General features: G+C 38.0%; 2 protein-coding genes and 2 pseudogenes across 3 annotated transcripts; 1 reads left to right on the top strand and 3 right to left on the bottom strand.

Annotated features, from left to right (window-relative positions):
• The first annotated feature begins 58,255 nt into the window (after window positions 1-58,255).
• TLK1 (tousled like kinase 1) lies at window positions 58,256-202,205 on the top strand. 2 transcript variants are annotated; one of them, XM_046018325.1, is made up of 22 exons: window positions 58,489-58,621; window positions 93,021-93,069; window positions 100,607-100,725; window positions 119,704-119,775; window positions 137,978-138,053; window positions 141,243-141,289; window positions 143,158-143,253; window positions 144,571-144,660; window positions 145,646-145,738; window positions 150,719-150,829; window positions 150,939-151,075; window positions 154,076-154,264; window positions 170,177-170,243; window positions 182,570-182,667; window positions 185,134-185,215; window positions 189,409-189,500; window positions 189,585-189,674; window positions 189,826-189,995; window positions 190,262-190,397; window positions 193,577-193,688; window positions 194,624-194,731; window positions 200,439-202,205. In XM_046018325.1, exons 3-22 carry the CDS (start codon window positions 100,612-100,614, stop codon window positions 200,613-200,615), a joined length of 2,157 nt encoding a protein of 718 aa, XP_045874281.1. In that variant the 5' UTR covers window positions 58,489-58,621; window positions 93,021-93,069; window positions 100,607-100,611; the 3' UTR covers window positions 200,616-202,205. The 2 variants fall into 2 exon arrangements, with proteins under 2 accessions (XP_045874280.1, XP_045874281.1); XM_046018324.1 differs by lacking the exon at window positions 93,021-93,069 and having other exon boundaries at window positions 58,256-58,621.
• On the bottom strand, window positions 161,201-161,327 carry LOC123951200 (annotated as a pseudogene).
• A 25,694-nt stretch (window positions 202,206-227,899) lies between the features above and the next one.
• On the bottom strand, window positions 227,900-264,921 carry GORASP2 (golgi reassembly stacking protein 2). The gene is made up of 10 exons (XM_046018326.1): window positions 264,704-264,921; window positions 244,138-244,218; window positions 242,852-243,055; window positions 242,076-242,162; window positions 240,766-240,896; window positions 237,832-237,964; window positions 235,805-235,928; window positions 232,247-232,333; window positions 231,030-231,140; window positions 227,900-229,227 (listed from the first exon to the last, which is right to left on the bottom strand). Exons 1-10 carry the CDS (start codon window positions 264,764-264,766, stop codon window positions 228,887-228,889), a joined length of 1,362 nt encoding a protein of 453 aa, XP_045874282.1. The 5' UTR covers window positions 264,767-264,921; the 3' UTR covers window positions 227,900-228,886.
• Window positions 264,922-283,376: 18,455 nt separating this feature from the next.
• LOC123951254 lies at window positions 283,377-283,477 on the bottom strand (annotated as a pseudogene).
• Window positions 283,478-288,358: the final 4,881 nt, after the last annotated feature.

Below are 288,358 nucleotides of genomic sequence, written 5' to 3'. Positions count from 1 at the left end.
TATTTTAAAATTTACCCTTTATTAGTCTTTAGTACTGTTAAGTTGCATTTTCCTGGAACACAAACTTGACCTGCAACATGAACAACTAAACAGAGATGGCACTTCACTAACCTGGGCAGAACCTAAGGAAAGGCAAGAATAGCTAGGCCTTGTGCACAGCAGAACAGGGAGTTGTATGCAGAGTCAGAGAGCCTCTGGTTCTCTAGCTCATCAGTCAGCTTCCTGTACTAGACAGCTCATCATGCCTCTGATCCAAGATGGCACACGATGCCTGGAGACGTACAGTTTTAGAAGATGTTTTCAGAGGTGTCTTTGTTCTTAGGTAAAGAAAGTAATTGATCCAGGAGCAGAGTTGCACTATTGTGAAGGGAATCCTTTGAATGCTGCTCCCCAACTTAGTTATGCAAATATCAGGGTGATTAGCATCCTTTCTCTTGAGGAAGGGACTTCCTGGGAAAGAGAGCAGAGACTTCAACCCACCCACCCACTTTCCCTTAGAATTAAAGTCCAGTAGCCTATATCAGTGTCAACCAACTGGTCCTGTTCTCTGGTAGAATAGGACACCGCAGTTTCTCAAAAAGATGGCACTGAGAGAGAAGGGTGAGTTTAAGTTGGTTGCCTGAACTAAACGCAATATTCCCATGACTGGATTCCCTCTGAGACCCAGCTCTCTTGGTGTTGTGTTGACTATGTGAAGGCAGGTCAGCACAACTCTGATCTTGGAGGCCACGCATGAGACTCTGGGCTAGTGAAGACAGACAAGCAGCACCATCAGCCTGCACAAGACCAACACCAAAGTGCGATGTTGTGTGGCAGGGGTGAGACTAATGCTAGTAGTGATCTAATCAGATTTCAAGTTCTTTATTTTTGCGGTTTGACAGGGTGGATCCTTTTGTATGAAAAAAGCCCCTGAAAGTCTTGGACACTTCAGGGGGAAGTCCCCACAGAGGAGATCTTGGGAAAGAACATAGGAGAATGTGAGTAAATTATTGGAAAATTGAAAGATTTAAGATGATGTTTTTGTTAAGCTAGAAAAGAGTGATTTATAAGTAACATATATGCCATTTCAACTCAAGAATCTACCACTGAGTGCAACTTCCTTTTGTGTCCCATATTTAAATTCTCAAGTGAGTGAATACAATTACCTCGTCCAGGTCAGGTGCCTATTTTGGGGCCATACAGCTAGGAACTCAGGAGAAGAAGGGTTAGTCAGAAGGGTAAATAGGGAGGTATTAACAAAAAGGTCAATATGGATATAAGAAAAGAGACAAGCCATGTGCTTAGAAGAAGATAGACTTCGGGGGGGCGCCTGGGTGGCTCAGTGGGTTAAGCCACTACCTTCGGCTCAGGTCATGATCTTGGGGTCCTGGGATCAAGTCCCGCATCGGGCTCTCTGCTCAGCAGGGAGCCTGCTTCCCACCCCCCACCCCGCCTGCCTCTCTATCTACTTGTGATCTCTCTCTGTCAAATAAATAAATAAAATCTTAAAAAAAAAAAAAGATAGACTTTGGGCTGCAAAGACTTGAGTTTAAATGTAATGGATGTCACTTATAAGGTGAGTCACCTGAGAAGAATGAACCTCTCTGACCTCAATTCCCTGATCTGTAAATTCGGCATAATAATACCAATCTAATAAAGTAGTTGTGAATACTAAGTAAGGTAAAGGTAAAAAATGCCTTGTATGGTTTTTGGCTCACAGACTATTCTCAGGAAAAAGTCAATGTTATTCTTAACTCTTCTAACAAGAGTGCTTTGTACAACTTCAGGGTATTATTTTCTGAGGCTTGTAAATGCTTTGAGATTCTTTGGGGAAATGGACTATATTAGGAAGAAATTTTTTTTGAAATTTTATTTATTTGTTTGTGTTACTGGTTCAGTGGGTCATTGAGATAAGACCAGGAAAGATTGTAATATTTTTTTCTGGCTGTTTGTCCTATGATAGTGAGTGCATTAGTCAAACTCTTATGGTTGCAAATGAAAAAAAAAAAAATCCCACTGGCTTAAAACAAAAAAGGAAATTTACTGACTCATATAAATGAAAAAGTATAGGGTATGGTAGCTTTAAGATTATTTGGACCTGTGTACCAAAAAATGAAGCCAGGAGTCTTTTGATTATGCTTTCCTCTGTTTGGTTGCATTGTCTGAAGTGGTAGCAAAGATTCCAAAAATAGCTTAGGCTTGCATTCTATCCATTGGAAAGAGAATATCTCTTTCTTTCCTTTTCTTTTCTTTTTTTTTTTCTAGGATTTATTTACTTATTTGAGAGAAAGAGAGAGAGTGGGTGGGGAGGGAGTGGCTCAGGAAGAGAGAGAGGATCTCAAGCACTCTCCCCACTGAGTGCAGAGCCCCACCTGGGGTTCAATATCATGACGCATGAGATCATGACCTGAGCTGGAATCATGAGTCTGATGCTTAACTGACTGGGCCACTCAGGAGATCCGGGTCAGAGACCCGTCTTTCTTAACAGTTCTAGCACAAAACTAGAATAACACGCTCACTGGCCCTAGTTGGGTCACATGTCCGTCTCTGAATAATCTTGAGGGCAGGAGATGCAGTATTCTGACTAGCCAGATTTGGGTCATATATTCATCACTTAGAGTATGGGATGGGAGTAGGGGCCAGCTCTACCTCAAGCACATGGAAGATTGGTAGGGAGCCTCAAAAGTGTTATTATATAGTACTGTATTATATAGTATCATCTAGTACACGTTTACTAAAAGGAGGTTGGGGATGGTATGCTGGAAAAGAAAACAAAGACCCCTTACAGAAGGAACTGCAGCTTTGGAGGGAAATCAGAACCAAACGACCACCCTCTGACTTTTTGCTCCTACAAAATAATTATATATCTACCTCACAACGTTCACTGAAATATATTTTCTAATCCTATTTGAAAGAAATTATGTAAGTTTGACCAATAACGTATTCTTGGATGACAAAAATGAGGCCAATTTTATGAAGAGTGACTTATCAGAAGTTGCAGATAAATTACTTTACTTAAGAGTAGTTTCACCCTTATCTAGATGACTTGCATGTGACCACTACCCTAACCAGCTCATCCGATAACAAAGGAAATTGCCATCTGTCACTTTGCTTGTATGAAATATTTCTGGAGGTGGCTTGCCAACTTCAGCCAGAATTACAGAACTAATGAGTTTTTAGCTACCATATGCACAGAGTGTAATAATAGCAGGTTCTAGGCAAATGTTGTCTACTTGCTTCTGGGAGTGCTTTCCCTCCATGATAGGAGCAGATGCCCGAGGCTCTATTAAGAATTCTGTTTTCTTCATAAATCTGTACAGTGACGTGGAGTCCTCATATTCTAGCGAAGTGATTTTTACATGGAAAACATACCCCTGCTACTCTGTTTCTCTTGGGGTTTTAACCTCTGTCATAGAGAGACTGGCCCTTATTATATCAGAATTGAGTACCAGATGCCTTTTAGAAAATTTGGCAAGTTTTCAATTTCTAATAGGTCTTCTGCTCTGTTGATGGCTCACCGATTTATGTGAAAGCAAACAAGATTTTAATTTCCCAATACTTCTCTATTAAAATTATTATTTGGGGGCACATGGATGATTCAGTTGGTTAAGTAACCAACTCTTGATTTTTGGCACAGGTCATGATCTCAGGGTTGTGAGATCAAGCCCAGCATTATGCTCTGTGCTGGGCATGGAGCCTACTTAAAATTCTCTCTCTTGGGATGCCTGGGTGGCTCAGTCAGTTAAGTGTCTGCCTTTGGTTCAGGTCAGTATTTCAGAGTCCTGGGATGGAGTCCCCCATTGGACTCTCTGTTCAGCAGGGAGTCTCCTGCTCCCTCTCTCACTGTGCTCTCTCTCCCCCTCTGTGCTCTCTTTCTCTCTCACTCTTGCTCTCTCTCAAGTAACTAAATAACATCTTAAAAAAAAAAATCTCTCTCCTTGCCCTCTGCCCCTCCCACCATGTGTGCTTGCATTTTCTCTTTCTAAAAATTTTTTTTAAAAATAAAATAAAATGATGATTTGTACCTAGCCCAGTGCCTCGTACACAATTACTGTAAGAGTCAGGTTAGGTTAGATTCTGTGGTTGCAACAAATGACCCCAGATTTTGGTGGCCTAATTTCTTATTCTCACTGTGTGTTCCAAAATTTTCCATAGATGACCATGACATTTATTTCCTTTGGGGGTCTAGTATGTGGGACTCAACCAATGGAAATCCATAAGTACTCACAGAGAGACTATTGGGGAAGGGGAGTAGGAGTGAGTGAGTGAATATCTTATGTTTATAAATTAGGATGCTTTATTTCTTAAAACTAATACCAGAAAACCCAACTTTATCCATTGACAATGCCTAGAAACAACTATACCCCAGTAAGTACATAAACAGTTTTATACACACGTATACACACGGGAATTTTTCAAAGTTTTTTAAAAATTTATTTGAGAGAGAGAAATAGATCACAAGTAGGCAGAGAGGCAGGCAGGGGCGGGGGAAGCAAGCTCCCCACTGAGAAGAGAACCCGACATGGGGCTCAATCCCGGGACTCTGATATCATGACCTGAGCTGAAGGCAGACCCACTGAGCGACCCAGGCGGCCCACACAATTTTTATCATTGTTTTATAAAAATGAGACTATACTACATATGCTTCTGCTCTTTTCATTCAACATCTTTAATAAATTTACTTTTGAAAAAATCATTTCATTCTTTTTCTTTGAGCAAACATTTTTAAGAGTACCATTATGAGCCTTCATTAGATACTAATGTCTAAGATGTGTTCAGAGGGCTTTTCCTAGTTTGACAGTGGTGTCTTCTCAATTATCCAAGCACTCACGATCAGGTTTGGGGTTGTACTTCTCCCTCCTGCCGTCTGCTTTCCATACCTTTCTCCATTCATTAGCACCTCCGCCAGAGGAGGGCAAGAAAATGGAGAAGAGGTGAAGCATTACTCAAAAATACCCAGATGAATGGAACAAGAGGGCCCAGAAACAAAATCTTAACAGTCATTTTTACTTGTGTTAAGGATAGTTGGAAGACATTCTGGTGGCTAATTTTTACCACGTCATCTGTGGATTTGAAAGGAGAAATGTAACTAACGGCCTATTCTTGATTTCTGGGACTTGTGCCATTTCTAGATAATCGTGACAAAGAGTGGGCCTTTAGTAAATGTTGGAAGCATCTCTCCAATCAACAAACATTTATTAAGCACCTACCATGTGCTGGGAATCATGCCAGGCAGGCTCAGAATGAATGAACAACTCAGATTTTTGCCTTTTGTCCTACCAAGTGGATCTTCTAGTCTAGGGTATTCCTGCTGAAATTTGGGAGGGAGAGGGGAAGACAGTGGAGGAAAAAATGTATCTGTTCTGCATTAGTTTCCTAGGGTAGCCATAACAAGGTAACCTCCAACTGGATGGCCTAAAATAATGAAAGTTTATTATCTCCATAGTTTTGGAGGGTAGATGTCTAAAATCAAGGTGTTGGGGCCAGGCCTCATTGCCTCTGAACTCTGTAGGAGAATCCTTTCTTGTCTTTTCTTAGTTTGGGATGGTTCGTTGGCAGTCTTTGGCATTCCTTGTCTTGCAACTGCCTATCCCCAATATCCACCTTTGTAGTCGCTTGGTGTTATCTCTGTGTCTCTGTCTTCACACGGCCTTCTTATAAGGACACTGGTCATATGAGATTAAGGGCCCACTCTATTTCAGTATGAAGTAACTAATTACATCTGCAATGAATCTATTTTGAAAGAAGTTCATATTCCATAATACTGGGTATTAAGACTTCAACATATCTTTTTGGGGGGGGGGGGACACAATTCAACCCATAACAGATTCTGATTGTCAAACGGTTCAATAAAACATCTGAATTATGGATTTAATTAATCTAGAAAGTTGTTGTTCTCTGTTAAAAAGAAAAAAAAAGCAACAGGGAACACAACTTTGAGGCCAGAGTTGGTTTTAATTCTATCTTTACCTCTTACTAACTGATATGACCTTGGGCAAAGTAATGAATTCTTTGTGTCTTAGTTACTTTGCCTGGAAAATGGATATAATGATAGTACTTATGGGACCATTGTAAGGATTAAATAAATTAATATGGAAAGCCCTTATAATAATGCCCGCCACATGGAGCACCTTGATACATGCCATGTTAGCTTTTTAATTAAAAATAAGTAACCATTAATTGATTATTCTTATTTTTTTAAGATTTTATTTATTTTTATTTAAAAAAAACACCCTGAACTGCAGGGTTTCCCTATGCTGCTAAGTTACCTTTCCTGGCTTCTTGCAGACCCGTAAAGCCAAAAGACTTCCAAAACCCCCAGAGAATCATTTCTTCTTTTTTTTGGGCAATCAGCCTCTGAAGAATAATTGACTGAAATGTTTCCACAGAAAATACATCAGTATTAGGAAAGCCTATATATATGTAATTTAAATTTTCTTTGTTTCCTTTTGGATTTCAACTTAAAATGACCTGAGGGCAATGCATCACTGTGGTACCTGTCTTGAACATTCTTAAAAGCAAATTGCAGCATTTGCTAGGGCTGGAATGACCTCCCTTAGACCCAGAAAAGTCAGAATGTAGATCTGATCTCCTTAGAGAGAGGCCTGAGGTGAATAAAGGATTCTCATCACAACTGCCAGGACTTGTAGTAAACTACTCTGTTCTGTATTCATGCAGGAAACGAAACCACAGTATGCCATCTCTGGTCCCTGTGACACTGAATGTTAGAGTCTTCAGGCAGTTGGGGAGGAGGAGATACCAGAAAGAACTGAAAGAGGATATGATTGCAGTGGGAACCATGTTTCCATTGTTGAACTCATTGTCTTACTTCACTTAAACACCATAGAATTTTTTTTTTAGCTAGAAGACCCTTGAGACATTGCTAACTCAGCAGTTAACCCAAAATGTGGAAGATAATTTATTACAAATGAGTACAGTTTGTGAATGATTGACTGAAGGATTGGTTGATTACAATATTGTAGTGGATTCAAAGCTCTTCTCCTACCATAGTTCTCAGCCATGTGGTTCCAGGACCACCAGCAGCAACATTTGCGTCATTTGCATTTAAAAGAAATGCAAATTTTCAAGTCATACCCCAGACCTACTGAATCAGAGGCTCTAGGTGCGACCTGGCAACCTGGGATGCACAAGTGCTGGAGGTTATTCCAAGGTCCACTCCAGCATGAGAACTGTTGTCAAAGTGGCATTAATTTACCTCACCTGGCATCCAGGTGTGCCTTACCAAGGGAGAGTGAAAGCAGTGAAGATGTATACTGCAGCTAGTGTTCAGGGAAGGGGGCACAGAGATCTATGCATAGGCACATGGCATGCCCATGTTAAAAAAGGAATTACTGGGGCACCTGGGTGGTGCTGTCAGTAAAGCAAATAACTCTTGGTTTTGGCTCAGGTAGTGATCTCAGAGTCCTGAGATGGAGCCCCATGCTGGGCTCCAATTCAGTGTGGAGTCTGCTTAAGACTCTCTCTCTCTCTCAAATAAATAAATCTTTAAAAAAATTGTTCATGACACTTGTTAAAAGGAAGATTTTTGCTCAAGGAGACTACTACAATGGGGTTTATAGTGGGGAAGAAAAATCTGGCTCAACTCTAAAAACGAGGACAAGTGGAGATTTATAGGCAAAGAGCAGAGTGGAAATCAGGATATGGGAAATTACTAAGAGAAAACATCAAGGCTAATGGGATTCTTGTTAGACTGACTGAACAGGATTCTTGCTAAAGGCAGGCCAGAGTGATAAGATATTGAGGGAGGCGGATGAAAACTTTAATCACATATTAGGGATGGGGGATTTTCTGCTAAATTGACCCAAGAGGATTCTTGCTAAAACTGGACTAATGGTTCAAGGACGGAGCCCAAGGTCAGGACCTTGGGAGTTTAGAAGAGCCAGAATACATTTAGGTCAAGGAGAAAATCTTTATCATTCATTAGGATAAAAGTGACCACTGTAGGGAAGCAAAATTTACCACCCCAAAATATTTCTGGCAAATGGCTCATTTTAGGTTAATTATATTAAAGAAACAGAAGGCTCAGGAAGAAACTTTGACTTTTCCTTAATTGCCTAAAAGAATTTAGAGAGAGGAACTGCTTCTACATCATTCATAGCTACAGAATAATATGAGCTAGGTGTGGTGAACAGAGAAGTATTTAGCAAAATCTGTTAAAATTCTTTTCCATGTCCTCTTGTTCCTGAGTTCAGTAAACATTTGTTTAGCAAATATTTACTCTTCTTCATCTTCCTGTGAATTGTCTTCCTTCCCTGTGAAGTCCTGGATGCCTACCCACTTCTCCTTAGTTCAAGATGATTTATTTACCTTATTTTGCCTGTCTTTGGAATCTCTCAAGTTTGTGTGGAGTCTTGGTAAGTAAGTAACTAAATTTGTTTTACTCTTGTTAGTCTGTCATCTTAATTATTCAGCCAGCCAAAAGAACTAAGAGGAGAAAGAGGAAACTTTCTCCTCCCCAACACCTCTCTTGACTCCATTTTATAGATGAGTACCCTGAGATGCAAAAGTGTTAAAGGACTTATCCACACTGCATGGACACTACAAGGCAGTGCAGACACTAGGCCCCAGTTTGCCCAGAGACCACCAGCTCAGAATGTTCTAAAACCACACCACAGAGTCTAGAAGAGAATATCAGCTGCTAGAGGCAGGATGCAAACCCTTTTTCAAGGGAGTTATGGCTCAGTCCAGACGTTGGACTTACAATTCAACTTTTAGCAGAATTTTTGGAGACAAACATTTTTTAAAAGGAGTTTTTTTTGTTTTTGTTTGTTTTGTGTTTTTTTTTTTTTTTTTAGTTTTGGTGAATACAATTTTAGAGAGTGGCATCTACTGGGGCACCTGGGTAGCTCCATCAGTTAAGCATCTGACTCTTGATTTCAGATCAGGTCTTAATCTCACGTTCATGAGTTGAAGCTCTGCATTGGGCTCCATGCTGGTCATAGAGCCTACTTAAAAAAGAAATAAAGAAAAGAAAAGAAAATAGCACCTACTATGACCACAATTTTATAAAAGAACTTGATTTTATACCAAAATAAAATATTAGGTATAATCTTAAGATAAAGGATAGATTTTTAAAAATATTAAATAAACTTGACTATTTTCTTTTTTAAAAGGGTTTTTACTGTGTGTTTTTCTCTTATCCCTCCAAAGCAGTAAAACTTTGTGAACAAATGCTCACAGGAGGCTCATCTGAACAAAGCCTCATATAAAGCTGGAATGCTCCGCCTTAGGCCCTTAACAGGGCCCTTGACTTCCTGCCTCACCCTGCAAGGGGCCATCACCAAGACGAAATTTGATAAATGTTCTTTGATGATAAAAGTGATGAGGACAGAATGGATTTATAAAATTTATTACAGTTGGGAAACTATATGCTAGAAGAACAGAGGACTTAAATTGCTTTTCCAAGGTCACATAACCAGTTATAAAAAGAGCTGGTGCTGGGATTGAAATCTTCCATTTCCTGGTTCTGAATCCCTCTCCCTTAGACCACACTGATGTTGATAAGGGAAGTCTAACAGGATCTCTCTTATTCACTTGAGGGAACATATTAACTTACCCGGGCAAGGAAGATATGATAAACTCAAACGTCAGGACTCATTACAAGATTTAAAGATAATATCAACCCAAGAGGTCTCGGGAAATTTGGGGATGTTGGGTATAAGTGGCAAGAAGGCAGCATTAGGAGGAGTGGAGTTTTCAGGTAAGGAACCAGAAATGTTTTTGTATGATAAAACACAACCTCTGGCCAGGCTGAACTTAGACAGATGCTAATCAATTTCTGGAGTTCCAAACTGGCAAGGCTGGTTCGACAGGCTCTAAACTGAAGGGAAAAGAGAAAGGAGGATCCATTTAATTCCTACATTACCAGATATATTCGTGATCTACAATAGTAGACTAAGAGTGGTCAGTGGAAAATGATAGAAGTGTTGGGGTTTGGAGCCAACAGCCAAGAAAGAATTCTTGAGACATCTTTTGTACAAAAAGATGATTTTATTAACGCATAGGGACAGGACCCATAGGCAGAAAGAACTGCATTGGGGTTTTGAGGAGTGGTGATTATCAACTTTCAAGTTGGGTGGTGGTTAGAGACAGCACAAGCCTCCAACATATTTTGGAAACAGGGCTTCCAGGACCCTGAGGGGGCTAGGTACTGTTAGGAAAATGTCATTTATTACATTTAATAAAAACTTAATCATCAGACCCTCAGATGTGTATTAGTGTGCCATAAGCTTGGAGGATGAATGTTAACATATCTTGGGAATTAGGGATAAAGGAAGTTTCCAGAGAAATTTCTATATATTTAAAGTAGATTCACAGGATCCTGGGGGTCGGGCTAAGATTGCCTTTTGTCCTTAGCAAAGTGTCAGCACTGAGACAGCTGAGCTCCAGAGGAAGTTTACTCTGCCCATTTCAAGGACTTGTCAATAGACTGTAAGTAGTAAGGAAATTTAGTTTTCCTTTTGCCTTTGTTTCCCTCATCAGAAAACAGTATTGTGAAATTAAACTTTGGTACGCATGTCAATGAAGTATTTTTATATGTTATATTTCTGACGTGTTAAAATATGGGGTAACCACACTGTGGCATCTTATATGAGTTTAACTGCAAAAAAAACAAAAAAACAAAAAAAAAGGAAGAGGAAGTGAATTTACCATGACAAACAGTTTGAAATAATTTGTGGTGAAAACCAAAAGGCTTCCTACAACCAAAATCTGTTACACAAAGTGAGCCAGGTGAGCAATAAGACAATACTTTACATTTTTGTTGCATGAAACATTCTGTGGCAATATTTACTGGCAGGCACTGGCCATTGTGTAAGATTTGAATTCTCTGAATTGTTGAACATCTGTCTTCAGAGCACTTTTTGGTTTCTAAGAAGGTAACATGGGGCAGGAAGTAGAGGAATCAACCAGAAGTAAGGTTTTCATGTGCCCAAAGGAGGTCGCCACAAAGAACTTACGAGATAGACTTGTGTTTGGAAGTGCCTTTGGCACTGGCTTCCCCTGGTAGGTCCAGCTGTATATACGCGCTGGGTGAGTTACTCAACAGCCTCTGGGATGCATTTGGGTTCAAATGCAGCTTCCTTTCTCCTGCTGGTAAGTCAGAAAAACTATTTCCTGTTAGCACTTCCTAGCTTCCCTCTTTACATTTCATGGCACTGAAATGCCATGAAATGTATTAATTATGAATTAATTATGTTTGTATGTATGAATTAACCTTGCCCCGACTTAATTAGCCAGCAAGTTCTTCTGTATAAGGGATCTAGTTTAGTCCCTAGATGGTTCCAATATAAGCTTTGCTTTGCTACATTCTTGTATGGGGGAATTGTCTTTGTTGATGTGTTGCTCAGCCCATTAGACAGGTTCATTATGGGGATTTTCTAATTATTTCTGCAATTTGAAAGTCTTGCCTGTCCTGCATATTTGCCTTGGTATGGTCTTTGGGAGAACTGGTGTAAAAGCTGGAAAACAGCAGTCATACTGAGGCCTGGGATGTAGAGAGAGGAGAGATGGAGTGGAGCAGCCCTGCCAAGACTATTACGCATAGAGGAAACAATACTGACCATGGTGGGGGTCACTATAAATACGTACCTCGGTGACCACACTCCAGCGCAGCTTCATTCATCTAAGACTAATCAATTGGTTCACAGATCATGGCAGTGGAATGACATTCAAATTCAGAAGAGCAGTAACATAACTTTTTAATACAAAGAAAATGAAAAGAAATGCAAATTATGGCACGATATCGTATTTTTACTTACCTATTTGCTAGTAGAAGGCATGAAACAGACATTGTCGTACACCACTGATGGCTACAAACTCCTAAAAATCCTGAGAATGTGGATCATATTGTATTAGTTTGCTAGGGCTGCTGTCACAAAGTCCCACAGACCAGGTATCTTTAAAACAACAGAAATTTATTTTCTTATAATTCTATTAGAAGTCCAAGATCAAGGTGTATATAGGTAGGGTTGGTTTCTTCTGAAGCCTCTCTCATTGCTTTATAGATGGCCATCTTCTCTGTCTTCACATAGGCCTTCTTTTGTACATATCTGTGTCCAAACGTTGTCTTCTTATAAGGACATCAGTCATATTGGGTGAGGGCCCACTCTCATGACCACATTTTAACTTAGTTACCTCTTTGAAGACTTTCTCCACATACAGTCACATTCTGAGGTACTGGGGGTTAGGACTTCAACAAACAGACTTTAAAAGGGACACTTTACTGAGTTATTCTTTTAGGAAGTGATCCTAAAGAAGTGAAATAATTCCTCAAATTATAGGATCATATATTACTTTCTTATAACCTGCTTTTCTTACCCATTATGTATTTTGAATACTTCTCTGTGTATTCAAGCACTATACCATCATTTTAATCATCACTTAATATGTTGTCCTACAACACATCATAATTTAGTTAGCAATTTTACTTTTAATTTATCTTTTTTGAAGAAGAAATACATTCATGCAATTGAAAATCCAAACAGTATAGAAAAGGTAAACACTATAAAGTCTCACTCCTATTCTACCCCCTTTTCCTTATAAGTAACTCCTTTTATTAGTTTTTTTCCCCCTTCTGGTGTTTTCTTATGCAAATAAAAACAAATACAAATATACATTCTTATTTCCCCTGCTTTTTTTACACAAAAGAGAACACACTGTTTACACAGCTCTGCTCCTTTTTTTTTTTAACTTAATATATTTCTAGAGCCTCTCCATTATTAGTACTGCAAGAGCATCCTCATTCTCTCCTCTAGCCACAAAACAAAATTCTGTGAATGAACCATAGTTTACTTAACCAGTGTCCTCTAAAGAAGGTTATTTCTCATCTTTTTCTATGACATGCGGAGGACAAAGAATAAACATATACATATGTCATTTCCTGCAATTACAGGTGTATTCCTAAGATAATTTCCTAGGAGTGGGGTTGCTGAGTCAAAATGCCTTTGTTGCTTTGGTAGACACTGTCAAGTTGCCCTGCAGAAGGACTGTACCGTTTTGTGAGCAGCAGCTAATTTTTTACAGCCTCCCTAATAAGATAAACTGCAAACTTTTGGATGTTTATCAGTATCAAATGCTTCGTTTTTGAACATTTAAGTTGTTTCCACTTTTGCTACACTTAACGACACTATGATTGACATCCTTCTAGATTTACCTTCAACTCATGTTTTCATTATTACCCTAAAATAAATTTCTCAAAGTTGATTATGTTTTCCCAGGAGTATCTGCATTTTTAGGGCTTTTTATCTGTACTTATTTGGGGACTTCTTGAAGTTTTATGGGCTTTGAAGCATGGACGGGAGCACTCTCCACTCCCATAATGTCATTCATGCCCTAAGCTTACATAGCTAATAGAGAAAACTAGAGAATCAGTTTTCTGAAAGCATTTAAACATTGATTCTCTTCAGGGATTTAAAATTTAATTACAAATTTAATATAATGTAAAGAATTATTTAGAATATTTCAAGTGTTTTAAATAGCAGTGACAAACATGATTTTAAAGCAACAACATCATGAGTTCAATTCATTTTTATTTTATTGCTTTTTAAAGTATATATATATTTTTTTTTCAAGTTTGAATTATTTAAGTAATCTCTATACTTCATGCAGATCTCAAACTCATGATCCTGAGATCAAGAGTCACATGCTCCGCCAACTGAACGGGCCAGGTGGCCTCCAATACGTTTTTTAAAATTATCTCTATACTTGTTCTTACACCTTCCTAAGGTTGCAACAATATTAATTTCCGTATTTCCTGGGATTATACTTTTCTGGTAATTTTCTGAGAGAAAAATTTAAGAAAGAAAGAAAATAGACTGCTTCAGGGGTGCCTGGGTGGTTCAGTGGGTTTAAGCCTCTGCCTTTGGCTGAGGTCATGATCCCAGGGTCCTAGGATTGAGCCCTGCATGCAGGGAGCCTGCTTCCCACCCCCCACCCCCCCGCCTGCTTCTCTGCCTACTTGTGATCTCTATCTGTCAAATAAATAAATAAAATCTTAAAAAAAAAGACAGAAAGAAAGAAAGAAAATAGACTGCTTCAGACAAGGTCAGAGACTCTAAATTATCTATCTAGTTAACTTGTAGTTTTATTTCCCAAGATTATTCAACCCTAAGTCATACGAATCAGAATACTTCTCCTCCCTCTGCCCCCTTTCTTTTTTAGAACAATTTCAATTTCATAGCAAACTCGAGCACTAAGTACAGAGAATTCCTGTATTCTCCCTGTCCCCACACGTGCATAACCTCCCCCACTATCAATATTCCCCACTAGTGTGGCACTTTTGTTACAACTGATGAGTCTACACTGACACATCATTATGACCTAAAGTCCATAGTTTACCTTGGTATTTACTTTTGGTGTTGTACATTCTGTGGCTTTGCACAAATTAATGGCATGAATCTATCATTATAGTATCATACAGGAGAGTTTCACTGCCCTAAAAATCCTCTCTATTCTGACTCTATACCCTCCCATCCCACCTAAGCCTGGCAACCACTGATCTTTTCTTACTGTTTCCACAGTTTTGCCTTTCCCAGAATGTCATATAGTTGGGATCATACAGTATATATTCTTTTCAGACTGGCTTCCTTTAATAATATGCATCTAAATTTCCTCAATGTCTTTTTCTGTTTTTTCTTTTTTTTAAAGATTTTATTTATTTGAAGGAGAGAGAGCACAATCAGGGGGAACAGCAGGCAGAGGGAGAGGGAGAAGCAGGCTCCCCGCTGAGGAGAGTGCCAAATGCTGGGCTAGATCCCAGGGTCCTGAGATTATGACCTGAGCTGAAGGCAGACACTTAACTGACTGAACCACACAGGTGCCTCACCTCAATGTCTTTCATGGTTTTGTTGTTGGTGTTGTTTGTTTGTTTGTTTGTTTTTTTAGAGAGCCTGGGAGCGGGGTTGAGGGGGGAGGTAGGCAGAAGCAGAGAGAGAATCTTAAGCAGGCTTCTTGCCTAGTACAGAGTCCTGTGCAGGGCTCTATCTCACTACCCTGAGCTGAAATCAAGATGCTCAACTGACTGAACCACCCTGGCACCCCTGTCTTTTATGGTTTGATAGTTCATTTCTTTTTAGTGCTGAGTAATATTCTATTGTCTGGATGTATCACAGTTTGCTTATGCATTCACCTACTAAAGGACATCTTTGTTACTTCCAAGCTTTGGCAACTTTAACCAACGCTGCTACAGCATCAGTGTGCAGGTTTTTGTATATACATACATATTCAGTTCATTTGGATAAACACCAAGGAGCACCATTTCTGGACTATATTGTGACAGTGTGTTTAATTTTGTAATAAAAAACCTGTAACTGTCTTTCAGAGCGGCTGTACCGTTTTGCATTCCCCCCAGCGATGAGTGAGAGTTCCTGTCCTCCATTTCCTCACCAATACTTAATGTTGTCAGTGTTTTTGGATTTGGGCCATTCTAACAGGTGTGGAGTAAGATCTTCTGATTGTTTTAATTTGCAATTCCCTAATGAAATATGATTCTGAACGTCTTTTCTTATGATTATTTGTCATCTGTATGTCTTCTTTGGTAAGAGAGGCTCCTTTTTACTCCCACCAAGGAAGCTTTTCACATCCACACCTTCACATAGATTTTAGTTTCTTGCAAGATGGTCTCTTTTCCTGAAATAATATATTCATTTTTTTGTTGTTTGCTTGGTTAGCCTTATATAAACCAGTATCATGTCCTGATTAAGTACTGAGTATTACATCCTGGTCTTCTAGCATTCTAGGGAAACTAGATAAATCTTACTAGGCCTTAGGAATAATAGACCCTTTAAAGGTTCATCTCCATAGCTGGCTCGGTGGTGGAACATGCAACTCTTGATCTGAGGGTTGTGAGTTCAAGTCCCATGTTGGGCATGGAGTTTACTTAAATAAATAAATAAATAAAATGTTGTAAAAATAAACCCACACAAACAAAAACCCTGAAAGTTCATTTCCATGGAGACAAGGGATAGAGATTTTACTGCCTCCTCCTTCTTCAGAGCATGTGACTAATCCATCATCTTTCTATCCTCCCTTGGACCCTTGTCTCCTACTTCTTCCTATTTTTCATAGAGTTTCTACTTTTTTCATTTATTTGGCTACCTCATAGTTCTATGACTTTCCCTTTCCCTTCTTAATCAAATAGAGAAAAACACATACCATATTTTATCAAACGTAAGATGCTATTGATTGTCAGCTGTCTTTATTTTATATACTTCTGAGAAAGAAAAAAGCCTTTTTTTTTTTTTAAGATTTTGTTTATTTAGAGAGAGAGTATGAGCAGGAGGGTGCAGAGGGAGAGAAAGAGAGAGAATCTCAAGCAGATTCTGTGCTGAGCACGGAGCCCGATGGTGGGTCTCAGTGTCATTACCTTGAGATCATGACCTGAGCCGACATCAAGGCTCTTCGACTCTCAACTGACTGAGCTACCCTGGTGCCTGTAACAAAGAAAAATCTAACTAAACTATGCACAATGCCTCAACAATAGTCTGGAATGACTTAGGCATTAGTTAAACTAGCCTCTCACCACTGAAATTCTTTTATTTCTTACAAGGGATTTGGCAGTTTTTCCTGCCTTCAGTTGTATTTCTTGTTGTGTAATAATCTTTTTGTATGTATCTTAGTAACAAAATAGAACATAGCTCCATCTATTTGTGGGTATTTTTCTTTCTCGGTTTCCATAAAGGACTCAGTTGTCTCATTGAACAAAAATACGGAGCATATGTTGACGTTCCCCTGAATATGAAGGCCTCGCTAATATCAAACGGATCATTCCGTCCGTTTCTGTTTCCATTGCTCTGTTCATTGACTTTCTGTGTACACAATACCTCATTTTGACAAATGCCAAAATTACACAAAACACTCTTTTTTAGACATTTCAAATGACAGTTAAATTCAACCCGTGAACTATCAACAATGTGCATTACTCCGTGAAAGTGAAACATCATGAATAGCTGTTACCAGTATGAACACCCACTCTTTACTAACAGCAGTTACAAAAGCCATCCACAGTGGAAGCACAATTTTATTTTTTTTTTTAATTTATTTGTTATTTGAGCAAGAGAGAGAAAGAGCATGGGGGGGAGAGTTGGAGGGAAAGCAGACTCCCTGGGTGCCCAATGCGGTATTGGACCCCAGGATCCTGGGATCATGACCTGAGCCAAAGTCAGTCGCTTAACCAACTGAGCCACACAGGTGCCCCAAGCACAATTTTAGAGATGTTAAAAATGTAAAAAACAAACAAGCAAACAAACCCCCCCCCAAAAGTTGTCTTAGAATCAATAAATATGTATGTATAATTTATTAATTGTTATTTTCCATTAGGGAAAAAACCATGCAACTTCCATAAATGTAAACATCCCCCTATTTATTAAAAAATTAAGCATATTCTATTGCATTCACCCTTTTAGGTTACAATTTCTATTTTATACAATTTATATATAGACTTTTCCCATTTTGTGTATCATTAAAGACTCATGGCCTTTCACAGATGAAACTCATTTCAGTTAACCATAATCATCTTTATTCTTTAGGTTGCCTCCATTGTCCTTTTGACATTACCCTGACATTTTACAAACATCCTTTCTTTCTGAAAGCATTAAGATATATTAATCCTATCTTGATTTTTTCCTCTATTATAGGACGTGGGATTAGATACTTTTAATAGCTGCTACAATTAAAGATTAAAATCTGGGCACACACCTAAGGTTACAAATTAGATTCCACTTTAGGTTCCCTGACCTTTGTAGCCAGGACATTAAATCTGCTGGACCACTTTGATGACAGAGCTGGAAAAAAATTTCTCTTGGTAATCTTGAGTTGACTGATTTCTCCCTTTCACAGTAATATTCCAATCTAACTTTAATCCTTCTAAATTCTGACCCAGTATAGAAATTTTGAATTAATTTCCTGTACAATGTACCTACTTAAATGTTTTACTCCTCGCTTACCCATGATTTTATCATCCCCTCTCTTATTTTTCTTTAAAGATTTTTAAAAAAGTAATCTCTACACCCACCATGGGGCTAGAACCCATGACCCTCAGATCAAGAGTCACATGCTCCACAGACTGAGCCAGCCAGGCAGCCCTTATCCCCTCTCTTATAATCCTTATATATCAACAATCTGTAGTAACTTTATTGACACCGCCAAGTTTCCTTCAATAAATTTTGTATAAATTTTCACTGTCTATACATACGCTACTAGTGGTATTACTCACACTTGCCAAAATACAGAAGCAACCCAATTGTCTGTTGACAGATGAATGGGTAAACAAAATGGGGTCTATTCATTAAATAGTATATTATTCTAACTTTAAAAAGATGGAATTCTGACAACGTCTATACTACAACATAGATGAAATAAGCTAGTTGCAAAAAGACAAATACTGTATGACTTAACTTATAGAGTTACCTAGAGGAATCAGATTGATGGAGACAGAGAGTAGAATGGTGGTTGCCAGGGCTAGGAGTATGGGAATGGGGAGTTGTTGTTTAATGGGTATAGAGTTTTAGTTCTGGAAGATGAAGAGTTCTGGAGATTGGTTACACAGCAATGTGAATGTACTTAACACTACTTAACTATGGATAAGATAGTAAATTTTATGTGAAGTGTATTTTGCCAAAAGTAAAAAAAAAAAAAAAAAGAAATTTAATGCATATTTTTATCAGTAGGGTATAGGACTACTTATTTCTCCTAAAATTACTTGTACAAAGCAAAAAGCATCTAGTTTTGTCTTTCAAAGTTTAGTGAAGTTCATTGGAAGAATTAGCAATGCTTAACACTATATTAACAGCCCTTTTAGTAAATTTTGCAGTGGAGAGTGGAAAATCCTCTAAGAATGGGTTCTTAATTGAAGGTCCATGGATTTTAAGATCTATCAACAGGTTGCAGAACCTGTGAGATTGTGTGCCAACTTGCATGGGTGTTCATGTCTTTCCTGATCCCCGAGAATCCTTACCTCAAATTCCCCAAAATCTATGTGACTCTAAAAGAAGTTTAAGACTATTACTCTGGGGCACCTGGGTGGCTCAGTTGGTTAAGCAACTGCCTTTGGCTCAGGTCATGATCCTGGAGTCCCAGGATTGGAGTCCCAGCTCTCTGCTCAGTGGGGAGTATACTTCTCACTCTGACCCTCCCCCATCTCGTGCTCTTGCTCTCTCTCTCAAATAAATAAATAAAATCTTTTAAAAAAATTACTATTATTCTACAGAAATAAGAATCTTCAAAAGTGCCAGGATTAAGATTTGAAAATAATGTAAAATGGTATCAAAATAGACTAGATCTAATAATCTAACGGATAAATATAAAATGTTGCTTTTATGTTAAAAAAATTCATTTCTCAAGGAGCTTAATAGCACTTCATATGAAAATATCTAGGAGCAGTAGGAGTGATCTTCTCTACCCAAGCTGCACAGCAGAATTATTTGCACTTCTCTCCAAACATAGAAATGCCTGGGCTATTCCACTGAAGATTCTAACTCAGTAGGGCTGTGAAAAGCATCTGCATTTTTCTGAAGTTCAACAGTTATTTCTAAATAACCCTTGTCCTGGTTGAAGCATTGTGGTTTTAGACAGCTTAAAATTGAATCCCCTGGGATGCCTGGGTGGCTCAGTTGGTTGAGCCGCTGCCTTCGGCTCAGGTCATGATCCCAGGGTCCTGGGATTGAGTCCCGAGTTGGGCGCCTTGTCCAGCAGGGAGCCTGCTTCTCTCTCTGCCTCTGCCTGTCACTCTGCCTGCTTATGCTCTCTCTATGACAAATAAATAAATAAAATCTTAAAAAAAAAATTGAATCCCCATTCCCCTGTCACTAACTGGGGGGCTCTACTAGCATCAGATTGTTCATCTATAAAATGGGAGTAAAATTGTACCCAATTTCACCATATTATTACGAAGGTAAAATGAGCTAATGTCTTAAAAGGATTGCCAGAGTTAGCAAACAAAACTAGAAGACAACAGTTTTAAATTTAAATTTTAGATTAGCAGTGAACACTTTTTTAGTGTAAGTATAATCATGCAATATTTGGGACATATTTATACTAAAAAAATAATTCATTGTTTATCTGACTCAAATTCAACTGAATGTCCTATATTTTATCTGACCACCCTATGCCTTAGGCATGGTAGGAACTCAATAAATGTTAATAAAATCCAATAACAGTCCCAAACTCTAGCTTCTACATGAGCTCTCAGGGTGAGGTAAGTCATTCAAATGCATGAATGGATAGATAGAATGATTGCTTGATAGGCTGGTATAAGTGATTTTAGGCTAAATTAATGATGAAGTCCAGACCAAGGCAGCTGAGAGTCTCATCTCTCTTTGCTGTGGTCTGATTAAACTGGAGTAAAAATCGGGAAGACTTGAGCAGAAAAGTTATGACTTCAGGGTGATTGAAAAGCTTCCTTTAAAGAACCACTTAGATTTCTTGAGAGTTGTCCCAGAGCAAAGATTAGAACCAAAGTGGAAGAGTGACTTAAAGCAGCTGTGAGGCCACTGTGAGGAACATTCTCAAGGGTTAGATCCATCTATACATCCAGTAAGGTAAAACCTAAAGAGCAGTTGAGTTTCTGACCAACTGTGGCTGGATGGCTCCTGTCAAAAGTGTTACAAAGGTGATTCCTTAATGGAATGGTTGTATATATGGCCCCGTTGTCCTCTCAGATCCTCTGAAGTAAGGCCGGGCAGGGTTAGTGTTGATGATGTGGCTCTTACCAAACAGGGACTTTCCATCCCAGCGATTTCAAAGAATGTTCAATGATTGATGACGAAACGTTGCATATGTAAACAATGAGAGGGCCATTAAATCATAATGAATTGACAAACATTGGTAAAGTGAATTTAAAATTAATTACAAACTTACTTTATAAGTGTGCAGGCTTTTGTGAGGAAATTAGGATAAGGAAGGCAGATAATAGAAAATGGGGTTTCAGTTGAGTGCCCAATGTGACTTAGAAGCAATTTTTAAGTGATTGAGATACATTAAAAAAAAATACAAACTGAAACTGATGGATCCCCATAAATTTCTGATGTTGATTAGTATCTGATGTGAATCTCCCAGATAGTTTTGATTTTGTCCAATTTAGCTTGCCTGAGTTTTAAAATGTCTAAGCTCAAGCCTACCTTTATGGATCTGTATGCATCACACCAGGGTTGTGGAATATGGGCTATGTAAGTCATCCTAATGGTACATAGAGAAAAGAATCATAATGTCCGGATAGTCATATAATAAAAGTACGTTCAAATCATTATTGTTGCACACACCAAAATTGAAAACTCCTTTATGTGATGGTATCACTCAACTGAAATTTATTATCCGCATACCGAATGGCAAAAGAAACACCTGAAGGATGCACTGAAAGATATTAAAGAATGTAATGTTCCTGTGGAGTGCTGAGAAATAGCCGTGGGAGAGGAAGAAAGCCCACTATTTCCACTTCCATTGTGTTTTCCAAAGAAGCAGTATGCTTATTTGCATATTTCAAAGGGGTTTTACTTTCTTATAGCATTGGTTCTCATTTAATGAGGGGGGAAAGCTCTTTCCTTGTTGACCTCTCTTTCTATCCTTTCACATTCATACTAATGGTGCCTCTGTTTTTAAGGAAAGGGAGCCCATGAGCCGTTATTGTCAGCTGTGTCAAAGGTGTGGCCTCTACTCAGCACTTACTAATTATCCACTGTGGGGATATCTTTCTTCCCCCCTTGGATTTTCTCTATTTAAAATAACAACCACGCTTCAGGTTACTTGTTCATTGGCATTCTGTGCAACGAAGACACAAAAATACCAAACCTCCAATTCCACGATTTCTACTGTGTAGAACCTTCTCAAGAGATTAGGCTCTGAAATGTACCGGTTCTATTTGGAATATTCGAGATAACCCTTCCCCGTAACTGAAAAACACTAACCCAACAAAGACAACCCCGGATATACCACTTTGGCTATGCCTCTCTCCCAAAACAAACATAGAGGAAAACCCACTGGCTGGGTGAAACTTCCAACTTCAGAATGACTCTGGGTTGTAGATATCAAAGATATGTAGATATCAAGGCTGTAGATATCAGAAGGATTCATTACTGGGGTGCCTGTGTGGCTCAGTTGGTTAAGCAACTGCCTCTGGCTCAGGTTATGATTCCAGAGTCCTGGGATGGAGTTCTGCATTGGACTCCCAGCTCAGTGGGAAGTTTCCTTCTCCCTCTGACCCTCTCCCTGCATGCTCTCTCTCAATCTTTCTCTCAAATAAATGAACAAAATCTTAAAAAAAAAAAAAAAAAAAAGGAAAGAAGAAAGAAAGGAAGGAAGGAAGGAAGGCAGGTAGGTTGGTTGATTCATTATCCTCGGGGCTTTTTGAGTTCAGTGACCTGAGCATGATTTTGTGGGCTAGTCTAGAAAACGAATCTAAGAGACATACATACACACTGTTAATAAAAGACTATTTCTAAGAGAACTACTTCCAAGTAGCAAACAATTTAGTTACAGATACCTTTTGGAAAACAATGTTTTCATTATTTTGAAAAATGAATTTGGGTACATGGCCCTTTCATTAGAAACTTACTGGATGAACAGGTCTTGAGGTTTATTTTTTAATTATGTTACATATTACCAAAATGTTGATTCTGGTGATATCAGAGCCATGCTTTGTTCCTTTTATCTGTTAAATAAGGAAATGTACTATAAGTTTGCATTAAAATTGATCAGTAGGTAAATAGATATGGAAGACTTTAATTTACAATCAGTAAAGAACTAAAATAAGCAAAGATTTGCATATCCAGATTGAAGGATAAATTTATTAGGGTCAGATTTTTTTGATCGTGCAGGGTTTTGAAGGCCAGATATAATCATTTCTGATTTCCATCCCTTAGTCAATCAGACCTACTTCTGATGCATCTTTGGTGATACTGGTCTAACTTCCCATTCTCATCACTGCCAACCCAACCACCAACTCTATCCAGTTCCACTGCTCTCACAACCTGCTCATTCAATAGTTATAATGACCCTTTTATACATCCTATCCAAACCCACTCCAATCCTCTACTTTGGCAATTCATTCTAGGATTTTTCCATTGCAGTTTTAAGTGTGCAAATTTTTTTTTTCCCCCTTTTATTAATTTTTTCAGCGTAACAGTATTCATTCTTTTTGCACAACACCCAGTGCTCCATGCAAAACGTGCCCTCCCCATCACCCACCACCTGTTCCCCCAACCTCCCACCCCTGACCCTTCAAAACCCTCAGGTTGTTTTTCAGAGTCCATAGTCTCTTATGGTTCGCCTCCCCTCCCCAATGTCCATAGCCCGCTCCCCCTCTCCCAATCCCACCTCCCCCCAGCGTGCAAATTTTTATATTGAAAATTATTCTACTCATCCATAAGATGCAAATATTTTATATATTTTTTGCAATTGAGATATTGGCGCTCTGTTGATCCATTGTTATTTCTTTCTTTTTTTTAAGATTTTATTTATTTATTTGACACAGAGAGACATATCAAGAGAGGGAACACAAGTAGGGGGAGTGGGAGAGTGAGAAGCAGGCTTCCTGCTGAACAGGGAGCCCAATGCAGGGCTCCATCCCAGGACCTAAGCCAAAGGCAGATGTTTACCTGACTGAGCCACCCAGGAGCCCCTCCATTGTTATTTCTTAAATGGTGCCTCTGAGCAAAAAAGTTTCATGCTCTAATTAATTGAGCTGACAAATTTATAGCACATTAAGTGAGCCTATGCATTTATATCATATATTAAATATGCACATCAAATTACATTCATAATGTATTTCTAGTTGGCCAGCCTACGTCCTTTGCCTCTCACCTTTTTTTTTTTTTTTGGTACTTGTTTTTCCCTAGTAACTATGGAACATAAATGAATACATTTTTTTTAAAGCAATTTTATTTTTAAGTAGTCTCTACACCCAATATGGCATTGGAACTTACAACCCTGAGATCAAGAGTTGCATACTCTGTGGACTGAGCCAGCCAGGTGCCCCTAGATGAATACTTTCCCTATGTGAACTCTTGGTTGGGCTTAAGTTGTGATTTAAGAGGAGAAAGACCATCTCCTTTATACAAGTTGCCTACATAAACATTTATCGACCATCTGCTCGGGCCAGGTGGCATGTTAAGTTTTATGGATAAAAAAATGGGCACACGATGACTATTCTGTTGACAAGAGACTTGGTGCAGTGGTTCTCATACCTTAGTGTTCTTAGGAGTCATGTGAGGGTATTAGCTGAAATGCAGATTCTGGAGTTTCAACTACCCCAATTTTAAAAGTCTGGGGTGGGATCCAAGAATTTGTATTTTAACAAGGCCTCCCGGTGGTTCTGATGCAGGCGGTCTGATGATAACACTTTGAAAACACAATATTAAATTCTTTTGAATGTTTTATATTTGTGCCTCTAGTTCTGTATTGTTATGAAGTTTAAACAAATGCTATTTCAAGGAAAATATTACTTAACCAGTTTCCTTTTCCATAATGTTTTTCTCTATCAAATTTAAAATAAGAAATCTCAGATTCTGAGATTACCAGTTAAGTATAAGTAGATTTAAAGTATAAATACGTTGCCTAAAACCTAGGAATTTATCATGTATCTTTTCCCCCAACACTGTGCAATTAAATACCTTATAATAATGTTATCACTTTGTAGAAGTAGATTTCCAGGTTTACTACTCAGAGTCCGCTTTTCCTTTACAGATCCTTTTCCTGAAGGTAAGGTCTCCTACTTCCAGGAGGAGAGGAACATTTCATTCTTCTAGTCAAACTAAAGGCCTAAATTATGATTGCTTGAGATATAGCTTCTAGCCATATGCCCACTACTTTTGAAGATTATGAAAATAAGGGCTTGTTTTGGTTTTTTTTTTAAGGTTTTTATTTATTTATTTTAGGGGGAGAAGGAGAGGGAGAAAGAGTCTTAAGCTGACTCCATACTGAGCACGGAATCCATCTCGGGGCTCAACCTCACAACCCTGAGATCATGACCTGAGCTGAAACCAAGAGTTAGATGCTTAACCAACTGTACCACCCAGACACCCTGAAAATAAGTTTTAACAAAGTAAAACATTAAATAACCTCACTAAGTAAGTCTTTAAGGGTCTATTTCTTCATATTTAATGTTTCAGGAGTTTGTTTCAATTTGTCTCACCAAAACCAGAAAATTTGGAGAAAGTGGAATTCTGTAGTTCCAAATTTCTTTAACAAGTTGAGATAGTAGAGAAGAGGGATGCCTGGGTGGCTCAGTGGGTTAAGCCTCTGCCTTCGGCTCAGGTCATGATCTCAGGGTTCTGGGATTGAGTCCTGCATCAGGCTCTCTGCTCAGTGGGGAGCCAGCTTCCTCTTCTCTCTCTGCCTGCCCTCTGCCTAACTTGTGATCTCTCTCTGTCAAATAAATAAATAAATAAAATCTTTAAAAAAAAGAAAAAGGAAGTAGAAAGGCAGTGACATTTGCAAATATTAGTACAAATGGGAAGACAAAAGAATAATATGACAACATCCTGACATGAAAAAATACTTTTGACAGTGTTTCCTGATTACTAACAGTGATGGTTGTGTAGAATTTGGTATTTTTCTCTCAAAATTTGGTATTTTGAGTTTGATCAGCAAAGGCCTCAACTCCTGCTGAACTCCACTCACTCCCCAGTCTATCTTAAACTTTCTTTGCCAACTCACTATGAAGTCTCTCCTACAACCAGACTTCTTCCTTTGCTATACACCTTTTTTCTTCATTTCAACTGCAAGTTAGTCAGTCTTTTAGAACCGCTTAAAGGGATGTCCTTGCTCACATTCCTGAGAGGAAATTCATTGTTTTACTTCTCTACCAACTCTGCCCAGGCAACTAAGGACATGCATAGACATAGATATAAATTGACAGTTACTTGACAGCCATAGGTTGTTTAGATGGTTATATATATAATATTGGCTTAAATATGTCAACTTTTGAAAGCATTAAAAAATGTATGTGATGTTTTTTAATAAGCAGGAGACAATTATCTACATACAATGAAACAGTCCCACCATGTCTCTTTAAAGCAGCTACAATGCCTTTGAGTTAATTGGGATCTCAACAGAAAATCTCAAGAGATCAATCATTTTTAGATGTTTATTCACCAAAAAAGAGATCTAAGAAAATAATATCTTACAAAATGAACAGTTTCAATTGTCCAGGGACGATATACATAATTTCAGGAGCAAAATATGAGTATATATTTAATTATTGCCCCCTTGAAAATGGTATCTATTTAACTGTAGATCTTGTTCAGGTACTGTTATCTTCTTAGTATCTGACATTATTTTGTTGGGAAAGGGGTGTTTGGCTTGTGAAGACTGTTTCATGTCTTTAATGTTGAGGACTGGAAGAATTTCACTCGTTCAATCTCTACTAACAGCAAATAGATAAAAATGCATCTCAGGGAAGTGTTGCTATTGACTCCAACTTGCCAGCAGTAGACATTCTGCATTTTGAACTGATTGAGGAAAGGGGTGTGTTAGAAAAGGAGCAGGAAATGAGCAGAATAATGATTCATGGAGTCATTGCCAAGAAACTTGCACTTCAATTAAAATATTTAAAATGGATATTTTTCTCTTAATAGAAAATAATTACAAAGACTTTCATTTCTAATTTTTAAAATAGTTTATTTATTTATTTTTTTAAGTAATTTCTACACCTACTGTGGGACTCAACCTCATGATCCTGATATCAAGAGTCATATTCTCTTCCAACTGAGCTAGCCATGAGCTCCCACTTCTAATTTTTATCCAAATTTTATTTTCTCTTTCAACTACAAAACTTTTCTCTCAACTACAAAAATTAACTCCATAATAAAGAGTGTGGAACTCAAAGTTAGAGAATAAATTATCAACTTTGCTTCATGTGTGAAAAAAAATTACAGGATTTCATAAGATTTCTTTACATACTCCTCTTCTTCAGTCAACTTACTTCTGCAAGTATGGAAGATTACAGCACAGATCCGCATGAAAGATTGCAACACAAGGTGTTGTATATAGTTGTGCAGATTGTACAGTCCACAACCTGCACAACCATGTGTGGCAGTTCTGATTGCAGAGACTGATTTTCCTACATTTTCTGGACTTTGTGTTTGCAGGCTATTATGAATAGAAACCAAAGAAATGTATTTCATTAATGGAGAGCCCCAGTTATGTCCTCTATGCAGTGGCATGTAAGACATTTCCTTTCAGTACATAGGTATTAAAAAAAAAGGATCCAAATGTCAAGACCAGGCAATTGCATTATTAAAGCAATAAATAAATAATAAGAGCAAATGGAAAACTCGAATTCATCATGGAAATGTATCTTGTGTCATTTAAGACACAGGGTTTTGATAAGGCTTATGAAGTTGTGGCAGTAATGATTCTCTTCCTCCTAAAGTAGGCCTTTCATTCACTCTTAGGATCGGTATTTCTTTTTTTTTTTTAAGATTTTATTTACTTATTTGACAGAGAGAGAGACAGTGAGAGAGGGAACACAAGCAGCGGGAGTGGCAGAGGGAGGAGCAGGTCCCTGCTGAGGAGGAAGTCTGATGTGGGGCTTGGTCCAGGACCCCGAGACCATGACCTGAGCCAAAGGCAGACACTTAATGACTGAGCCACCCAGGTGCCCCAGGATTGGTGTTTCTAAGGATGGCTCCTAACTTCATGCATTTTATTTATCTTAGCATATGACTGAGCTCACAGATTCCCTTCTTTGATCAAATGCTTGGTTATCGATAGACGTTTATACTTGAGCAGAATGTTTTAAAAAGCCAATTTAAACAAGATTTATTTTTTAAATATTTATTTATTTATTTGACAGACAGAGATCACATAGCAGGCAGAGAGGCAGGCAGAGAGAGAAAGACAGGCTTGATCCCAGGACCCTGAGATTATGACCTGAGCTGAAGGCAGAGGCCCAACGCACTGAGCCACCTAGGCACTCCCAAAATTTAATTTTTTAAAGATTTTATTTATTTATTAGAGAGAGAGAGTGAGCACAAGTTGGGGGCAGAGGCAGACGGAGAGGGAGAAGCAGACTCCCTACTGAGGAGGGAGCCCAATGCAGGGCTTGATCCCAGGACCCCAATATCATGACCTCAGCAGAAGGCAGATGCTTAACCCACTGAGCCACCCAGGTGTCCCTAAACAAGATTTCGTATGGCAATCCAAACTGGCATTATTATTAACTAAGGAAAATTAGAAGCTTTTGTACCTTAATCATTCCATGGCTTCTGTAATTAAAAACTGAAAAGTACGTGTGTTAAAGTATTATTGATGTAATAGGCAATTAATTCCAAATCTGAGACTACAGCGTGGAAGTAAAAACAAATAATAGCATCTTCCATTACAATCTTCTCTTGCAAGCAGGTTCAAGACATGCCTTGTGGGAATAGCTAGAAAAACAGTCATTAACATGTCGGAGTTTGAAGTGTGTATAGACAGCCCCCTAACATTGTCTTAAACTATATCTACCCTTTGGGCCATGACACCCTAAAGTCCATTGTTACAGATTGCTTTCTTTTGTTACCAACAGCTCTTTAAAAATCCAAATGCCCTTTGGAGCCTTGATATTTGTGTTATGAAAATAATAATATCATGAATAAAATCTTTGTACATCCACATTGAGCAAAAATTCTCGAGATGTATTCTAGGGTTTATACGATCTTGTGATGAAATTAGATTGGGAAATGATGGAATCAAAGACAATCTGCCTGCACATTTTCAAAACTCTGAAGGTACTAGCGTGCAGTGGGAATCTTCAGAGAAGATTCTAATAGGCAGCACTCCCTGAATGTATCCTACCAAAGAAGGAGAGATTTGTGAGATTGATGTTTACTGGACATTCTTAGAGAAGCGTGTTGGCCTTGCTGGGTAAACCCTTTCTTACATCCAAGCAGAAAGCGTGTAAACATGGATACGTGACAAATGGTAAGGATACCATAGGAAGAATAAGAGAACTAACACTCAACTCCCTTTTGCTTCTTCCTGTGGTCCTCTCCTGGCTGCCGTGGAATGGCTGACCATGACCTTCACCTAAGAAGACCAAGTGAATTCAGGGTACAGCCCAGGGGAATGGACATTTTAAGTGGGCATCTGTAGTCAGCTCTGATTCTGACTTGAGGGGAGAAATGTTACTCTTCTTACACTTTTGTTCCAAAGGATGTAAAGGTTAATCTGGAAGGCCTTAGAGATTACTTCTTATTGGGGGACTCCCAGTGTTCCTGAGCCTCAAGGGCAGATCCTGGCTCCGTGAGGCTTGAAAGTTATCCAGTTTGTAGGTAGAGAGAACTTGTTAATAGAAAGAATACAAAATTAGGGACACAAGTGGCTATTTTAAAATGAGAAAAAGAGTCACAACAAATTAGATTTTATTAAACTAAGAAATACCATGAACATCACAAAATCTAGGGAAAACAACACAAATTTGATTAACTCCCTGACACACTTCTATTTTTAAAGTATAATTTTTTGCTGCATGCTTGTTGTTTGCCTCTTCATAGAAAGGTTTCAAAGATTTTATGTAGACTAGAAAAATCATTCAGGCTTTCCTCTAGCAAGCTTGAAATGTGTTATTTAAAACTTAGAAAAGTTTCTTTCAGCATCAAAACTTATCAGAAATGTCAGGTAAAATTTTAAGATTATCGTCAAATTTTGGGAAACTTTTACTTAGTTTCTTTCATTTATGAGATCTCAGAGCATTTCAGATGTTCTCCTCAGTGACCAATTGACTGCTCTTTGAGTTGAAGACACTTGCTGACTAGTTTGTCACCAATGTCCTTTCAGAGTGGCTTGTCAACAAGCTTTATGTTGAGCCCTGTACCTTCACATCATGGTGCCAGGTGAATTAGCCCAACGCTTTCGAGGGGTGCATGTGAGTGAGGGAAGCTGATGTGTAAGCTTCATCAGCATCAGGGTAAATTTGCCTCTGAGGTTCACACCCTTTCACAACCAGGTGCCCCTGAGTTGCATCCTCAATTCTGCATTAACTTGAACAGTCTACTCTGCATAGACCCTACAGAAACCAAGAGTAGGGCAACGTGTCAGCCAAGCAGCACCTTTTACAGCTTTTCTTAGAGCTTAGAGTGGCCAGGTGAGACCAGTCCTGGTCAAGGAGACATTAGTGAAAAGTCACTGCATAGAGGGTTCTGAAAAATCTCTTCCAAGTTTTAGCTAGCACATGCCTTTGCCCTTTGTCACTTTGCCTTGTCACTTTGTTCCTGTTTAGACTTCAGGTGCAATGCCAGAGATGGTGCAGTCTTCTGTGACCACAGAATACCAGAAGGGCAAAACACCATGTGCTAAGATAGAGATGCAGAAAGATAGCTGGGAAGGGTTCTGGCCTGATGTCACTGTCTACCCTCATACTTCTTGTTACTCGAAAAAAACCATTGTGATATTTTTCTGTTATTTGCTACTGAATACAATTGCAAATGGAAACACTTCCCATGGTAGTGATTTTGAATTAAGGATCCAGGAGACAGAACTTTCTTCTGCAACCCTCTTTGGGACTTTGAACATTAAAAAAATTTGTTAACCTATGCAATGAATAATACACATTGTTTTCACAAGTCTTTCTCATATTTCTCATTGACATTTTAAAATCAAGAAGTATTTGAAGTCTTGAAATTATGGTGCTGTCAATGTTTGGGTTGGTTTTTCAATTTTATATAAACTCTCTTACTTCGGTCTGGTTGCATAGAAATTTCACTTAGGATGTGATATTGACCTAAGATGGTTTTCGCAGTCCATGTTTGACTTATCTATTTCATATATCTTTATTTTGTCCTTTCATAAAATGGAAATAATTAATTCTTGTTAAACACAAATTATGTAAATGAGATGTCATTTCTCTGTATGCCACTGAGAGAGGTATTAAACATTACTCCTATGAGATATTTTGCTTGGTTCCTAATGTGCATATTAGGATCCTGTAAAATAAGGGTTTAAGTGTGTCCAGGATTATTGGTTAAGCTAATGGACTTTGGACTTTTCAGAGTAACACTTGAGAATTGATCTTAATTTTGTGGAAAGCCTGTCAGATATTCTTCACCCAGGTCAGACTTGAGGGATAAATGAACTTTATCTGATCATTGTACCAAGCTTAAGGGCTCTTTATAATTCACCGATATCTGTTTTTATATTTCATGTCATGTATACAGGTTCCTTCCCCTCCCATGACTTTGCAATTCAGTCCAGAGTTTACAATATGTCACACAGTTGCCCCATAACATGAAGTTCTCTTTTGTTATAGAATATGCTATTCTACCCATTTATTTATTTATTTATTTATTTATTTATATCTCTTGGGGCATCCGGGCGGCTCAGTTGGTTAAGCATCTGCCTTCAGCTCAGGTCATGATCCCCTGGGATTGAGCCCCACATCTGGCTTTCTGCTTGGGCTGAAACCAGCTTCTCCCTCCCCTTCTGTTCATGTGCTCTCTCACTCTCAAATAAATGAATAATATAAAAAATATATAAATCTATGCTTATGGTAAATTACTTATTAATCCATTCATTTATTCAACAGTATTTAATGAGTGCCACAGTATAACGGATATGGTTCTAGGCATTGGGAATGCAGTACAAATAAAGCTGATAAGAATCTTGCTCTCATGAAGTTGACATTCTAGGAAAAGTGGACAATAAACAATGCTGTTTTCCAACTAGGAATGGACCTAGGGAATGCTGGAAACTGGTTTCCTAAAAATCATGGTCAGAGTAACCCAGGATCCAGCAGCCCAGAAAATATCTCCACTTGACTGAAATGGTCTTGTGCCCCCTTCTCCTTAAAATTTTCTCTCGCCCTTCAACTTATAGCATTGGCACAAAGTGTAAGTGCTCATTAATAAGTTAGAGTCATGAATAAACTTAGGAAGGACTTATGAAATATTATAGACTTTTAATGGGTATTAAATCATAGAATGTTAAAACTGGAAGGGAATTTACAACTGGGATCCACCTGGATCCCACTGGATTATCAGTTTAAACAATTAGACCTGGGACCTTGATGGAATGGAATATCAGGTGTTCGTTCATATTTTAGGCCAAGATGTCTTTCCTAGATGGTGCCAAACTGGGGAGGTTTCTAGAGGTCGATGCCAAAATATGAAGGAGACTCCCTGAGATGGGTGAATTGATGGAAGAAAATACTAAAGATGGGGGGGGGTTGTTTGTTTTTTCTATTTCTATTAGAATTAACCTTACCTGGACCAAAAAAAGGAAAAAGGAATATCTGGATTTAATGACTTTATTCTCTTATCATTCATTCACCTTTCATCAATTATATAATATGGAAATGTAGAAGTAACTATGAATGGTGATTACAAAGTAATCTGATCATTTAAGCCTAATAACCTACACATTATGACAAGGTGTTCCTGCCCCCATTACTTTGTGGTTTCAGTTCAGATTGACTTTTTGTGCTGGGTTTCTCCTAGCCAATGGAAAATCAAAGATAAATAAAGTCAGCTTCTTTATGAGGTCACTGTGGGCATTTTGGGTGGGATAATTCTTTGTTGTGTTAGACGGTCCTACTCAATGTAGGCTGTTCACCATCTCTGGCTTCTTGAGACTAAATGACAGGGGTACCTCCCTCCCATCATTATGACAATCAAAAATTTCCCCAAACACCAATGGGAGGTGGGGAGTCTGCATGGTCCTCCTGATTGAAAATCACTGGTAACGGGAAAAAATATATTTAGACACATCACTTCCATACGACACAATCTGTGCTTGGCTAAATGTTTGTGTTCATTGCTATGGGAGCACAGAGGAGGGGCAGCTAACCAAATCTGGTGGTTCTCACAGGCATTTAAATAAGGGTTATTCCTATCAAAATAATCCGGTGATACCATTCCTATTCAAAATATGTTAGAAATTCTTTTCTGGATTACTTTTAGAGTCTGAGTCATGTTCTTTTGAATTTGTTCAACCTAGGAAACTTTCTTCCTTTGGAAACATCCCAAAGTTGCTTGTAGCCAAGTCTTGTGAATAAGACAAGTGAACAAGCTGGACAATATTATTTTTAGGTAAAAACAGCTTCACAGAACACAAAATTATGAGCTGACAGTGGTTATTGAATTACAAAAACCACTTAGCCTAGGTTTTAATAAGAGGTACCACTTACTTCATTATTTTTCATATTTTTGTTATCATTACAAGATTATTAGCACTCTGTTAAGCACTGTGGATACATAAATGAAAGACAGTTCCTGCCTTTAAGGTGATCACTACCTAGTGAGGGAGGTAAACAAGTAAATCAACAGTTATAGTTGCAAATTGGATAAGTGCTTCCAATAACAGATATATTTGCGCTGTTATGGGAGTGCAAAGGAGGGGCACTAGTTCAGTGTAACAGTGAGGAATGCAGAAAGTTTGCCAAGGGAATTTGATGCTCGTCTGAGTTTTGAATGTACAGCACTGATTGGCTCAGAGGAGGAATGGAAGACATTCTAGGTAGAGGCAGCAACATATCCAAGGATACAATGGGTTGAAAGTGTAGTTCATTCTGTGAACTTCGAGTTCTTTGATGTCTGAAGCAAAGGGGCAGGAGATGACACTGGTGGGATAGGCAGCATTCTTCATCATACCACTTTTATACACCTTAGCAAGGAATTTGGATTTTGTATTGAAGATGAAGGACGGCCATGAAGGACTTAAAGGGTAGAAATATGATGATACCTTTATTTTCAATCATGCTAGTAACAAAGTGGAAAATGAACTGGAGGAGGGTAAAACCAGAGACAGAAAGTGGTTAAGGAAAGAGGAAAAGAGGAGAAGTCAAGAGAGAGAGAAATGATAAGGTCTTAAATAAAGAGGTAGGAATGGGGATTAAAAAGCACCTGGGTGTGGGGTGCCTGGGTGGCTCAGTGGGTTAAAGCCTCTGCCTTCGGATCAGGTCATGATCCCAGGGTCCTGGGATCGAGCCCAGCATCAGGCTTTCTGCTCAGCAGGGAGCCTGCTTCCCTTCCTCTCTCTCTGTCTGCCTCTCTGCCTACCTGTGATCTCTGTCTGCCAAATAAATAAATAAAATCTTAAAAAAAAAAAAAAGCGCCTGGGTGGCTCAGTCAGTTAAGCCTCTGACTCTTGATCTCAAGGTCATAAGTTCAAGTCCAGAATTGCTATTTTTTGAAAAAGGAGAGGAAAGATTCAAGACATTAAAAAAATTATAAAGTAACAATAACTAAAATAATATGGTTCTGGGTCAGGAAAAGAGATCCATTCTGACCAGTGGATCAAAATAGCGAGTTCAGAAATAAACATGTGCATGGGAATTATTTATGCAGTAAATATGGCATCTTAATTTAGTAAGAACAGAATGGAATATTTGATAAAAGGTGCTGGTTAGAGGGACATATTAATTCTAATTAATATGTTGCCAAAAACCTGGTGCCTTAAACAATATGAATTCATTATCTTACAGTTCTATAGATCAGAAGTCTGACACAGTCAGTGAGCTAAAATCAAGGTGTTAACAGGACTGCATTCTTTCTTGGAAGACTATAGGTAAGCATCTCTTTCCTTGATTTTTCCAGTTCTAGATGCCACCCTTATTTTTCAGTTCCTGGCCTCCTCTTCCATCTCCAAAGCTACCAGCTTTGCATTTCTCTAACCATTCTGCAGTCATATTTCCCTCTGGCCACAGCCATGAATAATTGTCCATTTTTAAGGATTCATGTTAATTAGATTGGTCCACCCAAATAATCCAGGAAAATCTCCTCATTTCAAATTCCATAACCTTAATCACATCTGTAAAATCTCTTTTGCTGTGTAAGGTAATGTTTATAGGTTCTGGGGGTTAGGATGTTGATATCTCTTATGGGCCACTTTCTGCCTATCACAGGTGGGGGAAAAAATGCCAGTTTAGATCCCTACCTCACACCATAAACAAAGAATTAATTATTTATGAATTAAAGATCTAAGCATAACAACAAACAAAACTATCAAAGCATTAGAAGAAAATATAGGAGGATATCTTTAAACAGGATTACCTCCCTGGATAGGATAAGGAACCCAGTTGTCATAAATAAATTTATGGGACAGACTTGACCCAAAAAATATTTAAAACGTCTTTACAGTAAAAGTAGCCACAAAAAGCTACAAAGAGACAAGCATCAGAATAGAAAAAAAAATACTTGCAACATATACAACAGACAAATATAATACTCATAGTATATAAAGATTATTTCCAAACCAATAAGGAAAAACCCCAATCTGATAGAAAAATGGGCAAAGGATAAAAGAGATGATTTAAAGAAGAAATAAAAGTAATCAATAAACAAAGAAGGGGGGAAAGCTAAATTTCTTTAGTTGTTGGAAAACATTATTTAGGAATTTCTATATATGTGCTAAGTCTTTAAAGAAAGTAAGGAATGATAAAACATATTCAGGATAATGTTTCCTGGGTAGAGGTGTGAGGTAGAGCATATTGGGAACTTTAACATTATTGATTTTCTATTTCTCAAAATGAGTGGTAAATTCATAGACACTCATTTTTATTTTTATTATTTTTTTAAAGATTTTGTTTATTTATTTGACAGACAGAGATCACAAGTAGGCAGAGAGGCAGGCAGAGAGAGAGGGGGAAGCAGGCTCCCCGCTGAGCAGAGAGCCCCATGTGGGACTTGATCCCAGGACCCCGAGATCATGACCTGAGCCAAAGGCAAAGGCTTAAATGACCGAGCCACCCAGGTGCCCCATAACTTACATTTACTTTAAACTTGTTTTTTTATGTGTATGTATCCAATGATTAATGATTTTAAAAATGGAAAAACAGGGTTTTGTTTTTGTTTTTGTTTACTTTTTATTTTGAAACAATTTCAAACACAGAAAAGTTGCAAGAATTGTGCAAAGGACTCCCATATATCAATTATCTCAGTAATATTCTTTATAGTAAAGGATCCACTCCAGGTTTAAGTGTTTGTGATATCAGAATTTATAACAAGAAATATATATTTGATCTTCACCCTGGTTTTTGGCATGAGGATCCTAAAACCCTTGGAATTTTCTAAGTCATAAGAGCAATAAAGGTGTCTTGATATTCATTACAACCCCTTTCAACCACAGGTGACTTGGAAAGCCCCTAAGGATGGGGACTCATTGCCAGGGGAACCAAACATGTAGTTAGGAGGTTGGAAATTTCAGTCCCACATTTCTGACCTCTTTTTGGGAGAGGAGCTTGAGGTTGAATCAATTGCCAATGGCCGATGATTTCATTAATTGTGCCTATGTAATGAGGCCTCCATTAAAAACTCAAGATGGAGTTCAGTTGGTGAATTTGAGGAGAGAGTGGCATACCTGCAGAGCATGGAAGCTTTTCACCTCTTACCTCATATCTTGCATATACATCTCTTCCTGTTATCCTTTTATAATACACTGGTAAACCTAAGTAGATGTTCCTCTGAGTTCTGTGAGCTGCTCTAGCAAAGCAACCAAACCCGAGGAAGGGGTTGTGGGAACCTCTGTTTTATAGCCCATTGGTCAGTAGTACAGGGAACAACCTGGGCTTGTGATTGGCATCTGAACTGGGAAGAGGCAATCTTGTCAGACTAAATCCTTAACTTGTGGGATTTGACGCTATCTCCACAATAGACAGTGTCAGAACTGAGTTAATTGCTTCGTGGTGTTAAAAAAACCACATACTGTAGTGCTGTGCCCAGTGGTCATGTCTCTCTAGTCTCCTTCACTCTGAAAGAGTTCTTCAATCTTTCCTTAATTCCATGACCTTGACCTTTTTTTAAGACTACAGGCCAGTAAATTTGTAAAATATCTCTCAACATAGGTTTATTTGAAGTTTCCTTACAATCAGACCTGGATCATTCTGGAACATCATAGAAGTGAAGTTGGCTTTTTCTTATTGAATCCCAATGGGTAGCACACAATGTCAGTTTGTCCCTTTCTGATGACATTGATTTGATCAGTTGCTTAAGATGATAACTGCCAGGTTTCTCAACTGAAATAATTACTATTTGAGGGAGGTGCTTTGAGACTGTGTAAAAATTTGTTCCTCATTCCTCTTTCACCGTTTGGTAATAGGATCCATCGATGCCTCTTACCTGAATTGTTACTATGTTGATTGCCAAAAATTGATTTTTTTCCTAATTCCATCATTTCTTCTACATTTATTATTACAAAGAGAGAAATGTCCCCATTACCCTGTCCCCAGAGATATCCATTACTAATATTAATTTTGATAGTCTGGTGATTTTTTTCCCCCAGACATTCAGGTATATGAGAGAGAAGCCAATGGCTGGATTGACCCAGAAAGGGTTCAGTAAATAACCATTCAAAAAAATAATAAAGTTAATTGCCTTGACAAGATTGGGGTTGAAGGGATGGATTGTGGGGTCTGACTGGACAAAGTAGGAAGTGAAGCCAGAGACAGCAGACTGATTAGGAAGAAATGGAAAGAGTTGAGGACCTAGAACCTTGAAGTTAACCACATTGTTAACATGGTAGAGGAGCAGCTCTGAAGACATACAGACACTTTAGAGCACTTGGGTTCATGCGTTGGCTTGGTTTTTGACTTTGGATTTCTCAAATGCTCATTAATGCTTCAGAGTCTTTATATTTACACCTCATTGCTTAAGCACATGGAATCATTCATACTAATTGAAGTTAAGAAACAAACCAACATTGCCTTCACTTTGAGTCTGACACTTTGGGGATCTTGGTGTTGTTACAGTTTTACATCATCAACTTCGATGTTTTATTTCCAGTTCATAAAAGAAACACCATATTTTGTTTCAGTTACTATTTTCCTTAATGAGACAGTAACTCTTCTGGCTTCCGGTGAAAGATCAGAACAAATGGCAGACCTTTACTGTTTTTGTTCACAACCCAAACAGAAACTTTTCTTGTGCTTAAGGTTTCTTATAGAATGAATCTGTTCCTTGATCTAAATATAACTCCTCAATCATCCTTATCAGAGTTAATAATCTCTGAACTTTTCAACATTTTCAGTAGGCCTATAGTTTTATATCTCATGGGGGTTATCTTCTCTAACTTTGGACTTTATGTGAAAGCTAAAGATACTTCTCAGCATTGTTTTTAGGTCCACATATTTTTCTAACATGTCAAGTGACTCACCTGCAGAATTTACATGACTGAAAGTTTGGTTTCAAATCTTTGTCTAAGTAACAGTCACTCATTTTTAAGCCAATGTAGAACAGCCTTGTGTGCTATGAAGCAACAAGTTGAGACATGTTGCAATCTTCTCAGCTCAGACAGTTCCTCCTCCTTTTCCAAGAATCATAGGAGAATACAAGTGTCTCCTTAATTTGCAGCACTACTATGTTGCTAATCTGTGATTTCAATGACTATACTCAAGAAGAAAGATATTAATATGCATACAAAGGGCTATGTTGGGACTTTTTCTCTCATCGGCTCAGCATTTTAATTTCTCTGACAAATACCACTTACTAGCACACTGGGGCCTGGAAGGCAGATGCGTTCTCCTGCCTTCTCAGATGACTATTCTTTTTTTTTTTTTTTAAAGATTTTATGTATTTATTTGACAGACAGAGATCACAAGTCGGCAGAGAGAGTGAAGGGAAGCAGGCTCCCCGCTGAGCAGAGAGCCCAATGCGGGGCTCTATCCCAGGACCATGAGATCATGACCTGAGCCGAAGGCAGAGGCTTAGCCCACTGAGTCACCCAGGTGCCCCTCAGATGACTGTTCTTTAATGGCTCCTTAAAAAATTCCTTATTTGTGAATAATGAAACTGAAGTGTAAAGCAAACACTGTCTGCTTGATTGTCAAACCAAAAACTGCTTCATCTTCTCCTCCTTCTTCTGTCATAAAAGAAGTAGAAGGGGCTAGCGGCTTAAATGTCAGACTCATAGCAACAGAACCTGGCCATGTTTCAAGCCTCTGAAAGATGTCTAGAGGACAAGTTGGGGGCAGTGGAGGAATCCACACCTCTCTAACCTTTTCTTCGCCTTAGCTAGGATTCCAACTCATGTCTGTCTCATTCTCTTAACTGCTAGATTATGAAAAATTAGGTCTTGAAATGAGAGCGAGAAAGAAAAAAAAATGTCATCATGTATATTCATTTGGCTTGGGAATAAAAGGGTGCCCTATAATTTAGAACAAGAGACAGGGATGACTCATTACAACTATGAAGGTTATTAAGGAAATGAATAAATCGGTCACACCACTACAACTGTGCTTGTCATCACAGTAGCATTGCCAATTTCCCTATACAGTTGGTAATTGCTATTCCATATCTTCTTACGTGGTATATAAGACCCATTCCAGTATAACAATAAATACTAGAATTCTCTACAAATCCATCTTTAGATGAAGCTATAAAAAGCTGTAACCAGAGCAGGTGCCAGCTACCTCAGAACCTTGAAAAGAGTCGTTCAATATGACAGCACTGAAAATCCACTGAATTATCCAATGCAATAAAAAGTATATATAAAATTTGATTGCTGGGACGCCTGGGTGGCTCAGTCATTAAGCATCTGCCTTTGGCTTAGGTCACGATCACAGGATCCTGGGATCAAGCCCCGCATCAGGCTCCCTGCTCGGTGGGGAGCCTGCTTCTCCCTCTCCCTCTGCTGCTCTGCCTGCTTATGCTCTCTCGCTTTCTCTGTCAAATAAATAAATAAAATCTTAAAAAAATTTGATTGTCATCGGTGTAAAAGTCTGTAATACTTGAAAATTAAGACTGTTTTGATAATGTTCAGTTAAATTGATACCCCAAACCAGGAAAGTGGTACAAAGCTTAAACCCACCTTATATTTCTTTAGTTTAATAAGTCTATAAATGTTTAACAAAAAGAATAAAAGCAATATACATAGAGCAGCCTGGCTTGACTCCATTTAGACAATTAAGATCTTAGGGTTCTCGATAGTTGTGCTTGTAAAACTGATGGATTCTCAATCCATGTCAGCTAAGGATGTGCTTAGATATGTCTTGGTGACCTTTAGCCTCAGAGTTATCTTTTCACTGTTGTTTCATCTGTTCCAGAGCTTTTGTTACCACTGTTGTCACAAAGTTTGTCTGCTCCCAAGCCTTCTTTTATGTTTCTTCTTCAAGAAAGAAGAAAGGCAGTTAGGAAGTAGGAAAGGGTGAGAGCACCTCCCCACTCTTCAGCTCCTGTCTGTAATCAAAAGCTCCGTGACAGTCCATCCAAACATTTAGAAGCATAGTCTTTGGAAATGGAAATAAATTAAAGTCAGTGTGGAGAGCAGTTGAAAGCATGGACCCTGGCCCCAAGCAGACCTGGGTTCCTCTTCTGGTTTCTTCCCTTAATCCCTGTGTGACTTTGTTTTTTTATTATTTTTATTTATTAATTTTTTCTCTGCGTGACTTTAGACAAGTTTCCTAATCCCTCCAAGCCTCAGCTTTCTCATTTGTAAAGTGAAGATTACAGTAGTACCTACCCATAGAGTTTGTTGTTAGGATCAGGTTAGATAATGCTTGTAATCACAGTGTGATGCCTTGCACATAAGCATTAAACAATGTTAGGTAATAAAACATCGGTGCTATTGATATAAAAATATTTTTTAAAGATTTTATTTATCTATTTATTTGAGAGTGAAAGAGAGAGCATGAGTGGGGGTGGGGCAGAGGGAGAGGGGGAAGCAGACTTTCCTGTTGAGCAGGGAGCCAGATGAAGGGCTCAGTCCTAGGATCCCAAGATCATGACCTGAGCTGAAGGTAGGCGCTTAACCAACTGAGCCACCCAGGCGCTCCTATAACTATTTTTGTTTGAAAAGTACCCTATGCCCTTGGGAGGAGATCCCCCCCATATCCTTTTGGTGGGGGGAGAAATGACTTGGAACCCAAGAATTACCGTACTTGCATCACTTTATTCGTTGTGAAGAGAAAGGTTTCAGACAAACCTTTCTCTAGTATCTTTGATACTTCTTCCTCCTCTTCTTTTTTTTTTTTTTTAAGATTTTATTTATTTATCAGAGAGAGAGAGAGAGAGAGAGCACAAGCAGGAGAGCAGCAAGTAGTGGGAGAGGGAGAAGCAGGCTCCCCGCTGAGCAAGGAGGCCTATGTGGGACTCCATCCCAGGACTCTGGGATCATGACCCGAGCCAAAGGCAGACATCTAACCGACCGAGCCACCCAGGCATCCCTCTTTGATACTTCTTTTTCTTCAATGACCAGTTCTGTTTCAATTTTTGAAACAGTGACTCTCCCTCTACCCTCAAGACCATCTACAATTCTGCATGCCAAGGGATCCCACAGCAGTATTTGAGCTACAACCCAGGGCTTTTTGTCCCCTTCACACCAGTGAATATCTCCTATTTCTATGGTGCCTTTCCTCTATGTATATGGTAACCAGGATATAATTTCTGGGGCCCAGGTATATTAACATTCATTCTAATAATGTATATGCTTATTCAGTGCTCCCAGTCCATTATATTATTTCTTGAGTGCCTACCACCATATTTCATTGAGTCCAAAATACATTGATTATTGGTGGGGATGGGGTAATTGGATGAAAGGGGTTAAAAGGCACAAACTTTGAGTTAGAAGATAAATAAGTACTGGAGATATGGAATGCCACATGATGACCACCATAACACTGCCAAAGCATATATATAAAAGTTGCTAAGAGAGTAGACTCTAAAAGTTCTCATCATAGGGATTTTTTTTTTCTTTTCTCCCCCTCCCCCCCAGCCCCCGCTGTCTGTTTGGTCAGTGTATGGAGTGATAGATGTTAACTAAATTTATTGAGGTAATCATTTCACAATATATGTAAGTCACTATGCTATACACCTTAAACTTACTTATACAGTGCTTTATGTCAATTGTATCTCAATAAAATTGAAAGGAAAGAAAGTAAAATACATTGGCTATAAGAGTCACTTCTACTTTATGTTCTACAAACAAAGAAAAAAAACCCCTGCTAATTTCTCTGTGTCATGCTGTTAATTGTCAGAGGCCTTCCAATTTCAGATATGTTACATATAAAAACAGGTCCTGGGAAAACAGATATGAACAAGCAAATGTCAGCCCTCAGGGAGCTTGCCTTCTAGAGTGAAAAACACAGAATACTAACAAAGAAAGGATACATGTATGTAATGTAATTTCAGGTAGTGATGGAGAGCTGGGGAGAAAAATAAATCGGGTGCCTGGGTGGCTCATTTGGTCAAGCACTAGACTCTTGGTTTTGGCTCAGGTCCTGACTGGGCTCCCTGCTCAGTGGGGAATCTGCTTTCCGTCTCCCATTCCTTCTGCCTCTTCCCCCTACTCACATACTCTCTCTCCCTTTCTCTCCTTCTAAAAGAAATAAATCTTTAAAAAATAAAGGAAAATAAAGCTGGTCAGAGGGAAAGCTATACTATAGACAGAGTGGTTGAGGGAGGCTTCTTTGAGGAAGGGACATTTGTGCATAGACCTGTATGAAGTTGGAAACAGGTCATGTTATGGTCTGGTGAAAGAGCTTTCTAGGCAGAGAAAACAAAGTGCAAAGTCATGAGGTTGGGGGCGCCTGGCTGGCTCAGCCGGTAGAGCATGTGACTCTTGATCTCCAGCTGGGGTGTATGAGCCCCACGTTGGGGGAGGAGTTTACAGTAAAAGAAAAAGCCCTGAGGTGGGCCTGTGCTAGTTCTGTTTGAAGAAGAACTTTAAGAAGGCCAGTGTGGTAAAAGCAAGCAAGCAAGCCATAGAGGATAAGAAGGAAGGCTGGAGATGTAGACAAGGGCCAGGTCATTTGTGGACTAATGATTTTAGCGATTTTAGTGATTTGGATTTTCTCTGAAGCATGAAGATAGCTACTGAAGGGTTTTAAGCAAGAGAATGGTATGATCAGTTTTATATTTGTTCAAGATCTCTCTGGCCATTATGTGGGAAATGGAGGGTAGAAGTCCAGGAGTGAAAGCAGGGATCCTGATTACCAGTAAGAGATAATGATAGCCTAGGCTAGGGCGGTAGCCTGGGAGGAGAGGTGAAATGGTAAAATTTGGAAAATTCTTAGTGTATAACAGATCAGGACTGAATTGTATGGATGTGGAAAGTGAAGGGAGTGTGGAATCAAAAATTATTCTCGGGGTTTTGGTGTGAGCAACTACTAAATTTATACAATGGGAAGACTGGGGAAAGAGTGGGTTTGGGGGCAAAAATCAAGAGTTTAGTTTTGGATATGCTAGTTCTTAGCCCAAGGGAAACTGTTATGAACCAGTTGGATATTCGAGGTTGAAGCTCAAAGAGAGGTCAGGGCTGGGGGGATATATATATATATATATATATATATATATATATCTGCATGGGAATGGTATTTAAAACCACTCAGTGTGATCCTCAACACTGGTCCCAGAGAATCACTTGGGGAGCTTTACAACCTCTGAAATCCTCACTTTGCCCACAGAGGCTCTGATACAAAACAGGCTGGGATTGGAAATTTTAAAAAAGCTTCTCCGGTTCTTGAAATGTGTAGTCAGGCTTGAGAGCCATAATGAAATAGTTGATGGTCATAAGAGAAGGGACCAGACAAGAAGAGAAGGGAATCAAGGGACTAAGCTTTGGTGGGCTCAAGCATTCAGTGGATCAGGCAGAGGGTCTGGCAACCAGACTGATCAAAGGGGGAGCCCTCAAGATAGGACAGAAAAGAGGGTCTTGCCCTAGAGGTAAAAAAAAAAAAAAAAAAAAAAGACTTAAGTGCAAGGTGGAGGGAGTAATCGGCTAGTCAAATCCTGCTAGAGCTAGTAAGATAAGGACTGAGCGTTAACAATTAATTAGGCATGATGTTTGTGTTACAAACAGAACAGGAGACACTAAATGCTCTTCCAGTCTTTCTTCATTATATATATACATATAAGGAAAAACTGAGAATCATAGGATGTCTGATCAATCAAAAAGAATTGAAAAAAAATAATTAAGATGGTAAAGTTGTTATAGTATCACTGCAAATTGCATTCTCAATCTACTTTTTTTTTTCTAAGATGATGAATTTGAATGAATAAGTAGCCACAAAAAGTTTGGGCACTTGAGAAAAAGCAAAAAACTATCACTCATATTCTACTGTACTAGGGCAATCACTGTTATTTACTCATTCACTTTCATATAGTGAATTCCTGCTCGGCAGGAGACTCTGTGCTGGGGACATAGAAATAAACACAACACAAATCTTGGCCCCCAAGTAATTCAGTGGCCAGTGGAGGAGGGAACACGTTTAAAAAAAAAAAAAATTACAAAACAAAGCAGTAAGTGATGTGATGAAGGTTATATGCAGTATACTGAAGGAGCAGAGAAGCTAGAGAACTTAACGTCGGGTATTAAATGATAATTATGAACGGCACCTTGGCAAACTAGAAAATTGCTTTTATTTGATTTTAGTGAGAAAAATAAGATGGAAAGTTGGGTGTATCCTGTGGTTCTAACCCTGCAAAAAATGTGATCATTGAAGATATCCCAGTCAAGGAAAGTCTTGAACTGAGTCTTAGACGATGGGCCAGGCAAATAAGGTCAGGAAAAGGTGGGGGACAAAAGATAGTTCTGAGCTGAAAAAAGCTAAGAGAAGTGAAACACAGTGTATAACCTGTTTGGCCACTGTAATAACTTTAGTGTGGCTGGAGTGTGGGCTTCCCATGAAGGAGTAAGCAGGCATAAAACTGGAAAGACAGGCAGGTGATAAAAAGATAAAAAAGATAAAAAGAACCTCATAAACTCTGGTAGAGAATTTGAACTTTATCCAATCACTTACGAGTAGCCACAGAAGAATTTCAAAGTGGAAAAACATGGTCAGAGGTGGTTATATATAATATATTACCAATATATATATAATATATTACCAATATATTGGTAATATATTACAAATATAACCACAGCAGCTGGACCAAAGGGCTGAAACTGAAGGCAGGAACACTAGTTAGAAAACTTCTGGAATAATCTGAGTGGGAAATGATAAAGGCAATGGCAGAAGGATGGATGGATGGGATGAATTCAAAGGCCTCTTGAGGAGACAGTGGGGACTTAGGAAATAGTAAAGGTATGAGGAATGGGGGGAAATAGGAATGACCCTCAGATCTCTGGTTTGGGTAATTAAATCCCTATCCCCATTCTTATTCCTGGCCACCTTTTTTTTTTTTTTTAAGATTGTATTTATTTATTTGACAGATGTCAAATAATAAATAATAATTTATTTATTATAATAAATATTAAATAAATAATAAATAATCTCTATCACAAGTAGGCAAAGAGGCAGGCAGAGAAAGAGAGAGTGGAAAGCGGGCTCCCAATGTGGGGCTCAATCCCAGGACCCTGGGATCTTGACCCAGGCTGAAGGCAGAGGCTTTAACCCACTGAGCCACCCAGGCGCCCCTCCTGGCCACCTTTCTACCCAAGATAACAAACTTAGCAGGAAGAAATTGACGGACTTGAATCCCCTGGAGCTCAAGAGATGTGTGGGCTGGACAAACAGATTTAAGAGTCTTCATTACATATGTGATCCTTGGAGTTACAAGAGGGGATGAGACTGGGCAGGAAAGTTGTATGCATATCATTTGTGTGTTTTCTTTTTAGTTATTTTATTCTAACATATCTTTAGTTATAATAATTGGGTATACAGAATTTTCATTTTCCTTTTTTACCTGACATTATACCAAAAGCTTTTGTCGTGTTTCACTAGAGCTTTCAAAGCAGTCATCACTGTGGCTGAATAAAAATATACCAAGAGGATATGCTATAGTTATAGTTGACTTTAGCTCTGTGATAAACACTTTTTTTGGGGGGGATCAAAAACATTTTTTGCTTTTTAATGTGTCCATATGAAAACCTTCACAAAGGTATAGAAATAAATTCTCTTTCCATAGATCACCTGTATTCGAGTTCACATTTAGTGAGGCTTACTGTGACTGTGACTTTGCTAAGTACTAGACGGGCACTATGCCATAGGCTTTGCATTACAGCCCTATTTTACAGAGGAGGAAACTAAACCCCAAGAGGTTAACAAATTAACCCAAGGTCATAAGGTAAGTAAAGGGTAATTCTGGACTCAAACCCAGGTCTGTCTGACTCCAGAGCCATGTGATAAACATTTTTATTCATAGTTTTCCCCCCATGTTTTTTTTTCCCCCTTGGGAAAGTCTCAGAAATGAGAATATATTTGTGTGTTATATAGTTAATGTGTATCTTACATGGATATCCAAATTAATCTCCAAAATGCTTGTGCCAGGTTTTCCTTGATATAAAACAATGTGTAAGAATACAAGTTTAGGGGCGGCTGGCTGGCTCAATTGTTGGAATGTGCGACTTTTGATCTTGGGGGTTGTAAGTTCGAGCCCCACGTGGGGTGTAGAGATTCCCTAAAAATAAAATATTTTTAAAAAGATTTTATTTATTTATTTGAGAAAGAGTACGTGAGAGCACCAGAGGGAGGAGGGTCAAAGGGAGAAGCAGACACCCCATCGAGCAGAGAGCCAGATGCAGACTCCATCCTGGGACCCCCGGATTATGACCCGAGCCAACGGCAGTCACTTAACTGACTGAGCCACCCAGGCATCCTAAAAATAAAATCTTAAAGAAAAAAAGAATAAAAGTTTAACTAGGTACTTGCCATAAGTTGGTATGATATATTTGTGGCATACATATATTTTTATTATATATGTTAAACATTTTAATGAAGGAAAATACATGTGTACCAAAATGTACAAATCTATGTGTACAGTTTGATGAATCTTCAATGTGAATGCACTATGCATCTTGAACCTAAATCAAGAAACAACACATTACCACTATCTCAGAAATCTCCCTCACACACCCCCAAGTGTAACCACTGTCTTGATTTTTAAAAATTTGTTTCCTTTAAAAAAATTTTTTTAATTTTTTATTAACATGTAATGTATTATTAGCCCCAGGGATACAGGTCTGTGAATCACCAGGTTTACACACTTCACAGCACTCACCATAGCACATATTCCCCAATGTCCATAACCCAACACTGTCTTGATTTTTAACAACATATACTGGTTTGCCTGTTTGAACTGTATGTAAATGGAATCATGTAGTATGTGATCTTTCTTGTCTATCTTCTTTGGTCCAGCATTATGTTTGTACAGTTTACCCATGCCGCTGTATGTAATCATCTGTTAATTCTCATTTCTGTATAGTATTCCATTGGGTGGATGTTTCCCCATGTATTTATTGTGGTGGACATTTGAGTAGTTTCTAGTTTGGGGGCTGCTATGAGTAGTGCTGTTTTATGAAATTGCTGTAGATTTCTTTTGATGAATATATGTATGCATTTCTGTTGGGAATATACCTAGGAATAGAACCGACAGATCGTAACATATGTGTGTGTTTAGTTTGGGTAGTTACACTGCCCTGAGTTTTCTAAGGGTATCGCTTTTCAGTCCAACCCGCATACCGCAGGACCCAATGCTCCACGCACTTGCTGACATTTTGTCTTTTTCACTTTAGCCTTTCTGGTGAGTGCTATCTCGTGTGGCTTTAATCTGCATTTCCTTCTTAACTAAAGATGTTTAGCATCTTTTCATATTTTTTGGGCATTTGGGTGTTCTCTTCTGTGAAGTAATTGTTCCAGTTTTTTGTCCACCTTTCTACGATTTTATTTGTCTTATTGATTTGTAGGACATTTTTGGTTTTGTTGTTTTACGTATTTTGAATATAAGTCCTTTATACCTATACACCTATATACTTATACACCTATAACTTTACACCTATATACACATTGGAAATGTATTTTCCCACTCTGTTTGCTTTCGTTATCTTTAATCAAATCTTCTGGTGATCAAGTCTTTTGATGATTATATAATCATGTTAATATACTTTCATATAATATAGTTTCATCTGTCAAATTTGTTCATTATGGTCAGCATAGTTTGTGTCCTTTTTAAGAAACCTTTACCTACCTATATAGGTCATGAAGCTATTTCCTTGTAAAAGCTTGATTTTTTATTTTCATATTTAGATCTATAATCTATCTGGCATTTATTTTTCATGGGGTATCCATTTGACAGCCTAATTTATTGGAAAGATTATCCTTGGGGCACCTGGCCAGCTCAGTTGGTAGTGCACATGACTCTTGACCTCAGGGTTGTGAGTTCAAATCTCACATTGGGCATAGAGCTTACTTAAAAAAAGAAAAGAAAAGAAAAAAAGAAAGGGAAAGAAAAGATTATTCTTTCTCCCATTGCACTGGGTACTAATATTTTAATTGTTGTTATTATTATTTTCCCAGTTTAACATATGGAAAGTGGTTCCTCCTTGTTTAATTTGAATCTTTTGATTATTTGGGCAGTTTGACATTTTTCTATTGTATTAATTAAGATAGAACAGGCTATAGATAGCAACTAAAGCACCAAATTTCAGACACTTAAAACACCATTTTTTTTCTTCATCCAAAGTCCAGTGCCAGTGGGCCAACTTCTAAGGCAGCTGGTCTCCCTGCAGTGACTGGGAGATCCAGGTCACTTTCATCTTGTGGCTTCACATTATTATGTGGCTTCTGTGATCCCTATTAAAAGAGAAGAGTGTGATGGTGGCACATAGACTCTCAAATCCTGGCCTGGATGGGACACACGCAACTTTTGCTCATGTTCTATTGTCTCTACCTGGTAACATGGTCCACTGTCCCTGAAAGGAACCCGGGAATAGTTTTCCCTTGTGCTCAGGGTGGAGAGGTAGTGGTTCCACCACATTCCCCAAATTAACAAATTGTATTTTCCACGTTGTGAACTGCTGATGTCTATGGCACACGCACAAGGAGTATTTAGTGTTTGTATTAAATCAAAATAACCTTTAAGATTTCTTGCCTTGAATTGTCTTTTAACTCAATAATGCTATCTCTAATACATTGCAAGCTTGCTTACTACATTTTTACCCATCCTTTCCTTTCTAGTCTTTTTGTGTTATTTTATTTAGATGTACTTTTTGTAAGCAGCAAAGTATTGGATTTTAATTTTTAACACATTCTGAGTAGCTTTTTCTATTAATAGGGAATCTAAATTTAATAACTGAACTTACAATGCTTAGTCTCTCTATTGCCATGTTTCTGTGCCTTTGTTTTCATGTGTGCATGCTATTTCTTTTCAGCTTTGTCATTTGCTCTGCAGACTTGGTTTTGTTTGCTCTTATTTTCTACTGTGATTTTAGAAGGTCGACATTCCTCTGATTCTGCTGGTAGATTCCTGAGAATTTTAAGCAAATACTTTTAAAATCTACATTTGTTTAATTGTGCCAATACAAAGTCAAACAATAACACTTGGAAGCTCTACGGAAAAGAAGGCATCAAGCATTTTTTCTCCCCATCTCCTGTTAATTCCTCCTTTTGTTGTTCTTCATTAATCTGGGGTAGTAAATCCAGTCATTTGAAAACATACAGGTTTTTTTTCCTCATAAAGTAATTGTTATTCCTACAAAACATTTGGATAATAGGACAAAGACCAGCCACAAAAATCTGCCATCATTGTATCACACCAAGACAACTGCTGTTAATACTTTAGTGTACTTCCTTTCAATTTTTTTACTATGCACATTTTGTATGATTGAGACTACATATACTGCTTTATTCACTGAAGTCAGTGAATCGGTTGTTCTTGGTTATTGTAAAATGTGCACAATCATTTTTTTTATTAAGTGATTATTTATTTTTCTGAGGGGGGTGGGGCAGAAGGAGAGGAGTCCTAAGCAGACTCTCTGCTGAGCGTGGAGCAGGAGGTGGGACTCAATCTCATGACCCTGAGATCATGACCTGAGCCAAAACCAAGAGTTGGACACTTAACCGACTGGGCTACACAGGCACTCCTTCACAATCATTTTTTTTTTTTTAAGATTTTATTTATTTGACAGAGAGAGATCGCAAGTAGGCAGAGAGGCAGGCAGAGAGAGAGGAGGAAGCTGGCTCCCTGCTGAGCAGAGAGCCCGATGCGGGACTCGGTCCCAGCACCCTGGGATCATGACCTGAGCTGAAGGCAGAGGCTTTAACCCACTGAGCCACCCAGGCGCCCCCCTTCACAATCATTTTAATGACTTTATTATATTCTATAAAGTAGATGAGCCGTAAGTTATTACATACCCTTATTATTGTACATAGGTTATTTTCAATTTTTCATTATTATAAATAATGTTGAAAGGTTATCTTTGTGCATAAAGAGAAACCTCACTTTTTTTTTTCTTTCTAATTTAAGACTATTTTCTTAGAGGGGGCACCTGGGTGGTGCAGTTGGTTAGGGGCGGGATTCTTGGTTTCAGCTCAGGTCCGGATCTCAGGGTTGTGAGATCCAGCTGCCAGATGGGGTGAGGAGGGTGTTGGGGGGGTGGGGAGGCTCCTCACTCAGCAGGGAGTCTACTTAAGACTTTTTTCCTACCCCTCTGCACTCCCTTCCCCCCACAAAACTAAATGAATAATGAATAAACCTTCAAAAAAAAAAAGATTATTTTCTTACAACAGATTTCTAGAATGAAATTACTGCGGGGAGCCCTAGGATGGGCTCCATCTCAGGACCCTGGTAGGCAGACCTGAGCCAAAATCAAGTCTGACACTTAACCAGCTGAGCCACCCATGCGCCCCAGGAATAATTTTTTTAAAAAGATTCTTGATCCATATTGCTAAATGGCCTCCCAAAAGAAATCCCATCATTATAAATAAAATCTCAATATAATTATCTTTTACTACAGTTCAGTTAGCATTTTAGACTTAGTACCAATTCATCTCTCATTATTCATGTTTATATTAATTTATGTCTGTAGCTAACGTCTGTTTTAAATATCTCCACCAATTCTTTCCAACACCTATCTTCCAAATCATGAGGTATTTTTTTTATGATTCAGTGATTCATGATTTTATGATTCATCAAATTGTGTCAATTTATGGGAGAATGTTCCTGTATGCTTTTTTGTTGATTACCAGTGTAAGTAATGCTTTTGATTTCATTGAAAGGCTTCTCTTCTGCATGTCAAGTAATAGATGACTTTGTTTTACTGGGGAAATTTACTTTTGTTACTAGTGTTCCTGTTCTCTCTCAACCCATCCCAAGCCATAGAGCAAAGAGAATGCTAAATTACAAGATGCAGTTCTACAAGGGATTGGAAAGTATGTAGTGGCTTCTAAACAGGAAACCAAAGGGAAAAAAGTGAAGAGTGAACTAAGTTTAAGACTGCAAGAAGAAAAAGAAGAAGAGAGCCTTAAGTTTGTGGAATAGATCCAGATTCTGATGGTTAAGTTTTGAATCTTAAAAAGGAAATAATTTAGATCACTTTTTGGAGGCCTTGAAGGCCCAGCTAAAATTGCTACTCTTTTAGGGGCCTCTAGTGTGATCTCTCCTGCCTCTTCATTCTCCCCTTTACACGTTGGTGGTCTAGTAATGAGCATAGCTGCCTTCCATTCTCCCATTTACTTATACTTTACCTCTGGCATGGATCATTTTTCTTTGGATGGTAGTCATTATCCTGACTCTTCTTTGCTTTCACCTCTAAGCTCCATGTCTGACTCACCTCTCTACTCCCACGGCACCTGGCAAATTGCTTTATGCAGGATAGGTGCTCAACAAGTATTTCCTGAAATGAATGTTTATCAGTCCATAACTGTTTTTACTGATGGATGTACAGGTCATCAAACGTTGCCAAACAACTTTCTTTACCAAGTGCAAGAAATGAGCAATAGTGAAGTAGATATTTACTTGAGGATTTTCTCATAGTGGCACTTCTAGAAATTTCATTGTATGTATATGGATTTTAAGATATCATTTTCTTAATCTCTTCCCATAAGAAACCACCATTCATCTCCCCTCATATTAACAACATTTTCCTTTAAAAAACAAAAACAACAACTCCTTTTCATTGTCTCATTAAACAAATTTATTTTCCCCTAAATGTGTTTCTATGTGTGTATGTATTTACTTTTAATCACAAATGCCAGGGTTATTTTTGTTGTTGTTGTTTTACATTTTGTCTAACTTTTTATTGTAAGTATACAGTTTGATGAATTTTCACAAACTGTTTAACATACACTTCTAACTAGCACCTGGTTTAAGAAACAGAATATTACTTGCATCTCAGAAAACCTCCACTTGCTTTATGGTGGCATTTTTACTTCTTTTTGGAGGGGGAAGAAATGCTCATCAATATTTGACATTTCTATATTTTTCGAAGTTTCTAAATATGCATGAGGTTATAGACATCCCCACTTATTTTTGTCATGTATATAATTAAGAAAGAGTTAGCACTTTATATCTCCCAGAAGACCATTAAGTAATTCTGAAAGAACTAAATTGTGTCCTTGGAACAATATTGTCAAAAATCAAGAATAGTATTAATTTTTTAAAAAGTAACAGCAGTTTCTGTGCTTACAAAAAATTTCATGTTGCAGAAACAGAATTCAGTATAAGGTTTTGGACATCTTTCATCTTCCCTCTAATGTGATGAATTTATATTTCAATTTAATCAGTAAAACTTAGAATGAGTGAAGTGGAACACTAGACTTCTTGGTTTTATATTTTTTCTTAATCACTTTTCTAGTAGACTGCTTTGTTAAGAGATATATTGTTGATTTTAAATCTGCTGTATGAGCACTGTTTGCTTGTTGTACTTTGTTTTTGTAAACATGTTGTAATACTCATGTCCTTGGAGGACAGCTTCTAGTACACTATGGGGAGGTAATATTGCACTGAAGTTGATTACGATTTTTTAACCTCTGGTGAAATGAATCAAATCTGAGAATCTAGTCATTCCAGTTTTGTTAGGTATGGATCAACCCTTCTTCCCCATGAGTTGATAAACCTGAAAGAAACCATCTCCAATGCTAGAGAGAGCAGAGAAAGTATAACCTGGCATATTATGTACAAAACCTTGGAACCATCTCTGCGGGAATATGGACACCAAAATCTTCAAGCTTTGTGAATTGTGGCAGCACAGTAAGAACAAACTCAGTGAAATGAGAATTCTTCATAATCCAATGTGATGGAGTCATTTGTCTAAGCATCTACCAAAAAGACTTTTGAGGTGGTATGTTGCAATGGTAGGACAGGCATCTTTAGAGCTCCCATCTGTGTGCATACATTTGGACAAAGAAAGAAATCAAATCTGGGGATGAGGAGACAAGGAGGGCATCTAAGTTCAGTCTGGTAAAGAAGCTACAGCTTTCTTCATACCTTAAACATTTGTAAGATAGTATTTCGTATGTAATAAGAGTACATCTTACACACGTAACTTAAAGTTAACTTAAAGAGTAACTTAAAGAAAAAGAATAAGACAAAAATATCTCCATCCTCCCATCCAACTTAACAAGTAGCACATTTATTGATGCTTTGAGCCCCTGTCAGTTCCCCCCTTCTCCCTGACAGAAGTAATCATTCTGATTTGGGCTTCTCATCCCCTTTCCTTTTCTCTTCCTGGTTTTGCCATGTCTCCATTCCTAAACAACATATTAGTTTGATTGGTTTTGAGTATTTTCACATGGAGCCAAACAGACTACATCCTTCTTTAATTTGTCCTTTTAAACCAACATTGTGCTTGTGAGCATTTTAATTGTTGAGTAGTATCCCATTGTGCGAATATACATAACTGTTTATTTATCCATTCTCTTGTCGATGCACATTTGGGTGGTTTCCAGTTTTTGGCTACTATGGACATTCTTGTTCTTATGTCCTATAGCTCATGAACAAGAATTCCTGTAGGACATATTCTTCGGGTGGAATGGAATTTCCAGGTCATAGTATTCAATTTTACTAGGTAATAACTCATTAACAGTTTTCTGCTTAGTTCAAAAGGGCCAGGGTTGCCAGATTTAATAAATAAAAATACAGGATGCTCAGCCGAATTTGAATTTCTCATAAACAACCAATACTTTTTTAGTGTCCGTATGGACCATGCAAAATTATATTTCATCTGGCAACCCTAACAAGGTCAGTAAACTTTACCAAATCACAAACATTGGCCAACGGTGTGAGGGGATGGCAGGGTATTTGGTCCTTTCTTCCTCTGCCAGCATGGCCAGCCCGGTTGTTAGCTCAGAGGGCTCAAGCACTTGCTAACCAGTATGCAGGTAATTAATTGGCTCAACCAATATGAATACGGCATCAACTTGATGCCAGGCAGGTGCTAGGCATTGGGAATACAACTATAAACATGACAGACAACGTCCTTGTCCTCCTAGGCTTTTAGCCAAGGCAGGGAAATGGACAGCAAGGAAATGATGTATGCGTTATGGGAGCAGCGGTATGCTGGTGAGGGAGCCCTGATTTGTAGCTTTTGATGACTTTGGAGTTGTAAATACTGATTTCAAGCTACCAGTGTGACATCACTGAACTGAGTGATGTACACAGTCTGCTCTCTGGGCCATAGGAACGGGTTCTAGCACCCCACTGTATGGGGGCATGCTTACAAAGGACACCATCCATCCTCTAGGCTCATTTCTGGTTGGTTTGGGGGAAAGGAATTTAGGTATTAATTATTTCCTCATATTTAGAAGGAATCAAATGGTAAGAGGTATAAAGTGTATTGTCTCTATAGTATTGTCTTGCCTTGCAAATATTTTTACTATTATGTATATATAAATGGAGTCTAATAAACATAGTTGTAAATTATGATCAGTGGATAGGTTAGGGCTCAGATATTCTTTTGTATATGATCTGTCAGGAAACCCTTCAAGACCTTTTTTCCTGCATTGTTCCCTCACCTGTATCCCAGTTCACTGATCTTCATCATTCATTCATTCATTCCACAAACACTGGATGGAGTCCTTGGTCTATGCCAAGCTTGGTACTATGGGCTTGAGTCTGTCGTCATGGAGCACTAAATTCACAGAAGGAACATTTTCTCCAGCTCATCTTGATTGTTTCTGGGCAGGTTTACTGCATTCTCCTTTTACTTACTCAGTTTACTCCTGTGCTCGCATGCTGGCTGTCCCTCTGGGAATATTTTGCAAAGAACCTTGCCCAAACCCCCTTCAATGATCTTTCCTTGCTTTTTTTTTCATTTCTCCTTCCCCAGAGTGGCAGGTGTTCCTTGCTGTCTGAATCCGGACTCTCCTGACTGTTCCGTACCTTGTCCTATTGTTCAGGTCATCACTCTAGCCATCCCATCTATCTCTATCAAACAATTTTTGAATCCCTGTATACTAGCTGATGTGCAAGATGTGGGAGCCTCTATTCACCCTTGAAGTTTTCATCTATCATAATCATTTCATAAAATTACAGGTTTGTATAATTTTAGTTTTAATTACTTAAAAATGATCCATTTTCCAAGTTTAGAAAATCATAAAGGAACAAAGAATAATTATCTAATCTCACAGCCCAAGGCTAGCTAGTATTAACTGTTTGGGGTATAACCTTGGAGTCATTTGTTATGTATGCTTATACACTTACTACAGTGTGAACATTTTATCATCTATTTCACTGTTCTTCGAAAACCTGATTTTTTTTTAAAGATTTTATTTATTTATTTGACAGAGAGAGATCACAAGTAGGCAGAGAGGCAGGCAGAGAGAGAGAAGGAAGCAGGCTCCCTGCGGAGCAGAGAGCCCGATGTGGGGTTCGATCCCGGGACTCTGGGATCATGACCTGAGCCGAAGGCAGAGGCTTTAACCCACTGAGCCACCCAGGTGCCCCCTTTGAAAACCTGATTTTAAATGATGGCATGGTATTCCATTTTCAGGCTAAGGCACAGTTTATTTAAGTAGCTTCGGACTGCTGGCAATAGCCTCTTTACGAGTAAGTTAGTGTTGACGATCTTTAACATAAACTACAAGAAAGCAGGAACCAATCATTTAATTGTCCTTCCTAGGCAGCACTCATACTCACAATATACCTAAATTGAATTATGTTTATGCTGTGATCCTGTTTACCATTTAAAATAAAAGGAGCATATCTGCTTAAAATGTAACCTTGTTGGTGTAAAAGATAACTTGAAGCTGTGGAGAAGGCTGGGAGGAAATAACCTATCATCAAATCTCTTTGGTTGGGTTTTGTTTACTACCAAAGAGGAGCTAAGCTCTGTATGAAGTTTAGGCATTGGAAGGCCCTTTAGAGACCACCTAATGACACTAACCTCCTTTTCACAGGTGAGGAAATTGAATCAAGAGGTATTGTTACCTGCTGAGACTAAGACCCAGGTGTCTTGACTTCCTCTGCGTTTTGATCATCTCACCACAATCAGCTAAGCTTAGTCTTAAAATGCAGAAAGATCATACATTTACCTACATGTCTTTTAGAGAAACTCTGCTTCCCCTTAGAGTGCATGTACTTTGGTATAAAAGTCGAATATTAAGGTCCTAGGTATGTATCCAAGAGAAAAGAAAGCATATATCCACACAAACACTTCTGTAGGAGGGAAAGTTCACAGTAGCACTATCGGTAATACCCAGAACGTGGCAAAAGTGCAATTGTTCATCAGCAGGTGCATGGATCAACCCTGAAGGTATATTCATACAATGAATACTAGGAAATAAAAAAAAAATGAAGTGCAACAATGTAGATGAAACTCAGCTATGTTGAGAAAAAGAAGCTAGACAAGTACAGAGTGTACGATTCCATTTATCTAAAATTCTGAAAATTGCAAACTAAGTGACAGAAAGCAGATGTGTGGTTACTTGGGGAAGGGGTTGGAGTGTAAGAGAACATCAACAGGGTAGAGGAAATGGTGGAGACTGATGGACATATTCATTATCTTGATTGTAGAATTGGCTTCATGGTTGTATACACATCAAAACTTAACATACTGTACACTTTAAATGTTTATTGTATGTCAGTTACACTTCACAAAAATTGTTTAATTTGAGTTCTGCCTTTTAAGTTTGAAAAGCAAAACATGACTAAAAACTCACTAAAGAATCTGAAGCATAAGAAACCTAAAATTACTTCTGGAGATAACTGACAACCAAGGTTCTATTCTAGTATGATAGTTTATCTGAACACAACATTACTGTGAGAAATGCAAAGTCATAAAAATAAAAAATAGAAATGACATTTTTGTTCCCCTGGTAATCATACCATTTCCTCCTGTCTATGCAGTTGCTCTATATCATAATCTGTTTAGTGTTCTATTCAATTTGTTTTTTTTTTAGAGAGCAATAACCTTGCTGTATTTTTCCTGAACTATTAGACTGCTCTTTTATGAACAAGATGCCCAATCCCTGGTGTGTCTTACGTGTGTGGGTGTGTAGAAAGCTACACTGTATCTATAAATTTTAGCAAATGCTGTAATTTTCCTTGGGATTTTCTAGCCGGGACTCAGCAGTGGCATGGAAACAAATTGGAACTTTCTAGAAACCATACGCTCTTCCACAAGATGAACACGGGATAGTTTCCTTAAATATGTGAGTTAGTAAAAATTTTCTATTTAGATTGTCAATTTACTGGTTTTTGTTTTTTGTTTTTAAAGAACTGCTATACCACACAGAGTACACAACACCGGTAAAGATTCTTTTTCTTTTTTGAAAAACATTGTAAGTTTTTATTTTCACCCACCCTCGCCCCCAACTTAGTTTCTTAGCTCTTTTATTCGGTAATCACTCCTATTCTGCAGACGGGGAGACGCACGCAGGGTTTTTTTTTTGCACAGTACAGAGGGACAAGAAAGAAGCAACTCTTAACTTTTCAGTTCCATTTTAAGAAATGATCACCTCGAACTCCTGAGTACGACAGCCCGGCGAGAGCAAAAGCATTTCTCCCCAGGCTGGGTGTAGGTCCGGAGCCAGGCGCGCTTCCGCGGGAGGTGGGGGCGGGGAGTCAGGTGGCAGCGGAGCAGGAGCCGGAGCCCGAGCGACGCGGCGGGGGCGCGTGCGGGGTGCGCCTCCCTCCGGCCGGCGCGGGGTGGCGGCCCCCGCGCACGCGAGTCGGCCAGCCCCGGGCTCCCGCGCCGCGCTGCTATCCGCGGGTGCGCCAGGGGCGCGCGGCGCCCGCGTCTCCTCCCTCCCTCGCGCGCTGGCTCCCTCTCCACATCCCCCCCACCCCCAACCCCTGGCAGGTCCCTCCCCCATGCCTGCTCCCGCGGCCGCCGCCGCCGCCGCTACCGGAGGCGCAGGAGCCTCGCGATAGTGTTTGCACAGGCGGCGCGTGACGCCGTCGCCGCCTGTAACTGATGCAGAGGATACCCCGCCGCCTCAGCCGCCACCCACCGCCCGCCGTCGCCACCCAGGCGACGCCGGGGGCCGACGCACTGCAGAGGTGCCGGCAGGTTCCGCTCGCGGAAGTCTCCTCAGCCGGCGCAGCCCGCACTCCGCCTGCACTCCGCCTGCACTCCGCCTGCACTCCGCCTGCACTCCGCCTGCACTCCGCCTGCACTCCGCCTGCACTCCGGCGGGCGCCCCCTCGACGCCTCCGCCGCCGCGCTCCCTCCCTCCGCCTCTTCCACGGCGCGCCCGCCTGCTCCCTCGCTTCTCCCCCTTTTCCTCCTCCCCGTCCCCTCTCCTCCCCTCACCTCTTCCCTCCCTACCTCCCCCCTTCTCGATTTCCTCCCCCATCCCCTTGACTCTCCCCTCCCAGCCCTCGCTCCCTCGCTCGCCCTCAGCGCGGCCCCCGCCATGACGGAGGCGGGTGCCGGTGCCGTTGCCGCCGCTGCCGTCGCAGGGGGGGAGTCGGGTTCCCAGAAAGTAGCTTGATGAGTGTCCAAAGTAGCAGTGGAAGTTTGGAGGGGCCGCCATCTTGGTCCCAGCTCTCCACGTCTCCAACCCCGGGCTCGGCGGCGGCGGCCAGGTCCCTGCTGAATCACACGCCGCCATCCGGGAGGCCCAGGGAAGGTAAGCGCCGTCGCGCCCGCGCCAGCTCCCGGGCCTCCTCTCCCGCGCCGTAGCCCCCGCGCCCCCCGGGTCTCTTCCCCCGACCCCAGGGTGGGGGATGGTGGCGGGGTGGACGCGAGGCCGCCCGGCTCCGGGGAGGTGGGTGCGCTGGCCGTGGGTGGTGGTTCGCGGGTGGTGGCGGCGACGGACGAGGGGGTGCGCGCTGGAGGGGACGGGGCGAGGCGCGCAGATTCGTATGGGGTTCCTAAGAGCCAATACTGCTAGGTTGGGAAGCCTCCCCCCCGGACGCCAGCCCTTTTCTGCTCCATTTGCTAGTACACTCAGTACTCTTAACCTCCTGGCCTCCGGTCTCTGGTGGGTTTTCCCTCTGGTTGAAGCATTCATCCTTGAGCCCCCTCCCCTTCCCTCGCGCACTCCTCCCATAGAGGCGGTCCCCGCTCTGCGAGCTTTGCAGCCCGGGACCTGGAGGATGCCCTCGCTAGCAGGGTCCCTGCCCTTTCGGGAGAGTCGCTTAAATTATCAAAGCCGACTTTGATCCCCTGCCTGGCCCTTTAGAGCGATTTGAACGACAGCCTGACTCGTGGGCAGGCTTTTAAAACCACCCCCTCCAGATGGCTGCAACTTTCTCTCCTTCGCCGTCACCTCCTGCGTGTTTGTGCGTTATCTCTCTTCTGCAAGTAGGCTACTGTTCGCTGACAGGGTCGTGGGTTTTGTGGGAAATAATCGGCGTAAAGGTTAATGCAAACACGCACCAGATCGGTTACAATTGTTTTCTAAGTTTTCTGGTTTCTTGCATGCAAGTGTGCTGCCACCAGATGTAGCAGTTACACAGCTAGTAAGATGCAGGAGTGCTTTTTGACTAAAATTTCAACTTGCTGTATTTAACTTTAAGTATACGACATAAAATGAAATTTGGGAGAACACGCATTTGTGAAGGAAGAATAAATATGCATGGAATCGTGTTTAACGCTCTTTTGTCTGGGAAAACGTTCAGCGGTATTCATCAGCAATTGGTAAATGGGTTGTTCACTCCCAGTTGTGTTTCACAAGGAGACTGTAGCCACATTTTCAAAAAACGTCTGGAAGTCCAAGAGTCTGATGAATCCCTCAAAGAAACCAGTAGCTTTGATTTATGTAGGAAATGGTGGGGTTAATTTATTTTAAAAATATCTGTCAATATTTACTACCCAGTCTTGACAATTGTAAATCAAGTGTTTTGTGCCCTGAATCTGGTGGTTCAGGCATAGCATTCTTTGTCATTTTGTTCCTGTGAGCATGTGTGAAAGTGACAATAGGCTCAAAGATTGGCATGAATTTGCTCCAGAAAATTCATGGAAAGGTTTGATTTATGGCATCCATTAAACATGCTGAATGCACCGACAGACATTTTTCCCCTTTTCCATCTCACCCTCAACACTGAGTTTTGATTTTTAGAAGATAAAAGTTTATTTATTGACTAATTCAAATTTAGTGCATCTGGCGATTTTTCTTTTTGCAGTTGAAAATTTGTAAATGAATGTTTCAAAATCTATTTTGTACATAGAGCAGTTGGTGCTTTTAGCATGCTTCTATTTTTGTAGTTTCATTAAGATGCTTAATGATAGTGTTATCCCGGTAGTGTAATGAGCGGTGGTAAATGATGGTCTTGGAAAAGACCGTCTTTTTTTAAAGGCTTTATCTTTTTTCTTCATTCTTTCGTTTCTCAGATATTTATTGAGCCATTTCTGTGACCCAGGGACTGTACTAGATACTGAGGACATAGTGTTGAATTGTTGATATGTAACATCAACTATCACTATTAGTAATTTGGGGCTGCAAAGTCTAGATTGTGAGTTTTTGAGGTTACTTTAACTGTAGTTTAAAAAAAAAACTTTTGTAAGACAAACCATAAGAAACTCTTAATCTCACAAAACAAACTGAGGGTTGTGGGGGGCGGTAGGGAGAGGGTGATTGGGTTATGGACATTGGGGAAGGTATGTGCTATGGTGAGTGCTGTGAAGTGTGTAAGCCTGACGATTCACAGACCAGTACCCCTGGGGCTAATAATACATTATATGTTAATAAAAAATTAAAAGTTAAAAAAAAACTTCTCTACTATTATGCAGTTTTCTTGATGATTGAAAATTCTTAGGAGTTAGAATAATTTAGCTTGGACTTCCAAATAATTCTTTCTAGAAGTTTGGATTATAGTAGACTTTTATGTAAATTAGTGAATCTTTTGTTAATGAAGTAAGACATGCTTTTGTGATTGTTGTATTTCCACCAAGTACCTTTGTGGCCACAGTGGTATATTTTTGACCAACCAGTATGTAAGTTAAAACTGTTAATTTTCTCTAGGGTTATATATATTTATCTTAAAGATACAGTCTCATATATCATTAATGCTAACAGGAATTGCATATATGAAACCCTAGACATAATGATGGAGACATTTTCTATTGAGTGAGATCCCAGTTTCATTTTAAAGATTTTATTTTTTTATTTATTTGACAGGCAGAGATCACAAGCAGGCAGAGAGGCAGGCAGAGAGAGAGGTGGAAGCAGGCTCCCTGCTGAGCACAGAGCCCGATGTGGGGCCAATCCCAGGACCCCAGGATCATGACCTGAGCCAAAGGCAGAGGCTTTAACATACTGAGCCAGCCAGGTGCCCCACCAGTTTTCATTTTAACAATGTTTATCATCTTTTGTAGGTATACACATTAGTATTACATAAATTGATGGAAGTTGAAAGAGCGTTGGACTTATGGTGACTGTTAGTAATAATAGTTAATATTAGTGGAATGTGATTATATGTATCAAGGTGGGAACAAACTTTCTGAAAAATTGAAGCAATTTAATGTAATATATAATAGAAACTTAAAAGGCACATATATGTATGTGTACATGTATTTTAAAGTTATGTGATAAACTGCTTTTAAGCAAACTTAACTTTGGAAATGGGCTATTTTGGGGCACCTGGGTGGTTCAGTGGGTTAAACCTCTGCCTTCAGCTCAGGTCATGATCTCAGGGTCCTGGGATCGAGCCCCCCATCGCATCTGGGCTCTCTGCTCAGCCGGGAGCCTGCTTCTCTCTGCTTGCCTCTCTGCCTACTTGTGATCTCTGTCAAATAAATAAATAAAAATCTTAAAAAAATGGGCTATTTTTGAAGATGTATCATATACCCGTAAAAATTAATTATTTTGAAGTTTTGATGTATTTGAAACCAAAATATAATATTATAATCTGATTATTTTCAATGCTGCATATTTTGGCTTTCTTCCTTTCTCACTCTATTCCCATTCTCATCTTAATATAGTTTTACTTGATTACAAATAAATACACTTTTAAATATTAAAAGATTTAGGAATTTGTTGGAATTTAGAAATATTTGTGATACAGTGTAGACAACTTCTTTTCCTGAGTCCTGAAGCTTTTCCTTTATCAGTCTTGCAGTTCCCTGAGAGGTGCTCAGCATTATAGCTCTAAGCTTCATGTTGGATCTTTTAAACCTGTGATCTCTATCCCATTTTAGCTTTAAAAATCCTGTAAGGAGATTTGGGAAGTTAAGAAATTAAGTAAATTTCCAAATAGAGGTCAGTTTTGCTTTACTGAGACCTAGGAACCCAGTGTCATATTGGCTAGATGAGCAGATGGTTTTGTTTTTTTTTTTTTTGGCCTATCAGTACATGGGTACTTTTGAATTAGTTATTGCTAAGAATCAAATGATTATACAGAAGATTTGCATTTTCTTTTCTGTTTCATCTTACCAGATCTGAATAATTTGCTTACTTTTATGTAAACAGTGAAAGTAGTTTGGTTAAAAAGATAACGTCACAGTGTAATTAAACTGTTGCTATGTTTTTGTGTTTACAGACTGCATCCTTTAGAAGAGTTCAAGTATTTGACTTTGGATGATTGAGTGATACCTGTAGGGAGTTGTTAAAAGTAAAGGTGTACCAGATGACCTTTTATTTTCTTGAAGTCACTAGCTGGAGGAGGACAGGGTTTTATGTTTAAGGATTTTAGCTTATGAATAGATCCATGGTAGATGCCTCCTTTATAGAAGCACTTCTACGCATCAGAGGAGAGAGAAAGGAGGGAATCCTAGAATATAGTTAGCTTTCTGGGAATCTGCCCCTGGGAAACACGTTTTCTCAGGAACCCTTTATTCTCTTAAAAACTACTGAGGACTCTACAGAGATTTTATATGGTTATGTCTATTGATATTTACTGTTTCAGAAATAATTTCAAAGTTATTAACTTACCTAAAAATAATAAACTGATAATTTTTATCAAATTTTTAAATGAATAAAAATTCTAAAACAAAAACTTTAGTGAGACTAGTAGTAGCGTTTAATATTTTTGTAGCACTTTAATTTCTGACTTATTAGACAGCTGGAGTTGGCTTCTGCTTTTAGTCTCTTGTGATTTATTTTGACTGAGATATTGTGAAGAGACTCCAGCTTCATATAGATATGTAGTTAGAAAACTTGATGTATTTTAATAGTTCTTTTAGAAATTGTACATATTCTCTGATACTACACCAAAATTTGACAAGTGGCAGGTTTAAAAAAAAAAATGTTACTTACGGTATGGGAGTACATTGTATTTCAGAATTGTCTCCGAGACCCAGAAGAGATCTGTGGACCATACATTTATTGCCTAAGATGAGACCCCTGAAAGGGTCGGAAGTGTGACAGCTGTCTTCAGGTGTTTCAAAAACATAAATAGTAGAGACAGTAGATCCATTCTGCTGTTATAGAATGTAGACCGTCAGGTGAAAGAAGGGCACAGATGGAATTCAGTATAATTTGTTGACCAGAATGTAACAAGTGTATAGCAGCTAGACTTGTGCAGCAGTGGAAAAAACTGCTTTTATTGAGCAATTCCAGAAACCAACATAGCATTAAATGTTAACTAACAAAATTTAAATTAAAAAACAAAAGTATAAAGCGGTAAGAATTTAAAGCGTCTACAGGGACATTTTCGGGTGGGGCAGAGATTCTTACTTCGGATGCTCTTGGATTAAGTCACTTCAGGTCCCATCCCATTTGAAAATGTAAACATTCCGTGGGTTTTTTGGAAAATAGCTGAATACTGTAGTTAAATTATACTTATATATATGTGAATGATTTTGAATATTCTCTTCAGTCACTAGTATGAAACTACTGTTGGCTTTATTTTGCGTTTTTTATTGTGCTTTTTCTCTTAGTATTTTCTGGAATCAACACGTCAGTCTTCCTGAAATCTTGCTAAATTCCCTGTGAAATATAATAAGCTTTGAAGACATTTTAGGGAATCAGATGCTGCTTGTGATACAGTTTAGTAGAGTTTGTAATATATTCGGGCACAGAATTTTAGGATACTGTAGGGGCTGATTTTCAGTTTTGAAAGAGAAACTATCACCATGTATAGTCTTTTATTTGTGATTGTTCATGCAATTTCAGGAGGACTCTGCTTAATCTTTTCTAATGGTTTTAAAGCTAGAGAGTCTGAAAAAGAGGATACATGAAGGGAAAGTGTCTACATTGATTACTTTTGACCTTAAAACTGCATCTGAAATATAACCAGGACATAAACTAAAATGAAGAGTTTTAGTTCTCATCTTATTCAGAGAATTATGTAATATTTATCATTACCTAGAACAATTCATATTTTAATTTTATAAGGAACATAATCTCTTCTGTGAATTGGGATTGAAAGGTTAGATTTTAGGGAAGTTAAGCATAAATTCCCATCTTTGTTGAGGTCAACTTAAGTATAGTGATACACAGCTTGAGACTTCATGTACTTGTTGCATGTGGATTTAGAGCTCATTTTCTCTAGAAGAGCCATAGGAATAAGTCATTTAGTTTCATAAAATTCTTCATGCTTATTAATAATTTTCAAAAGTCTTAGAATAATTTAGAAGAATAGTGTTATGAAGTAGTACAGATGAGAAAGTACATTGATTGTAATTGGAATTCACATGTAGTCCCTGCTTTGCCATTAACTAGCTGTGTAACCTTGGGCAAGTTGCTTATCTCTCTGCTTCAGTTTCTTAAAATGAGAATTGTAGAGCTGAAAGGAACCTTGGAAGCAATTGAGTCCAAACCTCTCATTTTACAGATGAGGAAACTTAGATAATTTGCCCAGGCTTTTACTATGAGAGACTTGGGACCAAAATTCAGTTTTTTGACTCTCAACTTAGTGCTTTTTTCTTTATACTTTGTGGCTTCTTTTCATCTATAAAGCGAGGGGTTTTGAATTCATGGCTCTCAGAGGTCTTTACCAGCTCAAAAATGTTATTTTTTGACATTTGACTTAATATAACTCACTGGAGGAAAATTTGGGAACTTTTACTTATTGGTGAAAGAAATGTTTCCTGAAGAAGCAATGTGACTTTTTCAAGGTTATTTTTTGGTTTATTAAGAGAAGATACCCTTCATTATGAAAAAAAAATTTTTTTTTTTTAGGATTTTGTTTATTTAATTGACAGCAGGAGAGAGACAGCAAGAGCAGGGGACCCAGGCACCCCATGAAATAAAATTTTAAGTTTATTTATGAGCGTGGTAAATAGTGTGCTGAGTGATCTTGGGTTTTTTTTTTGAATGATCTACATTCTATAACATTGTTATGTATATATTAAGAACTGTGTTAATTACATAAATGACAGTGTGGTATGCTGAAAAAAGTAACTAGGTTTCTGGAGTGTTTGCCGCGCCCCCCCCCCCCCCCCCCCCCGCCACGCTTCCGCCCCCATTAGGTGCTCTGTTTCTTAGTGTTTTATAGGATTGTCATGATTTCGTAGCAGGTCCATCATGCTACCTTTTATATTATAATTTTATTTATGTTGCCTACTAATGGAAAAGTCTTGAATTCAGAGACTGTTTTTTGTTTATTTCTGTATTCTTGGTGTGTACTAGGGGTGCCTGGGTGGCTCAGTGGGTTAAGCCTCTGTCATCAGCTAAGGTCATGGTCCCAGGGTCCTGGGAATGAGCCCCACATTGGGCTCTCTGCTCAGCCGGGAGCCTGCTTCTCTCTCTCTCTACCTGCCTCTCTGCCTACTTGTGATCTCTGTCTGTCAAATAAATAAATAAAATCTTAAAAAAAAAAAAAAAAAGATGTCCTCTCTAGAGTTGGCACCCAGTAAAAAGTTTTGTTGAAGGACTATTATATTTGCTTAAAAATGGAGTGATTACGTATCTTAATGTGCTCATATTTTCAGATCCAGGAAGATTCTTATGTTATTTGCTTATTCTTAAGCAAATTATATTTTAGAGCATGATATGCATAGCAGCAACAATGACAGCTACAATTTATTGTTTGCATATATATTCATTTAATTCTTATAACTCTGTGAGGTATGTACAATTTTTATTCTCATTTTACAGATGAGGAAACAAGCACAGAGAAGTGAAGAAACTTGCCCATGATCACAGTAGTGAATGTTAGGGCTGAGATTTGAACAAAGTTTGCATTTTAACCACAAGAATATATTGCCTGAGATAGAGAAATTTGGTTTTGGTTAATTTCTCAGTTATTTTTCCTTCATAAATTTTAATTTATTAATCAGTCTTTTAGGCTCATTCACTTTATAAAGTTTTGTTAATTTTTTTGCATGAGTTTTATACATGTATGAAGATAAGATTAAAAACAACACATAATAAGTCCCAAATCAAACAAACCAATTTAGAAAGCTGTACCAGCTGTGCACATCTTAGATTTCATTTTTTCAGATTGTTTAGTTCTTTCATGGGAAATGTTGGTACAGTAATGAAAAACCTTATTTTTATGTTTAATAATCTAAATTAGAATGCCATTTATCTTCCTCTTTTGGCCTCATAAGCCCACCAGAGCCATAACAAATAAACGTTAGCATTTGAACAAAGAATATTCCACTGTCAGGACAGGAGTTACTACTTAGCTATGGAGGCTATATAACCTCGTGCATAAGGCTCTGAACAAAATTGAAGTGGTTTAGTGGCAGGTCTTTGTTATTTGACATGGGCAGGGAAAAGAGGCTTGAAGCTCAGTATGGCACATCTTTAAGAAGGATTTTTAAAGCACTTAGTTTTAATTACTTTATTGCATACAAAACAAATCTCTTGGTAACATATTATTTAGTAAATCTAATGAGAGATAGAATTTGAATAGGTTAATAGGAATTCAAAACATGGTGTGGAAAGATACAAAGAGCTGATCCAGGGAGTAGGTTATGAAATATAAATCTTCTCATGTGGCTTCATTATTAGGTCTGAAATGTTGGGAATATCAAGAAGACAAGTTATACCCATTTTTAAGCAAAAATGCTTATATTCTACAAAGATGCATCACAAAGCCAAATGTGAGTGACTTTTGGGGATGACTTAGAATATTTGTTCCTTTTCATTTATAGGGATTATTAAGAATTGGTCGTACTCATAAATGTATGCCTTTATTGGAAACTAATTTAGCTGGAGATAATGACAAACTTACCCTAGATTTAAATTTTTAAGTGTTACTGTTAATAGTATCTGCTAGTATTGTTAAATGTGATACATTGTGTGATTTCATGATTCCACACTTGACACTAGGAATGTGCTTCCTATCTGATGATAATGGGGAGGGTCATAGGGATTTGTTTGAAGCCAGTCAGATTCATTCTGTCTCTCATGAGATCTGAGGCATATTCCAATTTTTTTTTCCTTTTTGGTAAATAGTGTGTTTGCTTCTTTAAAAATACAGTTTTTCCTTTTTCTGGGCACAAGTTTTTAAAAATATTGTTGTTGTTATATGGTTTAGTCAACTTTGTTACTTTTTTTACTTACGTGTCTCATTTATGCATATACTTGTTAATGTTCTAGGTACTTTGTAAATAGTAACTCATTTACTTCCAACAGTTATATGAAATAAGAACCCTTATATCCCTATTTTACAAGTGAGGAAATTGAGGCCCAGAGAAGTTAAGTAACTTACTGAAGAACACATAGAGACTATGTAGCAGAGCCAGGATTCAGACAAGGCTCCTAAGTGCATGCTGTTAACAGTTATACTGCTTCGTGCGCGGGTATTCCATTGAATAGATGTAATATAATTTACTCAGTTAAACATTATGTAGGTAGCATATTAGTCATGGTTCTCTTGCTTACCTTAACACATGCTTTGATAAGTTAAAAAAGGAATTTATTAGGTTACATAACTGGGAATTGTATGTGTGGTGGATGGAATGACTTTGAATATAGTTTTGAGCCAAGATCTCAAATAATGTCATTGAGCCTGTTTCCATTTCTGGGTTCTTCTAGCCTCTTCTTTTTGGAACTTCCAGAAACACATTGCCTTTTTTTTTTTTTTTTTTTTTGATTTTTATTTATTTATTTGACAGACAGACCACAAATAGGCAGAGAGAGAGAGAGGAAGGGAAGCAGGCTCCCTGCTGAGCAGAGAGCCTGACTCGGGCCTCGATCCCAGGACCCTGGGATCATGACCTGAGCCGAAGGCAGAGGCTCCAACTCACTGAACCACCCAGGCGCCCCATGAAACGCATTGCTTTTTAGCATGCAACCACAATGGAAAGACAGCCTCTTTCCTGATGTCCACACGTCAGTTAGTTCTGGGTTGATGACGATGTATTCTAATTGTCAGTGTCTTAACCAATCCCTGAGACCTGGGAGATTAAGTACTGGGAGGTCGTTAGTCACTGTGGTTCTGGTTAGGGTGAGTTGGGGAACCCACAGAAAATCATGATTGACAATCCCCTTAAGATCATGCAGATTAGGGGCGCCTGGGTGGCTCAGTGGGTTAAAGCCGCTGCCTTCGGCTCAGGTCATGATCCCAGAGTCCTGGGATCGAGCCCCACATCGGGCTCTCTGCTGAGCAGAGAGCCTGCTTCCTCCTCTCTCTCTCTCTGCCTACTTGTGATCTCTGTCTGTCAAATAAATAAATAAAATCTTTAAAAAAAAAAACAACATGCAGATTAAGTTGAGTGGCAGTTTTCCTTAGAAAGAGATTATGATGAACAAATACAACTGTTATAGGTAGTTATTTAGGTTATTTCTTTTTCTTTTTAATTTAAATTTTATTTTTTGGCTATTATAGATAATGATACAAGGAATATCTTGGAGTAAAAGCTTTTTTTTTTTAAATTTATTTATTTATTTATTTATTTGACAGAGAGAGAGAGATTACAAGTAGGCAGAGAGGCAGGCAGAGAGAGAGGGGGAAGCAGACTCCCTGCTGAGCAGAGAGCCCGATGCGGGGCTGGATCCCAGGACTCTGGGATCATGACCTGAGCTGAAGGCAGAGGCTTAACCCACTGAGCCACCCAGGTGCCCCAAGCTTTTTTTTTTTTATTAAAAGACTCCTCTCAGTGAAATTGTCAGGGTAAAAAGCATGACAATTTCAGGACTTTCAATGAATGTTACCAAATTATTATTTGACGAAATGTATTCAGCTCATGTATCAAAAATACATGAGATGAGCATGTATTTTTAAACCAGGTAGGGTTCAACTCATCCTAGAAAGTACTGGACTTCAATATTATTAACACAGTGTCTTGCACTTAACTGAGAGGTTATAAGCCTGACACTGAACATGTATCTAATGGAATTTATTAAGTGTATCCTGCAAACTCTTGGCTCTTACTTCTCTTTCTTCCTACTGTCCTACTTCTTTGGCCTAGTTGACAACATTATATGTAGTTTTTGGATATTAATACCATATGTTAAAAGCATTATGATTTAGAAGGGTAGTGTAGTGTAATAGTTACAGGCATGCATTTGTAGGCCTGGATTCCATTTGGATTTACTTCATTTACTGACCTCTCATTGCCTCACCTGTAGATTTTCTTTTCTTTTCTTCCTTCCTTTCTTTCTTTTTTTATATAGTGGTTCTATTATTTTTTAAATTTTATTTATTTGTTTGAGGCAGTGGTGAGGGAGATGGTGAGAGAAAACCTCAAGTAGGCTTTCCGCCCAACAGGAGGCAGGACTCAGGGCTCAGTCTCCTGACCCTGAGGTCATGACCCGAGCTGAAACTTGAGAGTCAGAGGCTTAACCAACTTGAGCCACCCAGGTGCCTCAGGCACCTGTAGATTTTCTTGGTTGTAGAATGAGATAGTAGTAGTAACTGCTTCACAAGGTTGTGAGAGTTAAATGAGAAATTCGTGGTATATTAACCAGTCATTATATGTTAAATATTACTATTATATATAAATAAAATGATGCTTTCAAATTTAAATTTTTTCTTTGTTTAAACGGTAAGAATAAAAAAGTACTATCTGGATAAAGGTCCCTTATGGCTGGAGTACACTTGTTTTTCATGGATTGTTTACCTGGACTGTTGAATTCTAGTAGAGTTGTGTCTGACAGAGGCAGATTTTGGAGGATGTATAAAATTGCCACTTTCATTAAATTATCAAAATAATTTCATTATTTCATTATTCAATATTATTTCAATAATAATATTTCATTATTATTTCATTATTAAATGAAATTTGATAATTTCATTATTTAGTTCTTGTTATTCTTTGTGGCTTGAGAGTTGATCAGATTTATGAGATGTGTTTATAAGATTTAAGCAAGCATCAAGCACTAGATTTGGATTAGCAGTGTTTATGCTTTATTTTGCTTTTCATACTGCTTTTGATATGCAGAAATACACTTAAAGCACCATTGAAACTTGTAAAAGTGGCATGTGTTGTGTTTTTGTTTGTATGAAGGAGATTGCTTTATGTGCCCTAGGTGCTTAATAATGTGTGTTTATTAGGGGGTGTGTAGCATAAGGGTTAGGATTATGGGTTTACTATAGATCTGGGTTGATATCCTTTCTCTGTCACTTCTGAGCTGTTTGGCTTTGGTTACGTTACTTGCTGTTACTATTGTTTGTGTATGTGTGTTCATGCATTGGTGAATTTTTTCTTTTGAGAAGAAAGACGGATAAAAAAACAAGTTAAAAAATTCATTTTAGAGAGTCATTGAAAAGTAATGTTTAGGTTGCATTTCCTCATACGTATATGTTCTCATCTTAACAGTTTTCATAATTATATTTTAAATTAATGTGTACTACTCATTTAGTTGATATGTATACCAGAATTTAATCATAATTGTGATCTCATTTCTTTTCACTGTATAATGTGGCATTTGTTATGCATATAATATTTTTTCTTACTTTAAATTGCTTCTTTGGTGTACATTTGAAGGATTTGGTTTATTGGGCAAAAGGATACAAATATTTTTTATGTGTTATGTATTTTATATTTCATTTTATATTGTTATTGTTTTCCCAATGGGATAACTAGGATTTGTGAGTCTGTTATTGCTTCTCAGATATGAATCAATTGTCAGAGCTTTAGTTTTATAGAATCCTTATTGACAGAATTTGTTTATTCATTCAGCAAGTGTTTTTGGATCTAGAGCCTAGCACTGGGAAAACAGAGATACGGAGCTTGGTCACTATTTGGTGAGAAGGACTGTAATTCATAATACATAATTCATATTTTGAAAAACATCTTGTGGGTCAGGTAAAACAATCTGTGAGTTGCCAGTTCTCAACTTCTGATATAAACAGAAGAACTGTAATATAGTTGTAGCATATAGTATATCAAGGTGTTCTATCCGTTGGTTGCTAGAAAAAAAGAACAAAAACTTAAGCAAAACAGATTTATTATTAATAGCTGGGTATATCTTAGTACCCTGCTAGACCCCTAGGGGACTGAAATAAGAAACTGGAAATTCAGGAACCACAGTGTACTGTTCTCTTGTGGATCCTAGAGCAACCCTTCCCAGCTGTGAAGGAAAGTTCTTTAAAAAGGTAAGTAGGAAGGGAGGAAATTGTATTTCAATCATGGAGGTATGAACAAAGTGCTCTCTAGAGAAAGGAATTACAGTTTTCCTTCAACTTATTAAGTAGTATCTTCTTGTTTCAATTGGTGTCTTGATTGCTAAGGAGATGGAACTTAATATTTGTACAAAAACCCATTGCTAATTGTTCTTGAAGTCTGTGTCTCAGGCATTAGAATATATATAGTAGTGATGTCAGTCCTTGTTAATAGTTGATGGAACAATTTTCTCCATCATTTTCCTTTTTATGTGTTCGTAAATTTTTCATTATGTAAAGTTTTCTACTTTCATTAACTTCAACACAAGTTTTTCCTTCTGATATTTTTAAATACATGTCTTTAAAAATTATTGGCCTTTAAAGTTCAAGTACTGTAATTTTACTGTGATGCATTTTTTAAAAATATTTATTTATTTATTTGAGATGGGGAGCATGTGTGCTGGGGGTTGGGGAGTGGGGTGGGGTGGAGAGGGAAAATCTCAAGCAGACTCCCTGCTAAGCTCAGAACTCCACTCAGGGCTTAATCTTAGGACACTGAGATCATGACCTGAGCCAAAACCAAAAGTCAGATGCTTAACTGACTGAGCCACCGAGGTGCCCCATGCATTGATCTTAATTTTTGATTTTATATGTTGGTTTATCTTTCATTATTGAAGTATAAAACTTAGAGAAAATGCATGCAAATTTTTGCTCAGTGAATTATTATAAACCATAATCAGTGTAACTACCACTCAGTCAAGAAATAGAACATTGACAGCACTTCAGAAGCCCTCTCCCTTCTACCATCAGTCACTACATTCTCTCTTCTCCCCAAAGAAATCACTATTCTGACTTGTTATGCCTGTTTTTGAATGTTATATAAATCGACTCACATAGTATATGTTTTATTTCTAGCAATTTTTGCCCCACATAATGTTTTCGATATTCATCCATGATAATATCTGTAAGTGTAGTTGATTTTCATTGTTTTATGTTACTTTGTATGTATATACCACAATTATTATAATCCGTTGATATTCAGGTTGTTTCCACTTTCTTATTACTACTAATAATGCTGTATGAATGCATTTATACTGATCTCTGCATGTACTGTATTTGTTGAGTATATACCTCACAGTAAATTTATTGGCTTATGTGTATGAATTTGCTGATTTTCCAGAGTGGTTGTAACAATTTATATTTCCATGAGCACTTTTTGAGAGTTCCCGTTGCTCCACAGCATCACCAACAATTAGAATTGTTAGTATTATTTATTTTTGCTAATCTGATGGCTGTGAGGTGGTATTTATGGTTTTAATTTTCATTTCCCTGATGAGTGAAGTTGTTAACCAGTTTTTCGTATTGGCTTTTGAATATCTAATGTATATGAAGTGTTCAGATCTTTTGGTCAGTTTTCCTTTGTGGTGTTTGTCTTTAAAAAACAGTAAGGTATTTGAAGGAATTCTTTTGTATTTTGGATAAGTGCTCTTTTATTTTTTAATATACTGCCCCCCCTTCTGTGGCTTGTTTTTCCCTTCTCTTTATGGTATTTAAGAAGCATGTCAAGTTCATAAACATGTTTTCTTATATTTTCTCTCGTAAAGTAGGCATTTACAACTGTAAATTTCTCTCTAAACACTCAATTAGCAGTTAGTTCATCAAGTTTTGATGTGGTTTTGTTTTTATTAATCTCAGGTGTTTTCTAGTTATCCTTTTGATTTCTTCTTTGGACCTGTTGCTGATATGGGAGTATATTAATTGCCACATATTTGTGGATTTCCCAAGTTTCTTTCTGTAATTGATTTCTAATTTAATTCATTTGTGATTGGAGAACATACTTTGTCTATTTTCAGTCCTTTTCAATTTGTTGACACCAAGTTTTATGCCATAGCATATGGGCTGTCCTTGAGAATGTTCCATGTATGCTTTAGGAGAATGTGTATTCTCTTGTTGGATGGAGTACCTTCTACATGTCTCTTAGGTCTTGATGGTTTATAGTGTTTAAGTTTTCTGTTTCCTTGTTAATTTCTGTCTCATTTTATTTGTTATTGAAAATGGAGTATTGAAGCCTTCCAACTGTTGCATGGTTGTTTCTCTTTGATTCAGTCAGTTTTGTGTCATGTATTTTGAGGCTCTGTTGCATGGTGCATAGGTGTTTATAATTTTTATATCTTACAGATGGGTTTACCCTTTATAATATGCTATAAAATGTTTCTCTTCACTCCTAAAAACATTTTAGATATTGTCTGATATTAGTGTATCCACTACAGTTCTGTTACGGTTGCTATTTGCATGGTGTCTCTGTCCATTCCTTTGCTTTCAGCCTATTTGTGTCTTTGAGTCTAAAGTGTGACAGCATTAGTCAGATCTTCTTCTTTTTAAATCCAGTTTTATAGTCTTTGCTTCTTGATTTTAGTGTTTAGTCCATTCACATTTAATGATATTGCTATGGTTGGATTTATGTCTGCCATTTTGCTTTTTGTTTTCTATATGTCTCCTTTTGTCTTTCTTTGCCTCTATTGCATTCTTCTGCACTGAGTATTTCCTAGTGTAACATTTTAGTTCCCTTAATGGTTCTTAAAGTATTTTTTGAGTTATTTTCTTAGTGATTGCTTGAGGGGGAACATCACACAATTTATCAGAATCTAGTTCAGATTAATAACTCTAGTGATATATAGAAACTTTATTTAGTTCTACCCTGTCCTTCCCCTTTTTTTAAAAGCACATTGCTATGTTACCAAAAAATGCATCACTATAATTATTACTTTATATAATTATATGTCTTTTTTTTTAAGATTTTATTTATTTGACAGACAGAGATCACAAGTAGGCAGAGAGGCAGGCCGGTGGGGGGGGGGGAAGCAGGCTCCCTGCTGAGCAGAGAGCCCAATGCGGGGCTTGATCCCAGGACCGTGAGATCACGACCTGAGCCGAAGGCAGAGGCTTTAACCCACTGAGCCACCCAGGCGCCCCATATTTCTAAATGTTTTAGGCCCAATGATACAATTATATACATGGCATATATGTAATTAATTTTTAAATTAAGAGAATTAAGAAGAAGAAATAGGCAATTATGCTGTCTTTGCTGGCACTCATGTTCTTTTATGTAGATTCAAATTACTCTATGGTGTAGCCAGAAGAACTGATTCTGATTCTTATGCCAGTTGCAGTGTGCTGTTCAGCCCCTGCAGTGGGTTTTTCCATTTTAGTTATTGTACATTTAAACTCCAGAATTTTCATTTAATTATTTTGTAAAATTTCTCTTCATTGGCATTCGCTATTTGATGAGACATTGTCGTAATAACCTCCCTTTAATTATTTAAACATGGTTTCCTTTAGTTGTTTGAGCATATGTTTAATAGCTGATTTGAGCTCTGTCTGCTGAATCCAACATCTGGGCTCTCTTAAAGGCATGTACCATAGTCTCCTTGACCGTCAGATATGACTGTGGTTTGGGTCCTGTTCATTTTGTCTCTTTCCCTGATTTTCCCATTAAGCTTTTGACTGGTTTGTTTCTATTGCTGTTACACCTCAGCCTCCACCTAAGTGCTGGCTGATTGCTTTGTTGTTTTCATCAACATCCTGGGAATTGCTTGCTCCACAGTATGATCGCTGCATTGTCAGGTTTCTGCAGAAGCTAAGGGCAGCCAGTTTTTGAGATTTGTGTTTGCTTTGAGAGGTACCTGCCTTTCTGTTTGCCTCATTCTTAGTAGTTAAACTTCTAGATAGTCTGTAGCTTTGCTTGTTGCTACTTCTGTCTTTGAACTACAATTCTTTTAGTTATTCACCTCCAAGATCTCCATAGTTTTAGAAAAGGCCCGCAGGAATGAACTTTTCCACAGTGGGCCAGATAAAGTCTCTTCCCTTAGGTAGAGAATAGAGCTCTCAGTTCTTAGGGCCTGTTTTCTTTTTTCCTCTGGAAGAACCTCTGCTTTGCTTCAGTGGAGTTAGGGAGAGAGAAAGGAGAGTAACTGCTTTTTTTTCTTTTTTCTTTTTCTTGTTTTAAGGGGGTGGGGGGAGAGGAGCTTAAGTAGACTCCATGCCGGGCATGTAGCCTATATCTGTTTCACAGGCCTGAGGTCATGACCTGAGCCAAAATCAGGAGTCAGGAAATCAAGAGTGGGATACTTAACTGACTGAGCCATCCAGAAGTCAAAAAAGGACATAACTTCTGTTGAAGTGACACCCAGCTGTAGGAGTAGGCCTTTGGGTAAGGATGGTAGTCTCCTTTTCTCAGCTTGCCTCTCCTGTGAACAAGATTTACTTATAAGTGAGCAATTGTGACCCAGTATTTTTGGCCTACGATACCTAGAATAGAACTTCAGCTTATAAGTGGGAGTTGGTTGGGAGGAGGGACTCCATAGTTTTCTCATCCATGCTTGCTTGGTGTAGAGTTTCTGCAACACAGAGCTGGGGGGTTGGTGGTGAGAGATGCCAGCATCCTTCTCCTCTGGGGTGAAATTATCCTCTTGGACTGGGATAGGAGAGCTAGCTCCTGGAGCACCCAGCTGGTGTAGAACTTCTGTCACATGGAGTTGTGGGGTGTGAATGGGAGTGATTTGTGGCTCAGATGTCACAGATGCTTGCTTTTCTCACCTCAGTTTACTATATTTTCTTGAATAAATGTTTCTCCATTTGTTGTATGCCCTTAGGATGATCTCCAAAAACATCAAATGGTTGGCAGTTCTTTAAAAGAAAAAAAGTTGGCCCCTGGGTGGCTCCGTTGGTTAAGGGTCTGCAATGCCATCAGTTCAGGTCATGATTCTGGGGTCCTGGGATCGAGCCCTACATCGGGCTCCCTGCTTAGTGGGGAGACTGCTTCTCCCTCTACCCCTCCCCCACTCCCCAGCTGGTGTGTGTGGGCGCTTCTCTCTCTCTCAAATTAAAAAAAAAGTTAAGGAAAAAAAGTTTCACCAGTTAAATGGTTGTTTCAGATGGTCCACTGAGCTCCTCGTGCCACTATTCCTGAAGTCATCCTATTCTACTAGATTGTCTTTCAGAAACTTTATTATTGTTATGTTTTTTGTACTTAGATCTATAATCCTCCTGAAGTTGATTTTTTTTCCTGTGTGGTGTGAGGTAGTACTGTCATTTCCATATGGCTGTTCTGATACTATCTTAGCACCATTTACTGAAAAGAACTGTTCTTTGCCACTGTTTGGCAGTGCTTCCTTTTTTTGTGAATCAAGTGTTTATACCCAGAAATAGGTCTGTTTTGGGGCACCTGCGTGGCTCAGTTGGTTGAGCATTTGTTTTTGTCTCAGGTCATGATCCTGGAGTGCCGTGATTAAGCCCCTGGATCGGGCTCCCTGCTGAGTGGGCGACTGCTTCTCCCTCTGCCCCTCACCCTGCTTGTGCTCTCTTTCCCCCTCTCTCTCTCTCATAAAGAAAGAAAAGAAAGGAAAAAAAGAAAGGGAGGGAGAGAGGGAAAGAAAGAAAAGAAAGGTCTGTTTCTAGGCTGTACATTTTCTTTTTTTTTTTTTTCAAGATTTTATTTATTTATTTGACAGAGGTCACAAGTAGGCAGAGAGGCAGGCGAGGGGTGGGGTGGGGGGGAAGCAGGGTCCCCGCTGAGCAAGAGAGCCTAATGCGGGGCTCGATCCGGGGCTCGATCCGAGGACCCTGGGATCATGATCTGAGCTGAAGGCAGAGGCTTTAACCCACTGAGCCACCCAGGCGCCCCATAGGCTGTACATTTTCTATCATTTGTCTGTTCTTGTGCCACTATACTGTCTTAATTACCAGCTTAATACCTAGTAAATGTAATTAGCTTGATATCCAGTAAAAAACTTTCCTGACTTTTTTTTTTTTAAGATTTTTTATTTTATATTCGACAGACAGATCACAAGTAGGCAGAGAGGCAGGCAGAGAGAGAGAGGGAAGCAGGCTCCCCAGTGAGCAGAGACCCCGATGCGGGGCTTGATCCCAGGACTCTGGGATCATGACCTGAGCCCAAGGCAGAGGCTTTAACTCACTGAGCCACCCAGGTGCCCATTTCCTGCCTTTTGGTAGGTGAAATTCTAAAGATGTTCTCCCAGGATTTCTTTCCTGCGAGTATTCAGTTGAATACTTAATCTTACATAGTGCTTTGAAGGGATTTTGCAGATGTAATTAAAGTCACAAGCTACAAACCTTAAAATGGTGAGATTGCCTTGGATTATTTGGGTGGGTCCAGTTCAGTCACACAAGCCCCTTAAATACAAAAAAGTTAGAAGAGAAGGCAGGAGAGAGAGGTGGGGCAGAAAAAGGTCGGAGAGATTTGGCTCAGAAACATGAAAAGGACTTGGCCTGCTGTTGTTGCCTTTTAAAGGGGACCATGAGCCAGGAGATGTAAGTGGCTGAGACTGTCTTATTTGACAGTCAGGAAAGAGATGGTGACCTTTGTCCTATTATTGCTTGGAACTGAATTTTACCAGCATCCTAAATGAACCTGGAAACAGAGTCTCTTCTCGAGTGTCTAGACAGAAACACAGCCTATCTAATACATTTCATCCTTGTGAGATTCTAAGCAGAGAACCAATTGAGCCATGCTGATGCACAGAAACTGGAGATAATACATAGGTGTTTTTAAGCATCTATGTTTGTGACAACTTGTTAGAACAGTGATAGACAATACACATTTTATTGATTGTCTTCAAAATTGCTTTGGCTTTTTTTGGGTACCTTTTACAAATGAAACAAAACTAAAACAGATCTCTTGATGGTTTGAAATTGCATTGAATCTGTTGATCATATCTTCACAATAATGAGTGTTCTAATCCATATAGATTGTGAATATTCATCATTTCAGTAATATTTTATAGTATTTTCTATAATGATCTTGCATAATTGTTACACTTGGTGTTTTATTTTTATTTTTTGATATTACTGTGAATAGTATCTCTAACTTATTTTCTGTTGCTGATATGTAGAAATTCAGTTAATTTTTGCATATTGCCTTGGTAACCAGCAATTTTGGTTATCATTCTGATAATATATCTCAACTAGATTGACTTTCTATAAACATATGGCTTATGTGTGATAAATTCATTTCATTTTACCAATCCTTATACTTCTTGTTTTTCTAACCTTATTGCAGTGATTATAACTGCCAGTACAGCGTTGAATAGATTGTTGTAGTGGGAATCCTTGTGTTGCTCCTATTTTAGAAGTATGGGAAGAATCAGTATTTTACAGTTTAGCTTATAGGCATTTTGGATCTATCCTTTCTCAGATCAAGGAAGTTCCTTTCTGTTACTGGTTATGAGTTTGTTTTTGTTTGTTTAAATCATTAATGGATATTGAATTTTATCAAATGCTTTTTTAGCATTTATTCAGATAATTTTAACTTTTCACCATTTTTAAAACGTGAATTATTTTATTGCTCCTTAATTATTATACCAATCTTGTATTCCTAGACTAAATCCAATTTAATTGTGAACCATTAGTTTTTTAATATGAATTACTTTGCTGATTTTTTATTTGTATTTTTGCACCTACATATGTGAATGACATAGGTGTGTAACTTTCCTTTTGCATAAAGTCCTTGTCAGCCAGGTAACACTGGCTTCATAAAAATGAGTTGGGAAGTGCTTTTTCTTTTACCACTATCTTAAGAATTTATGTAAGAAGGGTGTTAGAGCTTCTTTCAGTATTTGGTAGATGTCATTGAGGAAGCTTTCTAGGCCTGGAGTTTTCTCTGTGGAGAAATTCTAAATAATGACTTCAATTTCTGTAATGTCACAGTTACTCTTTAGAGTTTCAGTTTTCTTATCAGTTTTGGTAAATTGTATTTTCTTGTAATTCCTACATTTTATCTAAAATTTCCAATGTGTATGCATAAAATTGTAAATAATATTTCCTGTGATTTTTCTGTGTCTATGATCTATAATGATGTCTTCTTTTCATTCCAGATGGTCACTATCTGTGTCTTGTCTCTTTTTTTTTTCTTGATCTCTCTTACCAGTTTATTAGTTTTTTCATGGAACCAGCTTTTAGCATTCATTCTTTGTCTTTTATGTTTGTTTTCTATTTGATTGATTTTTATTTTGATATTTATTGTTTCCTAATTTGACTTTCTTTGGGTTTAATTTGCTGCTCTTTTTCTAGACTTGTGTGACACAGGCTTAGTTCTTATTTTAGCCCTCTTCTCCATTCGTCCCCCGTCCCCACCCACAGTGCATTTGAGGTTATAAAGTACCTAAGCATGGGTTTGACTTCCTTTCTCTGATTTTTTTTTTTTTGCCTTACCCCCAGAATTGAGGTGAAATTCATATAAAATACAATTAACCATTTTAAAGTTTTCACTCCCATAGGTTTTTATGTGTGTGTGTGTATATGTATTTCAGCCCAAAATATTCTGCAACTTCCATGATTTCTCTTGATCCATGGATTAAATTCAGAAGTACAGTTGACCCTTGAACTATGTGGGAGTTAAGGGTGCCAACCCCCACACAGTTGAAAATCTGCATGTAACTTTTGGCTTTCCAGAAACTTAATTACTAATAGTCTACTGTTGGCTGGAGGCCTTACTAATAACATAGAGTTGGTTAGTACATAGTTTGTATAAGTATTTTATACTTTAAAAGGCTTTTATTGGGGCGCCTGGGTGGCTCAGTGGTTTAAGCTGCTGCCTTCGGCTCAGGTCATGATCTCAGGGTCCTGGGATCGAGTCCCGCGTCGGGCTCTCTGCTCAGCGGGGAGCTTGCTTCCCTCTCACTCTCTCTGTCTGCCTCTCTGCCTACTTGTGATCTCTCTCTGTCAAATAAATAAATAAAATCTTTAAAAAAAAAAAAAGGCTTTTATTGCTTTCTAATCTAGCCTTACTGTAGTAAGAACTAAATTTGTTTGATTTCATTTCTTTAAAATAGACTTGCTTGATGACCCAGCATATGGTCTTTCTTGGTAAATATTCCTTGTATAGGCCTTTCCAAAATTTTGACTGTAGTGGTTAGATGTGAGTGTGTGTGTGTGTGTGTACATATTTATATATATAAGTTATATCAGGTTTTTTTCTTAAGATTATCATTACTTTTTTTTTTTTTTTTGCTTGTTTGCTCTTACTTAGAGCAGGCTTAAAGGTTTAAAATGTCCCAGGGGCGCCTGGTGGCTCAGTCAGTTGGGCCTCTGACTTCAGCTCAGATCATGATCCTCCAGGTCCTGGGATGGAGTCCTGTGTCCAGCTCCCTGCTCATCAGGGAGTCTGCTTGTCCCTCCCCACCTCCCACCTTGTGGACACACACACTCTCTCTCTCTCTCAAATAAATCTTAAAAAAAAAAAAAACCCAAAGTGATTGTAGATTTGTCTCTGTATAGTTTGTCATTTTTTGATATTAGGTATTTATATAATTTTTGTTGTAGCTGCGTATAGATTAAAGACTTTTGTATCTCCCCCCCAAATCTTTTATCATCATGACATGTTTCTCTTTATTTTTTGTAATGCATTTTGCCTTGCAGTGTACTTTATCTGGTGATTAAGACAGATACTGTTAGCTTTCAGTTGCTAAATGTTTGTATAGTATATCTTTTTTCAGACTTCTCTTTATAACTTTTATTTATATTTTAGCTATCTCTTATAAATAGTGTATGTTCTTTAAAAAATAACTAGTTTGAACATGTTTGTTTTAGTTGGAACATTGAGTAAGTTTGTATTTAATATACTTAGTGATGTATTTGGGTTTAAGTTGATGTTTCTCATTCTGTTACTGTGTTTGTTTGAACTTTCTTTTAATCTCTTTTTATACCTTGTTTTGGATTGTTATTTTTTATTTCAAATAATTCCCCACGGGTGGCTTAATGGTTATATTCTGTTTTAGATTACATCCTAATTTTTTTTAGTGGTTATCCCAGAAATTAAAATATGCCTCTTTGACTTATTAAAGCATAGTGTAAGTCAGTTTTTTTTCCTGCTTCCTGGTCAAGCAGCAACTTCAGAGACTGTTAATTGTACAGTTCCTGCTCCTGAATTACATACTGCTATTATTGCAGTAATAGTGGTTTGGTTCTTCTTCTTTTTTTTTTTTTTTCAAGATTTTCTTTATTTGAGAGAGAGTGTGTGCACAAGTAGGCAGAGGGGTAGGGGAGAAGGAGAAGCAGAAGCAGACTCCCTGCTGAGTAGGGAGACTGATGATACAGGATTCCCAGGACTCTGGACTCTGGGATCATGACCTGAGCTGAAGACAGATGCTTAACCAACTGAGCCACCCAGGTGCCCTTGTATAGTTTGGTTTTACATTATTTTAACTGCCATAAGATATTATTAGTATTTTATGTAGTAATTCTGTATTTATATTTACAAACATAGTTACTACTTTTTTTTTATTTAAGTGGAGTTGATTCTGTTTGCGTAAAGAGCGCCTGGGTGGCTCAGTGGGTTAAGCCGCTGCCTTTGGCTCGGGTCATGATCTCAGGGTCCTGGGATCGAGTCCCACATCGGGCTCTCTGCTCGGCGGGGGGCCTGCTTCCCTCTCTCTCTCTCTGCCTGCCTCTCTATCTACTTGTTGTCTCTCTGTCAAATAAATAAATAAAATATTAAAAAAAAAGAATGCTCTTTAATGTTTTCTCTATTTGGGCCTATCTGGTGTGGAATTCTGTTACTGCTTGTCTGATAAATCTTTCCTCCATCTTTATTCTTGAGAAGTTTTTGTTGTTTTTGTCTGACATAGGAATCTGAGTAGGCAGTTATTTTCACTCTTTAAGCTCAATGTGTGTTATTACACTGAGACCTGATTTCCATTATTTTGTTCTGGAGTCAGCAGTCTGTCTTATCGTTGCTCCTTTGGTGGTAATCTAGTTTGCTATCTCTGGTTGCTTTTCAGGTTTGGGGAGGTTATTTTTGGTTTTCAAGCAGTTTTACTCTGATGTGTATAGGTATGCTTTTCTTTTGTTCTCCTTGGTGTGTGGAGGACTTCTTAGATCTTTGACTTGTGGCTGCACTATGCAGTGCCACTACATACATGTGTCTATTTAAATGATCATTTAAGAAGTTAGAAATCCAAGTTCCTCAAGTTCTCAGTAGCCACATGTAGCCACATGCCTGCCTTTTTGGCAGATGGAGAGCATATCATGTCCGTCATTGTAGAAAATTTTGTTGGATAGCACTGTTGAAGCCTTTTATAAGTTTTGGGAAATTTTCAGACCATATCATTTCAGATAGTTTTCCTATCTTGTCATCATCTCTCTGGGAATCCAGTTGTATATATATTAGATCTTCTTACTGTATGCTGTATATTTGTCATGCCCTTTTCTGTATTTTCATCTTTTTATTCCTAATGTGCCTTTGAAAGGTACATTTTTCTGAGATATCTTCTAGTTCATGAATTTCTCTCTCCCTCTCTCTCTCTTTCTCTTTTATTTCAAAGGGAGGGGGAGGAAGGAGCAGAAGGAGAGGGAGACAGAGAATCTCAAGCAGGTTCCACATCTAGTGCAGAGCTTAACTTTTGGGGCTCAGTCCCACAACCCTGAGATCGTGCATGACCTGAGCTGAAATCAAGAATCAAACATGCAGTCAACCGAACCACCCAGGCACCCCTCATTAATTCTCTCTTAAGCTTTTTAATATGTGTCAAACTCACCTACTGAGTTCTTAACTTAAATCCTCTTACTTTTTTTAGTTCTAGAAAGCAATTTGGTTCTTTTTTGTAGTTTCAGGTTCTCTGTCAAAGTTCTCAGTCTTGTTATTCAGCATAATTATTTAGAAGTGTTTGATAATTTCATTATCTAGATCCCTTTGAGTCTTGTTCCATGTTTTATTTGCTTTTCAGTCATGATTTGCTTTCTTGGGTTTCTCTTTCATTGTTTTGTTTTTTAATTGGATATGAGACATTTTTAATGAAAAGCCATAGAGATCATTTGGGGCCTAAAATAATGGCAGTCTTCCATGATAGGACTTACATTTAATTTTGGCAGAAATATAGGGGCACTGTAAACCTCAGATTTTTCTTGATCCACTTTTAAGGATTGAGATTAGAAGCTGGGCCTTAATCCTGTTTACTTTTGCTCAGAGATGGAGATCCCAGTGCAGAATTTGGGGGAGGCTCTGTATTTCTTTTTTTTCTTTTTCCTTTTCTAGGACAGCCCAGTGATACTGCCAAAGTTTTGCTTAGCATCTCAGTTTCTGAATCACTAGTTCGGAAATCAGCAGATACTTCTAGTGTCTGGGGAAGCCTCATTTACCAGACTCAACTCTCTGGAGTTTCTTTTCCTGATTTTGTCTCCATGATTCTTCACTGACTGATAACTATAAGCAAACTTTAAAAAAATAATAATTTAGTCCAGGTTTTCAGGTTTCCCAACCCAGAATATTGGTCTGATTTATCTAATCAGCATTATTAGGAGTTCTTGTTTGCTTTTGTTTTTAATACTTCAATTTGTTGGAACATTTTGGGTGAATTTGAATCTTTTTTCCTCCTCTCAGTAGTTTTTTTTTTTTTAAGATTTTATTTGTCAGAGAGAGAGTGAGAGAGCCAGCAAGCACAAGCAGGGGAGTGGCAGGCAGAGGGAGAAGCAGGCTCCCTGCTGAGCAAGGAGCCCAAGTGGGACTTGATTCCAGGACCCTGGGATTATGACCCAAGCCTAAGGCATTTGCTTATTAAGCAATTATTAATTATTAAGCAATTAAATATTAATAAGCACTGAGCCAGCCACCCAGGTATCCCTCCTCCTTAGTAATAGTAAATGTATAGTTGAGTAAACATGATCTGGGACTTTTTTTCCCCCTGTTATTACGAAAGGACAATGCATTGATAACATTCTAAAATAACATGTGGCACATAATCCTACCACTCTAATGATTTTTTTCTGATTCTGGGAGAAACTGTTTTCTGATGATTGCAGTCATAATGGAGTTGTGTCTTATGCAGGGATTAGGTTCTAAGAGGTCATAGTTAATCTTTGCACCTTTTTTTAAAAAAAAATAATAGATGCAACATACACATTTCCTTTCAGGTTGGATGTATTCTCTATTTTCTGTTCTCAGTTCTTTCCACTATAGGTAAGAATGTGACACACATCTTTGTTACTTAGCTTCTCTTAGATTATTGCCCTTCGAGCAGTACTGTTTCAGCTTTAGAAACTGACTTTTGGGTTTGCTAAATACAGTATAACACTTTGTATGCCTTTGAAAATTGTCATGTCTCAAATGTTGCAGTTATTTCAATTTAAGTTAGTAGAAAAGTATGCACTTCTTTCTGGATGTTGCTGTATTGTAAGAGTTGTACCTGTTTACCGTGTCACCAGCAATGCATATGAACCAGTTTAATGGAAGTATCACTGCTCTAGTGGTAGTATATTTTAAAACTGTTTGGCTTGCGTGGTTGTATTCCAGGTTGTTTTACTTGTATATATTTGATTACCAAGAACATAAGCAGTTTTCCACACGTTTATTACCTTTTTTGTTTGTGGTTTGTTTTGAAAATTACTCAGGTTTCTCAGAATTTACTGAAGAGTATACAACTTTGAATTGCTTAATCAAAATTATTTAGGGGGATTTTTGGGGGGGGAGAAGGAGCAAAATTAATTAACTGAGGTCACAGTATTGATACCATGAACCCATTACTACAGGTTATTTCTACCAAAGCTTACTTTTACTACAGTATGTACTGATTACAAGGATTGTGACAGTTCTTATGTTAAAACTACTTGCATTTGTTTGTACTGTCTAATTTAGTTCTCTAGATTACAGAGCAGCAGAAGAAAGAAGATGATTGGCAATTTTAAGGGGGGGATTAATGATTTCAGTTTATTCCCAAATACTGGCATCTGAGATTTGGAATAGAGATCAGTATATCCTGCTATGGTAGCGTCCTTGCCAGGATCAATTTATAGTAATTATTTACTCTTCACTTGCTAAAACGTAGATATATATGTTAAATGTTGTTTTAAATATCTTGAAATTTAACAAATGTTGTTCTTAAATTTTCTATTAACAAGTTATTGACTAAAGCATAGATGCATATCTATCTAGAACTTGATGTTTAAAGCATTTTAGTTATCTTTAAAAACTAACATTGTTGCAACCCTTACCTCTACCCCACAGTTAGCTTTTAATAAGAAAATGATAAAAGTGATGCAACCTCTTTATTATCAGAGCTCATAGTGATTTTATTATATATTTTAACTGTTATTTAGGATATCTTTTCTATACTGTATAAAGTAAAAATGAGTTTAACCCGGTTATTTGTGAAGACAAAGCTGTGTTATTAAGTAGTTGTACAAATCCTGTATTTACTGAGTGCCCGAAGAACTTAACTACTAATGAAAGTTGACCCTAAGGTGCTCGCTTCGGCAGCACATATACTAAAATTGGAAAGTTTCCCCTAAGATTGAGGCTTAACTCTAGATGCTGCAGATATTAAAAAAAATAATGCATGTTCTCACATGCCTGTGTGTGTCTTTGTATATGCAGATGTCTTGATGGTAGAAATCAAAAGCCACATAAAAGATGTTTCTTTTGTATTTTGAAAAGAATCATTAAATCAAAATTTAAAAAATATTTACTCTTTATTTACTTCATTTTATTTTTGCTTTGTACCTAATTTCTTGTTTTGGAATTAGGTATAGAGCATGAGTTGGTATACTTTTTGCAAAGAGCATGTTAGTAAGTATTTTATGCTTAAAAGGCCGAAAGTTCTCTGTTAGAACTATTCTGTCCTTGACTCCTACAAGGGCAGCCACAGGAAATGTGCAAATGAATGGGTGTGGCTTTGTTCCAATAAAGTCTTATTTGTGGACACTGAAGTTTGAATTTCATGCAATTTCTGCTTATCACGAAATGCCCTTCTTTTTGATCTCCCCTTCCCAGTCATTTAAAAATATAAAAAGACTTTTAGTTCATGGATAGTACAAAAACAGGTAGTGCTCCCTATGACTAGTATAGAGTAACTTTCTCTGAGGAAGTTGAACACTTTAAATTAACCAGTTATCCAAGTAGATAACTCCAGATCTGTTTTATCTTGCAAAACTGAAACTGTAATACCCATTATACAAGAGCTTTCCCTTCCCCTCTGCCCTCAATCCCTGAAAACCACCATTTTATACTATTAATTTAACTACTCTAGGAATATAAATGCATATAAATGCAGTCATACATGTTTGTCTTTTTGTGACTGGCTTATTTCATTTAGCACAGCGTCCTCAGTGTTCATCTGTATTGCAGCATGTGTCAGAATATCCTGCACTTTAAAGGCTGAATAATATTCCATAAATGGAATAAATATTCCATTTATGTATATATCACATTTTGTTTATCCATTTATCCATTAATGGTTGCCTGGCTTGCTTGGCTGCTGTGAATAATGCTGCTATAAACATGGGTGTGCAAGATATCTCTGAGATCCAGCTTTGAGTACTTGTGGGTATACACCCAGAAGTGAGATTGCTTGGATCATATGGTAATTTTATTTTTAATTTTTTGAGGAACTCCATACTGTTTTGCACTGTAGCTGTACCATTTTATGATTTCATCCACAGTGCACAAGCATTCCAATTTCTCTACATCCTTGCTAACACTTACATTCTATTTTTTTAAATAGTCATCCTAAGGGGAGTGAAACGATATTTTTGGGTTTTATTTGCGTTTCCTTAATTATTAGTGATATGAGCATCTTTTTCTGTGCATGTTGACCATTTGTGTTATCTCTGCAGAAATGTTTATTAAATTTTTTGCCCATGTTAAAATCATGTTGGCTGACTATATTATTTTCAAGAATACAATTTTTTTCCTCTCTTGCAGTGTGTTCTACGAGTACAGAGAAGTAAGTTAATGTAATTTATTATTACTTACAAAGGTAATAACTTAAAAGAATGAGGAGCACAGTAAGTGGAAGTTCTAATTTACCAAAACCATTCTAATAGAGAAGCCAAACATTCTGTAATTGTTTTCAAAGTGCATGAACAGCAGCCTGGGAAGAGGAAGTGCATATAATGTGACTAAAAAAGAAATAGGATTGATTTCTATGTGTCCTGTAGACTTACTCATTCACACCTTGCTGTATATTGTAATCAAATAGTATGTTAAAGCAGTTTAGAGAGTTTTTACGCTCTGTAGTATTTAGACATACATGGTAAGTAGTTTATAAAATTGGTTCTGATGTATCCAGCCACAATCATTTCAAGTTTTATTCTTTTACATTGTCTTTCTCCTCATTGATAGTGTGAGTTCATAGTGTGAGCACTGTCTTGTCTCTTAGGCCCAATGACTTAAAATAGAGCTGATTATATAAGTGATCCATAGTATGGATGGTTTTTTAAATATCTAAATGGTCAGTGAAAACAGTTTTTCCTCATCCTCTCTACTTTATTTTTTGTATATTGAGCTGGGCTTTCTTTGTACCTATCCTTCCTTCCTGTTGTTCTGTGCGCTTTGCTAATGGTTATTGAACCATTACCTTAAAATAGGTAACTGTGAGGTTAGTCTTCATTGTTAGGTGAATAGATAAGTGAGGCCTGCATGAAGAAACTCACTGTTGTCCCTAAAACACATCAAGTTCATTGTCTTCAAATAGGAATTCATGATCTATCTCCCTGAAGTAGTTCCTTTTATAGTGACTGTTATTACCAGTTATTCATGTGTAAACCAGAAACATTTCCCTTTCCCTTACTTTTCAGATTCAGTCTACTACCAACTCCTGTTGTTTTTTTCATCTCCTAGACACCCCTCTGATCTTATGTGGTCCTTGTTCAAGCTGGTGCCTTCTCTTACTGGATCACTGCAGTGGCCACATAACTGGTGTCCATGAATCCACCCTGGAATCTATAATTAGGCAGAAATACTGCTGCTGGAATACTTCCCAATAACAGTACTTAATATTCTACATGATTTAATTTATTTTTTAAAATCTTTATTTATTTGAGAGAGAGAGTATGCCTGGAGGTTGTGGGGAGGGGCAGAGGAAGAGGAAGAGAGAAACTCAAGCAGACTACTCACTAATCATGGAGCCTAACGTAGGGCTTCGTCTCACAACCAAGATCAGACCTGAACCGAAACCAAGAGTCTAATGCTTTAACCAACTGCACCACCCAGGTGCCCTTAATTTTCCATTTTTTCATTTTTCTTTATTGTTAGCTGTTTGGGGTTTATGACCAATAGTAAAAAGGGGAAGAAGTGAAATTGCTTATTTCTTGTCACTATAAAGAAATGTGTCCTTTTTTTTTATAAGGTAGATAGCTTGGCATTGGGAAATAAGTGTTAAGTCAGAAAATTACTATAATTGAAAGAAAACTTGGTATAAGTCAGACTTTTTGAATGTACAGATTGTTGAAAGACTATGAGGGCCGACCTTATAAGGTATCAACTTAATAAGGCTTTGCATTTATCACTCCCATTTCGGCAGCTTTGAGATAATACACAGATTAAAAATGTATGAGAATGATGTGACCCACAGTTTCTTTGAGTTCTATATTCTGTATTGAACTTCCATAAAATGACAGTCCTAATATTTGTAAAGATACTAGAGGATTGGTTATACTCTAGACTATTCTGGTCATGGAGTGAAAAGTTTGAGCCATACAAACCTATTTTATAGACTTAAAATGTGTGAATATATAACTTCATGTGGTTCAGCCTGTTAAAAAAAAATCACAATTTCTTATCCTTTGTTAAAATTGATTTACTTATATATTTATCTAAAGTTACAGATTGGTTGGGTGCCTGGGTGACTCAGGTGGTTAAGCTTCTGACTTGGTTTCAGCTCAGGTCATGATCTCAGGGTTGTGAGATCAAGCTGTGTATTGGGCTCTGTGCTGGACATGGATCCTGCTTAAGATTCACTCTCTCTCTCTCTCACTTGATATTAGATCTCCCTGTCCCCCCCATATATATACATATATACATATATGTATATGTACACACACACACACACACATATTTATTTATAAATATAAATAAAAAAGTTACAGGTTGGCATTTCTATCAGGTTTGAAGGTAATAGAAAATGTTACTAAAATTATTTTGTATCTTGGATGATTTAGTCTTTGGAAATGTATCTTTCTAGAGAAACGTTATGATCTTGATGGGTTTATACACTCATTTATGTATCTGGCATCTAAACTTTTGGTATTCTCTGGAGTTGTACAGTAATTTAGAGTTGGGAATGTTGGTTAAAGATTGTTTTTATTTTCATTGAGCAGCATAATTTATGTTGAACGTGTCTTTGTGGGCATTTGGAGCGGGTAGGGTTCCTAAACAGAGTGGTTTATTTTTTTGGAAATCTTCTGGATTTATTAATTTAAAAATTCAATTTTTTTTCTTCTTTTTTTTGAAGGTTTGGGCTAGTGAAATCAAAAGTGAATAAAGGAATGCTCTACTGTTTGTTAATATCCTTCTGTTGCTTCCTCTTCTCACATCACTTACTTGGCATGCAGTTTTGGGAGGTTGCTTATTTTTCTAGGACTCAGTAGTAGTTAGTAAGTAATAGTAATTAAAAATTATGGAGGCTATATATTCTAGGAACCTACTAAGGGTTTGCCAGTATCATCTCATTGATTTGCATAAGAATCCTGTGAAGTAGGCTCAGTTACTACCAGGATTTTATGGATGAGGACAGGGCTGGGATTTGAACTCTGGCAGCAGAGCCCATGCTCTTAACCCTAAAGCTATTTTCCTACAGTAAGTGTCCACAGAAATCCATTTTAAGAGTCATTTTGAAGATATGATAGAGATGATGTTGGTGAAATAATAACCTATGTTGAAATCACTAGAATATTTTATCCTTATTATAATACTTTGTTTCAGATAGTGTTTTAAAAGGTAGATAGTGCTCAACTTGGACTTCTTAGGTAGAGTACCTGCAACTTCCTTGTTGGAGATTTATTTCCCTGCTGCAGATGGATTGTACCAGATGACTGTTCTGGAGCCCTTCTTTCACCTTGTCCTATTGGGATAGAATAGACCAAGAAGGAATACTGTGGGGCAGTAAATCATCACTATGCTTTTGAGGGTATATCAAAATGGTTACTTCTGAGGAGTGGGATTTTGGGAGATAGGGGAGTATTGGGACTTTCATTTTTATGTTTCTGTATTATTTATTTCAACCAGCATTTATTACACTGATAATGGGGAAAAAGCATGGAACTAAAAAAGATTCTTAAGTAACCAGTACTTAGTGATAGGATACCAGTTGACTTTGCAGTAATAAGAGGAAAGTAATAACTAGTCTATGTTTTACCAAATTCCTATTTTGGACCTTTCTTAGAAAACATTGCTTTTTATATGTACAAGCACGTGTGTGTTCATTTTCTCTCTCTCTCTCTCTCAAGCACACCCCCCCCCCCAAACTCTCCTTTTGGACTGCTCTTTTGGGATAAGGGGTGCTTAATTGAGTGGATATTAGTTCTAACAGTAGGTAATAAGACTTAATCTCTCAGTATCTCAATTGCCTTATCTTTAAGATGAGAACTGGATGTTAAAATAAAGAAATAGCCGACTATAAAAATGTTGTGTATGTATACACATGTATGCGCATATATATGTGTGTATATGTGTATATGAGAGAGAAATTGATTCTAAAAATAGCAAATTACTATAAGCTTAAAGAAAGTAGAGGAGTGGGAGTTAGTTACATTACTTTGACATTAACAGAAAAAAATTAGGCATTGAAGTATATGCTATTTTACCTACCAGGAAATTCTAACCACAGGGAGAAAGCTAGAAGGGAGCTTATTATGTACATAATAAATGCCAGTCTTTATTGAGTACTTGTATTGTAGCATACATATATGCTCACACTTACTGACTGCTAAGTGACAGGTTTAGTTTAAAACTATTCATACACACTTTATCCTAACAGCTATAAGGTACATACTTCTATTATCCATTTTATTTCTTTATTTAAGAAGATTTTATGTATTTGACAAAGAGACAGTGAGAGAGGGAATACAAGCAGGGGGAGCAGGAGAGAGAGAAGCAGGCTTCCCGTGGAGCAGGGAGCCTGATGTGGGGCTCCATCCCTGGACCGTGGGATCATGACCTGTGAGCCAAAGGCAGACGCTCAACGAACTGAGCCACCCAGGCACCCCCATTATCCATTTTATATATAAAGAAGCTGAAGCATGGTTAAGGAGCTTGGCCATGCTTACACATCTTGTCTATTTGTGTATTTATTTTTGATGAAAGAAAAATTAACAGCCAGACATTTATTTATCCCCCTGCCCCCCAGACTTTTTTATTTATAAGAATAAAATTGAAATTAAATTATTACGCATTATCTAAGGTCATGAGTGGTAGAGAAGAAGAAACCAAAACTTTACTCTGCTTTACTCTGATGCAAGCTATGTTTTTTTATATGAATAATTTGGTCTCAATATATCTGCATTCTTTGCTGTAAGGGTTACAACAAAAGTGTTTAAAATGACTAAGTAAGTATCTTAAAGATAAGGTGAGGTATTAATCTGATATGGAGTGGTCCTAGATTAGACCTGTCTTTATTTACCACAGACATATATAATTGAATGTATATACAGGATTCAGGAATCTGGCTTTCATGCTTAACTCTTTTCGTCATTCTAGATGAAATATTTGGGATGTGTGTCTGTGAAAGAGTATAGTTACGTGTGTGTATATATATATATACATATACATTAAAAAACTGAAATAGCAATACTTTATATGTGAAATTCAAATATTAGTGCCTACAAATAAAGTTTTATTGGAACACAGCTGTTTTGCATTATGCTGTTTTGCAAGTGATGCTGACTAAACAGAACTAATACTATACACACAAGACATACATGTGTAGGTAGATGGATAGATTATATATAGCTCAGATAGTTTAGTGAAACAGAATAAAGTACAGAAACATGTGGGAATATGATAGATGTCTAGAAAAGTATTTCAAATCAGTGGGAAAGGTTCCATTTGTGAGAAATTGTATGACATTTTCCTTTGGAAAATGTTATAACTGTATACAATGAAATTCTAAATAAATTTCCAAATGTTAGTATTTAAATTCACAAGGAAAAAAATGTGGGAGATGTTTTTATTAGATTCATAGGGGGAAAAGGTTATGAAAGAAATTGGGTTGCTTTTTGATAGCTCATTTAACATGTTCATTTAAATACCAAAAAATTAGAATATTCGGTTTTAAATTGGCAATCAAGCTGTGGCATAAGTGTTGGAATGTAATATAGTCAACAAAAATAATAGCTATGTTTACTAAATATATGATACAAAATGCTGTGTATGAAAATAGATATGTTCTATTAACTGTTAAAATGGGTGTTTAAAGGCAAAAGTCAGAAGTAATTCTGGAGTGTTGAACAGTGTAGACTTCTTAAATTCTTTGTTTCCTATACTTCGAAGTGCATTAAAAAACTAATGAAAAGGAGTGATTTAAATGGAATATTTTATCTTGTTGAAATAACTTCTAACTTTATCATGGTGTTTCTGTTTTTAATCAGAGTTCTTTGCTTTGTCAAGTATAATGTGAAAAGTATTAATCGAAGAAAGACCTTAACTGTTCTGTATAAATCAGCTTATCAGATGAAATATAAAAAGTAACAATTAAAATCTGGAATGAGTTAAAATATTTTCAGACTTCAGGAAGTTTTAAATTTAAAAATGTAAGGCATTGGCTTAGCAGCAGTTGAATCTATTAGAAAGGTGTAAGTGGGCAAACTCATTTACTTTTTGGTAACTGGTATTAACCTTTCTGGTATTAACATACTTTCTAGATACCGTGATTTTGTTTTGACTATCTGCCAAGGAAGATGAAGTCTTAAGGTAATTAAAAAATGATATAATGAAAGATAAATTCCTTGTCATAAAAAGATGATATAACTATAAAGTGATGCCGACTAAACAGAACTAATACTATGTCTAAATACGTGGATCTTTTTTAGACTGGTCACCTTGGGAGGCAAGTTTTATAATAACTAACATCTACTGAGTGAGTTGAAAGTGTGTGTATGTGTGTGTGTGTGTGTGTGTGTGTGTGTGTGTGTGTAAGAGAGGGAGAGAGAAAATGTTTATTAGAAGGGGCTATGACATACTTCCCTAATGGTTAAAACTGTGGTCTTCCTTTATGTTTCCCTAAGTTTTTTCTTTATAGAATAGGGTATGATCTCTAATTTGGGTAGTGACATTTCCTTATATTTTTTATGTGAAATTTTAGGTTTATAATACATTTTATGGAGCAGTTTAGTAAGAATAGTAGCATAATTAGGAGACAGGTGGCTGTATTTAGAGATGGGTATTCTTAAAGGATGATATGGTCTTTATAGTGGCTTTTATAATTTCTTTTTCAAAAGTATATTAATGTATAATAAAGAATTTAATGGATTTTAGTGAAATTAGATATTCTTCAGAAAATTTCACCTCTTGTAATTAAGGACCAAACTTCTGGTGTCAGAAATAACAGTTTGAGTCCATAAAAAATTATAATCTTTGAAATGTGTTTGCTACAGCAGGAGTCAGCAAAGTACACATTTTTGTACAGTTAAAAAAAATTGAAAGAACAATACTTTATGATCTGTGAAATTCAAATATTAGTGCCTACAAATAAAGTTTTATTGGAACACAGCTGTTTTGCATTATAATGGCAGAACAGAGTAGTTGTGACAGAGACCTATATGACATTCTTTTTACTTCATACAGCTTTTGGTGCACTACAGATTTCAGTATTGCTGTTGTAACTTGACAGTGTTTTGAGTACCATGTGTATTGCCAGCCTACAGTATTTATTTTTTTATGCCAGTGCGTATCTATCATGTCAAAACAAGAAAAAGAAAAGAAAAAGGGACTCTTGAGTGCCATGCTTTTTCTTTTCTTTTAAAATTTTTATTTATTTATTTGACAGAAAGACATCACAAGTAGGCATATAGGCAGGCACAGAGAGAGGGTGAAGCAGGCTCTCTGATGAGCAAAGAACCCAATGTGGGGCTCTGTCCCAGGACCCTGAGATCATGACCTGAGCCGAAGGCAGAGGCTTAACCCACTGCGCCACCCAGGCTCCCCTGAGTGCCATGCTTTTAAGACACAGTGGAGTATGTGTTATTTTGTTGAATTAGAGAGCAAAACATTTCTTTTTATTATGCAGTGACACTGTAGCTGTTAGAGAAGAATATATGTTGACATTATTGGACTAAGCATATATCATACTATTCTCAATTCTATTTTCTTAAAGTAAGTCAATTTAAAATGGAGTATCTTATCACAGCATAATTTCTTCATAGAAATCAAAATTGAAAATGAGGCTGCCACCAAAATAAGTTTCCAAGTGGCTCATATGTTGCCAAGCAAAGCCATTTACTGATGGTGAGTTAATTAAATTGTATTTGATTGCAGCAAAAAAAATGTGTCCAGAAAAATAAAAACTCGTTTTAGAATATAAATTTTTTGGCAAGAACATTTGATTTAAGAGTTAAGGACATTTGAAGCAATATCAATAGTCAATTAAAAAAACAAGAGGCGCACCTGGGTGGCTCAATGGGTTAAGTTCTGCCTTTGGCTCAGGTCATGATCTCCGGGTCCTGGGATCGAGCCCCGCATCGGGCTCTCTGCTCTTCAGAGAGCCTGCTTCCCCCTCTCTGTCTGCCTGCCTCTCTGCCTACTTGTGATCTGTCTGTCAGATGAATAAATAAAATCTTCTTAAAAAAAAAACAAACCAAGTAATTTATAGTGGTTTTCCTTGGCTTTTGCTGAGTTGACAGATGTTATTGATACTGTTCAGTTGTTGTTTATGCAAGGTGTTAATGCCAAATTTGAAGTAGCAGAACAATTAGACCCTATGAATAGTCTGTGGAGAGCAACTACACACAAGAATATTTTCAAAGTTGAGAAAACACTAAGTACAATCTGAAGTGGAATCTGCTAAGATGTGTTAAAACTGATGGTGGTACAAATATGTGTGGAACAGAAAAAGGCTTAGTTGAATAACTTTACAAAGCTTATAAAAATGTGAGGTGTTCAAAGCTCTGGTTATTCTGTTATTCATCAGTAGGTACTTTGCATAAAATTTTGAATTTATCATGTGTTACTGAATCAGTATTGTCAGTGGTGCACTTAATTTGCTCTCATGGATTTAATTAGCATCAGCTGCATGAATTTTTTTGGATATAGAAGCTGAATTTCTTGACTGGTTTAGTAGTAAAATTTGTTTACAATTTTTTGAGCTTAGGACAGAGATTGAAATTTTTCTGAATGAAGTGGGATGGCCTTCAACCACTATTGTTAAATACTGATTGGCTTTGGAAATTGGCTTTTTTTTTTGATATCTGGAAATACTTTTAAATGAATCTAACCTAAAATAAGGAGGTGAAATAGTGCTTACATGTGAAATGTAGCTGCAGTTAAGTCATTTCAGTGTCAACTGATGTTTGAATCACAAGTAACATCAAGCTGCTTTATTCATTTCTTCTACTGTCAAAGAGAGAGTTTCATTCCCGTATGAGTTTGCATGAATATATTTGCCATCATCAGACTACAGTGCCAGCAACATTTTTCAGACATTGATGCACGTGCAAAGGAAGTTTCCATATCTCAAAAAATGAGATACTTGAGGAACTTCTTTCTGCCTTACTTCCAATTGGAAGTGATTAATCTGCAGTGTAGTGACCTATTGAAAAGCAAATATCAAAAGAATCTAAGAGATTTCTATAGCTGCCTTCAAAGTCATGAATATACTTAATTAAAATCCTGTACTTGTGGGTCGATATCAGTATTTAGCAGTACCTGTTTGTCAGAAAAGACATTTCAAAGATAAATACATAGGCTGATCAACATTATCAGTTGAATATTTGCAATAGATTTTGATGATAGGAAACTAAAATTAAGTGGTACCCCCAATTCCATTTTTATTAGCATAGTTATATTTTATAATATTGTAAAATATTATACTTAGTTATTATATCTTGAATTTTGTCAATAAAATGTTTATAGGAATTTTTCTCTTATTATGTAAAGTGTCCACATGGTATTGCCCTTGGCCTGCAAAGACTGAAATACAGTTGAGCCCTTGTCAGGAAAAATTGAGGACCCAGATTCTATAGCAGTGCTTCTCACACATGAATGCACATGATGATTTCCTGAAGATATTACTAAAATATAGATTCTGGGGCACCTGGGTGGCTCAGTGGGTTAAGCCTCTGCCTTCGTCTTGGGTCGTGATCTCGGGGTCCTGGGATCGAGCCAGCATTGGGCTCTCTGCTTGGCGGGGAGCCTGCTTCCTCCTCTCTCTGCCTGCCTCTCTGCCTACTTGTGGTCTCTGTCTGTCAAATAAATAAATACAATCTTTAAAAAAATATATAGATTCTGATTTGCTAGGTGTAGGGGTGGAACCCACAATTTTACATTTCTTACAAGCATCGAGGGGTAACAGATGGCTGCTGGTCAGTGGACTGCGTTTTGGGAAGCAAGGCTCTAGTATTCCAGATTATATTTTTATTTAGATAAGTATGCTAGGGCTGCCTGGGTGGCTCAGTTGGTTAAGCATCTGTTTTCAGCTCAGGTCATGATCCCAGAGTCCTGGGATTGAGCCCCATGTTGGGTTCCCTGCGCAGTGGAGAGCCTGCTTCTCCCTCTCCCCCTGCCTGTCGCTCCCCACCCCCTGCTTGTACTCTCTGTCAGATAAATAAATAAAATCTTAAAAAAAAAAAAAAAGACAAGTATATTAATACTTGTTAAGCATCTATTATTTGTCAACAATTATACTAAGGGTTCTTGCATACATTGCTATTAAAATGTCGTAAAAACTTGTTAGAAGTGTTGGTTATTAGTGAGGTTGGGACTCCCTACAGGAGTTTGGTTAGAAACCAGTTTTTGTTTGTTATTCCTTGAGTGTATAGCTTCCTCTAGGATCTCATGGAGGGCTGAGGTCCTAGAGGAAGCTATATATCTAAGAAACAAAAACAGTGGTAAACAAAATACCACATTGTTAGTTGGTTCTAATCTTCTCTACTAAATTTCAGTGGACTATCAACCAGTTACCAAGCCAAAGAGTAGAAATAATATATAGCACATAAATGTTTTTATAAATATTTTCTCCCTGTCTCTTGTTTTTCATTTTTACCACCATGTCTTTTGAACTAGCAAAGTTAAAATTTTGATAAAGTCCAATTTATTTTTAAAAAATTATTTGTAAGAATCTTAAAGTGTACATAATACATTTACCATTTTAGCTACTTTTAGGTGTACAGTTCAATGCCACTAAGTATATTCACATTTTGTACTGTCATCACCGCCATCCATCTCCAGAACTTTTGTATTTTCCCCTTTGAAACTCTGTACCCATTAAACACCTAACTCCTCATTCCACCACGTCCCTCTGTCTGTGACAGCCATCATCTACTTTCTGCCTCTGCATTTGGCTATTATGAATCTCATATAAGTGGAATTATACAATATTTGTACAATTGGTTTATTTCACTTAAAATGTCTTCAAAGTTCATCTGTATTGTGACCTGTGTCAAAATTTCCTTCATTTTTAATGCTGAATAATACTCCTTTTTATTCATGTACCACATTTTGTTAATCCATTCATTCATCAGTGGACACTTAGGTTACTTCTACCTTTTGGCTATTGTGAATAATGCTGGTATGAACATGGTGTATAAATGTCTATTCTAGGGGCGCCTGGGTGGCTCAGTGGGTTAAAGCCTCTGCCTTTGGCTCAGGTCATGATCCCAGGGTCCTGGGATCGAGCCCCACATCGGGCTCTCTGCTCTTCAGAGAGCCTGCTTCCCCCTCTCTGTCTGCCTGCCTCTCTGCCTACTTGTGATCTCTCTTTCTGTCAAATAAATAAATCTTTAAAAAAAAAAAATCTGTTCTAGTTCTTACTTTCACTTCTGTTGGATATATACTGAGAAGTGGACTTTCTGGATCATATGGTAGTTCTGTGTTCAGTTTTTTGAGAAACTGCCACATAGTTTCCACAATGGTTGCCCCAGTTTACATTCCCACTAGCCTAGCACAAGGGTTCAGATTTCTCCACATCCTTACTAACACTTAGTGTTTTCTGTTCTATGATAGTAGCCATCCTAATGGGGATGAAGTGGTATGTCATTGTGGGTTTTGATTTACGTTTCCCTAATGATTGATATTGAACCTCTTTTCATGTACTTACTGGCCAGTTACATATCTTTGGAGAAATGTCTGTTTATGTTCTCTGCCCATCTTTTTTTTTAAAGATTATTTTATTTTTTAGAGAGACAGCAGGAGGAGGGGCAGAGAGAGAGGGAGAAAGAGCATCTTAAGCAGAATCTGTGCTATGTGCAGAGCCAAACATGGAGCACAGAGCCCAGTGTGGGTTTCAGTCCTATGGCCCTGAGATCGTGACCTGAGCTGAAATCAAGAGTCGGATGCTCAACTGACTGAACCACCCAGGTCCCACCCCCTGCCCCCCCCCCCCTTTTAAAGATTTTATTTATTTAACAGAGTGAGAGAGCACAAGCAGGGGGAGCAGCAGCAGGGAGCCCAGTGCAGGACTGGATCCTAGGACTCTGAGATCATGACCTGAGCCAAAGGCAGATGCTTAACCAACTGAGCCACCCAGGCCCCTCCTCCCCTACCCCTGTTTTAAATTGGGTTGTTTGGGTTCTTTTGATGAGTTGTAGGATTTATGTATTCTGTAAGGGATCTTGCATTTTCCCAGGTTTTTGTTTTTGTTTTTGTTTTTAAAGATTTTACGTATTTATTTGACAGAGTGAGATACACAGCGAGAGAGGGAATACAAGCAGAGGAAATGGGAGAAGGAGAAACAGGCTTCCTGTTGAGCATATAGCCCTATGCGGGACTCGATCCAAGGACCCTAGGATCATGACCTTAGCCAAAGGCAGACACTTAACAACTGAGCCACCCAGGAGCCGCATTTCCCAGTTTGATATCTAAGAAATCATTGTCAGATGCTTTCCCCTGTGTTTTCTTCTAAGAGTTCTATAGTTTTAGGTCTATACATGCAAATGCAAGATCCCTTTCATATGAAGAAGGAATGGGATCAAAAGCAAAAATTGAAGGCTTCAGCTTTTTAAAGGTAGCGACCTCTTTGAGATGGAAGAAAGAGGAGTGGGCAGAAAATATTTATTCAGGTACAGATATATGCAAGTAAATATGGAAGGATGGCCATTATCTATCCAGTGCTCTGTCCAGATAAAAATGAAAGATAATGAGGGGCACCTGGGTGGCTCAGTCGGTTAAGCATCTGCCTTGGGCTCAGGTCATGATCCCAGAATCCTGGGATTGAGGCCTGCATCAAGCTTCCTGCTTGGCGGGAAGCCTGCTTCTTTCTCTCCCACTCCCTTTGCTTGTGTTGGCTCTCTCTCTCTGTCAAATAAATAAATAAAGTCTTAAAAAAAAATGAAAGCAATTTTAAAAGATAAAATCTATAGGAATAACTGTTAACCTTTAAGATAGAGGAATGATAGAGTATGTTGAAGGGGTCTAGTTAGTTTTGTTTGGAAGTGTCTACATGTGACTTGGGATTGCCCCTTAATTCCTTTTAAGAACCACTCATTTTTATCAGTTCTAAGGTTTTAGTTTTATCAGTAGACAATTGGCAGACACGAATAAAAGAAATTTAAAACTGAACTTTAGGTAGGATTTGTGGTACTTTAGTCTGCATAGTAGCAATCACACAAGGATGCTAATTTTTCCCCTTTAATTCTCCAATGATTGTTTAATAATAGCTGTTACCTGAGTGATCTGTTTGATACATGTATAATTTTTATCCACTGATAGAAACTGAAAACCATCAAATGAACCAAAAATCTCTGGGATGTGAAAGTCATAAAACAATCTTTTCCAGTTTAAAATATAGTCAGATAAGGTATAAACAAATAAAATAATTAACTGCTAATGTCACTTGGTGTCAGAATTCTGCATAAGCTAAGATTATACTATGATAGTGGTATTTATCAAACTTTGGACCCATGGTCAAATAATGGTACATGAAGTCAATTAAATAGCTCACAACAAGTATTTTTTTCCCCTAATGGACAAAAATAGACTAGAAAATTGTGGTGTGCACTGCATGCAAAAAGAAGTGTTTGTGAAATTTTTTGATACATGATTGTATGTGTTTGTGTACCGAGTTGTGTGGAAAATATATTTCTTATTCTGGATTGCAGTCAGAAGTGTTGGAAATTCACTGTTGGTTGTTTCATTAAATGAGCGAAGGACATGATAAAATTTTAAAGTCTCTTAATCTGTTTATAGAATATATTCATTAAGTTTGTATTGACAGCTCCACTAATCACATCCCTATATTTTTTGTTTGTGTGTATATGAAGATATATATATTTGTGTTTTATTTTCCTTTTCTTAATAGGTGCAATGGATGAGCTTCATAGTCTGGATCCAAGAAGGCAAGAATTACTGGAAGCTAGATTTACAGGAGTTGCAAGTGGGAGCACAGGGAGCACTGGCAGTTGCAGTGTTGGAGCAAAAGTGAGTAGAATTACAATCTTTATTTGACATTTTTTCTTTGTATTAAATGATCCAGAATATACTTTGTAAAAGAATCCTACATATGTACTTAATAGCAAATCATTACTTACTGTAATTTTTATAATGTATGGGGGAAAATCCAGTATTTATAAACCTGATTTTTACTATAACATAATATACTTCAGGGGCATAATAGGATTCAGGAGTAAAAATTAACTTAGTAGATTGAACTGCTCTTCTTCCATTATATAATTTTTACTTTTCCAGTCCTGTGTCTCTTCTTTGCCTCTGTCATCCTTGGTCCTTCCTGTGTATGTTCCTATCTGTACAATTGCTGCTTAAAACCGTAGGGGCACCTGGGTGGCTCAGTGGGTTAAGCCTCTGCCTTCGTCTTGGGTCGTGATCTCGGTGTCCTGGGATCGGGCCCTGCATCGGGCTCTCTGCTCGGCGGGGAGCCTGCTTCCCTCTCACTCTCTCTGCCTGCCTCTCTGCCTACTTGTGATCTCTCTCTGTCAAATAAATAAATAAAATCTTAAAAAAAAAAAACAAAAAAAAAAAAACGTAGTGTATATATTAGGTTTTCCAGTGATAGACCTCACGTTGTCTTCAACTCCCCATTACCTCATATTGTAGTGGATTTCATGTACTTTCTCTTTTATGGACCTCTGTGAGCATTTATTTAGGATATATTCACGGAGCATAATTGCTGGGTTATAGGTTGTATATAGATTTAAATTGAATGAATAGTGTAAGATTGCTATTCAGAACAGTTGTACAAGCCTAACCTATACTTTTAACAGAATGCATGATCATTTATGTACTCACATCCCAGAAACATTTGGCATCCTCTGGATTTCTCATTTTTGATAGTTTAACAGGTATAACATAGTATCCCTCTTTCTCTCTCTCTTTTTTTCTTGTTCCACCAGTTATTTTGGGCATTTCCTCATGTGCTTGTTAGCTTTTTGTGAGTCTCTTATAAATTGTTACAATACTTTTCCTGTTTTTGTATCAGGATTACTTTTTTCCCAAACTGATTTTTCCCATGTTCCTTGTATATTCTACATATCAGTTCATTGTTGGTTGTATACAGTGCAGCTAACTTCTCCCATTTTGTCTGTCTATCACCTTTGTTCCTGGTATCCATCATTCTAGAGGACTCTTGAATTTTATTGCAATCAAACTCATTGATTTTTCCCTTATAGGCTATAACTCTGAAGTTTTGAATAGCTCTTGTACTAAGAAAAGCAGTCATCACTGTGAACCATCAGGGTCAAATAGGTCCTTTTCCTTTTTTCTTTTAAACATTTATTTATGAGAGAAAGAGAGAGAACGAGAGTGAGAGCAAGCATTGGGAGGGGCAGAGAGAAAGAGAAACCCAGGCAGATTCCCTGCTGAGCATGGAGCTTGTTCTTACACCCTGAGATCATGACCTGAGCCAAAACCAAGAGTTGGATGTTTAACCAACTGCACCACCCAGGAACCCCATTGTTTTGCTATTTTTATATTTTAAGTTATTTTACTATTAATTTATAGGAATAAAGGTATAATGAGTGACAACTTTATTAGATATTTTAATAAGAATTTAAACTAAAATCCTCTTTGTAGCAAGTAAATCTTGATGCACAAACATCAAAAAAGATAAAGGATATTGTCATGTATCCTTTGAGCATGAAATGTCCAGATTCATATAGAAGAATATGATGAAGTCCTTCAGTTGAATGACTGACGAATGAAAATACCATGTTTCCTTTTTTTCCTTAGAAATAGCTTATGGAATTCATTGATTCTTGAATTTAAGAAAATTCATCTAGGATAATATCATTCGATGACCCTGAGATTTCACTTCTATAGTCATTGCCATCAGGTATAGAGTCTAGAGGTGTTGTTATCTCTTTATACTTACTTTCTGATTTGTCTAATAATTACAAAATGTCTTCTCTGTTGTTTTCTTCTCTTGAGCATCTTGAGTGAGAAGTGAAAATTTCTAATTCTCCACCGGAGTCCGTGCAATCTAAAATCAGTCTGCAATGATGTTTCTAGTATCTTTATTTTATAAGTTCTTTTTTTTTTTTTTTTTTAAGATTTATTTATTCATTTGAGAGAGAGTGCACACATCTGTGGGGGGAGGGACAGCGGGAGAGAAACCCAAGCAGACTCCTTGCTGAGTGTGGAGCCTGACATGGGGCTCAGTCTCACGACCCTGAGATCATGACCTGATCCAAAGTCAAGAGTCCATACTTAATTGACTGAGCCACCCAGACACCCCGTCTCTAGTCTTTTGTACATTCCTGAAAGATAATGCAGTACTTTGGGCAAGACAAGAAGATGACTTGAGAGATGATCACTTATTTCACTATTGCATCACTCTTTTAGGTCATTAAATCTGCATTGTTTTTCTGTTTCTACCATAAAAAACTACCACAGACTTGCTTAAAACAAGACATTATTTTCTTAGCGTTCTGAGGGTCAAAAGTCTGACATTGTTCTCACTGGGTTAAAATCAAGAACTTGATTCTTTCTTGGAGGCTTTTGTAGGAGGCTGGGGGACCTATTCCTTGCCTTTTCTAGCTTCTAAAGGCTGCCTGAATTTCTTGGCTGCTAGTTTCTTTCCTCCATCTTCAAAGCCAGCAGTGATGCAGCTCTCTTCCTGTTCTTGGAAGTCACATCACCCTCTGACCACAATCAAGAAAGGTTCATCACTTTTAAGTACTTGTGATTAGATTGGCTCATGTCCATCTGGATAATATGATATAGTTCCCCCAATTCAAAGTCCTTACCCCCTTACGTGTGCAAACTCCCATAACATTTGCAGGTTCTAGGGATTAGGATGTGAGTGTCATTGGGGGACATAATCATATGGGGGATGATATCATATCATCATTCTTTTTTTTTTTTAAATGGTTTTTGCTTGTTTTAGCATAGTTGGGAATAATTGTGAACAATGATGAGTAATGATGAAGTAATTCCTAGAATGATGTAATAACAAAATATAGTAAAAATAAAATCAATAAGATCCCATGATGTAATTTAAATTTGTGAAAGGGTCTATTGGATGTCTGGTGATTAATTACAAGATAGAATGCATTTTATTCCATTAAAAGTGAATTTTAGTTTTATTCTTCGGATGATCTCTAAGAAAGAATAAAAGTCCCCAAATACCAATCTTCTTTTAGAGAAAGAGTGTGAAAGGGGCCAGGGGAGAGGGAGAATCTTAAGCAGTCTCCATGCCCAGTGTGGGCCTGAATGGGACTCGATCTCACAACCCTGAGATCATGACCTGAGCTGAAATTGGGTTGGACCCTGAACCAATTGAGCCACCCAGGTGCCACCCTTCCCCTCTCTTACCCCACCTTGTGACAATTACCAGTCTTTACAAATAGGTAGAACTACTTGAAAAAGAAGCTCAAACGTTAAAATTGGGTTCAGTGAACCCTGAGGTATTCTAGGAGTGAAATACTTTTTCCCCATCTCTGGGCCACAAAGATATTCTGCAGATTCTTCTCTTAATTTTACAGTTTTACTGTCATATTTGTACTTCAGGTCCCACCTTTTATATAGTATTGATAGAGATCCAGTTTTGTTTTTCTCCATCTGGTGAGCCAGTTTTCTCCAAAGTGCTGCTTTTTTAAAAGCATTTTTAAAAAGATTGATTGATTTATTTTAGAGGGAGGGGTGGGGTCAGAGGGAGAGAGATCATTTCAAGCAAACTCTGCACTGCATGTGGAGCCCCATGCAGGGCTTGATCTCATGACCTTGAGATCATGACCTGAGCTGAAATTCAGAGTTGGACACTTAAACTGACTGAGCCACCAAGGAGCCCCTCTCCACATTGCTTCTTAAATCATCCATATTTTTCCACTGGTTGGTGATGCTACCTTTATCATATATTAATTTTCCATATATTTATCTAAATAGGTATCTACATATATATAGATATAGATATAGATAGATATAGATATAGATATCTGCCTGAAATTTCTCTTACATTCCACTGGTCTGTATTCTTTTTTATAAGGTAGAGCAAGTATCTTCTTTAACCTTCTTTTATAAAGTTGATTTAGTTTTTTTATGGTTCTTTATTCCCTCATATAAAATTTGAGCATCACTTCATTTGTTTGTTAGCATTTGGGGGTCTTCTATAATAGATTATTTGTACCTTTTTCCTTAGATTATCAGATAGAATTCTTATTTTGAATGCATTGTGTTTATAGATTAATTGAGAAGTAGTGAAATCTTTTTTTTTTTTTTTAAGGTTTTATTTATTTGACAGAGAGAGGGGGATCACAAGTAGGCAGAGAGGCAGGCAGAGAGACAGGGGGGAAGTAGGCTCCCTGCTTCCGAGCAGAGAGCCCAAAGCAGGGCTCGATCTCAGGACCCTGAGATTATGACCTGATCTGAAGGCAGAGGCTTAACCCACTGAGCCACCGAGGCACCCCGAGGAGTATTGAAATCTTTATATGATTAGGTTGTCCCATCCAAATACATGAAATGTGTCTCCATTTATTCAGTTCTGCCTGTAGAGATCTTAAGAATTTTTGGCTAGTTTTTATGAATTCTTTTGGCTAATTTCTGACTACTTTAAAGTTTTTGTGGCTAAAGTATTGACTGTTGGCCTTTTTTTTGGGTTGTAACAGTTTGTTGATTCTCTAGGCCTCTCTCACCAGTAATTATCTTCCAAAAATGACGGTTTTATTTCTTACACCTCGTGTATATATATATATATATATATTTTTTTATTTTTCTTTATATTGGTCATGATCTTTGGAAATGGAAATACTCTATATTGTTTTGAGTGATATTTACGCCACATAACAACTGTCAAATCTAAAAGGAAGGAAAAGCTTTGTAATTTTCAGAATATTGGAAACAACTCAGCTATTCCTCATCTAAGAGGAATGTATTAAAAAGAAATGTGGTTATACGATGAAATACTAATTAGTAATGAAAAGTAAGAGACTATTGATAACATGCAACAACATGGATGCATCTCAGATGAATGGATTATTCTAAGTTAAAAGAACTCGGAACCTAAAAACTACATACTACAATACTTTTTTCACTTTTTTTTTTTAAATGTAAACTCTACACCCAGTGTGGGGTTCAAACTAAAACTCTGAGATCAAGAGTTGCTTGTTCCATTGACTGAGCCAGCAAGGCACCCCACTTTTATATCCTTTTTTAAATTTTAAAACATTTTTTTTAAAAGATTATATTTATTTATTTGACAGAGAGAGAGATCACAAGTAGGCAGAGAGTCAGGCAGAGAGAGAGGGGGAACCAGGCTCCCAACCAAGCCACTGAGCCACCCAGGCGCCCCTATATCCTTTTTTTAAAAAAGATTTTATTTATTTATTTGACAGAGAGAAAGAGATCACAAGTAGGCATAGAAAGGGGGAAGCAGGCTCCCTGCTGAGCAGAGAGCCCAGTGCGGGGCTCAATTCCAGGACCCTGGGATCATGACCTGAGCTGAAGGCAGAGGCTTTAACCCACTGAGCCACCCAGGCACCCCCCCCCCCCCAAATATCTTTTTTAAGACGAGGTTGGGTGTCTGGGTGGCTCACTCAGTTAAGTGTCTGCCTTTGGCTCAGGTCGTGATTATAGGGTCCTAGGATTGAGCCCTGCATCAGGCACCCCATTTGGTGGGAGCCTGATTCTCCCTCTCCCTTTGTCTGCTGCTCCCTGAGCTTGTGCTTTTTCTTTCTCTTTCTCTGTCAAATGAATTAAAAAAAAAACAAAAAACTTAAAGTAAGACAAGGGTTATCAATGGGTATATTTTGAGCTATTCTTCTGTTACAGATTTCTAATTTATGGCATTACATTTTGAAAATATAGTTTGTATAACATTAATCCCTGAATGTGCCCTGTTTATATTATAAACATTTCATATCTAATGGCTCTTAAATTTAGTTGTTCAGATCTTAAATATTTCCTGTATTGTCAGCTTGATCTTTTTCTTTTTTCTGAGTGGTGTATTAAGATCTTCAGCTGCATGGGGGGGGGGGGATACATATATATATATATGAAACATCAGTTGTATTGTAACAGCATTGTATGGTGACAGATGGCAGCTACACTTGTGGTGACCATCACGTAATGTATAGATTTGTCCAGTCACTCTGTTGTACACTTGAAACTGATGTAACATTGTGTGTCAACTGTGCTTCAGTTAAAAAAAACATTAGCTGTAATTATTGATTTATGTATTTCAGCTTGTAGTTATTAATATCTATTTGAAGTAGTTTGAGGCCAAATTTTTACATACATACATCTGATTCTGTTCTTTTTATAACCGTGTAATTACTTTTTCCTTAAATACTTGCTTTTGTCCAAATCTTAAGATTATCATCTTCGGCTTTCTTTTGGTTTATATTTGTCTTAGATATATGGACATGTTTTTATATTATTTTTTTACTCATTTTGTTTTAATTGTACTTCTTGTAGACCACATGTCTTTTTTGATAGAATATTAGTATTTTTACTTTATAAAGGTAGGTCTGGTCCATTGCAAAATGTAATTATTGTTATTTTCTGACTTGGTTTGCTATCTATTGTCTTATGTCTTCTAATTATACTTCACTTTTATTCTCCTCTACTCCTTAATTTCCATTGGACAAATGGAGTTTTTCCTGATGTTTTAAAGTTAGTATTAGGATACTCTATACTTATTTATTTATATTAATTGTGTATATCCTCAAACTGATACTTAAACATTTCTGGAGGATTTCCCACCCCCAACTTTTTTAAAACAACTTTTACTTTGAAAAAATATTATACCTGTAGAAAATTGGAAATATTGTACAAAGAATATACTCTTTATTTAGATTTAAGAGATGTAAACAATTTGTGAATTTTTGTGCTCATGTATAGACACATCCCTACCATCTTTCTAGTATCACTGTGGTCTCTGCAATGAATGTGAACAGATTTTCCTCCAAGTAGCCCTGCTTCATTTTAGTGGGGAATAGTACTTTGGGACCAAGCTAGGTATGTTTGTTGTTATGTGATAGTCTCTTGGAGGAATGTCAGCTAATGTAGAAGGGATGTAGAATCAGGAAATCAACATTCAGTATTGCCCAGCATAATTATTAATTAAGGCAAGGATCATCAGTGGATGTTAAAATCATTTAGTAAAATGTTTTGGAGACCAGTATATTTTCAAGGTCACAAGGTTTCATCCTATAGAAGAGTTATTTATTAGAAAAGAGAAAATGGATATTTAAAATGGAGAGATTTGTCACCACCACAATAAGCAAGCTCAAATTTTTTATTGGCAGTGGCACAGTCTGACATAAGGCGCATTCTGAAGTGATGCAGTAAGAGGAACACAGATCATCTATAGTTCTCGTGGTGGAAATGTTGTTTGTCTCCCCCACCCCCTGCCATGGTGGAAATGTTTGATTTGAATTTGGTCATGAGAAAATACTCCTGCAACAACTGTACAACAGGCCTGGACTCTTTCTTCAGAGTGTTCAGTGCCATGAAGAACAAAGGGAGGCAGAGGGTCTGTTCCAGATGGGTTGAGACCAAAGAGACATAGTCAGATTGAATCTATGAATCCCGATTTGCTCCTGGATTGGGAAAAATTGTTACAAAGGATGTTTTTGAGATATTTCAGGAAATTTAAGTATGTACTATATGTTGGATGATGAATTAATTTTGATTTACTATTCTTTTTGGATAAGCTTATATTTTTAAAATAATTCATTTGGGTTTAAAAATATAGATGAAGCTACAGAATGTAAGGTAGTGTTGAACAATGACTGTTAATAATGGTTTTATCTAAATTGATAGTGACAATGTGCCTGTGAAAAGCAGTATTATTGGGTAAGCAGCTTTTAGTCATGGTGAACCAGGAGTTTGTAATGTGGAACTTAAAGCACAAGGATTAAATTTCTGATAGTGACAGTACTCTGGGAGAGGAGGAATGGGAAAAGGGTAAGAAAATCATCTAGGAGTATAGAGTAAAAATTGATTACCTATAATGAAGTATATTGTGTTTGCTTAAAAGTAAAGTTGTAAGCACAGGTAACATAGATATTGCAAATAAAACTTCTAAATTACTGTGACAGGGTATAGAAGGAGGAATAAAAGGAAATGTAATCCAATAAAAGTGAGGTAGAGAAAAAGAAAAAATAATTCTAACTATTATATAATATGGAAGAAATAAAGCCAAGTATATATTATCACAAGTGAGAATCCATCTATAGGCTGTTGACAAGAAACATCTCCCCCAGAATGAATATTTTAGGTCATCATAGAGAAAAAGAAAGTTAGAATTAAATATAAGTTTGAGGTCAGTTTCTCCCTAACTCAGAACCTTCCAAAGATTTCCCATCACATTTAAGATACAATTCAGTATCTTTATCATGAAAACCTTCTGACCTAACTTTAGACTAACCACTCTATCAATTAACAACCATCCCGCTACAACCATATTGTTTTGTCACTTGCCTCAAGCATACTTCTAAATGTTTGCTCAACTGTCACCTCTTCAAAGAGGCTTTCTCTGTCCGTTCTATGTAAGAAGATACCACTCTGCCCCTCTCTCCCCTTAATTTCTTTAAAAGTACTTATTGGTTCCTTACATAATACTAAATATTTATCTTTGGTTTTTGTCTCTTCCTTTCTTGTACAGTATAAGCTCCATGAGCCCTTGGAGTTTTGTTTGTTTGTTTGTTTTTCATTGCTATTATTCTAGCATCTGCAACAGTAGTAAGGCCTACAAAAAATATTTTTGAATGCATGAATGAATATCAAATAAAACATTCTTTAGAAACAAAAGCCTGAGTGGTATAAAGATAGATACTTTTAAAGGACTAATAATCCATAGGAAGATAGGACAATTATAAAATTTTGTAGATCAAGCGGGTCTAAAAGTCACATGGTGAATTTATTAAAATGCAGTTATAGCAAGGGCTTTTAATATAATTCTTTTAAATTTTGACTGTTTATGTATAAAACAGCAGGCTATACAGGATTTACTATTTGCACAATATAGTCTATAAGCTTGATTTGGTAGACATACACATAAAATAGTCCTCTTTATTCAAGGATTCTGTAATTGTAAATTCACTTACATTCTCTATTTATTTGTAACTGCAAAATCAATACTCCGATTTGCTTTTGCTGGTCATTTAAGGGCCAGTGCATGTGCAATGTTGAAAAATTTGTCACCGGGGCTGAATAAAGCAACATTCTGCCTGTGTGTTTCAGCTCTCATAGTTTAAACAAGTGTTCTTTTCACAGTTTACTTAGTGCCATGTTTTTCACTTTTTTGTGATTTTTATTGGTAATTTTGCTCTTTAAAATGGCCCCCAAGGTTAGTAGTGCTAAGATGCTGCTTAGTGTTCTGAGCACAAGAGGGCTTGTGAGATGCCTTAGGGAGAAAATATGTGTGTTTATAAGCTTTGTTTAAGCATGTGTTAAAGTGCTGTTGGCTGTGAATTCACTGCGAATGAATCAACAATATATATTTAAAAAGGTATCTTAAAACAAACTTTTATATAGAACAAGGTTATATATTAATTAGTTAACAAAAATGTGGTGAGAAGCTTGCAGGACCCTAACTGTGTATTTCCCTGAGGTAATGATTTAGCAGCATTCACTAGTTCAGTATTTACAGCTAATAACAAAAATTTACTGGAGGGAGAGAGAAATTTTTTTCTATCATATGCCACTTCTTTAATCTTAACTCAAGCCTGCTTCACCTGTTAATTCTTTACTTGCCCTAGATCCTTATGGCATGAGTTTGTGACTCTGTTGTATGATTACAGACAGAAGGTGAAGGTAATTATTATAAAGTGTACTGATGTAAAAGTTATTGTGTAGCTGTCATGTTGGGAAAGGGAGCTAAATGTAAAGATTTATTTTATTTTACATAGTGAGGAATCACACATGGTTTAAAGAATTTAAAAATTGTGTTTATTTGGTAAGGTAACTATTTGAAGAATTTAAAATAAAAAAGATAAATATATCAGGATGAAGGGGACAGTGGTGCCATTGAACTACTGCCATTGAACTTCAGGGTGCATGGGTGGCTCGGTTGGTTATGGGTCCTCCTTCGGCTCAGGTCATGATCCCAGGATCCTTGATCAAGCCCCAAATTCATACTCCCTGCTCAGTGGGGAGCCTTCTTCTCCCTCTCCTGCTCCCCCTGCTTGTGTTGTCTCTCTCAAAAAAATAAAATCTTAAAAACTAAATTTTTCATCTTTCATGGCAAAGTCAATAAAGAAATTCTTGAAATATAGTACATATAGTAAAATTCTCTACACCCGTTTGAAAGAAAGGAATTAGCAAAGGAAAAAAGAAGTCAAGAATCTGGTATATGTTGATTTGGAATATTCCAGCCTATATTAAGAGAAAAGGAAGCAATGAAGGACAGTTTGTATTATGTTATTTTTTTATTTATTTTTTATTTTTATTTATTTATTTTTTTAAAGATTTTATTTATTTATTTGACAGAGAGGGAAGTCACAAGTAGGCAGAGAGGCAGGCAGAGAGAGGGGGAAGCAGGCTCCCTGCCGAGCAGAGAGCCTGATGCGGGGCTCGATCCCAGGACCCGGGATCATGACCTGAGCCGAAGGCAGAGGGTTTAACCCACTGAGCCACCAGGCGCCCCTATGTTATTTTTTTAAATAAGAAGGAAGGAACCAAGTTTGTGTATTTCTTTTATTAGTGTAGACATACAGCCTCTAGAAAGATAATAAAAAATAAAGTGAAGTAGCTTGTTTGTATTGCCTATTCAAAAATTTCATTAAAAACAGTTTTTAAAAAAAATGGTCGCCTCTGAATATTGGGACTGGTGTGGGAGGGAGAAATTTATATTTCGCAAATGAAATTTTCTTCCATGTGCCTGTGTTGCATTTATATTTTTTAAAATGTCTCATGAATGTTTGTACCCCTAAATCTATTTTTGGAAGGTTTCAAAGGGCTGAGTGTGTACTTGCATGTGTACATAACTGTGTATCTGAGAATATAAACAGTTCTGTACTAGGTTTTACTAAGCTTTCTTTGCCCCTCTGTGTTCCTTTCTCCTCAATAATTTGAAACTTTTATAATCTTTTCGTATTGAGATAGAGGTCACATGCCTTAAAATTGACCCATTTTACAGTGTATATTTCAGGGGTTTTTAGTATATCACTATGTTATGTAGTCATCACCACTGTCCAATTCCAGAATATTTTTATCACCCCCCCCCCCCAAAAAAAACCCCATACACATTAGCAACAACTTCCCATTCTCTTGCTCTCCTACCCAGCGCTTTAGCCCTGGCAACCATTCGTCTCTTATCTGTCTCAATGGATTTTCCTCTTATGAACATTTCATATAAATGGATTCATACAAATATGACATTTTGTGTCTACTTTCTGTCTCTGTGGACCTGCCTATTCTCAATATTTCTATAAATGGAATCATACAATATATGCCATTTTCTATGTGACTTTTTTCACCTAGAATAATGTTTTCACAGTTCATGAATGTTGTAATATATATTGGTACTTTATTCCTTTTTGTGACTGAATATTCCATTGTATTGTATCACATTTTGTTTATCCATGCATTAGTTGGTGGACATTTTGTTTTCTAATTTCTTTATTTTTTTAATTATTTTTCAATAATCTTTGAATTCACATGGTAGAACTGCTTTGAACACTGATACAGGTTTTTGTGTAGACTTCTATTTGCAGTTTTCTTAGGTATATACCAGGGAGTGGAATTAAGTCACTGATATTAGCACAGGAAAGGAAAAATGACCAATGGAACAGAATGGAGTCTAGCAACAGACCCATTTATGTGTAACTTGATATGTGATAAAGATAATACTGCAGTGCAGTGGGGAAAGGGTAGTCTTTTATAATAAATGATAGATCAGTTGACTATTCATATGGGGGAAGATGACTCTTGACAGAGTTCATAAATGGGCTGCAAAAGGCACTAACCATAAAGCAAATGTTTAATAAATGTAATTATGGGGGCACCTGGGTGGCTCAGTGGTTTAAGCCGCTGCCTTCGGCTCAGGTCATGATCTCAGGGTCTTGGGATCGAGTGCCGCATCGGACTCTCTGCTCAGCAGGGAGCCTGCTTCCCTCTCACTCTCTCTGCCTGCCTCTCTGTCTACTTGTGATCTCTCTCTGTCAAATAAATTAAAAAAAAAAATCTTTAAAAAAAAAATGTAATTATGTTCAAATGACACCAGTAAATAATATGAGTGAAAAGGCAAGTCATAGAGGGTTCATACCAGAATTATGTAAAGAATTCCTACAAATCAAGAAGAAGAAGATGCAAATCCATGGTCAGAGCTGCAAAAGCCAAATTGTTCTACCAGGCCTATGATGAAAATTAGTAGAACTATGGCCTGTTCTTTCAACCTTATAGTCATTCCTCACAGAAGTCATCCTTTTCATCTTGAAGCTTTTAATTATATTTTATTTATATTTCTGAGTAAGATTATATGATTTTATGTTTATATATGTGTTTCCTCTTTGGTACAGCTTTCTGTTTTCTCTGGAGTTTATGGTTGATTTATGTCTTTAGTTTTTTAGTATTCAGTGGAAGCATCCATATACTTTCCAGCAGGGATGTGCACATCTCTCACTATTTTCAAATACAAATTTTTCTTATTTTTCTTTAGACATTCTCCCTGAAATTTTGTCGTTCTCTTGTTATTTAGGATAGTTGTTGTCTTTCTCTTAGATGCCTGTCATCCTGGAATCTCGCTTTTTGAATCTCATGGGAATTCCTTTTGTGTCTGTCCTGTGTTTGAGCTCTGCTTCTTATATGCCATCTCTTTCTTTTTCGTGGTTTATTCCTTTGGTTTGGTAGAACAGATTGTCTTGTCATTTCCTGAGGAAAGGTTAATGAGTAGTTACATTTTTGAGACCTTGCATATTTTCCTCCTCCCCTTGGTTGGTTATCTTGTAGAATTCTAGGTTAGAAATTGTTCTATTAGAATTTTGAAGGTGCTGTTCCATTGCCTTCTAGCTTCCAATGTTACTGCTGAACATTCCAATGCCATTCTGATTCCTGATCCTTTGTAAGTAGCCTGTTTGTTCTTCACTAAAAGCTTTTACGATCTTCTCTTTAATCCCTGTCATTTAAAATATTTTATTATAATGTGCCTTGGTGTGGGTCTTCCTGAACCAGTGTACTTGGTCAGAAGTCTGCCCTTCACTCCTGAAACCAACATAAAGTTAACTAACTTGAGTAAAAAAAAAAAAAAAAAAAAAGTATGTCCTTCAATGCAGAAACTCATGCTTTCCAGTTCTAGAAAAGTTTCTTGAATTATTTCTTTGATAATTTCACCCTCTGAATTTTTTTTACTCTTTTTTTTTTTTTTTCTGGAACTCTCATTATTTGGACCAGGACCCCTTTAATGGATTCTTTCTCTCTCTCTCTCTCTCTCTTTTTTTTTTTTTTTTGAATTTTTGGGATCCTTTTCTGGGAAGATTAATTCAGTTTTATCTTCAAATCCATCCTTTTTTTTGTTTGTTTTTTGGGTTTTTTTTTGGCTATTATATTTTCTTTTTCCAGGAGGTTCCCCCCCCCCCCCTTTTGGTAGTGGTTCTTCAAATGTTTCATTTTTATAGTTTGCTGTTATTAGGATATTTAGTAATGGTTTTATTTTTGTGTAAAGTTTATTTGTGCTCCCTTGGTTGTCTTTATCTCTTACAGACTTTGAATTTTTTGTTTGCATTTCTTCAGATATGTGGTGATAGTGGGTTTTGTTCATATACATGCATTAGGCACTGAACACTTGTTGGAAGCTTTGTGTGAGTAGGTAGAGCTTATTGATCAATAGGTTTTGTGTCATATGCCATGAATGGGTCATTTTTCTGAGAGATTTTCGATTCCTCCTATCTCTGAGTCTTATATCTTGAGAAGCTCTGTTTTCCTGGAGAGAAATTCTGTAATTTCCTATGTTTTTGCGTTTATTTATTTTCCAGCATATGCCCTCTCACTTTCTGGCTGGTGCACTAGCTCCAAACTCTGGTTTTTCAAGCCAGTAAGACTGCATATTTTGATCCAAGTTCAAGCTGCTCTGTGCTGCTCAGATTAGGGACCTTTCTTCAGGTAAAAGCTATAAAAACTCCCAGTTCTACTCCATTCTTCCAAATGTTGTCTTCTATCCAAAATCTGCCTACTTTTCGTTGCTCTCAAGTGCCCTCAGGTAGTTGGGTTTTGTTTTGTTTTGTTTTTAAAGATTTATTTATTTATTTTAAGATTTTATTTGAGAGAGAGTGCATGTGAGAGAGCATGAGCAGGGGAGAGGGAGAAGCAGGTTCCCTGCTGAGCAGGGAGTTCCATGCTGGGTTCAATCCCAGGAACCTTGGGACCATGATCTGAGGCAAAGACAGATGCTTAACTGACTGAGCCACCCAGATACCTCTAAGATTTATTTATTTTAGAGACTGGGGGGTGGGGCATGTATGACTACAGGGCGGGGGAGGCGCGGGGGAAGGCACAGGGAGAAGGAGAGGGAGTCTCAGGCTGATTGTGCTGAGCACGGAGGCCAACATAGGGCTTGATCTCACAACCCTGAGATCACAACTTAAGCTAAAACAGAGAGTCAGGTGCAGGCTCCTCCAGGTAGTTGTTTTTTGTATTTTTTTCCCAGAATATGTAGTTATCTGTGGGAATATTGGTACGATGAGCTATTCTATCACTTGTGATAGAATATTATATTTTTTGTTTGTTTTAAAAGGTACAGATGCGGCGCCTGGGTGGCTCAGTGGGTTAAGCCGCTGCCTTCGGCTCAGGTCATGATCTCAGGGTCCTGGGATCGAGTCCCACATCGGGCTCTCTGCTCAGTGGAGAGCCTGCTTCCCTTCCTCTCTCTCTGCCTGCCTCTCTTGTGATTTCTCTCTGTCAAATAAATAAGTAAAATCTTTAAAAAAAAAAAAAAAGGTACAGATGCTTCATGAATTTATATCAATACTAACAATTCAAATCAGAACAAGGTTTTTAGTTGTGTTTCTTCTTCTCTACTGAGAGTTGTAGTTCTCAAGGACATAAAGCAGATGATAGAATTAGAATGTCACATAATTATTTGCTTCTTTCTACATCTTACAGCCGTCTCAGAATAACAGTACTTGTGCTTTCAAAGTGACCAAAGTGATTACTAAAAACAGTTAAAATTTTTTTCCTAGTGCTTTCCATAAACTTCTATCCCTATTTAAAAAATATTTTATTATTAACAACTTTGCATACATTTAGCCATTATTTATACTCTTACTGTATTTCTTGTTTAACTTTCACCAACAAGTAGATCATATTATTGCTTGCTATTAGTTCTTAGGTTCACTTTGGTTATCTAACAGGTATTCTCTAGGTTCTTTTGGAAGGCTTATGGGAGCAGTATTTCCTGATCTCCAGCATTTTGATAACAGTTCATCTGTGCCTTCTATGTGTTCAAGAGCAGTTTTACTGAATATAAAACACTTCATTTATATTTTCTTGAATATCTTAAATGTAATACTCCCTTTTCTTCTGGCATATTAGTGTTGGCCTTGGAAAAGTTTGATGTTGGCTTTCTGGGTTGATATTAGGTGTACCTCATGCTTTTTCAGTCAGTAGTTTCAAAAAACTTTTTTAATTTTTAAGGGCATTTTCTTGAATTTCTTGAATTTTTAAGGGCATTTTCTTGAATTACAGTAGTGCTCCTTTAAGACTTCTTTTTACTTGAATGTTGAATTTTTTTGCTTCATTAGTTGTTGCCTTCTCTTTTATCCCTTCATTTGAATAAATGTTCATTGGATATATGTTACATGTGTTTTCTCTCAAGTTCATTCAGGCTTAATCTTCATTTCTGAAACACCCTCCCCCCATTTTTGATGTTTTCCTGACTTCTGTTAACCTTAAATCTGAGTTTTTTTGAATTTTGATTTATGTTGTTCTTTTATGTCTTGAGTCATTTTTGTAATTTTTTTAAAGCTCATTTTGAAATAGTAGGTTATAATTTTCAGCTATTTTGTGGATATGTGTTCCTGGTGTGGTTTTATTATTAGAATGTTACTCCATATCTTCTTTTCTTTTTTCTTATAATAACTTCATGGGATTGACCTAATCATTTTCTGTTGTTTACATTTTTGTGGTTTAGAATGGCTCTTCTTACAGAGCTCCCTTTGCTGTTGTTTCTTGGTACTCTTCAAAAATGTGGCATTTGCTTTCTGAAATTTCTAGGCTTTGCTCCCTTCCTTGCTTTTATCTGAATATTCTCTTTCCTTTTATCTTCATTGTACCTTTTGTGCTCAATTTTGATCCCACACCCAGTAGTTTATCCTCACCCCTTAGTCAGGGATGTTTTAAGAGTTCATAGAGGCTGTATAGCTCCAACTTATTCAAACTTCACGGTGGACTTCCTATACAAAATCACTATTTGAAAGGAGAAACCCTTTGAGTTAGAGCTTTTGTACTCAAATTGCTATTTTCAGTGTCTCTATTCTCAGATCTGTCAGATACTCTGTTTCCTTTTGCTTCCTCTCATACAACACAGGTCCTGTGATTATTGGTGATTTGTCCTGCTATTTTGGGGGGGACTCGTGGAGATTCCTTGTCAGCCAGCCAATGTTGTCTCTTGGTTTGGGGTTTATATTTCTATCTGAGGATTTAGGGAGCTCAAAAACACTTGTATGGCTTCTGTTGTCCCTGAATCCAATTTACCACTTCCTAATTGCTGTTCATGGTGTGTTTTGTTTCAGGTTTGATAATCTTGCTTTAATTAGATTATGCTGTCCTCCAAATAGTGCTTGAATCTTAATCAATTCGAGTGCTAGTTTAAGTTGAAAACAGCCTAGTTGAGCATAGTACTAGACATGTATGTAACGACTCAGAATCATCAGTTTAGAAGTTAGCCTAAGGGTAATTGTAGGCCAACTTCCAATTAGTACCTACTCTTATCCCCCCCCATTCCAGAACTTTTATTTTCTTGTTTGTTTCTTTAATTTCAGTTAATTAACATTTAATGTTTTATTAGTTTCAGAGGTAGAGGTCAGTGATTCATCAGTCTTATATAATACCCAGTGCTCATTACATCACATGCCCTCCTTAATGTCCATCACCCAGTTATCCCATCTCCCCCACTCCCCTCCCCTCCAGTGACCCTCAGCTTGTTTCCTATGATTAAGAGTCTCTTATGGTTTGTTTCCCTCTCTGATGTCATCTTGTTTTATTTTTCTCTCCCTTCCTCTATGATCCTCTAACTTGTTTCTCAAATTCCTTATGAGTGAGATTACATGATAATTATCTTTCTCTGATTGACTTATTTCACTTAGTATAATACCCTCTAGTTCCATTCACGTCTTTGTAAATGGCAAGATTTCGTTTTTTGATGACTGAGTGGTATTCCATTGTGTTTGTGTACACACACACACACACACCCCCACACACACACACCCACCCCTTTATCCATTCATCTGTCCATGGACATTTGGGCTCTTTCCATAGTTTGGCTGTTATGGACATTGCTGCTATAAACATTGGGGAGTAGGTACCCCTTCAGATCACTATATTTATATCTTTGGGGTAAATACCTAACGGTAGTACGTATTCTTAACAAGTTGCTGGAAAAAGGGATATCAGGTGGCCTACTTATACATGAAGGTCAGTCATGCCTACATCATCTTTGAGTATATGCCATAGGTTGTCATGCTCTGATCTAAACATTCCTGGAAGACATTGATTTAGTGTACTGATGGTCCAAAAAGTCTGCAAAATAATGAGCATCTTAGAAACATTGGAAACATAGCAGATGTCATCCTACAAAATGATAGCTCATTTCCCTTTGTCACTATCTAAAAATAATATAAAGGAAATATAGAAACTCTTGGGTGAAGCAATTAAAATGGTCAAGATAGTAAAAGATTTCTTAAAAGCCTAAGCCAAAACAAACAAAAAACCAGGGTTTGTCCAGTTAGTACAAAGAGAGGCAGAGGGGGTGGATGGGATATGATGGAATTTAGTAAGATTGAGAAGGGAATTAAGGAGCACAAATAATACTTTGAGTTAAAGGAGGCATCTGTTTTTGTATATTGGATAGTAATTTTAGGGATTTTTTTATCCTAGTAATAACCTAGTTCCTTAGCTCCTGAATTGGGTATTCAAAAAAAGTCAGCCAAAACAACTCAGTTCTGGAAACACAGATTTTTATTGAGTTTGTAAAACTTTCCAAGATACTGATAGTGTTAAGAAGTTGATATTTCGGGGCACCTGGGTGGCTCAGTGGGTTAAGCCTCTGCCTTCAACTTAGGTAATAATCTCAGGGTCCTGGGATCAAGCCCCACATCAGGGTCTCCGCTCAGCAGGGGGCCTGCTTCCCCACACCATCCACCCCTCTGCCTGCTGCTCTGCCTACTTGTGATCTCTGTCAGATAAATAAATAAAATCTTAAAAAAAAAATAAATAAAGTTGATATTTCTTGGGATGTCCAGGTGGCTCAGTTGGTTAAGAGTCTGCCTTCGGCTCTGGTCATGATTCCAAGGTCGTGGGATCAAGTCCCACATCAGGCTTCTTGCTCAGCAGGGAGCCTGGTTCTCCCTCTACTCACTGCTCCCCCTGCTTGTGCACTCACTCTCTCCCTCTCTCTTGCTCTATCTCTAGCAAATAAATAAAAAAATCTTTTTTTAAAAAGTTGATATTTCTATTTTTAAGATGTTTATTTATTTTAGAGAGAGAAAGAGTGCACACAGGAGAGGGGCGGAGGGAAAGGGAGAGAGAATCTCAGATTGACACTGGGCTGAGCACAGAACCTGACATGGGGCTCCATCTCATGACCCTGAGATCAGGACGCCAGCTGATACCAAGAGTCTGTCACTTAACTGATGGCCACTCATGAACCCTGATATTTATTTTTACTTCATTTAACTTTCTTGCTTAAAGTAATCATACTTTATTTTCATTTATGAAGATAGATTATTTACCTTGTAGTATGTTTCATTTAAAATTACTCCTAATTTTTACCTTTTTAAAAATTTTTAACAGGCCTCAACAAATAATGAAAGTTCTAATCACAGTTTTGGAAGCTTGGGATCTTTAAGTGACAAAGAATCTGAGGTAAGTAACTTCATTTTAAATATGGTGCTATTAAAATAAAAATTGGAGTCACGTTTTTCTTTTAATAGTTCCCACCTGTGTCCCCCTCCCAACCAAATGTACTAGGAACATTTTGTTCTGCTATTCAGACTGAAGACTGTTGGGCGTTAGAAGAAAATATATAGTTTCTTTGGTTACATAGCTGAACTCGTACAGTAGTGTTATAGATGTTCTTAATGGAAGACAGTTACTAGCCATTCATAATTCTAGTAGATGAAAGTGGTTTTTGAACTGTGTTCTACAGTTTTCTGTTATTTTTTGTTATACTTCTGTCTTAGTTTGGTTCTGAGTAAGGGTTTGTTCATTTCCTGGGATACAGATATACATTTTTTTTCGTTTTGAAATTTCTTGTCAAATTTCATGCCGTTGGTTTTCATTTTTCATATATAAAAATGTCTGGAAAATCCTCTCCCCTTCCATCCACTTACTGACCCCACTAAGAACATACATGGAATTTTACAAGTAGGTATTTTGATCCTTGGTTATAGTTAACATTGAGCATGGTACACTTGGTGGCATCTGTTTGAAATATGTAGACAAGAAGTTCTTTGGGTTTTAGCATTCACTTGCTGCTGCAACATCACTTTTTGTGGCTACAACCTATATTTCCTCTGCTCAGATTATAGACTTCTGTTACGTTTCAGTGCATGCGTGTGTGTGTGTGTGTGTGTGTGTGTGTGTGTGCGCGCGCTTTCCCTTCAATGTTAACTTAATTCTCTTTGATCCATTTTGGTCTTTTTTCTACATTGGTTAGTATAGATATAGTTCCTCTAACACCAGTAGGTCATTAGCACTTAGTAACTCTTAGCCATTTGGTTTTGGTGTTCAGTGGAAAGAGAATATCAAAGGTAGCATTTTTAAAAGTCCTGTGTTATTGAAAGCATCTGGGAATCTCTAGGTAGACAGTTTTGTGCAGTACTATGCAGGCACCCTGACACTCCAAAGGAGTGTGGCATGGGGTTTTCACTCATCAGGCTTTCCCTTCCACAGAGACAACTGGCAGGCAGCTGAAAGGACTGTGCAAGTGACGGGACTTTATCTGCAGTAGGTTCCCTTGAGGTAAGCGTTAGTAGCCCCTGTAGTACCAGATTATCACAGTTTAGGTTTTTTTTTTTTTGTTTGTTTGTTTTTTTCAAATTAGCACACTTATATTAAGTCCTTAAAAATTGTAGGTTTAGATTTAGACAAAGTACAGCTTTTCAGAAACTATATCAAGAATGTTTTCACTTTATATCTCCTAGACACGAACATTTCTTGATATTTCTAGATTTTGGACTATTTAGTAATTTCACATGCCTTTCCTTTCATTGACTGTTATGTTATGAAGGGCAATAAAGTAATTTTAGATATTTCCCTTTTCTCTTCACCAAATCTGATGTTTTTGATAGTTTTTTTTTATACCAAAACATAGTAAAAGTTAGATCATCTGTAATAGTTATTTATTTCTATGTTCTTTATAGGTACCCATGCTCCCAATGTAAGCTATAGATGCAGTATTTAATTTTTTCAAAGGAATCAGTCTATAAAAAAGTACCATGTCCCTTTAGAGAATTTGAAGAATCACTTTTGACTATATTTTTAGTTAAAAAAATTTTTTAAAGACCATACTGTAATTTACAGTGAATTATTTGGTTAACCATTGTATATAATTAGCTTAATTTATATAGCAGTTTTGACATTTGAAGCAGCAGTAGAAAATCTTAAAAATTTGGGGGCTTTTGCTGGTCTGTGTTTGGTATCAGGAGTTTTTACAAATTGTTAAGTCAGGTGGCACAGTATTTTGGAAATGACTGCAGCTTATACATTTTCCTTAAGATTTGAAGAAGCAGGGTTTTTTTGTTTTATCATTTAAGAAGCAGCTTATCTGGAAAATGATTTTCAGGTTTTATCTCTGGTCTAGATACTTTATAACAAATTTCCTTGGGGTGAAATTTTACACAGCTCAAAATATAGATTATTTGTAGGTCATCATGGGAAGTTGTTGGGTGTAAACTATTGTAGGGTGGAAGTACTACTTTTTTTTCCTGGTACACCAGTAGTAAAGTTTATGTAGTATTTCATTGTCTTCTGATGTCATTTTATTCTTTGGTACTCCATTCCCTGATCCATTACATTTCCTTAAATAATAGTTTTTATGAAAAAGAGTACTTAAGGTTTATTAAAAAAAAAAAATTAAAAAAAAAATCTCTGCTGCTCACCTCTACCCTACTTGGCTCTTGATTCCTTCAGCTCTTTCTGGTATTTATTCCTACATTTTAATACAAATAATATGCATATCTTGAGCTTTTGTTTCCTCACTTGGGCATTTTCCTCCCACGCAGTACTCTTTCAGACTACCCAGAACCCCTCTGTTTTCTAGTCCTTTACTTTGAAAACTGAAAAGCATCTGATATTCACTGTTACACTCATTCAAATCTACTTCAACTGAAAAATTTCATTTCAGTTTATATATGAATTACTTCTTATATGGATTTGCCTTTTATTTCTAAATGTAGAATTGTAGAACAGAAAGTTTTTTCCCCTTTTTAATGAAATCGCCTAGTTGGAAGGTGTCGGTCTTGTTTTTACTTCGTTTTACATCATTCTAGGTCTATTCAGTGCAGTCCAAAAATTTGTTTTCAGTAAGCATTTATTGCATATGTGTTATCTTCTAGCCTCTGTGCCCAAGCACAGATAATATAAAAAAGTGAATACAGTACAATCCCTACCTTCACATGAGATCACTATCTGGTAGGACAAACAAACTGCTTCATAAAGAGTGTAGCCCATGCTGTAATAGATGTAAGTACAAGGTACTATGGGAACAAAGAGCAAGAAACCCCTAATTCTACCTACCCGTCAGGGACAAGAGGGGAGAAAAGTGAAGTCTTCCTTTAAAGGAGAGATAATATTTGAGTTGTTAGGCTATGAATTCATCCTAGAAGACAAAAGCAAAGCTAAGAGAAGAAGACAGGCAGAAAGGCTAGGATATGCTTCTGCTTTTGCACGGAAGCATGGCAAGTAGTTTTGTTCAAGACATGAGGCAGTGATTCGCAACCCTAACTGCACTTTCAGATCACCTGAGAAGCTTAAAAAACATACCAAGCTGCCAGCTGGTTTGAAGACTTCTGGTATAGGTAGGCTAATGCAAGAATGGTGAAGGATATGTAGGAGTCAGGGTATGAAAGTCCTTGTACTTGACAGTAAGGAATTTGGACTATTGTCTAGATAATGGAGAGCCATTTAAACAGAAACAAAAGGCAAAGTAGAGATGAAGAAGCTCCCCCAGTTTGTAGTATAGAGGAGAGAATTGGAGGCAGTGAAACCTAAGTTGGGAAGATCATTGAGTTAAGGAATATTGTCTCCTTTACAGAACTCCCCAGCCTCCACAGTTTAATACTAGGAAAAACTTCAAGTAGGCAGGGTTCTAGTTAAAATGTTCTCAAGTTTACCTTTTGGGTTCTGCCTTCTCCTTCAGATTCTCAAACTTTGGTTATTGATATTACTACCCAGGCCCATGCTTCTCAAACTTAAGTGTGCAAGTGAATTACCAACAGTTCCCTTTGTCTGTAGATCTTGGGTGGGGGTTTTCATTCTAACAAGCTCTCAGGTTCCCCTAGATTATAAAATTGGAATCTTTAGGGTTTGATGACTGAATGAGGGTAAAGAAGGAAAAGGAGGAGCCTAGGGTTATTTAAAGGTATCCAGCTTTAGGTGAATGTTAGTGCCTTTGATCAAGATAGACAACACAGAAGAAAGAAACATAGGTTTGGCATAGAAGGTAATGAATTAAATTCTTGACAGCACTGAGTTTGAACATCTGTGAATTGACCAAATGAAGATGGTACTTTGGATAGCCAATAGGAGCTAGAGATGAAGACTTGGAGGAGATTTTGGCACAGGTGACCACTTTGAGTGGTTGTAGGATTCCTGGGGGTGGGTCTCTGAGAGTCTTTCAGGGGGTTCCCCGGGTCAAAATAATTTTTATAACAGTGCTAAGGCATTATTCCCACCCCTTTTTATTTTTACAATAATGCTAAGACATATCTGGCTTTTCATTTCTTTAGTTTTAACATCTAGAATAGTAAACATCGATAGTTATAGCCTATGCAAATAAAAACTATTCGGGGTCCTTGACAGTTTTTAAGAGTTTGTAAGGGAGTCCTGGGACCTAAAAGTTTAAAAACTGCTTCTGTAGGTGAACTCATCTTGATAGTGTGTGTAATGCTGAGAAATGTTAGCAGGTAAGGTAAGCATGCTAGAGAAAGAACAGTAGTCTGGGTAAGGAGGTAGACAAGCAGTAGGAAGAAAGGGGAATAAGGAGTAGAATTAAATGTCATAGAAGTCCGTTAAGATAATTACTGTAAAAAGTTACTAAGAATTGTCACTTAGGCTTAGTTTTAGTAGACTAGTGGGAGCAAGATGCTAGATTGTAGTCCATTAAAGAGAGCTTGGATAGTGAGGAAATAGTGACAGCAAATATTGAGTACTCTTGGCAGAATCTTGATAAGGGAGATGACATCTAGAGTCTAACAGGCTTAACATATTATGTGTAGGAAAGGGCTTGTAGCAGAATTGTGACGACAAGGAAAATGCTGAAAATGGAGAAGAAAATAGAACCAAACTTAACACCTGTTTTTTGGGAAGTGGTATGAAATGCCAAGACCCAGAACCTGGGTGGGCAGGGTTCATTGTGGACAGAATTGACTGGAAATATCTTTTTCCCTGATGGGCAAGCTTCCAGCCTAATAACCTTTCTTTTACTCCACAGTGAAATAGAGATTATCAGCTGAAGGAAGAGTCGTGAGTTGGTTGTGGGTGTGAGAATGATAAACATTTTATGGGAGGGACCAGAAAGGGAGTTTGTAGGAGATGGAGGGAAATGGCTATTCATCTTATTTTAAATGTTTTAGAATGCTTGAAGGCGTTGGAACAGGATCTGTGCATGTTGTCTGCTGTCTAAAAGTCCAGGTTATTTTATGAAGATAAGAGAAGGAGCCCATATTTCTTGATTATCAGTGTTTTCCAAGTTTTAAAATCTGCTTGATTCACCTATTTGCAGTTCTTCTTCAAGGACCCATCTCTAACTAAGCACAAAGACCTTCTCTACTTTCTCTAAATACTTTGCATTTGCCCTCTCTACTCATCCTTACCTCCGGATGCTAAGAGAAATTATCTTACAGCTTAACTGGAATTTATAATGAACAGTAATACCATAACTCTCCTCCCTGACTCGTCTTTTGGATGTCCTAGAATGTATTTTATGTTATTCTGTCTTATTTTATTTCTTACTAAGCTTGAAATATTTGTGACTGAATATAAATATGATTGAATTACATCATCTTTAATAATGTTGGAGAAACACATTGAGTCTGTTTATACCTCTGTGCTTACATACAACATATTACATAATAATATTGGTAAAGCAAACAAGTCAAATTATTTTATTTTTGCCTCCATCTTTACTATTCATCTTTTTTAAATGTATGGGGTTTTTTTGTTTAAAGATTTTATTTATTTATTTTGACAGAGAGAGAGAGATCATAAGTAGGCAGAGAGGCAGGCAGAGACAGGGGGGAGCAGAGAGCCCGACACAGGGCTTGATCCCAGGACCCTGAGATCATGACTTGAGCCGAAGGTAGAGGCTTAACCCGCTGAGCCACCAAGGCGCTCCTACTATTCATCTTTTATAATTCTTTTTTTTTTTTTTAAAGATTTTATTTATTTATTTGACAGAGAGAGATCACAAGTAGGCAGAGAGGCAGGTAGAGAGACAGGAGGAAGTAGGCTCCCTGCTGAGCAGAGAGCCCCATGCAGGGGCTTGATCCCAGGACCCTGAGATCATGATCTTTTATAATTCTTCTGTGTAACCTGAATTATCGATGCTGCACATTTTATTTATTTAAAGATTTTATTTATTTATTTGAGAGAGAGACCACAAGCAGGGCAAGCATCAGAGGGAGAGGGAAAAGCAGACTCTCCTGAGCAGGGAGCCCAATGCAGGGCTCAGTCCCAGCACCCTGGGATCATGACCTGAGCTGAAGGCAGACGCTTACCTGATTGAGCCACCCAGGCACCCCTATGTGGAAAATTTTTAAAAAGATTATTTCTCTTTCTAGAGCCAGTTTTTCCCCCCCTTCCTCTTGAGTAATTAATTACCAGTTCTTTAGCCCTCTGTCCACTAGCATTGAATTACTGTTTATTTTTGGTCCGAGTTTGTTTGATTTCTGAGATACTTAGGATTAAGGATTTTAATTATAAGTATATGGAAGGTAGGATAGTTGTATCTAGACACTTAAACTTAGATCCATTTTCAGAAGTGTAATGATTGTAATGAGAGAAAAATATGATATGGTGCCTTGATTGTCTTAATTTACCTCTAATGTTGATTAATGAAGGTCATTTTATGAAAGTTCTGATTAGCTTTGTCATTTGAATGAAGTTTCTAGAAGTGGTCTTAAAACCTAAATGAGATTTTTTTTTTCTCATTCAAGTTGAAGTGATGGTATAATACTTTGTTCTGTTCTTTTTTAAGAATTTTCAAAGGACCTTGTTATGTGTGGTTTCTTATTTTCATATTTTGGAGGAAGTAGAAATTAAGAATACTAGGGAATTAGACCTAAAACTAGGTTGAATCTGACTTTAGAAGGGCATTATTTCCATTTCTAGAACTGGTGGTAATTGTTTATAGAGTTCTTTAATAGGTTATTTTTAACATAAAATCTCCTTTGTTGAAGGAGGTATTTAAAAATTACACAAAGCCCGCTCCCCCTCTCCCAATCCCACCTCCATTGGGGAGGGGAGGCGAACCATAAGAGACTATGGACTCTGAAAAACAACCTGAGGGTTTTGAAGGGTCAGGGGTGGGAGGTTGGGGCAACCTGAGGGTTTTGAAGGGTCAGGGGTGGGAGGTTGGGGGAACAGGTGGTGGGTAATGGGGAGGGCACGTTTTGCATGGAGCACTGGGTGTTGTGCAAAAAGAATGAATACTGTTACACTGAAAAAATAAATAAAAGGAAAAAAAAATAAAAATTACACAAAAACCTGTGTAAATAGGTTTAAATAGGTTATTTTCTGATATTAGTAAATTGACTGAATTAGGAGAGTGGTAAGAGAATGTCCTGTTTTTATCTCGTTTCTGCTCATACTCATCTCTATGTTTTATATTCCTTTTTGCCCTCTTAATAGTGTTTAGCTTAAATGTTTGTTCAGTGAATACTTAGGTATCCTAGATTGATTGGAGATTATGATTCTATTTGAAAGTAGAGGTAATACTAACGTTAAATTTTAGGTTTTAGGTAGATTTTTTTTAAAAAATTCATTACAGTTTTACTTGTCTATATGTGTTTGTTATAACCCAGAGAAATCTTTTTTTTTTTTTAATGTCTTAGTCGGAATACCCAGTAAGAAAGAAGAAAACTTGAAAAATGAATTTAATGATGTGTAGTTAAGTATCACTGCAGGTTACATTTTCATGCCTATTCCTCCCCTGGGTGAATTACCTTGTTTTTGACTTTATTCTGTTTAAATCTGTTTAGCTCCTCAAGATTGTTAGATATCTAGTATATTGCCCTCATCAATTTTAAGAAATACTCTTTTCTATCCTGCTGCCTACATTATTTTATAAAATGTTTTAGCCTGGTAAATGATTTTTGTGGTATTCTACTTGATGGGTTCCTCCATCTTATTTTTGCGCTGGTAGTATTTTCTCATTACTTCTTACTGTGTTAGGTGAGCAAACCAAAAATCTTAGTAAGTATTACTACATTAATTGTTTTCCTAAGACATTATATTTAACAGTGTTGCTGTATACAATATATAATGTGTAATGACAATGTCCTCTTGAAGGAGAGTAATGTGTGTGTATGTAAAATGGTGTATTTTATAACAATAATAAAGACATTTTCTCATTAGAGGAGTTAAGGTTTGTTTTTTTTTCTCCCTTACAAGACTAATAATCATACTTCTAAATTGTAGGATTTAAAAGTTCTTGTGAAATACCTGGAATTATTTGTAAAATTTCTTTTTATTTAAAAAGAGAAAATTATTTAATTCTACCACTATCCATTAAAGGACATGCTCATATAGGAGCTATATTCCCCTAAAAGTTAGTGTGTCTGACCCTAACATATGTTATATGACAGGGTTCACAGCAAAGGAAGTGGGTCTATCTTGGTTGAATATATATATGTCCCTAGTCTCTTGGAAGGAAAAGTGAACTGGAAACCAAATGCGGGTCTGATGCTGGCTCTGTGCCCCATTTCCCATAAAGGTGGTGGAGGACTATGTCTATCAGAGTCAACTGAAAAGATTTTTCAAAGGAAAAAGAATTTCCTGCTTAGACGTTCTGATATACTATGTATAGATAATCTTTCACTTTCTTATAAATCATGAAATCTTGAAATAATGTTCTATAACCCATTTACCTAGCCAGGAAATAAATAGTGTTAAATGTTGTGCATTTAGTGTCAGTGGTTGGTTGTTTTTAGAACAAGAACGTTCTGCGTTGATTGATGAAGATAAGATTGGAAGAGAAAAATGCCAAGTCATCCTAAGATAACTTTAAAAGTGGACCCTGGTATAGTGCTTGACCATAGTATTATATGCTCAGTAAATGTTTGTTGAATGAATAAATCGAACATCACTTTAGTTGTAGCAAACTATACAGGTAGTTTTTATGTCAACAACTATAAATGGTTCTTACATATTCATCACACCAAGGTTCCCTAACCTTAATGTTGTTGACATTTGGGAATCAGATAATTCTTGAGGTGGGGTGGGGTTGTCTGTGAATGTAGTATGTTTAGCAGCATCTCTGTCTAACACATTAGATACCTACCTACTCCCCCCGCCCCAAGCCACCCCTCTCCTGCTTGTGACAACCAAAAGTATATCCAGGCATTGCCAGATATGCCCTGGTTGAGAACCCCGCCCATTAATGAAGGAGAGAAATAGTTTGAGCATGTTACCTGTGGAGCTAGATTACAATTCTTTTAAGTTTCTCGTCTCCTAAGTATGGAAGCAGAAGCCTGGAGAGATTAGTTAATTTGCCTACAGATAGTAAGTTAACAGTCAAAATTCTAATTCCAAGGTATCTGTTTTATTTCGAAGTAACGCTCTCAACCACTATCTGTGCTCTGCTCTCTCTGTGTAACTAAGATAAGGTGTAACTTATTAGATAAATGTTCCTAGTTAGTCTTTTGGGGGAAAAAATGGTATTCTTTTATTAGAAATATTTAGATTTAAGGTAATTTATAGTAACATCAAATTTGCAAATCCAAGACACGCCTGGGCTAATAGCATTTCAGAAATATTTTATCTGATACATACTGCTTTTAGTCTGGATTTTAAGGGCAATCAGCATAAGCTGACATTACTGATAAGTTTGACTTTCAGTGTGTTATACTGTAGTAGAGCTTTAAAAATATTAGATGTATTTTTATGTTAGCAGAACATAGTATTATGTATGATTAATTCTCATTTTCTAAAATAACTGAGTAACCATGACAACCCACTGGACTTCTTATATCCTAATGAGTTTTCTGCTATATGCAACAATTTGGGTCTTTAATTTTTTTTTTTTTAAGATTTTATTTATTTATTTGACAGAGATCACAAGCAGGCAGAGAGGCAGACAGAGAGAAAGGAGGGAGTAGGCTCCCTGCCGAGCAGAGAGCCTGATGCAGGGCTCGATCCCAGGATCCTGGGATCATGACCCAAGCTGAAGGCAGAGGCTTTAACCCACTGAGCCACCCAGGTGCCCCGGGTCTTTAATTTTTAATAGAAAATTATATTAATGTTTTTTTTTTTTTAAGATTTATTTGAGAGAGGGAAAGAATGTCTGAGTGCCTGCTTGTGGGTGGGGAGAGGGGCAGAGAGAGAGAGAGAGAGAGACAGAGTGAGTTTGAAGCAGACTCCCGCTGAGGTCAGAGCCCATTGTGGGAGCTGTTATCTCACAACCCATGAGATCATGACCTGAGCCAGAATCAGGAATCAGATGAGTAACCGACTAAGCCACCTAGGTGCCCCAAGAGTAATTTCTTAATTTTAGACAATTTCCAATGTGGAATATTGCAGGACTTACTGTTGTATATATAGATTGCCTATTGCTAATACACTGGCATTGCTTTTGGAGCTCTTTTTTTTTTTTTTTTTTTTTTTTTTTTTTTTTTTTTTTAAAGATTTATTTATTTATTTATTTATTTGAGAGAGAATAGAGAGTCTTCAGCAGACTCTGAGCTAAGCATGGAGCCCGACATGGGGTTCGATCTCATGATCCATGAGATCACAACCTGCACCGAAATCTAGAGTTGGATGCTTAACCGACTGTACCACCCAGGTGCCCCTGGAGCTCTTTAAAAGGAAGGATTCCTTTGGTCTCTGTCCAGAAATGGTTAAATTTGGAATGGGGACTTCAGCATGAACTCCAAACAAAAGCTTTCTAAGTGATTATGATGTATAGTAACATTGAGAATCCGTGCTAATATCTGAATGATAGAACGATTTATTTTTTAAAAAACTCACTTTTTGAGGGTTATAAATGTATTGCTATAGAGAATAGCAATGGGATACCACTTTTTTTTTCCCCCCTTAACACATCAGGTAGATATTTAAAGGTTGGCGGGCATTCTCACAGTGAAAGTGTGATTGATACTGCCTTTGAAAATGCACTTTGGCAATATGTAAAATTTTAGTGAGCATATTCTGTGACACAACATTTACACTTAGAAGTGTCTGTCCCAAAGAAGTAAATTGTTTAAGGATCTAGCGATTCATGTTCAGAGAAATGTCTGTAGGGATATTATACAGGAGTATATTTTACTCCATAATGAGTGTCACACCGGGAGGAAAGTTGTGAACTCACTGTTCTAAATTTTACTATTGTAAGTACTTTCAAAATGCCAACATTTCCAGAATAAGTTATCTTGAAAATTTGCTTTTTCCTTCCACAGCAGTTGCTCTATATGTCTGTTTTATTCTGGTTGTATGATTTGAAAACTTAAAAGATCATATGAATAGGGGGTAAAGTCCAACTTTATTTTAATTTTTGGTTTATACTATTCAACAAATAATGCCTTAAAGGGAAAGCCAGAGAAGGGGAAATGCCAAGAAGTAGTTATGCTTTGTAAATTGTAAGAAAATGGCTAATAAAATTGCATTCATCAATATTGAAGACTTGGTATGATCCTTTAAACATACATGAATGCAAATTAAAATGGGCCCAGATGATAGGAGCTTGAGAACTTAGACTATGAGGATGGCAAGTTAAGGTAGCTTTTAAAAATTGAGAGTAAGATTGCGGTAGTATTACAGTTCTTTTAGGTGCTCATGTGCTTGTGGATATTGTCTGTTTGTAAAGTGAGTAAAGATCCTTTGGGTTTTTAAAAATGATGTGAGCTGGCACAGTTTAAGTAACCTGTAAGAGAGCACACATTATCATTGGGTATTTACCAAGTTTATCTTATTAGCTCTCCACCATCTCTGATAGTACATATTACTAAATAATAAAAGCAGTATAGCAGAAAATAGGCTACACTCAAAATTGCTGATGTGTTGATTGGATTTACTTGAAATAGCAAGGAGATTCTCTTATTTCAGGATAGGATCCCAAAATGTTGCATACTAAACTTTTTTAAAAAAATTTAAACTTTATTTTATTTTTTCAGTGTTCCAAGAAATACATAAACTTGTTATACTAAATATTAAAGTCAGCAATGTAACAGAGATCTTCTTTAGATGTCAAAGATTCAAGCAGACATTTCCAGATAATAATTGTTCTCCATATTAAAGTTTTGACTCTTGGGCAGAGACAGACTGTGAATTTCAGGTCCTGCCAGCTCAAAATCCTTGAATTAGGATGTACATATCTCATGATAGTTTTTACTAAATGTAAATTGGATGCAAAGCAGCAAAGAAATTTTTACAATAGAATTTTAGTTTTCTTACAGTGCATTATTCTAACCAAATTTTTATAGCAAAAGGTTGGAAGAAACAGTATCTTGTACATCTGATATTCTTGAATAGAACATCTATTTTACATTGACTATTTTTATAAAACTCCAGATTTTCCTTTCTAGTTCAGTGCTGTTTTGATATGTGCCATTAAAGTAACAGATTTCTTCAACATTTTCCTGTCTCACATCTAGTTCAACAAATTTTGCCTAGAAATATGGAATAAAATTGAACATTGGCATAAATTTGCCATGCCATTTTTTTGAAGTATAGTGACCTTAAATTTGATACCTGAGTAACCCTATGAATCATTGGAATAACCAGTGATTTGTGTTTTTTTGAAACTAATCTGTAGTAAATGAATCAGTTGGAAAAAATACATTCTGATAAGATGGAGGATTAAATATTTTGTTATGGATATTATTTAATAATAGAGTAAGTAACTTTCTATATTTTTTTAAGATGTTATTTATTTATTTGAGAGAGAGGGAGAGAGAGCACAAGGCAGGGAGGGGCAGAGGAAGTGGGAGAAGCAGATTCAGTCCTAGGACTCTGGGATCATGAGCTCGCCCAAGGTGGATGCTTAACTGACTGAGCCACCTAGGTGCCCCATTTTTCTTTCTCTTCTAAAGTATTTTCTCATTTAATGGGAAGAGATTAAATATATCTGTGTCATTAACTGTAGTAATTTTATAGAGATGATGATCTCTGACTTTTCTTTTTATTGTCCAGTCAGGGCTGATGAAATCTACTTAAGGTAGAGGTAAAAAAATTTAATGTCCACTCCTTCTCTTTTGTGATATCTGAACATACTGTTAAAATTTCCTATAATGCATTTATGCCAATAATTTTAAATAGCTCTATTTGGAGGCTGATAGAGGTGGTTATCTTCTATCATGGCACAATCCATACTGATTTATCTCCCTCCTTCTGTGACAGTGTTAAGATGGTAGGATTTTTTTTATATTTTGTCTTACTTGCATTGAAGAAACACATTTATTTTTGTTTTAAAAATAAGACAAGGAGTCAGGTAAAACAAGATCCCATATTAGATTTGAAAACTTGTTTAATAATCACTGGCTTAAATTCCAAATAAAATAGAAGCATTAGTTTAGTTATATCACTACCACCTCTTGAGTCCTTTAGATTTGTCTTTGTTTTTTGAACATACTTTTCAATTGCTAGAAAATACCATGTAAATTATCACTAATATCTTAGAGCATTTAAATGCCATAGTAATTGTTCAGATTTTGGTATGATTACAAATTAACATTTATAAAGCTAAATTGATATGAATAGTACCATTTTCTACTTTCATCACTTTCTCCTAACCACTGTTCCATTGTACAGAATAATTCTTTGACTTTTTATAATTGTGGTAGTCTTTCCATCTTTCAAAGCCAAATCAGGGGCACCTGGGTGGTGCATTCGGTTGAGCTTCTGACTGTTGGTCTCCATTTAGGTCATGAATCTCATAGTTGTGAGATGGAGTCTTGCATTGGGTTCCGTGCTCAGTGTGGTGTCTGCTTCAGATTCTCTCTCCTGCTGGCCCTCCCCCAGCTTGTGCTCTCTGTGTCTCAAATGAATAAATCTTTAAAAATAAAGCCATATCATATTTTGCTTTCCATATTTATTTTGCCATCTATTTTCTGATCAGCTGTAATGCAGTAGTTAAGAAAAAAAAATTAGAGAAGCAAAGAAAGAAATGACTGCATCAGCAAGAGCAGTAATAAACTTGAAAACATTCTATAAAATACACAATATGTGCAATTTTTACACCTAGTGCAAATGCAAAGCTGGCTTGGTTGATGTCCCTTGGATTTTCTAGGAGATCACTGGTTAAGATCAGTGGTTTTTCAAACCTTTTTTTAAGCTGTAGAACTCTTTCTTCAAAGTAAGTCCAATATGGAACCTCTGTTAAAATGAGGGATGCTATGTTTGCAAACATGGAGGTGAAGGTAGGATGTGTCTTTGATAGGCTAGCTCCTTAGTTCAGCCCCCGGCTCCTTCCTTCCCTTTTCCTCTTCTTTAACATCTTTTGAGGCACAACCTCCTTTCCTGAGGTATCTCTGGAGTACATTTTGAAAATCGCAGATAGCATTCTGAATTTTTCTTCACTGGTGAGCCATTTTAGAGATGAAATATTTGGTACCTTTCTGCATATCCTAAATCTCCAGGGTTCTAAATTCCCAAATCCGTGTAGAAATGAGTAACTCAGGAGAATTGTTAGCAGTAACCTTCACTGAGAATTTTAGTTTTGTTTAATATATAGGTACTGTTCAGACTTAAATTTAAAAACAACAAAAAACCCCTAATGCACATTTTCCTGAGGTTAGTGGTAGCATATTTAGACCGTAGACTGCTGGTTCTGTAGCTTATAGTTGAGAAGAGAGTTGAATGGGACCTTAAAGAGGAAACATCGCTTATTTTGTAAGCCCTACAAGTTATTTTTAAGCTATTAGGGAAGAAACTGCTAATCATTTAACACGTGATTGAAGTTTTGAAATAGAAAAGTACATAGATTTTTGGAATAATAATAATAATAAAGAGTTTTTGTTTTGAAAATAATTTTATACTGGCTGTAGTAATTGTGTGTATAAAAACTAACTTTAAATTCAGATAAGAAAATTTATTGGGTGCTTACTGACATCTATAGATGTTTCATATGGTGTACTGTTTCACAACTGTTTCAGATGGTGTACTAAGTGTGTCTGTGGTGTGTTATTGAATCCCCACAATCCTACACCTGTATTACCACATTTAAAATTGATGAGAATAGGGTGCCTGGCTGGCTCAGTCAGTAGAATATGTGACTCTTGATCCTTGGGGTTGTGAATTTGAGCCCTATGTAGGGCATAGAGATTACTAAAAAAGCTGATGAAAAATTGGAGTCTTGGGTTAAATAATATATGGAGTGTTATGGTAAATAATGGACCCAGCATTTGATTCTTAGTCTCAGTGTGTGGTTCTTCAGAGACTAGTGGTTCTTGCTTTCTGGGAAATGATGTTTCTTTTGGGCTGACAAAACAAGTCTAAAATAATCTGAGGTGAGAGTGAGGAATGAGGTGGTAACAGTAGGACATGGGTAAGAAAAGATTAGGGTTTATAGGAAGGGATGAAATATGATCTGTTCGTAATAGAAACACTTATTTTATAGGTAAATTTAGTTACATCTCGGTTTTCCTTTTTCATTTTTTATTTTGTTCAGCTTTGCAGTTTTTTATTATCTATTTCCAACTTCTTTACCTGCACTAGTCATACATTATAGTCTTAAAATTAATTTTAATCTTGTCATCTTCCCCCCACCCCCCCCCTTCTTCCTCAGATTCTCTGGTTTAAAGGAGGTAAACTTGTTGCTTTTTTGGTTGTTTTTAACACTGTAATAAATATGCATCTGGGTTTTTTCATTCATTGTTTTTAACAAAATGACATTTTCTCCAAGGACCGTCCCACTTTCCCATGCCATTACATTTTAAATTTAGGTAGGGAAGTTTTGCCTCAGTTTTTACTTAAATAATCTGTAGGTCTTTAAAAAAAAAAAAGACCTTAAGTATCTTCAAATATATATCCAGTAAATATGGTAAATGAATGTTATTCCAAATAAGTTTGCGAATTTCTTCATACACTATAACTTTCCATCCCGTTCCCCTTTTGGAGTTAGCAGGCGAATGTTAGCACTTATTTATTTATTTATTTATTTGGCAGAGAGATCATAAGTAGAGAGAGAGAGGGGGAAGCAGGCTCCCTGCTGAGCAGAGAGCTCGATGCAGGGCTTGATCCCAGGACCCTGAGATCACGAGCTGAGCCGAAGGCAGAGGCTTAACCCACTGAGCTACCCAGGCGCCCCAGATGTTAGCATTTAAAAGCTTTGTGGTTAATAAATCTAACTTTGTTCACCCTGGCTGAACCATCCCACTTTGCTCTGCATTTAAAATGTAGCCTCTCAACCTAACTCATCCACTGTTCCTTGGAAAATACTTTAGAAAGTGATACGAAACCATAGATAGGAAATGTCTCCAGTATAATTTTCAGAATTGTGTTATTCTATGTGATTTTTTTGTTGTTGTTTATTCAAAAGTAGCTAGTCAGGATTTAAGATGGAATACAGATGGGATCCTGCCATGTTTAAAAATTAGTACATTAAACTGTTAAAAAACCGTATTTTATTGGGGCGCCTGGGTGGCTCAGTGGTTTAAGCCTCTGCCTTTGGCTCAGGTCATGATCTCAGGGTCCTGGGATCGAGCCCCGCATTGGCTCTCTGCTCAGTGGGGAGCCTGTTTCTCCCTCTCTCTCTGCCTACTTGTGACCTCTCTCTCTGTCAAATAAAAAAATAAAAAAAACAAACAAACCATGTTTTATTGATCTTAAGTTACTTTTTTTTTAAATATAGATAAAGATATGAATAAGTATTATTTGGAAATCCTCTTTTAAGATAGATTTTAGGGTTCTTTATAAAAAATGTTAGCGTATGTGCTCGCTTCGGCAGCACATATACTAAAAAATGTTAGCGTAGAGTTTTTATTTGGTGTTATTTTGAGTAAAATAGAAAATTGTTTATTGTTTGCCTGAGTCTGATAAATAATGAACTATTTACCCTAACCTGCTGATACATCAGTCTACCTCCTGAGTAGATTGCCAGTTAGGGAGGATTTCTTTAAGATCTCTGGTTTGTGTTGTGAAAACATGAAGGCAGTTTATCGGATATAATTTTATTTACAAACTTGATAAAATTTTGAAATATTTTTATGTAGTTGATTCATCCAATTTTTGATACAGGACACATAGCATGTCGTTTACAGAAAAAAAGAGCATTTAGGCCATGGAAGTACAGGCTTGAATTTGATTTAAATCCTGGTTACCTTGAATAAATTATTTAGTATTAATGTAGCTATCAAGTGATAACTGTATGCTAGGCATGAGGAAATGGGGGGATGGGGAGATGATAGAACTCCTGTTGTTGAAGAATTCAGGCACTGGAACATTCAATTCATCCTCTCTATCTGCTTTCATGTTGACAAAATGAGGGGTAAGAGAACTTAAAATCTCCACTATTCTGAAGAGGAATCATAGATGCTCAACACAAGTTATGTGTTGTCATTCATACTGTTTAATCATAGACTACTCAGAGACAACAAAATATAGATTATTTCCCTTTCTTTTTTGGGAACTACACTGGCTTTTAGAGGTTTAAGTTGCTTCGATGTATCATTCATTCAAACGTTCTTTGTTCTGGCACCAGACATACTTGCTAATCTTCTAGAATTTGAGGGTCTTGTGCCATTACATTGTGCTTTTTGTTCTTAGTTTCGATTTTTAACTAAGCATAACAGTTTGTCAGACTCCACAAAAATTACTTGTTATTTTAGCCTGATGAAAATGCTAATTTGAGAACAAGCAATCATCTAGGGTTGGGGAATCTGCAGACTTCTTCTGTAAAGGGCCAGATGTTTTTAGGTTTTGTGGACCATATAGTCTCTCTGGGAACTAACTCTGCTATCATAGTGTGAAAGCAGCCATAGTCAGTACATAAACGAATGAGTGTGGCTGTGTTCCAATAAAACTTTATTTATGGACACTGAAATGTGAGTTTCTTAAAATTTTCATATCACAATATTGTTTTAATTATTAAAATTTTCAGTTACTTAAAAGTGTAGAAGTCGTGCCTAGATAATGGTCCTTACAAAAACAGGTGGCTAGCAGATTTAGCCATTGGGCTGTAGTTTGCAACCACCAATTTAGAGCACAATCTATGAATTTGCTGTTGTTAGATAATAATTGTAAGGATTGTATATATATTGGGGTTTGAATTCTGCTCTTTTCTTTTTCATTCAAGTTTACTTTTATAGACTAAATATGTGTGAATAATAGAAAACAAATAGGAAAAACATAGGATTTTTTTCTTTACTTATTTTTTGCCCAATCAGTTAAGAATTTGAAGGGTGCTTTAAATGGCTACTTACTCTCAGATTTTTTTATTCATCTCAAGTCAAACTCTGTAAATGTGAATTTCAAGTAATTTGCACAAGGACTTCTATACTTTGGATGTTTAAAATTTACATAGTAGCAAAATTTATCTTTTAAATAAATTGTATATAGGCAACTATACATTTACATCACATGAGCACATTTGAACAAAATAGTTTTTGTTTTGAAAATAATAATTTTTATACTGGCTGTAGTAATTTGTGTGTAAAAACTGTAACTTTAAATTCTGTTAACTTGCTTTCTGTAGACACCAGAGAAGAAACAATCAGAATCATCCAGAGGAAGAAAGAGAAAAGCAGAAAACCAGAATGAAAGTAGTCAGGGTAAGTGAAGCAAAATCTTTGAGAGCCAAATAAGTCTTTATAATTAATCTGATTTTAATAGCTTAATATTTTATAGAAGTAATACTGTATTTTTATCACTTTTATAGCTATTATAAATTCATGCATTAATAATAGTTTATAAATGTACTTCCCATAAGAAAGAATAATAATATGAAATTGAAATCTTTTGTACCACAGGTAGTGTATGGTTACTGTTTTTAGGCTTTTGGACATTTCCCTTATTTTTTTTGCTTGAGAATTAGAAAGGTCAAGTATCATGTCCAAACCTGGTAAACATTACCTTTCCACCTTTCATTTTTCTTTCTTTATCTGTTACAGTGTTGAAATGGCTTCTTGTCTTTGAGTAAGAAATTTAGAGGCCACTTTAAAGTGCAAGTACCAAAAGCTTGCTTATTCCTTTTATTTAAAAAAGAAAAAGGCTGTATAAAAATCGTTGAGATGCTTATTAAAGCATCATCTTTTTCTTTCCATACCTGTTCTTCATTCTTTCTTGTATGCCTACCCTTGTGATATAGACTAAGAAGATGATTTTCAAGTCATCTACAAAACTCTTATAATGGACAATAAAACAGTATTGTCGTTTAATTTGGTCACTCAAAATTAAATACAGTAAATTGGTTCTTAAGTCATATATGTCTATATTCATATGATTCATGTTTTGGAGCTGCTCTTCAGCTCTAAGGACTGGGACCAGGACCCATGGCTTACGAGTACTTACATGTTGCACTGGTATCAAGGAAAATATTTGCAGCAACTATCTGTGTGGAGGGAGGAAGTTAAGTCACTCTAGCGTCTTTCTGTAGAAGTGTGGTATTTTGTATCTCCATCTCAAAGCTCAATTTTGGTTTTAGTGTAATTCCACGAGATTGTGGTTAGTGGCCTTGGAGCTTTATTTAGTGTAAAGTTATATTAGTTATGATAGTTTCAACTTTAGATTTAAAAACTCACTTAAAAGCAGGTCCCAAATTAGGGTGAGACTTCTGGTTTGGTTGATTCAACCTGTGTTTTTAAAAATCCATGTTTATTTCTTTGCGGTCTGCTATCCATAAGAATTGTCTAATTTTCTTATGTTTTTAGAACAGCTGCCAGTTTTGACTGGATTTACTTGGTTGAGCTTTCACACTTGTATTTGTTTTAGAGAGAGGTTGGCTTTCTATGTCTTTTTCCCCTTTTTCTTTGAATATAAGGTTCTTCAAGTCCAGAGCAAACCTCTCCTGTAATCTTGTCAGTCAGAATTGGGTTATGAGTCCGCATTCATTCCATACCCAGTCATGTCCAACAGACATACTGTTGCCCTTAGAAAAACCAGGTCCATCTCTGAAATTCAAAGTGGGTAAAGTTCCTTTTAGAAATGTGGACTTTGTGGAGAAGGGATGTTTGATACCCGAACAAAATTGGATTTCTGATCAGGAGGGGACAGGAACTAGGGTGGAGACCAGATAGGAGTCAGCTTTCCCTGATATTACATGTGGTATGTAGTGGGGAAGGAATATTAACAGCCAAGTTTGGGTTCAGTTATGGAAAAAGAATTAGGGACATAGCTTCTGGATAGGAAACCAAAACTGTCTCTCTTGTCTTTGAAGAATAGCACCTTCTTCAGAATCTGCAGGAAAATTGTCATAGGTGGAAGGAAAATTCTTTGGGTTTACAGGCATGCCTTATAAATACTGCAGGTTTGTTTCCAGACCATCACAATAAAGCAAGTATCACGATAAATGAATCAAATAAATTTTTTTGGTTTTCCAGTGTATTTTAAAGTATGTTTATACTGTAGTCTATTGTGTATCAATAGCATTATGTCTAAAAAAATCATACATATCTTAATTTTTAAAATATTACTTAAAAACGCTGTCATCTGAGCTTTCATTGAGTTGTAATCACTGATAACAAATTATAATAAATACCATAATAATGAAAAATTTTGAAATATTCTGAGAATTACTAAAATGTGACACAGAGACATGAAGTGAACAAATGCTATCTATTGGAAAAATGGTGTCTATAGACTTGCTCAATGCAAGGTTGCCAAAAACCTTCAGTTTGTGTTTAAAAAAAAAAAAAAATCAGTAAAACAAGGTGTGCCTTTAAAACCTTTACAATCCTTTCTGACCTCTAAGTAAATCTGTACAAAACTGTTGTTCACTTTCTGGTACCATTTATATAGTCCTGGGCACTTACTTAATTTTTCTTGTTCCACAAAAGAATTTAAGGTTGTTGAACTCTTAAATGTAACCTTTGTTCATCTCAGTAATGCTTGGCATATAGTAACCACTTAAATATTTGTTGAATAAAATAAATGAATAAATGAATAAAAGTCAGTATTGAATTGATAAATATATATGTTTGTATTATCCACGGGTTTTGAGTTCATGGTATTGTCATTTTTTCTTTGTGTTGAAGAGATCATGTCTTTTATATAGTTCCATTGAAGGGTGGGGACCTCTCATCCAAAAAAGTATCTCTAACACTGTATTTCTTAGCATCTTCTCAATTCAGTATTTACAAAATTGATGATCCAGTTTAGAGCAAAACTTTTAATTAAAGAACTGTGATATGTTATGATTTGGACCACTTTACCAATATGGTCATAAGAGCAGTATTTAAAATCTAGTCTGTTAAAAAGCATCCTATTAATCCGGGAATACCTTTTAGAAATCAAAATATTTTACAAAATAACATTCATGTTAAAGCATGTTATTGTCAGTTTGTATGATTTTGTGTTAAAGCTTTTTTATTATTTGCAAGTATGAGTTGATTTGTTGGTTATGCAGTTGCCACTTTGCTTTTTTTATTCATTGCTTTGCTTTTATGAAATTAGTAGCCATTAAGTAATATGAATAATGTAGTTTTAAGAACAAAATCCTTTAATGTCATTTATTTATTTGATTCTCCAATAATTAGAACTTTAAAAATTGATATGTTTCTATTGAAATGTCACTTCATTTTTGGATTTCTGAAATTGGCATCTTACCCTCTGAGGGCTATTGATACAATTTTTTCAATGTCCCTTACTAACCAACTAAAATATCATGTTGTTATTATTAAACAGGTGATTTTTGTGTATATTAGGGAAATTAAGTTTGACACATTCTTTTTCTGATATAGTATATGATAAGTCATCCTGACTAACTTTAAATCTGTAAAAAATTTTTTACTTTTATATTTTAGGAAAAAGTATTGGGGGACGTGGCCACAAAATTAGTGACTATTTTGAAGTAAGTCTATTAACAAATATCTCTAGTTCTTAATACAGTTTTACTATGGGCTGAAATAATTTCTTTGAAGCACAAGGAAAACTTTTGTAATGTCCTATCTTCCTAGGAACTTTAAAATTTATTTTACAGTGGAATGGCACATCATAATCTTCAGAGTACTTTTTCACATACTTGCTTATGACAACCCAGGAGATAGGTACAGTAGGTATTAGTGTTTCTATATTACAGATGAGGAAACTTGAGGACCAGAGATGTAAAGTTGCCTATTTAAAGTCAAATTCTAAGGGAAAGAGCAAAGAGGGGCACCTGGTTGGCACAGTTGGTTGAGTATCTGACTCTTGGTTTAGGCTTAGGTCGTGATCTCAGGGTCATGAGTTCCTGCCCCATGTAGCGCTCCCCACTCAGCATGGAGTTGGTTTAAGAGTCTCCCTTCCCTCTATCCCTCTCCTCTCTGTGCGTGTCTGCGCCCTCTTTCTCTCTCTCTCAAATCACTCTTTAAAAAAAAAATTGAAGAGCAAGAAGAGAAGTTAAAGTCTAATAGCCTCTGGTTAAGAACTCTTTCTATTGTCATTGCAGCCTTTATGATAGCACCATGGCAGCATTTGAGCCCCTTAGATAGAAATTAAATAATGATAGAAGTGTGAATCTAAGAGCCCCTGAAAATAATAACTAGTGGTAAATTTAGATTCTTACCCAGTTTGGAATATTTTCGTACATCTACGCAGAAATATTTTTGGCTACCAGTTTTACATTACAGAACGTTAATTTGATTGTTAAAACAACAAGCATGATCTACTCAGTAGAAAAAAATTTATATTTACTTGAGTATGAGAGCAGAATTTGCCATTCAGGAGAAGGGCTGCATTAAAAAAATTTTTTTTACCATCCATTGTTTTTCTTAATTGGGTTTACGGTATCTATGGTAAAAGTGTTGCTCACTGTTTAGTGTTGCTGACCTGATGCTCTTTAACTGAGGTCAGTCCCTCAGTGTTAATATCAATTAACAATCTTTTCCAAAGATTGGATCAGTTCAAATAGATAAATCTCAGGTCTCTTGAATGCTCATGTGCCATGAGTTCTGCTAGGCACTGTAGTTTGGAAAAAAAAAAAAAAATTAGACGAAGTCCCGAGGTTACACAAAGATACATTAGGAGGTCATCTGAGAGGAAGCCAGTAGCAGTGAATTGTTTTCTCCTCCTACCGTTGGTAGAGAAACATGAGAAATTTGAAAGGTAGCTGTGGAATACATTAGGTGGCTTCTCTTCATATGCACCTAGGTCATGCACTGTAATGCATGTTATGCATGAGAGAAAGGATTGATATTTATAAGATTATGTGCTATTAAAGGGAAGGGACTTAATCTGTGTAATTTTTTATATAGTACTACAAACATTTGGATTTTTAACAGATCTTGAGAATGGTGATCCTGTTTTAAGATGGTTTATTACATTCACTAACATCTGCTTGTAACTATGTTAATTTTGGGGTATTAGAGATTATACTGCTTCAACAAACATTTATAATGGAGCTATATTAAAATTTGAAGGAAAAATAATCTATGTTCATTGTTTGGGGGAAATTAATTTATATTGAGTCTGCTACAGTAAAAGATTATAGTCAGAATGCTCAAGAAATAAGGGTCATTATAGAACAGTCTTCTCACATTCCTGTGATAAGTACTCTCTATTTAGTCTTTTAGGACTCGGCTGTAGCTGACCTTAGTTTTGCTTTTTCTTGATCCATTTAAATCACTACCGAATTTAATTTAAAAGAAGATCTATTTAAGTTAATTCTTAATGTCATATCAAAAATAGCACCTAGCTAAACCTGTTTTAATAAAGAGTGATGTTTCCTTTTTTTTTTCTCAGTACCAAGGTGGGAATGGCTCAAGTCCAGTAAGAGGCATACCTCCTGCGATCCGTTCTCCTCAGAATTCACATTCACATTCCACTCCTTCTTCATCTGTAAGTTTTTACATGTGTAGGTAGTCTTCTTTGTGCCGAACATATGTATATATATACTGAATAACTTTTCATTGAGAACGTCTACATACATTTATTTGTATTTATCTTTTTAGAAAATCATTCTGTGAGGTAAGTTAAGTTCTTTTTAATGATCTGATGCTGCTAGAACTTTATTTCTTCAAGTGAGATCTTTAAGTTAAAGATTTCCTGAATTAACTATATCCCAAGAAGTAATGTTTCTATAAAAGAACGTGGTCCAGTCTATGGGACGAAAACAAATACTCTTTTATCAGTCTGTATTCAGTTACTGATTTCTAATTTCTAACTCTCTTAGCAATTAAATTTCTTAACCACTGAAGTATAGCCTATTTCCTTTCCTAGGAATCCTTAAGATAAAGGTAGGCAGCCTTTATCCCTGGATCATTTTAGTTCAACATAGGAAAAGGATCTTGGGCCTAAAAATTATTTTATAGCTTTTTGGTTTGTTGCTATTGTTTTAAGATCTAGTTCTATTTACATGCATTGTCTTCCTTTTGGATTTCATTTTTTCTTTAGTTTTATTATATGAAAGTTTAATGTCTGACAAGAAAAGCAGAATTGGCTTTTAATAATTTAAAATGAATTAAAGATATTTAAAAATCAGAGTATCTCTTATTTTTTTCAAGTACTCTGTTTTTAATTCAGTGTCCCCTTCTACTCCTTGCCTGTAGACACACACACAGTTATATCCTAACTTCTTTTGTACTTTAGCTACATCATACTGCCATATGTAAAATAAAGTGTCAGACTCAACAAATTTTGAGTTACAGTGATGGCATTGATACGATGATATAATCTGTTTTCAGTGGTGTGTTTTAAAACTAGTAACTAGATAAACCATGAAACTCATCAGTAGATTGATGTTATACTATATGTGGGTGTGCACTATTGCCCTTGGTAGTAAGAGTTGTATATTAAGATCTTTTCAGTTTTACTTATTGAACCACTATCCTCTGTTATTATTTTTGTTTTGAGATAATGTATTTCGTCTTGTTATATTTAACAGATTGAAAGCATTTAAAATTTTTTTTATGGTTCTAGAATGTAAGCTTCTCGGGCAGGGAATATAAATGGTTGTTTCTTTTCACTGTGCCTTATGTAAGGGAGGGTACTCTAAAAATGAATGCTTATTAAATAAATGATTAAAGTTTTAAAAAGTCAGTTATGTTTTAATTCAGTTGTTATCCTGATTAAAAACTTAAGAAGTGTTATGTAGTTGTTGCTGAGCAAAAGCCTATATTTTTCTTGCTAATGTAAAAATTTTAATCTTTTTCTAAGGTTCGACCGAATAGCCCTTCTCCGACTGCGTTAGCTTTTGGGGACCACCCTGTTATACAACCAAAGCAGTTATCCTTTAAAATTACTCAGGTAAATAGTAAATAAAATTTTTTGCATGACTTGTAAGAAACTTAGTGCAAATAAGATGTCTTCTCTTTTAGACATTGTCATAAAGTAAAATTATACATCAAGAAAGCTAATTACTAAACAGAAAAACCATTTGTTGAGTGGGGGTTAAGAAATTGAAACACCCACTTTACTGCCAGCTTATCCTTTGTTACATACCGGTTAAATATGTAGATATAAGCATTTTAAATAAATAGAATAAGCATGACTTGTCAGTTTTGTTTATTGCTTCTTTTTGAACATACCATCCAAGTACATATAATCAGTGTTTTCCTGAACTTAATACTTGTCACAAGTGAACTTAATTAAAGCAATTCATTTGGGGTGTCTATATTTCACTTAAAGGTATCATTTGAAAATTAGATATTTTTTATGCTTACTTGATTTTATGAATTTGAGTATTGTGTTTTTCATTTTAACTTTTTACATGTGACAGTTTTTGGATTTTAGTGTATCATACTAGGGAAATTGGAAGAGTGAATCTTTTTGCTTAGCCATTTTTATTGCCCCAGTTTATTGCCATTAGACTTTTCTGTTGGGTGATGTCCAAGCTGTTGCACATGCATCAAAACATCTTTCTTTAGATGATCTTTAGGCTAGGATTACAGGTACATTGCTTTCAGTCACTGAATAGCTCTTGAAAGCTTTTGCTATGTTCAAAGATCAGCTAGCATTGATAGCATAAAGCAGTGGTTACATTCAGTTTTAATGCAGAACATTAGAATATTCTAAAACTTTTAGTAATCAGTTTTTTAAATGTTTCTTTGTAAGCTTGTAGAACTTATACTTCTGAAGATGTTAAAACTTAAAACTGTACTAAGACTTTTTGGGATAACTTTTACATACACAAACTCAAATATTTTCTTTGTTTTTAGGACTAAAATCTAGTTTTTATTTGCATGCAATGATGTGTATAATGGAGTTAGTAAAGTAGCTTTCTTTCATTTAGACTGATCTCACAATGCTGAAATTAGCAGCATTAGAAAGTAATAAAAACCAGGACCTGGAAAAGAAGGAAGGTCGTATAGATGACTTGCTCAGGGTAAGTAATAAGTCATGGAGAGGGAAAAAATTGAGTTAATTATTTGGCAATAATAAAACTTGAGGAAATACTTAGCATTATAAAAAATTCTTCAGCTGGGAAAAAAAGCAAACTTTTTCTGATAGTTTTAAGTACATGAAAAATCACTATTTTAAAGTGAAAATTATTAGCTTTTAAATGTGAATTGAGAGGGGCATCTGGGTAGCACAGTCAGTTAAGCGTCCAGCTCTTGGTTTCAGCTCAGGTTTTGATCTCAAGTTTGAGCCCCACATTGATTGGGTTCAGAGTGGAGTCCGCTTGAGCCTCTCTCTACCTCTCCCTCTGTCCCTCCCACTTACGCTCTCTCTCTCATATAAATAAATCTTTAAAATATATATAAATAAATGTGAATTGAGAAACAGTTGGAGAAATACAGAGAAGTTTGTAAAATTTATTTTCATTTGATCAGCTATCATAAGACCGATGGCCATTTCATGTTAGTTTTAAAGGTAATTGATTTTGTTTTAAACCTAACTGATATTTGATACTACACAAGATGAAGTAACTACTGCAATCCTGTGAGATTTTTAATTGAAGCTTTTTATTTTAATACTTTAAAATTTCCAATTTTAATTGAAACTTTATAAAAGGACATATCAAAAAATACTTAAAATGTGATTAAGGTAAGAAGCAGTGCTTCTCAGTCCTTGCCACTCAGTAGAATCACCAAATGGGAAGGGTGGGAAGCACTTTATAAAGGTACATGCCTAAACTTCATCCTGAGGGGTTGTAATTAAATTGATGTGGTGTGGGGCTTGGGCATTGGTAGTTTTAAAAACTACCCCCCCCCAAAAAAAAAACTCCTCCAGATGATTGTAATGATAATTTAAGCCAGCATTGAGAACTATTAGTATAGAAACTCAATAAAACCAGTGTCTCATCTGTGATCCTACCACAATTACCGATACCTTTGAAACATCCTGCTTGCCTTTCCTGATCCCATCCCAGTCACTCTCTCACCTTCTTTTACCATTAACTACTGTCCTAAGTTCTTAATTTATTATGCCTTATTATTATGGTTTTATCACATGTATCTGTACATTCCTAACATAGTTCAGTATTTTTTTTTTATTTTAAATTTTATTTATTTGAGAGAGAAAGAGAGTGCACAAGCCAGGGGAGGGTGAGAGAGGCAGACTGTCCATGGAGCAAGGAGCCCAACATGGGACTTGGTCCCAAAACTCTGGGATCATGACCTGAGTGGAAGACTGATGCTTAACCAACTGAGCCACTCAGACACCCCTTCGGTTTATTTTTGAACTTTACATAAAATTATGTTCTCTGTACCCTTTTGCCCTGCTTGTTTTCACTAAACTTTATGCATGGAATTGTCATGTACTTTGTTCATTTCATGCTCTCTCTATATAGTAAGGCATTATATGAATATACCATAATGTATATTTTCTGCTCTTGGTGGACATTTTGTTTCTGCTTTTTGTTAATATGAACAGTTCTGCTAAGAACATTATTGTACATGTCTTCTAGGGCAAATGTGGAAAATTTGTCTTACATTGTATGCTTTAAGAGAGACATGGCTTACAAATAAAAATATTAAATGATTAAAAAAAAAAAAGAGAGAGAGACATGGCCACAGTACATGGCATGTAAATGTTCAGTTTTGCTTTATAATGCCAAATTTTCCCCAAAGTGGTTGGATTAATTTATACTCCTATGAGCAATAAATAATCTTGTTGCTTATTATCTTTGCTAAGACTTATTATAATCAGATATAATAAATTTTTTTGCCAGTTCAATGGATGTAACAAAGTATCTTTTGTCTTTTATTATGTGTTCTCTATTTTCTAGCATCTTTTAAAATACTTACTAATTTTGTTTCTTCAGAGAAATAACTGGTCATGTTTTTTGCTCATTTTCCTTTTTTTTTTTTTTAAGATTTTATTTATTTATTTGACAGAGAGAGAGATCACAAGCAGACAGAGAGGCAGAGCAGAGAGAGAGGGGAAGCAGGCTCCCTGCTGAGCAGAGAGCCTGATGTGGGACTCCATCCCAGGATCCTGGGATCATGACCCGAGCCAAAGGCAGAGGCTCAACCCACTGAGCCACCCAGGCACCCTGCTCATTTTTCTTTAACCGACTGAGCCACCCAGGTGCCCCGCTGCTCATTTTTCTTAATGGATTGCTGTTTGTGTTTTTTTTTACTTTTAAAACATTTTTAGGGGCGCCTGGGTGGCTCAGTGGGTTAAGCCTCTGCCTTCAGCTCAGGTCATGATCTCAAGGTCCTGGGATCGAGCCCCGCATTGGGCTCTCTGCTCAGCAGGGAGCCTGCTTCCTCCTCTCTCTCTCTGCCTGCCTCTCTGCCTACTTGTGATCTCTGTCTGTCAAATAAATAAATAAAATCTTAAAAAAAAAAAAAAAAGAGTTTCTTATGGTTTGTCTCCCTCTCTGGTTTTGTCTTGTTTCATTTTTTCCTCTTTCCCTATGATTCTCTGCCTTGTTTCTTAGAGTCCACATATAAATGAGGTCATATGATAATTATATTTCTCTGACTTATTTTGTTTACAATAATACCCTCTTTCCATTCATGTTGTTGCAAAAGGCAAGAATTCATTTTTTATTTTATTTTATTTTTTTAATATTTTATTTATCTGACAGAGAGAAATCACAAGCAGGCAGAGAGGCAGGCAGAGAGAGAGGAGGAAGCAGGCTCCCCGCGGAGCAGAGAGCCCGATGCGGGGCTCGATCCCAGTACCCTGAGATCATGACCTGAGCCGAAGGCAGAGGCTTTAACCCACTGAGCCACCCAGGCACCCCAAGAATTCATTTTTTGATGGCTGAATAATATTCCGTTTTATATAATATACTACCTCTTCTTTATCCATTCATCCATTGATGGACATCTGGGCTCGTTTCATAGTTTGGCTGTTGTGGACATTGCTGCTATGAACATTGAGGTGCAGGTGCCCTTTCAGATGACTACATTTGTATCTTTTTTTTTTTTTTTTTAAGATTTTATTTATTTGATAGAGATTGCAACTAGTCAGAGAGGCAGGCAGGGAGAGAGAGGAGGAAGCAGGCTCCTTGCTGAGCAGAGACCCTGATGTGGGGCTTGATCCCAGGACCCTGGGATCGTGACCTGAGCTGAAGGCAGAGGCTTTAACCCACTGAGCCACCCAGGTGCCCCTCACTACATTTGTATCTTTAGGGTAAATACCTAGTAGCACAATTACTAGATTGGAGGTAGCTCTATTTTCAACTTTTGGAGGAGCCTCCATACTGTTTTCCAGAGTGGTTGTACCAGCTTGCATTCCCACCAACAGTGTTAAGAGGGTTCCCCTTTCTCCACATCCTTGCCAAGGATCTGGAGTTTCCTGACTTGTTAATTTTAGCCATTCTGACTGATATGAGGTGATATCTCTTTGTGGCTTTGATTTCTATTTCCCTGATTATCTCTTTGTGGCTTTGATTTGTTTTTCCCTGATGCCTAGTGATGTTGAGCACTTTTTCATGTGTCTGTTGTTTCCTGACTTGTTAATTTTAGCCATTCTGACTGATACGAGGTGATATCTCTTTGTGGCTTTGATTTGTATTTCCCTGATGCCTAGTGATGTTGAGCACTTTTTCATGTGTCTGTTGGCCATTCCTGTGTCTTTGGAGAAAAGTCTGTTCATGTCTTCTGCCCATTTCTTGATTGGATTAAGTATTTTTTGGGTGTTGAGTTTGAGAAGTTCTTTATAGATTTTGGATACTAGCCCTTTATCTGATAAGACATTTGCAAATATCTTCTTCCATTCTGTTGATTATCTTCTGGTTTTGTCAACTGTTTTCTTTGCTGTGAGAAAGCTTTTTATCTTGATGATGTCCTAGTAGTTCATTTTGCCCTTTTTTCCCTTGACTTTGGAGACGTGTAGCAAGAACTTGCTGCAGCCAAGGTTGAAGAGGTTGCTGTGTTCTCCTCAAGGGTTTTGATGGATTCCTGTCTCACTTTTAGTTCTTTCATCCATTTCAAGTCTGTTTTTGCATACGGTTTAAGAGAATGGTCCAGTTTGATTCTTCTGCATGTGGCTATCCAATTTTCCCAACACCATTTGTTGAAGAGACTGTCTTTTTTCCGTGGAACATTCTTTCCTGCTTTATCAAAGATTAGTTGGCCATAGAGTTGAAGGTCCATTTCTGGCCTCTCTGTTCTGTTCCATTGATCTTTGTGTCTGTTTTTGTGCCAGTATCATACTGTCTTGATGATTACAGCATTGTAATAGAGCTTGAAGTCAGAATTGTGAAGCCACCAGCTTTGCTTTTCTTTTTCAACATTCCTCTGGCTATTTGGGATCTTCCCTGGTTCCATACAAATTTTAGTATTTGTTCCAGTTCTGTGAAAAAAGTTGATATTTTGATAGGGATTGCATTGAATGTGTAGATTGGTCTAGGTAACATAGACATTTTAACGGTATTTGTTCTTCAAGTCCATGAGCATGGAATATTTTTCCATTTCTTTGTGCCTTCCTCAGTTTCCTTCATGAGTGTTCTCTAGTTTTCTGAGTACTAATCCTTTGCCATTTTGGCTATGTTTATTCCTAGGTGTCTTACAGTTTTGGGTGCAGTTGTAAACGGGACCGACTCCTTAATTTCTCTCTCTTCTGTCTCATTGTTAACATATAGGAATACATTTTTTGGATACCAGTTTTTTGTTGTTCCTATATATTGATTTTCTCCCAGATAATGAACTTAACTTAGCCAAGGTTATGTACCTTAGAGTGTTGGTTTGAACCTATGGAGTCTAGATACAAATTCCATGTACTTTCCACTGCACAGTTACATAGCACTTAACAGTATTATCAATGGTTAGTAGATGTTTAAAAAAATAATTTTAGTATCATACTCAAATACTTTTCTTTTTATGTAATTTATTGAGAATGTAAGAATATTCCTAAGTGTCTCATATACACAAATTCTAGACCTTTCCTGTTTTTACTTATGTTGTAGGCTAACTGTGATCTCAGACGGCAAATAGATGAACAACAAAAATTACTTGAAAAATACAAAGAACGATTAAATAAGTGTATATCAATGAGCAAGAAGCTGCTTATTGAAAAGGTAAGTTTAAAAAGTTCAGTGAATTTTCCTTTTCATTCCACTGGCCCTTTTTCACCTTGCATAGTTTTAAATGAATAAAATTGTTCATTTTTTTTCCTCCTTTTTTCAGAGTACACAAGAAAAATTGTCAAGCAGAGAAAAGAGTATGCAAGACCGATTACGCCTTGGGCACTTCACAACAGTTAGACATGGTGCTTCATTTACTGAACAATGGACAGATGGTTTTGCGTTTCAGAATCTTGTGAAGTTAGTCATTCTTACATTTTAAAAAACGTAGTGTTCCTTTGGGTTTTTGTTACTTCCAGAGATTATAGATTTGGAATTATGTTTTATTTCTACTCCTTACTGCTCTTTGAAATCACAGAATTTAGTACATTTGAAAGGAATGTAAAACAAAAGTATTACAATTTCAACTTTAGCCGACTTCTTGATTAGTCAGCATTCGTCCGTACTATATATTATTCTGAGTATTACTTTCCAAAATATAAACTGATCCTCTAGCTTTATCGATGATTTGGGAGGAAATTTTAATTTTCACTCATATATATGGATATATATGTGTCTTGGAATTCACACACACACACACACACACACACACACACACACACACATATCTATATATCTTGGGATTTTTCTACTTAGTTTTTTCCACAATCTCCAGTCATTACTTCATTGTTATTATTCAGCACTTGCTTGCTTTCTTTTCCTACGGAAAAGACAGGAACTTTTCCTCTTCTGCTTTAGATACAATAATTCACAAATTATTTGAGGAATATGTAGCTTTAGCATTTCTAAACATTGCTAAAGTTTGCTTTAGCAAACTTTAAAACAGAAATTGAATTAAGATGATGGTATATAGGGATAGATTGACTATGAATTAAGGAGTTAAGACCTGTGCTGCTTTTTTGTTTTTCACTCTAAAAATTTTTAAACCTCAAAAACAGGAGTAGTGCCAGCATCTCTATCAGATTTGCTAGAGTTCTATAGAAAATGGAGGCAAAGCTGCATCTAGTATATAAACATTTCTGTTTCAAATACTGGTTCCCAGGACTTAGCACAGAATGGCCTTCTCTCTCCCACCGTTGATTTATTTAGCTTTTGTTCAGCACCAGCTATGCTGGGTGCTAGGTATACCATAATGAAGAACAGAGTTCTTGTGATGCTAGGGAGTTTGGCTTTTAATTCAAAGGTTTGTATGTAGTGTGTGTGATCAGAATTGAGTTTTAGAAAGCTAACTGGTGATACATGTGGGACTAGTATTGGAAAAAAGATAAATTATTGACAGCTGAGGTATCCAAATGAAAGATGATTAGGCTTGAGCTACAATGCTGACAATGAAAGGTAGAGAATAGGAGATATATTTTAGATAGAAACCATGATTTTTGAATGTTAAATAGGCAAGAACTTCTGCTACTAAACTCCAATCTACAGTTGTCCTGATAATGAATAAAATAGGCTACATAATATAACCTTAAATACAAACTAAAAATACAAATCTGAAATATAAGTTCTTTGTAGCAAAAATTTCTTCATCAAGTGTCAGCAAAATTGGAGCCTCTGGGTTGGTGATGGTGAACACCTGGAGGTTTGGGGAGAGTCGTGCAGTTAGAGAGCACCTGGAAGCCCCACACCCTTAGCCCATACCTTACCCTATGCGTCTCTTCCATCTGGCTGTTCCTTTTTATAATAAACAAGTAATCTAGTTTTTAAAAAATTACTTACATTTCTTGTATTGTGGGCCTATTTTGTGTTACTACATATGCATATATTAAATCAAGCTGCGTATCTGTGTGAATTAAGTAGTTTATCAGTGACATAACCAAAGTAGTTGGTGGATGAGAAGAGAAATAAATAAATATTAGTAATATTAAATTCGTAATCTCTAAATTCTGTAGGCATTCCTAGATAATCAGATAATAGCTTTCTATTCATTCTAGTAATTCTTTACTTTCCATTAGGATTTTAAACATTAGGACTATTGCCATTTGTTTTCATTTATAGCATCTTGATTATAAATTGATATATAAATTAGAGCTCTAAACTAGCTTTAAAAATTAACTTTTTTAATTAAAGGAAGTTATATATTTCTATTTCCAAAGGAAAACTGGGTTAAACTCCTGATCTAGCTTTGCTGTTCATGAATTTTCTCCACCTTTTACTCTTCTGCTTCAGTGGCTATTGATTCTTTCATTCTGGTCATACTCTACTATCTGGCTAGAATCATAGGATCAGGCAGTATGTGTAAAGGCAGTTTTGGGTCAGCAGAATAGAAGTTCTATAGTTCTGCTTTAAGTAGGGGTGGGGAGTCAAGGAATTGAAACATTTGTCTTTTTTAAGTCTAAATACCATAACCATGTAGAGGTTTAAAATTTTTTTCTTAGCATGTTGAGATGACCTAACAGGGAATATGGTTACTAGAACAAGTTGTGTGATGGAATAGTTTTAAAAAGCTTCACTGTCACTTAGTCTTGCTCTGGTCAGATTGCTGAAATTAGAGTTAGTAAGCTTTAGATTCTTGAATAGGAAGCAGTAATACTTTTACTTTTATTAATTTGCTCATTTTTCAGTATCATGCTAATTTTTTTTGTTGCCCTATTTTTTTTTTCTTGTCAGAATTCTTAATTCATAAATTTCTTACATTTAGGTCAGTTTTTGTTTCATTTCAAGTTAGTGCTTTCACATTCCCAAAATCTTTTTGACATAGACAAATTTAGAAAATAACACTTTATTAACTTAATTGTCTTTTTAAAGTTTTTCTAGTAAGTGATGAGGTGCATGTTTAAAATTTCTGTGCTTATTTCTGTTCTTTATTTTAATAGCCCATTTGTTTTATTGAGCAAGTATTAACTAAATTCCTAGTATGTGCTGATGATTATGCTGGGCACTAGGAATATAGTAGGATATAAAATAGATGTGGTCTCAGTTTTCATGCAGTAGTGTGTCTAGAGACATTCTAATCAAGAATCTATAGGAATGATACTCACTAGGAAGAAGGAGGTGGAGATCTCCAAGGTACCATGAGATTAAACATAGCCACACATTTTTCCCTACTTCAGGGAATTTAGGGAATTTAGAAATGAATGCTTCAAATGAGACCTGGACAGTGAGTACAGGTAGGTTCAAAAAGGTGGAACCATAATATTTGTTAATGTTCCATGCTTTTTCATATTTATTAGTATATTCTTGTTTTAACTGTGAAGAGTAACAAAAAGTTAATACGGTTTTTTACATTTATTTTTTATACAGGCAACAAGAATGGGTGAATCAGCAAAGGGAAGATATTGAAAGGCAAAGGAAACTTCTAGCCAAACGCAAACCTCCCACGGCTAATAATTCTCAGGCACCCTCTACCAATTCTGAACCAAAACAAAGGAAAAACAAAGCAGTCAATGGAGCAGAGAATGATCCTTTTGTTAGACCAAATTTACCACAACTGTAAGCCTTCGTTTTAATTTTCCTTTTTTTTAAATCGTTGCCAGTGAGCATGAGTGTTAGATGTTATTATATTTACGCTAATACTTAAATACTAAAAATAGTTACAACCAGGAAGGAAAGCAGTATTAAAATTTACTTCTAAATTAATAATATCCAAATACCTGAATTCAGGTATTTTTTTGTAAAAAAAAGTCTCCACTTTGTAAGTGGAGACTTACTAATCTTTTTAAATGAAGACATAGCAGCTAAGAGGAAACTGGAATCCTCTTTCTTCATGTCTGAATGATAGAATCAGTTATTAGTTTTGGTTATCTAAATTCTGTATTTCCATTAATGTTACTTTTTCTGAGAGAATATTAAACAATATAACTAATATTTATTTTCTTAACCTATGAAAGCAGTACATTGGTAGGTTATAGGTATTGTTTTTTCCCTTTCTACTTTTATTTATTTTCTAAATTTTCTAAATCAGTGGTGAACTACTCTTTATAGTTTAGTGGGCAAAGAGCTTTTTAAATAATTAAATGCTTATTATACATAGAAAATTGGAAAATATGAAAGAACATAGTATTATAGACCATGATTCCATCCACAGAGAAGACCATTGTTAAAATTTTGATTTACAGATGTGTCTGAACATGTAATTTTTTTGTTCTGCAGGAACTGAAGTTTTCTGAGTGGAAAATACATACATACATACACACACACACACACACGCACGCACACTGTTTGATGTTTCTATGTGGGTGTATTCTTTCTTCCCTGTTGAAAGATAATGTTTCATCTGTGCTTTGATTCCCATACGCTGCTACATGAGGGACTCTTCTGTGGATACCTCCTTTATCTTCTATCGTCAGCTTTTTGTTCTCTACTGGTTCCTTCTTTTAGAAGACAAAATGAAACCAAAAACTCTGCTTCAATTCTATATCCCTCTGTTCTAGTCTCCATATCCTATCGTCTTTATAACCAGGTTTCTTGAAAGACTTGCTTGTACCAGTCTCTTCTGTCTCACCTTCCATTTTCTTTCTTAAATGAAATTGCCTTTTAAAGGTTAGCTATCTTTTTGATGCTCCATGCCATAGACATTTGAGTCTTTAACTTGGCAGCATTGAATAGTGTTGATTTTTTTTTAAGATTTTCTTTATTTGAGAGAGAGAGAGTGAGAGAGAGCCTGAGAGGGGAAGGAAGTCAGAGGGAGAAGCAGACTCCCCATGGAGCTGGGAGCCTGATGCAGGACTGGATCCAGGGACTCCCCAGACCATGACCTGAGCCAAAGGCAGTCACTTAACCAACTGAGCCACCCAGGAGCCCGATTATTGTTGACTTCTTATTTTTTCCCAAAGGACTCTATCTTGCCTTTAGTTTTTGAAATACTTTGATCTCTGAATTTTCATTTTTCTCCTCTGCTCATCTTCTCAGTCTGTTCTGTGGACATCATTTGCATTACCAATTTGTAAAATCTTAGTGTCTTTTAAGGATCTGTCTTGGTCATCTTACTTCCTACTTTACATATTTTTCTTGAAAATTAGCTACTCTCAGAGTTTCAGTTATCACATATATGCTTCTGACATCCAAGTTTCTGTCTCTTGTCTGCTTTTCTTTCTTGCATATTAAATGTATCTCAGTTTTGAATGTCATATCCTTGTTATCAGTACTTAAGTGCTTCTTAAGCCTTTTCAAAACTGTATTTACTGGGGCGCCTGGGTGGCTCAGTGGGTTTAGCCGCTGCCTTCGGCTCGGGTCGTGATCTCAGGGTCCTGGGATCGAGTCCCGCATCGGGCTCTCTGCTCAGCAGGGAGCCTGCTTTCCCCTCTCTCTCTGCCTCCCTCTCTGTCTACTTGTGATCTCTGTCAAATAAATAAATAAAATCTTAAAAAAAAAAAAAAGTCTAGGTTTAAAAAAAAAAACTGTATTTACTAAAAACACAGAACAAAACAAAAACAATTTACTATTCCTGTTCCAGTTGGTCTCTCTCCACACACACACATACACTCATCTACACATCCACATACACACCCCTTGCCTTTTGCTGTGTTTTCTCTGTTAGTAAATGGTACTACTGTCCTCTCAGTTCTATATGCCAGGTTTTTATTATCATCCTTCGTATTTTAGATCAAGATTTCATTTACTTTTCTTAATCCATTTTTATTATTTTCCATTAATAAATAGGTGGTAATAAGCTTATTTTTCAAAATCTACCTTAAAACCTACTTCCATCTTCAAACCTTTTCTAATCCTAGGGGCCTTTTGTAAATTGGAATTAAAACATTCAGCTATTGATATTTTTTTTTTAAATAGCAGATGGTTTACTTTTTGTAAATTAATAAATTTGTTGTTTAGTAAAAGGTAGATGGGTAGATGAGTGGTAATACAGAATACAGTGTGTGTTAGGTTTAGCTCCACTCCTGCGAGACACCAATCCTTCTAGATCTCAAGTGTACCCATTTATGTAAGTCCCCATTGACAGACAACATTCTAACTCAAGTTACTGTCCTCTCTCACTTGGGTTATTTTTTTCACTGACCTCTCCTTTCAGCTTTGGTTTAGCAATCCAGTTCATTTTCATTTTGCAATCAGAATCGTTTTTGGAGAATATCCTTTTGTTCTCTTGCCACTTTAACGTAGCTCTCTGTTTCTTGAATCATAGAATACAAAAGTCCTAAGAAGATTTCTGAAAGCACTTTGATCTGACATTTTCGGACTACTCTAACCTCATCTTCTGTCACTAACCAGTGCCTACCCTTCATTGCCAACTTTCAAACTCCCAACCCATGGTTTTTAATTCCTTTTCATCTTTTAAATCCTATACTAGGTATTTCTTCCTAAAAGCTTTTCCTTAATCCCTGAAGTTTAGAGGTTAATTATCACTTTAATGTGATAGTGTCCTCTGTCTCTTCAGTCACAGCATCACCATTTACTGTGTTAATGACACTAGAAACAGCCTTCATGTTTTCCTTTCCCTCATTCTCTGTTTCTGTAACATCTTGTATTTGTCCATCTTCATTGCCATGATCTTAGTACAGGACCTCAGCTCTTTTTTTAACCTAGATTATGGTTTCTTACATGTCTCTTCATGTCAGTTTCACATTTAACCTCCTTCACTGACCTTCAAGATAAAATTCACCTTCATGAAGGACTCTTCATAGGCCTTATTTTTCTCTTTCATTTCACTCCCTACATCTGTCTTACATCTCATATGTCAAACTCTTTTAGTTCTCTAAGCAGATTAGGAGTCCTTGTTTTTGTGTCTTTATACATCTCGTTCCTTGCCTTTCTTCACCTGTCTCATTGCCTGTTCATCTTTTAAGGCTTGGCTCAAATACCAGTTGCAGTAGAAAGCCCTCTCTAACTTTTTTTCTTCCCATTTTCTCCCCCATTTCCTCAGGTTAGGTGCCCATAGCCTTTTTATATGTGCCTCTTCTGTATGTAGCATTTATCTCACTGTTTTATCTCTATATTCCCAATATGTAGCACAGTTTTCTGACATGGAAAGTGATCAGTAAATGCCAAATTCTGGTACATAAGCATTTGATTGAATTTCATTTTCTCCTTCTCACTAGTTCCTCCTTCATTTTTCCACTTTGTCACAGGTATTTTGCTTACTTGCCTTCCAAGATACTTAATAGGCCTAACTATTGTTTAATAGTCATAGACTTGTCCTATTTCCACCTCACTTTATGATACATGTTGACTGAGAACTAACCCTAAAGTGAACTGCTATGTGTTTTTGAAATGGCAGGTGAAGTGATACTGCATAAAAGTTTGACTATGTCTTTATACAAATGCAGATTTAAATAGGGAAAAAAGCCATAGAAGCACTTTTTTTTTTTTTTTTTTTTTTTTAAGATTTGTTTGTTTATTAGAGCATGCAGGAGAGCAGGGGAAGGAAAGGGCAGAGGGAGAGAGAGAATCTCCAGCAGTCTCCCTGCTGTGGGAGTCTCTATCGATGGGGGGCTTGATCACAGGACCCCAAGATCATGACCTCAGCCCAGATCAAGAGTTGGATGTTCAACTGTTCAACCGGCTCACCACCCAGGTGCCCCAGAAACACTCTGGTTTATATATTAACTATATTTTAGTGGCTATTCTCTGCAACTATCTTCTAAAAATTCCTTTTGAATAACTGTTTGGTGGTAACTAGAATATCTAGTGTATTTGCAGAACATCTAGTTTAATTAGAAGAGAAACCATAAATCTTAAATATTTTTCTATCAAGAAATTAACATAGAAAATGAAGCTGCTACTGTGTAGTGGTTAGGACTTTAGCGTTGTAGACAGACAGATGTGAAATCTATCCTTGAGTCTTTCAGGTTATTATTTTTGGTAAGCTCTTTTACTTCTTTGAGTCTCCATTTCCTCATTTGTAACAGTACCTATATCATAGTGTTGAAAGGATGATATGAGGTAATGCGTGTTAAAGTACTTGCGTGGTTCCTGGCTCTTAACTATAATTAATTTTCAATTTTAGGTTTAATTTAATTTTAATTTTAAATAAAATTAATATAATTAATTTTTAACTACCAGCAAGATTCAGTTTTGTTTTAAAGATTTTTTATTCATTTATTTGACAGAGATCACAAATAGGCAGAGAAGCAGGCAGAGAGAGAGGTGGGGAGGTAGGCTCCCGTCGAGCAGAGAGCCCGGCGTGGGGCTCGATCCCAGGACCCAGGGATCATGACCCGAGCCAAAGACAGAGGCCTTAACCCACTGAGCCACCCAGGCACCCCTTGGTCAGGTTTTTTAGACAGCAGTTTCTAATTTTAGTCACAAAGACTTCTTTTATTCAGAATGGTTTGTATAGATAATATTATCTATGGTGTCTAAATTACTCTTGTGTTAATTGTAATTAATTAATTTTAATCAAAATTTTGACTTCATGTTAAATACATTTTAAATTACTAATTTTATTTGTGTATTTCATGTTGCACAGAGGATGATTGCAAAGTAACAGTAATATTTTACCTTCTATTTTATATTAAGGAAATTTTAGAGGTCACTATGTTTTCTCATTAAAGCTTTAATTTTGGGGCACCTGGGTGGCTTAGTGGGTTAAGCCTCTGGCTTCGGCTCAGGTCATTATCTCAGGGTCCTGGGATTGAGCCCCGCATTGGGCTTTCTGCTCAGCAGGGAGCCTGCTTCCCCCATCCCTCTGCCTACTTGTGCTCTGTCAAATAAATAAATAAAATCTTTAAAAAAACCCTTTAATTTTAACTCAAGATTATATTTTCATATCATAAAGTTATTTAGTGGATGTCTTGTAAATAATATGGACCTTTTTTAATTAAGAAAATTTATTTTTAGAGCAGTTTTAGTATATAGCAAAATTGATCAGAAAGTACAGAGAGTTAACATGTACTCCCTGTCCCCACACACAACCTCCACCACTATCAGTATCCTGCAGCAGAGTGGTATATTTGTTACAATTGAGGAATGTGCATTGGCACATTATCACCTAGAGTTTGTAGTGTACATTAAAATTCACCTTTGGTATAGTGCACATTTTATGGGTTTTGACAAATGTTTAATTGATTTTTTAAAAAATGCTGTCTGAAAAATCTTTCATTGGAGCATTTAATCTATTTTCATTTCATGTATTTATCTATTTATTGGGGCTTAAATCTGGTCTGTCTTTGTGCTATCGATTTGTCCTGCCTCCTCTCTGTCCCTTTTTTTTTTTCTTTATTGGGTTGCTCAGTTTTTAATTTCTCTCTCTTTATCTCTGTCAGACACACCCCCTATGTAAAGACATCTTTGTCTGGTATAGTTACTGTATTCATTTAAATGTTACTTGCATATTTATCTTTTTTTTTCCTCTTCATTTATTTTTACGGCTTCAATTTTTTTTACCTAGTAAGATCTTTCTGCCCAAGAAAACCCTTTAGAAATTTTTTCTTTTTAGTGTGGGCCCCTTGGTAGTGACACCTTTCAGTTTTTTCTTGGTATGAAACTAACTTTATTTTGCCTTCATTCTCAAAATTATTTTTACTGGTTTTAGGGTTTTAGGTTGATGATTATTTGAAGGTATCTTACTGTCTTTTGACTTAAAATTATTACTAGATAAGTCACCTGACCATAGAAGAACCATATTGAATGGAGCAGAAGCAATATTTGAAGATGAAATAACTGAGAATATTTTAAAGCAGATGAGTAAGATTGATCTATAAATTCACAGTGGCCAGAGAATTCTAAGTATGATGAATAAAAAGAAATACCTAGGCACATCATAATGAAATTTCAGAATAATCGGGGCGCCTGGGTGGCTCAGTGGGTTAAACCTCTGCCTTTGGCTCAGGTCATGGGCTCAGGGTCCTAGGATCAAGCCCTGCATTGGGCTCTCTGCTCAATAGGGAGACTGCTTCCTTCTCTCTCTCTCTGCCTGCCTCTCTGCATACTTGTAATCTCTGTCAAATCAATCAATCAGTCAATCTTAAAAAAAAAATAGTAAAAAATTTTTCAGAAAAATCGAGGCAGAAAAAAATTCTTAACAGTCGCCGGGGGGAGGGGGGGGCGCGGGAAGAAAAAGATATATTGGGAGTATAAGTTAAGAAAAAAATATTCCAGGTAAATGCCAACCAAAAAAAGCGTATTATATGAGACACAATAAAACTTAAGGCAAAAAAATTAAAATGAAGTGGTTATTTCATAACTATAAATGGCTCAAATTACTGGGAACATACAGTAATTCTAAATTTGTGTGCATATAATAACATGGCCTCAAGATAAATGAAAAATTGGCAGTATTTAAGGAAATATAGACAGATCCACAAGTCACAGTAGATTTCAACACACACATTTCTTAGTAATTGAACATACAGATAAAAAATAAAACAATAAAAAAACAGGACACACAGTATGGATATAGAAAATTTCAGTGGGATTGATAAACTTGACACTTGTAGAATACCCCTAATATCTACAGAGTAAGTGTTCTTTCTTAAGCATGGTCTCTGAACATAAAAATTTATCACATTAGGTCATAAAGCAAGTCTCAACAAATTTCAATTAGCAATAATCGCGCCTCGGATAAACCTCATTGGCTACGATACTGCCACTGCGCAAAGCTAAGTCTCAACAAATTTCAAAAGAGTGAAAGAGTTTATATAGGACTGGGATTGTTTCTTGAATTTTTGGTTGAACTCATGGATAAAATTTAGAGGATTAGAATCATAGAATATGTTCTCTGACCACAGTGGAATTAGACTAGAAATCACTAACATTAATAAGTAGTGAAAAAATCTCAGTGGAAACTAGAAAAATATTTTCAGAATGAAATTGCCATATAGCAAAATTTGTGAGATAAATCTGACCAGTAGCCAGGGGAAATTTATAACCTTAAGTACCTGTATACAAAAAGAAGAAAATCTAAAACTTTATAAATTAAGCATCTATTTCAGTAAGTTAGAAGATGAGCAGTAGAATTAACCAAAGAAGGAAGAAGAAAAAGAGCAGAAATTAATGATACAGGAATTAAACATATATAATACAGAGAATCAACCAATCCAAAAAAATGTGTGTTTTATTCCAAAACAAAATTAAACTAATAAAATTGAAAAAGAGAGAAGACAACCATCATCAGGAATGAAGAAAGGTAATTTACTATAGAGTCTATAGATATTTAAAGGAAAACAAAATAACATAAATGGCTTTAACTTGAAATTTTTGTAAAGTGGATAAATTTCTAAAAAAATCTAACTTGCCAGAATTGACACTAGAAGAAACAAAAGTCTAAATAGTTTGTAACTATTAAAGAAATTGAATCTGTTATTAAAAAATTTGAAAGTCCAGGGGCCCCTGGATGGTGCAGTTGGTTAAGCACCTGACTCTTGGTTTCTTGGGTCAGGGTGTGATCTCAGGGTCATGGGATTAGGCTCCAAGTTCAGCAGGGAGTCTGCTAAAGTTTCTGTCTCCCTCTCTTACTCTTGTGTTCTCTCTAAAATAAATAAATAAATCTTTAAAAAAAAAATAAAAGTCCAGGTATGGATGACATCATTTATGATTTGTAACATCCACTTAAGGAAGAAGTAGTGTCAGTCTTTTTAAAAACTTTTTTTTTTTTTAAGTAATACCTAAGTCAGAAATACTTCCAGCTTATTTTATGAGACCAGCATGATCTAGGTGTCAGAATTTAACAAAGATTATATAAAGAAGGAAAGTTACAGGCTAATCTCATTTCATAAACATAAGTGTAAAAATCTTAAAATATTAGCAACCAAATATGTAATATATAAAAATGATAATTTATTAAGACCAAGTTGGGTTTATTTTAGGTATCCAGGGTTGGTTTAACATTTTAAAAAATCTGTAATTTTTCCATGTAAGGAGAAGGATCATATGATAATATTAATAGATGCCAAAAAGCATGAGACAAAATTCAGCATTGATCTTTTTTTTTTTTTTTTAATTATTTATTTTGGAGAGGGTGTGGGTTGGAAAGGGGGGAGAGAGAATCTCAAGCAGCCTTCCTGCTGAGCACAGAGCCTGATGTGGCACTCGGTCCCACGGCCCTGAGATCATCATCTGAGCCAAAATCAGGAGTCAAGAGGCTTAACCAACCAAGCCACCCAGGCACTTCCAGCATTGGTCTTTGATTAAAACTCTTAGCAGTCAGTAGAAGAACTTCCTTAATCTATACTGTACATTGATTTTTCTTTTTGCGTTTATATCTGCATGCTGTTTACTTGAGTCACCATTGTGCCCGGTATGCCCTTTTTCTTCTTCCTGGCTTCCCTCTGCTGCTCCTCTTTAATCAGGGTTAGATGTTATCTCTTCTGTGTTTTTCCCTACTTTCCTTCAGATAAAAATTTTTTTCTTTGCTCTTTGTAGTCATAGCTTTATTACCCAGGATAATCACCTTATGTTAAGATCAGCTAATTAGCAACCTTAATCCCACTTAATCTTTTGCTGTGTAAGGTAATGTATTCACAAACTCCAAAGATTAGGATGTGATATCTTTGGAAGCTGATATCTCCTTACCCATCTCCTCTCTGACCCAAGATTCACATCCTTCCCTCATGTAAAATACATTCGTCCTATCCCAACATCCCCAAAAGAATCAACCCAACATCCCAATTATAGCATCAACTCAATATCCAAAATCTCATCAAAATTTCATCAGCTCAAACTTTCTGAATCTCATCTAAATTAGGTATGGTTGAGAATCTGTATAATCCGCCCCCCAAAACAATTCCTCTTGTTCTGTGAACCTCAAGAAACACTTCTCTCTCCTCAAAATATGATGGTGGGGACAGGCATAGGATAACAGCTAAAGATACTTTGTTGAAACAGAAAAAAAACCTGAAAGGAGTCACTGATCCCAAGTAGTTTGAAAATCCGTCCAGACAAACTGGTTTCAAGGTCTGGTAGTAATTTTCTATGGCTATGGCTCCTCCTTCTGGTCTCAAGGTTCTTTCCTCTCAATCTTTTTCACAAAGTTTTTTTATTATTATTATTAAGGTTAGCATGTATATGTAGCTAAGTAGCTTTGTCAGGCTGTTTCTTGTTTGTGGAATTTTGGGGGCCTGACAGCCTTTCATTTTGTACTCTCTCTGCCCTTTTAAATCCCAAACTGGCAGTGTTTCTGTTTAAACTTGTCAAAAGATCTTGTGGATCTAGCCCCTCTGACACAGGCATTTACTCCATTAGATAAGAGAATCCTCCATGTTCTTTTCTAGATAATCCCATTGTTGTTTTTAGCTTCTGCTGAGAAGGCTGAAGGGACCTGTGAGTTGCACACTTACTCTTTTAAAGACCCTTTCACACCACTGTATGGGGTATTAGCAAAAATGTTGTTGAGCGAGGTCTTCCTTTTTTTTTAAATAGAGCAGCTTTTTGTGAAACTCAAGTCTTAGTTTCTTTCACAGTCTGGATAGAATGAGACATATGTTTTCTTCTTTTTCTTTTTCTTTTTTTTTTGAGTGTGTACCTAGGAATAAAATTTCAAGGTTATATGGCAGTTCTGTGTTCAAATTCTTGAAGAACTGCTAAACTATTTTTCATATCTGCAATATTTTACGTTCCCGCCAGTAATAGACAAGAGTTCCTATTTCTTCACATCTTTGGCAACACTTTTTATTTTCTGTTTCTTGATTTTAATCATCCTAATAGCTATAAATTGTCATCTCATTATGGTTTTGATTTACATTCCTGAATGGCTCATTATGTTGAATATCTTTTTTTTTTTTTTTTTTAAGATTTTATTTATTCATTTGACAGAGAGAGAGGTCACAAGTAGGCAGAGAGGCAGGCAGAGAGAGAGGAGGAAGCAGGCTCCCCGCAGAGCAGAGAGCCCGATGCGGGGCTCGATCCCAGGACCCTGAGACCATGACCTGAGCCGAAGGCAGTGGCTTAATCCACTGAGCCACCCAGGTGCCCCTATGTTGAATATCTTTTAATGTGCTTGTTGGTCTTTGTCTAGATAGTGAAGTCTTTTGCTCAGCTTTTAATTCAGCTCCTGTCTTTTTGTTGTTGAATTACAAGAGTCCTTTATATATTGTAGATACTAAACCCTTGTCAGATATATGATATGTAGATATTTGCTCCCATACTATAAATTGTATTACTTTCTTGATAATGTCCTTTGATTTGATCTTAATTTGTTAAAAATTTATTGTTTTGTTTTTTGCTTTTATTTTTGGTGTCAAATTTAGGAATCCTTTACCAAATCCATGGTCAAAGACATTTACCCCTGTGCTGTGTTTTAAGAATTTTCTAGTTTTAGTTCTTATATTTAGATTATTGATCACTTTTTGGTTAATTTTTTATATAGAATGAGATAGGGGTCCAACTTCATTCTTTTGCATGTGGTTATCCTCTTGTCCCAATACCATCTGTTGAAGAGATGATTCATTCCCCCATTTAGTGGTCTTGGCACCTTGTCAGAAATCAACTGGCCATGGATATCCATACTTACTTCTATTCCTTTGGCCTGTATGTCTATCTTTATGGTAGTAACTGTTTTAATGACCGTAACTTTATAGTAAGTTTTGAAATAGGTAGTGGGAGTCCTATAACTTTGTTTTTTCTCTTTCAATGTTGTTTTCTTTTTGAGACCTCTTTCAACTTTTTTTTTCCATTTTAACAAAATGGGCCATTTGTATTTTGATTAGGATTATATTGAGGGGCGCCTGGGTGGCTCAGTGGGTTAAAGCCTCTGCCTTCGGCTCAGGTCATGATCCCAGGGTCCTGGGATCGAGCCCCACATCGGGCTCTCTGCTCTGTGGGGAGCCTGCTTCCTCCTCTCTCTCTCTGCCTGCCCCTCTGCCTACTTGTGATCTCTGTCTGTCAAATAAATAAATAAATCTTTAAAAAAAAAAAAAGGATTATATTGAATATATGGTTGACTTTGGAGAGGATTGCCCTCTTAACAACATTAAGTCTGCTAACCCATGAATGTAGAAGTCTTTTCATTTCATTAGTTTCCATTCATTTCCTTAACACTGTTTTGTAGTTTTTAGTATATAAGTCACTTTGTAGGTTAAATTCATTTCTAGGTATTTTACTCTTTTGGATTCTCTTATAAATGGAATTGTAGTCTTAATATCCTATTTAGATTGTTCATTGCTGGTGTATAGAAACAAAACTGATTTTTTGTGGGTTGATTTTGTACCCTCCAACTTTGCTGATTTATTAGCTCTGGTGGTGTTTTTTTCTTCATTCTTTGAGATTTTCTGTATCTAGAGTTATGTTATCTGCAAATAGAGATAGTTTTACTTCTTTTCTCATTCTGATGCATGATGTTATGTTTCTTTTTCTTACTTAACCTCTCTGGTAGGACTTCCAGCACAATACTGAATAGTAATGGTGAAAACATCATTTTCTTATTTCTCATCTTAAAGGGAAAGCTTTCAGTCCTTCACCTTTGAGTATGATGTCACTTGTGGGTTTTTAATAAATGCCCTATATCATGTTGAGGAACTTCTATTCCCAGTTTTTTGGGGGGCTTTTCAAAGGCAGACTAGTCTCATGTCCCACCCTCCCTCATGTTAAAAATCTAATCCTCAGTGCATAGTTCATAGCTTAATGTTCAGTAAAGGTTTGCTAAATTGTACAAATAAATGGGCTTGCTATTTTTTTTCCTTAAGTGCCTGTAAAAGTCTTATTTACCATAGATTGCATTCGTTAACTTTGAGACTTCAGGTTAATGTCCTTTTTAAACAGAAGGTCTTTAAAGAATTGATTATCAGATTTGTTTGAAATGAATATTCCCTGTTTTCTGTTATTTATATTAGTTACTTCTATTACAGTCATCTCACATTTCTGTCAAACTATTGTAAAACAGTTCTTTGGATTAAAAATAAAATCCTCATCCATTCAGACTCATTATAGAAGATTATCAAGAGTTAGTAAGTCTTATGTTTGAAGTTTAAATTTCTTGGCTTTTAAAATAAAGTTTTATAGGGGTGCCTGGGTGGCTCAGTTGGTTAAGCTACTGCCTTCAGCTCAAGTCAGGATCCCAGGGTCCTAGGATCAAGCCCCAAGTTGGGCTCCCTGCTCAGCTGGGAGCCTGCTTCTCTTTCTCCCTCTGTCGCTTCCCCTGCTTGTACTCTCTGGCTCTCTCTCTCTCTGTCAAATAAATAAAATCTTTAAAGTTTTATGTAAACCCACTTTAGGAGCTTTAGTGTGCCCCTAAATAAGCACACATGGGTATTTTTGAACATAATCATTCTGGCTGTAATATCAGATACGATTCATATAGGGAGGAATTAGACTTAATCTGTGAATAAAAGATTTGCTAGGTAACCTAACCAACTGACTTGCTTAAATGTGTAAATTTTTTTAGGGTCTTAAAAACACGTCATAAGGGGCGCCTGGGTGGCTCAGTGGGTTAAAGCCTCTGCCTTCAGCTCAGGTCATGATCCCAGGATCCTAGGTTCGAGCCCCGCTTCGGGCTCTCTGCTTGGCAGGGAGCCTGCTTCCTCCTCTCTGCCTGCTTGTGATCTCTGTCTGTCAAATAAATAAATAAAATCTTTAAAAAAAAAAAGTCATAAAAATAATTATGTAGCTATTGAATGTCATTAAAATTAACATTATCCTAGCTTAGCTCTTTTCATCCTTTTTTTTTTTTTTTTTTAAGATTTTATTTATTTGTCAGAGAGAGTGTGCACAAGCAGGGGGAGGGAGAAGCAGGCTTCCCACTGAGAAAGGAACCTGGTGATGGGACTTGATCCCAGGACCCTGGGATTATGACTTGAGCCGAAGGCAGACACTTACAGGCACGAAGGCAGACTTACTTAGTCTGAGCCACCCAGACATCCCTCTTTTCATCCTTTTAAGAGGACTGGCCTCAATTAATTTCTAAATTATTTATCCGTATTACCTAAATTTATATATTTTTTCATCTTCACATATTTTACATTTTATGTAAAAAACATTTTTCATTAATGGGAATAGATAACAGAGATATCTTAAAATCTCTAATATATGTCAGATATATTAGAGGGAGGAAATGCAGAGAAATGTAAGAAATGTCTCTTTGCTGTTTTGAGGTTTGCTTTCTATTTGGTGAGACAAGAACCTGGGATAGGAATTCTTAAACGGAGAGCTGTGAACCCCCAAATTTATGTATATGTGAAATTTTCTAGAGAGGGTATTTTTATAAATTCCTTTGGATTATTTTTAGATATCCATGATTGTAAGATGGTAAGAATCACTGCCCTAGAAATTGAGTAGCCTAGTATTTAGTACTTTCTGCAGATTTTGCTTATAACTGCTTCAAAACCAAGCAGAGAGAAAGTGCTTATTTGAAGCTTAATAGTAGTTACATTAGTAGTATTTATTTGAAGCTTAATAGTAGTTACAGTAGTAATCAAAATGCCGGAAGTAAATAGCAAAGTTCTGCTGATGATGAAAGTTACCATTTATCTTTAGTGAGAATTGTAGTGTTTAATATCAGGAGTACATCTATAAAATAATGCTCTGGGGTCAAAGATTTTTAAATCAATGAAGAATTATCACTCTACTAAGAAAATTTGGGGAAGAAGTATTTGTATGCATTTGCTTTAGCTATAGGGACATGGGTGATTTGAACTGCAACATAGCATACCAACAACTAGAATTAAGTGATATTAAATAGCAAATATGCATTACATTATGCTGTAAGATTAACCAAATAATATCCAACAAACTAAATCTTCCTGAAACTAATTGATATTAATTCATTTTTAACTCACAAGAATAGTAGCTGTTAAAAACTGTACCAACTGAACACAACAAAATATGCTTAGCTCAAAATTACAGAAATTCCCAGCCAGCTACCTTTATAAGTGCTTTGCAAGTTTGCATGAGAGCCAGACTTCTTAGTAGAATGCAATTTCAAAAATTTTAGGAAACTCAGATTGCACCGAATTTTCATTGGTGGCATATATGCCTATCCAGAAACTATTTGCCAAAAATTCCTATAGCTTTTGTTTATTAGATTAGTTGAGATTTTATCCATTTTACTTTCTAAACCTTTTAACATCAGCTTTCCCTCTTCCTTTCACTCCATCTATAGTCAAACTGTAACACTTCTCTTAAGTTTACTTGAAGCATCTGCTGCAACTATCCACTGTTGCTGTATTTAGTATAATAAAGTCCAGCAGTGGTATTAACTTAAGGCTGGGTAGACAGGTTTAATTTTAAATGTTTCACTCTTAAGATGTTTCTAGTGGAACACTAACTGAATTTCTTGGAGCTTTTTGTTTGTTTCCTTTCAATACCATTTCTTTAGAATTAGTAAATTTAACTACTGTCTAGCTAAAGGAGAATAACATTTATACTAAATGTTGCTGAGGGACCTGAATAAATATAAATAAATCATACCTAGGTTAGGAGCTTTGCCAAATACCCCCAGAATACATGAGTAAACAAACAGTTTTGATAAAAGCAGTTCTTTCAGTGTTGGGATATAAAGTGAAAGTTGTTTTATTGTGGAGTGTTGTTTTTTTTTTTTTAATCAAAAAATCATTTTTTTCTCAGGAAATGTTACAAGTGTTTATGTCTTATTATGGTTTTATATACATTAAATTGGTTATGTATGAATATTTGAAATTAATAAAATAACCATAAAATACTTTCAAGATTTAAAGTCTTATGTCTTTATAAAGACATTTGGTGCTTTGATTATAGTTTTAGCATTCCTTTTCCTCACTAACACATGGAAGCAGAAAAAAAATTTCCTATTTTTTTTCCTCTTTTTAAAAAAAAAAACAGTACTCAACTGGACTGACCCTCTTCGTAGTAATTTTCTAGTACTCTTGGAGTAAAATGAAATTCATTCCTTGGTCTGGAAGTCCGTATAGAAGCTGGCCCTTGCTTGCCTCTCCTACTGCTCACAGCCTCTCTGGCTGTGAGTTTACATTTTTTTCTCTTCTTACAGTATGCCAGCCTGTGTCCACCTTAGCATCCTTGCACTTGCTGTGACTTATGTCTAGAACATAACTCGCCCAGGTTCTCTTGTTGTCTTTTCGATGTTTAGATCAAGACCACCTCCCTAGCACTCAGTACAGTGTAGTGTAATACAGTGTCATTCTTGTACAACCCTTTTTTGTTTTCTTCATAACATTTATTGTTATTTGGGATTGTTTTATTTCTTTATCAAATTGTTTCTTTTCTGCCTCCTTAGTGGGACTGTGGAGTGTAAATTCAAACTAAAATGAAGGAAGAAAATGTCTTTTTCATTGTACCCTTAGGACTGAAATTCTAGAATATCACTTAATACATAGCACTCATTAAATAGTTGCTGAATTTATGAATTAATTATTTCATCTAAGTATTAGGTGTACTCTGAAGAATATTGTAAAGAACTTTTGGCTTATTTTGGGCTAAATGTTGTCAGGATTGTAGTATTTCCACTTATTTACCTTCTTTTGCTGGTTGTTAATAAATAATAACTATTAATCTTAATATCTAGAATTACAATTTCATTTTTGACAGGTTGACTTTGGCAGAATATCATGAACAGGAAGAAATTTTCAAACTTAGACTAGGACATCTCAAAAAGGTATGTGAAGCATATGCTGAATTTTTAGTTTGTTACCAGAGGTTGTGGAGAGTTTGTATAAGTCATATTGGAGAAGTCATCTTAAGAGAGAAAGAACCCAGGGTTTAGACCAAAAAAAAAAAAAAAAAAAGAGGGGCATTAAAGTTGTGTTTTTAAGTTGAATATATTAAAATAACATTCCTTTACCTTGTGGCAGCTTACAACATTGAGATGCTGATAATACCATGTCCCTATAGTGGAGAAGTGACTCCTGGCCAGACTTTCAGGGTCTTAGAATTACTCTATTTAAATACTATTTTTGTAATAATCCTTTTTTAACATGAAATGCAAATTTCCATATTGTTTGTGTCCATTTATAATAAACTGAAATAATTATAAATTAGTAACAAACTTGTTTCTTTGGCTTAACTTTTAAGCTATCAAATGTTTCAATTAATTTATGTACATTGGCAAGTTTAGAAGAACCTAATCATCAGTAATAGTATGAAGTCATACAGTTTATCAAAATGTTGCTCTTGTTAGAGTAAATTTTTATAATGTATAGCTTTGTACTGATTTGTAAACTAGTTTATTGTTTTTACAGTTTACATTTTTAGTTCAAACCATTTCAAATTAATAATAATAGATTTTCCCACTCAAATTGAAGTTACTGACAGATGTAAAATTCTTTTTTTAACCACTTTTTTTATTCTTCTTTTCATCACATTACTTACGTATTTTTTAATAGGCTGAATAGTCGTTAAAATTGAGTGAGTGAATTAATCGAAGCTAGATAGTTTCAGTGAAGTTGTCTTGCTGGGGTGGGTTGAGGTAGGACAGAAAAACCCATGCTGATAGCAGCTGCTATCATACTGTGTACTGTTTTGTTTTTTGGAATACTATGAAGGTGCTTTAGACCCCTGCCAAATCAACTACAGGGAACAGAACAAAATTATAAGAGTGTGTGTGTGTGTGTGTGTGTCTGTGTGTGTGTGTAATTTGCATTGCTGTTTTTCACTATGTCATATCTGTCTGTGCCCCTACTCAGAAAAGTTTCAACCCCAGACTACTTTAACAGTAAATTCTAACATAATTTATTCTGTTTTTTTTTTTAAGGTGTATTTTGTTTTGTTATAATTAGTATTTTTCCTGCTCTTTGAGATACAGTAGACAACATCAGTGTATCCTCTGTAACAGATGGAGTTGTAATGGGACTCTTGAAGGATTTTATAGTACAGAATTAGTACCAGTATTTGTGTGTCTAGCTAAGCTATTTTGATAATGAACTCATAGAGACCTATGTTTGAGATGTCCCCTATAAAGATTTATAAATTATTTTCTAACCAGCCTTTCATGATAACGAGACATGTTAATGGGAGGGTTATTATTTTCACATAAAGAATTTTAAATTGTTCTTTCTAGTGATGAGATTTTACATGTGTGTATTATATTTTATGAAAACCTGTTATATAAAATCTAAAATTACAAAGCAGTTAAATTAGGAATTGGTAATTTTTATTACAAAAAAAATTTCAGTTTTTAAAAAGCTTCCGAGAAGGGTTTCCTTCTGGTTTTGATTGGTTGTGCTTGGTTGATTTTAAAGCTTTCCTGGTACTTTAAAAATACTCGGTTTCTCTGAAACACTTCTGAGTAAGTGTTCTAAAGTAAGGTATACTTAAATGTCTAAATACTCTATAAACAGTTGCAAGCTGTTGCAGAACACTATACTTTCACTTCTAACCTCCATATTAGCCTCTTTCCCTTTGTTTAATTTCTGTTTTTAATTTACTCATTCTTTTAATAACTGTCCCCTCCATAATCTTTTTCCTGTTTTATTTTTTTCAGCTTTTATCAGATTTACTGAGCAGCTCTAAATTTCTAACTTTATCTTCTTAACCTGTTTACAATATTACCTTTTTTTGACCAACATCATGGAATATTCTGGGAGAGTGGATAAACTACTAATGCTGAAATATGCTCTTATGTCTTGAATGCTCACATTTTCTTTTAAGAAGCTATTTTGTGTGAGAAGAATGAATGCATTATAAAGAAAGTTGTTGGTAGTACATGCAGGGAACAAAATTGAGTTAAGTAGTGTCGCCTTAGAGCACAAATAAATACCAGTTGCCTGCTTACCACTGGATAATTAATTTTTGAGTGGCAAAATTAAATAGTAAACATTAAGTCACATGTTTTAAAAGTAACTTAGTTAGCATTCTAAAGCACAGTTGGAAAATAGGCCACTAAAATAGGTCATTCTGTTTTCTAAAAAAGTAGATTGAACACTTTTAACACATAGAGAACAAGCTTCAGTTAAGAGAAAAGATGTAATCACCTCTCTTACCAGCTCCCTGTGCTCCTGGGTTTATTAAGCTGGCATGAACCGTACCCAGCTAGTAACTATATAGTTTCTACCGTAGGCTGGTTCTGATATGTGAATATTTTAAGGTCTTTGTAACCTGCACAGGAATTAACCTATACTATGTCAGCTTAGGGTTTAGTTTTGGAGCCTAGCATACTCTTGGTCTCTCTCTCTCTGTGTCTTTATAAAAACTCTTAAAGTTCAGTAGAATTGTTAGATTAAATTTGTGGATACCAAAAGAGAAAACTTATTTCATTGAGGGAAGTCCATGATGTTGGACATATGAGACTAGAAGTCCTATTTACTTTTTCTTGAAATGAATAATTTATGTTGTACTTTGTGTTTTATAAAGATTATCATAATAATTGAATAGGTAAACTGAAATATGAAAAGGTATATTTGCCATTGAATAAATCATAAAGTTCACTTCACATCTTGTGTTATTCTGCGCGGTTAGAAATATAATAAATCCAAAGCTCTTAGTAGGGTAGATTAAGGAATGAAAGTTAAGCAGAAGCCTCCAGTAGTCAGTCCATGGTTAACATAAATAGATGTTTTGGGGGCTTAAGGGCATATTTTAGTTTTGTTCTGAGATTAGGAAAAGCACTCTGCAGCATCACTTTTTTTTTAATATATCAAGAATTCTTCAATATTTTTAGTTACTCTTTTTAACAAGTCATTGCTTACTCATTCACTAAGTGACTGATTTATTTCCAGACTTTGCCTGATACAGGCACAATTCAGATTCCCATTTCAGGAGAATTGCATGATATTACATTTTACAGACTTTGAAGTTTTAACCATTCTGGAGTGAACATTAATGTTAACTTTTTGAAAGCCAAGATCTTCTCCCTATGTTTTGTCAAAATTAATAACACCCGTAACCTACAAAGCCAGACCTGAACCTTTTCCACTCCCGTTTCAGTGGTGGTATCTATACACTTACTCCTTACAGTTCTTCTGTTGTACATAGACAGCAAATTGGTTCTCTGTATTCAAAAGAAGTAATCCACACACAGTCATTTTTGCATCTGTCTTAGCATAGTGGCGGTGTTTTGTTTGTTCAGAAACAGGCTTCATTTTCATTGCAGATAAAGGAGAGCAGTTTGTTTTTTCATACACAAATATTCTCTTTGCCTCACATTATTTTCCTTGAGTATTGTTAGTGACTATTTTATCAGCTAGAATATTTCTTATTAGCTGGTTTATAGCTTTTCGCTCTAAATTTATTTATTTATTTAGTTAGTTTTTTAAAGATTTTATTTGTTTATTTGACAGAGAGAGATCACAAGTAGGCAGAGAGGCAGGCAGAGAGAGTGAGAGGGAAGCAGGCTCCCTGCCGAGCAGAGAGCCTTATGCGGGACTCGATCCCAGGACCCTGAGATCATGACCTGAGCCGAAGGCAGCGGCTTAAACCACTGAGCCACCCAGGCGCCCTCTAAATTTATTTTTAAAGGTCAACAGAAAAAAGCACATTTTTTTTTTGAATATTTTATTTGTTTGACAGAGAGAAATCACAAGTAGGCAGAGAGGCAGGCGGAGAGAGAGGAGGAAACAGGCTCCCCGCGGAGCAGAGAGCCCGATACGGGGCTCGATCCCAGGACCCTGGGATCATGACCTGAGCCAAAAGCAGAGGCTTTAACCCACTGAGCCACCCAGGTGCCCCGAAAAAGCACATTTTTAATAAAAACTATAAATGCTCTCTAAAATAATCTTGCCTTTTGTGTAGCTTAAGGATTTAAAAGAATAGAACAGAGAAGAGCTATATAATATGTGGAGACTATGCAAATTATTCCCACAACAGTTTTTAGAAAATAACTTTGCCAACAGTTATGTATAAACTTAACTAGTTATCCCCTATTAAAAGCTTGTAGTGGCAGCAGGAATAATTTTCTGTCTTGAAAAAGTTGGTTATTTGAGGCAAGGCTACTAACTATCCCATTTTATGTACCTGTGCCACATGTGGAATCCGTGGACTTAAGGAAACTAACAGTTTCTGTGCCAATTAGCATTTATGGTTGATCCTGTTTTGATACCAGTCTTTGATAAATTCTAGATACGGGAATTTATCTTTTTGATGTGAGGCATTCTGCTAGGTTGTTGTTTGTATATTTCAGATCATTATTCTGGAATTGCAGAAAACTACATGGATATGCTTTTCTAGGATTATTACTAAATTAACACAAATAAATTAAAAAAGATCAGTGCAAAACCATCATCGTTGTAATAGATTCTCTCTGTAGTCAGTATTTAAATGGTAAAAGTTACCGATCTTAGTATCCCAAAATGATGAGGAAATAAGAATTTTGAAAGTTGTAGGACTACTGTCTTGCCACTGCTGTTACTCAAGTGTGTGATGGGAACAGCATGCAGGTGTGTGTTGCTCTTTATTTAGTTTTCAAGTTTTGTCACCTTTTAGATTTAAAATATTTGATCAGCTGAAGAAAATAATGCATATAAAAAATTTGACATCTCAGTATGGAATATAAAGTAATGTTAGTAGGGATTGGCCTTAATGTATGTGTTTTGGGTTGCGTGTATGCATGAGACGGAGAGAGAGAAAGAGTGAGAGAGAGAGAGAGAATTTTAAATCCTGAGTATAAGTGCTGGAAGATTTTTTTGAAAAACATAACCAATTTGTAATTGAAACAGGATTAGTCAAGAATCATCAACAACAACACAAATGTATCTTGCAGACCGAAGGAATCAGCTAAACAATTTGCAGTCATCTCAATCTCTACTAAAACAAAAATCACATCCAACATGCCACCTGACACCATTTCTTTCTCTCTCTCTCCTTTGCTCCTTGCGATGTGGCATTCATCTCTCCCTGTGCCTCCGTTCTGAAGAGATAACAGTATAGCAACAACTCTGCCATTGAAATCCTGTTCTCTGACCGATATTGGCATCTGCAAAGAGAAACAACCAGTAACAGGCAGCAGCAGCATCAGTATTAATCTTCCATGATGAAATCTTTACAGGTCAAGAACAAGCACACAGCTCTTTTTCTTACTCCTTCACAGTGGACCATGCAACTAGTTGAAATGGAAGACAATGGATTGTCTACAAGCCTTTTGAACAGTGGAGAATACAGGGCATTGGTTTTAGGTGAATTGACCCCCAAATATTCTTGAAGTTTGATACCTCCTTTGGTCTTTCTTTCTAGAATACCATTGTCATCTGATTTATCAAATCCTTAGTATAACCACAAAGAATAAGTTTGCTTATGACATTTATTGTCACTTTAGGTTTGAATAAAAATATGAAAATAATGAACAGTATAATTCTAGAGGGCTTAATCTCTAAATCTCGTGCTCACCTTTATATTCATGGCCATGACTGGAAGAAATCTCTTGGGAATTCTTCTCTCAGTTAAAGCCAACCACATTGTACATTATATTTCTCTAGAACGTAAGAAAAGATGCTACTCATATAAGACAGTAGTTTTTAGTGGAAGTCTGGTGAAAATACACTGTAGTAGAAAAGGTCATGATTAAGCCCATGTTATGAGGTTCCTGATTTCTTGGTATGTTTGAGTAAGAAAAGTGCCAAGAAGAGTGTTAGAATTCTAAACTTGATATTCTGTCCTTACTACTGTTTCCCGTTTAAAAAATGAGTAGTAGTCTATAAAAGATGACTCTGCTGAGAGAATATGGGACTGGCTATAGATAGGAATACTCCCAGTGTTCATATTTTACCTCCTACTCTTATGAATCTATAAACATTACTTGCTCTGTGTTTCCCCATTTACAGTCATACATCTTAACTTGGTAGTTGATTTTCAATTACCAAGATGAAAATTTAGAGGTAAAATGTGTTGTGCTTCTATAATTAATTAATTAATCAATATTAATCCAGTTGTTTTATAGGTAATGGAATTTTTTTTTAATTTTAGAAAGAATTTCAGAAGTCATGTTAGCCATTGGTTAGAGCAGAGTTCAGTTCATCTTTGTAAATTCAGTCTAGAGATCACTATTTCACCAAAAAAGAAAGCAGTTGCTTGGCCACTGGCCCTTCCCAATCAGAACTATAACTCCATGCCATTTACAGTTGAACCTTGAACAATGCAGGGGTTAGGAGCACCAACTGTCCTCCACCCCCGAGTGCACAAAACCCTCATATAACTTTTGTCTCCCCCAAAACTTAACTACTAATAGCCTACTTTTTTTTTTAATGGCCTACTTTTAACCAGAAGACTTAACCAATAACATAAGCAGTCAATTAACACAAATTTTCTATAGTAAATATATTATATACTCTATTTTTACAATAAAGGAAGCTAGAGAAAAATGTTATTGAGAAAATTATGAGGAAAATACACTTACAGTACTCAATTTGTTGAAAAAAATCTGCCTGTAGGTGGACCCGTGCAGTTTAAATCCATGTTGTTCAAGGGTCACCTGTATATTCATGTGCGTCAAGAGAGTCTAGAAGACTAAGTTCTTTCCATCATTGTATAGAAAGTTAAATCTTTTCACACTTAAAAAAAAAAAAAACTATCAATTCACACAAATCCTGAGGAAGGTTCAGAGGAACCAGCCAGTGTGGAGGACTGTGATGTGCTGTAAGGCATGATGCCTGTGTGTGCCATGGTGTGGTGTCAGCATCTTGCTTCGTGTTTAACGTCAAGGAATTTCTAATACAACAGCTGTAATTTCTTTTTCAAGAAGTGTACTAAATATTTAAATTTTGCCAGTCAGTTGAAATGTTACATTTATTTGCTCCTGGGAAGGATTTTATTTTGTCTTGTTCTGATAGAATGGGGGAACTGACAGACTCAAACCTCCCTATTTTAAGTTATTCTCAGGGGTTTTAATGTATGTATTTATGCATTTGAAGAGAATAAAATACCACCCCTACCTTTCCACCCTCCCCCTAAAAAAAGAAGGAAATGAAGTGTAGAGAGAGGAACACATTAAGGTTCTAAAATAATTATCTAAGCCAGTGAAATACATCTGAGGGAGACAGTATGCTCCCATCAGTAGTAACCAGCTCAGTGATTGCAGAGGGGAGTAGAGGGAGCATGTAGCTATGTAGTTAGGAATGAACTCGCCCCCCAGTCCCAGGAATTTCATAATTTTTGTCCCCTCTCTGACCCAGTTTTCAATCTACATAATCATACAAAACAGGGTTATGGTCAATTGTTTTAAAACTGATCTCGGGGAAGTTCACGCTTGTTTTATCTGTGTGGGTTTTTTGGTTTGTTGATTGGTTGGTTCATATTTCTAATGGTTCATATCTCATACCCACATTTAAAGTATTTGAAAGCATGTAATAGAAATAATCTGGGGACATACAACAGGGATAAAGATTAAGAAAATTGTTAATGATTTTCTTTTTAATTCTTTTTTTCTGCACGGCTCTTTCCACTAGCTTTCAATAGTGCCTTTGTGAATTTCACCTTTCACTTTACTGGTGATGAACTTTCAGAATGACATTATAGTTTATGAAATTAAAAAATTTGAGGACCTATGGATACCAGCTTTTGAGGGATTAATATTATTCATATTACTAAAATGAATATGGAGTTAAACTTTTTGAAACCTCATTCTGAACTAGTTTTCCTAGACCACGTAATGTGACAGTGCTGTTGAATAGACTGTTGGAAGTGATAGCTTTTCTCCTCTTCTGCCGTCTTCAAAATATACCATACAGAATTTCTTTTTTACCAACTCTCATTCGCAAGCTGAGAATGATATATCAAAATACTTTCTATCTTATCTTGGCTTTATAGAAAAGCAGCTCTTTGAAACTGAGGGTTTTTTTGTGGATATAACATGTAACATACTCAAGATTTGTTAAGTTTAAACTAGTGTGTTTAATTCTTTTCAGGCAATATATCAGTTTTACATGTGAAGATGCATTTTATAATTCTGTAAGCTTTATAGCTTTAATGCCTACACACCCCACCTTTCTTTTAGTAGTTGCTGTTTTAAAAATGGCCGTTATGAGAAATGCACCGAAATCGACCTAGCAGTTTTATTAACCTGGCATTTTACAGAGATTCTGTATTACTGTTGCTGACTTTTGGCTTAGGAAGTCGAGCCAAGGGGATATTAAGTTGCCAGAAAAGACTTAGCTTAAAAATACAAAGCATTTTTATGTCAAACTTATGCTGAAGAACAAACCATTTTGGTTAAGTTGCTGTGGAATTTGCCTTCCATATAAATTTTTTAAAGTTAAAAGTTTTGGGAGGTGGTGTGTTTTGCAGGTTAAGCAATGAGGCAGCATTGAGATCTGTTGTTGTATACTTGTATGACTTGGGTTTTAATTCAGAATATTAAGAGCTTATTTTAAAATACTGTTAGAATAGCTGTAGTGTATACGGTTAAATTGTCCATTGCTGTATCTTCCTGTTTAAACAGAAAAGAGCTGTTTCCTTTTACCTTACGGGATCTCCAGACCTACCTCTCTTCTCTCTCAAATGACTGTTCTTATACACGTTTCTCTTTCTGCTTTAACTGCTCAGCTAGTGGATGACTCAAGGATTGAAATTGGTATTCTTAAGCCCCATCTATCTAGTTGGATTCTCTCTCTTGTATTTTAGTAATCTGGCCTAGTTTTGCCATGGGTGTGAGGATTCCATTGTATATAAACTCAGGTCAGTTGTGAGTCTGGGTCACACTTGGTTTTCCTGAGCCCTCTGAAAATGATTAATTTTGAGGACAGCCCAGAGATTAATGCTGATCTCAAGCAAGGAGAGTGTAGTCTACAGGATAGATCTTTGGAAATGACTGCATTAAATGTAGATCTGTTGATGAGACTACTGTATTCTAGACTGTTGAACCCTGGGGCCATACAAAAACTGGGCTTTGTCCCTTTATGTAAAGAGAGGTTACTAGGCTCTATTGTCCTAACATTTGCCTGAAAGTATGTGTATTAATCTTTTGGGCAGCCATAACAAAATACTATAGACTAGGTGTCTTAAACAGAAATTAATTTTCTCACAAGGTGGAAATCCAAGATCAGGGTCCATACAGCACAGTTCAATTTTTTGTGAGGGTCTGTTTCTTCCTGTTTTTTTTTTTTTTTTTTTCTTTAAGATTTTATTTATTTATTTGACAGACAGAGATCACAAGTAGGCAGAGGCAGGCAGAGAGAGAGAGAGGAGGGAGCTCCCCACTGAGCAGAGAGCCCTATGCGGGGTTCCATCCTAGGACCCTGGGATCATGACCTGAGCCGAAGGCAGAGGCTTTAACCCAGTGAGCCATCCAGGCACCCCTTCTTCCTGGTGTTAGATGGCTGCCTTCTCAAGTCCTCACATGTCCTATTATCTGTACTCCCACAAAGAGGGGACCAGGTGGGGAGGCTAGAACTCTCTCTCCCCCTCCATATAAAGCCACTGATCCCGCCATGAGGGCCCCACCTTCATGACCTAATCTAATTCCCAAAGGCCCCATCTCCAAATACCATCACAGTGGGCTTAAACATGAATTTGGGGGAAACACAAACCTTCAGTCCATAAGAGTATGTATACTTTTTTTTTTTTTTTGCCCCCAGTGAGGTTTAAGAATTTCAGAATTATCTTTCCCCCAGAAGTGTATCACTTTAGTTTAAGGTCCAAGATGTGTGGAATAAATAATAAATTATAATATGGAAGATAAGATGTAAATATATTTCACTGACTATGAAGGAGTTATGTTTATTGGTATATAAGACTTGGTTATTAGAAAAAAAAAAAAGAGTTCCTTTACTTGACATTTCCTCTTAAATACAGAGGATCCAGCTTTTTCCTTTTCTTTTTTTTTCCTTAGTGCTTCCGACATTTTGTTTTTTCCTGTGACCTTTATAATTCAAACCAAATGCAGCTTGCCTGTGCTTTTAAATTGTAAGATTTTATGGGACATACCTGTCATGTTTTATAGAGGATAAAAAAGTTTGCTTAACTGACAAAGACTTACATTCTACTTTCTTTAATGAGTATTTATTTTGCAATATTGGTTACTGCCATTGTATGGACCTCTGAAGATTACTGAAAAATATTAAGCAAATTAATTCTATCAACAATATAGTTGAATCTCATAATTATGTATTTATTGACTCAGCAAAATTTAATTTCTATAAATTTTCTTTTGAAATAGTATCCCCATACCACAATTTCAAATAAAAGTTAAATCAATTTATTTTAGTTATCCTAATAATAAGACATTGTCAGCTATTTAAAATTCCACCAGCCTACCAAGTGTTTAGTTGCTTCCTACATGTCTGAGAGTCAAATTAATGGCAAGTTATAAGACCGAAAATGTTAGTAATATGTAAGGAGTTACCACTTTCAGTGTTCTGTGGTATAAATGAACTTGAATTTTTCATACTCATGGACATACCTATATAGACAGTTTCTTATTCTACTTTATAGGTCTTTATAAATTAAGACAATTAAGCTGTGATTTGAGTCTTGTCCCAAAAGTTTTTAATCTGTTTGCTATCCTTGTGATGAATCTTCAATTATTTAATCCCCTAGACTATTTATTACTTTTTCTTTTTTCATTAAAATAAGAAGTATTTGTGACTGAAGCTATATTAAGAAATTTCAGTTAAATTAAGACTGTTTAGTGTATTTAAAAAAATCTCCCCAAAATTCTAGAAAGGTTTATCTTCATTTAAATTTACTGTGAAAGTTTCTATTTATCATCTAATGCCTACTCCCTATTAAATATCTCTGCAACAAGTGATGGTTGAGTTTCATTTTAAAATAATAAAAATAACCTTAAGGGTCAAATGGAATACAAACAATATACTCAGATTGTTTTTTTTAATCTGCAAACATTTGTTTCTCTGTATCATACTTAGAATATTCCTTTCAGTTTAAGCCTTAGATAAAGGTGTTACACTTTTTATACATCTCTCTGCTTTGGGATGAAATGATATTTAATATTTTCAAAGTAAACGTCACAGTTATTTTTTAGATAAAGGATTTTTTAAATAAAAAATCATTAAAAGGAGCTAATATAATACAGATATGTTTAAGTGTAATATTCAGAAACAACTTCTATTCCATGTAGTATAGATTTATAATGTTAGTGGATACACATTTAGGCCAAGGCAATTTGTATTTGTTTCTTTAGTCAACAGATATTCAGAAATATTACAAAATTGGACATTTCAAGAATTTTCCACCAAAATTTGGTATATTCTTGTCTGTCCCTTGTGGAGTATTCAAATTTATATTGACAAAGAGATGTATAAGATGGGTCGTTGTTTATTTGGGGTCTGATTTTTTTTAAATGTTCTCAAAATTGTATATTTTGAGACATGAAATATATTTATCAAAATTTTCATAGTAAATGTTAATTTCTTTAGAATTTGCCTAGAGTTGCTCTGATAACTGAGGATCTACCACAGCTGTCCATATAATTTTTGTTTTTAGAGTCTCTAAGAGTGTAGGGGGATTTATCCTAAGTGAGTGGTCAGTGCTCGCTTCGGCAGCACATATACTAAGTGAGTGGTCAGATTGTGTGGGTGTGTGTGGGTGTGTGTGTGTGTGTGTGTGTGTGTGTGTGTATTTCAGACATTGTAAGGTTTAGAAATAATCAGTGGTTCTGTCTTCTTCCTTTCTTCCTTTTTGGACTATTGTAAAATACCTTCATTTGTTTTGTATTATTAAATTATTCCCTCTTAAATTAAAATTGGGATGTACCAGAAATAAAACTTTCATCTCATTTTGTATTATAAGTCAGCCTCAACTACCTTGCAATCATTTTCAGTTTAGATATTATAAAAATAGACTTCTTGTAGTACAGAATAAAACTCAGCATCTCATTAGGTATAGATTTTCATGTGGAGGATGGTTTCTTGAAATAGGCTTTTGCCTTATCTCTTTCCATCTTTCAGGCATTGAAAAGTGCACTTTGGTCTTTTAACTCAGTGGTACTTTATAATATACTATTCTTCCCATCACTGTAAAAAATTGATGCATGGGTAAAAATATCTTTTTTAATACTGCAAATAAATTGAGCTTGTTATAGTCCCCTCTCTTCATTTTCAGGAAGAGGCAGAAATCCAGGCAGAACTTGAACGTTTGGAAAGAGTCAGAAATCTTCATATTCGAGAGCTCAAAAGAATAAATAATGAAGATAATTCACAGTAAGTTGTTATTCATAATTTACAATTTTATGTGATAAAAAGTTTTTTCTCTCCTGTGGAGAGCATGCACACAATATTTTCTTGTTGGGGGGCTTCTCAGAACACTTAGAAAAAATCCGAAGTCCTTCCCATGTTTAGAAGGCCTTTTGTGATCTGGTCTCTGGCCACCCCCATCTCTGTCATCCTCCCTTCATTTATATGTTGTGCACAAGCTGTCCCCCTAGAACATGTTTATTTAGCACATTCCCATCTCAGGACTTTTGTGCATGTCATTTCCTCTGCCTGACGTGTTCTTCCTCTAAATATCTGAGTGGCTTACTCCTTATTTCACTCCAAATGATCATTAGAGAGGCTGTCCCTAGGCCACCCTGTATAAGATAGCAGTCTTTGCCTCATTCCATCTCTTCTCTCAGTATCCTTGCCTTGCTTTATTTTTTCATAGCATTTATCACTACCTGGAATTACAGATTTGTTTTTCTGTTGTTGTCTGTCTCCTCACATTAGAATGTAAGCTACATGAGAGCAGAGACCTCATTTTATTTTTGCTATATCCCCAAACCTTAGACCAGTGCCTGGCACATGCTAGGCCCCAAATATTTGTTGACTGAATACTAAAGTAAATACTACAATAGTGAAGGAGAAATTGTTTCAACTAACAGCATTTCAGTAAGCCATAGTTGAAATTATTTCAATTTATGCAAAAACTATAGAAGAAATAGAAATTATAGCCTCTGTCTTTATCTTGCTTATCAAAATGAAAGCCATAGATATTTTTTTTAAGAATTTATTTATTTATTTGACAGAGATCACAAGTAGGCAGAGAGAGAGGAGGAAGCAGGCTCCCTGCTGAGCAGAGAGCCTGATGCGGGTCTCGATCCCAGGACTCTGGGATCATGACCTGAGCTGAAGGCAGAGGTTTAACCCACTGAGCCACCCAGGCACCTGAAAGCCATAGATAATAAATGCTAACTCAAAAGAAGAGAAAATAACTGTGGACTGGTGGGAGCTTTATGAAGAAGATAGAAATTAACCAAGGCACTACTTGGGATTTAACTGATGTGAAAGAGGGGAAGAGTGTCTTTTTATACTTTATCTATAAGACGTGTCATTTAAAGCTTCATGACCTAATATGAAAGTCGCAGTTAGAAATGGCCAGTTTCTTTAATGAACAATAAATATCTTGCTTAAAAGAAGGCCTATTCGTGATCATTTGTGTATGTATAATTCATAAATGTACAGATCCTTCCTCTGCATAAGGTGAATGAAATAATGTAGCAGTGTACCAGATGAAAGTTCTAATAAAGAGGATAGGACAAAACTAATTTACAGTTGTCTCTTCTGAAAATTATTCAGACTTATTTGTAGATATGAGTTAGCCCACTTGATGAAAATTAAGTGAATTGTTACAGCTTTTCATTTCACTTTAAAACCAAACAGTGGAGTGCCTCACTGGCTCAGTCAGTAGATTTTGCGACTCTCGATCTTGGGTTGTGAGTTCGAACCTCACATTGGGGTTTGCTTTACAAAAAAGTTTACTTTAAAAAAAGCAAAAACAAAAACTTAGCAAAAATCTCTTCTGTTAACAAGTTCTTCAAGAGAAGAAATTGCCAAACCTTTATCTAATTCACTTTGAATAAAATAAAATATATTTACACATGGAATTAATAAAGCTATCATTGTTTTGGGTTTGGTTTTGTTTTTTAATTTCAAGAGTGCGCATTTTGGAATCACTTTTTTCTGCAAAGCCCTGTCATATATTAACTGTTGACCTGAGCAAGTTACTTAACCTTTGTGTGCAGTGGTGCCCTCATCTGTAAAATAAGAGATAGTAGCAAGGCCTGCTTCATAGGGTTGGCTGAGAAATAAATGAGTTAATACATGTAAATGCTTAATATATAGCAGGAGCAGTAAATGTTAAATAGTAATAAGAGTATTAATCTGTGAGTGATTTTTTTCTAAGTTTCTTTTTTTAAGCTTTCATTTTTTAATTGGGAATTGAAATTTTATTTAAAGAAGTCCAAAGGCAGTAAAATTTAATCATGTATGAAGCCCAATTTATACATATAATTATTTTTAATCATATGTCAGTACTACTGTAAAATCTTGATTAACTGTACTCCCATATAAAAGTATATTTTTCCATTGGAAATAATTCCTACTGAGTAGTTATGGGATTTCATAAAGCTCTTAGAAATACAGGAGTTGGTAAGTCTTTATCAGAGTGCTGTTGGTTATTGAACCTGAATGTTCAGCTAAACGTTAAGCTTAGTGAACATCAAAGAGTTCAGATTGAAAGTAGTCATGCAGGTGGAGAACGAAAAGCAGTACAGAATGGAATTCAAAATTAGAAGAGTTGCTGAGAAAAAAATAGCTTGAAGTAGAAGAGAGAGTGAAACTTTATTGTGGTAAGGAACCGTTTTGTATGTGTTTTTATGTACCTAAGTGTCTTTTTCTCCCACCCTTAAGGTTCAAAGATCACCCAACGTTAAATGAAAGATATCTGTTACTTCATCTGCTTGGTAGAGGTGGCTTTAGTGAAGTGTATAAGGTAATACAGATTTTTTTTTCTGTTCTTGCACTAAAATAGCAAAGATAGAGAAGTACATGGTTAAGAAGTACTTGTCTTTCATTGATTGATTTTATGATTTTTTGACTGATTTTATGTCCCAGCTCTCATTACAAGAGTCTCATGGCTTATGTTGTCTTAATCTCAAGAGTGGAGACTCCATGCATCACACTGATATCTGGGTACCTCATTACCAGTAGCCAGTCTGATACAAATAGTGGTCATTAAAATCATGAGAGGCAGGTGGCCATTTAATATAGTACATTTGTGGAAAGATTGTACCCCTTAATTTAAACGTATCACAAAACTTGTCCTAAATTTACCCAATTCTCTACCCAAGGCCAGTATTTCTTAAATGCACCTGTATAAATGTAGAAAAATTTTAGTCAACCATGTTCAGTGTTTTGTATCTTACCTTTTTTCACTTTATGTTGTATCTTTCTGCCCAACCTTTAAATTTTGTGGTTCTTGGGGCTTCTGAGTGGCTTAGTCCATTAAGTGTTGGACTCTCTATTTCAGCTCAGGGTCATAATCTCAGGGTCATGGGGTTGGGCTTAAAGCTCAGAGGGGAGTCTGCTTGTCCCTCTCCCTCTGCTCTTCCCCCCCAACTCATGCACTCATTCTCAAGTAAATAAATAAATCTTTAAAAAAAAATTGTAGGTCCTAAGGTCTTTTATCATTCTATATTCTTCTTTTCAAATACAGGTTTCCCCAGCTATCCAAAAGTAGAAGGTTCCAGTGAAACCTTTCATAAGCCAAAATGGCATCAAGGGAAGTGTATCCCTTGCTTTCCAAAGTTTGTGTTAGGCCTCTTCACTTTTTTACAAAAGACCTACATTAATGCCTGTTTCTCCTAACCAAGAGAAGTCCAAAGAGGATTTTCATTCTTAGGAAAAGAAAGCCATTATTGTAGCAGTATACATAATATCCATCTTACACTTTACTTCTGAGCTCCATACCTTTTGGTATACATAGTCTTTTTACCTTACATGGATGCTTCATATGCAGTACAAACTCAGGTATGACCCAAAAGTTATCTTTCTCTTCTCCAAAACCTTTCCTTTTGACACTGCCCCCCACTGCAATACATCCATCTAGTCCATCCCTCAAGTGAAAATCCTAGAGGCCATTCTTTGCTCCACCTTTTCCGTAACTTCTTCCCTCAGCATAAAACCAGTCCCTGGTACCCACTGCTAAGTTATATCATTAAGCTCTCTTAAATCTAGCAGTGACCCTTCTCTCTGTCTTAGCTCAAGGCCTCCTTGTCTCTTGTTTGCATTGCTTGCTGAGCCTCCTAGCTAATCACCATCTTTAGGGCTCTTAGAGTCTCTCCAGTTTATTGATGTATGCTGCAGCTGTAGTGGCCTTTTTTTAAAATGCAGTCTGATCATCTCATGCTCCTGCTTATAAGCCCCAGGGGCTGCCCATTTGCTCCTAATGAGGATGAAGGCTTACCAAAGGGCATATCCTCACCTTAAACTTAATTCCTGTAGAAGACTTCCCTGTGGGTCTCCCTTTTATAGCTCCTTGTTGACACTCTGTGCTTTGTTTTGTTATGTATTAGTACAATTAGTGGTTAAGAGCTTGGGTTCTGAAGCCAGATAGGCTGGGTTTGAATCCTGACTAGAACTGACTGCTGTTTATTAACTGTATATACTTGGGTTTATGACTTACCATTCTCTGCCTCAAGTCTTCCATCTGGGAATAATAGCAGTGCCTACATCATGGGATTATAGAAATGATTTTTTTTGGTAAACATTTATTTACTTATTTTTGAGAGAGAGAGAGAGAGAGACAGCATGGGGATAGAGATAGAGGGAGAGAGAAACTCCATGCTGAGCACGGAGCCCTTCGCAGGGCTGAGTCCCAGGACCCTGAGATCTAGACCTGAGCTGAATCCAAGAGTCACTCAACCCACTGAGCCACCCAGGTGCCCCGGATTGCTGTAATGATTAGATGAGCCATATCAAGGAACACTGGTGCTTATTAGCAAATGTAAGCTCTTCAGACTATTATTAGAAATCCTCTCTGTTCAGTGAGGCAAGGACTGTGCCATCTCAGTTTACTGAAGACAAACCTTGATTCTGTTGCTGACTCTGGTAAAGAATAATGGGATTTGGATTCAGAAAACTTCAGTTCTGATCTTTGTTCAACTGTGAACCATTTTGTTTTTGTTGTTAAGTTGGACAAGCATTAAGCATCATTGCTCTATCCCTCATCACTCATGAGAAGTGATCTATGGCTCTTCCAATTCCTGTTTCTCTGATTCAAATAGTAGTTCGTCAAGCACTTAGTGGTTCAGGTAGGCTTACTCAAGCCACAGAGTAGAAAAGAAAATCATAATGGCTCACTCTGGATCTAAAAATCACCAGAAGTACAGTTATCACTTGTTCAGCCTTAATGTTGCCCAGCTTCTGAGCTTTTTGTCATGACCTTTCATGACAGCCTTCTGCCAGCGCCCTATAGCCTTGGCACTGTTTCTGATATTGCAGATAGGGGCTAAGAGGAACTTTTCTTTTTGAGGAAAGGGCTTATGTAGGAAATAGAAAATGCAGATTGGGGCCTAATAACTTTGTTCAGTACTGACCTAAATACTAACCACTTTCTCCAACCCCTTCAAAGCCTTTTCACGGTTGACAGGTCCACTGTGAAACAAAGTAGCAGATTGTGAGTCAAAAAATACAGACTTTTATCTACACCAAGGTGGAAAATACTGAATCAGTTGCTCAGTAATCGACCATATTAGCCATATGGGAAGGATATACTTCACTCACCTAATCTTGGGAGAAAAATGTGTCACATATAAGTCCATATATATTGATAATTTTTATTAGTGTATTTAAAATATTATTTTCTTCTGTTACCCTTTATGCTTTTTTATATTCTCTCACATGAACTTTTCTTTTTAATCTTTTTTTTTTTTTAAGATTATTTATTTATTTATTTGACAGAGAGAGATCACAAGCAGGCAGAGAGGCAAGCAGAGAGAGTGAGAGGGAAGCAGGCTCCCCGCCGAGCAGAGAGCCCGATGCGGGACTCGATCCCAGGACCCCGAGATCATGACCCGAGCCGAAGGCAGCAGCCCAAACCACTAAGCTTTTAATAATATAATTAGCTAGTATTTAGCAGTTTATGTGTTTTACCCATTTAATCTTCTCAACAACCCAGAGTTTTGTAGCTGATAAGTTTATCTGACTCCAAAATGAATATTATTAACTACTGCATCCTATAATATTTCTGATCTTAGGCTTTTATAGTTTTGTGACAGTCTGCTGTTCTTATTTTTAGGTTAAGTTGATGGGGGAGTAGAGACTATGGTCCTTCTTTCTAATATGTAAAATTTAAGTGTTTTTTTTTAAAGGGGTACCTTGTCTATAAATCACAGAACCTAAATTATTAGATCGCTCTTAAATGACATTCAAATCTTTTTAAAATTTTTTTGATTACCTGAGACCTTAATACTGATCTTCTTTTTATTCATAAGACGAAGGCTGTTGATCAGACAAACCAGTATAAAACCTCTTTTTTTGAGACAACCAATAAAAACTGCAGACGAGTTGGGTAGTAGAAGAGATTTTAAGGAATTGTTATTGATGTAGTTAGGTGTGATATTGATGTATCGTTATGTTTGAACAGTTTCATAAAGTTTAGAATTTTTTAAACAGTTGGAAATTGTTATGAACTTGTTTATTTTTATTTTATTTATTTATTTATTATTATTATTATTTTTTGCCCGAACTTGTTTATTTTTAAGGAAGTGGGAGGGATCGCTAGGAAAGGTAGAGGAAAAAGGTTTGCTTTATCCAACCCATAAAAAACACACTACAGCCATCTGTTTTGTTGGCTGTTTACTGCTTTTGCTACTGTAGAGGAGCCAGATCTGTATTAAAAAAACAAATAGCAGCTTTATTGTTTTATCGTGATTCAATATATTGGCATTTATGAAACCTGAATGTGAAATTTTACATTAAAGTTTTCTCTGATGTATATGATGGAATTTGTATCTTGTTTCTGACCGTAAATATGTTGTTGAACTATATATAATCATAGCAGACCAAAAACTGTAGTGTATATTCTAATTCCATATTATTATAAAAATTATCACCAATTTTTTAAAATCTCTTTAGCTATTCAGTTGGTCTTTGGTCCTAACTCTTCTGTGCCTTGAATCTTAGGCTTTTGACCTTTATGAACAAAGATATGCTGCTGTGAAGATTCACCAGCTTAATAAAAGCTGGAGGGATGAGAAGAAGGAAAACTACCACAAGTAAGTATTAATGCTTTCTGGTTTTTATCAAATGAAAATACATTTAATAGTCCTGGAGAATAAATAGACTCTCTCTTCCCGTAGACACGCCTGCAGAGAATATAGAATACACAAAGAACTGGATCACCCTAGGATAGTTAAACTCTATGATTATTTCTCCTTGGATACAGATACGTAAGTGATTATAAGGATTAATTTTTAAGAAAAAATATGTTTGCTTTTGCTTTCCTTATTCTGTAATGATGATATACTCTTCATTTCATCACTGTGATAATAAATTATTGGATAATGTTTTATGTCTAATTTTTTCTCTTCTTCATTATAGGTTTTGTACAGTGTTAGAGTACTGTGAAGGCAATGACTTGGATTTCTATCTGAAGCAACATAAATTAATGTCAGAGAAGGAAGCTAGGTCTATTGTAATGCAGATTGTAAATGCACTAAGATATCTCAATGAAATCAAACCCCCTATTATACATTATGATCTTAAGCCAGGTAATTAATAAAATTTGTCTAAATTTTTTAAAGTTCTAAAGCCTATAGTTTTTAAAAGTCACATTTATTAATTATCTGAAAACCTTTTTGGTGTAGTTCTGTAAAGTCAGTGGAATACTAGAAGAATTTAAGATGCCCATTGAGTCACCATATTTTAAAATTATATTTTAAGTTTACATTTTTAACTACATATGTTAAATATGTACCTGTTCCCCCAATATCATCTATGTATCATTTTTTAAAAAGCCTTTATATTTTGTTCTTAGGAAACATCCTTCTGGTAGATGGCACAGCATGTGGAGAAATCAAAATCACTGATTTTGGTCTGTCCAAGATCATGGATGATGATAGCTATGGTGTAGATGGAATGGATCTAACTTCTCAAGGGGCAGGCACTTACTGGTAAATGTATAGTTTAAAATAGCAAAATTGTCTAGATTACTTTTTATGAGAGTTTAATTTTTATTTTCATATATCTTTGAGTTTACTGTGGTAAGAGTTCTAATATGAAGTGTGAGTCAAGAGGGAGATGACTGTTGTCTTCTTTTCTCTTCTGGTCTTAACCATAAATATCAGTAAAGTAAAGGGAGAAGAACTCGGCATTGGTAAGTGACTTCAGTATCTACCAGCCAGGAATTCCTCACATGGAGAATCATGGATTTTCTTCTGTATGTACAAGTGAGGTTTATCATTGGTTAAAAATACTTAAGTGAAGGGGTGCCTGGGTGGCTCAGTGGGTTAAGCCGCTGCCTTCGGCTCAGGTCATGATCTCGGGGTCCTGGGATCGAGTCCCGTGTCGGGCTCTCTGCTCAGCAGGGAGCCTGCTTCCCTGTCTCTCTCTCTCTCTCTCTCTCTGCCTGCCTCTCTATCTACTTGTGATCTCTCTCTATCAAATAAATAAATAATCTTAAAAAAAAAAAAAACTTAAGTGAAGATAACATCCTGACTATTATAAGCAGTAGCCATAAGCATGAAGTCCTCTGTGTAGAGGTTCTGTGGTAACAGTTTTTATTGGAGATACGGGTTTTGTTGATCATGCATGGGAAAGAAGTTTAATATTCTTAATCTTTGGACTTGGCTCTCAGAAATCCCGTTTCATAACTTCATACATATAAACTCTAGATAGAACTGTAGATTCACAGATCTAAGTCTAAAGGAATGTCATTCCCTTCAGAATACCTAAGTGTTGACAAAAATCACTTCAGTGTGAATTTTCAGACTTACTGTCAAATTTATCAAAGTGAAGAATATAGACTATAAAATTTCAAAACAAACTTAGTTTAGCAAAAAGGAGTAAGATTGTAATTGGAGAGATAATTGTACTTAACTTTACTAAACAAGATGGAGAATACACACATAAATGTGACATTGGGGTTTCTGGAACAGTCTTCACACAACCTAGGCACATAATAACCAATTCCACAAGATGCTCTGGATCTGTATGAACTTAACTTTTCATGAGATAGGGATTAGTCATGTTCATATGTTCTTTTAAAGCCATTTAACTTTAAAATTCTGCTTGTAGCATTTTCTAGGAGTATGAGTAAGATAATCATGGATTTTTTCAGCCCATATTTAAAGAAAATCGTCATTCAAACTAGTAACCCCCTAAAAGGTGGTATCTGAGGATAGTAGTCCTCAGACTTTTAGCAACAAGTCTCTCATAGAACTCTGGATTCCATGGAAGATAGCCTAAAATAATAGATTTAGACAGTTCTCAATAATAGATCATCCTTCCTCTGCAGAGACTTCCACTATTTGTTTCCCTCACACTCTGGCTTTGCTAGTGGGGAGCCGGGCAAGGAGATTTTCCTCTGGCTAGGGTATTTCTATGTAGTAACCTGAAATGTATTTCCCATAGAAACATGTTTTGAAAAATGGTTAGTTTCCTACAGCCACAGTAGCTTTTTTAGCTTTGTATTTGGTAAATTTGGATGTTCTATACGGTCTTTTAGGAGTAGATGCAAACTATTTGTCAGTATCACTCAGAAGAAAATTAGTTTTGTCCTTCATTCCCTCTCAGGTATCAAATGCAGTCCTTCACTAAATCCTGGTGGTCATTTCTTCCCAAATAGCTTTGGTGTCTTTCCTATAATTCTCTCCTTGCTTATAGCTTTTTGTCTCAAGAGACAGTGTAGCATAGTGTTTAAGAGCTGTTTTTGTTTCATAAATATACACGAAATACATACTTTTATTCATAAATCTGGCTTTTTACTTGATTGGGGGGGTAGGAAAGGATTTACATTACAAATGAGTTATGGGTCATCTTTAATGGTTTTTGTTTTGTTTTTTAGATTTTATTTATTTATTTGAAAGAGATCACAGGCAGGCAGAGGCAGGCAGAGAGAGAGGGAAGCAGGCTCTCTGCTGGCATAGAGTCTGACATGGGGCTCGATCCCAGGACCCTGAGATCATGACCTGAGCCGAAGGCAGAGGCTTAACCCATTGAGCCACCCAGGTGCCCCATCTTTGGTGGTTGTATTTCAAGAAGTTTGATTTGTTTTTTAAGAAATCTGTGCATATCTTGCTGAAATTTAAATGATTTTAAGCATAGTATAAAACTAAAGGAAAAAAGTTAGATTCCCATTTAGCTGTATTATTCCTTTTCAGGATTTTTTAGTTTATCTAAATTTTAGAGTTGAGAGATACTTGCATCCCTGATGGGTCTTTTTATTTAAAAGCTAAGGTGTGACAAATTTATTTTTACTTTCCTTTATATAAAATTATGAACTTATAAATAGCACCTAAAAGTAGAAAATAGTATTTTTGAATACTTAATATATTTCAGATCCTGCTAGTGTTCAGAAACTGCACAGGGAGTAATAACTCCTTGAGCTGCTCACAGTTTAATGTGATTTTTAGTTTAATGCCATAATAGAGGTACCATAATATTAGCTGGTTACATGGGGGAAGAAGCAAAACTCAGCCTGGAAGGAACAGAGGCTTATGGAGGTCCAGCCAGTCTTAAGAATAAAAAGGTGCTCACCAAATGAATAAGAATGGTTAGGGAATACATTAGAGTCGGTCACATTAAGAAGCATGTGGGGGTGGGGGAGCAGTGTGGGGAACCAAGTGAATTGTCTGCCTAGCCAGTTGCTTCTAGAATAGGATGGGTCTGTGTTAACAACCAAGAGCAGTGAGGTCTTACCTTGGCAGTGCATGATGATGTACTTTTCTAAACAAAAGAGCCAGCTGGTCAGATATGTGTGTTAGGAAGAGAATTGCCTACAGTTTGAACACAGGTGAAGGGACATGGGAGAGCATTTATTATTGCTTCTCAAAGTAGAACACAATAATTTCTACTGATACATGTATATTACCTGCAGAAATGAAAAATAATTTAGTATATATAATACACATCCATAATAGGTATGTGTTGCAGACTTTATCACAAAGTTGTATGTTTTGACTGGAGTCAAGTGATACAAGGATATAAATGCTACAAAGTTTTGATTTTCATTCATGAAAGTCCTAAGATTTTATGTATTGAGTATTCTGAGTGTTCTACAGGTATGTTTAGAAGGCTTAAGTTACAAATTGTTAATAGTATCCTTTCCTCTTTTCTCTCCAAAAAACTGTAGGTATTTACCTCCTGAGTGTTTTGTAGTTGGAAAAGAACCACCAAAGATTTCCAACAAGGTTGATGTGTGGTCAGTTGGTGTTATTTTCTTTCAGTGTCTTTATGGTAGAAAGGTAAGTTACAGTATACAACGTTCTGCTTTGTGGAGTTAAGTTGAATTTTCCCTCTTAAATGTAAAGTTTCATTAACTTGAAGTCAGTGTAGATCCTTCTAAGGAAAGCCAGGCCTTTGTTTCTTGCTAAAATTTCCATGGGTCAAACAGATTATTTTAATGTCACAGGAGCTTTCTTGATCTGCTTTTTGCCCCTTTACACCACCCCCCCACGCCTTTTTTTTTTTAAGTGAAAGAAGAAACTATAAATAGTGCCATCATTTTCTCCTGTTACGGATTCTCAAGCCAACAAAACACTCCATTCTTTCTACTTGTTCACATTGTCTTCCCCACTCCTACCTCACCCGACACACGTACTCTGTTCAGCCTGGGCAGTGTCCCCTTGTGCTTCCTCAGGGAAACTCTGTCAAACTTAGTCTTAATTCTTCCAAAACCTCTCTTTATTTTGAAGTCAGAGCTGCAGGCTCCTGTAGATACTTTCCAATTCCTTCATCAGTGTGGAGAGAGGGTGAAGGGACTTCTATGGGAAGTCACTGCAAGTTAGGAACAAATCCAGAGCTGTCAGTGAAGGACAGTACCGTAGTAAAAGTATTTTATTCTTTGGAATTTTCACAGACGTTTCCACTACTTCTTACTTTTAAAACAGTCATAATAAATTTTGATTTTTTAATACTTTTATTTCACCTTAAATATATTGCAACAGCATTATTTTTTGTGCTTATTCACCATGTTTAAGCTGTGTTAAGGATCGATTAGATGGGTTTACTCAGGCTCATCAGTTGTAACTTTGTTTCTATGAGAATGCGTCCTAAGTTCCAGATAACGAAGAAGATTTTTCAGAACACAAATCATTTATATTTTGGGGATTCACTGATAATTACTCTGCTTAAATACTTTGGGAGAAATTTCTAAACTTTTTTTTTTTTTTTTTTTAAGCCATTTGGTCACAATCAATCACAACAAGACATTCTTCAAGAAAATACAATATTGAAAGCCACAGAAGTCCAGTTCCCTGTAAAACCAGTTGTAAGCAGTGAAGCAAAGGTATTATATTTATGTAAATAGGTTTTGTGGAAGTAAATTTCATTTCATAAATTGTGCTTAAGTACAGATGACTTTTGAACCACATGGGTTTGAACTGCACAGGTCCATTATTGTAGATTTCTTTTAACAGTACAGTACTGTAAATGTACTTTTTCTCTTATGATTTTCTTAACATTTTCCTTTCTCTAGCTTTTTATTGAAAGAATACAGCATATAATATATATAACATACAGAATCTGTATTACTCGACTGTTTAGTTATCAGTAAGTCTTCCAGTCAATACTAGGCCATTCATAGTTAAGTTTTTAGGCAGCCAAAAGTTATATTTGGATTTTCAGCTGCACCCCCCTAAGCCCCCACATTGTTCAAGGGTCAACTGTACTTTAAGGGATTGCTGTCACAGTAGAATCTGTCCATTAAGTCTTCGGTTTTCGTAGTTTTCATCTTTTAAAGATCCAAATACACTCCCTGATTCTTTAAGCATAGCAGTTTGCTTTGAAAATTAGGGAAGAATCACAAGACCTTTATGTTTTACATATCTGCTTATGTTAATACTGAGATACTTAAATATACAAGAAGTGATAAAGTTAGTAATAATTGCCATCTAGTGATATGTGCCAAGCATTGTGTTGATACTTTATCTTTTAACAGCCTTATGAGGTATAGATTAGTTATCTTCATTATTTCCCTTTTATAAGGAAGTCAGCTAAGCCATAGCAGAATTACCTTGTCCAGAATCATATGAACTAGTAAATAGCAGAGCTGTGGCCCCAAGTATTCACTTCTGCTAGACCCCAGAATTCACTGTTGACCTTCTTCTGCCTACCGTAGCTCTCGAGAAAGCCTGACTTCTTCATCCCTTCTGTTTGTAGGAAGCAATCTATGAAGCAATGATGAATGGCTTCCTGTAGTTCTAATTCATCTGTTAGTAACATGGAATAGAATTTGTAATTAATAACAAAATGTTTATGGTGCTAAATGTCTTTCCACTTTTATCCTTGTGGCTTTTCACATTTGTATTTTCACTCCTGCTTTATTATCTCCGTGATCCCTGTTGGAATCTTCTCTTTCTTAAACCCTATGGAATTCCTAAGAAAAACACATGAAGTTCCCATTTTTTCCTAGACCAGGTATGTCTGGTCTAGGCCATAAGGATAATTCATAAACAGGCATTATATAGTTTCTGTATTTTTAGAATATAAATAAGCACAGTTAGATATTGCCACTGATTGAGGTCATAGTGACCTTCAGAATTGAAAATGTACTGGTTTTTTGTGAATCGCACATGGTCTTGTATTTCATTTTGTCTGTTGCATCTTAATTGGCTTTAGCAAGTTATTTGGATGACTTTTAGAAGATAATTCATTATGCTTCAGAATAAGAAGATCACATGTTTTTCATAAGGTAAATATGGCTCCTTAAAAAGAACTTGACAATGCTAGCATCTATATTTTGCCTGCCTTTTCTATCTGCAGCATTGGTGGGAACAGAAACTAAATAAATTAACTGACGGAAAGGACCAGGAATGAGTGTATAGTGCCAAAAAGAAGTCCCAAGTAGCCATCTCTGGTTCTAGCCTTAGGCTCTTTGCAGGCACCACAGTCACAGATCTGGGAGGCAGAGGGGCACATTGTTTTTTGTGGGGTTTTGTGTGTGTTGTTTTTTTTCAAACCTTGTCCTGACAGAAGACACCTTTATTAAGTACCTTCACTGACCTGGTAATGTGGGCATCTTCAGTACATTTACTCCTTGTAGGCTTCCTAACCTGTCTGTCATCAGCTTTTCAAAATCTTCTCAAATTCTGCCTTTGACGTATCAGTCACTCTTCATTTTTTTATTCCTCCATCTTAAGTTTCAAAGACCACTCAAAATGATTAAGACCTAAGGATTCAGAAGGACTTTTGATAAATATTAGTAAGCTAGCCAAGATGTAAAGTTAAGAGCTAAGTTTGTTTTCAGAGAAAAAATTACATATAATGAATTTATTTAAAAAAGAAGGTACAAAATACTTTTTAATATGATTAAGCTTTGATTTTAAAGTTAGGTAGTTTTAGTTGTAGTTTTCCTGTAATGCTTTTAATTGATGAATGTATGTGGAAGTTAGGAATTTCAAGACAAGCTAAAGGTATTTCTACCATAAATAAAGGAAATGATCAGTTTACCCTTGAAAATGTTGCAAAACTTCAATAGAATTAAATATATATTATATAATTAATGAGTGAAAGACACCAGGCAAAAGAGAACATAAGCTGTAATTCCACTTGAGTAAAGTTCAGAACAACCAAACCTCAACTACAGAAGTCAGGACAGAGATGACCCAGCTAGATTGGGAGCAGAGCCAAAGCCTAGATAGGGGTGGGGCATGAGGAGACTTAGGAAGTTCTCGTTCTGGTGCCAGCTACAGAGTTGCTTTGTGCTATATACTTAGAATTTGTGTACCATCTTATGTTAGATTTATTTTTAATACAACATTTGAAGGACAATATATAAGAACCAATTTGAGAAGGAAAAAGGATACTGATTATACAGTATCAACCTAGGAAACAAACCCCAGTAGAAGTATCATTTTAGTGTTCCCTTCATCTAAAGAAAGTCTTTATGCTAAAAAGGGAAAAAAAAATGGCACCATACCCTCTAGCCAAAGTAAATGGACAGTAAGATGGAATGAGGATGGAGGGTTGTTTTAGCAGAAAAAAATTCTAGAAGTCTGGAATTATATAAGGAGAAATGGAGCTTTCTTTATTCAACATAATATTTGGAAGTGCTTGCCAGAGCAGTTAGGCAAAAAACAGAAATAAAAGGCATCCAAGTTGGAAAGGAAGAAGTAAAAAGGTCACTATTTGCAAATGACAATATATATTGAAACCCCTAAAGACTGTGCCCAAAACTGATAGAATTAAACAACTGATTCAGTAAAGTTTCAGGACACAAAAATCTGTTGCATTTCTATAAACTGATAAACTATCACGTTAAGGAAACAGTCCTATTTACAGTTGCATCAAAAAGAATAAAATACCTTGGAATAAATTTAACCAAGGAGGTAAAAGATGTTTACTCTGAAAACTAAACAACATTGTGAAAGGAGTTGAAGACAATGCAAATAAATGGAAAGATATTCCTTGCTCATGGATTAGAATAATATTAAAAAGTCTATACTACCCAAAGCAGTCTAAAAATTAAATACACTCCCTATCAAAATTCCAGTGGCATTTTTCACAGAAATGGATCATCCAGTCCTGAAATTTGTATGAAACCACAAAAGATTCTGAATAGCCACAGCAGTCTTGAAAAAGAAGAACAGAGCTGGAGGCATCAAATTCCTTGATTTTGAACTACATTGCAAAGCTGCAGCAATCAAAACAGTATGATCTTGGCATAAAAACAGACAAATCAGTGGAACAGAATAGAGAGCCGAGAAATAAACCCATGTATAGATGGTTGATTAATTTACGACAAAGAAACCAAGATTATAGCGTTCAAAAAGGACAGTCTCTTCAATAAATGATGTTGGGAAAACTGGACCACTGTCTTAAACTGTACACGAAAATAAACTCAAAAAAGATGAAAGTCTTGAATGTAAGACCTAAAGCCAATAAACTCCTGAAAGAAGATGTGGCCATTAAGCTCCTTGACATCAGTCTTGGTGAGGATTTGTGGATCTGACATCAAAAGCACAAATAACCAAGTGGGACTGCATCAAATGAAAAACCACCTGCACAGCAAAATACACCATCAAAAAAGGTGAAAGTGCAACCTGCCAGATGGAAGAAAATATTTGCAAATCATAGCTGATAAGGGGTTAATATTTAAAATATATAAACTCCAGAGCAGAAAAACAATCAGGGGGCACCTGGGTGGCTCAGTTGGTTAAGTGTCCGACTCTTCATCTCAGCGCAGGTCTTCATCCTCAGGGTCATTAGTGCAAGCCTCACGTTGGGCTCCAGACTGGGCATGGAACCTACTTAAAAAAAAAAAAGAAAGAAAATCTGATGTAAAAATGAGCAGAGTACCTGAATACATAATTCTCCAAAGGCAATAGATAGCACAGGTATATGAAAAGGTGCTCATCATCATTAATTAGGGAAATGCAAATCAGAACCATAGTGAGGGGGCATCTGGCTGGCTCAGTTGGTAGAGCACACAACTTTAATCTCAGGGTTGTGAGTTTAAGCCTCATGTTAGATGTGGAACCTGCTTTAAAAAAAAAAACAGCTCATACCTGTTAGAATGGCTATTTAAGAAAATAATAATAAAAAGATAAATAAGTATTAGCAAGGTGTGGAGAACAGTGAACCCTTGTGCACTGTTGGTGAGAGTGTAAATTGGTATGGCCACTGTGGAAAATGTGGTTCCTCAAAAAATTAAAAATATAACTACCATATGTTCCAGCAAGTCTGCTTCTGGGTATATATCCAAGAAAAGGAAAACACTAATTGGAAAACACACCTGTACCATCATGTTCATTGCAGTAGTATTTACAATAACCAAGACATGGAAACAGCTAAGTGTCCATCAGTGCATGAATGGCTCAAGAAAGTGTGTATGTACACAATGGAATGTTACTCAGCCATGAGAAAGAAGGCTGTCTTGCCAGTTGCTAAGTGAGATTAGTCAGAGAAAGATCGATACCATATGATCTCACTTATATGTAGAATCTTATTTAAAAAAAAAAAAAAAACTCAAGTTCATGAATACAAAGAACAGACTAGTGGGAGGTAGGGGTTGGGAGATAAGTGAAATGGACAAGCTTCCAATTATAAAATAAGTCATAGGAATGTAATGTACAGTATGTGACTATAGTAATACTATATATTTGAAAGTTGCTATGAGAATAGATCTTAAAATTTATCAAAAGAAAAATTTTGTAACAGTGGTGACAGATACTAACTAGTCTTATTGTGCTGATCATTTTGCAATCTATAAATATCTAATTAAGTTGTACACCTAAAATTAACAAAGTTATATGTCAGTTATACTTGAATTCTTAATTATCATGTCATCCAGCAAGTCCAGGGATCAGATATTTATATGCCATTGCTCACAGCAGCATTATTCATAATAGCCAAAAGGTGGAAACAGTGCAGATGTCAATTAGCAGATAAATGGATAAACAAAATGGGGTAGGTACATGAAATGGAGCATTATTCAGCCTTAAAAAGAAACAAAATTCTGATCCATGTGATTGTATGGATGACTCTGAGTGAAATAAGCCATACACAAAAGGACAAATATTGTATGATTCCACTTACAGAACAGTGGTTACCAAGTGCCGGGGGAAGGACAAGTGAATTGTTTAATGGGTATAGAATTTCAACTTTTGTTTTGGATATTGGATAAGTTTTAGATGATGAAAATGATCTGAAGTTGGATAATCTTGATGTTTCACAACAACATGAATTTACTTAAAACGTCACTGAATTGTACACTGAAAAAGAAGTAAAATGCTAATTTTTACTCTTGGAATAAAATTCTTTAAAAATGAGATGTACTTTTCCTTAATGCACATTAAAATGGTAGCAGTAATAATTTTAAACTATGAACCTAAGAGCTGTGAGATATAAGATATACTTAATATATAATATATATTAATAAGATATAACAAGACATACTTACTATCTTAAATGTGTTCATCCTTCTTACAGGAGTCGGCTGACTGATGTTTAGAAGGGGCAAAAATTTTAATTTCTGAACCTTTCTTTTTTTTAAGGCCTTTATAAGACGCTGTCTAGCCTACCGAAAAGAAGATCGGTTTGATGTGCACCAACTGGCAAATGACCCATACCTTCTCCCGCATATGAGAAGATCGAATTCTTCAGGAAACTTACACATGGCTGGGCTTACAGCATCCCCCACACCCCCTTCCTCAAGCATCATCACTTACTGATTTTCCTCCAAAATTGGCATGATCTCTTTGAATTGCTTCCAGATACACACTTGAGTTTGAGAGCATTTGATTGTTTTCTGTTGGTATTTTTTTTTTTTTTCCACACAGGACATGGTTGAGAACTATTTGTGAACTGAAGTTCTTCATGGCGTCATTTGTATGAGAGTGGATCATGGACAATGAATAAAATGTACACTTTTGACTATAACCTTGAGCAGTGAAGGATGACTGCCTGTTGCACAGAAACAGGAATACCATGTTAAGAAAAACTGTTTGGGGGAACACTGTAAATAACGTTTATAATACTTAAATACATTTGGTTGTTACTAGAGAGTTCTAATATGAAGGGTAGTTTTTCATTATTTAAAAACACATGGAAAAAATATTTCTAACACAAGAACTATAGTGCCTGGATACATTCTTCAGCATTCAGCAGTTAATCTGCTGAAACCAAAGTAAGAACTGAATGACAGTGACATTTGTGTTTCATAGTAGAATGTGAGAGTTAGAATCATTAGACATAGTTAGACTTTGTCACTTGCCTATTTTGGCTTTTACCAAGTTGTACCTCGAAACCATGTGTCCATTTTTGTTTTATTGGGTTTTTTTTCCACTAGTCATTAACAGGAGAGCTGTTACTCCTACATACTTTACACCTTTGACAAAATGAGCTGCTTGTTTTAAAATCAGTTGAATTCACTATCTCTGGTGTTTTCAGCATGTTTGAATTAAGATATTTTCCCTTTGTTACCAGGCCTTGTTCATAAACAAGTGACAGTATGTAACCAAATGCAGATCAGACCAGTTCTATGCAGGATAATGATAAATTCCCTTCTAGCTCTATTGTAAATTGTTGTACAGATGTTGTATTTCAATTACCAAGTTTCAGCAGCTTATTCTTGTACAAATGTTTAAAAATATGGCTTTTCTAATTGGATATTGTATTTTTTTTAAGTCTTCTTGAAGGCGCTTTAATTGCTGCTAAATGATGTTGCTTCTTTGCTAAAAAATCTAATGACCTCCTTAAAGGTGCAAGTTGACTGTACATCATAGAGAGATATTAAAGGCTGGCATTCATTAACAATCAAGGCATGTAAAAATGACCCATCTTGGACATATAGGGTTCACTAAATCAGATTCTTGGGTTCTAGGGCTGTGGAGCACATAGATAACTAGATTTATAAATTGTTCATGTTTATCCTACATTTCTAGAAGGTTCTTATCAGAAAGGTGAGATGATGGTCCCACAAATAAGTTTCTTGTGGTTTGTACAGATTTGTTAAAATGTGAACATTTCTAACTGCGTTGTATGGTAGAAACCATTATTTTTCAGGATGTTATATTTTACTCCTGTAAGAATTACTTGTCACGTTCACAATACGGATACTTACATGTAAGTTGTCCACATTGCCGAAAAAGGAGGTGATAACCACAGATTCTCCTTAATATTGTACAGTTAAACTGTGGCTCTTATTTCTCATGTTGCAAGCCATTTTGTTTCATTGTACATACAGACACATTGTCTCTTTAAGATGCTGCTGAAATTGTAGAGAATGTAGCCAAAACAGTAATAAACAATGACAATTAAAATTTAAGGACTATGAAAATTACCTTTCAAGGGAGCTTTGAAGATTTAGGATATTGACTGACTTGGCTCCTCAAGAATCTACTCCATTAAATTCTTTAAGTATACTTCAGGACAGGTATCAAGCGATTCACGCTGTGAAAGTGAACCTAATAGTCATTATCAAGGCTAATCCTGGGTAAGTAACACAGCACTGTGAGGAGTGGCCTCAGGGCTGTATCTACTCATCTCTAGATTACAACAAATCCTGTTTTTCAGAAATACAGATATGATAATCAAATGTTAGCATTAATTGGGTGTTTAGGTGCTGCCTACAAATTTTTCAGTTTTGTTGTTTGCGTTTTCATCTTTCCATATAATTAAGTACTGTGTTCCTATAGTAATTGTCACAAAGTCCTGAATTAAAATGCTTGGTTTTTAAAATTTCAATGAGATACCAAGTGGACATGTACATCGAACACTAGATGGAATAAGTGGTGTAGACTAAATCATTGTGTTCCCATACTCTTTCAAGTGAATGAAAAGGACTGCTAGTGTGGAAATGCAGGAAAACAAGCCACAGCATGAAACTACCTCCCTAGTTCAACTTACACACCTATGTATGTTTTTCCCAACAAATGCTATACAGTTTGGGTCACTGACCCAACAGGTACAAGATGGCTAACTGAGCCCAACTAAACCATTTACTGTTTCCTTCACACGGGAAATTGGGGTCCATTGCTGAATAATTTCAGTCACTGGCTAGCTTTGGCTCTTATATATATATATATTTTTAAGATTTTATTTATTTGACAAATAGAGACCACAAGTAGGCAGAGAGGCAGGCAGAGAGAGAGGAGGAAGCAGGCTCCCTGCTGAGCAGAGAGCCTGATGTGGGGCTCGATCCCAGGACCCTGGGATCATGACCTGAGCCGAAGGCAGAGGTTTTAACCCACCCAGGCACCCCGGCTCTAATATATTTTAAAGCTTACATTGGTTTTGGTTTCCTGAATTCTGTCCTCAGATTTAAAGCAGGTCTTTCCCTAAGACATGAGCCAAGGGTCTCCCTTTAGGAAGCAGCACTGATGCAGGTAAAATACGCAGTTTTTCATATAATTTAAACATCTTTCTTTGATACAAATTAGCTGTAGAGTATGCATGTTGAGAGGAAGTATAGAAATCACTCAAATAATTTGTAAGTCGGGAATTGAGTAGATTTTTGGTTTTTTTTTTTTTTCAAAAGTAGAGTCGGGTTTATTTCCTTACTGATCACCATCCCCCTCTGCTAACAAAACTCTTTGAATTTAAATGGTCCATAAAATGTGAACCCATATTCTACAAATACCTTATTACATGAAGCCAAAATGATGGGAGAGTTTCAGCGAAACATTTAAGGAGTATATTGTTCATTTTGCTGTTCATTAACTTAATACAATGTTGACTGACATCAGATGTGATTAGCTATGTTTTAGTGCTAATGTAGACAGCAGTTCTTTTAGCTTAAGAATTTAATTACATTGCTATTTGAAACGTGAAAACCTTAGCCTTATACCTTGATGCTGACAGGTCTTTCTGCAGTCCCACTTTAAATTTTGACGTGTTATCTGATCGTTAAATACAACTAAACTTAGATGTTCTGAAGGCTTAATCTAATTCAAAAAGTGCTTCAGCAGCACTTTTTAAGATTCAGCGGGGAAGATGGTGTTATACAAAGATCCTGAATTCTTCCCTTCCCATGGCCATACCAAGTCTACTGCCACATATGGGCCATTTCCCTCTGGAAAAGATCTGAAAACATGAACTGCTCTCTACAACAGAAGATATAAAGGACCACATTGTGATGGGTAGGAGAGGCAATCCCCAGTGTGGCAGCACAGTAGGGAGAGATCAACGAGAGAGCCGTGCTGCCTCAGGAGGAGCAGGGGCTTGGCATCCCCCATTGGGCACTCCGGACCCTGGGGTCAGCATCAGAGACCAGCCACCAGAACATCTGGCTCAAAAAACCAGCAGCCTTGACCTGTAGGAGGTGCCAAAGTGCTACAGGAAACAGAGTCACTGCTTAAGAGAGCTTGCCTATAATTTGGCTCACCCTTAGGCCCAGTGAAAAAAGAGCAGCTTGAAAGCACTTTGCAGTAATCCACAAGCAGAAGAGGGTATCACAGGTGCAGAGGTCTTCCCTGAGGAACATGTGGTTGCCCTCCCTGTCCTAGGAATCTGCCAGGAAGATAATCCCCCATAATGTCTGGCTTTGAAAATCAGCTGGGTTTAACTGGAAGAGCTGTAAGAAACCAAGTCTCTGCTCTTAAAGAGCCAGTGCGCTATAACAGTCCAAGACCCAGCCCTGAAGCAGCATATTGAAGAGCACCTGGGTTGGGGCACCTGGGTGGCTCAGGTAAGCATGTGCCTTCGGCTCAGGTCATGATTCTGGTGTTTCAGGCTCCCTGCTCGGTGGAGAGTCTGCTGCTCTCACTGCCCCTCACCCAGCTCATGCTCGCTATTGCGTGCACTCTCTCTCAAAAATCTAAGAAAAAACAGCGCCTGGGCTAAGAGGGGTTCTGTGGTATAATGGCTAGCAGTCTGGACTCTGAAAAGTACCTAGGTTATAAGTGTAGAAGACTTATTGACTAATTTTAAGGCAGATGACAGAGGGATACAGATCTGTAGGAACTTCCTCTGGAAGGGATAGCACTGATGGGCACAACTGTTCTTGGCATTCCCTACCCAGCCCGCATCTCTGTAGTTGCCCCTCCAAAGTAGCAATCACCTCACCACCTTGGTGAGGACTGGCTCCCCTTTAGTCCTTTGGCCCCAGAGATGGAGGCAGCCCTGCCTATCAGCACATCCACAGAATCACTGCAGGGCCTTGCAACCACCCTCACTGGGCGTTAGGCACCCCCCCCCCCCCGCCCCCGCCCCATCAGCATACCCACAGAAGTCAGTCACAATTGGAGGATATATGCAGCCCCTCCCACAGGGGAGACCTCTAAAGCCCCTTGTTCTGGTAACCATGGGGGAATTGTGTTTCTGGACCTGACAAGACACCAACATACATGTACCTCCCAAACCAGGACATGTAGCAGCCCTATGTATTATATAGAAACAAACAAACACAAAATGAGAGAGAAATATGCTCCAAATGTAAGAACAAGACAAAAACCTCAAAAAATTGAAATGGAGATAAGCAATCCACTGATAAAGTAATGGTCATAAAGATGCTCACGTAACTTGGAAGAGTAGATGAACTCAGACCCTCAACAAAATGACAGAAGGTATTTAAAAAAAAAAGTAGAGCTGAAGAATACAATTAACTGAAATGAAAAGCGCTAGGGGCAATCAACAGTAGAATAGAGGATACAGAAAACAACAATCTGAAAGAAAGGGTGATGGAAATCAGCCAAGCTAAATTGCAAAAAAGAGTTCATGAAGCTAGGTTAAGGGACCTCTGTGACAACATCAAACATACCAACATTAACATTATAGGGGCCCAAGAAGGGGACAGAAAATTTAAAGAAATAATGGTAATGGGCAAAGAAACAGACATCCAGGACCAGAAAGCACAAAGAACCTCAAACAATATTGGACTCAAAGATGTTCACACCAAGACATACTAATAAAAATGTCAAAGTTTAAAGACTATCTTAAGAGTAAAAGCAACTAATTATATGCAAGGGGATATCCATAGGCTATCAGCTGATGTTTCAGCAGAAACATGACAAGCCAAAAGAGAGTGGCATGATATATTCAAAGTGCTGAAAAGGAAGGGTGACTAGCTGGCTCGTTTGGTAAATCATGCAACTGTTGATCTTGGGGTTGTGAGTTCAACCCCCATGTTGGGCATAGGATTTATTTAAAGTGCTGAGAGGGGGGCGCCTGGGTGGCTCAGTGGTTTAAGCCGCTGCCTTCGGCTCAGGTCATGATCTCAGGGGCCTGGGATCGAGTCCCGCATCGGGCTCTCTGCTCCACAGGGAGCCTGCTTCCTCCTCTCTCTCTGCCTGCCTCTCTGCCTACTTGTGATCTCTCTCTGTCAAATACATAAATAAAAAAAAAAAAAAAAAAAGTGCTGAGAGGGAAAACCTACAAGCAAGAATAAAGAACAAGACAAAACCTCAAAGAAGTAAACTATGGAGATGCTTATCAGATCTACCTGATAGAGTAATGGTCAAAGATGCTCACAGAACTTATAAGAGTAGAAGAATTCAGAACCTCAACAAAGGGGTAAAAAATATTTAAAAAGAAAGCTGAAGAATACAATAACTGAACTGAAAAACACTGTATCAAAAACCTAAGTCAACTAACAATAACCTGGCAAGTTTATCGTTCAGAACTGAGGCGAAACTAAGTTTTCCAGACAAACAAGACCAAAAGGCTACCAAACTGGCCTTCAAAGAAATGCTAAATGGAGAGAAAATGCCGTAAGAAAATTATGAAAGGAAAAATTCCACTAGTAAGAACAAACTTAGAGTAAAGGTAGTAGATCACTTGTAAACCTAGGATAAAACTGAAGAGACAAAAGTAGTAAAATCAACAGTATCTAAAACAGAAGACAGGATGTAAAATGTTAAATACATAAATTATGGGGGGGTGAGGAGTAGGAAAATGTACTTTTAAAACATGTCCAATCTTGAACATCAACTTTCAATAAACTGCTATATACATAGGGTGCTCCATATGGACCCCATGGTACCACACACTAAAACCTATGACAGATTAAAAAAAAAACAACAACATAAAAGAATCCAAGCATAAGAAAAAGACATCAAGGGACACCTGGGTGGCTCAGTGGGTTAAAGCCTCTGCCTTCAGCTCAGGTCATGCTCCCAGGGTCCTGGGATCGAGCCCCACATCAGGCTCTCTGCTCAGCAGGGAGCTTGCATCCTCCTCTCTCTCTGCCTGTCTCTCTGCCTACTTATGATCTCTCTGTCACACAAATAAATAAATAAAATCTTTTAAAACAACAACAAAGAATCCAAGCATAAGAAAAAGACATCAAGGGGCTCAGTGGGTTAAAGCCTCTGCCTTCGGTTCACATCATGATCTCAGGGTCCTGGGATCGAGCCCCACATCGGGCTCTCAGCTCAGCAGGGAGTCTGCTCCCCGCCCCACCTGACTCTCTGCCTACTTGTGATCTCACTCTGTCAAATAAATAAATAAAATCTTAAAAAAAAAAAGAAAGTTATCAAATAAGACAGCAAAAGAGGGGCACCTGGGTGGCTCAGCGGGTTAAGCCTCTGCCTTCGGCTCAGGTCATGATCCCAGGGTCCTGGGATCGAGCCCCACATCGGGCTCTCTGCTCTGCAGGGAGCCTGCTTCCTCCTCTCTCTCTGTCTGCCTCTCTGCCTAGTTGTGATCTCTCTCTGTCAAATAAATAAAATATTAAAAAAAAAAAAAGACAGCAAAAGAGAAAGGAACAGAGAACTACAAAAACCACCAAAAAACAATTAGCAAAAATGGTATTAAGTACATAACTACCAATAATTACTTCAAATGTGAATGGATCAAATGCTCCAAAAGACAAAAGGAGACTATGATTAAAACAAAACAGGGGCACCTGGGTGGCTCAGTGGGTCAAGCCTCTGCCTTCGGCTCAGGTCATGATCTCAGGGTCCTGGGATCAAGCCCCACATTGGGCTCTCTGCTCATCAGGGAGCCTGCTTCTCCCTCTCTCTCTCTGTCTGCCTCTCTGCCTACTTGTGATCTCTGTCTGTCAAATAAATAAATAAAATCTTTAAAAAAAAACAAAACAAGACCCATTTATATGCTGCCTACAAGAGACCTACTTCAAATCTAAAGACAGAAATCAAGAAGTAAAGGAATAGCGAAAGATATTTCATGCAAATGGAAGCAAAAAAGAGCCAGGAGAGCAAGACTTAAGTCACATGAAGTAGATTTTAGAGACTGTAATAACAGGCAAGGGCATTGCGTGATGATAAAAGGGTCAATCCAACCAGATGACATAAACCAGTATATGTATTTGCACCCAACACTGGCGCATCTACATATGAGACAAATATTAAAAGACATAAAAGGAGAAACTGATAGTAATATAATAATAGTAAGGCACCTGACGCCCTTCTCACATCAATGGATGGATCATCCAGACAAAAATCAATAAGGAAAGAGTAGATTTGAATGATAAATTAGATCAGATGGATTTTGCAGAAACATACAGAACATTCAGTTTAAAAACAGCAGAATACATTCTTTTCAAGTGTGTATGAAACATTCTCCAGGATGGATCACATGTTAGGTCACAAAACAAGTCTCAATAAATGTAAGAAGTTGAAATCATGTCAAGCATCTTCTCCAACCACAATGGTATGACAATAGAAATCAATTAAAAGAAAAACAAACAAACAAAAAACCTGGAGGCTAAAAATGCTACCAAACAACCGATGGGTCAATGAAGTTATCAAAGAGTAAATTTTAAAAAATTGTGGAGACAAAGTACATATTCCAAGATATTTGGGACACAATAAATGCAGTTCTAGGAGGGGAGTTTATAGTGATATAGATCTACCTCAAGAAACAAGAAGATTCTCAATCTAACCTTATCCCTAAAGAAACAGAGAACAAATTAAGCCATAGCTGAAGGCAGGAAAGAATAAAAAACTCGAAAACATTTGAGAATCTGCCTTTGTTCCCAGAATGTGCTTGAGATTGACACTCAGATCAATCAGGGTTTCAGTCTTCTGTTTGGCACTGTAGCTTAACCCTCGATCTCTTCAGAATGCCCAAAGCCTTGTTTCCTGCCAACCTTAGACTGCAGAGCAGTCTAAGAAGTCTATGGGGGAGTAACACTTAATTAAAAGGGGGGGGGAAGTATTTTATTTCAATGTTTGAAAATTTTTGTTGTTACTCTTCTCCTTGTTCCTGAATCCTATTCTGATCCTCAACCACATAGCAATATAATTAGTGTTGATCTAAAATTGCCACGATCTTTATAGCTGAATAAATACAAACAACTGTGTAATGTTTAAAACAATAATAAAATAAATAAAAATCAATGTGGAAATAAGTGAAATGGAGAAGAAAATGACAATATAAAGATGAAACTAAGAACTGGTTCTTAAAAAAAATAAACAAGACTGATAAACATTTAGGCAGATTTATCAAGAAAAAGGACTCAAAATCAGATGAAATAGCAGTTCTAACCAACTCCACAGAGAGGATAAGAGACTAATACAAACACTTAAAGGCTGACAAATTGAACAACCTAGAAAAAATGGATCAATTCCTAGAAACATACCATCTTCCAAGACTGCAATCAAGAAGACAAAGAAAATGAGAACAGGCTAATTACTAGGATATTAAATCAGCAATCAAAACCTTCCAACAAACAGAAGTCTAGGACCAGACAGCATCAGAGGTGAATTCTACTAAACATTTGAGAAGAATTAATACTCAACCTTCTCAAACTATTCCAAAAACTAGAAGAGAAAGAAAACTTCCAGATAGATTCTATGAGCCCAGCATTACCATATCAGAAGAAGACAAACTACAAAAAAGAAAATTATAGGCCAGTATTCCTGATAAACACAGTTGCAAAACTCTCAACAAAATACTAGTAAGTTTGACTCGAAAATAAATTAAAAAGGATCATTCACCAGGATCAAGTAGGATTTACTTCAGGGCTGCAAGGATGGTTCAATGTCCACCAATCAATCAATGTGATACACCACATTAACAAATTAAAGGATAAAAATCATTTGATTAGCCCAATAGATGCAGGAAAAACATTTGACAAAATTCAACATCCATTCATGATAAAACCTCCCAAAAAAGTGGGTATAGATAGAACATATCTTAATATAATAAAGGCCATTTATATAAAAACCCATAGCTAACATCAAACACAGTAGTTAAAAGTGCAAAGACCAGGAAAAAGATAAGGATGCCAACTCTCATCACATTCATTCAACATAGTATTGGAAGTCCTAGTCAAAACAATCAGACAAGAAAAATAGACATCCAGATTGGTAAGGAAGAAGGAAGAAGAACTTTCTTCAGGCCGGAGAGACTGGCAAGTGCCACAGTTTACAATCCCTCTCCACTTGCTAGCACAGAGGGGAACAGGGTCCACATAGAGCTGGCCTACTGTCTCAAAGCCTTGGGCCCCTAACCCACACTGGCCCCAGATGTCCCGGGGGCACAGAAAAAAAAAAAAAATCCATGGCTTAAAAGAGCAAATACGGTATATCAGAACTAACCCTAGAACCTGCAAATGGCAGGGGAGCTGCTGGAACACTCTGCGAGTCATAGGTGCTGGTGAGCACCACTGTTTACATTATCACTTGACAGTATGGACAAGAGCAGGTTAGCGGTGCTCTAGCCATCTTAATGCTTCAGTGAGCCCTGGGCCCCTAGCCACACCATTACTAGCCATCACACCAAGGCAGCCCAGCACAGCACACAGCAGGACACCCCTGGTCAATGCTGACCACACTCTCACCCACTGTGCAGAGGTGACACAGGCACAAGGCACTCTGAAACACTCCCAGCTTTCACCACTTTGGCACCAGAGGGCTTGCTAGGCACCCCCTATTCAGAGCCCTCTGGGAACTCCTGACCACAGCTGCTTTGGCTCCAGGGGCCCTCCCGGGATACCCTTTGTGCACTGTATCCTGGAACCATCCTGACCCATGCCCACCTGAGGTCCTACCAGGCACCCTCGTGCAGAGCCCAGGATTTCCCTGGCCCACAGCCATGTGAGCTCCAGCCATCCCAGCAGGGCAGCCCCAGTTGCAGAGAGCCCCAGGACTCTGACATATGCCAGCCATAGATAGCTCCAGCCCACCAGCCTAACATGTCACCAGGCACACAGGCTACATAGGGGACAACCACACACAAGACCATTTCTTCAAGTTTAGAAGTAGCTGTTCTACATGTTTCAAGGAAACAAACACAGAAAGAGAATCAACCCAGGAGATAGAGGAATGAGCACCAAATGGAAAAAGATAAAACTTCAGAAAAAGAACTGAATGAAATTAAGGTAGGCAATATGTCTGATAGTGAATTTAAAGAAATGATCATAAAGATGCTCAGTTGGACTGAAGAATGGAAGAATGTAGTGAGAACTTCAAAGAAAAAATATAAAAAGGACCAATCAGAGTTAAAGAGTACAGAAACTGAGGGGCACCTTGGTGGCTCAGTGGGTTAAGCCACTTCCTTCAGCTCAGGTCAGGATCCCGGGGTCCTGGGATCAAGCCCCATATCGGGCTCTCTGCTCAGCGGGGAGCCTGTTCCCTCCCCCTGCCCCACTGCTTCCTTCTCTGCCTACTTGTGATATCTGTCAAATAAATAAATAAAATCTTTTTAAAAATATTTAAATTAAAAAAAAAAGAATACAGAAACTGAAAGGAACACATTCTAAGGAAACAGCAGATGTGCAGACGTGGAAGAACCATCAGTGATCTGGAAAACAGGGTAATGGAAAGCACCCACGCTGAGGAACAAAAAGAAGAAATAATTTTTATTTTTTTGATAAAAAAATTTATTTTTTTAAAGATTTTTATTTATTTATTTGACAGAGAGAGATCACAAGTAGGCAGATAGGCAGGCAGAGAGAGTGAAAGGAAAGCAGGCTCCCTTCAGAGCAGAGAGCCGGACGTGGGACTCGATCCCAGGACCCTGAGATCATGACCCGGGCCGAAGGCAGCGGCTTAAACCCCTGAGCCACCCAGGTGCCCCGATAAAAAAATTTTTTTAAGATTTTATTTATTTGACAGAAAGAGATGACAAGCAGGCAGAGAGCCACCCAGGTGCCCCTATTTTTTTTTTTTTTTTTGACTTTTTAAAAAAATATTTTCTTTTAGAGAGAGAACGTGAGCAGGGGGAGGGGCAGAGAGAGAGGGAGAGGGAGAGACTCTCAAGCATACTGTGCGGAGTGTGGAGGTGATGAATGTTAATTAACACGATAGTAGTAATCATGTCACAGAGTATATGGACATCAAATCACCACACTATAAGCTTGAAATATATACAATTTTATTTGTCAGTTATACCTCAATAAAGCTGGAGAAGGGTGCTTGGGTGGCTCAGTCGGTTGAGCGTCTGCATTTGGCTCAGGTCATGATCCCGGGGTTCTGGGATCGAGCCCTGCAAGGGGTTCCTTGCTCACCAGGGAATCTTCTTCTCCCTCTCCCCACCTCCCCCCCCAGCTCATGCTCTCTCTAGTAAGTTCTCTCTCTCTCAAATAAAAATAAAATAAAGCTGGAGGGAAAAAAAATTATCCTTCTCTTACAATTTTGTGTTCAAGAGGCTTTAAAATCCCCAACACGGTATTCACTAACCTTTCAAGTGACAAAAGTAATAGCATGGCAAAGTCTTTAATTTACAGTGGAATATCTAAGAAAAATTACATTTGACTTCCACAGGTTTTGATATAACCTTTTCAGATTTATAAAGTTATTTAGCGAGATACTTAATTACCTTAAAAGAAAAGCAATTGTCTTATATGGGGGTATTTGAAACACTTCACCATTAGGGATCCAAGACCCACTTGATAAAAGTATAGGTAGTGCTCTAGTTCTGGATGGTGGTCTGTAAAATGCTGTTGGGAAATCCCTCTCTTTATTCTGCAAGTATCAAATTCCAGTTTAAAGCAACATTGTTCTGGGGCAGCTGGCTGGCTCAGTTGTTAGAGCATGGGACCCTTGATCTTGGGGTCGTGAGTTCAAGCCCCACGCTGAGTGTTGAGATTACGTATTTGAATGAATTAATAAATAAATAAATGTTTAAAAACAGAAAAAAAAAAAAAAAAAAAAACCATTGTTCTTCCTTTCCAACCAGGACCTGGCAGCATGGCTCCTGCAAAGGAGAGTGGTGAGAAGAAGGGCCATTCTGCCATCGACGAGGTAGTAACCAGAAAACACACCATCAATAGTGACAAGTGCATCCATGGGGTGAATTTCTTTTTTCTTTAAGATTTTATTTATTTGGGGCGCCTGGGTGGCTCAGTGGTTTGGGCCTCTGCCTTCGGCTCAGGTCATGGTCTCGGGGTCCTGGGATCGAGCCCCGTATCGGGCTCTCTGCTCAGTGGGGAGCCTGTTTCTCCCTCTCTCTGCCTGCCTCTCTGCCTACTTGTGACCTCTCTCTCTGTCGAATAAAATAAGTGGAATATTTAAAAAAAAAAAAAGATTTTATTTATTTATTTGACAGAGAGAGAGATCACACAAAAAGGGGAGCAGCAGAGAGAGAGGCAGAAGCAGGCTCTGCGCTGAGCAGGGAGCCCAATGAGGGGCTTGATTCCAGGCCCCTGGGATCATGACCTGAGCCGAAGGCAGATGCTGAACCAACTGCACCGCTCAGGCGCCCCATGGGGTGAATTTTAAGAAGCATGCTCCTTGGGCACTCAGAGAAATCAGAAAACTTGCCATGAGAAAGACGGGAACTCTAGATGCACGCACGGAGACCAGGATCAACACAGCTTTGTTCCATACCGTACCCAAGTGCAGATGGCCAGAAAATGTAACCAGACTCCCTGGCCCCTGTGGCCAGGGCCCCACAGAACTGTAGCCAGTGGAAAGTCTTAAATGGCCGCCACCCTGAGGGCACACAGCAAGAGGCAACAGTCCAGGGATCCCAGTCCTTCTGTGAAGCAGGGCGGTAGCTCATGGACACCGCTGCAGGCTGTGGGACAGGCTTCTAGCTCAGCATACATGTAGGGGCTGTGGTCCCTTCTAGAGACTGGGGTAGGGGAGTGCCAGGATGCTCACCGTGTGCCACACTCTAGAGGGCTACCATCTCCTGGAGAGGAGTTCACACATATCTGGTGACCCAGTTTTCCTGGCTGCTACCCAGGGGGAACACTTGATCCCCTGGCTTGAGTGGCCAGGAGGGCTGTGTTCCTAGGCCCCAAATCTCTAATATTTGGAGAGACAGTTCTTGGCAGGCTACCGGCCTCAGGCACCATACAGATAGTAAACTGAAACACACTCCAAGTCCTTCTGTGAAAAAGCCCGGTTTGCTCTTCCAAGAGCTTCAGTCGGAGCGTAGGCTTGAGACCCAGCACACGTGGGGAGGCCTGTGGAGGTGTTCTCAGGGAACAGAGGCCGGTGCATGTAATCCTCGTGCTCTCCAGCTGCTCTGCTCTGGCTTACTGGTGTCTCCCTAAAAGGAGCTTATACCCTTCTCCAGCACCCTAACTGGTGCAGTGACTGCTAGGGGACCCCTCAAAATCTCCTGGCCCTGGTGGCCAGTGGAGCTTAACTCGTCAGTCCCACAGAGAAAGGGTTGAGTGGGTAACCCTGACAAGGCATAACGAGAGACAACAGATCCAGGAGCCTAGTCTTTCTGGGAAAGAGGCAGATTAGTCTATGATCCTGGCTGTAGTCTGAGCGGTAGGCTTCTCATTAAACACACATGGAAGGGATGACATCATCCTTTCCAGACACCTCCCAGAAAGGAAGGATATACTTGTCTGGTGCCTAGATTTGGGTGACTAGTTCCAATGGGCTCCTCTAGACCACCAAGCAGTGGGACCTCTGCCTGTGGTCTTACAGGACTGTATATATTTGCATAATTTAATGCGCTGCCTCAGGGCCTGGCTTCCAATCAGCCTGAATCTGGGAGCTAACTGAGATCCTCCCCTTTGGGACATGGTGGGTCCCCGCACATCCCTCACCTGCTCCGAGCCATTAAAAATAAAACACGCTGTTTGGAAAATCAGAAAGGTCTGAGAGACAACGAAGAGTGAGGGCAGAATTGAATGACGCTCGTCTCCCACCCAAAGCCACTCCTTCAAAACTGGGAGAGGTTGCTGTGTTATCCAATGCATAGAAACCTACCCAGCCATAGGGCATCTGGGTAGCTCAGTTGGTTAAGCATCTGACTCTTGCTTTTGGCTCATGTCATCTCAGGGGCCTGAGAAAGAGCCCTGTGTCAGGCTCTGCACTCAGTACCGAGTTCGCTTGAGATTCTTTCTACATCCCCACTCCTCTCCTTCCCCACTGTGCATTCTCTCTCAAATAAATAGTAAAATCTCCAACAACAACAACAACAACAAAAAAAAAAAAAAAGGAAGAGAAAGAAACTGATGCAGTGTGTCAAGAAAGGTAAAGAAACTGAGGACTACAGAACAAGAAAAACCCCAGAAAAAAAATTCTTAATGAAATAGAGATAAGTAATTTACCTGACAAAGAGTTCAAAATAAGAATATAAATAAGCTCACTGAACTTGGGAGAAGAATAGATGAATACAGTGAGAACCTCAACAAAGAGAGAGAAAACATAAGAAAGTACAGAGAGAAGTTTTATCTAGAGCAATTAGGCAAGAAAAATAGAAGCCACCTATATCAGAAAGGTAGAAGTAAAACTGTCATTATTTGCAGATGACATGATAGTATATGTAAAAACCCTAAAGACCTCACCAAAAAATTGTCAGAACTAATCAACAAATTCAGTAAAGTTGCAAGAGGCAAAATCAATATACAATAAAACCTGTTGCTTTTCTTTTCAGTAAGAATGAACTATCAGAAAGAGAGGGAAAAACCCCATTTATAATTACATCCAAAAGAATAAAATATCTAGAAATAAATTAAGGAAGTGAAAGACTTACCCACTGAGAACTAGAAGACTTTGATGAAAGAAATTGATGAAGATACAAATAATAGAAACATATTCTGCGTTCACAGATTGTAAGAATAAATATCATTAAATTGCCCCCACCACCCAAAGTAATGTTCAGATTCACTGTGATCCCTATCAAAATTCCAATGGCATTTTTCACAAAAATAAATCACAGGTTCCTAAAATGTGTATGGAACTGCAGAAGATCCTGAAATGCCAAATGAATCCTGAGTAAAAAAGCAAAGCTGGTGGCATCAGACTTTCTGATTTCAAACTCCTTTACAAACTATAAACGTCAACACACTGTGGTATTGGCATAAATACAGACTCATAGGTCAACAGAACAGAACAGAGAGCCCAGAAATAGACTCACACATAGATGGCCAGTTCATTAAGGACAAAGAGCCATATATACAATGGCGAAAGGACAGTCTCTTCAGTAAGTGGTGCTGGGAAAACTAGACAGCCACATGCCAAAGAATGAAATTGGACCACTGTTACAACATACACAAAAATAAACTCAAAAGGACAAAAGTCTTGAACATAAGACCTAATACCAGAAAACTCCTAATAGGAAACATAGCTGGTAATCCCCCTTGAAACAGGTCTAGAAGAGGATTTTGTGGATCTGACACCAAAAGCAAAGGCAATAAAGGCAAATATAGATGGGGCGCCTGGGTGGCTCAGTCAGTTAAGTGTCTGCCTTTGGCTCAGGTCATGATCCCAAGGGCCTGGGATCAAGCCCTGCATTTGGGCTCCCTACTTAGCCAAGAGCCTCCTTCCCTGGCTCCCTCTCTTGCTCCCCCTGCTTGCACTCTGTCAAACAGATACATAGAATCTTAACAAAAAGAAAAAAAAAAAAGGCAAATACAGAAAGTGGGACTACATCATATGAAAAACCTTCTGTGCAGCAAAAGAAGCACTCAGCAAAATTCAAAGGCGTCCTATCAACTGGGAGGAAGTACTCGCAAATCATATTTCTGATGAGGGGTTAATATCCAAAACATATCAAGAACACATACAATTCCACAGCAAAAAAACCACAAATGATCTAATTTTAAAGTGAGCACTGAATGACATTTTAAGATGTCTGAATAGACACTTTCCAAGGAAGACATCCAGATGGTCAACAGATTCATGAAAAGGTGCTGAACATCACTCAGCATCAGGGAAACATAAATCGAAACCACAATGAGATACCACCTCACACCTGTCAGAATGGCTACTCACAAAAAGACAAGAAACAGCAAGTGTTGGTGAGGGTGTAGAACAAAGGGACCTCATGCATTGTTGGTGGGAAAGTACATTGGTGCAGCCACTATGGAAAATAATATGGAGGTTTCTCAAAAAAAGGAAAAATACAACTACTCTATGATCCAGGAGTTTCAGTTCTGGTACATATCCAAAGAAAACAAAAACATTAATTTGCAAAGATACCTGCACCCCCAATACCTGCACCCCCATGTTCACTGCAGCATTATTTACAACAGCCAAGACATGTACGCAACCCAAGTGTCTACCAATGAATGAATGGATAAAGAAAAGGTACACAGCCATAAAATACATAAAAGGTATTTTATGGCTGAATATTATTCAGCCATAAAAAAGGAAATCCTGCCAGCTGCAACAACATGGATGAACCTTGAGGACATTATGGGAAGTGATGATGTCAGACAAAAAAAGAAAAAGATAAAACCGTATGATCCCACTTACATGTGGACTCTAAACAAACACCACAAAACCTCAAAAACAAAAAGGCAGAAATGAGAAAACCCCCAAACCCAAGTTTGTCTATGGATACTGAGAACAGAGTGGTGATGGCCAGAGGCAAGAGTAAGTGAAATGGATGAATGGGACCAGAGGTACAAACTTCCAGTTGTCAAATAAATCATGAGGGTGTGACGTACAGGATAGTGATGGTCGTTAATTCTGTATTACATACAAAGTTGAAATATTGAAAGTTGCTAGGAGAGTAGATCTTAAAAGTTCTCTTCATGAGGAAAAACTGTAATTATGGATGGAGACAGACTTTAAGTAGCCATTTTGGTGATCATTTTGTAATATATACAAACATGAAATCATTACACCTTAAACTAATGTCATTGTCAATTATAGCTCAATTAAAAATTACTTCACCCCAGTTTCTTCATATGCAAATAAAGGCAAAAGTGTCTAATATATGTTATTTTCTTCAAGGGAAGAAGCTGAGAAAATTAGACAAGAGGTCAACATATCTAAGTGGTGAATCTAAGCTATGAATACATTTAAGTGAATCAAAGAAAGGTTTTCAAGATGAGAAAAGGTATCATTTAAACGCATAGGTTGTTAGATGACAATTCCATCCATTACAATGCCTTTTTTTTTAAACAATGCTTTCTGAGCATTTAAAAATTAATGCACTCAGGGCTGCTGTAGAACAAATACTGATTTAGCCTCGCCTAAAAACCTCTCTTAGGTCCTTTCATTCACGCAGCAAGAATTATGGAGCATATACTCTATGCAAGGCTCTTCCAGGCTCTGAGGAGACAGAAAGAAGCAGGAAAAAGTGTCCTTGTGGAAACACAGAGCCCAACAGTGGAGACAGGCATCAATTCAGAGAAACACACAAATAAATGTGAATTACATTGTGGTAAGACCATAACATGCTCAATGTGACTAAAAAAATTAAAAATAAACAGAGGTCCACAGAAAAAGCCAAAGTTTATGCGACTCGAGCATAACATAACTCAGATCCTATCACTATAAAAACTTTTCACTTTGGAGATGAAATAATAGGTCTAGTCAAATTTGCAGAAAGCACCGAAGTCCACCCTCGGCTGCCGACAGAGAACACTTGCCCTGGAGGCCGGCAACGCTCCGGGGATCCCAGGCATTGTCGTCTCAAGAAGCTGATAGAGACATTTTAATCCTGTCCATTCTCCTTGACTCTTCAAAAGAGACAATTCTGGACAAAATGCTAGCCTTGTAAAATAGGAAATCACTTACGCTAAAGTCTTTCCTCGGTAATTCTCTAACAAGGTTCTCATATAATCGGTGTCAGTTTTATTACCTGTATAAACTCCTTAAATCCCTAGATTTTGATAGGATCACAGTATTCTTTTAATACTTTTGCCAATATTTTATCTAAAGCAATTCTTTCCAGACACCGTTCTGTTCTCCGAAGATAAAGCAAAGAGTTGGTAGTTTCTGATATGCTCAGAGATTACAAGTATTTTAATTTTTCCCCTCAGTGTTGAGAACTTTTATTATTTCTCCCAACTTGTTGTAAGTGGAAGAATAAAGCTCTGAGAATGAAAGTGAAAATCCCACCAAATAAAGACTCTTCAGTTCCTCCCCATAACTTACTGTTTACTCTTGAGCAGGATAGCTAAACCCTTAATCCTAAAACAAACAAAATCCCATTTTTAATCCCCCCTCCCCGGATTAAACAGGACCCAGTGAGCCTAGAGCTTCCGTTAGAAGCAGAGCCGCAGGTGTGAGGAGCCCACGCCTTTGGTCACGCGGGCTCACACGCACAGCTCGCCTTCTGCTGGACACAGCGGTGCCCCGTCCGTTAGCTCTCCCCCTGGGAGGGAGGATGTGCTCAGCCCTCTGGGTACTCCCCTGAGGCAGGCACGCTCCTCCCTCCTCGCTGTTGAGAGTCCCTGGCCCAGGGATGGACGCAGGGAGCTGTGCATTTACCACACAGACTCACTCTCACCTCCGTCCCCTTGCTAGACTCCCGGCTAGATGACGGCAGATCCTCATGGTTGCTCATTCAGTAGACATGAAGTGCTTGCTGAGTCAGGAATGTTCTAGATGCTGCAGAGCCAATTAAACCAGACGTGGTTCCTGCTACTGAGGTAAGAAGACAGTTGGGTGTAAGCCCAGGGGCCTCCCCTCAAGGGTCACACTGTAGCCTGTTCTCACCTGCATGGTCTCTTCATTCACTTCCCTGCCAGTTTGCGGGGACAAAGGCACCAGTGCCCAGAGTGAGCTGCATGCCAGGCACACGGCTCCCCTCCAACTGCAGAGATAGCCGCCCCCCCGCCCCCAAGAGCCTGTTTGAATGACCGCCGTTTGGCCAGGCTGGTTTCAGCTGGGTTCTTCTCACAACTAAGTGTCCTGATGACTGCCCTTTCTTATTGTTGAAAAAAGGGAAAATCACTGGCATTTTCAATTCCGATGAAGAAGGAAGGTCCTGTTCTGGTTTGCCTTAAGAACATCCCCCATGAGAGCGCACGGGACCCCACACTGAGACCCCCAGCCCCGCGCCCAGCTGCTGTGTCCAGTGTGGGTCTCCACCAGGCTGGGAGCCGGCCCCCACCCCCAGCGACCCAGGTTGTGATCACGCCGAAAGAACAAATGAGTGGTTCCTGTTTCCAGCTGGACGCCATGCCGGGAGCTGGGAGCCTGCGGGAGAGTCGCTCAATCTCTCTGGATTCCACCATCTTCATCTAGAAAATGAGGAATCGAGGGGGAAGACCTCCAAGGTCCCCAAAGCTGCTTCACCTGATCTAGAGGCATCCTTTTTTGTTTGTCTGTTTTCAGAGCAACCAGAGGTGAGAAGCCCTAGACGCTGAGTTGCTTTTCTCCGCCCAGGCAGAAAGGATGGCCTTGGCTGGAGAAGAGGAAGAGGGCTCAGCCCACCGCTTCTGGCTTTTTCCAGACTTCTGCAAGACCAGGAGAAGCTGAAGGTGCTCCCCAGCCACCCCTAAAAGCAGGGGACCAGGGGTACAAAATGGGGCGGACTGGGAGGCAGGAGACCAGGTGGACTGGGACGGGCATCACAACACTCGTCTGGGCTTAAGTTTCTTTGGGGACAAGAGGAGATCCTCAAGTTTCCCTGGCGCATCCCCGTTCTGGGGTGGCCGTGGCCGCCTTCCCCTGGGGTGCCACGCCTCTTCCTCCTGCTCGGAGGTGGCCCGCAGCTACACCTTGATCTGGTTTTTAAGTCTGTGTTCCGTTTGATATTTCATTTTCAGAAGGCTCCCTGCTTAAAGAATTTTCAAACCACTCATCTTTATAAAGGGCAAGCTCTTCCCTTCCTGCCCAAACCAAAATAAAACAAAGACCCTTCATCAACTCTCCATTACGGTCCGGTCTAAGCTCCTTGGCGCGGCACCCAAGGTCGTTCATGATCTGGCCCCCAACCCCTCGGGCTGCAGCCGCTGCCACCGCACACGGCAGCCCCACACGCCAGCCGCCCCCAGCAGCTGCGTTCCCGCACACGCCAGGCGCCAAGTACCTCCGGTCGCCGCGGACGCCCGCCCTCGGCCCGCAGCGCCGCCCGGGGGAGCTCCGGCCACCGCAGAAGTCTGCCCTGGCCTCCCCCGACGGAAGGGAACCGCGCTTTCGCCCCCTTATGCCGGTCCCACGCGACCCTGAGTGGCTGACTTTCCAGCGGTGTGGAGGGCCCTCGGCTCCCGAGACACCCGGCCCCAAACGCAGCCGCCCCTCTCAGGCGCGCTCGGGCCTGCGCGTGCGGCGGGAACAGCGGCCTCGCGCAACTGCGGGGCCGGCGAGGTCGACGTGGAGGCTCCCGGCCCGTGCCGAGGGCTCGAGGCGCGGCTGGGCCAGCCACGGCCAGGTTCCCCCAGCCTCGGGTCGGGGAGCTACGGAGAGGGGGTGCAGGGAGAGCGCAGGAGGGGGCGTGGGAAGCAAGACCCCCACGCCTCCGCCCGCACCGGGCACTGACTCCTGACGGACTTTTAGTGTCTGAGGGGTTCACGGACATCCGAAGGGCTTTCCACTTTTATCTTGACAATCCTGAGGTGGACATCTTTGAAATTGTGTGGAAGACTCCCTTTGGAGGATGCACCCAGGCTTTTCGGCACCCCCACCTAGAGAAACGTCTAAGCCCCAGCACGCCTTTCCAACAAACAAGCGCTCGCGCCCTTCGGGCCGCTCCCGCCAGGCCCCAGCCCCGCCCAGGGGCCCTGCGAGGCCGGCCCGGAGACCCCGCGGCCTCCGACGCTGCGCGGCTCTCCCAAGCTCGCGGCGCCACCTGGTGGCCGCGGCGCGCACTGCGGGTGGGCCTCCCTCTCCACTGGGTGGCGAAGAGAACTGGAGTCCCAGAGCCAAAGTCAATGTTGGGCACCAAACTCTCCTGCCGTGTGGGGACAAAACAGGCTTGGGACCGGACAGACCTACCCCATAGCTTTCCGGCTATGGGAACTGGAGGAGGTTTCTGAACTGTTAAGTGGAGATATCAGTGCCACTTGCTGGAATGCACGGGAAAATTAATAAGAAAACTTGACCAACATGGCACCTGGCACCTGCTGACAACTGAATACTTCTCTTTATATTGATTCCTTTTGCTCACCAAAGTTTATTTGTAAAGGACGCGACTTTAGCCTTATCCAAAGCAATTCTGTTTTTTCAGTACGTTAGATATATAGGTATTAAAATTAGAAAATAAAATTTTCCTTCATTTGTCGCACTTGGCAAACCAGATCCATGTGATAAAGTCCAGAATCCGTGCTTGCCCAAGGCTGCCTCCTCTCTTCCCTCTCTTCTGCCACTTTACATGTTCCAAGTACAATCAACCCTCATTTATCCTCTCCTGGAACATAGCAACATCAGGAGGCGAAGACCCCCGGGGGCCGGGGTTGTTTCCCTCAGGTTATATATACTATTGCCTAGTAGAGATCTGAATCAGGGAAAATGAATTTCATTGCCTATTGAGTTTTCATGCCCTAATTTCAGGTCAACCCAGGAAACAAAGGCAAAAACTTGGCAGAAATCAAGGTGGGTAAATGCCTTGTTTACTAAATGAGCTCTGAGGCCCCTGGACTCTCGCAACAGAAGCCTGTTTCAGCTCCCTAACGAACAGAGCAGGCTCTGGAACAGGCTCTCACATGTTCTGCACTGCCCACAGGCACACAGGTCGCTCAGGTGCAGATATCAAATGAAACAATGTTAGAAAGGTGTACGCTTCATGTATCTGACAGCTAACATTGTTTTCAGAGATCTAAATGCCAAAACAATGTGGACTCTTGCCGAGTCTTTGGGTCTCTCTCCTCAACACAGCTGTCTGAACATTTAGAATATTGGAACATTTCTGGCCAGTAAACTGATTTACAAACACAACACCGTAGATCAGTCACAATGCAAGTCTGTTAAGGCCAATGTCGCTGATAATTCCAACCTAGGACCAGTGTTAGAGATTTCTTTTTTTTTTTTTTTTTTTTTAAGATTTTATTTATTTATTTGACAGAGATCACAAGTAGGCAGAGAGGCAGGCAGAGAGAGAGAGGAGGAAGCAGGCTCCCTGCAGAGCAGAGAGCCGGATGTGGGACTAGATCCCAGGACCCTGAGATCATGACCTGAGCCGAAGGCAGAGGCTTAACCCACTGAGCCACCCAGGCGCCCCTGTTAGAGATTTCTTAATAGAAATCTGTGTATATGACCAGCCATACAGTCCTTTTAAATGCTGCTGGAGATCACCAGCCCCTTACCCTCCAGGTTAGGCAGCTGAGTCTTCCATTTCTCCCCTACATGGAAATAATCCTATCGTTTTGTTGATTAAAAAGTAATTCAAACGTGTTTTTAAAGATTCGGCAATACTCATGTGTAGAGAAGAAATGAACAGTTCCCATAACCCTGCCACCAGACACCCTAGTTCAAATGCTTCTCAAAAATGCTTTCCTCACAACCTCAGGTGGTCTTACTAGTACCAGTCTCAAGCCAGGCCAGCCTGGTCAGAGCTGGCCAGATGTGACCCACTTTTCTTGCATCAGGATTTGAGGCCATAGAGAGTAGAGGGCAAGAAAGCCATTCAGGAACTCAGGACCTCTTAGAACCCATTAAAAGGAACTGAGGAGTGGCTGGGTGGCTAAGTAGGTTGAGTGTCTGCCTTCTGCTTGGGACATGATCCCAGGGTTCTGGGGTCAAGTCCCACATTGGGCTCCCAGCTCAGCGGAGAGCCTGCTTCTCCCTTTTCCCCTCCCCACTGCTTGTGCTCTCCCTTTTGCGCCTGCTTGCTCACTCTTGCTCTGTCTCAAATAAGTACATAAAACCTTAAAAAAAAGAACCGATCATGAATTCCAAGAGTTGGTTAAGGTAAATAATGAGTTTGGGGTTCCAAAACTGGCTTCAGGAAGAGGCTGGTGAAATTCAAGTCCCTGTCACTGTCCCCATCACTGTCCAGGGTCATCACTCCCTCAACTTTATTATAGTTTACAGGACTGCTTCAAATTCCGTAAACCTTAGTGCCCATTCCACCGGGACTCATGGATCCAAAATAATGAAGTCCATGAAGAATCCTGTTTTATTTTCTTTTTTTGAGAGTGAGGGGGAGAGAGAGAGAGAGAGGAGGAAGGGGCAGAGGGAGAGAATCTCAAGCAGATTCCACGCCAGCATTATTAGCCTGACATGGGACTTGATCTCACAAACCTGAGATCATGACCTGAGCCAAAATCAAGAGTCAGAGGCTCAGCCAACTCAGCCACCCATGTGTCCCAGAAGTATCTTATTTTCTGATCCTGGATCCCCTGGGCTCTGGACCATGTAACATTTTGAAGCCTCAATTTTTTACCCATCCCTGCCAAGATAATACTTGAGACACTGCAAAATTCAGATGCCAGTGGGCCAGGCAGGTGGCAGAAACCAGCGGGCCAGGTTGAGGACCGCGGCCAACTGAAGGGCTCAGGCTCATGGGGACCCTTGTTTCCTTGTGGGACTTTTACTCAGTGTTGCCAAATCTTGGGACTTTTTGAGAAACCAAAAATCCGTATTTATGTGAGGTGTTCTTATTTTTAATGTTGGCAATTAATTCACATTTTAATATATAGGCTGGATCGAAGGAACCATGTCTGGGAGGGAAGCCAATTTGCTACCTCTTGTTCACCTGACAGATTGTCCTGGCTGGCTCAGCAATTTGGTTCCTTTTTTACATTTAAATTTTAATTTTTAAGATGATTTTATTTATTTGACTGAGAGAAAGCACAATCAGGCAGAGCAGCAGGCAGAGGGAGAGGGAGAAGCAGGCTCCCCACTGAGCAGAAGGCAGATGCCTCACAAACTGAGCCACCCAGGTGTTCCATTTGTTTTTTAAAGAAAACCAAGAGTTCATTAATTTTTTTAAGTAATCTCTACACCCAGTGTGGAATTTGATCTCAAGACCCAGGATCAAGAGTTGCATGCTCTACCAACTACCAGCCAAGAACCCTCTTTGCTTCTTTACCCCCCAAGCAGTGAGCACGTATTGTTATCTTGAGTCCCAGTGGCCTTTGTGGAAGAGAGGCCTGTTTTTATCTATTGCCAGAAAATACTGTGCAACCTCAACTCTGAGAACACTGCAAGTCCCGGGGGCCCACCTCCATCAGTGGATGGTTTCCAGTGCCCAGGATGCCACCAGCCTGAGAGCGTGTCCCCTGCTCTTCCACTGGCCTGTGGTTCTGCTGCTTAAATACCTGGCCTTGGTGTTACTCCCCCGTTAGTCTGTTTAATCTAACTGGCTCATATGCAAGAAGCCTATAAAGGAACGCATTGGTCAGCAACACGGGAAGATGTTCTTCCTAAACCTCATGGAAAAAATATCAGCAATAAAATAAATACAAGCAATGGTCTCTTAACATGTGTAATTTACTAAGTGGTAAAATGTCTTAGTAGACAAGGACCTTTGTGTTGTCTTCTTACCCTCCTGAGTTCTGGAACAGCCTGATTCAATGACTACCTAGGAAGAGGTGTGTGTCGGTGCTGCTAATGGGAGCCAGGGAGGGGACAGGTCCGGGGTGGAAGAGAAATGTCAGTGTTCTGTGGTTCCCATCCCCTGGGAAGCTTCTTAAGACTCCAAGGTCCCAGGAATCATATTCTAATTGAGGTGATTCCAGTTGCAGCTGGGGTGGTGAGAAAATTAAAGGGAAAGCCCTCACCTTCGGGCCAAGGCAGAGCCCATCCCTGAACATTAGCTAGTGTCTCACAAATAACGAAGGTCTTTTTTTATTTCCTTTCCTTTTTCATTTGTCAGGAAATGAGCTGAACTTCGCTGTCCTTGATAAGTGTGCTTAATAATGGGCTAAGGATAAAACAGGAACAAAAACCAAAGGGGAAGGGACAAGTCATATCATACTCAGCCTTAGGTGTCAAAGGAGCCTCTGGATGGGCGCCTGGGTGGCTCAGTCAGGCAAGCATTAGACTCTTGGTTTCAGCTCAGGTCATGATCACAGGGTCAAGAGATGGAGCCCCACACTGGGCTCTGTGCGCAGAGCCTGCTTAAGATCCTCCCTCTCTCCCTCTACTCCCCTCATCCTCCTGGCTTTCTCTCTCAAATAAAACAATTTTTAAGAAGATCCTTAAAAAAAAAAGTGACTTCTGGATGACAGCTGCAAGTCTATTTCTTCCATCTGCCCTGAAGCTGTTCGTTCTTTTTACTCATTTCTGGGTTGGTGGCCCCTGGAGGGGACTGTGCAGCCCCTTCCGGCCTCCCCGCTGCTAGACAGACTTTCTCACACGCTGAGCGGAGCCTGTCCCCCATGGAGTTCCTTCAGTGACTCCCATTTTTAGAAAGACAAAATGGCCCTCAGGGCCCTGTGTACTCTACTCCTCAAACACTTCCTAACCTAGAAGGTCTCTGCCCCTCTCCCCCTTCGCCTAATTCATGTCCAATGTTGTCTCTCAGAAACCTTCCTGTCTAGCTCCCCAGCACCCGCACCACACTGCCTCTTCGGGCTCAGTCCTGCTCCCCGAGGTGCAGCAAGGCTGCTCCCTGGGCCTCATGAGTTCCTCTTCCTCCTCCTCAGTAAGGGCGGAGCACGAGGCGGGATAGAGTTCCCTTCTCTGCCTTGCTTTAGCTGGAAGTGGCCACATAGCTCCACATTGGCCACAAGGATGTATGCCACAGTACCGGGTGTGACATGAAACTGCTCTCAACTGTCCCCCAAAGAAAGGGGAATGTACCTTTCTCTTCTTCTGGCTGGCACCAGATGGCCTGGTTGGGACTGCAGCTGCCACCCGGGTCCGCGGAATGACCATGGAAATGGAAATGGACCCTGTAGAACTCCAGATGGGAGCTGGTCTCAGACACTGCCACGGACAGGTCCTGCCTTGGCCAGACTACCTTCGTTGGGCTGTCTGAACACAGGAGAAATAAACTTTATTTAAGTCACCATGATTTTTAGAATATTTGTGATAATGGAGTTTATTCCAAACTAATGTCCTCCTTGTGTGCACTAAGGGACACAGGGTGATGGAAGGGGTTCAAAGGTCATTCTGACTGCACGTGATCCTCCTCCACAAAGGCTGGCCAGAGAGTGCCTCGCCACGGTTATAACACTTACTCTGGGGGGCCCCTGAGGCCTGATACCTCCCGGGTCCCTCCCTCAATGGCCACAATAAGTGACGTCCTGCCACGGACACTATCCTTTACACCCCTGTTTCTGGTCCCAGTGCGGGATCTGCTCCTATTTAACACTGACACTGGTTTTCTTGGAGGAAGCAAAGGATATCTAAAATAAGTGTTTTGGCCCTCAGGAAGACCCAGTGAGCCCACACAGGCCAGACCTGTGCCCATCTTCCAAACGAGTGCTAAGAATCCCTCCCGTCCCGGAGCTTAGTGTTTTAGATATGCTTATGGACATTTTCCTGGGAAGATGGCCCAGGACTGTCTTCATTCTCAAATGAGAACCGTGACCTCACAAGAGTTAAGTGATTATTGGAAGAACTGCTGGTTTGTTGTTGTTTTTTTAAAAATCACTTTTAAACCTTAAAATGTATTTACTTGCTTTCCACTAAGGTATCTCTTTGACATTTAAAAAAAAATATGAGTATCTTTTAGAATGCAATAACAACTTGCTCAACTGCCTCCTATCCTAGAAAGTAAAAAAATGTAACACTTAAATATGCTTGTGAATATTTTTTCTACCTGTTAGAAGCTCTTCTCCAAAAACAGGATTGTTGAGAGGAATATTCTAGAAAGATTTACAATGCAAACAGAAGCAGCTATACTCAGAGCTGAAGACTTCTTTTCCCATTCAGCGTTACATACAAACGTAGCTCCAGCAACGGATATGAGCTCAACAACGGCTGGGACAGAGGCCTCTACGAGGGGCACTGGTCGGTGCTGCTAGTTCTAGTTTCTGGCTGAGGAGGTGAAGGCCAAGCACATGTGCCGCTCCCTTAGCAACATTCATGGTACTATCAGGTCAGTAACCAATAAGCCTCTTTCGTCTTGGTTAAAAAACAGATGTAATATGCATTTAATTTCATTCAATAAATCAATTCCACTTAACTTACCATCTCTTAGAAAACTTAGGAAAAAGCAAACATAAGACATGAACAATTACATTAAAGATCTGTGACATACCAGAGAGGAACAAGTGCATACACGGTAATTCGTTCTCATTTAAATGCACAAGAAGAAAAATAAAATTACTGTAATTTATTGCTGTATCTATGCTGTTCCAGTAGAGCTGTAATAAGTAGCCACAAAGTGCCACCTTCTGGTTTAAAACTGTGCAACATCTCCTTTATTTCTTTTTAAATGCCATTTTATGGTGGATGTATAAAGCAACAGCAGCAGTTACAAAATGTTGTCTGAGTAATTCTGAGAGCTCTAAACAAAGATCTGTGTACAGGCTGAATAAAAAGATGTTCGATTCATAGTGCACACTGTTTAACTTTAACAAACATCTTTAGTTGGAATTTTCGTGTAAACCTTTAGAGAGATGTGACTCACAGAGACCAAAAGTAAAATAGCTTCTCCTTTCACGATTGAGTGAGGTGGTCTGCATTCTCAAAAACGATTTACAAAATACGAGAAATGTTGCGTGTGAGTACTAGGCATAAAATATTCCATTTTCTTACAGAAGGAGCAGCAGGGGGACAGGGAGCCTAGTGGATGCCCTGTCACCACCTTTCCCAAAGATGTATACCCCCAAGAATGGCAGTGGAAACCTGGCAGCAAGCCACTCTCACAATTCTTTTTGGTTGTTTTAAAATACAAGCACTCTCCGACATTTCCCTCCCCAGTCTGTGAGCACCACCCCGGCCTGGCAGGAAACAAGCCCATGTCCTCTTCCTCTGTTTTCCCCTTAGAATTATTTACAGGATGCCTACAGGTACGGTACAAACTAGCATGAAATTAATGACAGTTTGCATTTCCAGACACGCTCCCGTGGTTAAATAAGCCCACCACGCTGACTCCGAAGACCTCTTCAAAGCTAGGGTGACTCGGAGGCACTCGCATCCGTAACCGCAGAGACAGGCTTCTCGCTGGCTGGGGTGGGTTCGCAGCCTCTGTCCTCAACAGTGCTGGGGGCCTTGGGGGCGGGGGGCGTCACATCCACAGCGGGTGCGGAGGCAGTGTCTGCCCTTGCAGTGGTCGTGACAGGGTCGGAGGGTGGGCTGCCGGTGGGTGGGAGGGAGGAGAGCAGCTCCCCTGAGCTTGCTGCAGAAGACACCTCTGGAACCAAAGGGAATGACGGGAGGAACTCGGATGGCATGGGGAGAGGTGCAATGCCAGATAGGTTTCGGGGAGGCAAGGAAGGAAGAGGTGGCAAACCTAGGACAGAAATGGCAAAGATCACACATCCTACCAGCACTAAAAAGGCAGCAGTCATCATCACACGAGGGTATTTGCATTTCACCAGGGAACCGAAGCCGAGGAAGGGCAACACGCATCACAATCCCTGCTTGTCCTCAGCTGGAGGCCACTCCAGACCTAAATATCCACGGCCAGACCAGCTGGCCAGGAGGCAAAGTTCCGGGCTTCTAGACGCCAAAACCCCATGTGACTCGGCCAGTTCCGAGAAGAAATGATTCTCCCAGTTAGGACAGACAGAAGCCTGCCCAGCGGGCAATGCTGCTACACTAGCGTTGGATTTGTGGGCTCCCAGTCCCCCGGCCAACTGTAAGTTGGGTCAGAGCTGCCCTCTCGTCAGACAACAGAAGGAGGACAGGGAGCCAGCCCTGAGGGGAGGCCGAGAAAGGGAGGGGTTTGTCGTGTAGCCCCCACTCCCCATTAGCCTCACCGGAAGTACCCAGCCTCTCTTCAAGCTCTGTGATTGGTAACCATTACACTTGGTGGGTTTACTGTGATGATTTCAAAGTGCAGAATGAAGAAAGAGTATTACTTCTTTAAGAAACAAAGAAAGGTAGAACGTACAACATGTTCAGAGCAACCACTGGGCTGGCGAAACCCTCGATGCTCTTAGAGTCTGTTAATTTGGGAAAAGGGTGGAAGAAGCCAAAAATACAGGGGCGTAAAAGAAAAAAACAAAGGGAGCGCTAAGATAGGTAAACGTTAGACTTTACAGTCTTCATTTGCTTTTTAAACCACTGTCCTGAAAAGCAAACGGGTTAATGAGGGCAGGTAATGAGTACACCCAGAGAGCAGGTGGTACATCTGGGCCATTATGACCCACACAGAAACACGTCAGGTACGCTCACTGACATCACTCATGTGCCTACCTACGGAAACTAGAAATGAACAACCCTGACCTTCGGCCACCTCCACGTTAAAGGTCATGTGGGTAATCATTAACTACAAGAGCAGATCTGTGGGACACTGCTGCTTCATTCCCATCAGTGCATAAAAATCAGAGCCCAAGGGCCTGATATTGGCTAGTTTAACTATTTGTAGCTAAAATCTCAACAGTTTTCGGGGCGCCTGGGTGGCTCAGTGGGTTAAAGCCTCTGCCTTCGGCTCAGGTCATGATCCTAGGGTCCTGGGATCGAGCCCCATATTGGGCTCTCTGCTCAGCAAGGAGCCTGCTTCCCCCTCTCTCTCTCTGTCTGCCTCTCTGCCTACTTGTGATCTCTGTCTGTCAAATAAATAAATAAAATCTTAAAAAAAAAAATCTCAACAGTTTTTGTTAAAAAAACATCTGTTAATAAGAAAGAATATTTATCAAATAACAAACGCAGCCAGCTGAGCCAGGATGAGGGTTTCAGAGCCCAAGGTCCTGGGCCTGGCTACTCAAAAGCACCACTGGGGGCAGCTGCCCACTACAGGAGAATGGCAGGGAGTTCATTCACCTCCCCTGGGGGGGACTGAACCCCTTCCATGCAAGTCAGTAATGGCAGTGCCACAACACTGTTCTCTTTCTGCAGATGGCCTTTAAGGTACTCGGGCTGTCGGGTGGAAGGAGAGGAAAATGGAGGAGAGACAGCCACGTAGAGGACAATCACAAAAACATTCTTCTTCCTCTTCTTTAAGTAAAAAAGATTAATATTTATTTGAAGCAGCTGAAATTTGTTAAACTGATCTACCCTTTCTGGAAAAAAGTGCAATAGAGGATTTGCTTTCCTGGATAAAAGCTTTTTATTAGCCAGAGTCCTAGGAAGGCAGGATGGGCAACATACCCGGGTTCACGAGTTCCGGTAAGCTGACGCCCGGCATGACGTGCGGTGTGGGGAGGTTGAGGTTGGGGAGGGCAGGCAGGTTAGGCAGTCCTGTGGGTAAAGGCATCAGACCTAGAGAGAAGGCGGAGAACAAAAGGTAAACCACTCCCTCTGGGAAAAATGTTTCATCCTTGTGTTCTGAAACAAGTCCTACCCACTTCAAAGCGAGAACACCAGAAGTCCACTTGCCGGCTGGCAGCTCTGTGTCCTAACATTCACAGTAACCAGAGCGAAACAGCTCACTTCAGCAAAGTGTCTTTCTGTAGCTCCGTGATTAGGTGGCTAAGTAAGGGTTAAAACCAATCCACATACTTCCAGACCTGAGAGCCAGAATGAAGATGGCCTGAGTGCGGTGGAGAAAGGGCCGGGCCGATGTGGCTCAGCAAGGGCGGGAGTAAAGGCAACTTAGCTCCTCTTTGATGGCGGAGGTTTACAGCACCTCCCACTTTTCAATTTTTTTTCCTGAAATAACTTCAGACTTACAGTTGCAAAAGTTTCTACAGAAATCCCCTATATACCTTTCCCTCAAGTTTCCCACATGTCAACATTTTACCACACTTCTTCACCACTGTGTGTGTGTTTGAGTCTACACATTTGGTTCATGGTTTCATATGTGTATGTAATGACCTCTTTAGTCATACAATTAAAGGTTCTCACAATGCAAGTATATTTGAGCCCTCAAATTGTATTTGATTGTTATCTGGTGAATAAAGACACCTGGGTCGTTACTAGGAACTGTAAGAGAAATAAACAAAAATCTAACTTATGTTAGAGCTTCTGAAGAACGTGATAGGGAATGCTCTCTTTCAGGACACAACATTTACTCACGGAGACGACTATCTGAAAGCCCTAAGGAAGCCCGGAAGGACAGACTGCTTCTTCCTGCCTCACTCTGTACTGGTGGGGTAGCGGGCGGAGGATAAGGAGCCTGAGGCTCAGCCGCCAACAGCTGATAATGGACAGCTCAGTGACATTTGCTCTCATTTATCACGGAGTTATAGCAAAGGTAAAAGGAGATTTAAAGACTTCTTTTTTTTAATTAATTATTTTTATTGATTTAAAGACTTTTGGAAAGTCACCACAAAGGTGTAAGATTTTTTTTTCCTTTTTTTTTTTAAGACGCACAATATTAGTCATGCTATTATTAATACACAAACCTCTCGTCTCCGGCTGCTTACCTGGTAATGTAGTAGCTGGGTTCATTGGTGGCACAGAAGTAAGGGACTGGTTTACTTGTGGTGGCAATAATGGTACTGTTGGGACACCTGAAACGAAAACACGATCTTTAAAAAATTTCTAATGAATTCAGTTTACAAAGAATGGACAGACTATTAGGAGAGTCTTCAGCGCCCTTCTTTCCCCACCATGGTAAGGCCTTCATTCAGTCCTGGCTTCTGGCTGCTTCCCTGCCTTAGCTCATCTACTCGACTTATGGCCTTTAGTGAAGACTGTTAGCAGAGTCTGGCCTAACAGGGGTAGGAGGCTCTGCAAACCCACCCCAGCTAAGTCCTCTGGACAAGAGTTTTACATCTGCCCTAAGCAGGGCTAGATTAGAAAACTGTTTTAGAAATTCAGAAATGGGGGCGCCTGGGTGGCTCAGTGGGTCAAGCCTCTGCCTTTGGCTCAGGTCATGATCTCAGGGTCCTGGGATCAAGTCCCACATTGGGCTCTCTGCTCAGCGGAGAGCCTGCTTCCCCTTCTCTGCCTCCCTCTCTGCCTACTTATGATTTCTCTCTCTGTGTGTCAAATAAAATCTTAAAAAAAAAAAATTCAGAAATGGGATTCCAGGATTCCAGTCAATCTCTACTGGGCTCCCCCCAAACTAAACACCACATAAACCCAGGGCTACTATGGGCAGCGGGGGCATGTGCCCTGTGAGAGAACGGATGCCAGTCTGTGAAAAGGGAGAGTCATGAGGATGGATGGCCTGAAAGAGACGAGAGTATGAGAGCCTCCAGAGATGGATGGAATGACCTGGCTTCCTGAATTTCCATTTCCTTTTGATAGGAAATGGATGGGTTCTGTGACGTCCTCTGAAGTCCTTTTACTAATGCTAGCTTGAGGAAGTTATATTCTTCAAATGCAAGTAAGTCTTAGGATACTACATAATAAAAGTTATCTATTAATGTTTACCACCTACTCATGTGAGAGGTTTTGCTGTCCAAACAATAGTAACAATGTACATGGATTCCAGATTGTCTTACAGAAATCTGCTTAAATATGGTAAGCAGGAATGAACTGTGCCTAAAAAGCATGAAGGAACCCTTTTCAGATAGTTATTTATTATGTATCTACTTTTCTGCAGAAATGGAGGTAAAAAGTTGGGTAGCTGATGTGTTCATCCATTCAAGGTTTTGGGGGGCAACTGCTTTATGGACACTGTTCTAGGCCCTGATGCACTCTACAGCATAACGAAATGATAAATCATGACCTGTAGGATATATTCTAATGAGGGGAAGGAAAACGGAGTCTGAAATTGAGCAAGTAAAATACACAGCCTGTAAAATGGTGTGAGTTCTCTGCAGAAACAGCAAGCAGGGCACGGGACAGGAAGAATAAGAGAGTGTGTGGCTCAGTGGATTAAGCCGCTGCCTTCGGCTTGGGTCATGATCTCGGGGTCCTGGGATTGAGCCCCGCGTCGGGCTCTCTGCTCAGCGGGGAGCCTGCTTCCCCCTCTCTCTCTCTGCCTGCCTCTCTGCCTACTTGTGATCTCTCTCTCTGTCAAATAAATAAATAAAATCTTTAAAAAAAAAAAAAAAAAGAAGCCATTTCTCTACAGTGTAACAAAGCCAGGGATCTCAGTGCCTGTGCTTCTAAGACAAGTGCAACTATAATGTATTGAGGGAAGATTTAAAATGTCAAAAAGAAACTGCGATTTGAGCAGAGATGTCAGAAGAGCTCTGACATGGCACTGGAACACTCACTCTAAAAGAGCAAAGAGTTATTCAGACACAGAGCGGTCTGCTGCCGTGGGCGTTCCAGCAGCCCACCTGTACTAAGTCTATTCAGGAATAAACTAGAAGACCATCTGATGGAATCTAAGAAAAAGAAATCACAATATGAAAAAGGATTCCAACACTGCTCAATTGAAAGAAACTTTAAATTCCCTCCCAACTGTATCTATGACTTATATTGGTGACATTAGTATTTCATCTCATCTAGGAAATGTTCTCAACCCGGACTGTGGTCATGACCTCACAATTCCATAAATTTACTACAAATCATGGAGCTGCATACATGATTACAGTGACTTAATTTTACGGTATGCAAGTTACATTTCAAAAAAGCTGGGAAGAAAAGAGCAAAGGGTAGGGGGTAGAAAAGCAGGTCACCATAGTGCAGACTGGTGAGCCTGAGTGGTGGTGGTGGGAGGGGGTGGTTCAAAATACCATGCCATCTACCTTAGGCTATGTCTGAAATTTTTAATTCTAAAATATTGAAATTTTATATTTTATCTAGAAAAACACATCTTTGGGAATGAAAAGGAAGACTGAAAAGGGCTGAAACTTGAACCTAGGGGACCAAGTGTAAAAATCATACCATTGACCTTAACTGCATCTTGGTGAATCCATCTAAGTCCATTCCAGGACAAAGGGAAACGTGAACAAATCGTGAATACAAATATTAAAAGGAGCTCAAGAATAAAAGGTATTAATGAGATAAAACTAAACTATGTATTTCTTTCACTTAACATTTATTGAACAGTAATATACTCTTGGTTTTATGAAGAAATAAAATAAAAAAACAGGTGATTAAAAAGGCAACAGATAAATAAACTCAACCAACATACCAAGTTAAGATCTATATCATGTGACCAAGCAATCCCAGGCCTAGGAATATAACCAAAAAAATGAAGACACAAGTTCATGCAAAAACTTGTATACAAACTTTCGTAGCAACGTTATTCCTAAAAGCCAAGAAACAGAAACAACCTAAATGTCCCACAACTGATGGATAAATAACAACATGGCATGTTCACATGATGGAACATTAACTAGCCACAGAAAGGAAGTATTACTACATGCTACCACATGACTGAACCTTGAAAACATTATTCTAAGTGGAAGATGTCAGTCACAGAAACCATGCATGTTGCTTGAAATGTCTAGATTAGGCAAAAATACAGAAAGAGAAAGGAGATTAGGAATGGTCTAGGCCTGAAGGGTTGGGGAAAAACAGTGAGGGACTGACAGGGCACAGGGTTTCTTTTGGGGTAATGAGATGTTCTGAAATTGACTGACGTGATGGGTACACAACTTGGCAAATACAGAGAAATGAATCCCACTGCATTATGTATTTTAAATGCTATGGGAACTGTGTATCAATAAAGCTGTTGGAAAAAAACTAAAACAAAAAAGGACTGTATGGGTAGAATAAGAAATAAGAAAAGGGAGGAAGACATGCATGTGTCCCCTGTGCAAGACTGAACCCCCAGGGAGAACGGTGTCTTGCTCCCGTTTGCATCTCCAGTGTTTACTACCCGGGGGACACTGCAAACGTCTGCTGAGTGAAGAGACAATTAAACAGAACTGAAAGGTACAGTCCTGACTCTACAACTTGTCCAAGCTAAGAGAAGTCCTGACTCTAAAATACACTGAGAAGAGGTTTAAACGCAGAGTGTATTTACAGTTTTCAAAGTACACTGGCATTAAGTTTTAAAATTCTATAGCCAGAGATGGAAAAGAGTCTCATGTAAAACAAAGTGGGTTGAAAAGAGAATAGATTTTTCTGAATACCTGTACTGAGAACATTACTGACAGCTGGTGGAGTTGAGCTAACAGAAAGTCCAGACAGACCCTGTTCAATTTCTGCAGTTCCCGGTGGCGGCAAAGATGGGGGATTAACTGAGGACAGCTGGACCTACCAAAAAAAGGAAAGAAAAAACTTACTCAAGTTTACTTGAAAGGACATACAGATATTGTCTCTCATTGTTCCTACAGATACTTTTAAACAAAAGTTTTTATTTAAATCCCAGTTAGTTAACACACAGTGTAATATTAGTTTCAGTTGAAGAAAAGTGATTTAACACCTCCATACAGTCACCCGGTGCTCCTCACGAGCCCCTCCTTAATCCCCATCGCCTATGTCACCCAACCTCCACCCTCCCCTCTGGTAACCATCTGTTTGTTCTCTATAGTTAAGGGTCTGTTTCTCAGATTGCCTTTTTTTCTTTTTTGTTTGCTCATTTGTTTTATTTCTTAACAGATACCTTTTTTTGATCAAACTAGCTGTCAGAAGTTTTACCTGGGACTTCTGCCTTCAGACACTCCCTCCTATTTCTGTTACATGTCAAAGCCCAATCTCTCCGTCGTGTCACTTCCAGTCTCTTGATAACATGGCACCTCTCCCCTCACACACACTACTCTAGAAGGAGATTCTCCTCTTTGCTCCTTCATAGCTGTCCCCAAATCATTTTACTCCACCTTTCCTCTACTCTGAGTTCTCAGCCAGTTTTTAACTTTCACTGTTCAAGGAAGAAATCAGCTCAGAAGTCTTAGTACCGTGATAGAGTCCTTGGAAGTTTCTCAAGATTCTAATCTCGTGAGTCCATCTTCTCTCACCAGTGAATGAATGTGGCAGCCAGACCTCTACCTTCCAGGGTGTGGGAGGGATAAGTAGGTCTGCACGGATTCTACCGATGGGTGGTCTCATCTCTGGGCACTCCAACTTCTGCCAACTCCAGTGCCCCCTGGCACATTCCAACACAACTTGTATTCTGGCCCTCTTCCCTAACTGCCATTTCACCCTTTGGTCTTCTCAGACTGCCCACAAGCTTAAAACTGGGGCAGAAACCACTGATGAGGAGCAGCAGACACGGTGGTAGGAATCTAAGCATGAAATGACATGGGCTCTGGCCACTGCCCAAGGGCAGGGGTGGAGAATGAGGAAAGGTTCCATTTCTCTAGCTCCTCTTCACTTTCTCTAGAACTGGGGATGGCCAAACCGTGTACCAGAAAATGAGAGTGGTGGCAGCACTGTCTTTACAATGGTAGCATTCCCTTCCGGATGTTCGGTTCTTACTTATTCATGCAGACAAGAAAGTTCATGTCCTGTGAGACTTGCATAGAAAACATTTTAAAAGCCTATAAGCCTGTGCAAATATCTTATTCCTTAAAAAGCCTCACTTTGATCCTGTAATAGTCCCCACACAGCATCTTGCTCTGCTTTCTCAGTTAAGTTTCTTGAAACACTAAGCACCAGCTCTCATCATCACCTTATCACCCATGTTTGCTCTCTGTCCCCTGTGGTCTGGTAACTGCACCCCGCCAGTCTCTGAAATGCTCTCACCCAGGACATGTGTTTTTCAGTCCTCTCACCTGACTTCTCTCAGTACCTCAGAGTTGACATGCCTTCTTTCTTGAAGCTCTGTCCTTCCTTAGGATTTCTTCTGAGCTCCCTTTGCTGAATCCCCTTTCTGCCCATCCACTTAAATATTAGGAACGTTCAAGATTCCAGGCGCAGTCCTCTGACCCACCCATGCCCAATCCCTTGACAATTTTTATCACTGTTCACATTATGCTAAATTACCCTCCCTCTGCTGAGGATTCCCAAATCTGTATCTCTAGCCTTATCCTTGTTCCTGAAATCCAGATCCATAGGCTAGCCATCTGGCTATCATACACGAACTTCATATTCACCATGGTCAGCATTTACCTCCTCACCTGCCCTATCGCCTTCAGGGCTACCCCTCCCCCTGTCCCCCAGACACCTGATTTGTTTTACTGGAAATTGTGTGATGTCACCAGTAGTGAAGTTATCTTACCTCTGTAAACCCATCTTTAAGAGGAGTAATAGGTGTACCAGTCATCTGTCCGGGAAGAGAAATTTTCTTCCCTTCTTCAAATGGGCGTGTTGGTATTCGATGTAAATAACCGTATCCAATGCCGCATCCTAGGCTACGAAAATATGTTTTTTTTCTTGAAGTTACTGTTATCAATCATAGCTTACATTTCTCTGAGGTTTTGAAATACAAAACCGATTTCCATTCTTTTAAATAACGTCATCCTATCAGAGGTCTTTCCTGACCACCCTTTATAAAATAGCACCCTTCCCTCCACCAGACATTACCCTTACTTTCCTTTATTTTTCTTCAAGCATTTATCATCATCTAACACACTGCACATTTATTTATTTATTGTCTCCCCCAATAAAATATTAAGGTCCTTCAGGGCAGAGACCTCACTTTGTTTACTGCCATAACAGTTCCTGGCACACGGCAGACAGTAATTATTTGCCTAATGAATGACATAGAGCCTTTCCACTGGAGAGCTCCAAGCACTTCTGTACGATGACGTCATTTACACAGCCTGAAGTTCTATTTCGGAATCTGACACAAATCAATCCAAATTAATCCAGATTCCTTCTACTTCATCCTCCCACTGCCACCAGAGGCATCTTTTTAATAAGACATAATCACACTGCTTCTTTTCACAGCCTGCTGGCCTCCCAAGATTCTGTTTTCCTTCTTTCCTCTGGAGAATTACTTCTCTGTGTTCTGTGCAGTGCTGGTGGGACTGTCCATCAGGGGGCCTTGTCCAAACCAAGGAATGGTTCATAACCCAAAGCAGGCCAATCTACCTCTCCTGCCCATGGCTGCAAAACTTAGGAGTGACAGAAAAAACAGAAATGGCTTCATCACTTCAGTAGAATACTAATGAAAACTGCTCATTTACTTCCTCTGTAATTCCCTAGCGGTGCTGGGTTCTGTCATTCCCACGTCTGATACTTTAGCTGTTTCTGTGATTATACGAGCAACTCCATAGCAGTAAACTTATGTTTGCTTATGACAACAACAGTTAGTTTCTTCTGTTTGGAACCAACGACTGCCTCCATGGGTACAGTGATTTCAGAGTCCCACTGCCCGAGGTGTATCCAAATTTCTGTCCATGGTAAGCTCTTCACAATCAGACTCCATCTTAGGTTTCTATCAAGATTGCTTTTATCTCCCAAACTACTTGATACTTTCGGAGAGGGCTACGCACGGTTATTTTTGTGCCTCTCTCCTGCCAAGGCATCTATTATTTCTGTGGATACTACCACCACCAAAAGCTGGGAGAACATGCAGTGGCCAACTCCAGCTCTTCCTAATCCAAATCTGATTTTACAATGATTTTTCATATTACAAAATTACTTATTTCTTGGCTCACTTTTCATCCTTTCTACCATCAAATCTGCAATTCTCACTGAACTAGAGTTGGACTGAGGAAGAAAGTGAGATTAAATAATTTAAACGATCAATGATAGCCTTTCAGAGGTAGGCATTTAAAAACAAGGTTCTTGGAATTAGTGATGTTCTTTGCATCTGGACTTCACCATCACCAGAATCTCTTCCTTGCACTTTTGATTCTGTGTTTACCAAGTACTCTTGTGATACTAATCTGACCTGAGTATTCTTCTAACTGGAGAGGGGAAATATTTCTATTATAAACTAAATATTTGCCATGCTAATAAACACAGCAGCTTTTCTACAAATTTAGTTTAAATATGAGGCAGTCCCTCTGAAATGAGTCGATTTTGAATGCCCTGAGATCATATTTCTGTGTGTTTACAATCCTGGACAATGGAAAATAACTTGATCAAGAATTGCCTCAGACAGTCCAGATTCTTAAAGGGATACCTCTATCTATTTTCTCAAATTGCAACAAGCTAGCATCTGGTTGCAACATATAGTCAGCTACAGAATCTCGGGTAGTGTAGGGAAAGATCTTAGGAACAAAGAGGGTCTTTCTCTGCCTGCCTCAACTAAGTCACCCTCTCCCCAGCAAATGCTAGAACTTTTATAAAGTATTTAGAAGGTTTCCAAACCCTAGGCTTTCCTATAATTATGGCTTATACTCAATAATTCCTCAATTAAACAAGGCTTTCAATAATGAAAAACTTGTACAATTTAAACAACAGCTGAAAGACCTAAAGAAGCGAAGTCAAGTCCTCATGCTTGCTTCGCTTTGGCTTTTTGAAATTAGGGAAAATGACTTGATGAATGGTCCTGGAAAACTGATTTTCTACAGTCTGCTTCTCTGCTTGGCTTGAAAATCTTTTGAAGCTACTTTTCTTCCCTTTTTTTCTTGTAATATTTTATTTATTTATTCAGAGAGAGAGCGCACAAGCAGGGGGAGTGGCAGGCAGAGGGAGAAGCAGGCTACCCGCTGAGCAAGGAGCCTGAATTGGGGCTCGATCCCTGGACCCCAGGATCATGACTTGAGATGAAGGCAAATGCTTAACCAACTGAGCCACCCAGGGATCCCTCTAAGTTGCTTTTTATTGTTGTTGCAATTCTGTCTAACTTTTGCTTGAAATCAGTCATTTTTGAAAGCCAATAGTTTCCACAAATGGCTAAGAAATTTCCCCAACAGCTACAGAAAGTTACACCCGTGTTACCCCATTGTTGGAGAAGGGAACTAGGAAAATAAAACTGAAAACTATTTGATTAAAATAAGAAAATGAAACAAGGCTGTTCGCTCTTCGATCAGTAAAGAAAGGACTGTAGTACATACACATCCCACACTACCTAAATATATGCTTTAAAAAAATGGATTACTAGTTGATTACTAGTTTCAGGATTCTAGGTTAGCTCTTTCTTTTTCTCAACAGAAATCTTATAATAAACTAATAACGTGTTTCAAAATTAAAGCAATGATTTTATAATATCTATTGGTAAGTTTAAGAAATCATAACTTTGTCTGAAAAATGGCCTTACCTGCCTTCTCCACCCCATGCAGAATTCGGGGTAATAATCACTTCTCGACAGTTATCAGTGTCTGTATTATACACATAAAGTTTCAGTGGTTTTGCTTCATGTGTTTCAATAAGGCTGAACAGATCTTCAGACTGTAGAAGCATCACAGGAGGAAAACATATTTATGTTACTCAACTTCAGAACAGTGGGTCTCAAACCTGTCTAATAGCAGAATCACCTGGAAAACTTTTAAAAAGTACACACTGTAGGCCCTGCTGCTAGACATATAATTCATTCCTTAAAACCAATACTCCAAACAAGATTTCAAATATTTTACCTACCTCCTATGTGCAATGCCTTATCTCCAGTTCCTTAAGACCTGGTCAGCAATTTTAGTAAAACTCTTCTACACCCGAATTCTATATATTCTGCTTTTTACTCTTCATTACCTTCTTTTAAACATTTATTTCTTCATTTGAGAGAGAGCACAAGCGAGCGTGCACACAAGGTGGGAGGGAGAAGGAGAGAGAGAATCTCAAGCAGACTCCCCGGGGAGCCTGACACAGGGCTCAATCTCATGACCCTGAGATCATGAGATCATGACGTGAACCAAAATTAAGACTCGGATGTTCAACTGACTGAGCCACCCAGGTGCCCCTACTCTTCATTATTAAGACCTGGTTATCTGGGCCTCTTATTTTTCTCTCATTTTCCATTTAGCAATATATACTTCTACTTCTACTACCTAACAGACAAGGAAAGGGATCTAAAATAGCTGAGCCAATTTGTTCCTGTAAAATAAGGGGAAGAGAAAATGAAATCAATAACCAAAATGCGCATCTGCTTTAGTCCTGAGGTATATGTAAGAGACTGTTTTATTTTTAAAGATTTATTTATTTGAGAGTGTGCTCACAAGAGTGAGAGGAGCAGAAGAGGGACAGAATGTGACTCCCCGCTGAGCACAGAGCCCCACTTGGGGCTCCATCCCATGATCCCAAGATCATGACCTGGGCTAAAATCAAGAGCTGGACGCTCAACTAACTGAGCCATCCAGGAGCTCCTGGAAGAGATTTCTGTATATCATATACAAAATCTGTGCAATTGCCACATGGTATGTATTTTTCCCTACAGCTATACCTTATAGGACACCCCCCAGATGTTCTGTTTAACACCCTGTCCTGTTAAACATCTGTTTAACAGATGCATGTTATCTTGATTAGTGAAGACCTAAATTTCAACTCTAAATGTGAAGTATGTAAATACACTTCTGAACTTAAACATTAATGAGGAAACGTTATGGAACTTTCATTATTAATAAACACACCAATTACCTCATTCATGACGGTATCTGCTCCAATGATATAATCACTGTGAGGTCTAAGACCTGCCAGTGCCGCAGGAGAATTTGATTCTACTTCCTAGAATAACACAAAAACACACCCCAAAATTAATGTATCTTTAGTGATTTTAAAAACCCCTTATATTTCCTTTTCTTTCTTTTTTTTAAGATTTTCTTTTATTTATTTTAAAGGGTACACAAGTGGGTAAGGAGTAGAGGGAGAAGCAGACTCGGGTAGTGAGGGGCAGGGAGAGAGAAGCAGGCTCCCCACTGAGCAGGGAGCCGGACGTGGGGCTTGATCTTGGGACTCTGGGATCATGACCTGAGCTGAAGACAGACACTTAACTGAGCCACCCAGGCGCCCCATAAAACCCTTATATTTCTATCTTGTTAGACATACCACATATCAGAAGCTACGGAAAAAATACATTTAAATCACAGGCATAAGAATCACATATTTAATAAAAATTTAACATATTTATTATTCTATTTCATTTTTAAAAATATTTATTATTTTAGCTATCTGTAGCTATCTGCTTTGACATTTGTCCTTCTAATGGATGAATCATGCGAAAAACAGTTCTTAGGCATCTGCATTTATTTCTCTTCCGAAATGATTAAAATCTGTTAACCTACAGCAATGAGTTCTAATCTTCAGAAACCAAAAATAGCCTAATAATAACACCTCTACAATTCAACTAAGATGGAGACAGCGCCCTTCTACATTGTTTCATAAACTGTAAGTAACAGCTCACAGCTAATACCTACCAACACATGCCAAACGTTTTCGTTTGCCCCATCAAAACTGCAGAAACGAATGCTCACTCCCAGCAAGCCCTGGCCGCCCCACATGTTGCTGGGGGTGACAGACGTCTCTCGCAGCTCCAGTGTTTTACTACTGTAGATCAGCATTTTTACAGGCTTTTCAACATTTGCTTTCAGTAGATCCTTTAGAGTGTCATTGTCTTTATTCTGTGAAGACAAAGAAATCATTTTTCTTAATAAATAGAAACTTAATTAGCTTAAGCTAAGGCCCTATGGGAGTAATATTAATAATCAACATAAATAAAATATCCAACAGGTAAAGCTGCCACTAACATTCAAATGTTCCTTGAGGTGAAAGAAGTTGAAAATTAAGAACTCCTATGTTACCGACTTCAGACTTTCTTCTAATAGCAGACTATGGATTATAAATTTTGCAACCCAACATTATCTGAAGTGATCTAGGGTTTTAGTGCTAAAAAAACCAAAATATTCCATAAGAAGTCATATTACTAACAGAGTTGATATGACTTTGATTTTAAAATCTAAGACATTTGCTGATGTTTGTGGTTTAATTTTGGACAGCACTTCCAAATACACGCCTTATTTATTTACTAGGAACTGGCAGGAAAGGAAAATAGAAGCAGCATGTTAAATATTTCATTACATAAATGAATAAAGGCCCTTACGTAGGAGATGCTGATAAATAATGAACAAAATCTTAAAACTGCTACAGAAAAAAAAAAAAAAAGACAAGTAGCCATTGTTATAAGAATTTCCTCTGGTGAAATTACAACTTTTTTCTTTAAGACTTTACTACAAGTAAACTAAAAGCAACTTATAAAAGGTAGTTTTAATTCTGTACTTTTGGAACATACCTCTCTATCTGGTTCTAAAAATATTATTTATATATCATGAAATTTAGCTCCAAGCAAATTGATGTTATTTGAGAAGGTGTCTTTACTAATTCAAGCATACGAAGGTCTGAAATCATTGAAAAAGCAAACTTTTTCATCTTATTTCTGCTTAAAAAAATTAAATACTCAACATATAAAACTGTCCTAATAAAAATATTAGGAGCTATTTTATTCTCCTACAATAATCACTGAAGGGTGAGGTATAGTATTCTATATTAGACATTTTCATATTTCCTTACATAAGTTTTGTAAACTGGTATCATATTCCATATAATGTTTATAACTAATATACAACCACCACAGATAATCTGAAAAAATTCCATTTTCAAAGGATCACAACACATTATAGTTGAAACTACAAAAAGCTTAACTTACTAATCTCGAACCATTAATAGAAACAATAAAATCAAAGAATGGCTCCAGCCCAGCTCTATGTCCTGGGGAATTTTCTTGTACCTGTAAAAACAAAAGTGCCAAAATTGTAAAATACAAAGCTTAATTAAAAACTGTAAGCTAAAGTTTAATACCTATTTTCAGTAAAAATAGACTAATTTCATGGATAAGGAAATATAGGTAAAAATTCTCTCATTTCTCGTCATCTCTCCCAGATGTGGCCCTTGCACCTCCCTAAATTCTACCCATTCTTCAAATTCATCCCATATATGAGGTTCTTCCTCTACAGTTCTATTTCGCACCACCGACTTTTGGGGGGTGGGTGAACCTTTCCAGGATATCGCACATAACAGTCATCACAACTGAGTGACAAATTCAAATTAATTTAGCAAGCATTTCTCCCACAACTACTACTGGTAAGGCACCACTCAATTACAAAACTAACAGGAACATAATTGCTGATGTCAAGATATTCATAATCTGTTCAGGAACAGATAAGAAGAGGAAGGGAAGACAGAGGACACACAGCCCTCTAATAACTGTAATACAAGACCAACGAGTTTAAGAGCTATGACGGAGCTACAAAGTTCTTTTTTTTTTTTTTAAATTTTTTTTTCTTTTTTACAGAGAGAGAGAGAGAGAGAGAGATTACAAGTAGGCAGAGCAGCAGCCAGAGAGGGGAGGAAGCAGGCTCCCTGCCCAGCAGAGAGCCCGATACAGGGCTCGATCCCAGGACCCTGAGATCATGACCTGAGCTGAAGGCAGAGGCTTAACCCACTGAGCCACCCAGGCGCCCCGGAGCTACAAAGTTCTAAGGAGAAAATTAATTCTGACTGAAGAAGCTTCACAGGAAAAAAAAAAAAAAAAAGAGACATCTGAACTGTGCTTTAATTTGAGGGTTTTAAAGGTGAGGATAGATAAGAGGGATAAGAAAGGACATCTGATAAGAAAGGACAACATTCTCAAGTTGAAACATTGAGTAAAAATCTAGGAGTCTGAAAAAATGAGGTTAATATAATACAGCTAGATAACAGGATGGTGTGGGATAGAAATACAGAATTACAGATTTCGAAAATCAGAAAATCTACAATCCAGGGGGATCTTTAAACTGAAGTCTGTGTGGATGGCTTCGGGAACACTGCAGCTCCTGCAGTTACATGCAATATTTTATATGAATCAGCAGTTTTCTGGGTATAAAGATCCACAGCTTCCATTAGATTCTCGAAGGTTTTCTCCAAATAAAGTGCTAATACCACAGAATTTGTAGAGTTCCTTTATGTACAGGTGAAGCAATCATCCCATGACCTGCCTGTGGTCGTGCTGGCTCATGGTAGAGGTTAAACTCGCAAGTCTATCTTGCAACTATTAGTCCAGTATGAAGGCTGAAAAGACAGCATGGAGCCAAACTTATAGGGGACTTTCAGAAAAATTTATTTATTTGACAGACAGAGAGAGAGAGAGAGAAAGCACAAGTAGGCAGAGGAGCAGGCAGAGGAAGAAGCAGGCTCTCCACTGAGCAGGGAGCCCCATGTGGGGCTCGATCCCAGGACCCTGGGATCATGACCTGAGCTGAAGGTAGCCACTTAACCAACTGAGCCACCCAGGCAACCCTAGAGAGGACTTTAAATGGAAGACTAAGATTACTTAGAATCTCAACCACTCAAATATTTAGCATCCCAATTTTGAAATAGACTAAAATTAACTATTAAATTTTCTGAATTTACAGTAATAAAAATATTAGGAGCTATTAAGAGTAGTAATATGGGGGCACCTGGGTGGCTCAGTGGATTAAGCCGCTGCCTTCGGCTCAGGTCATGATCTCAGGGTCCTGGGATCGAGCCCCGCATCAGGCTCTCTGCTCCACAGGGAGCCTGCTTCCTCCTCTCTCTCTGCCTGCCTCTCTGCCTGCTTGTGATCTCTCTCCGTCAAATAAATAAATAAAATCTTAAAAAAAAAAAAAAAAGAGTAGTAATATGGCAGAACAAGAAAAAATTTACACAATACACTTTGCATTTCCTCTAAAATATTTTCATGTTTTAAGGACTTTTTGTTCTGTTTGACGTTATTTTATACTGTGAGTACTATCCTATGAAAGCAAGATTTGCCTTGATATTTGCAGGCTGATGATCTGTAATAGTCCTAACAATTCTAACAGTGAATTCTTAAGTTATCCAAATGATACACATTCATCCATACATAAATCTGTAGCTATCTGCCCAGTAACAAATCATTCTAATGCTTTCAAAATGGAACCCAGATTGTTCCCAGAATCTGTTCCCCTAATACCAGACTTCTTGGAATAATGATACTTAATCTTGGATTAATAATACATTCATTAGTTCTTGAACTAATGCTACCTTTTATTCATTTAAAACCAAATTACACTATCATTACTTGTGAAGAAGTAAAACTAGGTCTTCTTCATCTGTCACAGTAAGAAAGAGTTTGTCCATTACAAAGATGGTTCGATGTTAATTTACTTAAACTGTTTACTCTTGCTTTACATAAATTTTCCCACAAATTTGGGACTACATCACTTTTGTAAATTAAACAAGTTAAGTATCAAAGGGATTTATTATTTACAAGTGTTAGCTCTAATGAAAATAATCAGCACATACTTGTTTAGTTTCTTTATATGCAGTTTTCTTAAATGGGGGCTATTTTATATTCTACATATTACCAAGCAAAACGTCTAGAACTCAAAGTAGCAGGCAGATTTCTCCTCAAAAGGCAACTCTGAAAGGGAAACAGTAGCCGTCTGGAGCTATTAGGAGAAGAAAAGTGAGGTCAAGTCACTGCTAGCTGGGAAAGTGTCATCATCTACTAGGTGTGAAATACCTATTAGGTGCCTAGCACTCAGGTGTGAAATGCCTTGGATTTGAAAAGAGGATAATTACCTCTTTCAGAGAGAGGTATGGTTTAGATGGATCCATGGAGCCCCCTTACCATGGAGTTTCTCATTTAGTAAGGCCCTTATCTAATCATCTAATTCTCTGAATATTTCCAAATGATCTTTTTCTAGAAACCAACCAGTTCATTGAGCAGTTTCAGAATTCTCCACTGAGGCTGCCAAAAGTTCATCTTTTAGTTAACAAGGACCAAAGACAGTACTTTTGTAATATTATCACCCCCTAAGAAAGTTGATCCCACACACTGATGCCTATCACACCACCCTTCGAGTCTAAAGTTTTACCACTATTTGTTTGAAATGGAAAGTTTCCAATGCCATTAGAAGTGTTCTGCCCCATAACTCAAGAGATTCAATAGCCAAATACGAATTCTAAAATAAATAAGCTTAAATAATCCTTTCTCTAACTCTATTTTTCTATTTGCATTTGCTACAAACATCGATCTCCTCTAATAGACCTTGAAATTAATTTCTTTCCTAAATTACTTACATCATTAGTACCAGCATCATTCTGGCAACTAGGTATCTTAATTACTAATAGAAAGCCAACAGAAGGAGCCCTAGAAAATGCTCTTTGACCCTAATATACTTAAGAGGAAATTTCCTACATTTCATAGCATGGAAAATAAGATCTACAACACAGGAAATTAAACATCCACAGAGGTAAGTTTCTCTGGCAATATTATCCACTGACAAGAATCTCTTAGGCACTCAATTTTTCAAGCATCATATCATTACTTCAATTCTTTCTGTCCACTCTAATACCTTTCAGTTGTTGATTCATTGCCAGCTTCCTTCAAACCACGTTAAATTAAAAAAAAAACAACAACAACAAAAAAACGAAAACGAAAACCCATCTATCTACCTGCCTACCTGGTTCTATAGGTCATTAGCATTTATTATTGGGACCGATACTACAGCAATTTAAGATGAATAGGTTAAACTGGTAAGTTTAATAGTTAAGATTTTACAAGATTTTGAAAAAAAGCACAATGAAAAGACCTAGAATTCAAGACTGATGTGGTTTTGAGGCATGATTTTATCTATTTATTAGCTGTGTGAGCTTGGGAAAGTGTATTTATCTTTCTGCGCCTCAGTTTTTTCATTTGCAAGTAAACGATAATGTCATCTACTTTACAAGAATACTGTAGAGATTGAATGAGATTATGAAACACTGAGCTAAGGCTGACATATAATAGGAGTCTTACAAATCTTTTTTTTTTTTTTTTATCTACTGGCATGGTTGATGCTTGGAAGAAATTTTTTTTTAAAGTTTACTTATTTATTAAAGTAGTCTCTACACCAACATGGGGCTGGAACTCATGACCCCAAGCTCTTTGGACTGAACCAGCCAGGCACCCCAGGAGTCCTACAAATCTTAAACTTCTCTTCCTAGCTCTGCTAGCTCTGCAATCACCACCTGAGGGCAAATTTTTATAAGCAACAAATTCCTGGACACTACATTATTTTTCTAACTAGGTATTAATGTCTCTCACCCCTTTGGGAAAAAAAAAAGGAAAGAAAAAGACGTAAGATGTTAAGAGAAACCATCTTTCAAAATGTGTCTCTCAAAAATCAATTCCAGATGAACAACAGACTTGAAGATCAAATAATAAAAGAATAAAAAGAATAAAACCATAAAGGTAAAATGATAGAGCCTTTAGAGAAATACATAAGAGAATATCTTTCGATATTTTCAAATATGAAAAGACTTCTTAAACTGGATGCAAAAAGCACTGTCCATAAACTAAAAAAAATTGTACACTAAACTATACTAAAATTACAAACTTCTGCTCATCAAAAGACAATTAAGACACTGGAAAGATATAATACACATCCAACAAAGGAACTGTATTCAGAACAGATTTAGACTACGCAAATCATTAAGAGACAGTAAAACCACAATGAGACAGGACTTCACATCCACAAAGTTGGCTAAAATAAAGACAATAACAAAGGCTGGAAACAAACCCTCAAACACTAATGGTAGGAATGTAAAACGGTGCAGTCACTGTGGAAACAGTTTGGCAGATCCTCAAATGTTAATGAGATATCCTATGACCCAGCAATTCTACTTCTAGATATATAAACAAGAGAAATGAAAGCATGTCCACATAAAAATCTGTACACAAATTTCATAGTTACATTCTTCACAGCAGCCAGAAAGTGGAAACAATCCAAATGTCTTTTAACTGATGAACGAATAAACAAAATGTGGTACACCCATAGAATGAAATATTATTTGGCAACAGAAAGGAGTGAAGTATTCATGTTACAACATGAGTGAAACTGGAAGACATTATGCTAAATCATAAAGACCACAGATTGTATGATTCCATTTATATGAAATGTTCAGAGAAGGCAAATCCACAGAACAGTAGATTAGTGGCTGCCAGGGGTTAGGGGTAGAAGGAATGTGAAGTAGTTGCTAATGGGTACAGAGGTTCTTTCTGGGGGTAATAAAAAGGTTCTGAAATTAGCTATTGGTGATGATGGCATAACTGTGAATATACTAAAACAAACAAACAAACAACAACAACAGTGAACTATATACCTTAAAAGATTGAATTTAATGGTAGGTAAATTATATCTCAATGAAGCTACTAAAAAAACCCCAACATATAATATAATGGGTAAATGGGGAAAGATTTTAATTGACCCTAAGAAAAAAGGATACTGATGTGGCCAGTAAATAAGAAAATATGCCCAACTTCAATAGTCATCAAGAAAATGCAAATTAAAACCACAAGGTGATACCATTACATACCTACCAGAATGGCCAAAATGAAAAAGATGGAAAATATTGATACAGAACAATTGGAAATCTCAATTACTGCTGGTGGAAATATAGGGAGCAAACTATTTGGCAATATCTGTTAACACTGAAATATTCGACTGAATACTGTATATTGTATTGAATATTGTATATATAAATTTACTATACCCAAGAAACATGGGTACACATATGTTCTCCCAACACAGTTAATGTTCACAACAGCACTAGCTGTACTAGCCCTGAACTAAAAACTACACAATGCCCATGAACAGCAGAATACATAAACAAATCCTGGTATATTCTCTCAATGGCATGAAATCTATTAATAAAATGAGACCTACAACAATACACATTTCACAAGCAGCATTTGAGCAAAAGAGGCCAGACACAAATGAGTACATATGATTCCATTTATATAAATCTAAGAACAGGTCAAATTAATCTACGCTGTTAGAAATCAGGACAGTATACACTCTGGGGGGCTGGTGGGTAGTCAGTGTGCCTGGAAAGGGATGGATGCTGGTTACAGGAGAATGCTGTTTGCGAAAATTCATCAGGCTATACACTTACATGTGCTTTAGAAAGCTTTGACATGTATTCCCTCTATTCAAAAGCAGAAATGAAATTATTACAGCCTGAGAACATACCAATATTTCACCTAAAAAGAATGCAGTTTGAAAGCCAGCAAATGAATCTAAAAGAACTCCAGTAGTGCAAAGACCAAAAAGTAACTTATTCTAACGCTCATTCTTCTTCAGAATATTTTGGGATCACTCTTTCTCAAAATTTAAATTTAATTAATTAACCTATATCATATTATTACTTTCACATATAAAGTCCAGGGATTTGTCAGTCTTATATAATACCCAGTGCTCATTACATCACATGCCCTCCTTAATGGCCATCACCCAGTTACTTCCTCCCTGAAACTCCCCAAAACTCCCCTGTTTGTTTCCTATGCTTAAGAGTCTCTTATGGTTTGCCTCCCTCTCTGGTTTTGTCTTGTTTTATTTTTTCCTCTCTTGCCCTATGATCCTGTTTTGTTTCTTAGAGTCCACATTATCGATGAGATCATGTAATTGTCTTTCTCTGATTAACTTATTTTGCTTAGCAAAATACCCTCTAGTTCCATTTACATCATTACAAATGGCAAGATTTCATTTTTTTCTTGATGGCTGACTAATATTACATCTTTATCCATCCTGTCTATGGACACCTGAGCTCTTTCCATAGTTTAGCACCACGGACACTGCTGCTATAAACATTGGGGTGCAGCTACTCCTTCGGATCACTACATTTGTATCTTTGGGGTAAATACCCAACAGTGCAATTGCTGGGTCGTAGGGTAGCTCTATTTTCAACTTTTGGAGGAATCTCCATACTGTTTTCCAGACTGGCTATACCAGCTTGCATTCCCACCAACAGTGTAGGAGGGTTCCCCTTTCTCCACATCCTTTGTCAACATCTGAAATTTCCTGACTTAATTTTAGTCATTCTGTCCGTGTGAGGTGGTATCACACTGTGGTTTTGATTTGTATTTCCCTGATGCCGAGGGATGTGGAGCACTTTTTCATGTGTCTGTAAGCCATCTGGATGTCTTCTTTGGAGAAATATCTGCTCATGCTTTCTGTCCACTTATTGATTGGATTATTTGTTCACTGGGTGTTGAGTTTGATAAGTTCTTTATAGATTTTGGACACTAGCTCTTTATCTGATAAGACATTTGGAAATACCTTCTCCCATTCTGTTGGTTGTCTTTTGGTTTTGCTGTTTCCTTTGCTGTGCAAAAGCTTTTTATCTTGATGATGTCCCAATAGTTCATTTTTGCCTTTGTTTCCCTTGCCTTTGGAGACCTGTCTAGCAATATGGTGCTGCAGCTGAGGTCGAAGAGGTTGCTGCCTGCGTTCTCCTCTAGGATTTTATGGATTCCTCTCTCATATTTAGACCTTACATCTATTTTGAGTCTATTTCTGTGTATGGTGTAAGCGAATCAGCCATTTTCATTCTTCTGCATGTGGTTGTCCAATTTTCCCAACACCATTTGTTGAGGAGACTGTCTTTTTTCCACTGGATATTCTTTCCTGCTTTGTCAAAGATTAGTTGACCAGAGAATGGAGGGTCCATTTCTGGGCTCTCTATTCTGTTCCACTAATCTGTATGTCTGTCTGTGTGCCAATACCATACTGTCTTGATGATTACAGCTTTGTAACAGAGCTTAAAGTCTGGAATTGTGATGCCACCAGTTTTGGTTTTCTTTTTTTAAACATTCCTCTGGTTATTTGGGGTCTTTTCTGGTTCCATTCAAATTTTAGGATTATTTTTGCCAGCTGAAAAAAGTTGATGGTATTTTGATAGGGACTGCACTTAATGTTTCTAGGTAACAAAGACATTTTAACAATATTTGTTCTTTCAATCCATGAGCATGGTACATTTTTCCATTTCTTTGTGCCCTCCTCAATTCTTTCATGAATGTTGTATATTTTTCTGAGTACAGATTCTTTGACTCTTTGGTGAGATTTATTCCTAGATATCTTATAGTTTTGGGTGCAACTGTATATGGGATCGACTCCTTAATTTCTCTTTCTTCTGTCTCATTGTTAGTGTATAGAAATGCAACTGATTTCTGTGCATTGATTATTACATCCTGCTACTTTGGTGAATTCCTGTATGAGTTCTAGCAATTTTGGGGTGAAGTCTTTTGGGTTTTCCACAGAGTATCATATGATCTGCAAAGAGTGGCAATTTGATGACTTCTTTGCCAATTCAGATGCCTTGAATTTCTTTTTGTTGTCTGATTGCTGAGGCTAGGACTTCTAGTACTATGTTAAAAGCAGTGGTGAAAGTGGATATCCCTGCTGTGTTCCTGACCTTAGTTTTCAGAAAGCTGAAAAAAAGTTCTGTTTTTCCCCACTGAAAATGATATTAATGTGGGTTTTCATATGTGGCTTTTATGGTATTTAGGTATGTTCCCTCTATCCCTACACTGTGAAGAGTTTAAATCAAAAAAGGATGCTGTACTTTGTCCAATGTTTTTTCTGCATCCATTGAGGGGATCATGATTCTTGTCCTTTTACTTATGCAGTGTATTACACTGATTGATTTGTGGATGTTGAACCACCCTTGGAGACCAGCAAAAAATCCCACTTGGTTGTGGTGAATAATCTTTTTAATGTACTGTTGGATCCTATTGGCTAGTATCCTGGTGAGAATTTTTGCATTCATGTTCATCAGGGATATTGTTAATTCTCCCTTTTGGTGGGTTCTTTGTTTGGTTTTGGGATCAAGGTAATGCTGTCCTCATAGGAAGAGTCTGGAAGTTTTCCTTCCATTTCTATTTTTTGAAATAGCTTCAGAAGAATAGGTATTAATTCTGCTTTAAATGTTTGGCAGAATTCCCCTGGGAAGCCAGCTGGCCCTTGATTCTTTTTTGATTCTTTTTTTTGGGGGGGGCGGTTGATTACTGCTTCAATTTCCTTGCTGGTTATAGGTCTGCTCAGGTTTTCTATTTCTACCTGTTTTAGTTTGGTAGTTTAAACTTCTCTAGGAATGTCTCCATTTTTTCCAGACTGCCCAATTTGTTGGCATATGGTTGCTCATAATATGTTCTTATAATTGTATTTCTTTGGTGTTGGTTGTGATCTCTCCTCTTTCATTCATGATTTTTATTTACTTGGGTCCTTTCACTCTTCTTTTTGATAAGCCTGGCCAGAGGTTTATCAATCTCATTCTTTCAGAGAACCAGCTCCTAGTTTTGTTGGTCTGTTCTACTGTTCTTTTGGTTTCTATTTCCTTGATTTCTGCTCTAATCTTTATCAATTCTCTTCTCTTGGTGGGCTTAGGCTTTATTTGCTGTTCTTTCTCCAGCTCCTTTAGGTAAAAGGTTAGGTTGTATATTTGAGACCCTTCCTGTTTCTTGAGAAAAGCTTGTGTTGCTATATACTTCCCTCTTAGGACTGTCTTTGCTGCAACCCAAAGGTTTTGAACAATTGTGTTTTCATTTTCATTTGTTTCCACAAATTTTTAAATTATTCTTTAATCTCCTGGTTGATCCATTCATTCTTTAGTAGGATGCTCTTTAGTTTTAGGACCACCCTTACAATCTATTTATAGTTACATGGTTTGGCTACTTGATTTCCGCACCATCAATAGACAGAGAATAGCCAAAAGAACTGAAAGAGAAGCTACTGCCACTTGATTATAGCAAAATATGATACCTGGCAGAAAATGAGAATAAAAATTTTAAAAATAAAAAGCACTGGTGTTAAGCCACTTACCAAATTCTACATGAGTAGGTACTATGCACTTACGAAAAAGCTGTTAATAGTGGGATGCCTGGGTGGCTCAGTCAGTTAAGTGTTTGACTCTTGATTTTGGCTCAGTTCATAATCTCAGGGTTGTAAGACTGAGCCCTGTGTCTGGCTCCATGCCCTGTGGGGAATCTGCTTGAGATTCTCTCCCTCTCCCTATCCCATCCCATAGGCGCTCTCTCTCTCTCATAAAATAAATCTTTAAAAAAAAAGTTGTGATTGTGTCTAGTTGTAGGGAATGCAAAGATTTAAAAAAAGGTCTCTGCCATTAAGCCGTTTTTAGAAGTTTTTACAATGATAAAAATCTGCACGTGCTGTCCAAATACAGTAGCCACTAGCCACACGTGAAAATGTGGCTTGTGTGACTGTGGAACTCAATTTTTAACTTCATTCAACATGAATAATTTATATCTAAGTTTAAACAGCCATATGTGGCTAGAGGCTACCATACTGCACACTGAAAGCCTAGGTGATTAAGTACATGATTTGTATTCAAATACAAATATAATACAGCATATGGATACCATCACTACAATTAAGATATGAAAAGGCTAAAATATATTTGTCATCTGTGAGTGATGCTGGGAAGCATGAAATACATTTTAAAAATAGATTCGCATATAACATATTCTTGATACTGAAAGCAGTAAATAATCCATTTTAAATAAGAAATTGACTCCATACAAATCCATTCCCTGAGAGTTCTAACAAGCATGCTGAAGTTCCACTTTTTCCAATTCTTCTCAGGCCTCATAGTTTACTTTGAACAATTAAGAAATACAATGCAGTCGCCGAAAATAGTAGAGTAGTTATACTTACAAATGAATGATAAAAATAAATGTTACCAAAACATGGACAGGTAGAATAAATTATGAACACAATTACTGGCACTTACAGAAGTTGAACTTTGCACTTGGAGGTTATCTTACGAAAATAAAAATCACAACATCAGAAAAATACTTCCTTCATAAACACTCTAGAAAAAAACAGCTACAATAAGCAAGACAAAACTTGAGACTTTTTTTTACTCAAGAAGCAAAAAATGAGAACCTTATGAAAGAAACTGCACAGTGATGGGGTATCCATAAAAGAAATTAGCATCAATGATTAGGAGCTGGATTTGGAATCACTAACTATATTTAAATTCTTCTTAAAGTGGTGTCATTCAGTTACCACAGGGAGTTTCAGTGGGTTCTGAAATTAATTTAGTGGGTCATTAATGAACAAATGCCAAAATAAAATATCAGAATAGATAAAATATAAAAAACTCGGGACTTAATAATGATCATTATTTTTCATGAAATGTAGTAGGACACACCAGTTGCAATGGAAAATAAATTTCTTACTTAGATCTGTAATAATAATAAAATTTGAAAGACAGCCCTAAGAGATACCATTAACTGTTCTGTCCAAACAACTAAACGCAATTAAACTTTCGGCTTTTCTCTCACCTTCTGATCCTAGATCATTAGAAAGTTTTACCAGATTTATCATGGATTTTTCTTTGTGTACAGACCTTATTGTTTTTTCTATAGTGGTTGCTTTCCAGTGAAGGATCATTCTCTTCTGGGATTAAAAGTGCAATAGTACTTTATACTAGGTTTGGGTCATTTCACATGAACCACTCTCTGTTTTAAATCTTGGCTTGGGGACAGAGGGACAGCAGGGTAGAAGGGAAGAAAAGTTTGGGTGGACTCAGGGGAAGGTATTCTCCCAATTCCATCAGTCATTTATATATTTCCAGCTGAGGAAATGACACAGAACTGCCACCTTAATGTAACACAGAAAGGACACTGCAAAACTACTTTTGGAACACAGGATATCATCAAAGTAGGCATTTTATAAGGTGATATACATTACCCACATTTCTGACTAGTATGTGAATTATTTTTCTTAAGTTTTCTAACCATGGAGATGTTTCCATAAAATGGGCTCAGTGGAATGTGTAACTGTCTATTATTGCACTACCAATTCCTTCACACATGAAAGTTAAGTCAAGTCCCTCTGAATGACTTGCTGTCTACACCATTATCTCCTCTCTCATGTTAACACTCTCACTTTTGTATTATTTTTAAAAAGAGCAGGATGCTAAATAAGGCTAAAAATTAAGTTCAATCCAAGTATTAATGATGACTCATTCCAACCATACACATAAAGCCTCATTTGTATGTATATGCTTGGGCAATCAAAATAATGGGGTAAGAATTAGGAATGTGATATAATAAAAATAAACCCTAAATCCTTCAGTTATTTTTTTAAAAAAAAAGGTACTTTTGGAGTTGGGAGGGGGGAGCTCTTATATGTCTGAAAAGGGCCAGTTTTCCTATTTGGGACTTGACACAAATATGTGGAAATTATTTTGACTAGAAGAGTTCAAGCTTTACTTGCTAAAACATTCTCACATGTTCTACCAAAATAACTCAAAGAGTTATGTTTTTCTGACTGACCCTATGGTGTAATTTTTAACATATGAAGCAATCTGAAATAAAATTCTAATGGTAACTAAAAGGAAATTAAAACCTATCAGTGTACAGTACCTTCTCAGAAAAGGTTGTGTATCAGGAAAATGATGTAGAAAGAAACTTAAGTCTGTTCCAAAAGAAGCAAAAATTCTGACAACCTGTCACCAAATTTTACACCAAATACCAACTTAGGTATTTGTTTCTTAGGGAAAGAAAACTTGCTGCGTGACCTTAGGCAATAATCCTTCTGTGCTCCTTTTCTTTAGCTGCAAAGTGAGGAGGCTGACAAGATAGTTTCTAAAACTGAATGACTCACATGAAACAAGTCTAACTGTCGCCAAGCTATCTATAGCTTCTACCGTGTAGATCAAACCCAACAACAGTATTTTAATTACAGAGACTCTCTTAGGCATTTTAATTAACGTGCTTAGTATCACTTTGATGCTAAGCAGTGAAAAGGACAGGGGTACCATCTACCTTTTAAAGACAAAATTTCCTTAAAAATGAGGATCCTTGGGGTGCCTGGGTGGCTCAGTGGGTTAAAGCTTCTGCCTTTGCCTCCGGTCATGATCCCAGGGTCCTGGGATCAAGCCCCGAATCCGAATCGGGCTCTCTGCTCAGCGGGGAGCCTGCTTCCCCCTCTCTGCCTGCCTCTCTGCCTACTTGTGATCTGTCTGTCAAACAAATAAATAAAATCTTAAAAAAAAAAAAAAAGAGGATCCTTAAAAATTAGCAGGCACATAAATAAAATTAATGGGTCAGATATGATCCCAAACTTGTGTGTGGTTTTTTTTCCCTTAAATGTATTTAAGTAATCTCTACACCCCACATGGGGCTCGAACTTACGACTCAAGATCAGGAGTCACATGCTTTTCCAACTGAGCCAGCCAGGTGCCCCAAAACTAAGCAGTAAAGTATAGGGTTAGGTAATGGACAAGAAGTAGCCACTGAATGATCAACTAAATGTAAATGCTACCTAATATGCTTAGAGGTCTATTTTAACTAGTACTGCCACTACAAGAGTGGTTCTCACTGGTTGATACAACACCACAGATGCTAATAATAAAGGCATCTGCTAACATTTACTGAGTCTTTATCATATTCCAGACCCTATGCTAAGGTAAATGGTTTTATTACGGAATATCTCATTTAATCTTGGGATAACCAATGAGGTAGACAGCACTGTTTTATTTTTTTCACATTTTCCGATTTTAATTTTTGAATTATTTTTTATTTGTTTCCTTTTAACTTTTATTAATTTTTAAATTAACATACAATGTGTTATTGGTGTCAGAGGTACAGGTTTGTCTTACGTAATACAGATTTGTACAGAGGTACAGATTTGTCTTACGTAATACCCAGTGACAACACTATTTTAATAAAGAAGTTTAAGGGCAAGGTCTTCTGTATGGTGGCAGTAGGCCAGAAAAAAAAAATTAACGTGCTCAGTTCTTTCCAAAATATATCATATACAATATCTAATATGGTTTTTAGTACAAAGGGTATAAGACGTACTACTATTATCCTTACTTTTCAGATAAAAATAATAAAGCTCAAAAAAAGTTCAAAGGGGGTGCCTGGGTGGCTCAGTGGGTTAAAGCCTCTGCCTTCGGCTCAGGTCATGATCTCAGGGTCCTGGGATCGAGCCCCGCATCAGGCTCTCTACTCCGCAGGGAGCCTGCTTCCTCCTGTCTCTCTGCCTAGTTGTGATTTCTGTCAAATAAATAAAATATTAAAAAAAAAAAAAAGTTCAAAGGCCTGTCCAAGAAAACACAATGGTGGAGCAGACACTAGGATCCAGTGATTTCCGAGAGTGGTCTCAGGTGGTCTACTCTGAAGTCTCTCAATATATTCATGTCTACCAGATGACAAGGTTCCTTACTGAGGATCATGTGCTGGAATGCTCTCTCACTGGTACTTAGAACAAAAACAATCTTTAGCATCATTCTGCTTGAGCTGCAGTAAATTTATTTGCAATGACAAGAGGGACAATGTACAGTCTCTCAGAGTAACTATTTTGGTTCTGCATACTGTTTGGAGGAAAAAAAAAGTCATCTTACTTAATCACACCTCTGAAGGCAATCTATAGTTAAATCTACAATCTTTAGATACATACTGAAGTATGTATCAAACCTCTACAGATAAATATTTTCTAGATTAACTAGTATTAGTGAATCAATCAAAATAACATAATCCTTTCAGCATAGTATGAAAACCAGCAAAATAAGTGTACTGAAATTAATGGTTATTCTATGGTCAATTCTTTTTTTTCCCCTAAATTCTGTTCTTATGAAAATTTCAGCAGTATCATTTAAAAAAGCCCTGTCAGTATGTGACCCAGAGAACACTACAGTCAGTGCTGTGCACTCTACTACTTACTGACCAGAACAGAAACTGTAATTACACGCCAACTGTAGGTTTCCCCAAATAAGGATCTTGAGGATGCCAGCCCATACACCGAAACACGCTTCATCACAAAATATGAAAGTGTACACAGTGTAACACTGATTTGTTCAAAGTCTAGTAATATTAGGAAAAATTTATGTTCAATGATAATTATAAGCCCTAAAAATGTGTAGGGTTCACATACATTGTATTCCATGGTATTTATGAACTGAAACCATATAAGTGAAACATATGATACTGAAATAATCTGATTCCCACACTTGAAAGGAATTTCAAAGAATGTTTATTAAACTTCATAGTCTTTCTTTAAGATTTTATTTTTAAGTAATCTCTATAAACCCTATGGGGGGCTCAAATGCACAACCCAGAATCAAGAGTTACATGCTCTACCAACTAAGCCAGCCAGGTACCCCAAATGCCCAACGTGGGGCTTGAACTCATAACCCTGACATCAAGTCACGTGTTGTAGACTGAGACAGCTGGGCACCTGTATTCATAGTCTTTTAATAGGAGTGATCACTTTTGGGGGATCATAATCTTTAGGTGGGTGTTTATAAAGCTTTTTCGATTATAACTTTATATCTGAGAAACATCAAATAACCCAACGGTTTTCCTTTTTTATTTTTCTTTAAAGATTTTATTTATTAGACAGATATCACAAGTAGGCAGAGAGGCAGGCAGAGAGAGAGGGAGAAGCAGGCTCCCTGCTGAGCAGAGAGCCCGATGCAGGGCTTGATCCCAGGACCCTGAGATTATGACCTGAGCCGAAGGCAGAGGCTTTATCCCACTGAGCCACCCAGGCGCCCCCAACGGTTTTCCTTTTATACCCACGGTTTTCAGAGTGAGTGAGGAGAGAAGAGGGGAGTAGTGAGATTTTTGTTTTTCAAATGGGGGCATGAATTCAAAAAGTTTGTTGGTGGAAAAAATTATGACTATCAAATATTAGGAATTCCCTTTCTCAAAATAAGTACCAAGTTGAAATCCTGCAGGATTTCATCTAGATTAGTGAGACACCATTAAAAAAAAGGACAGATCCATGTAATAGTAACTATGTCTAGATAGTTACTATCTAGATATCTAGATAGTTACTAGATAGATTTTTAAAAATATATTTTATTTATTTGAGAGCGAGAGTATGAGCAGGGGGGAGGGACAGAGGGGGAAAGAGAGAGAAGCTGAATCCCTGCTAAGCAGGGAGCCCAACATGGGAGTCATCCCAGGACACTGCAATCAAGACCTGACCCAAAGTTAGACACCCAACTGAAAGAGCTACCCAGGCACCCTCCTTTTTCTATGAAAATAATTCTGCTGTCACTTTCTCCTCTAAGAAGAATATTTAATGCTGCCCAGTCTGCAGCAAATAGCTCTGGAGATAAAGGCCTATTATACTGGAAACACACTTCATCTCAATGGCCTTTCCTTCAAAACATGCATCACCTCAGAATCTCTCTTGAAGGAAATGACAAGGAATAGTGAACATGACATTTTCCATGTCCCCATAGTGGTGTGAACATTGGTTCCAGAATGTCCTCAGATAACCCCTATCTCAAAGAGTATTAAGTATAGAATGCAATTAATTTGAATATTTAAATTTAGAAACAAATCTTGTAATGACATCGTGAGGCAACTCCAAAATGTAATTTCAAAATGGCTTTGTGTGGTTTACTTGGTCATTAAAAGAGAACCTAGGCAAGAATTCTGTATTCAACATACTTCAACTGTAGTAACTTATAATAACTTCTAACAAACCTAAGAAGCCCTGGCTAACATTTATCCTCCTGATGTTAAGATTGGAGAGTGGGAATAAAAGTGGTACTCATGATGAACATGGAATTGGACTTATTGCATAAGTGAATCTGAAATATACTGCTATTTTTAAAAGAAGGCTTCTGAGGGCATCTGTGTGGTTCGGATGGTTAAGCGTCTGCCTTTGGCTCAGGTCATGTTCTCAGGGTCCTGGGATCGAGCCCTATATCAGGTTCCCTGCTCAGTGGGGAGCCTGCTTCTCCCTCTCCCTCTGCCGATCCCCCTGCTCATGCTCTGTCTCTTTCAATCTCTTTCAAGTAAATAAATTAAAAATAAAAGGCTTCTAAACAAATTAAAAAATTTCCAACAGTTCACCTTTAAAAATATCTTTCAATTATTTTTTGTGAATGTACAAATATTTCATGACCACTGTGGAAATTTTAGAAAATATACTGAAGTTTAAAAGGAATATAAAAATGTCACCATTAACCAATAATCCTTTTTAATATCCTGGCTTATTACCTTTCCATTTTATATTCCTGGGCACTTGACTGTACATGCACCTACACAGAGAGGAATACGTATGGCCACAGAGTTTTGAAACACCATTTTCATTAATGTATAGCATTCCAATCTGTGGTTTGGGCCTGATTTATCTACCAGTTCTTCAGTTATTGGATATGCAGGTAGTGACTAACATCTTAGGGTAACTTCAGCCCATACTGTACTGGAGCATGTCTATCATTCACAATCTTTGTGAAAGATGGCCAAGGGGCATGGTTAGGCACAAGAGAAATACTTCTACAGTATTTACCTTAAGAGGATAGAATTATAGATAATTCAAATTCTTTGTTATACTTTTTTTAACTTATCTGAAAGATCTGTAATGAGCACATGTTGATTATCAGAAAACAATGTATTAATCTACTAAAATAAAGATCGGGGCACCTGGGTGGCTCAGTGGGTTAAGCCGCTGCCTTTGGCTCAGGTCATGATCTCAGGGTCCTGGGATCAAGTCCCACATCAGGCTCTCTGCTCGGTGGGGAGCCTGCTTCCCTTTCTCCCTCTGCCTGCCTCTCTGCTACTTGTGATCTCTCTCTGTCAAATAAACAAATAAAAAAAAATCTAAAAAAAAAAAAAAGATCAATGTTTGTATAAACAGACAACATTAAGATTCAGTAAGTTGGGAAAATGTACATTTTACGTGAAAACAAAGGTAGGGTTTAAGGTGAACATGTACTGGTGACAGCAAAGACTAGAAAAACTAAATGATCATCACCAGGAGGTGCTGTTTAACTAAACTATGGTACAACAAACTACTACGCAGCTAAGTGAAACCAAGAGGCAGATCTCTATGTGCTGCTATGGAAAGACTGCCAAGATGATTATCAAGTAAGACAGGAGGGGAGTAACAGTATGTATCTTATGATTCCAATAGATACAAAAGGAAACAGGAAGAGTGAAGGGGAGCAGAATTCTTTTACATGTATAAAACGTTTTGGAAAAGATACTTAAGAAACTACAGTAGTTACTTCTAGGGTAGCAATGAGGAATTGGATATACAGTATGATCACAACCTGAGAATGTTCACTGATACATAAATGCATAATACATAAAAAGGAAAGTACACTGCTCACAGCAGAGACTCTGAAACTAATTCAAGGCTGTCCCCTAAAAAATTTTAAAAGCAAAATCTACCAATGGATATAGGAAATAGAAAAAATGTAAAGTTCAATCTATGAGAATGTAAGGACTTGGAAATAACAATAGTAAAACAGCAGTGGATATGGGTGTCACCATAACTATTATTTCAAAACCCAAACAAGTTTTTATTACTAACAAGGAAATGGCCAGGGAACTGATTATTAAAGAAAACAAACTTCTAATGAAATCATTCTAGAACTTAACATGAGTGACTTTATTCAAACATTATCTTACAATATTTATTCTAGTTTACAAGCTCAGTAATCCAGCGGTGGAATATATCACGGCATATTTAGGCCATAGTATACGAAAGGAAGATTTTTCTGTATGTTCAGATTTAACATAGCACTTTCCTCTCTAAAAACAAAGATAACTGGAAACCAATTACCAAATCAAGGACAGAGTGGGTTAGGAACTCACACACATTTAAAAAATTCTCCTAAGTTAGATGGTCATTACTATTTTAAAAATCACTCTAATAAAACCTGAGCAAGATTTCATCTTTTGCAACATTTATGCTCCAGATGCAGACTGGAAACTAAGGTTGTCCGTAGTGCTTCTGAAAATCAGATTTATACATTTATAACACAACTACACTAATGAATTTACAGGAGTGATTTACAGAGGTGCACCAATGTAAAGAAAATATACTTCAACTTATTTCACGTGAAACATAGTCATTAGCAGAATCATTCAATTGCTATCCTTTTGATGTGTACATCTTTCTGAAGACTTTTAAAATTATGCTGTTTTACTGAGTGCATGTATCATTAAAATATCACAAATTCCCCAAAGATTCACAGCCACAATCAGCCACTGTGAGAATCAGCTGCCTAATACCGGATATCACACCCCAGGGTAGAATACTCAAAATCAAACCAGGTAATAGAAAAGTACTGCCACTAAATTTCACTTTACATTCAGATATGGCATTCCTCCTTCAATTTCTCCCACTGGTGTGGCTCTTGGGATTGGCTTAGTTGAAGGAAATATGCTTTATTTTCTGGGAAAATCATCCTTTCCTACCAACAGCGTGGCTTCAATAGATTTTTAGTAGAGTAGAAAGGCAACAAGACAGCATAATCCTGAAGATCAGAAAGGTGATCAATCACAGCGTTATCACACCCACATCTGGCTAATTCACTTTAAGAATGTCGTCTCACCTAAAACATGGGATCTAAGGCATAAAATGACTATAAGCACCAGAAAGTATACTTTCTAACTTTCAGTTAAAATGTTCTTGCCTATGAGCAGCTAACATTTAGTGACCCTCTATTATGTCCGGAAATGGTGCTGCAGATTGGGGCCACCTTGCTGACAATCCATCATGTTACCACTCACGCAGGTGTCACAGCACATAACTGTCAATACTACTTTTAAAGACTTCCAGTTCTACAAGAACCAAATGCTTTACAACAACTTAGGTTGCTCATAAGCAGGGGCTTACCTAATTCTTTTTGAATACTATGTTCCTCCATTCTGGTGACAGAGGCTGCCTTCCTTTGTTTACCCAGGGTTTGTTTTTTTTTTTTTTAAACGTTCCTCTCCATTACCTTTTTACCACTGTGGATCTAAACCTTAATCTCCACCACAGCAGTCTTGGAACAACGGAAGCTCCCCCCTACCAGGAAATGTGGAAAAGAAGGGCTGGAAAGGTCAGGAGCGACCCAGGAGAGGAAAAACTCCTGCAATATCAAGTAAATTTAAGTCCGTCAAACCTACTTCTGGGCCATTTTATTTTGTTTGCCTAACTGGCTTTTCCGGACATCCAGACAGCGCCGAGGTGAATTAACACCTGCCCGTCGCATCCCCCGCCTCTAGCCTGCGAGCTCCAGACGTCGTTTTCTCGGAAAACTCATATGCTGCCTTCACCATCACCTCTTCTGCAGACTTTGCCCCAAGCCCTTCCTAATTTAGAGACAGGGGACAGAGAAGGCCGAGGAGAAAACGATTATCCCTCCTGCCCCCCTGGCTGGCCCCCCCCCCATCAAAGGGCCAGCTGCCGCCCTGGTTCCACCCGGTCCTCCCGGAGCAGCAGACCCCGGGCCCGGAGCGCTCCGGGAAAGGGGATGCGAGCGGCCTCCTGAACCGGCCTCGGCTAAGGCAGCGCCCACGGTCGCCAGTCTTCTTCGCGGTCGGGCCTGGCTGTCCCGGGAAGGGGCCCGTCGGGGCCTCTGCCTCCCCGCCGCCGGGCCCCGCCTCCAGCCCGCCCTTCCCAAGCCGTCGTCGGAGCCCTTACCCGAAGGACGTGGTAGCCTTCCGTCCCCCCGCCAGGGATCTCGACGCTCTGCGAGGACCCCATGGCGGCGGGCGATCAGTGTGGCCGGGACGGGATCCGCGTTGCTCCCCGCCCCCCGCGCACCGCCAGCTCTGCTCCTCCGCGTAGCACTTGGGACGTGGCACTCGCTGCCGCCGGAGAGCCGGGCCGCACTGCCCGCCGGGAGAGCGTCGCCCCGGCACCCACAGCTGCTGCGACGCCGCAGACAGCGCCACCTGCCGCAAATCACCGGAAGGGGCCTGAACACGTACGGGCGGGGAGGGGCTTACTCGTGCTCGCGAGACCACAGAGATACAGTTCCTCCAGCCTCGGCATCAAGTTACGAATCCTTGGGTTGGACAAGCTTTATCGAGACGCGTTCCCGCTCGCCCGAAGGAACGATTGCTTTGTCGTAGCTCCCCCTGGTGGCGAGAGACCGTGAAAGGGCTGCTACTGAAAAGAATAGGGGTGGGTACTAGCTGCATTCTGTTCTCCATGTTTATGGGTCTTGTCCCAGGTTGTAGAGAGGGTGATGGTGCTTCTCTGTGGGCTGAATCCCGCATCCGCTCAGCTCAACTCGGTTTTATAAAGGAAAACGTTCTGTCTCTGTTTTTGCCTTCCTAAGTATAAGATCAGAGGATTGGTCACATTTTGAGCGATATCAGAGTGGGAAACACAATTGGATGTCCTGTTTCCTGCTGCTGGGTTTCCCACTTCCTTTGGGCAGCGAAGTTGTAGTCACACTTTTCCTATTCCGTTTCTCCTTTTGCCCTTTCCCTCTAAAGTCTCTAATTATGGCCATTGCGCAAGGGTCAATTTGATCATCACTAATGGTTTGTCAACCAGGTTTTCAGACAATGTGTCTTCTGATGTGAAGGAAAGTTACATATTACCAGCCGTGAAATATTCTAGCCCAAAATGTCTAACGTGCTTCTACTACGTCTTTAGCTAGATCTTCCAGTTGTACACAGAGGTTAGAGGAAAATGTAAGTAAAATGATATCACAAGGAGGGGCGCCTGGGTGGCTCAGTGGGTTAAAGCCTCTGCTTTCGGCTCAGGTCATGATCCCAGAGTCCTGGGATCGAGCCCCACAACAAACTCTCTGCTTAGCGGGGAGCCTGCTTCCTCCTCTCTCTCTCTGCCTCCTCTGCCTGCTTGTGATCTCTGTCTGTCAAATAAATAAATAAATAAATAAAATCTTTAAAAAAAAATGATATCACAAGGAAACAACCAGACAAATAAGAGGTGGACGGTCCCTCAGAACAGCTCACCAGTTCTTTTCTTCAAGTCGGAATGATAAGAAAGGGACTATACTGGATTAAAAGAGATAGGAAGGATGTAATTAGGAGATGCAATGTAAAGGCTTGAGTGGAAGGCTGATTTGGAGAAATTAATTGGAAAGGACATTTTTGGCTCCAGTGGGAGCACTTGAATAAATTGAAGCATTTACTGATATAGAAAAGTGGATATTATTGACTGAAAAAAAGCAGGTGACAAGACACAGTATGTCTGTAAACAACATGAAATCCTTTTTGTGAGCAAAATACATAATACATACATACATATATGAAGATGTGAAAGGATATGAACCAAGGATTACAGTGATGATTTCTGGGTGTGCCAGAGATGTTTTACTTTTTGTTTTTGCTGGTTCTCTATTTTCTAATGCTCATGGACTGCTTCTGTAACAATAAGAGTATTTAAAATTTAAAAATAAAAAATAATTTATCTTTCTTTGCTGTCAATAAACCAATAGCAGGTTTTTAGGAGGCCTTATCAACATATAAATACACAAATGAAATCTCTAGTTATTAGGTTCCTCAAGGGCGGGGACTGCAGTGGAATTAGTTCTATGTTCCTAATACTTAGCAGAGTGCCTGGCATCTAAGTCATTAATGAATTTAATGTAAATAAAAACATAGATGTAATGTAAAGAAAATCATAGAACTAGATTTGATGATATTCTTGTTTTGCTTGACAATTATAATCTTCCTCACGGTGGTGTGATAAGCTGTTGTTATGTTCAGTGGTCAGGTTTTTGTTTCCCAGACGTTTGGCACTAGCTGCGGTTTGCAGAACCCAGGATGCGGACCTTTGGTAGTCCATCAGCAACTCTGGCCCTTCCTTAGTGCTATATTTTGCTCCAGTCATATGAGTGACTATCTGCTATGCCCCACACAGGCCATTTATTTTCTTCCCTTCTTTACTTTATTCATGCTGATCCATACATCTGGAGTGCTGCTTCTTAAATTTATACTTAGAAAAATTCTAACTATCCAGTTAGGTCCATTTCGAATATTACTTACAGATCCTTAAATTCAGAGGAATGCCTCTCCTCAGTTTTTAGTTCCTTTAGTTCCTAGAATAGTTAGTTCCTTCATTTCTGGAAACATCATCTTCTTCATAGACCTGTCTTCCACTCTTTATGGTCCATTCATTCAGGGTGAGGGTCAGGTTTTTTTCATTTTCAGACCCCTTGTTCCTGGCTGAGTCTTGAAACATGGTAGTAAAGTCTGTTGATTTGAACTGAATGTGTGAAATAGCCTCAAAGCCTTTTCTTTTTCAGGATCAGTTAACAAGTTCCCTCTGCTGCTCCGCTTTGTGCCTTATCAAGAGCTGTGTTATTTTTTAGTGGCAGTTGCTAGTGGGTAAGGTGCAAGGCTCACCGGATTTGGGACTAAATATGTGCAAACCATTGTTCCAATTTTCCCGGTGCTAGTTGTTTCCCTCTTGTAGTTACGGAATATGCTCGGAGGGCAATGAATAAATCCTAAGTATGTGGCCAAAGCTAAGACAAATAAATATAACATGATGGAGGGGGAATGCATGGGAGATTATTGTCTAAGACAGTTTCAACTGAGGTAGGACTCTGCTGCAGGCAAGCTGGTATTCTGAAACATTACAAGGAGTGGAAAAGTGAAAACCCATAAATAGTTTGTGATGGAAGGATCTCTGTGTCATATTGACCAGTGCAGCCTAAATATTTTTGCCTCCAGACTGCCCTGGGAAATTTTGGCTCCCGCTGCATTTGGATAACAACCACCCTTCATGGTCACACACCAGCGTCCCCCTAACCTAGGGACCCTTTTTGACCTAGTTAGTTTTGCTGAAGAAGCAAACCTCAGGAGGGGTCAAGGTTCAGAGCATGGAACCCCAGCCATAGCTGACTGGAGTAGAGGGGAAACCCTGACTTACTGGAAACCAACACCTACACTAAATGGTAACCCATGAAGCAGCCTGTTAAGAAAAGCTTTGTGGCCCCTTCCCCCCAAAAGCAAACAGCGGATGGTAAATGATTAGCTAGGCCGATCAGATTTTTTCTCTGGGGACTTGAACTGGGTCATACAAGAGACTCAGTGTAGGTTTATATGTGTATTAGAATATAAGCACCATGAGGTCTTTGCCTGTGTGTCTACTACCGTATACTTGGTACTAAGAATGGGCTGGCATAGAATAGTTGCTCAACAAATAGTTATTGAATGAATAAATGATTGAATGAATGGATAGATGGATGGTCCTTGTAGTAGAAAAGTGCTAGAGCCGTGGTTCTTGGGCTCAGGTGTGTATCAGAGTCAGGGAGCTCTGTGAAAATACAGTAGTCCAATGTTAGTTTATTTCAATGAACGTAGGCCCCAGTAGCCTTTATTAATTTCCAGGATTCTGATACACACAAAATCTGAGAACTGCCATGCTAGAATAGTGCTCAATGCATGCTGTTTTGTGGGCAGATAACCAACAAGAATCTCTAGAGTTGAAAGGGATCCTTCCAGCAATCAATCACAGCCTCAAGGCCCAATTTATACCAATGTTGCTACTTTTCTTTGACATTCCTATCACCTTTATTGCCAAACTTTTAATTCATTTATTTATTTTTAAAATATTTCATTTATTTATTTGTCAGACAGAAGGAGAGAGAGAGAGAGAGAGAGAGCACAAGTAGGCAGAGAGGCAGGCCAGAGAGAGAAGCAGGCTCTCTGCTGAGCAAGGAGACCATGTGGGACTCAATTCCAGGACCCTGGGATCATGACCTGAGCCAAAGGCAGCAGCTTAACCCACTGAGCCACCCAGGTGTCCCACTTTTTGTTTATTTTTAAACAAAATTTTGTTTCAGAATTTTTGGAAGAATTTTAGATTTACAGAAAGATTGCAGATAGCACTGAGAGTTCCCATATGACTTTACCCGTTTTCTCCTACTGTTAGCATCTCACATAGCCACGGTACGTTTGTCAAAACCAAGAAACCAACATTTGAACCCTAGCATTAACTAAACTCTAAACTTTGTTTAAATTTCTCCAGTATTTCCCTGATATTTTTCTGTTCTGGGATGCAATTCAGGATCCTATATCACAGTAAGTTGTCCTATCTCCGTAAACTCTTTAGTCCTCTTTGATTTGTGCAGTGTCTCAGACTTTCCTGATTTTCAGGACCTTGACAGTTTCAAAGAGCGCTCTGGTCAGGTATTATGCAGAATATACCAGCATTTGGGTGTGTCTCATGTTTCTCTCGTGATTAGACTGGGCTTATAAGTTTGGGGGACGAAGACCATAGAGGTGAAGTGCCCTCTTCATTACATTATGTCAGGAGTACCTGCCACTAACATGACCCATTACTGGTGATGTTAACCTTGATCACCTTTTAAGGTACTGTCTTAATAGTAAAATTACCATTTTTCCCCTTCCCCTGGAAGCAAGTCACTAAGTCACTGGAGCCCACCCTCAAGCTCCATCCCCTGGAAGAGAATATTCCAAAGATAGAGTTTGGAATTCTTCTATAAGAAATTTTGCCTCTTTGCTCCTATTTATTTATTTAATAATTACATTTATATTAGTATGGACTCATGTATACTTATTTTGTACTTTGGTTATAATCCAATACTACATTATTCAATGCTGATGGGAATGCAAAATGACATATTTTGTTGTTCAAATTCTTCCAGATTTGCCCCATTGTGAGCACTCTCAGTTTAAGTTTCTGTGTCCTGTTGGCAGGCTCTCATCTTTTTTGTCTGTGGTAAAATACATAAAACATAAGGCCTACTACATTAACCATTTCTAAGTGTACTGCTCAGTGATACTAAGTATAGTCACGCTGTTGTGCAACCATTCCTTTATTGAGTATTTCTGTACTTTCTGGCACTACAAAATACTCCAGGGTCATCTTCTATTTTTTCTGTTCCAATCCTAGAATCAGCCATTTCTCCAAGAAGCCCAGCTTCCTTTAATTGGAGAATGACATTTAGAAACCAAGATCTGGGCTCTGGGTGTGCTCATTGCTATTGAAATGTCACTGCTTTTAGACATTCTCAGCAGACAAAGCTAGGAAACATGAATATAAATTGATCTAATGTATATACACATATCTATAATTATTTCTATATCCATCTGTATATATATTAAACTAAATATGAGTTCACACCATCTCTGACTCTAATTGAAGCCCACAGAATTCATTTTAGCATTTTCCTTTTGCTCATTTGTAACTTCTTTCTCTGACAGTGAGAAACTTAGCTCTCATTATCAACTATTATATACTACACACAAAATATTTTCAAAATTGTTAAAATGTACTCCTGTAAGAAGCAAATTTCTCAACTGGAGTACCATATTTGTATAGTTTTCTGTCTTTAGCTTTATTTATTTATTTGAGAGAGAGTGTGTGTGTGTATGAGTAGGGGGAGGGGCAGAAGGAGAAAATCTTTATGCAGACTCCCCACTGAGCATTAGCCTGACAGGGGCCTAGATCCTGTGACCCATGAGATCATGACCTGAGCCAAAACTAAGAGTCAGATGCTTACCCAACTGAGACACCCAGGCATCCCTCTATCTTTAGCTTTGTGGTTTCCAGTCAAAACACCATTTTCCAAAGTCACTTAGGTCAACTCCATTTTCCCCCTATCCTCTTCAGTGTGATATATGAATATATATATATGTATACATATATATGTATATATGAATCTAACTGCATTACACAAGTGAAAATCGTATGTATCTGACATATATATTCACACATATATATACGTATATATGCATATATACATATATATACATACATATACATATATACACACATATATGTGTGTGTGTGTGTGTGTATATATATATATATATATAGGTTCCAGTCTGCATTCCATCCCAGGGATCCCTGACATTTTGGTTGACTCCTTTCTTTCCTTCCTTCTTTCCTTTCTTTTTTAAAAAAGATTTTATTTACTCATTTGAGAGAGAACGTGAACAGGGAGGGAAGGGAGAAACAGGCTCACCAGTGAGCAGTGAACCCGATGTGGGACTAGATCCCAGGACCCTGGGATCATGACCTGAGCTGAAGGCATCAACCCCTGGTTGATTTTCTTTTAATTTGCACACATTACTGTTTACTCTTTGTGATGTACTAGTCTATTGGTTTTTTACAAATGCATGCATCTACCACACTATAACCATACAGAACATTTCCAACACCCGAAAAATTTCCTTGTGTGTCCCCCTTGTGATGAGCCATTGCTCCTTCTTCTTTTTTTTTTTTTTTTAAAGATTTATTTATTTGACAGATAGAGATTACAAGTAGGCAGAGAGGCAGGCAGAGAGAGAGGAGGAAGCAGGCTCCCAGCTAAGCAGAGAGCCCGATGCGGGGCTCGATCCCAGCACCCCAGGATCATGACCTGAGCTGAAGGCAGAGGCTGCTCCTTCTTTTAACCCCTGGCAACCACTAATCTGTTTTCCAACCTTATAGTTTTGCCTTTCCCAGAATGTCATATGAACAGAATTACATAATATGTAGACCTTTGGGTCTGGCTTTTTTCACTTAGCAAAATGCATTTAAGATTCATGCATGCTGTGTGTGTCTGTAACTCATTCCTTTTTATTACTCAACAGTATTCCATTGTATGGATGTACAAATCATGTACCATGATTTGTTTTCTATTTATTTGTTAAAGAACATCTTGGTTGCTTCCAGTTTCTGACAAGTATCAATAAAGTTGCTGTAAACATTCACATAGAGATTTTGCCTGAACATAAAGTTTTAATTCACTTGGGTAAATACCTAGGAGTGGATTTGCTTGGTTGCATGGTAGGTTTATGTTTAGCTGTATAAGCATCTGCTAAACTGTATTCCAAAGTGTCTGCACTATTTTGCATTCCCACCGCAATGAACATGCATTCCTACTGCTCTGCATCCTCACCAGCATCTGGTATTATCCGTTTTGGGGTTTTAAACATTCTATTAGTTATGTAGTAGTATCTCATTATGGTTTTAATTTGCATTTCCCTAATGACAAATGCTATTGAACCTCTATTCATATACTTATATACCATCCATATATCTTTCTTGGCAAAGTGTCTGTTCATATATTTTGCCCATTTTAAAATTGGATTATTTATTTTCATACTGTTGAGTTTTAAGAGTTCCTTATATGTTCTGGATATGAATACTTCGCAAATATGTGATTTACACTCATGTTTAGCTTTTCATTCCCTTAACACTACCAATCATGAATATTTATAATTTTTATAAAGTCTAATTTACCATTTTTTCAGGTATTGCACTTTTGGTATTATATCTAAAATTATCACCAAATCCAAGGTCACACAGATTTCCTGCTATGTTTTCTTCTAGAAGTTTTATAGTTTTATATTTTACATCTAGGTCTCTGATCCATTTTGCGTTACATGTAGTGTGTGCTGAGGCTTTTTGTGTGTGTATGCACGTCCCAATGTCCCAGCACCTTGTGTTGAAGCAACTATCCTCTCTCCACTGAATTGTCTCTGCATCTTTGTCAAAGAGAATCTCTACAGCTGGGTGTGATCTTTCCAGAAAGCAAACTCAGTAATAAGGCCCAAGATGTACTAATGCTCTTAGTTTTCTTCAAGACTTCCATCACCTTTATTATTGCATGTATTTTTAATTAAAACCTCTATTTTTCAAGATAGCCTGTTTTTTGATGGGGTGTTTTTTTGTTTGTTCAGATAAAAGAACCTGCTTAAATAGCTTTCCCAGGTCTACTTCTTTCAATGGTCTCCTAGCTGCTGAGTCTTTCTGGCAACTGTTATGGGTCTCTAACTTTAGGGAATGAGTGATTACGTTAATTATCACCTGTTGACCCTTTGAAGCTAAAAGGTGCTGGTAGGGCCAGTTAGTAGAGCAGTTAGAACAATATTGACTTCCTGATATCTGCTTTCCTTGCCTGCTGGGTTTTTTTCCCTTGATATTGTGGAGAGATGGAAGTTCATGAGTTGCTCTAAATTACTCCCTTGGAATGAGGAAGAGGTTGGTGGAATTCTCCATGGTCCTAGGTGATAGAAACCAAACTTGCCATCCCAGGTAATTTATTTCTCCTTGCCCCTGCTCTGGATAATGGGACAGTGTAAATCATGTTGTCAAAGCAAAATATGTACAGATGTTAGGGGGATTGTTGACAGTCTCTGTGTAAAGATCACAATGTACCAACAAAATGTGTACAGATGTTAGGGGTGATTGTTGACAGTCTCTGTGCAAAGATCACAATGTACCAGCAAAATGTATATAGATGTTAGGGGTGATTCTTGACAGTCTGTGCAAAGATCAGACCGTGTTTTCAGAAACTTGCAAAGGGCTTGATAACACATTATTCCTCATTCCCCCTGGAAATTACCCCAAGGGGATAGCTGTTTCATGTGAAGACAAATCCCCCCCACACACACTTAAATAACATGTGGGTGAGATAATCATCCTTAACCAAATTGCATTCTATCTGTGGACCTGTGAAATCAAACTGTCATATGCTTCCAAAATATAATCAAGGATCAGCAAACTTTTTCTGTAAAAGACCAGATAGCAGATACTTTAGGCTTTGCAGCCCCTACATCTCCATAGCAATTACTTATCTCTGCCATTGTATATAGTGAGAGCAGCAACTAACAATAAGTAATTGAGTGGGTGTGGCTGTGTTCTAATAAAACTTTATTTACAAAAAAAACAGGATGTGCTGGAGCTTGGCCTATAGGCCCTAGTTGGCTGACCCCTGAACTAGACAAATCAATTTGTGTAGTTAACAAAAGGTCTTAGAGTTTTTATTGGGATCTTGTTAAACTCATTAGTTAGCGAGAACTGACAGCTTTATGATGTTGAGTCTTTCTATCTTAGAATAGGAATGATTCTCCATTTGGTTAATGCTTATGTGGTATCTGTCCTTAGCAGTTAATTTTTCCTCTATTTATTCCAGTATATGTACAGATTCAATATTTTAGTTCTCATTTTTAGGGATAATGTCTATATGTTTAGATATTCCTTAGCTATTTTCTTTCTCTATAATTTTTTTTCTCTAATCCTCTTTATCTCTGTTCATCTGTTTTATTTTTCTTGCTTTTCTTAATCCTGTCCTCCTTGTTTCTTATTGTGTTTTCAACAAAATCTGTTCTCCTTTGTCTTGCCTTCAATGTGGGCTGTAATAGAAAACATTCAGGGCAAGTAACATAAACCACCTAAAAGTGGCTTATACATTAAGGTAATTTTATTATTTCACATAACAAGAAGCTTGGAAGCAGTGAAATTCCAGAATTGGTTAACCCACGGTCTCCATGAGGTCAGGGTACAGGGAGGGTGACCTTCCCTCTGCTTCTCTTAGCTCTTCACACATGAAAACCAGATGGCTATAGCAGCTCCACACATTACATTGTCATGCGACAGTGTATGAGAAGAGAATACATTTGTGGCTTTGTATCTTTTTTCAGACCAAGGAACACTTCCTCAGAAGCCATTCAGAACACTTACACTTTATCCACCAAGGTTGTATCATATGCTCATGCCTAAATCAGACTCTGACAAAGGGAATAGAATTACCAGGCTTAACTTGTGATATTTAACCTTGGGACTATTTAACCACGGGAGGGGTCCATGAGGCACTTACTATATAGTTTTAGTAATCAAGTCATGCTGATATTGGCTACAGTACAGACACACAGATCAAGGGTATAGATACTTATAAGGTTAATGATTTTTGGCCAAGATACTCAGGCAATTCAACGGAGAAATGATAGTCTTTTCACAAATGGTGCTGGAACAATTGGACACACATATTTAAGAAAAGAAAAGATAAAAAGAAATCCCTATCTATACTCCATATCATATACAAAAATTAACTCAAAATAGATAATATACCTAAATGCATAACTTAAAATATTTAAGCTTCTAGAAGAAATTATAGGAAAAGATTTTTCTATATGGGACACAGAAATATGAACCATAAAAGAAAAATTGACATATGACATTTTAATTTTGTAAATTTTAACTCTGCAAAAGACAGGTACTAAGAAAAAAGGAAAGCTAGCCATGCACTAGAAGAAAATATCTGCAAAACACATATCTAACAAATGTATATACAATATATAAAGGACTTTCAAAACTCAACAATAAGAAAATAACTCAATTAAAAAAATTTTTTTTTTAGTGGGGGCAACAGGCAGAGGGAGAGGGAGAGAGAATCCTAAGCAGGCTCCATGCCTAGTGCGGAGTCCGACACAGGGCTCAATCTCACAACCCTGAGATCATGACCTGAACCAAAATCAAGAGTCGAATGCTTAACCAACTGAGGCACCCAGGTGCCCCCAAACAACTCAATTTTTTTAAATGGACAGAAAGGATTCAACAGGCATTTCACACACACAAAGACATATGGCTGACACATAAGGACATGAGAAGATGTTTAACCTCATAAGCTTCAGGAGGTGAAAACTAAAATCCCAGTGAGACACCACTATCTGAAATTTCAGTAGCTGAAATAAAAAGAGCAGACGACACAAGGCATCAGCAAGGGTGCAAAGTAACTTGAGTGCTTGAAATGTTGCTGATGGAAACACAGAGTAGCACAGCTACCTTGGAGAACCATTGGCAGTTTCTTACGAAATTAAACAAACACCACACCATCCAGTGATCTCACTCTTGGATCTCTACAAAAAATGAACATGCAAAAACCCACAGACACATGTTTACAACACTTTATTTATAATACCAAAACCAGAAACAACCCAACATCCATCAACTAATGAATGAATAAACTGGGGTGCCTCCAAATAAAGGAACATTACTCAGAAATAAAAAAGAACTACTGCTACAGCATAGACAGCTCTCAAAACATTATGTCAAGAGAAAGAAGCCAGACAGAAAAGGCTACAGCCTGCGGATTTTATTTATAGGTCATTCTGGATAAAGCAAAATTATAGGGAGAGAAAACATAGCAGTCCTTGCAGGGGCATGGGAATGAGGGAAGGGAATTGATTATAATTCCTGATGAAAGGGTCACCTTGGCCACAGGCATATCCATTTCCATCGCATATGAATCTGACCGTGCAGGAAGATACTTTATAACCTATCAGTTGGACTTTTTTGACTGAGACTTATTGTTTTATTAGAAAATTAAAATTCTTCCATGAAATATATGATTTGAAAAGAATAAAATGTATTAAGAGGCCAATAGAGATTTTGGTGAAAAGACGGAAAGTAGATAGGAAAAAATCATAGAGGAAGTGAACATAGTTTGATTTGAAACAAGCCAAATGTATTGCTATACGTAATTTCAGATGTGTCTCTGTAAGAGTTTGTGTTATGCCTCTGTGACTTCCCAAATCAGGATGAGGTTGGGTATGTGGGTTGGGGTGGGGGGAACTTGGGAGAGGTGAATTTTTCTGGGTAATGAGGTGAAGGATTAGAACACTGGGGAGGGGTGAGAGCATGAAGAGAAAAGAGAGCAACACTGGCATGGGGGCATGTACATGGGGGAGCAGAAAGAGTTGAGAGCCCTCAGGTAAAGCACCCTATAAAGGGTCTCCTGACTCTAACACACACACACACACACACAGCTTGACCCAGGTCTTTCCTCCTAGAGACTGATCAGGAAGCTGCAGTCTCAGTAGAAGTGATTAGGGCTTCTCTTTGATCATAAAGAGAGTGTGTGATCATAAAGGAATGTTGTCAGGCCATTAGCTTCCTTGGGGAGGGTACCTTTAGTGCCTTCCTTCCAGCTACGACACTAAAGGAGATGAGAATTTGCTGAATTTGGTTATTGCTTTTTAGTTAGGACCAACCACCCCACATGAAAACCCATAAATGTCAGAGTCTGGTGATGATGGAGATGACTCACATGTACCATCTTTGCTCTCGCTGTTCCCTGCTGAGAAGAGCCCTCTTACTGATTCTGTCTTCAGTAAACACTGCTCATCTTTCAAACTGAGCTCAGGCATCACTACAGGAGTCCGCAACTATCTGATTAAAAATTAAAAATTCTGTTTTAGATGATAAAAGGGACTGATTTTAAAATAATACAAAGATATATAATTAAAACAAAAAAAGTCCACTAACTCTTACTCTCTAACTCTACTTCTCTGAGATAACCAATGTAGAGTTTGATATGTATAGTTCCATTTCTTTCCCTTGCCAAATACAAACTGATACACACCTACGTACAAACACGTGCCTGTTCTTCCCACCTACCCCGCCTCACCACCACATACACAAGACTCTGCAATTTGCTTTCCCTTCTCCTTTTATTTAATAATATATCATGGACAGGGGCACCTGGCTCAGTTGGTTGAGCGTCTGACTCTTGACTTCAGCTCAGGTCATTCAGCTCAGCTCAGTGTCCTGGGACTGAGCCCTGTGTTGGGCTTCGCACTCAGTGGGGAGTCTGCTTGAGGATTCCCTCCCTCTCTCTCTGCCTCTCCCCCCATTCATGTGTGCTCTCTCAAATAAATAAATCATATATATATATACACACATATATATGTAACATACATATATATGTAACATATATATAACAGATAATTTTCTATTTTAATAGCAATATCATAATTTATATTTGATACTTGTTACAATACCTAAATTTAATTTTTTAAAAGATTTTATTTATTTATCAGAGAGAGAGAGAGAGAGAACGCACAAGCAGGCAGAGAGAGAAGCAGGTTCCTCGCTGAGCAAGGAGCCTGAAGTGCGACTGGATCCCAGGACCCTGGGATCATGACCTGAGCCAAAGGTAGTGGCTTAACTGACTGAGTCTCCCAGGTGTCCCTCCTAATTTTAATTTTTTAAAAAATAAATTTGTTGTATTATCTCAGGCTTCCTTAGAATTATCAAAATCATCAAAACAAGATGATTGCTATGGTATCTTACTCCTGCTTTACAGGGAAATGTGGTAAACAATTTACTTACTATGGTGTTTGTTTTCAGTTTTTGTTAACTAATCTTTATTACGTTGAGATGGGATCCTGCTAATCTGACCTCAAGTTTTTATTAGGAGAAGCTGCCGAATTTTTTTTCAAATGACTTTTTTTAAAAAAGATTTTATTTATTTATTTGACAGACAGAGATCACAAGCAGGCAGAGAGGTAGGCAGAGAGAGAGGAAGGGAAGCTGGCTCCCTGCTGAGCTGAGAGCCCGATGTAGGGCTCCATCCCAGGACCCTGGGATCATGACCTGAGCCCAAGGCAGAGGCTTTAACCCACTGAGCCACCGAGGTGCCCTCAAATGACTTTTTGACATGTTTTCATTTAATCCATGACTTTTCTCATTTAACCAATTTTAAGTTTTTTTTTTAATGTTGAAGCATTTTGCATTCCTTTGGTCATGGTATATCTTTTTTTTTTCACTATACTGCTGAATTTCATTTGCAATACAGTATTTTACTTATTTAGAAATTTTAAACCTATATAACTGAAATTTCTCTTTAATTTCTTTTTTCTATTTATCAAGCTCTGTGCCTGTATAGCACCATAGTCATAACTCCATCATAATATTTATTACCTTTACGAAAACTGTGTATCTGATTATCTATGCATCAGCAACCAGAGAGCAGGGGATGAGGTCATATTCAATTTTCTGTCCTTTGTGTCAAGCACAATGCCTAGGACATGGTAGAAGCTCAATGCATCTGTGGTGAATGAAGGAATGAAAAGATTTTAGAAATGTTTTCCTTTAATCTAATTTTACCTGTTGGTAGTTTGCCATATATTATCTTTATATCTCTTTAATTCTAATGCCAGTAATGTCCATGTTTCTACCTCCACTAGTTCCCTTGGAAATACCATTACTGAATACAACATTGCAGTTAAAATGAATAAACCAGAGCCACATGCATCAACATGGACAGATCTCAAAAGGATAAGGTTAAACAAAGCAGCAAGGAGACGTAGAGCATGACACTATCTATACAGAGTTTTAAAAATGCAAACAATACTGTGCCCTCGTGTGGGTTATGTGCTGTTGGCTCTCAAGCCCACTCCAGCCTTTCTGTGCACTCTTCTGTGTGGCAAGGGGTTGACAACCGGGGAACTCCAGGTCACAGGCTCTGGTTAGGTCTTGCCAGTGCAAAGCATTGACAGGAGATTAGAAAATGGAAGAAAGGGAGAAGGCATTTTCCTGTCTGTTCCAGTTGTGCTTTGAGCAATGGCAGCAGGATCAAGTGTAGGAAGTGACTGAAAATGAGCATTTTGGTGGTATCAGTGGCTTTTTAGCAGCTGTGGTACCAACGTGCTAGTAACCCAACAAGAAGGAAGCCAAGGGAATAGCTCCTCTGATCCCATTCTCCTCTTCCCCTCAACCTCTTGCCAGTAGTTCCCATGGGGCAAAACCAACCAGAAGTCAGAAGCCAAGAGAGTACAGTGACACAGACTGTATGGCCCTGTTTCCTGAGCGCAAAGAAGGATGGAGAATTGATCTGGTGAGGCAAATGGATGAAACTAAACATCATCCCATTTGCTTCTCCAGGCCCTTTTCTACCTCTGTAATTCCCAGTATTAAATCTCCCGTTGTGTGTAATACATAGAGTGGTTCCCATTTTCCTGACTGGACAGTGACCGATTCAGTCTAGTTTATGAATACCAACACACGTAACAAAGGAACAATAATTTGCACAGGAATGATAAACTCCATACTCAAGATAATGGTTCTCTCTCTCTTTTTCTTTTTAAAAATTTTATTTATTTGTCAGAGAGAGAAAGAGCACAAGCAGGGAAGCCACAGGCAGAGAGAGAAGCAGACACCCCCCTGAGCAGGGAGCCCAATGCCGTACTTGATCCCAGGACCCCAGGATCATAACCTGAGCTGAAGGTGGACACTTACTGGACTGAGCCACCCAGGCATCCCAACATTGGTTACTTCTCAATGGAAGAAAATAGAATGGCACTGGGAATAAGTAAACAGGCAGCATCCTCTGTGTTGGAAATTTTTAATTTCTTAAGCTGGATGCTGAATATATGGATATTTTTAATGTTATTCTCTATGCTTGTTATGTTAGTCTCTATTTTTCCTATTCCAGAACTATTTAGCCATCCTAATGATTATGTGTATAAATAGAATAAGCTGATGAATAAACAAAAAGATAAGACCTGACTCTGAATTCTGACTCTGTCACTTAATAGTTATTTGAGCTAAGTTATGCTATTTAAGTCTGTGTCTTTGTATCCTCACCCATAAAGCTAAAGATAATAGAACATGCCTTATAGGACTATTCTGATGATTAAGTGGAATAATATATGTAAATAGGTCCTAGCACAGTGCTTAATACTTGACAAGCCCTTAGAAAATCAAAGTGTCCTTTTCCCAAACTTTCAGGAAGAGTAAGGCCTTGATTTTGATAAACTTTTAATTTCAGGGGGGCCTGGGTGGCTCAGTGGGTTAAGCCGCTGCCTTCGGCTCAGGTCATGATCTCAGGGTCCTGGGATTGAGTCCCGCATTGGGCTCTCTGCTCAGCAGCGAGTCTGCTTCCCTCTCTCTCTCTGCCTGCCTCTTTGTCTACTTGTGATCTCTCTCTGTCAAATAAATAAAATCTTTAAAAAAAAACTTTTAATTTCAACAATTACACTATGCCTCAAGGAGGTGCTTTCTTTCTTTTGCTTTTTAAAGCCTTTCATGTCCCTTCCCTGATTATAAGAGTGGTGGTTGTTCAATGTAGAAAATTTGAAAAACACAGAAACAGATAGGGATGAAAATAAAAAGTATACTGTAATTTTGCCCCTCATAAACTGCTGTAACTACATAAAAATATTAAAATTAGAATAACACTGTATAGTTCTGGGACATGGTTCTTTAACTTTGTAATATAAGATAAACATTCTTCTGTATCAAATACCCTATGATGTCACTTCTGCCAGCTGCCTATTATTAAAGCGGTTGGGATGCTTAGGTTTCTCTAATATTTCACTACTATAATTCATGGTGCAATGAACGTCTCTGTTGAGAAGTGTTTGCCCACGTTTCTTACTATTTCCTTGAACAAAACAGTTGTGGAAATTTTGGTCAAACTGTATGTGCATCGGATGACATCTTATGGTTATGGCTATTTTGCTTTCCAGAAAGACTGTAAAGAAAGAAAGGTTGTACCAATTTATACTGCCTCTAGCAGTGTTGGAGCGCACTGCTCTTCCACGCCAGGAGGGTACTTTTTACAAGAGAAATAGGAACAGACACGGACTTCATAGCAGACTCTACAGCAATAGAGTCTAACTGGTATGATGTTTAAGGACTACCCACAAAGTGCCATACCTTCGCAGAGCAGAGGGCTTCCGTGGGCCCCTGAAGTCTAATCTAAACGGGATGCCACGCAGAGGGATTCCTGTCAAGTTTCTAAGTGTCACCTTCTGTCTGGAATCAACTAAACATAGACACCAGTTGGATGTGATTTGGGAACTAGTGGATCTGTGGGTTTTCTAAACCTAGACCCAACAGTGATGTAGCTGAAATATAATGCGAAACAAGCCAAGCACTCTGCTGCTGGCCAAGGCCCACGACTTCGATTTCTTGTGTCTTGAACATTCAGCTCTAACCTTTCCCCTGCCTCTAGTCTGAAGGGTCTGAGACCCACTCTGAAGTGGTTAAATGAAAAAGAAAAGAAAGGAAGATAGCAAAAAGCGTCGGCTAATAAGCGCTTCCACTCTTTGTTAATTAATTTCTGCAACTCTAGCCCTCTGGGATCTGCCAGCTTCACTCTGTATTGGAGCCAATGAATTTCAAAAATAATTAAAGTTAATGAACTGCTCTTTGTGGTAGGACCCTGAAAACTTAACAGCCATAATTAGTGGGAAGTGCAAAGTGGGGTAAAGTGTCACTTGCTGATAAACAATTTCCTCATCTTGTTGATACAAGAGTCCTGCCCATATGTGGAAGTGATGCTCCATTGAGTCAAAGAAGACATATGACTGGGTTTACACACTGAAAGTAAATGAAGGACAAATACTGATCTTGAAAATGATTTCCCTAGGCTAAAAGCAGACCCCTCTCCCAAAGTTCCACAATTACTGTATCAAAACGTTGGTAAGAACTCATGACAAAATGTCCAACAACCTTAGAGTGTGGGTCAGGCATCATGGCCAAAGTAGGGCATCAAACTTTATATCCCTGAGTAACAAAAATAAACATGGAAATTAATGGGTGCTGAGAAGTCAAACTCTAAGTTGATGGTGCTCTCTGATTTCAGTTTGGGAAGGATTTTTCAGTGTGAATTTCCTTCTTTCTTCTTTCTTTCTTTTTTTTCTTTTTAAAGATTTTATTTACTTATTTGACAGAGAACGAAATGAAGCGAGAGAGGGAACACAAGCAGGGGGAGCAGCAGAGGAAGAGGGAGAAACGGTCTTCCCACCCAGGGAGCCCGATATGGGGCTGGATTCCAGGACCCTGGGATCATGACCTGAGTCAAAGGCAGGGGCTTAACCCATTGAGCCACCCAGGTGCCACGCAGTGTGAATTTCTTGAAAGCAAATGCAAATGAGGAGTCTGGAAATACTGGCAATGGCTTAGTGGCTGGAAGGAAGTGATGGATTTCAGTACATGGAACCTCACCTAAATGTGGGGTGCCCCACGGAGTTCTGCACGTCTTCATTCTACTGTAAGATGATTTTATTCATTTATTTTTAAAGATTTTATTTATTTATTTATTTTAAGATTTTTATTTTTTTTATTTGCCAGAGAGAAGAGAGAGAGCACACAAGCAGGGGGAGCTACTGGCAGAAGGAGAGAGAGAAACAGGCTCTCTGCCAAGCGGGGAGCCCAATGTGGGGCTCAATCCCAGGACCTGGGATCATGACCTGAGCCGAAGGCAGACGCTTAAACAACTGAGCCATCCAGGCGTCCCTCAAGATTTTAAGTAATCTTTACACGCGACATGAGGCTTGAACTCACAACCCTGAGATCAAGATTCCCACGCCCTACCAACTGAGCCAGTCAGGTGCCCCAGCAAGATGATTTTAGATGGTAAATGGTCAAACATGTTTTTTTTAGCTTAATGGTTATAGATTAATTCTAATTCATATTTAAGCCATTCAACGAGTGCTGTAAAACCTTAATTTCCACAAGTGTATACTTTTTCTTTCAAAAGAAATGTATTTAAGTTTAACCAATGAGAGGAGTTTAAAAATTAAATATGAATGTAGGTAGAACCTGGTTCTGCCAAAAACTGAACATTTGGAATTTTGCAGAGAATGTCAAGGTAGCTATTTCATGATCTTCCTTCTTGAGCTTTAAGATGTACATTTCAACAAATCTAAGAAAATTTTAATTATAAAATGAACCATTGTTTTATGTACCACAAAGAAACAAATGGCTGCCAACTGAACTATGGCCCATGCTTTCTTACCACTTAGAGTTTTATTTTATGTTTAATGAAAGCACTCTTTTAGACTTAGCAGTCATTTTTTTTTTTTTAAATATGGAACACTTCACGAATTTGCCTGTCATCTTTGCTCTGGGGCCATGCTAATCTCTATATTGTTCCAATTTCAGTACAAAGTGAGCACAGTCATCATTTTTTTTTTTAAATCACATATTACAGGGCTGCTTCTGCGCCTTCCTGCATGTAAAGTATGTTTTCACTTCAGTTCATAGCACAGTGGCATCATTTGGAAGATATTTTTACGACAATAAATCTCAAGTCCTGTGGTATTGACATTGCACATCACTCACACGAAGTGGCAGCGAAGGACCTAGGACCACATTTTTGCATGTAGAGCCAGTGATGCCCACAATACCTTTTTGCTGCATCTGATTTCAGAAGAATAAAAAGGTGGGGAAAAAATGTGCATCTTAGAATCAGTAACATACAATAACACCTTCTTCAGGGGTCTTCTCACAGCTCACTGGGAATTGTTTCCTTTCTTGTGTCCTGGGCTTCTTCCAGGAGCAGAGATCACCAACAAAGCTCAGGTCATTCAGAAAGCCTTAGAGGACAGAATGAGCTGGATATCAGAAGGCGGTGAGAGACTTCACACTATTCTGGGTGGGACAGGGTCCTAACTCAGTCACTAGCCAGGCTGTGGCAATGAGATGACTTGGTCATGCCGCAAATCCTAACACGATTGTGATGAAAGTCTATGTAGGACTCACCTCTGTGGCTTCATTTACCCACACGCCTTGCACAAAACAGGTCACAGGTGAAAAACAGTTGATAGGACAGTTAACTGTAGACACTTGATCTCATTCCTCCGTGAAATAATACTGATCTTTCAGTAGTGATAGCCTCTAACATGAGGAGTTACTACCAGCCCAAGCACTGTCATAACTGCTTTAATTTCCTTAACTAATTCACTCTTCAACAAGCCCAAAAGTAGATACTGTTATTATCCTGACATTACATATGAGGAAGCTGAGGCATGGCATCATCGCTTAACTTGCCCAGGATCACACAGCTGAGAAATGTCAGAGCCAGATTGGAACTCAGGCAATTTGGCTTAGCATTCACACACTTAACCATTAGACTTAATCGCCTCTACCATGTAATACTGAAAAGTTGTCATTAAAAAATAAAAACAAATATGATTACTAAATTTGCAGATAGAAAATGTATGACGTAACCATGCTTTCTGGATTTTCAAGAAACACTTGTTTATTGATTGTTCAAAGAATAAGGCCAAAAGAGGTACTCCATGGTATGTTAAGATTAACAGTAACAAAACCCACATGATCAGCAAATGCACTGAAGAGGGGAAGGGAAGACTGATCTTAAGACTGTGACCATGAAGTTGAAGCAAAATGTCAAACCAAAGCAAGAAGTTTCAGGCTCTCCCAAGAGCACCTACAGCAGATACACCAACTCAGTGTAAAAGTCCTCATGCAGGCCGGTCAAGGGTTAAGTTCAGGCCTTATTTTGACCACACAAGCCATGAGACAACATTTGGAATTCAGTGAGCTACGACAATGAATTACCTTGAACTGAAATCAAGGATTACGAAGTCTTGTCATTGTCTGGACCCCAGTCTTGTCATTGTCTGGACCCCGCAGGCTGTGGTGAGTACTGCCTTAGGAAAGCTAATTAAGCCAAGGAATTGAATTTTTCTTTTTTAAAGAAATGGCCATTGGGTGTTAATCAGCTGTAAAGAAGAAAGCAGAAAGCCAAGGGTATCCATAAAAGAGCTTTGCCCTATAAGCACAGTTGCCTCCCCTCTGACCTCCATAACTGGGAAAGAATTTGGCTCTGGCAATATTCTCTGTGAAGTTAGCAGCTTGAATCACTGCCACCAGCAAATGAATTTTCTCTCCTCAGAATGAATTATCCTGAACTGCTGAAACACAGGTCTATATGTTCCTGGATGGCTACTGTTTGGAAGATTGATAGAGATCCTGCAAAATCTGCCCTCTTACCCCCACCCCCCTGCCTGGAAGCTGTGAGTTGGGGTATTTAGCCTCTGGTCCTATGGAACAAAATTCACAGAAAGGAAAAACTGCTTGGGCAAGTAGGTGATATGCCCAAGGTGAAAAGTAAAGACTGCCTCGCAAATAGGAAGACACAGAAAACAAAGGAGGAGGGGCTTATTTAATGTGCTATCTCTTACCTTTGAGATCATCCACATGACTGATTTACTGATTTTTGATGGCCCCAGAAAGCATTATTTGGGGACAGGCAAGGAACAGCAGCTGAATTCTACTGAGTCTGAAATCTTCTCTGAGTCAGCTGTAGTGAATGACTGACCGGCTGGCATGGGGTCCATCATATTAAGAGACTTCCACTTCTCCCATGTCAATTTTCACATTCACATTCGCATATAACATATGTTATATAGATGTTACATTATATATACACACACACACACATACACACACATATATATAACACATATTAACATATAACATTAAAATGTTATAATATACATTTCTGTAAAAACTAATAGATGTTCCACTACCACTGCTGGTTCTACTACTTCTATCACTACTCGAAACAATCTCTTGATTGTTTGCCTTTTGCAAAAACATGTTCCCATGTGGTGAGTCGGCTGGCCATAACGTTCTATCACTCTCTCCAGAGCCAAGGAAACCATTTAAGGCATTGTCGCAAATCCTCTTGTCAATGCCAGGTCCTGTTTAGTCACGTGGTTCTATAAAAACAACATATCGTTTGGAGAAGTACTCCAGCTCATCCATTCAGATCCTATCCCATTTAGTGTTCTGACTATGCATGCTAACTGTTTCAGATGAAATACCCCCTAATTGGGGCACTGGGTGGCTCAGTCAGTTAGGCGCCTGCCTTTGGTTCAGGTCATGATCCCAGGGTCCTGGGATGGAGTCCCGTGTGCCAAGCAGGGAGGCCGCTTCTCACTCTCCCACTTCCCCTACTTGTGTTCCCTCTCGCTGAGTCTCTGCCAAATAAATAAAGTTTTCAAAAAAAGAAAAAAAGTACCTCCTAGTCTGCTGAATGTTGAAAAATGGAGTCCTTTTGAAGAAGCAAAAACCAAATCATGATAGAAGTGGCACTATTATTGTAGTATATTTATTTATTTTGGCAAGCACCATTCCTGGCTCATAGTAAATACTCAATATATGTATATCAAATAACTAAAGTATAAATATGTGGTGGATACTGAATGCAGCTGGACGTTTTGTGTATCTCCTCCACCTCATGCTATCACTTACTGTCTTCCAGTCGCTTTTTCTACGTCTTGGCTCCTGGACTGTGCCAGATCTCCCCGTGTCCCGGCCCTACTGCGACAAGCAAGGTGCAAGTAGTCACTCGAGGGCTGCCTCAATTCCCCCCACATTCTTAGGGGCACAATTTCTGGAACTTCCTCCTCTCTGTGTCTGCAGCATCTTACCTAGGGGCTGGGGGTGCAGGGTGGGCATGTGGGAGCACATGGGCTTGTCGGCCAGCTCCAGCTCCTAGAGGCCTTCCTGGGGACTCCCTCTCTCTTTGCCCCTTCCCCTGTCACGTGTCACCCATCTGTTATATGAAGGTGGCAGCAGCTATGCCTATACAAGAGAGCCCAGGGCAGTCCCAACAGAGAAAATGGACATGGGATACACAGAGCTCCAGGAAAAAGAAACAAAAAGAACAAATCCCACTTGTTGCCAAAGAATGAGAAATTAAAAGGATTCATATATACCTGTTGGAAAGACAAAAAGTAAAAGGAATGAGAGAGAGGATGGGGAAAGGCATTCTTTTTTTTTTTTTTTTAAGATTTTATTTATTTATTTGACAGATAGAGATCACAAGTAGGCAGAGAGGCAGGCAGAGAGAGAGAGAGAGAGGAGGAAGCAGGCTCCCTGCCAAGCAGAGAGCCTGATGCGGGGCTCGATCCCAGGACCCTGGGATCATGACCTGAGCGAAAGGCAGAGGCTTTAACCCACTGAGCCACCCAGGCGCCCCGGGGAAAGGCATTCTTACTGTTGGGGGAAAATAAATTCATACACCTCACTGGAGGACACGTTGCAGTATGTATAAAACCCTTAAAAGAAGGGTAGTGTCAAATTCAGGAATTTCACTTCTAGGAATTTTCCAAAGGAAAATAAAATTAGACAAGATGTACAGTTGACCCTTGAATAACACCGGGTTGAGATGCATGGGTCCACTTACGTGTGTATTTTTTTTTTTTAATAAACACAGTACAATGCTGTAAATGTACTTTCTCTTCCTAATGATTTTCCCAACAACATTTTCTTCCCTCTAGCTTACTGTAAGAATACAGTGTCTAATGCATATAATATAAATGTGTTAACTGTTTACATTATCAATAAGGTTTCCAGTCAATAGGAGACTATTAGTAATTAGCTTTGGGGGGAGCCAAAAATGATATATGTGGATTTTTGATTGAACAAGGAATCGGTGCCCCTAACTCCTACGTTGGTCAGGGTCAACTGTATATACAGGGATGTTCAATATAGCACTATTTATAATAGCAAAGCAGGAGCTTGGTGAAAGAAATTGTACTCCATTCTTAGAATTCTGTGTGATAACATGGGTGTGTGCGTGTGTGTGTTTTGACACAGGAATGTTTGAATATGGTGTTCAGTGAAAAAGCAGACCACAGTACAGGTGATTGGATGTGATTTTTTTTGCAAAAAGATTTCTAGCGTGCTTACGCTTTAAGTCTGTAGGGATATGTACAAAATAGTAATGGCGGTGAGAATATGGACAGTTTACATTTTAATCTTTCTTCCAATATACATTTGTGCTTTTTGGCAAAGTAAGTGTGTTATTTCAGCAATAAAAAATAATTGTTCATGTGCAGTCAAAAAACAAAAGGGAGGTTTTCATTTTTCTATTCCCCGTAAGAAAACCCACAAAAGTTGTAACATTTTGGGGCACCTGGGAGGCTCAGATGGTTGAGCATCTGCCTTCGGCTCAGGTCATGATCTCCAGGTCCTGGAATTGAGCCCCACGTCGGGTCCTAGCTCAATGAGAAATCTGCTTCTCCCTCT

The sequence above is a fragment of the Meles meles genome, chromosome 9, assembly GCF_922984935.1.
Source record: "Meles meles chromosome 9, mMelMel3.1 paternal haplotype, whole genome shotgun sequence".
NCBI lineage: Eukaryota > Metazoa > Chordata > Mammalia > Carnivora > Mustelidae > Meles > Meles meles.
This window is presented reverse-complemented; position numbering and strand designations above follow the sequence as displayed.

What these genes read in the sequence shown, in the direction of transcription:
- TLK1 (XM_046018324.1), top strand. Translation starts at nt 58,483, where the DNA reads ATGAGTGTCCAAAGTAGCAGTGGAAGTTTGGAGGGGCCGCCATCTTGG. An exon ending in TAAGTGACAAAGAATCTGAG is followed by an intron (nt 119,776 to 137,977) that starts GTAAGTAACTTC and finishes TGCTTTCTGTAG; the next exon opens with ACACCAGAGAAGAAACAATC. An exon ending in ACATTATGATCTTAAGCCAG is followed by an intron (nt 189,996 to 190,261) that starts GTAATTAATAAA and finishes TTTTGTTCTTAG; the next exon opens with GAAACATCCTTCTGGTAGAT.
- GORASP2 (XM_046018326.1), bottom strand. Translation starts at nt 264,766, where the DNA reads ATGGGGTCCTCGCAGAGCGTCGAGATCCCTGGCGGGGGGACGGAAGGC. An exon ending in AAAACGTTTGGCATGTGTTG is followed by an intron (nt 242,163 to 242,851) that starts GTAGGTATTAGC and finishes GTGTTATTCTAG; the next exon opens with GAAGTAGAATCAAATTCTCC. An exon ending in CAGATACCGTCATGAATGAG is followed by an intron (nt 240,897 to 242,075) that starts GTAATTGGTGTG and finishes ATGCTTCTACAG; the next exon opens with TCTGAAGATCTGTTCAGCCT.